The sequence below is a fragment of the Vulpes vulpes genome, chromosome 4, assembly GCF_048418805.1.
Source record: "Vulpes vulpes isolate BD-2025 chromosome 4, VulVul3, whole genome shotgun sequence".
Lineage (NCBI taxonomy): Eukaryota > Metazoa > Chordata > Mammalia > Carnivora > Canidae > Vulpes > Vulpes vulpes.
The window spans coordinates 19,059,679-19,316,317 of NC_132783.1; the positions used below are offsets into that span (position 1 = coordinate 19,059,679).

General features: G+C 37.8%; 2 protein-coding genes, 1 long non-coding RNA gene and 1 other non-coding gene across 5 annotated transcripts; 2 read left to right on the top strand and 2 right to left on the bottom strand.

The window, feature by feature from the left end:
- The first annotated feature begins 63,251 nt into the window (after positions 1–63,251).
- Positions 63,252–150,542, top strand: TNIP3 (TNFAIP3 interacting protein 3). 2 transcript variants are annotated; one of them, XM_072755325.1, is made up of 13 exons: positions 63,252–63,331; positions 99,171–99,291; positions 116,127–116,213; positions 119,864–119,944; positions 121,793–121,858; positions 123,204–123,335; positions 125,991–126,119; positions 131,084–131,203; positions 134,068–134,193; positions 137,937–137,987; positions 138,893–138,982; positions 141,854–141,914; positions 149,935–150,542. In XM_072755325.1, the coding sequence occupies exons 1-13, from the start codon at positions 63,300–63,302 to the stop codon at positions 149,964–149,966; spliced, it is 1,128 nt and encodes a 375-aa protein (XP_072611426.1). In that variant the 5' UTR covers positions 63,252–63,299; the 3' UTR covers positions 149,967–150,542. The 2 variants fall into 2 exon arrangements, with proteins under 2 accessions (XP_072611426.1, XP_072611427.1); XM_072755326.1 differs by lacking the exons at positions 63,252–63,331; positions 99,171–99,291 and adding an exon at positions 115,807–116,023.
- A 1,923-nt stretch (positions 150,543–152,465) lies between these two features.
- Positions 152,466–152,571, bottom strand: LOC112933649 (U6 spliceosomal RNA). Its single transcript, XR_003237712.1, has one exon. It is a non-coding gene; the product is annotated as a U6 spliceosomal RNA (small nuclear RNA).
- A 16,064-nt stretch (positions 152,572–168,635) lies between these two features.
- On the bottom strand, positions 168,636–199,449 carry LOC112933629 (uncharacterized). Its single transcript, XR_003237707.2, has 4 exons — positions 199,200–199,449; positions 187,812–187,985; positions 174,542–174,688; positions 168,636–171,496 (listed from the first exon to the last, which is right to left on the bottom strand). It is a non-coding gene; the product is annotated as an uncharacterized lncRNA (long non-coding RNA).
- Positions 199,450–199,870: 421 nt separating this feature from the next.
- Positions 199,871–243,185, top strand: NDNF (neuron derived neurotrophic factor). The gene is made up of 4 exons (XM_026016787.2): positions 199,871–200,473; positions 226,541–226,729; positions 236,395–236,519; positions 238,695–243,185. Exons 2-4 carry the CDS (start codon positions 226,542–226,544, stop codon positions 240,086–240,088), a joined length of 1,707 nt encoding a protein of 568 aa, XP_025872572.1. The 5' UTR covers positions 199,871–200,473; position 226,541; the 3' UTR covers positions 240,089–243,185.
- Positions 243,186–256,639: the final 13,454 nt, after the last annotated feature.

A 256,639-nucleotide genomic window follows, 5' to 3' on the forward strand; every position in this document is an offset into this window, starting at 1 on the left:
GAGAAAATTTATTGGTAAGAATATGGAGGAGTTTCCTATTGGCCAAGTAGGTACCACCAAAGGAAGCTAAACTTAATTTTTTTTTTTAAAGATTTTAATGATTTATTCATGAGAAACACAGAGAGAAAGGCAGAGACACAGGCAGAGGGAGAAGTGGGGAACCTGATGTAGGACTCGATCCCAGGATCCCAGGATCATGACCTGAGCCAAAGGCAGATGCTCAACTATTGAGCCACACAGGCACTGTGTAAACTCAATCTTCTTGAAATTGCTCCACTCAGTAGTGATCTCCTGCAAGGGTAAGATTACTTCAGGGATAAACCACTAGAGATGGGAGCTGGGGAGAGGTTCATCTGGGTCAGTCAGGGAGGTATTCCCCATGTCAAGAAACTGCAGTTCAGAGGTTCCCATGGAGCCTGCATATATGCCTAGAAAATGCCAGTATTTGATTACCTGCATCATTGGAGGACATGAAATCCAGCCTGTACAGATTATCACCAGTTAAACTTAAAAACATTGACACTTTTCCATTTTTTAAAAAAAACTGAAGTGTAATTGATACACAACATTATTAGTTTCAAGTGTCCAACATAATGATTTGATATTTATATATATTGCAAAATGACCACCACAATTAATTAAACTCCCATCACCATATATACTTAGAGATTTTATTTTTCTTAGGATGAGAACTTTTAAGATCTCAGGAACTTTCAAATATGTAATGCAGTATTATTAACTACAGTCTCTATACTTTACATCATAATAACATAACTTATTTAAATTATAACTGGAAGTATTCCCCTTTTGACTCGCCTCATGCATTTTACCTCCATATAATCCCTGCCTCTGGCAACTACCAATCTGTTCTCTCTATCTATAAACTTGATTTTATTTGCTTGTTTGTCTTTTAGATCCCCAGTACAAGTGAGATCATACAGTATTTGTCTTACCCTGTCTGACTTACTTCACTTGGCATAATGCCTTCAAGTTTCATCCACGTTGTCATAAATGGCAGTATTTCATTTTTAATGGCTGAATAATATTCTATTGTGTGCATGTAATATTTACTATATTATACTTTATATTATTATTATATAAATTATCTTTATCTACCCATCAATTGATAGACACAGGTTGTTTCCATATCCTGGCTGTTGAAAACAATGCTTCAATGAACATGAAAGGTCATATATCTTTTCAAGTTAGTATTTTCATTTTCTTCAGATAAATACCCAGAAGTGGAATTGCTGGATCATATAGTAATTCTATTTTTAATTTTTGGAGGAACATCTATACTGTTTTCCTTAATGGCTGCACCAATTTACATTACCACCAATAGTGCACAAAGTTTCCTTTTTCTCCATATTGTGGGTGTTGAATTATCCCTGCATCTCTGAAATAAATCCCACTTGATCATGGAGAATGATCTTTTAAATGTATTGTTCAATTTGGTTTTCTAATATTTGTCAAGAATTCTGCATCTATACAGAGATACTGGCCTGTAGTTTTGTGATATATTTGTTTGGCTTTCTCTTTATCTTTAGTTTTCTGTAATTTGAATATGATATGCCTAGGTGTAGTTTTTTTGTCTCTTTGTTTGGTATTTATCCTTCTTGATGTTCTCAGAACTTCTTGGATCTGTGGCTTGGTGTCTGTCATTAATTTTGGAAAATTCTCAACCATTATTGCTTTAAAGGTCTCTTCTGTTTTTTTCTACCTTCTTTTATATTCCATTTATACATATGTTACACTTTTTGAAATTGTTCTATGGTTCTTGAATGTCCTGGTTTTTGTTTTTTGTTTTCATTCTTTTTTCTCTGTATTTCAGTTTGGAAGTTTCAACTGACATATCTTAAACCTCACTGATTCTTCCTTTGGCCATGTGCCAGTCTGCTGAAAAGCCCATCAAATACATTATTTATTTCTATTACAGATTGTTTTTTTTTTTTCCTAGCACTTCCTTGATTCTTTCTTAGAGTTTCCATCTCTCTGATTACATTAGCCATTATGTTCTTGCATGTTGTCTATGTTTTCCCATTAGAGCTCTTAACATTTGAATAATTAATTATTTTAAATTTCCTCTGTCCTATCTGTGTCTAGTTATAAAGATTGCTTTGCCTCTTGAAACTATTGCCATTTATCATACCTTGCTATTTTTTGTTCAAAGCCAGACATGATGTATAGGGTAACAACTAATCTGAAGGCATTTATTGTGTGGTTTCATGTTAGCATGGCTAGAAACTGACCTACATTTATTGGGGTTTTTTTGTAGCTATAGATACCAGAAACTTTAAACTCTTTTAGTGTTCTTGTTTTTGTCCCTGTTGTCTCTGGGAATCCTAGAAATTCTTTCTTAAATAGAGTGTGAAGCTTGAAGCTCTTTTAGTTGTAATCCACTGTTATTACTCTGGAGTCTTATTGTTAGCTTGGTAAGGTATTGAAAGGGAAAGCATTCTAAAAGCTTATAATTAAATTTCAGTCTGTTAGTGGGCCAGTGCCCCAGGTGATGACCTTTATGAGTATTCCTTAGATTTTTTTTTTTTTTTCCTTTTTAGGTGAGACAGGATGGCTGGAGAGGATTGAAGTTGATTAATGCTCTCTTCCCTGGTGGGACGAGGCTTTGGTAAAGCATTTCACCTGGATAGTAGCTCTTTCTTATGGAGAAGGCTCTCGGTGTATTTCAAAGTGGTTACCCTTCTTTTTCCTCTGTCAGACTCATAAAGGAGGTCTTTGCTGACTCTTCACTGTGAAGACTTGGTGGCATTCTGGAGGAAAAACCCACAATTAATCACAATAGTGACATCTCATCACATTCACAGGATCCATCCATACTCAAAGGGAAGGGAACTCTACAAGGACAAGATTTATTCAGGATAATATTATCCTATCACAATGACCTTTTGGCAAGATAAACTGATAGCAAGAATTCTACCTTAATTGAAGTACACTATGAATGGTCTATCTTATTATCACTTCACTGGAACAGTAGCCAGAAATCCTTGAGTTATAAGTAAGTTTTCTTTTGGGGTACCAATTTCTGCTTCAGTGACATTCTTAACCTAACACATTGTTGCAAGCATTTGTACCTCTAGTTTTTATTACAGTAACAACTACATATTACCTGCAAATGGTAGTTGTACCTATATCATCACAGCAGGTTTGATTTCTCTGCATCAGAGTGACCTCAAACACTGACAGCAGGAAAGAAAATTGGGGGTTCTTTAAAGCACAAGAGAGTGATGGATGAATTTACATTGTAAATGGAAAAACCCATACATATGCAATAAAGGTTTTGAAAGCAGCCTGTAATAGTGAGACAAGTGGAACTGACCTTCAGCTTCCTCCTAACAAAACCAATGTCCTCTTTCAAGTGTCAAGTACATTTGATGGGTCAATGAATCAAAGCTATTATTAGAAAAGAGAAGATTACTTTTCTAACTGATAAAAAGTTATATTCTTTATAGAAACAGATTTTCTGAAAGAATAATCAGGAAAGGGTAGTAAAGAAATTTCTTAATAATTGATATAATTAGTAGTGACAGTGGGACAGAAGCTAGCTCTATAAGCTACTAAAATACATAAAGGTAAAAACTATAGCATTAGCAACACAATTGGAAATAAAGTTACAAAGTTAATACCTAAGCCCTAAAACAGACTGTATTATTTTTTATTGAAGGGAGTTAAAAGATATCTGTCTGGAAAAGAAAAATAACTTGTGAATTGGTATAGCTGACCAGCTATTTGGAAAAAAAAAAAAAAAGCTATTCTATCCTCTACTTAATGCAATGTTCCAATATAAATTTTAACTTTATTTAGCTTATTAGTACTACTAAGAATAACAGAGGCAATCACCACTACTATTCAGGAAACAGTCCTCAAACCTCTGAGAGAGTTATCTGATTGATTGTTGACAGCCAGCAGTCTATGTCCCTCTGATAGGCAGTGGTAATCTATCAAAATTCCTGTGCTTTGTTCCTTTCTTCCTCTTTCCTGCAGACCAATGCAAGGCTGGATAAGTGCTTCTATTTTGGAGGCTCCTATTTCTTTCAGGGGTGGTGGGAAGTAAATATTCCAAGGTGAGTCTTGCAGAGAGAACAAAAGTGTCATTTGACTTCCACCCCAAGCCGTATCTACCAACAAAGCTTTATCAGTAGTAAAGGTTTTATTTTTATTTCATTTGCCTGACTTCTACAACTTTCTTCTATTTGCTACTGAACTTGGGCTGGGTAAAGTGCTATCATATTTCACCTCTCAAAGTCCAACAACTGTTGGCTGAAACAAATTATCTTTGAGTTACATGTTTTACTCATTCCTTTCTACTAACTTTAGTGACAAATATTAATAGCCCAATTTTATAGAAGAAAATGTAGAAGTTGAAGGGCTTTAAATAATTCTAAAGATTACATAAGTAATTACATAAGTAATAAATAAGTAATTACATAAATAAATAAATACATAAGTAGTGAAAAAAAAATAAAGGAGAAACAAAATTAGGTGAACATAGAAGCCATTATCAAATCTCTGAACGGAGAAAGTTGTCTGAGTTTAAAAGCAGTAGAAATATGTATACTTTCACCACTCTTATTCAACATAGCCCTCAATGTTCTAGCAACTATAATTAGGTCAGAAAAAGAAATAAAAAGGCATATAATATGGAAAGGGAAAAAATAAAACTTTCCCTATTTACAGATGATATTATTTCATTACTGTCTACAAACACAATCCCAGAAAAATCCACCAAAAAAAAAAAAAATCCTAGAGCTAATTAGTGAATTCAGCAAGATCCCAGGTTATAAGATCAACACATAAAAATCAAGCATTCTCCCGTATACTAACAATTAAACATGTTGAAACCACAGTTAGAAATGGAATGCCATTTAAAATTACTCCAAAAAATGAAATTCTTAGGTATATTCTTCAAAGAACATTTTAGGGGGTACCTGGGTGGCTCAATCAGTTAAGTCTGCCTTCAGTTCAGGTCATGATCTCAGGGTCCTGGGATCAAGCCCCACGTCAGGCTCTCTGCTCAATGGAGAATCTGCTTATCTCTCTCCCTCTGTGTTCTCTCTCTCTCTCTCTTTCACTCTTTGCTCTCTCAAGTAAATAAATAAAATCTTTAAAAAAATGTATTTAAAAAAAGGACATTTTAGGATCCACATGATGAAAATTACAAATGAGATAAAAAAGTTAAAGCAAACCTAGAAAAGATTGACCTATTCATGGACTGGCAGATTTAACATAGCAAAGGTATCAATTCTTCCAAATTGATCTATAGGTTCAATGCAATTACTATCAAAATCCCAGCAAGCTTTTTTTTTTTTTAATCATAGACAAGCTTATTCTAAAATTTATATGAATAGGCACAGATCTTAGAATAGGTAAGACAATCTTGACAAAGAAAAATAAAGTGGGACAAGACTCACTATTAGTATGTGGCTATAGTAATCAAGGCAGTATGGTATTAGCAGAGAAATAGATATTTAGATCAATGGAACAGAGTAGGGAACCTAAAATAGACCCACACAAAAATGCACAACTGATTTTTGACAGAGGTACAAAAACAATCCAGTGGGATTAACGGCATAGAATTTGACAGTAGTTAAAATAGCTTATAGCCATTATCAGTACTCCTCCTGTTAACATGAGCACTGAGAAGCATAGCTCTTAAAACTTGTTTCTTTCAAAATTTACATTTTATTCTGAAAGAAAGTACAAAGAAAAATAACATCAATATAAACATCTAGAATCATAAATTTTGAGAATTGTGTTTACTTTAATGTTCCAACTTTCCCTTATTCTATAGTATATTGAAAAGGACCTATTTTAGAACATTTTAATTGTTGGCATAATCAGACCACCTTCCTTAGCAAAGTAGAATAGGCAAAAAATAGCAATTATCAAAGGGGAAATAGCTGGTAAGTGACTCAATTCTTTGAACTTTTCAGTGGTACATGAATTAAATGACACTGGATTTGAACAGCAAACTGAGATGTATGTTCAAATGTAAATGCCAATATCATTGTATATTGCATTATTGTTTGAAAAGGTAAATTTTTAGGTTAAATTAAATGATTTTGTAGGCTACCAAAACATGATATAAAATTGAGAATATGGGGATATAATAAAATTTGACAAATAATAAAATGGTTTATCAATTTAAAACAATAACAACAATCCAGTGGAAGAAGAATAACTTTTCAATAAATGGTGGTAGAGCAATTGAAAATTCATAAGCAAAAATTTGAACATGAACCTGAACCTCACATCTTATAAAAAAATAACTCAAAATAACTTGCCAACTTAAATGTAAACATAAAACCATAAAATGTTCACAATATGCATTGTTTTACAATGTCTTAAAATTTTTTATTAAAAAAAATAATGACAATCTTTTTCAAGATGTAAGGCTAGGTAAAGAGTTCATAGGACTGACACCAAAGCAGAATATATAAGAGGAAAATTGATAATTTGGACTTCATCAAAATTAAGATTCTTCTTCTTTGGAAAATACCAAACGAAGAAGATGCGAAAATAGAGCTACAGACTGGGAGAAAATATTTGCAAACAATATATCTGATAAAGGATGAGTATTTAGAAATATAAAGAACTCTCAAAGTCCAACATTAAAGATTCAATTAGAAAATAAGAGACATGAAGAGAAATTCCATCAAAGAGAATATACAGATGGCAAATGAAAAGATGTTCAACATAATTAGCCATTGGAGAAATGCAAATCAAAACCACAATGAGATAATATTACCTGTCACAATTCCTGAAATTAAAAAAAAAAAAAATACAAATAGTGACAACACCAATTGCTGAAGACAAGGCAGAGAACCTGAATCACTCATATATTCCTAGAAAGAATGAAAAATGACACAGTCACTCTGGAAAACAGTTTGGCAGTTTCAAATGAACTAAATATGCAGGGCCCTTAGGATGGCTACTATTAAAAGAAAAAAAAAAGCAGAAAACAAGTGCAGGTGGGGCTGTGGAGAAATTGGAACTCTTGCAGGAATGTAAAATGGTGGCAAACTGGCAAACAGTATGGCGGTTCCACAAAAAATTAAACATCAAATTATCACCTGGTCCAGAGATTTCATTTTTGGGTATACACCTGAAAGAATTGAAATCAAGAACTTAAAGAGATATTGGTACACCCACATTCAAAGCAACAGTATTCACAATAGTCAAAATGTGGAGGCAATGCAAGCATCCATGTGTGGATGAATGGATAAACACAACAATATGTACATACAATGATATATTATTATTCAGCCTTAAAAGGAATGGAATTCTGACACATGTTGCAACATGGATAAACCTTGAAAACATGCTAAATTAAGTAAGAGCCAGACACAATAGAACAAATATTGTGTTTACACTTATAGGAAGTGTCTAGAATGGCCCACTTATTGACAAAAAGTAGAATAGTAATTATATAGTGGGTTGGGGAGAAGGGGTAATGGGGAGCTATTATTTAATGGGTGAAGAGTTTTAGTTTTAGATGAGGAAAATGCTCTGGAGGTAGTCAAGGTGGCACAACAATGTGAACATACTAAATGCCACTGAATTATACTCTTAAAAATGATCTAAAATGCAAATTTCATGCTATGTATCTTTTACCACACACACACACACACACACACACACACACATATATATAAACTAAATTTAACATGCAACTACAACATGATCCACAAACCACACTCGTAGATATTTATCTTAAAGAAATAAGAACTTGTATGTAAACAAAATGCTGTGTACACATGTTCATAGCTACTTTATTTATAATAGCTAAAACCTAACCAGTCCAGATACCCCTAAATGGGAGACTGGCTAAACTGTGGCACATACTTACCATGGACTACCATTCAGCAATAAAGAGGAATTGTGAAACACAGAACCACTTGGATGGATATTTAGGGAAATATGTTGAAAGAAAGCCGCTTCCAAAATGTTAGGCTCTATGGTTCCACTTATATAGCCTTTAAGAAAAAGATTTTATTTATTTATTTGAAAGAAAGAGAGACAGAGAGAGCATGGGTAGAAAGGAGGGGCAGAGGAAAAGAGAGAAGCAGGCTTCCCACTGAACAGGGAAGTGAGGCTCAATCCCAGGATGTTGGGATCATGAGCTGAGCTGCAGATGCTTAACTGACTCAGTCACCCAGGCGCCCCCACTCATATAACATTTTTTTTAAGAAAATTTTAGAAATGGAAAACAGATTTGTGGTTTTCAGAGGTTAGGGATAGGGAAAAGGGGGATGCAGAAGGCAGTGGATGTGGTTATAAAAGGGAAATACAAGGGGTTTTTGAAGTGATGGAACTGTTCTGTATTTTGACTGGACACGGGAGCCTACACATGTGAGAAGATTATGTAGAAGTAAATACACACACTTCAAACACACAAATGAGTACAAATAAAACTTGAAAATCTGAATAAAACCAATGCATTGTATGAATATCAATATCATGGTTGCAATATTATACCTTTTTTTTTTGGCAAAAATGTTTTGTTTTGCTCAGTGCTACCATTGGGGAGAAACTTTGGTAAAAGGTTCCTGGGATCTCCTTGTATTATTTCTTATATCTGTATGTGAATTGGCAAATATATCAATAAAATTTTAAATAAAAAAGAAAGCAAGAAATAGCATTGACACACAAAAAAGATCCAATGGATAGGAGTATATAAATGCTTAAAAATCTGTGCATAAAAAACAAGAACATAGCCAGAATTGTAATGTGAAAACAAACAGTAATTTTGATAGCAAATATTATAGCAAAAAACTAATATGTTGAATCTATACCCAGGAAACCTCTGATGGGCAAATGAGGAAAGGATGTGCATAAAAAAAATTCACTTTAGTAGTAGTGATCTCACTGTGTTGCCTTTGGACCCTGAAGGTCCCCTAGGCTCCCTATGTTGAACATTGTACAAAAGTAATGGTGGATAAGCTGTTGGTGCCTGAGTATGAAGCAAGACAATGGCACCAAAGTCATCATCATTGCATTTTTCACTGCTATGCAATTGTAGTAAACAGAACAAAACAAAATGAAGCAAAACGAAAAGGCCAATTTTATTGAAGAATGTCCTTGATGAAACAGTAAAAGTGGGGGATCCCTGGGTGGCTCAGCGGTTTAGTGGCTACTATCAGCCCAGGGCATGATTCTGGAGTCCTAGGATTGAGTACTGCTCCTGCATGGATCCTGCTTCTCCCTCTGCCTGTGTCTCTGCCCCACCCCCCCTTCTCTCTGTTTCTCATGAATAAATAAAGTATTTACAAAAAGAAGAAGAAGAAGAAGAAGAAGAAGAAGAAGAAGAAGAAGAAGAAGAAGAAGAAGAAGAAGAAGAAACAGCAAAATTGGTGAGTTTTATTAAATCTTAATCTCTGAGGGTATATATTGTTAATTTTCTATGTGACAAAATGGGAAGTGTGAGTAAAGCATTTCCTGTGAGTACCAAAGTAAAATAGCACCTTGGGAAAACACTTTGTCATCATTTAAATTGCAAGCTGAACTAGCCATTTTTTTTTCATGAAACATTTTTACTTGAAAGAAATGACAAGAAAATTATGGCTATTCAAAATTTGGCAGACATTTTTTTTTTTAAATTGAAGGAAGTGAGCCTGTCACTTGCCAATGATAAAATCTGAGCTTTCAAGTAAAAATTAGAATATTGGAAAATAAAAAACTATCATTGTGAACTTGATATCTTTCCAGTTCTTCAACATTTTTCTGATGATATTGGTGGCTATATTAACAAGTTTGAGTTTTGACATTTTTAAATATATTTTTATTGAAGTTCTATTTTACCAATATATAACACCCAGTGCTCCTCCCATCATGTGCCCCCTCAGTGCCCATCACCCAGTCACCCCATTCCCTGCCTGCCACCCCTTCCATGAAATATAACATTTAGAAAATTTGCATTACTCAGTGAACTAATATTTTTAAATGGCTAAGGCAGGAAATTTTTTTAAAAGTATGCTTGAGTAAAAAAATGTACTCAAAGGATAGAAACACTAATGGATTTTAATGAAAAGGACATTAATGTTTCATTGATATGATTTCAGATTATTTTTTGAAAGTAATCCTTAAGAAACAGCCACTTGTTGAGTTCTGGTGTTATCATTAAAAAAGAAGGCACATTTTTTTTTTTTTTCAGAAAAGGCTATTAAAATATCCCTTCTTTACCAACTAGGGTTTATCCTTGAACAGGCAAGGGTTAGGGACTCTGACTCCCAGTGAAGTCATAAATCTAAGTTTAACTTTTGATGCCCTGCATATGTAACTAATAGCCTACTATTGACAAAAGCTTTACTGGTAACATAAATAGTCGAGTAACACATATTTTGTATGTTATATTCATTATATACCGTGTTCTTACAATAAAAGAAGCTAAGGAAAAGAAAATAAGAAAGTCACAAGAAAAAGAAAATACATGTAGAATACTGTACTGTAAAAAAATCTGTATATAAGTAGACCCACACAGTTCAAGCTCATAATGTCCAAGGGTCAACTGTACATATTGGTGAGACACTGAATTTTCTGCATATAATTCAACAAAAGAAACATATTGTGACTGATTATATGCCAAAGCAAGTATGAGAATTCAGTTGTCTTCTAATCAAATATTTAAAATATTTGTAAAAATTTAAAATAATTCCACTCTTCTCAAAAATTTCTTATTTTAGAAATTATTATTTTTCATTAAAATACGTGTTATAACACATAATAGATTTATTTTTTCAACGAATTAGTAAGTACGTGTTTTAAAAATTCTTAGTTTTAGCTTCCAATATGGCAAAATATCAAAGGATATGACCCACATAAACAAAAACTATAGGTCCCCAATTTTTTTAAGAGGTAAAAGCATCCTGAAACTAAAAAATTGACCATTTCTATACTATAGGAAATATAACTGGTTAGAATAACAATGGAAAAGTGTTTGATTTCATTGCAATAAAAGAAATGCAAGCTGAGACAACAATAATTTTTCCTCTAGACTGAGCAAAAGTTTAAATGCTAATGCTTAAGGTGGATAAATTATTCAAGGTAAAATAAATGTATTCAGAGATCACTGGCCAGAACGTTCAACACTTTTTTGGAGGGTGAGGTAAATTAAAAGTATCAAGTCTTCAAAACGTTTGACCTGGTAATTTAACTTTTAAAGATTTAAGGAAGGAAATATATTGCAAGGGGAAAAGGGTACTAGGTACCAAGATGCTCATTGACATTGACTTGTACATTAATAAGAGTAGTGAAAATTTTAAAATAATCCAAGTATTGGGAAAAAAAGACAGTGGCTTAGGAAATGAGAATATTGCCACTAAGTAAGGTTTTATGCAGCTCCTTGAATCACATTACAAACTATTTGAGCCAACATGGAAATACTTTTGTTACATCTTAAATTTTAAAAATTAGATATATAAGTTTAAATGTAATAGGATTAGAGGTACACATATGAGTTTTTTAAAAGCCCAGATAGTCATACACTGTAATCTTTGTTGATTCTATTTCTGTCTTTCTGTTTCCCCCATCTTTTATAATAGCTATTTATAATAGCTATTTATTTATAATTGATTTAAAGATAAACTTCATTTAAAAATATATGGTATTTCCCTCCAGCTCACTGTGTCAGTCTTTCTTTCCTGTATCTCTTCTTTGGCATTCAGCAATCTTCCTTTGGAGAGAATTTGGTGTGGGCAAAGTCGAAAAGAAGGGTCCTTTGATTTACATGTAGGGTGTGTATACATTTCAGTTTGCCCCCCAAATCCCAGTTTTACGTATATTTAACCAAAACAATTGTTAGTAGTATCTTCCTTCTCTTTTTGTGAAAGTTTTCTGGTTTTGATGATAAGTTATGGTCTCCAAAAGATATCACGTAGACCCAAATCTAATACCTTATCATTTTCTTGCTCTGAATCCTCTAAGGTGTTCAATTTACCAACATACAGAAAAACACCCTAAGGTATCTTATTCCAAGTTCTTTCTCAACTGCTCATAACTCTCTAACATTGAAGGTAATATTTTCTTATGGTTCTCTTGGAGGCTGTTCTTTCAAACTCAAAGAGTCTCAGGGTGATTGTCTTTCTCTACCTTCTCAATCTCTGCACACCTCAAGTAGACAGTCTCTGAACAGAGAATCTCAGGACAGTTGGCAGAAGCTTCTAACTAAAAGTGATGCTCCATGCAGTCAGAGAACATCTTGAGTTGAGGTTAACTTGAATCCAGTCCAGGAACAGCCCATTTTTATGTATTTCTTGAACCATCTATTCAGTAACTTAACCTCCTAACTTCTTACTAAGCTGGCAGCTAAGGCTATTTTTATAAACATGTTTTTGTTATTGGAAGAGGAGTGGAGAGATAGTCCTAAGTGTTGGATACAAAAAAGTTGTTTCTATCTCTATTAGTCAGGGTTCTCCAAAGAAATAGAACCAATAGGATATTATATTTATATATTGATATATAATATATATATTTTATATATATAAATATGTACATATTTATACATACATGCATAAACATATATAAAATTTGTATTTTACACTGGTCTCCTCATTGGAGGCAGATGTGATAAAAAGACTTTACATTCATTGTTTTTACACAAAAGTACAAGACCCATGAGGCAGAGAGCCATTGCATATCTGCCTCATGATAGATTTGTAAGATCTTAAACTTCTCTATGAAGAGTACCTCTTTTTCTAGAAATCATACTTTATTTTTAATTTTTTTTTAATTTTAGGAAAAACCCTTTCCTTCAATGTTTGAGGTGAGAAAAGAAGTAAAATGGGATAGGACACTCCCTTTCCTCCTTATATCAACTCTTTTGAAATGGATCTGGTGAGTCCTGTAGGAGGAGAAAAAAATGCATACCTTTTTGATCTACTCCAATCCTGGAGGAGACTCAATAGCTCTGGGGGTCAGATTTTTTTTTCTTTAAGATTTTATTTATTTATTCATGAGATATACAGAGGGAGAGAGAGACAGAGACATAGACAGAAGGAGAATCAGGCTCCATGCAGGGAGCCTGATGTGGGACTCCATCCCAGGACCCTAGGATCACAACCTGAACCAAAGGCAGACACCCAACCACTGAGCTACCCAGGCACCTCCGGGGCCAGATGTACTGGGACAGTTTTACTTCTCCGAAGAGGAACATAGCAATTATTGGAATTACCTAAATATTACTTGGAATGATATGTTACAGGAAATAAAAGATTGGTAAAACCCTTTAGGTTTGTCTTTGTTCCTTGGTGTCTGAAATGAGTTAAAATATGCTTTGGCCTAAAGGTGGAGGCATCCAAAATTTTGGTAGATGTGCCAACTATTGTTAAATGATGACACAATAAATGTTGCTTCATGTCCCTAGAAAAATAAACTTCAAGTAAGGTCATAAGTAATTATCTCAGCAATGCACTTGATGCCCTTTTTTTTTAATAAGTTTATTTTTTATTGGTGTTCAATTTGCCAACATACAGAATAACACCCAGTGCTCATCCCGTCAAGTGCCCCCCTCAGTGCCTGTCACCCATCACCCCCACCCCCCGCCCTTCTCCCCTTCCACCACCCCTAGTTCGGTTCCCAGAGTTAGGAGTCTTTATGTTCTGTCTCCCTTTCTGATATGTCCCACACATTTCTTCTCCCTTCCCTTCTATTCCCTTTCATTATTATTTATATTCCCCAAATGAATGAGAACCTACATTGTTTGTCCTTCTCCAATTGACTTACTTCACTCAGCATAATACCCTCCAGTTCCATCCACGTTAAGCAAATGGTGGGTATCTGTCATTTCTAATGGCTGAGTAATATTCCATTGTATACATAAGCCACATCTTCTTTATCCACTCATCTTTCGATGGACACCGAGGCTTCTTCCACAGTTTGGCTATTGTGGACATCGCTGCTATAAACATCGGGGTGCAGGTGTCCCAGCGTTTCACTGGTGATGACCTTTTATACATATACATATTTAAAAAAGAGCAAACTGAGATATATTTCCTTTTGACCTAAAATATTAATAATAGGACATTTTATCGTGTAATGAAACATATCAAGCTACATAGACACATAAAATTTAATATAAGGAAGCAGTTATTAGCAAATTCATTATATTTACATTTGCATATTGCATATTCAAAAAATTATTTTTGAGTGACACTGAGATTTCCAAGGTAACCCTTTTTAGAAAAGGGTTATAGCTTCAGCCTCTCTGTGGCTCTCTGTCCCTCTCTGTCTGGTTGCTTGCCCTCAGAACACACCTGTCATTCTGTGAGAAAGCCAAGCTGCCACATACAGAGGCCATGTGTAGCTGTACCCACCCACCCCACAAATGTCAGATATGTTGGCGAGTCTTCAGATGACTTGAGCCCCCACCTTGAAGTCACCCCAGGTCCAACATGCAGTAGAGAGTAGATCAGGTACAAGTTGTGCCTACTGAGCCTTGTCAAAATACAAGTGAACAAATATATGTTGCTCTTATTTTAGGCCAATGTGTTTTGGGGTTGTTCACTACACAGAAAAAAGGAAAGGAAGATATTATCTAACTCTAAATTCTAGCCAACATATATTTTCTTATTGTTATAATAGAAGGCATATATTTTCGTTATTTTCCCCTTTCTGCATGTTCTTTCTCTCTGTGACACACATACACACACACACACACACACACACACACAGATTCTAATATGTTAATTACTTAAAAAGTCTGGATCTAAACAAATACTGAGATCAGCAACAGAGAAATTACCTGAACATGTCATGTTCCGGTAACAGGTGGTCCAACAGTATGAATGTGCTTCCCAGATCAAGCTATACATTGATGACTTATAGCAAAAGAACACATCTGGAGATGACACAGCTGATTGTGAATGACGGTGGACTTAACAGAAGAGAGAGATGATGTTTCCAGCAAACATTAGCATCCTGTTATGACTCATTCTATGTCCTCAGGCATGAGAAAGGCACAATGTCTGTTCCCTTGTCTTTAGAACATTGGAGGCATTTTGTCTTCACATTGCAACACTGAAAGAACAGGTGACTAAGCAAGAAGAGTTGAAGGTAGTGCTGATTCTTCTGAATATATTCAGAAAATCTCTGGCAACAATAATGTAACTATTAATTGCCCCTATTTTTCTTTGATGGTCCTCAATTTATTTATTTATTTATTTATTTATTTATTTATTTATTTATTTATTTTTATTTATTTATTTTTTGATGGTCCTCAATTTAAATATAAGAATTGATCTTTCTGTGTCAGGCTAAGTGCTAAGCACTTAGGCTACCATCCTAAAGGGGCACAATCCCTGGCCACAGGAATCTTGCATCTAGAGAAGAAAGACACACATATAGACAATTTCAGTACAGAGTGATAAAGGCTATAATGAAGTTGAATACAGAAGTCTATGAGCTCCCAGAGGACAGGCACTAAGCCAGTGGGAAGAGGGCTGCTTTCCAAGAGGACTTTCTGGAGAAAATGGGTTCTGAATCCAGCCCTGAAGGAAGAATAGGAGGGGAAGGAGAGAAAGATGGGTATGTATGCATTACATTGGGTGCAGGGCAGGATAGGGACAGGTTGGGAGCGAGCTTTCGTATGCAGGGGGTATATGGTGTCTATATGATCAAAAGCAAGACATTGCAGTACTATCAGTATTGCAGTACTATAAAAGCTCCTTTTATTCCTTGTTTGGTTGGTCACCTTTTTTTTTTTTTTAACAATAGAATGAGAAGACCTAAAACATGAGACTAGATATGAAAGCCACTGTTTGATCTGGAACACACAGGAGTTTCAATTTGGAGGCCAGTGTAGGAAGCTAAATCAGGGAGTAATGTAATCATATTTGTGCTTTAAAAAAAAAAAAAAACGCTTTGGTGGTACCATGGAGACCAAGTTAGAAAGGGCTGGATTCAAATGGACAGAGTTATTGGAGTTACTGTTAACATGCTGATGAGGACGAGAATCACTTCTGGTAATTCCCTTGGTGCAGCTTCTCCTCGGATCCTGGAGTAAGGATGACAGTGGCTTTTCTGTTCAGTGCTCTCCCACTGCTCCTTTGCCTGTGTCCAGTGATATCATGCCACTCTTTGGGTCCTTGTCGAACCCAGCTCTTTTCTGAACATGGAGCCCTGACATATCAACTCAATTATTCATTTCCCTCTTCTGCCTTTTATTTAATTCACCTTTCTGCTATTATGGTATTATTATGATAAGGGAATGAAAAATAATTACCACAGTGGTGCCAACAACTAATTATGAAAAAAAGTTCAGGTAATACTACTGTGGTGACATCTGAACATCCCTCAACCTTCTCTACACATATGCTGTCTCTTCAGTTTAAAGGTAAGACTGTAAATAATATAATAAATAAAAGAATAGATACTTTGATGGTAAATAAGGGTCAAGTAGGAGATAATTTGTGTAATGTATACATGTTTAATAATACATTTTACAATAAAATACATCTATACAATAAAATGTATAAATAAATGTAATTTGTGTAATTAAAAGTTAATGTATGTTATTTCTAAACTCTAAGTTTAAAATAACATACATATAATCATTTTCCTCTGTGACTCTATGTAATTATATTTTACCAAATAAATCTAGGCATATCAGAAGTGATTATACCATACCTTTGAAGCAAATTTATAATCTGTTATTTAAATAACTCATTAAATTTCAGAAATGGCATCCAATTTTACCCCTACCTGTACCCTCACATTTGTCACATAATTTTGTAGGGCCCTACTATTTTGACTTTGGGCTTAACCATGTAACTTAATTCAACCAATGGGATATTAGCAAATTGGAAGCAAATAAAGACTTGAAAAGCACTTGCACAATTGGGCTTCCTCTGTCTTGCACCTCTGCCTTTGTGATGAGAACATACTTAGACTGGCCTAACATACTTAGATGAAAGACGTGTGGAAGGAAGCCTGGTCACTGTAGTTGACACAGCTGAAGCCAGTCTAGACCAGTATGCAGCCGGCTGGCCCTCAAACACACGAGGCAACAAACAAAGCGACAATCAAGAGAGCCATCCAATCAACCCCCATCTTCTTCCAGTCTCATGAACAATTATGCTTATTGTGCAATGCCACTGAGATTTGGCAGTTGGTACACAGCATTATCAAGGTAACAGATAATTGATACAGAAAAAATAGAAAACTTCCTCTAGTGCGGCTGATCAAAATTTATTCTTTTAAAATTATTACTTATTTAGGAATATTTTTAAAATATTTTATTCCTGAGAGACACAGAAAGAGAGGCAGAGACATAGGCAGAGGGAGAAGCAGGCTCCATGCAGGGAGCCTGATGTGGGACTGGATCCTGGGACTCCAGGATCACACCCTGGGCTGAAGGGAGGTGCTCAACCGCTGAGCCACCCAGGCATCCCTAGGAAAATCTTTTTCAACTTTCTCACTCATTATTGGTAATGTTATTATTTGTTAAACTGACAATTGGTCTTGGTAATATAACCTTTAAGGATCATTGTCAAATTTGAGGAAAGCTCTATCAAATTGTTTTAGTATTTGTCACAGATATAATTGCTGTTTGTATTAATACTGCTAGTATTGATTTGTGTCTTACAAACAGGAGTGCTGGAAAGATCTACTTTGTATGATTTTTTTTTAATCAAAATCAAGCAAAAAGCATATAGCACAATGACATTTGTATTTACTGAATTACTTAATATATTCTTGACAGGGGATATCTCCCATTCTATGGGATCTGAATCCTTAAATTAAAATTTTATCCATATGGGGATCCCTGGGTGGCGCAGCGATTTGGCACCTGCCTTTGGCGCAGGGCGTGATCCTGGAGACCCGAGATCGAATCCCACATCAGGCTCCCGGTGCATGGAGCCTGCTTCTCCCTCTGCCTGTGTCTCTGCCTCTCTCTCTCTCTCTCTCTCTCTCTCTGTGTGACTGTCATGAATAACTAAATTAAAAATAAAATAAAATAAAATTTTATCCATCTGATTTGGAAGAGTTTTATGCAAACTATCTTCTAGCTTTGTATATTTCAGATCTTGATTTTCCTCCTGTATCCATATACTACTGATGTCAGTCTCTGCGGGACGTATTCATATTTTGCCATGACTTCTGGCCCTGCTCTGCATTTTTAATACCTAGTGAGTTGCCACATGGGGCAGTAGGAATATTCCTGCAGCCATTTCTAGGTGAGGACAGCAAGCAAAATTTAATCAGGTATGAAAAATGATTAGGAAACACATACATAAATCTTTCTATACGCAAATTAAACATATAACCCACTAAACTTCCCTGTGGCTGGATCCCAAAAATGTCTATGCCCGCTCCAAATACCATGCGGTGAGGGGAAATCACAACAGATGAAGACAGACAGGAAAAACACCTTACATTTGCAAAATTTTCAAGAAGATATGACTCAGTAAACACATTTCTAAAGCCCCTCCTCCCAGAGCTTTGAAGGGAGCCCGTTCAAGTGAGGAGTGCTAAAGCTTTATTAGCTTTGTGTTAAATCAGCCTCTGTAGGTTGATGCTACTAAAATATCCTTCCTTTATAGTTCAGAGAGATTTAAGGAGATTAAGTAATATATTCCAGGATACAAAGGTAGCAAGGAGCAAACTCAGACGCAGACCCAAACTGTCTAAATTCAGAACACAGAGATTTTAACCACCCTTGTATACTGATTCCTGCTGTAGAAAAAGATTTAATGTGACCTGAACTACAGTTAATGATAGGATGGAAAGAACAAGAGTTATTTGGAAGAAATCTTTGGCAGTTCTTGCTAACCGTATAAACCGGTGTGGAAGATCGGGAGCTCAGCTAGGACTGTCTGCTGGTAGGGATTAAATATCGGCTATGGGGACAAGAGAGACACAGAGACTAGAAGGCCAGCTGGGCCTGAAAGTCAGGTGGGAAGATAATTGACCCTGGGGAGGGAGTAATGTTAAGTAGCTGAGAAGGAAGGACAGGATAGTGAACTGGAGCCAGCACAGACTGACCGGTGGGTTGAGTGGATAAAGAGATTACAGACTTCAGTGGTATAGAAGGCCCTAAGGGCTTGAGGGTGGTGAGTTAAATCTGTTATAAATTTGAAATTGACATCTACAGCTTTAAGAAGGAGCTGGTTTTGAGGTTGCAAAGAATAGAAAGCTGGGGAGAAGATGGAAAGAAAAAATTCAAGCAAAGTAATGAAGGTCTATCAAGAAGATATGAAAGAAATTCGTTGCCTCCTGTTTAAAACCTTCTATTATTTGAAAGTCATCATTAAACTCCTCACACTTCTCCATTAACCCAAAGTAGACCTTCAGGCCTTCATCAAAGGGTCTTTTTAACCCTATAGTTAACTTCTGACTTCTGAATACTTGGGTTTCATATTTTCAATTACAGTATCTCCAAATGAGTCTATTGCATAACCTTCTAATAATGTTCTGGCTAAGGTCAGAAACAACTTCATTGCTACTGGTTAACCACAGCAGTGTGTTTGTTTACATCTGTAATACTGTGGTGGTGCATGGCCCCTCTTGCATCAATACCAATTTCACAATACATAAGAATGTAGGGGTAAGTTGGTTAGGATCTTCAAAATCTATACCACCATGTCTTCCCTTCCAGGGTTCATGGTTGTATGTCCATAATTTTTGACATGAGATCTAAACCACATAAACTTGTTCCAAGCAGGCAAAGGCCAAAGGCACTCTAGCTCTACAATAACAAATGGACTGTGGTCTTTAATCTTTTGAAATACTTTGCAATGGAAGAGCTGTAAATAGATCCCAGTCTTTCCCCCACTCAGCTTTCTATTTAGACCACAGTACTGTGTCTTCATCTTCTCCCCGGTAGAGACTCCAGGCTAAAAGGGAATTGTATACCAGAGGCGGTATAAATTACTCCCTCAGTCCCTTAGCTGACTTACTGATCTAAGAAGTTCCATCTTTTGAAGTCATAGAGAGTGAAGGCCAAAGCTTTCACTTCTGAAATGTCAAGAAACAATTAAAATCATAACATAAATGACACCAAAGGAAACTCATGGTGTTCTTGATATCCTGGGGGAGAATTTCAGTGCATATCTCAGCCTTAAGTGTATAGTTTTGCTGAAAACACAGAGCAGTGAAATTGTCAGTGATTTGGAAAGCCAAATCAAATAGCCTTTGAAGGAAAATGGCTTTTTAATAATTTTAATGCAATTTGATTGGTTCCATTACATAGAGAGGCCTAATTAACACTGCTTTGAACCACTGAAAAGAAAAGGTGACCTTGAAAAGACTATTTTCACTGTCTAATAAGAATAAAATAAAACAAATGTGATTGTTATTGAACTGCTTTGGAGGGGAAAGAAAAACTTTTACAGTTTTTATGCAAAACTTGCTATCGCAAAATACCTATTATCAAAAATCACAGTTTACAGTTTGTTCATATGAAAAGCATGAATTTCTTCATCAGTACAATAAGCCTATTTGATAAGTAGGATTCATATACGTAGATACAGTTTATATATGATGAAACAGGATTTGTGATATCGAGTTCGATTACAGAAACTCACACAGCTTGTAAGAAGTGAAGTCTACACTTCAACTCAGGTTCACTTTTGCACCAGTGATCTTCTCAGTAATATCACCATCTTACTCCCTTTGCAGTCAACCTGAGCCTTGCCCTGTTCCTGGACACAGAAGGAGGCAGCTACTGACAAGATCTTTTAGAGCTCCTTCTAGGTGTTTGGGTGCTAAGCAAATAATTTTTGTGGATCCCTTGTTTATAGTAACATTTCAAAAAAATTAAAAAGAATGAAATCTTACCATTTGTAATGATGTGGATGGAACTAGAGGGTATTATGCTAAGCGAAATAAGTCACTCAAAGACAAATACCGTATGATTTCACTTATATGTGGAATTTAAGAAACAAAACAGAAGAACATAGGGGAAGGGAAGGAAAAATAAGATGAAAACAGAGACTAAGGCAAACCATAAGACACCTTAATTCTCTTAATTCTAGAAAACAAACAGAAGGTTGCTGGAGGGGAGGTGAGTGGGGGATGAGGTAACAGGGTGAAGGGCATTAAGGGGGGCCGTATGGAATGAGCTCTTGGGTGTTACATGCACCTGATGAATCACTAAATTCTACCTCAAAACTAATAATACACTGTATGTTAACTAAATTGCATTTAATTTTTTTTTAAAAAAAGGTTCTTGTGTTCAAGAGGTGAGGTGGTGTTCAAGCATCATTTAGAATCATTTAGATGCAGGAATCATCTCATCTTGTTTATTGACAAACATGCAGTTTCTGGGTGATTTCATATCTCTCACCACAAGCAAATGATAGTAATGCTGTTATAACTCACAATGCTATGAGTCTTTAGAATCTGCTTATGTGGAAAAAAAAATATATATAGCTCTTCTTGCCTCTGCAACTGTCCGACAGTTTATTTAAAGCTGGTTACATCATTACTTTTGACACTGTGTGATCTATCATGCTGTCCACAAAATGCTGGCTTCCAATGACTCTCGGAATGTTTGTCTGTGCTTCACTGAAGGAGCTACAAATGCAAGTCTTCCTCCATCTATGTAGGAAAATGAGAATAATAATTCATTTTATGGTGCCATTAAATTTACCATCTAGAACTTTGTGCCTTAAGTATAGAACAACACATCTTCCAAGTATATCTTAAATTGAACTCATTAGTCCATAATCACTATATTCTTAGAATGTTCTCTCTTTCAATGTCACCAGTACCCTTGCCTTCCACACCTGTTGCCTGTGGAAGGATAGGCAAGAGGTCAGTGAATGAAATGAGAAAGGTGGCCCCACTGTGCAGGTCTGTCTACCCTTATCTGGCATGATCTAAGACAGACCTGAGAGTACAATATCACAAAATCAATCAGAGATGAGAGAGAACATGAAGAAGAGCCTACTGATATAATGGTGCATTGGTCTTGAACACTTTCAGCCAGGTAGGTGTGCCCTGGTCTGGGACACTTGACCAATATACGGCAAAGAGCCTGCAGAGGGGGTGGGCCTAGGTACCAGAGGGGGTACACAGGCTAAACAATATCTTCTGTCATGTTCATCACTTTTGAGTTTTATAGAAGGGAGGTGATACCCTGATTGAAAGATGGACAGATGAGAGCCATGCCACAGGCCAGACCTGCAGTTTGAGACCAAAGGTCAGTCGTAAAACAGAGTCTTGAACTTATCATGTGTCTGACCTGAGAGTCACATCAAATCACTGTGTCACCACCATGCCGATGGCCAATTTCATATGATCCCATAAAAGAAATATACTAGGCAGCAGACCAAAATGTTTGTCTGTCCACCCTCCTGGAAGTAGGGCCTGGTCAGGAAGACTAGGGACAGTACCATGGCAGGAGTCCCAGAGCTCCTGAGGACATGACACCACCTTGTGTGTGGGATAGAGCGTCAGAGAGTGCTCTGGAGGAAAGAAACAAAAACGAGGGTCACACAAATCCCAATATACATTCAGAGCACCCTGTCCAGGTGGCTCTGCGGGCTTCAGCTGGTCTCAGGCATGATACGTTGAGGTCTTAGAAATTGAGGAAGGAGGAAGACATTCCGAAGCTCAGGGCCTCCTGAAGTGCATGACCTGAGCACAGAGGCCTTTCTTGCCCAGATATCTGAGTGTACTGCTCCCTTCATTTACTGCTTTTTAGCCAGCAAGACAATAAAAAAATCCAAAATATGTGATAAAAACTCTCACTTTCTGTACAAACTGTCATCCATTTACTCTACAAATCTATTCCCATCAGTTTTCACCTGCCCTTCTGCCCCAGAGGCTGGCTGGAAAGGAATATATAATCAGGATTTCTGTACCCTCTGACTTGCAGCTAGGTTTGATGGATGAGGAGCCCTTCTCAGAGATGAGAAGAAAGTAGACAAATGTGGTTAGGGAATTACACTCCCAGATCCCTCCTTGTGAGGCCATTTGGCTGTGACCAATCACCAAAGGCCATTGCTCCTCTCAAGCAGCCATCTCCACATTAACTTCTCTCCGGGTTCTGGTCACCACCTCTCGATGGGACCAATTTGGCTCCTTCTAGCCTCAGGATATTGCACTATCCCTGGGGTGGTTTCAAGCCTCCTTATAATTAACCTTTTTAAAATTAGCCTTTATTGATACACATACAAATGCAATGCTTTGTTAAAATATAAACAGATTAGAGAGAAAGTTGACATCTAGGGAAGGCTCTTGTTCAGAAGCCTGCTGCCAAGATGAGCTGCCTGTCAGCCTCATGAATAAACTAACCTCATACAATTGGCTACTGGGACCCACATTTTAAGTTTCAGAGGAATGGAGTCCTCCAGCTGTGCACAAGGAGCATGCCACTCTGCCTGCTTGTGGAGGGAGGAGGGTCCATTTCCTGATCCTTGGCAAACAGTGCTATGGTTTGCCATAGGATTGCAGCCAATCATCATGGTTGGTTCCTCCATCTGTAAAATAAAGCAGTCAGACTAGAGGATCTCTGAATCAGTCTAGCACTAGAGTCTGGATTTTGGAGAATGTTACAGAGTACCTCTCTCCGGGCCTACCCCTAATACTTGCAGGTTCCAGGACGAGGAGTACAAATGGAGGTCAATTTACTATAACACTAAATATTTAGAAATTACAAATAATAGTAACAGCCAAATAAAACAAAGTGTATGTTTCTATCCTAACAAATATGTTTTCATCAGAACACAATGAAAAATATGCAAAGAGGTATTTTTTTGGCAAAATATCAAAGATATTTGAATTCAGTCATGATTGCTCCTATATGAGTATTACTTTGACAATAGAAAAAGAGTAATGATGAGTAATAAAATACATATATATATAAATTATAAATAATTTTATATTAGTTCCAAAATTTTAGTAAACCACTGTTATTGTTATCAAAATTTCCCCATAATTCGTGTTCTACTATTCTAAGTGATTAAAAAATAAGTGTAATTATATTCAAAGTATACATTTTAATATATTTTATACAAATATGAATTATAGTAAATGTAAAAAATTTAAACATTAAAATTATCTTTCATAAATGATTTCATTTTCTTTTAAATATTCATAACCACAAAAATTAAAATATGAAGTAAAATTAATGACTATCAAGTAAGTACTCCTATCAAAATTATTTAAATCAGGATTAGCTTTTTATTTGGTTTAAAAATATAATAAAATCTGGGCAGCCTGGGTGGCTCAGCGGTTTAGCGCCGCCTTTGGCCCAGGGAGTGATCCTGGAGACCCAGGATCGAGTCCCATGTCAGGCTCCCTTCAGGGAGCCTGCTTTTCCCCCTGCCTGTGCCTCTGCCTCTCTGTGTCTCTGTGTCTCTCATGAATAAATAAATAAAATATTTAAAAATATATATATAAAATAAAATTGTGTATATTAAAAAAATTTCTAGAATTCAATGTTCAACTACTGGGCAATATAAAATATTAGCATTGAATTAGTATTGCAAAATGTTACTCACCAGTTATATGCCACTATTGAGAACATCAGGCTAATTTGCAAATATCTGCAGAAGCACAGGTTTCAACACAAAAAGTAGAAAGAAATTGGACACTTGTCACTGCCAAGAAACAATACATTATGTACAGTATCTGACACATGGTTGGGTATAATAAATTGTAATTAATACTATTAATAGTAGTAGTTACTAGTCATATTTATAGTAGTAATGGTGCTTACTTTTTATTTTGTGGTTCTCTGGTTATTCCTTTGCTCTGTGTCGCAGAATTATTTGGTGTCTAATTTAAATAAAGAAAGCCTATCAATTCCTCCTATATCCACCAAGTAAAGTTCTTAAAAATCCAATGACCAGATTAGAGAGTTAATTACTATCATTTCACTTAGAAAGAATAGATTTTTACTATTAGCATCTAACTAATTCGATTTAGCAAAAAGTCATCTTTGATATAGTATGTTTTGAACCAACTTGCCCTTGCAACCTAAAAACTGAATTTTGGCTTCTAATTTCAAAGCCAGAAATGTAACTCAAACCAAAAATTTATGCAAAGCCCGATACTTACTTCATCTTTGTTTTCAATCCAAACAAGGCTAGGAATATCAAGCCTTAAGAAATAACCTTTACAGTCAGTTGTCCTGTATTAATTTATGCTTCATTACTATTTGCCCTTTTAGCTTTATCCCCTGGCTTATCCAAGCAGAAATTGGCAGTGATCACATTTTCTATGTCTTTGATGTTCAAACTGGATCTTTTTTAAAAATGCAAATTAACTAATACACTGAGAGGTATAGAGATGATCAGATTTTTTTTAAGATAGCTATTCATACTAACAGTTGCAAGAAAATTTCTGTCACCCTGGTGCCTCTTATAAGTTGGGTTCTTCTCTTCCAGGAAAGAAAGCAGAATTTTTAAAGTCCTATTAAAGTGTTAGTATTATCTGGATTATTTTTTTTAATTTTATTTGTTTATTCATGAGAGACACAGAGTGGCAGAGACATAGCAGAGGGAGAAGCAGGCTCCCTGGGGGGAGCCTGATGCAGGACTCGATTCCAGGACCCGAGGATCATGACCTGAGCCAAAAGCAGATGCTCATCCACTGAGCCACCCAGCCTCCCCCAGAAATATCATCTGTTAATGGTATGTCAAAGACCACCTCCAACAAAATAACTTATCTTGAAGCCAGAAATAACACCTAACTTCTGCACATAGGAGCACCTTTTAGAATTGAGGTGACAAAATTTGTAGGTGCAGGAGTGATTATATGATTGTTAGAATGGTTTCCTGCCTTTTCCAGCTATATGTCAATTCCTCTGTTCTCCCCAATGTGGAAAAGGGAGCCAAAGGCCCCAAATCTTTCTCTCTCTTCATGACAGGAATAGTTTTATCTATGAGAATTCCCTAAAATTTTCCCAAGACATTATGACCTGATGACAAAGGACGGCCCACAGTCAGATAAAGAGAACCTAAACTGATCCCAAATGAGCACAGATTATCTGAGGCCTTTCTGCTTGAGGAAAATATTTCTAAACATCCAAATGAATGGAAGAGTCTCTGAAAATTGTGGCAGTAACCAATGTCTGAATAGGGGCAGATCTAGTAGTCCCAAACATGGTTTATGAATATTATTTAGCATTTTTATTGTCAGTGGCCAGACTCTGAGAGCCCTTGTTATAAAATAAAATCAAATTAAATGATGTTGGAGTTAAACTGGCTTTCGGAGTTCTTTAATTTCAGAATTAAAAATAAAAGAGAGAGTTAGTGACCTGGCCAATGTCCCAGCATTGGACTCTGGCATAGACAAAGATTGCAAAGCCTCCGAAGTATGATGTGATGGGAAGACCATGTGTCATGTGATTGGGAAAACCTTGGCTTCAACTCCAGTTTGCCACCTCCAAGATTATATTGGAGAAGTCTCTTAACATTACTAAGCCTCTGTTAGCCATTTTCACATTTTTTAGAATTAAGCATAAGCCATTTTCACATTTTTCAGAGTTAAGCATAATACCTGTTTGTGGATTAAATAAAATAGTGTCTAAAGAGCACATAGCAGATACCGTGAACATACGTTTTCTTTTTCTCTCTCCAATCCAACATTCTCCTAACTACATACACTTATACAAGATCCCACTAAGGGTAGCGAATAAAGGGGAGTGTGTAGTGTTTTATATATTCTTTAAATCTCTGACCTAGAAAGTCCTTACTTTCAAAGCAATAGGCAGCAGTGACTCATTACTACAGCACTCAAAAATGAAGGAAGGATGGGGGTGGGGGGTTCCTATCGAAGCAAAACATAGAATACAGATGAATAAAAATACACATGTACATATTTTATACACATTAAAGTATCTGAGGATAGGTATAACTAGATAAGAGGGTTCAATCATAACTGATTCTACTCTCTTCTGACTCATAAGCAGCATTAAGTAACTTCCTGTACTCTCCTGAAATGAGTTCTCTTTCTGCCCACCCCAGAGCCCTGCAGCCTGAGAACCTGGCTGTACTTCAGAAGTTGAGTCACTGCCTTTATTTTAAAGCCTGTTTCTGCCAACAGATTTCTCCATCCAATTTCAGAAAAGATTCACAAAGCATGATTGCCATTCGATACTTTAAGCAGTATCTTGTTTCTTTGGTGCAGGTATAATGCCATTAGACATCTAAAGTTGACCTCAAAAAAGTAGAAAGGTAATTTTGAGACATTATGTAATAAAAAAGTTGGTACAATATTCAAACTAAAAGAAAAATGCCAGCATTTCAACATCTCTCACAGTTGAATTCGACTGCAATTTCTGATGTGCAGAAGGAAGTGATGATTCATCTCAGTTCATAATGGGTCCCCAAAGTGCTAAATTTCTTTTGCTTTACTTAATCAGAGACTCCAAAGGGACCTGAGCGATGTGGTTTAACAGTGTGGAGACTCAAAATTTTTTTTATTTTGTCTTATCTGACCTTTTAATAATTTAATGGATTATAAATTGAAAGCAAAGATAACTTTTTAACTAAAAAATTAATTTATAAATTCATATGGGATTAAGCAATAGATAGATACATTAGCAATAAAACTTTGACTTGTCACATGAAGTAAAAAGTTAGTTGTGGTGAAAGCATTCAGTTTCAATATTTTATAAAACACCAAAAAAGAATTGCTATGTTAAAAATGGGACATGTGGCATAGATTTATGGAAAGGAAGAGCATAAGAAATACCTTGTGATATGAATGTTTATAATGAAAACTCTTTGTCTACTCCTCCAGCTGTGAAGATTGTGGTTTGGAGCATGTTTCAATCATGTTCGCGAAGGCCCAACCCGCCAGGGTTGTTTTGAGCCATATCATGTGTCTCACAGTGTGGCATGGGAGGTCCATGGGAATCTGCTTGGCATTTCGCATACATATTCTGGAAGGCTGGAAAGTTAGCACCTATGGACCATGTTTGATTAGTGAAGAATGGGGCTGATAGGAATGCTTTTCCCTCGACACACAGTTCATAAGACTCCTCAGAAGGTCCTACTGAGTAGAGCATCAGTTCACCATAAAAACACCAACCCATCTTTATATTAACTTTCTCCTTCCATGATTGATTTCCTGTATTAGTTATCTATTTCTGTGTAACAAATTGCCTCAAATCCTAGTGACTTAAAACAACAAATATTTATTTTCACAGTTTCCATGATCAATAAATCAGAAGCAGCTTCAGGGCGGTGATTCTAGCTCAGAGTCTCTCATGAGCATGTAGCTAAAATGACAGGTAAGGGCACATTCATCAGAAAGCTTGAGTGGCACTAGAGGACCCACTTCTGAATGTATTCCTGTGGTCGTGAGCAGGAGCACTCAGTTGCTTATCATGTAGACTGCTGCTTACCTCATGGCAGCTGGTTTCCCCGGAGTGAGTGATCCAAGAGAAAGGCCAAGGGAGAGTGCAAGCAGGAAGCTACATGTCTCCTACAACCCAGTTTTGGAAGGGCCATATTACCACTTCTGTCTGCTGCATCCTCTCAGTGCCATAGACTAACTGGTGCAATGTGGGAGGAGACTACACAAGAGTATGACTACCAAGACGTAAGAACAATGGGCTATCATGGAGATTGACCATCATTCTTCTACCCTTCATTTATGATCCCTGGAATTACTTCCAATAAACTACTTGTAAAGGAGCCTTTATTTCAGGCTCTGCTTTTGGGCAGAAGTTATGCTAAGACAATGAATGATTTTCTCTACATAAATTTTTTAAGATTATATTTATTTATTAGAGACACACACATACAGAGAGAGAGAGAGATTGGCAGAGGGAGAAGCAGGCTCCATGCAGGGAGCCCAACGCGGGGCTCGATCCTGGGTCTCCAGGATTATGCCCTGGACTGAAGGCAGCGCTAAACCGCTAAGCCACCGGGGCTGCCCTCTATATAAATTTTTTTAATGAACAGATCAGTATGTGCATACAGAAAGATTTCTAAAACATTATTAAGTGCAAAAAGAAAAATGTAGAACTCTTCTAGTATATGTAGATGACTGAAAGAATATTTTTAAAAAACTTAACAGTGGCAGAGAAGGTGAGGAAAGAAAGGTTTATTAATTATAATTTTATTATTCTCAGCATTATTTGAATTTTTGAAATACATTTATGTATTCCTTTAAAAATAATTTGACTTTTTTAGGTGGTGAAATTGTGGGTGATTTTTAATTTCTCTATAATTTTATGCATTAAAGGTGTAACAGTGCTTTGAAAAACCATAACTGTAATAGAGAAAATATCTTCTGTCAGGAACTGCAGAAAATGTTTAAGAGAAGGCTCAATTCAAACACTACTTCAAGCAGTACTATGTTTAGTCTCTTCAGGCAATGAGCTATAGCCTAATTATTTCACACTAAAATAAAAGTGGAGAAGCATTCCACTTCTATGAGAAATGCTGTCCAAGGACAAAGCACATTTCTTGTCATTGTGCTATCTACCCTATCTTAACATCATATTAAAACTGGGAATACCTGAAAGAGTCATCTGGAGCCATGCCCTAGAATTTCTCCTTTATCTCTTTTATTTTCATATATTTCAAAATAAAGTCAAACCCTTTAACAATATGGTGCCATGATAATGAGAATTCCTATATAAATCATTTGGCAATGGGTTTCTATTATTTTCTCAAAGAACAGGTCAAAATTCTTACCTTGGTAACAATAGGCAACATTGGCTGGCAAAACAAATGATAAAGAGTGGCTCCCTGCATCCTCAGTATCCTCCTAGCCCAACTTTCCTCAGTTACAGCAGGTGACACAGGGCCAAATAACCAGAAGATTCTTGGAATCATTAGGTCTCTCCTGGTTAAATTGTTGTGGAGGCTGCCCAAGGTCATGTTCAGTTGCAGTTGAGGCCTAGATGGATTTGGATGAAGCCTTTAGATCTCTCTTGTCAACTAGATGCATAACTCCAACAGGCAATTCACAAATTTTGCATAATATGATCTCATATTTCAATATTCAAAAAAAATCTCACCTATCTAGTTATAGCAAGATTTTGCTATCATAAGCAAAAGATATTGTTTATAGCCCAGATGCTTTCTTAGTAGTGGTAACTTCTGTTAAAACCAGATAGGAATTTATTTTTTTCCAGATAGGAGTTTAAATTAATATGTTAAAGAATTTGAACCATCTACTTCATTTGAATATAATTGCAAGGAATAGAGGAGACAGACCAAAAAACCTACAACTTACCATATTTTTTTCCCAAAGATGAAAAAAGTGAATTTTAGAAAATAAACATTTTTCCTGATTATAGGCACATTTCTCAGTAAGCAAGTTAATTTCCTACAATATTAATCATAAATCCAAGTGTCCTTGCCAAGTTTTCTATGTTGTCAATGAGAGACAGCAGTGGTTAAGGCATTATGTCCTTTGGGTGCTCTGGGCCATGACCACAGTGCTGTTCCCATTCTGACACATACGAACACAAGCAAGGCTTATTCTTGTAATCATTTTTGGAGCTTGCTAATATCTGGAGTGCTAAATGGCATCACTTTCCACTCCTCTGGTATGAATCTCATTAATGTAATAAAGTTCAAAGTCTGATATAAATACATAAAAAAAATTGAGAGACCTTTTTTTTTATAAACTGCTTAACTTCCCCTACAAGTTTTGTCCCCACAAAAAAATCTTGATGGTGGGGGGAGAATTGGATGAAGGTGGTCAAAAGGTACAAACTTCTAGTTATGAGATAAGTAAATCCTAGGGATATAATAGTGTAATAACTATAGTTAATAGTACTTATTATACTTGGATGTGGAAGATGAGTAGAAGAGAAAATTCTTCATAGCTGAGTCAACATGGTTGAGGAAGAAAGAAGCAAGTATTCTGTAGGAGGGTGCACAATAAACTATAAAGGTCACTCATGGTCTAAAGATCCTACCCTTACTCCTGAACTAGCACTGACCTCTCTTCCTTGGCCATGCTTCAGCAAATTTTTCCCACATACCTATTTATGACCCTGGCTAAAGCCACCTCTTCCATCCTTGATTCTTTTAGCTCAATCATTCTTCCTTCATACCTTCCTTGGGATGGCCTGAATCTATCCCCCACTGGGCTAATCATGCCTCCCTCTCTTACCTGTGTTTGTGATTGTTCATCTAGACTCTTGCCACCTGCTCTCTTTTTATAGAGTGTTTTATCCTTTGAGTTTTATTAGGTCACCAACTTTGGCTGTTTGGGGCTTTTGATCCCATTCACTAAACTGTGAGAGTGACATCGGAAGGCTTACGGATAGCAATAACTGAAGGGTCAAGTACAGGGAAAACTATACGAACAGAAAGAAGACATAGCTCAGAGAACAGTGGGAAAAAAATGAAAAATATTAATAATGTTGATTTTCACTTTTTCAACATTAAAAAAAAAAAAACCTTTTTGTGCTTTATCTCCCAAAATTAGTGGAAGAGTTCTCATTATGATTCACCAGTAGTTCAAGATGAGCCTCCATGCTGGTTTCTACTCTTCCATCTGGCCCATCAGGAAGTCCTTCTTTGTATTTTGATTTGAATATCACCTTGTCAGTGGAGCTATCTCTGACTCCAGTGGTCCCTCATATTCACAGAAGATATGTATCAAGACCCCCAGAGGATGTCTGAAGCTGCAGATAGTACCAAACCTTGTATATGTTTTTTCTTATACATATGACCTTATGATAAAGTTTAATTTATAAATTAGGCACAGTAAGAGATTAATAATAACTAATAATAAAATACAACAATTATAACAATATAACTATAATAAAAGTCATGTGAATGTGATCTCTGTCTCAAAATAGCTTTTTATATGTACTTACTCTTCTTCTTGTAATGACGTGAGATGAAAAAATGCCTGCATGAGGAGACAAAGTGAGGTGAATGACGTAGGCCTTGTGACAATGTTAGGCTTTTATTGACTTTCTGATCATCTGCTTCTAGACCGTGGTTGATTGGGTGTTGGAGGGGGTAAATGAAACCCTGGGAAGTGAAACCATGGATAAGAGGGAATCGCTTGGGATGTCTGCGTGACTCAGCAGTTGAGCCTCTGCCTTCAGCCTAGGGCGTGATCCTGGGATGGATCCTAAGATTGAGTCCCACATCGGGCTCCCTGCATGGAGCCTGCTTCTCCCTCTGCCTGTGTCTCTGCCTCTGTGTGTGTGTGTGTGTGTGTGTGTGTGTCTCATGAATAAATAAATAAAATCTTAAAAAGAAAAAGAGGAAACTACTTTGCCAAATCCCACATCTCCATCACTTCTAGGTTTGTGTTTCTGCATATCATTTATCACCATCCAACATAGTTTATGTTTTACTTGCCTGTTAATGTTTCATCCCTCTCCAGTTAATCTTCTGGTCCACCAGGGCATAAGTCAATCAGAGAAGGACAATCATTACATGGTTTCACTCATATGGGGAATATAAGAAATAGTGAAAGAGATTATAGGGGAAAGGAGGGAAAATGAGTGGGAAAAATTAGAGAGGGTGACAAAACATGAGAGAATCCTAATTCTGGGAAATGAACAAGGAGAAGTGGAAGGGGAGGCGGGCGGGGGGATAGGGTGACTGGGTGACGGGCACTGAGGAGGGCACTTGATGGGATGAGCACTGGGTGTTATACTGTATATTGGCAAATTGAATTTCAATAGAAAACACATATATGTAAAAACAAAAAAAAATTAGGTTCTCAAAAGATATTGACTAAGTGAATTATTGAATGAATGAGAAAAATAAGTCAATATTTTTATTATATAACCTTGTCTCTCTCCTCAAAGAGAAATTTAGTTAATAGTGCTATTCTCTGTAGGCAGTTTCAAAGACACATTTTTCCCCTGGCTCATTTGTATGCATCATGGTTTTCTTTTACATGTTTCAAGACATTTAAGTATTAAAAGTAAACAAAGTTGTTGAAAAAAACACAGTGAGGGGCTCCTTGGTGCCCTAGACAGTTAAGTTGTAGGTTTTTAAATCTGTCTCCTCCATTTCTTACAACTATAGTCAAAATGAGGTAGATAATTCAAATCCTTTAATATATTGATTTAAATTCCTATCTGGTTTTAACAGAAGTTACCACTGCTAAGAAATCATCTCATCTTGGCTATAAACAATATCTTTTGCTTATGATAGCAAAATCTTGCTTTAACTAGATAGGTGAGATTTTTTTTAAAAAATATTAAAATATGAGGTCACATTATGAAAAATTTGTGAATTGCCTGTTGGAGTTATGCATCTAGTTGACAAGAGAAATTTGGAGGCTTTATCCAAATCTATCATGGTCTCCCTCTACCCACTACCCCCCCCCCCAAAAAAAAATAGATAAATAAATCTTAAAAAAAAACTCATGAGAGTTAAGATTTTTAAAAAATTGAATTAAAAAATTTTAGATATTTAATGATTATAAAAGATCTTGGAGAAAATCACATTTGAGGAGTACATTAGTCAAACTATTTTATTTTATTTTATTTATTTATTTATTTATTTTTTAATTTTTATTTATTTATGATAGTCACACAGAGAGAGAGGCAGAGACACAGGCAGAGGGAGAAGCAGGCTCCATGCACCGGGAGCCCGACGTGGGACTCCATCCCGGGTCTCCAGGATCGTGCCCTGGGCCAAAGGCGGGCGCTAAACCGCTGCACCACCCAGGGATCCCAGTCAAACAATTTTAAACATAGATTTAAACACTTTTAAAAATTGAAGCTACATGATAAATTTGCCTTACTGTTATTAATTTGCTATGTAATCTTTAGATTACAGATAATATAATAATTCAGGGCCAAGACCAGCTTTCCTTTAGCCAAGAGGTGCTTTACCTCATCCATATAATGCCAACTGGAAAAGTTCTAAGACAATCACAGTGACATTCAGTAGCCTCTGACGGACTTTAATGAAGTGTGATGAGATGTCTAAGATACCATTTTTTGATAAAATACTAATGTTACAGAACCATCATTGAGCAAAGGGAAAGTTCAGTATTAAATAAGAAATTTCATTAAAGTATTATTTTTTAACAATTTATTTATTTTAGAGAGAGAGAGCACAGGGGGTGGGGCAGAGCGAGAGGGAGAGAGAATCTCAAGCAGACTCCATGCTAAGCACAGAGCCACAGGGCTCAATCTCACAACTTTGGGATCATGACCTGAGCTGAAACCAAGAGTCAGATGCTTAACCAACTGTGCCGCCCATGTGCCCCTCATTAAAGTATCATTTTAATCAATGGACACATGAAACTTTACTTTGTCATATGAAAATTAGTTTAGGGAATGTGTTTTGTCAACAATTTATAATTGGATTAAATCAATCTAAGATTTTGAAATACGATTTTGTAAAATATATTCAAGAGATTTTTTTCTTTCACAGGAGTATTTAAGATCATCCACAAATGACTAGTTTTCAACACTTTGAAAATTGATACTGAGAATTCCAGAGATTGAAATAATTGACTACAGGTTTAGGTCTGACAATAATGAGGGGAAGATGTCATATAAACCAGAGGGTAAAGTCCACAAAGATCCTGCTTCCTTTTTACTGCCAAATCCATTGCAAGCTATGTCTGTCTACCCACCTCAGAGGTTTCCAATAATTCAAAATACCTTGGCAATATGTGAGGCAGTGGCCTGCTTCTCTTGTTAACTTCCTTTGTCTCAACCTCTCTCTACTCTCCCATCACCTTTCTTTCCTATCTCACTGGAATCATATCCTTCCAGAAGCACTGTGTTAAAGAGACACAAGCGTTTTATGTATATGCAACCCTTCACACACACACACACACAGCCTACATTATGCTTATGTATATACATTGTATGCTATACCTATATACATGCTTCTATAAACATCAGTACCAATAAACTAATTTATAGACCCTGATAACACATTGGCAGAAACTAAAAAATGAAATATAAAATCAACACATCAACGTATTACAATTTTACTTGCCAACTGTACCTTAATAAAGCTGGAAAACAACCCCACATATTTCCCAATTGAAAAATACATAAATAATAGATAGATGCAGGATTTTTAATTATGTACAATTTATTAATTCCAGATCATTGAAGAAATGTTACTAATATGCTAGGACTTAAAAATAAGTGATACACTATAATCTGTTTAAGAGTATTATTTGTTGAAAATTTTGCCTGAAGGTTTAAGTTTCCTTTATGTTATTGATTTAGTTAACGGGATTTTTTTCTTCATTTCCTTTGAATGCTTTCCTATTTTTGGAAATTGTAGAAATCGATGTTTTACTTAATCTACTTGTAAGGAGCTTTTTAACATATACTTTGTGAAAGGGAGAATCATAGGAGGGATGTTCACACAGAGAGTGTTTGTTTTTCTGAAGCAACATTAAAAGGTGGATTTAAGCTCAGCATAAAGAACACCATTTAAAAACACCATTTCCGATGTCATTGGCACTGTATGATGAAAACTATTGTTGAATGATATCCTCACCCTTCAAAGGGAGTGTAGACATATTCTCACGTCTAACCATCAGGCTCATTTCTCAAGTCAGTTTTTTAAAAAGTTACCTGCATTTTAATTGTCCAAATTAAAGGATAAGAAAAGCAGTCATAATAAAACATTTCCCACAAAATCATGATATAGTCTCAATGTTTTCATGCATCAGAATAGGAGCTTGGCAGTTTTATCCGAGTCTCCAAATTTCTAGAACTATCCTTGATACATCAACTAGTTTATATATAGCTGAAGAGGTTTGTGTATGTTCATTTCTGTCATCAAAATGTCTTCTGTTACTTTGAAAATCCTTGTAAATTCCTCTGAGTGTTCCATACATTCCACACAGTGGCCAATTTTGAAAGACCCTTTCTTTTTTAAATAAAATAGCCATCAAAATTCTGTGTGTCTGCAAAGGCTTGAATTCAGAGAGTAAAGTATTTCATCCAGAAAGCGATGCTATGATGTGGATAAAACGAAATGAAATGTAATGAAAGGAATCTTTAGGCAATGAGAAAAATCTATCCCCAAAGACACTGTATAAATGCTTACTAGTTAAGTCTTTAAGCTATGAGTCATGACCCATGATTAGTGAAGTATTCCTCCTCAGCTTTCAGTAACCATGAAGGTAATTTTTATAAAAGTAGTTTTTACCCTACCCATAGTGATAGCTAGAAAAGATAAACTCCTACACAAGGCAGAGGTGGGGGCAGTGAGGGAGGAGGTTACGATCTGCGTGGGAAGCTGTAGGTTGTCAGGGACGCTTCATAGTCCGACGTGGGGCTCCTACTCATCTCATTGAGCAGTAACCAGCCACTTTTCAGTTGCCTAGTTGGCCCCGTTCTCTTTCTCTCACTGTCAAATCCAACACATATGTTCAAAAAACAGCTTATGGTTCTTATTAAAACAACACTTGAGTTTGTATCAACTTGCATCAACAAATACAGTAAATTATTAAGACTTTCTTCACACACACATCTAATCATTCAAGCCATGTGCTTCTGTAAATATCTTGATTTGCTCCATTTAAAAATAAAGATGCTGTGTCATTATATATATAAATATATATATCCTTCAATATATCTAATTCAGCATTTCATTAGAAATTCTCCAAAGCCTTTGGTCATACTGTTCCTAGTTGTCACCCAACAAGTCATTTCTATCTTTGCATTGCTCAGCCTGAGGCTGTGGCTCTCAAAATTATCTTAGCCGAGAATACACTGCCCTGCAGAGGCACTTACCAAACAGAAAGTGATGTTCTGAATTTATTTTTCTCTTAAAGCTGAAGTCTTCATTAAAAAAAAAAAAAAAAAAAAGTTGATTAGTTTTATTTTACCAAAGACCACACAATCTCAAATGTCCATATTCTAAGTTTCGTGTAAATATATATGTGTATCTGTGTCTCTCTCTATACTTGTATGTGTGTAAACACACACATTCACTCATAGAGAGAGAGACATGTGAAACGAATAATAAAACAGAAGTCACAGCAGTTCATTTTCACAGCCTGTTTGTCAATTATATAATCCTACCACCACCTGAAAAGGTGTCCAGTGGACCATACTAACCCGAAGATCTGGCACGTCCATGGTTGCCATAAAGAGCTTGAAATGATGATGAAGCCATGTGTCCTTGTCACATTAGAAGCCCTTTAACTTCTCATTAATACAGGGCAATGAAACTGAGTGCAGTGCTTACTCCTCCAGACTTGACAACCTGTCACCACAACCTGAGGAGGTACCTCCTCTTTATCCACAATTTTAGTACAAGCTTTTGTGACCTTATTCCCAGAAATTAGCTCCCCTTCCAATGATGACTGTGATATTTCTGAGAACCCATGGGAATCATATAACATATTCTCCAGGACAAAGGCTTCAAGTTTTCAAATTCCAGCAGCCTTGTCTGCAGTCACTCAACTGCTGTGGCAGAGATGACCCTCATAAGTTTGTGGTCTTCTGAGAACACCAGTCCTCCAGGGTAACTCTGATGGTGCTCTTTAAGTGGCCTTGAGGAGTATGGCTACCCCATCTAATTCCCATACCACAACTAGGACTGGGATGTAATTTTTTTTATTAAGAATTTCCTGATGAGTTGAAGATAACAAATATAAAACTCAGAAAGTACCTTACAACTGTGATTGGAGACCCAAAGATGGCCTTTTATAACCCTGTGTAACCAGTAATAAGGGGCAGTATAACTTATGACTCATAGGAAGTTCAGATATCCACTCCTCAGGGTTCATTAAAGGGAAATGTTCTCTTCTACCCAAGCCTATTAAGAAAATGTTTGAGATGATCTAGAGACTTTATAGGCAGCCTCTTTAATCCTCACAACAACCCTATAATAATGATAATAACCATCACCACCAAAATAATCCTTTTTTTTTTTTTACAGATGCGGAAAATAAGGTCTTAAGAGGCTAAAAATTATCTTAACATCACAAAGCCAGGATTTGAAAACCAAAAGTGTCTGACTCTCTCACTTCAGGAATCTAGAGGCAACTGACACTCTGGTAGTGGTCAGAGCCTTAACTTCAAAGACACGATTTAATGAAATTCAGATAGCTTCTTGAATGGGGGAGATGGGAGGGTACCTTGCCATGCAGAAGGAGTCAGGTGAGGGAAAGCAGCAACCATATTCTGAAGGCGAGAGGAACAGCTGACTCTGAATGGCACCTCCTATTGCAGACCTCCAAGTTTTGACAGTGTTAGAGTTGATGCACTCTAAATCCAGATGAAAAGTCATTCCTCCAGCTGCACAAGTGCCACAGCTCCCTCACCTTGAGGCAGGAATCCCAACATATCCTAATTCTGCATCCCCAGTGTCATGTGCAGTGGGTAGGAAGAGAAAGAAACCTGATACTATTTCTATTGTCCTTTAAAAAGCTTCCTTCCTATTCCAAAGAAAGCCCAATCTTACAGGTAAGCATTGGTTAAGCCATGATTCATCTGATGGCTTTGTGGCTTGGATTATGAAGGTGAAGATATATATGACCCTCAAACAGCATGGGTTTGAACTATGTGGATCTTTTTCAATAAATACAGTACAGCACTGTCAATGTATTTTCTCTTATGATTTTCTTAATGTTTTCTTTTCTCTAGATTATATTATTATAAGAATATAGTATAAAATACACATAACATACCAAATATATTAATTGATTGTTTATGTTATTGGTAAGGCAACAGTACATTATTAGGAATTGAGTTTTGGGGGTGTCAAAAGTTACATGTGGATTTTCAACTGCATGGGGGCTTGGTGCCCCTAATCCTCACATTGCTCAAGGGTCAACATACATGTACACATGCACATATGTAAAATTAAAAATTACAGTGCTATTTTATAGAGATCTTGAGAATGATGTGGACACTATAGAGCCAAAAGTCAAAACCTGGGGACCCAGAGGCCAAGGCTAATAATATGGTAAGTTCCATAAGAGTATGTTCACCACTAGAAAGAACAGAGGCCAGAGATGAAGAAAAAGCACTAAGTCTATACCAGTGAGCAGTTAGGAGTCAGGCAATAAGGGCAAGGCAAATTTCTTATCAGTGAGACATACAAGAATACAAGTTCTCCTTAAAAATATGGATGGCAATTTGCAGTTGCACTTCCTTGATGTAATTAAATTCATGACAGATGGTATAATTGTTTGTACTGTCATGCAGATTTTACAACTACTCTAAAAACAGCAATTTTAATGGCATGTTACTTCATTTGATCTGCTATATCAGATTACTTGATGCAATTGCTTCTTCAAGTTGTAACACTTCTACCTTCAAGATTCTGCAAGCTCAACAGCAATTTCTGCAGAATTTATGAAGTATATACTCAAGTTAAAGTCTAAGCTGAGAAAATGGAATGCCTTTACGAGATTCTATTGCAGAAATCTCTATCCTAACAACATGATATTATCTTTAAGGTGATGAATACAAGCCAAGATAGCACACTTCTTCCCCATGGGGGGTATAAATGTGATTCCTAAAGATGTACAAATATACCTAAACCACATATCTAAGCTCTGCCCTCTAGGCATAACTAAACTTGACTTCATAATCCTAATTGTTCAGACTAATAGCCAGGGATCACCTTTTTGACACAACACTTTCAGTCTTGCAGAACCATCACCGAGCAAGCAGCCCTCCTGTCTAAAGAACAGTGTCCCTATGATAACACTAGAATCCGCTCTACCTAAACAATCTCCTTCAGGAAGTTCAATTTTACTGAATTTTCCAGATTCTGACCCAATCCAAGTAAACGCTTTTGTCCAACTGCACTTCATACATGATCTTGAGTCATCCTTTCATTGATCAAGCTTATTAACAAATGGCAAACTGAAAAATCATATTCACTGAGGGAATTTTCTCAGGTCAGAGATTGTGATTCTTAATCCATTCTGTATACCATTCTTTAAAAAAACAATAATCTCTGATAAGAACACAATTATTTTGTCAATCCCTTCTAAGTATTTTCAAGTCTACTTTACTGTAACTACCACAGTCATGTTTACCTTAACTCATCTTCTTTTTGGCCAGTTTGGTCTTGTTGTCTACTTATAACCATCACAGCAAGGAGTCAGAGAGAATTTTTAGTCTGAGACGAGAGCTTTGATCTCCAACATGTCTATTCCAAGGCCAAAGAAAGGTCCTGGAAATTAGATAATAATACAGAGTCTTTGACCTTTTCCACCTTCTGTTGCTCACAGCCAACATGCCTAAACCTCACCCTACTCCCCTCCTGGGGTTCTCCTAACAGTTAGTTGGTACATACTGTGCAGATTTGTACAACTTTCCACTCATATAGACACAGATCACTTTTAGGAAGGAAAGAATTAAGTAAAAGCACTTTAGTTTCTCCTCCCAAAGGGTTCTGGATGCAGTAGTTTTACTTACTCCTGGCCCTCATGGCTGATTCTAAGATGTGATAACTGACTCTGATCCAACAAACTGTGTGAATACGTTGGCCTGTTTCTCCTTGGTTCTCATTCCTGAATTTCTCCAGTAACCTAATCTCCTGATTCACTGTTTTGGCTGAGTTTTCCATACCAGTTGGCAAGTCAGACTATCTGTTATCCCACAGAAAACATCCTGATACCCACAGTTTACCCACGTAGCTCTTGAGAAGTAGCCGAAGCTGAACCTATGCTGAGACATTTCTTATTAAGTTTCCAACAACTACAGGAACACTTGCTTTCTGATTTCCACTTGTTTGGGGACAGCTTGCCACCTTGAGGAAATTACCATATTTTTTAAAAAGTTATCTTCTAATTCTAAACTTTGTTTGCAGAAAGCTTCACCTCACTCTGTTTTTCTCCATTTAAACTTTTAGTCTGGATTCATTCCTCAGGGATGACATTGGCAATATGTCCAGAAGAGAGTGTAGACAGCACCCCATATGAAAATATGAATGAGTTTCACACTCTGAAGCTCTTTTATTTCCACATATCATCCCCCAGAAGGATTTGCTTAGGTAACAAGGTAGAGGTGCTTTTCTTTGGAAGATTTTTCAGAGGTTTCCTTGTAAGAAAAGCAACGTGAGTGAGGAAAGAGCCCAGATTTCTGAAGAGCACAGGCCGCAGGTATCCAGTGAGTAAGCACAAGGGAACAGGGAGCTGCTGGATGCTCTGGCTCCCTGAGGGGCTAGGGACAGACCACTGGAACCATTCTCTCAGGGGGGCAGTGCAAAATGGCTTTCTGAGAGAACAGAAGTGAGGAGCCTGAGTGGGCAGGGTGTTTGTCAGAATTTAAAGGAATGATTTCAGAATGAGGCAAGAAGTGCTCTAGACTGGCTTGCGGGATTACAGAGCATATGATAGGGGATTGATGGTGTTGCTTTGTTTATTTTTCTCAGAAGTGAGGCTCTGGGCTATGCATTAGGTACCCTCTAATGTTTTTTTTTTTTTTTTGAAGACAAAAATAAAATCAGAATTATAATGTTATGTTTAATAGTTATTGTACATTTTTAAGTATCTGATAGGGCAGTCTATCAGTTTCTGCTATGTAGCAAATCACTCTAAAACTTAGTGATGTTATAAAACAAGCAATTATTTACCTTGCAATTCCATGGATTGTCAGTTGGGGCTGCACTCACAGAGGCAGTTTTGGTCTCAGTGGGACTCACATATATATTTGTCATCAGTAACTGGCCAGGCTAGGCAATCATGCTTTGGGGGGTTGGCTGGCCATTAAACTAGGTGGAAGGAGAGGGAGCACCCGGGACACATGTCTCTCCTCTTGATGAGAAAAACTGAAAAGTCACATTGCTTCTCCCATCAAGGAAACAGAATCTATTTCTCTATTCCCTGAATCTGGGCTGGCCTTATAGCTTACTTTGGCCAATATATACAGGAGGAAAGGAATTTCTGAGCCTAGACCCCAAGAAGCATGCTTGTTTCTGCTCCTCCTTTTCAGAACTCTACCAGTTGCCAATGAAACATTAATGTAATATCACTGAAATGTGAATTGCAATCTGGATGAGAACGTGTGGTCTGAAACTGGCTATTTCAGGTACAGAATCAAACTTACAAAATATTTTGTTGCTTCAATAACTTAGGAAAACTTACTATCTCACTTTTCATATGACATCCATGAAGTACATTTCTTGAAAAATGACAGGCATTTAGGTTGATATCCTTCTTGCTTTGATTATTGCAGGCTTATTGTTCTACCTTATGTGCAGATTCCTTATGCAGGTGGCTATTACTATGTGACTTGTAATCAGGCTTTGAATTATGGGCATAAGGAATTTCTAGCATAAACTGAAGAAATTCACAGAGACCACTCCTCTAAAATCCTAAGAGAAAGACTTTGAGTCTTGTTACCGGTGACACAAGACAGAATGGAAGCCTCAGAACTGACATAACTCAACAGCCTAAGGAGATATTTCTGGGGTGGTTCGTGACCTCAGACAGAAAAACCAGGTAGAATTACCTCACAACTCAAGAACAAATCCAGAACAGACAGTGACTAGGAGAATTCCCATGGCTTCCCATCCCAATTGGAAAGCAACCACACAGATCAGTTGGGAGAAATGACAGGAAGATGCTTGGCAAAGGTATAAGTGGAATACGAGTGGAATATATTTATAGCTAAAGATGTCTGAACCATTTTGATATTCCCACACTGAGAGGAAGAAGGAAAAGATGAGTCTCCAGAGGTCCTACAGGAGCAGGGAAAAGAGAGAGATCGAATTCTGAAAGCCCAGTGAACTTTGAGAGTTAAAAATAAGGCCATAGATTCTGAAGTTAGACCCAACAAATAAGAATTCAGTAGTGGAAATAACCAGGTTCTCCAATTATAATCAGCAAACATCCCATCTGCAATTTATTCTGACTCTACATTTGCCTGTTAATCTGAACCTCAGTTTATAGGCTCCATTAACTGATCAGACTTCATCAGGATGAGATGCCTCACAAACTAGAGAAATACTTACCTCTGGCAATTCACAAACCCTGCCATGGATAGGCAATTAGAGGGCCATCTCCTTGGGAATCTCTGTTTCTTGAAATGGGTATTGTTTATACAGGTTTTGAAAATTCACCAAGCCAAATATTTATGATAAATGCACTATTTCTAAATAGTATACATAAATTAGCAAAAAAAAAAAAAAAAAAAAAAAAAACCACCTACCTCCTAAATTCTCCTAACCTTGAGGTTGAGGTTTGGACTTTGCTTTGACTGTGTTGAGAAGAAACATGTAGACACAGGTTGTAACCATAAGATACTTTACAGAGAAATGAATTCTCCTTTTCACACACATTACCTATGGTCACAATTTTGAGATGAAAGAAGGAATCACACAGACATTCCTGGGTGAGCCTGGCACAGGGTGCTGGCTCTTATTCATTGGTGACACCGACCAGTGAATAAGGAACTTTGGGTTCCTGCTAGATTGTGAATAGACTATGGGATCAAAATGAATATGGACCTCCACATTACAGAGGTGACATGGATTTTACCAGCATGTCACTGGAAATGTTCCATAACCATTTATTGTGAGAAGAGCAGTCAGAAGGACAAAATCATTACATTTTTGGAAGGTGTAATAGAGAACATCCCATTTGTCCACCTGTGAGTCTTTCTCCTGTTGTATCTCCTTTACTTTTATATTACTACCACGCTCACACAGGACATTTCACTTCTGGCACATCTGGTCACCAAATGTGTGGAGGCTTTCTTCCACAACAAGCAATTCTCTGTCATACCAGCAGTGTGTCCTCCAATTCAGCTCATATCTGACACTATCTGCCCAGAGATAGTGTCATATCCCACAAGTAAAGGGCTCTGTCCCACAAGACCGCCTACTTCCAACTTCAGAAGCCAGTTGCAAATCCAGATAGCCACATAGGCTTCTGAAAGACAGGTTATAGATCGGGAGTTCCAAAAATACCCTCCTTGGACTTCATTCATCAGTCACAAGTCCAGGTTTTTACCTGTCTTTCTGATTGACACTATAAATGGGAAGTTCCCACCACGTCAACCTTGGTTTATTTGCTAGAGTAGTTTATAGAACTCAGAGGAACATTTTACTAGATTGCTGGTTTATTATAAAAGGCTCTGACTCAGGAAGAGTCAGATAGAAGAAATGCATAGGGCAAGGTATGGAGAAAGACTGTGGAGCTTCCATGATCTCTCACAACATACCACTTTCCCCAAATCATCACACATTTACCAGCACAGAAGCTCTCCCAAACCAATCAATCCTTTTTAATGGAGTTTTAATGGGTTTTTAATGGAACCTTCATTATAGAGGCATAGAGGCATAATTGATTAAATCATTGACTGTTGATTGAATCAGCCTCCAGCCCCACTCCCCTCCCTGGAGGTCAAGGCTAGAAAGGAAAAATTCCACTGGTTCTCCAGGCAAGCTTAGGTAAGGTCCAAAGCTCACTCTGTTAACTGACACAGGGTAGCTTTATGGCTCTCATCCCTCAGGAAATTTCAAGGGTTTCCAGAGCTCTGTGCCTGAGAGGAGGACAAAGTCCAAACATAAACTTATTATAAATCACATTATCATAGAAGGTCTTTGCAGGTAAATGTCATGCCTCATCCATCCTCAAGGGAACTGGAGTTTGTTTGACTGAGGCGCCACACCATTTGACTCTCCTGGATATATTCAAGCAGAGAGGTAGGGCAAAAGGCATTGAAATGATAAATGGGCAGAGGGAAATTGGAAATGGTGAAGGAGTCAGGTTAGTTTTGGATTTGCCTCTTATCCCAGCTGACCTTAGAAACTCTTGGTTGATTTGTGAAACAATCAATAATCTGTGTCGGATAGTGAGAAAAGTATGTTTCTGAGACACACAAACCAGGGTCTGAATCCTAGCTATGCTGATTACTTAGATGATACTTCAGCCCTTGCTTGGCAGGACTGATATTGGATGTCTCCCCCTACTCTTGTTCAGGTCTCCCCTCTCATTGGCTGATGATTATGTTGACCCAGGCCCAGTTGTCAAATATTTTGAATATCACTTCTGCATCTCTGAGTTTCATTTTCCTCATGGGAATAGGGAACTAGTGATATGTTGTTTACTAGTGACTATAAAGAACACATGATATAATTCAACGCTTCTCAAACTTCAGTATCCATTAATGAGATTCCCTCTCATATCTGGAGATCTTATTAAAACATAGATTTTGATTCAGTAAATCTGGGGTGAGGTCTGACATTCTAACAAGTTTTCTGCTGGTCCAAAGACTTCACTTTAAGTAGCCAGGAGATAATGTTTGTAAAGCATCTGATATACAATAGATGATCAGAAATTATTGCTAGTCATTATTCCCAGTCATCATCATCATCAAATTCATGTATGCGAATTGCCTTAATTTATAATTACCATGCAACACAACAATGATAATATAAGTTATTAAAATTTATCCAAGCTAATTTTTATAATGAAATTGGCTTAATTTCAGCAATGGGCTCTGCCCATATGTGTTTATTCTTTATATTACATGGATCATTTATTCATAGTTTGAAAAACCAAAGAGAATGACCATAAAAACCTCTTCAATATATGTTATTTTTTTTGTTTTTTCCCTCCATTTTAGTAGAGAAAGGAGTGACTATATAATTTATTAAATTATAAGAAGTGTTCTTAGTATCATCCAATCAGAAATATTATTGCCAGTAATAGTAATACTTGTTATCTTCATTCAGTAACAAAATATTATACCTAATAATAATATAATTATTACATGTATAGAGAAGAAAAAAACTGGAGGAATATGCAGCAAATTACCTGAAAATGGTGTTTTCATAAGAAATCACCGCTTAATATCAGAAATTATTTCTCCATTTTTTTTCTCAATCTATGTAATATAGTTTTATAACTCTTAAACTTGGCATAATTCTCATGTTTGACACTTGTAATTAAAAACTTAAAGGAGGGGTGCCTAGGTGGTTCAGTCAGTTAAGTGTCTGCCTTTGGCTCAGGTCATAATCCCAAGGTCCTGGCATTGAGCTCCTCAGGCTCCCTGCTTCTCCCTCTCCCTCTGACACTCCTCCTGCTTATACTCTCTCTCTCTCTCTCTCTCTCTCTTTCTGTCAAATGCATAAATTAAATCCCTAAAAAATTAATTGAAAATTTATTATTATGTTTAGTCCTTGGGTGTGCTTGACTTTCTGGAGCCTGAGCATTTGTAAAATAGACAAAATTTTCTTAAGAGAGAAGTACTTCCCCTTACTGTCAAACATTTTCACAGAACAGTGAAGAACATGATGAGATCAGTTTTTCCTAAGGCCTACTTACTTCTTGACAGTAAATTTGGCATTCAAGTATATAACTTTTTAATTTTGCTAAGAGTTCAGCTCTTCTAGGTCTTTAATGCTAGGTTTAAGAGCTGAATGAGTTAATATAATTCCACAAGTAGAATTAACTAAAAGTAGACACACTTGTAGACAGAGAGGATCGTATTTTTGATATTTTTTCTCCTCAACTATACAAGGGACCTTAAAAACCATAAAGCCAATCAAAACGGAAATGTGCTGTTTGTTATTTGGGGTGATACCAAATTATAGAATCTTTGACCTGGGATGGGATTTTAGGCATTACCTTGCCCAAATCTTAGGTAAAAGAATAGAAGCCTTTAGGGGTGAAATGAATCTAATTTGTAATAACGCTGTTAGAATGAATGCCACTGGAGAATAATGAATTGGTTTAGATTAAACTTTTATGGACAGATCTCAGCATTTTTTTCCTTAGTGTATAAAATGATTTCCAATACAAGCTTTAAAATGATTTTGTGTTTCAGTGCTGGAGGTAAAGTTTTACATTTGTTATATAATCTTCTGAGTCCTTTGGGATAAAACAATGAGGACCCCTCCCAAACTTCAGCATGGTAAATGACTTTTCCTTAAAATAACCATAAAGCTAATCATTTTAGTAACTGTTTTTACAGTTTCAAAGTTCCTGTGTATTCCCGAGTGCACAAACCCCACAATGCTGTAGATGTGGAGTTAAGATCTGAAGATCACATGAAGGCACTTGGCTGTAAAGAAGGGTCACAGAAGGTGGAAATCACAGCTTAAGATCAAAAGTTATTTCCCCATTTTAGATTTTCATCTAAAAACAAGAAACTGCTAGAAGAAAAATATCCCTTCAAATAGGATGTGTAGGGCTTCCAATACCCAAACTAAATTTTTACACAGATGGGGAATGTGTAAATTATTTAATGCTGATCTTATAGAATTTGATCCAGAATGCCTGACTTCTAAGTTAATGCTCTTTGGGTGGTAATTCCTGTAAGATAGAAATGATCAAAAGCAAATTTAATGTTGAAAACAGGTATGGTTCCTGAATTTGGCTGAGAAAATACACTTATGTGTATTGAAAACAGGATGGGATGCAGTTGTGGTGAGGGTAAAAGTCAAAGGGGTTGAGTGTCAGAGTTCTCCTGGGACGTCTCTACTTGTCAACACCTCGGGTTGTCTTTTAAAGATCAGCACATCTTTGGGCCTGGCGTACAGTGATAACTGGACTTCGGTCCCAAACAGCTGCATTTCTGATTTATCTACATCCGTGATTCTCATCCATTCTTTCATCCTCTTTAGAAAGGAGATTTATGCCCCTTGTCCATCCTAATTGTTTGCCTGATATATCTTCTTTTTGGCAGAATTTTTCAGAGAAAAGTTGGTTCCAGTCCTTTGGAAAAAGCAGAAATGTGATAATTTAGTGGTTTAAATCATATGTTGTTTAGCCCCTGATTATCCATAACTGGAATTTTTAAAAAGCATTCACACTCACAGTAAGGAGGGAAAACTCAGCAAAATTGTATAGAATTACTAAATTCCTTAAAACAATAGTTCTATTGGGGAAAAAAAGAACAGAGAAAAAAATCAAATTTAACCATTATATCATAAGTATAACAGTTTCCAAAGTTTTATGAATGACTATTCAGTTTGCAAAATGATGACAAATTATCTGTTCTTTATGTCAGTTTTCATCCAGATGAGGTTTCATCAAATGGCAAAGTCAGCTATGCTCCTGATTGTTATGACAATTTGAATCCAAGAGAGAAAAAAAAAAACATTTTTTATGAAGTAAAAAGACCAAATTAAACACTAAGTTTTATTACCAATAAACTGGGATGGGAGACAGTAAGGTATAGGCCATATTACCCTTCTAGTTTGGTATCCATCCAGCTGAAGCTCCTGGCACAACCATCTCTCTCCTTTAAGTAATATTACAGGTGAGGTTCTTAAGTTAAAATAAAAATACACTCTCTGCTTTGACTCTCTCAGGGAAACAATAAGGACCAAAGTTTGGCAAGAGGCCATGGCCTCCCCTTGAAGGACTCTGGAGAGCCATCAAATGTCCCTAATCCACAGAAAACTCTCACTAAATAGAGACAAACCAGCTTGAGCAACTCCCAGAGAAACTCTGCTTTAACAGGACGAACATTGCCAGGTCGGCTTTATCATATTTCTTAGAAAACCTTATGGTGGTGAAGCCTTTTTAGTGAATTCTTCAACTGTAAGATTTACATCGTCTTCATTCAACTTCCATTCTCACCCATGGAATGGAATCTGGGATGTTGGGAAATTGAGGTGGTGGCAGAGAGGGTGAGGGGCAGGCCTGGAATGGTCCTGAAAGCAAGCACGTGGAAGCATTTTGCTGATCTTCCAGGACACCTGGGGCTGGCCCAGAAGGCGCAGCTGAGGTCTGGGGAGCCTCGTTACCAGGTGACACATTCTGCTCATCTTTCCAGCAGATTGGATTTGCCCTTTCCCAAGCCCAGAGCGTGGAAACCTCCTTCCCTTAGACTCTTAAATACTCTTGGTATTATTTCTGGATAAAGGAAAAAACACTGAATATGACTTTTTCCCCCTCAACTCAACTCTCAATAGCCTTGTCTCACTTCACTAGTTTCATTTTCCCCTTCTTTCCCCTTTTCCCTCAGACACTTGTACCCTCAAGCCATGTGAAATTAATTTTGGATCAATCACTTTAGACACTAGTCTTCAAGTTTTATTAAAATGTTTTTCAACTCATTTCCTTGTTTTTCCCTAAAGGTAAATCACTAAACAAAACACTCTTTGTGAACTGTAAAAATAATTTGGTCAGCAAATAGCAGCTTTTTCTTCCCGTTGATTTTAAGTGGCCTAGAGGTACACCAGAAGCAATACAATGCTTTGTGGACGAGTAACACCTTTGTTTCACGGTGGTGTTCTACAGAGTCTAGCGTCCTTCTTACAGTTCCAGTGCAGGTGGAGATAACAAGATCTGTCTTTGTGTTTTATGAACTCTTTTTTTCTCCAACATTTCATGGGGTAAATGAAAATCATGTCTTATATCATTTTCCACTGACTAGCATCACCATCCCCACTGTCCATTCCATACTCTTTAATGGAAATAACCTTCCTGCATAAACTTCAGTATACTCTGAAACAAACTTCTGTGCTTTTTCTACATTCTATAATTTATGTGGTCATCAAATGAAGAGGTGCATAGCTTCAAACAACATTGGACACACTTTGTGAACACTTGAAGGTTTTAATGACAGTTTTTACATTGTGCATTTGTATAGCACTCTGTAATTGTAAAAGAATTTCAGCAAAGGAAGACATTAATTAGATCTAAAGTTTCCAGTCCTGTAAGAATGACTTCATCAACCTTATTGACTTCATCACCTTTTGCTATTTGTTAATAAACATCTTGCTTTTTTGGTATCACACTAAAATGTCATATTCTTGTGAAACATTATTTTTTTCACATGGAAAGAAACTAACAGGGTAAATGTCATTTTGTGTAATTTAAAAATACTTTTTATTTTTTTAATTAACTTTTTTTTAAAGATTTTATTTATTCATTCATGAGAGGCAAAGGGGAGAGAGAAAGAGGCAGAGGCACAGGCAGGGGGAGAAGCAGGCTCCATGCAGGGAGCCTGACATGGGACTCGATCCCGGGACTCCAGGATCACACCCCGCGGCCAAAGGCAAGCACTAAACTGCCGAGCCACCCGGGGCTGCCTCAAAATACTTTTTAAAGATAATACTCAAAAGACTTTAGGAGACCTTGTAACAATGATATTTTTGTATCAAATGTTTAATAACTCAGATTAAGTACAGATTGTTGACTTCCCAGTTTTGATTAGATTTTTAATTTTTTTTTAGGTCGAGTATATGTACAAGTTACATGGCATTATGGCCTATTTTGTCTTTTGAAAATTTTTTCAAAGTAGGCATAAAGAAAAATGTAATGAACATTTATGATTTACCACCTAAGACTGATACTTACAGCATTTTGTCATAAAAAAGATAATGCTGAAGGTCCCATTGTGATTCATTGACTTTGAAAAGTGTGTTTGTAGAATTGGAATTACAGAAGAGGGATCCTCATTAACTCACATTGTCAAGTCTGTTTTCCTGAAGCTTGATGCCTTGTGATGAGAGCTGGAGTCAGTCAAACAGGCAAATTGATATACCCATGTTCTCTCCAGCATATTGCCAATATGCTCTTTGCTGTTTACTTAAGCTCATCATGATTACCTGAAGAATGAATACTTCAACATAAAAAAATGGTGCAAATAACCACTAGTGATTACTATTGGGTACTTCATCAGCCATGATCTAGTTCCTGAACTGGCACAAATGTTTTCATCATTTTAGAAAGGTTTGCCACTGCTAATAATTATATAGACTATTTTCTTGTATGGTGAGAAAAATATACATAATTCCTATTCTGTTGTGCCAGTGAAACAATATAGAGACTATAAATACAATTTCCCCTCTACATAAAAAAAACATTCAGCAACTTTTTTTTTTAAGGTAGTGGGCATATTTCTAAATTACTTTGAAGGATGAGTATTTAAATGTTAACCTGGGTGCTAGCTCTCTCAGGGAAAGAAATAGGAAGATGAAACAGAGGAACATTCCTAGAAATGAGTGTGTGACCTATGTGGTCCTTACAGTAAATTATACTAATTCTACTTTTATGTTTGTGTGTTGTGATCCTATTAAGCTGATAGAACTTTTCCATTAAGTGGGCAGGTTGATTTCCTGTAGTACTCCTGATTGCTTGAAGAGGTGTGTTGTTTTCTTGTGTTTCCATTACAACATTGAGACTAAGAGGGAATCCTCTGTGGTATTTTCACATAGGTTATGAATCTTTTATCTGGTGGTTGTATTTGTATCGGAGAGATGAATATTAATAGCCTCTTGGCAGCAGAGTGACTTTCTTAAAAAAAGGGGTTTCCCTGTGTATGGGTGGATTAACCTTTCAAAATATATGTTTCTACTTAAACCACTTAGTTACTGTTTGATTCAAAGAGTCATAAAGACAACCTCTCCACATCTCTGTTAGACCTTGTAGTATGCTTACCTAGATCTGAGAGGGACTTTCAGTGTAGAACATGGTGAGTAACATGCCGGGTGCCTTTACTTTCATTTTGCTTGCTTACCAGAGTTCGCTGTACCTTAATTTCTTTTTTAAATACCTAAAGTTTTCATATTAAAATGGCATGTGTGATTGATTATAAGTTTGATAATAGCAATTAACATATGGTTTCGTGTATTCCAGGTGGGAAGATAGAACTTATGAAATGTAATAATGTGTGATGTTCTCCTTTAACATTTTTATAGCTTTTACCAGATAGCTTCTTTGTCCACATCATATAAACAAGCTTTTGAAATGACGCCTTTAACTATATGAATGTTATCCTATTTACTTTATTATTTCTAGAAATTCTGTCAATAGTAACTAAATTGAAGTACTTGTATGAATAATTTAACTATCCTTTCCATCTCTTACGGGGTTGAGCAATTTTGACTGAGGAATAATCAGTGCAGAGAGTCATCATATCCTTCATGGTGCCATGTAATCATATTGAGAAGCATCAAAAGGTCTTAAAAAGTATATTTCTAGATATAAACTCACTGGACTGCTTTAGTCAAATAGTCAAATGTTCCAAAGGAAAGAGAAAAATAAACTTCTTTGGGGGTATTTTAAGTGTAAATAATCAAAGTGACATCTAAGGAAAGTTCATTTTAAGAGTCAGGGATGGACAAAGGTAGGCTAAGTGTCTGAGCATAAGGACCAGGTTTCATTAATCTAGCAACATGAAATTTCTGTCTTGGCCACAAAATTTCTTGCTGTGGAATGCTAAGGGACTTCATTCTTAGGAATCAAGGTCATGCCCTGTTGTAGAAACTCCAAAAGCCCTCTTCTAAACAGCACAGCATCCACATACCTAGCTCTGGTAGTGTAAGGCTTGAGCAGGGCCTCAACAGTATGTGTGAGAAGTAAGTACATGTAGGACGGGTCAATGTGAATTCAGTTTTCAGATATGATCTCCTCAGTTTTTTGAGGCAATCTTTTTTTTTTATTTTTTTGTTTTTTTTGAGGCAATTTTAGAAAAATCAGAATTGTAAATATTTCTAAAGCCCAGAAAATAAGGGGAAACCTATCTTCTCATTTTCACCTTTCCCTTTCTACCCCCCCCCTTTATTTCTCTCTCCCTGTCTCCCTCTCCACTTGCTTCTACTCTCTCTCTCCATTAAATCTACATTTTAATCAGTATATTATTAGCTTCCAGTGTAACTTTTCCAATGAAATTTGTGTCCACTGTATCACTTCCCAATTTAAACGAGGTAAATGACACATGAATGAAGAAGAAATAATAGTTTTTGAACATGGGAAATTGAATATTAAGCTGAGCTCCTCCTGTTAAAGGAATCTGAAGCATATAGGCCTAAAGGAATAATATAGGAATAATACAGGAGAGACAGGCATCTCTATGCCTAGTGTGTCAAGATCCTTGGCCCCTGACTGATGGACTCCGTGGGGTAAAGACTCCTAATCCAACCAGTGAGGCCCAGTGGGGGTCAGGGCAAGGAGGAGAGCAAAGATGCTTACTAAGTTATCTGTCAGCTGAATACTTCCTGCTGAGGATAAAACCTTAGGCCTCATTTTCACTGTTAACTTTTAAAAAGTGTTTTTTAATGCTCGATTTTTAGCACTTTAACTACCATTTTCTAAACTTTGTATCCTCATTCAGAATAGATAATGAGATTCCCTCACAGGAAAACCTGTGGGTTACAGTTGTTTTCCCATCTGTTAGAGCTGGGACAGTTTGGACCTTTCAAATATCATTTTCATGTAGGATGAAGGACTTAGACTAAAAGAAACGTACTTTACACACATACGTCCTCAAGTCTCTAAGAAAGAGGCAAAAATTTAAAATGTCCTTCTACTGAAATTGCGCAGAGCATGAGTAAAAAATTACTTTTATTTGAAAACACTGCCAAGATTAAATATCCCTATGGTTTTAAAATTAAGACAACCTATGGGTGAAAATTATTCTAGTGGTCACAAAACACAGTTTCAACAAATGGATCCTTTGATTGATCTAGGAAGGCAAAAAAACCCTGGATGACAGAGAAGTAGTCACAGTGGGCAGTGAGTGCAGTTAATTATTATGATAAGTAATCAAAGTTGATTATTCTATGCTTTTGTATAAATTCTGCAAGAAGAAATCTACTAAGCAGCATTATTCATGAAATATGTTTGGAGGTAAATTATCCCTTTAATAGTTTTAGATTAAATCTTAAATCACAAATATGGTGAAATGTTTCCTTTTGATGCGAGTAAGTATTGACACATGGAATAGATTATGTTCTGGTGACTAACAAAGTATACACTTACAGTTTATATCAGTATATTTTTCAATAGATTGCCATATTCACTTTTTATCCTTCAACTTTAGAGAATACATCATCAATTTTCACAAACTCTTTCCTAGAAGAAGGTGTTCAAAAGTCTTCTGGGAAGATAACTTACATTTTTTGAATTACAAAAGGCAAAACAGCTGGGGATACTAAATTAAGCCGAAAAAAAGTGTTCAGCCTAAACAAAAGGAAAATGTACTTCCCTTTTGAATTTTTCTTGTAGAGAGGAACATAAAACATTAGAACTGCCTGAAAACTATCAAATTTGAGTTATAAATGCAAAAAAATGGGTAAGAAGATTTTCAACTTTAAGGTCTTCGATATAGACAGATTTCATCCTACCTAAATATGTGTCAAAAAATAAGATGACTTTCTAATTAGAGGTTGTTCTGTTGCTCATCTAAAAATGAGAAAGAAATATCAAAAAATATAACCAAAAACATTAACAGTAAGATCAGACTAAGATTAGTCTGAGAGGATCTTGAATTTTAAGGCAAAAATCAAAGCACAGATTCTGAACCCCCTGGGGGTTAGCTGAACCCCCAGGGGTCAAGTGTCATCTCAACTTTTCATTACCAACAGAAAGCATTTATTAAAATCCCAAGGCTGAGTTCAGTTATTATTAATTAATTTTTATTATAACTAAAGCCTTTCACTTATTTTTGTTTGAGTCATCTTGAGATAGCATAGTTCTTTACGTATGTTTGTTAATCTGGAGATAATCGCCTGTTAAAATTCCAAGGTAATTTCTTTGTGGTCAAGAGTATTTAGATTTATTGCAACTGCTTGATTTTTTTTTTATATTTTATTTTTTTAAACTGAAGCATAATTAACAGTGTTATGCTAGATTCAGGTGTACAATATAATGATTCAACATTTCTATACATTAATCAGGGCTCATCACTCTAAGTGTCCTCTTAATCCCTTTTATCTTTCAATTGCTTACTTTTAATAATAACAAACAATAATAATATTTTGACAGTATAATCTCTGATATGGCTTCCATTGTTAAAAATTTTAGTGTAGGTCAGAATACAGTCACCTGAAGTATTTTCTTAAAAACGAAAACACATGCTTAAACTCGCATTTTCATGATTTTCAGAACAATCAATATTCACAAATAATAACATATATAATAACATTTAGGTTCCATAAAAAATCACTTTCTTTATAGGCTTTCAGTGAGTATTAGATATTAATCAAGATTTAAATTTCACCATATTTATTTAGAGCATACTGATAGTCAATCTGATTGTTACTATAGTACTAAATAGGCAATTCTAAAAGTATGGAATAGGCAGCTCTAGGCAAGTGTCCTTGAAGTGCAGGTAAATTGTAAAGGGTTTCATATCCAATCTCTTGTTTAATCCATATGTTCTTCCCTTTGAAAACGGGAAGCATTATCCTACTTCACAGATGAAGATATTGGGGGCTCAGAGAATTTAAATAATTTGCCAGAAGTCACAAAGCTAGTTGAGTGTAAGAGACAGAGTTGAACCCACATCTTTCGACTCTTAATCCAATCCTCTTTATAATACACATGTTAAGAAAGGTGAAGTCATCATTTAGGGAACCTCAGTGAGGTTCTTCAGTAGAAATCCACACTCTAAGAATAGTTCCCCAAACTAAGCTGGATAAATACCCAGAGTAAGCACATGCTTGTCTTGCTGCAAAATAAGGGACTATTATATGGACAACAAAATCCTCTCTATAGGCTAAGAATTGGCTTTTGGTTGTATTTGGTGAATTTATGAGATATATGCTTCATGAGTGATATTGCAATGTATATAATCCTAGGATGACCAATTCCATAGTACCAACATACTGGAAGGGATCTTAGCCATTATAATGTCCAATCCTGGCTCATTTCAGAAACCATGTTAAACACTTCATCCAGAAACAAACATGTTTTGTGACAGCCCTTGGTCAGAATCTTGGTCTCCTGACTCCTGGTTCAGGAACTTCCCCAGTTTCAGTCTTCAGATGTCAGCTTTCCATATAGTAGTGGTGCAGGTGGCCTGATATGATTAAGCAATAGAGATTCTGTGATGGTAAAGAATTTTAGTTTATTGCTATAAAACAAGACTTCTTAGAAGGAAATAGATGATAAAAGTCCCCTCATTTGACACCTTTCTCAGAAATATGAAATGGAAAAAAAAAAAAAAAACAACGGCAGTTCTTTTGGGTATTTCTTTCTTTTGGTTTAGCCAAACGATGTATAGCCAAAAATCTTTCTAATTCTTAATTTCCCTCAAGCCATTACTGTAAATGAGAGTGGTGTGTAATTTTTGTCTCCTCCAATTTCTTCCACACTGCAATCAAAGGGTCTTAAGTATCTGTGAGATACAGGAATCTTACCTGCTAGAGGACATAAATGAATGAAAACCTAGAACATATGCTTAATTTGTATGACATTATCATATTCTTAAAACCCTTGAACATTTGCCTAATTTTGACTAGAAATTATCTGAAGTATTTTAATTGAATCTTAGCTTTGTGCTTGTAAATTTAGGTTGTTTTATAATCACCTGAGGTATTTTACAGTTCCTGCTTTTAGGCTAAGTGGATTTCTTTTCTTTTAAAAAATTTTTGAAGGTACAATAACTTTGATAAGGATCTGTGAGCCTAAAGCTTCTTGAACATAGAAACTGGTATAAAGAGTAATTAGGCAAAGCTGCTGTATTATTAGGAAACCATATTCAAGGTTTTCTGTTAAAAATGTTGCAGTTCTTGGGGTACCCGGGTGGCTCAGTTTTGTTGAGCGTCTGACTCTTGGTTTTGGCTCAGGTCATGATCTCAGGGTCCTGAGATCAAGCCCCAAGTCAGGCTGTGCACTGAACACAGAGCCTGCTTAAGATTCTCTCTCCCTATTCCTCTGATCCTATCCCTGCTCTCTCTTTCTCTCTCTCTCGAAAATAAATAAGTCTTAAAAAAATGTTACAGTTCCACGTACAACTAACTGCTGGCATAATTAATAGTCTTCAGTTAATTCACTGAATGTTCGTGGAACATTTAGCATATTACAGGCACTGTACTTGGTGCTAGAGATTCAGTATTGAATGAAACAGGTGTAAAATCACAGAATTTGCAGTCTAGTGGAGAAGAATGGTCTTAAGCATATAATCATTCACGCACCAAAATAGGGAAATTACAATTATGATAAATACTACAAAAGGAAGGTGCATATGGTTCTAAGAATATATATTAAAGGAATTTGTAGAAAATGGTAAGTCAGGAAAGATTTAGTTTAAGAGGAAGAACAATCTAAAAAGGAACAACTGCTTCAAAGATTATAGCAGAAGGGCACATGGCTCCTTCAAGAAACTAACAAAATTACCTTATGGGTGATAGAGAAGAGGCTGGAAGTTGCTTCTGGATCAATGAGGAGGAGGGAGCATTTTTCGTTATCATGATGACTGGGGGCCTGTGGTGTTAAACATCTTATAATACTAGAAGTGTTCCCACATGACAAAGAACAATCGCTTCCTATATCCAGTAAGTAACCCATTTAAGACACGCAGAGCCCTTCAGCTATGACAAGAACTTTGGTCACTGTAATGGAAAACCATGAAGGTGTTTTTTTGTGGGGGTGGAGAGAGGAGAGATGACAAGGTTTTGAAAAGAAGAAGAAGAAAAGAAGAAGAAGAAGAAGAAGAAGAAGAAGAAGAAGAAGAAGAAGAAGAAGAAGAAAACAACCTATGCCTACAATGTGGAGGGCAAATTGAAGGGAGCCAAGGGAAAGAGGCACATGTTAGGATGCTGCTCCAGTGGTCCAGGTAAGAAGGAACAGTATTTATTGCTAGTGTTCTGCAAGCATTGGAAAAAACCTATAAAATGGTTGAAGTTATTTCTTACTGGCCAATATAGTAGACCGTTAAGCATAAAGAACACTTTCTTTGGCCCTTTAGCTCCCCAATTCATTCTCAAGTTTTGTGTGAGCCACCTAATTCTACTTTAAGGAGAGCCAACCATGGAGGCAATAGCATCCATGTTAGACTTCTGCCTTAAGCATTAATCCAATAGTGATTCTGGTCACCACCCCATGCTGACAGTAAATATTTGGCAGTGATAGTCATAGAATTTTAGAATTCAAGGAATATTAGATATAATCTAATTGGGCCTCGATTCTGCAGAAGAGGACTGAAACCTAGAGAAAATAATTACTATGCTGAAGATTTCACATCTAGTTAATTTAGGAATTGGGCCCAGAAAAAAAAGTTTCTAATCTGGTGCTTTTTTATATATATATTTCTTTCTTATGAATAATAACAAGGAACTCAAAACTGTTGATGTATTATTATCTGCATATTGACATCAAAGAAGCTCAGACTTTGGAAGTTACAAAAAGTTATGAAAAATATACTCTATAATTGCTGGAAGTAAATAGAAATATTTAGAGAGGATTGTGTTTTGTTTGTTCACTTTACTTTTTTTTTTTTCAATGAATTTTAAAGCCTTTAGGCAGGACATGCATTAACTTGTTCTTCAGAGGTCCTACCACCAAGAGCCACCAATTTATGTTAGCTTCCTGACCCTGCAGGGTTTTCCCATTCCTGACTGAACTATTGCTCTTTTTCTAACCTCCACTTAACCAACTCAGCATAGATGAACCATGCTGACCGCTCTCTCTGTAAAACATACAGACTGGTACTCAAGGCACACTGAATGCTTGCAGCTAAGGACATTCACTTATTTCTGCCTCCAAAGTTGAGTGGTATGTTACACCAAGAATCGGCCTTTATCGTTCCCCCAAATAATTCATGACAATTTTATTTTCTTCCAATTACACACTCTAAATATAATTTATAAAAGCTGATGATGCATGAGAACAAAAAAAGATAAAAGAATTGCTTTTTATAAGCAAGTTTATTTGAGTTCCTTTGAAACATCCAATAAAGGTGAGTTGCCAAACTTAAATTGGATGTGGGTGAGGCAAATATGAAAGATTGGATGAACAGTATAGAGATCGAAAAGCATTGTTTTCAGATAGTTTCCTAAAATGGCTTAAAATTCCAATTCCCTTGTAAAGAAACTAAAACTAGAATTCACAGAGGATTCATTGTGGGCCAGAAAGCCATGAAGAGTACCTCAGTAGACTCCTACTTGGAAAAGAGAGCTTGCCACTTGATGTGCACGTGGGTATTTTAAGTTAAAATAAAGTATTAATATACTATTCTTCATGAGTCCCAGCTTTAACCAGTTTCTTGATCAACTCACTATCTATAGGTTTCTTATGTGAATGATAAGAAAGCTTTTCTTTTAATGTATTAGACACCAAAATATCATTTCTTTAAAAAAATCAATAAAATCTCCTTAAATGAAAGCATAAGTATGTATGGAAGCATATTGTCTTATAAAATATTTATTTTTAAATAAATATTTAAAACATTTATCTTATACCCATATATATGTTATAAGAATAATAATTTTCATAATGGTTTAGTACTTACCTAGAACATTCCATCTAAAATATTTTGAATCTGGTTCATTGATTTTGAATTTAGTATAGGTGGATACTGGAATTAAACAGAGGTCTGTTTTTGTTTTTTGTTTTTTTTAACAGAGTTTCTAGGTAAGAATTATAAGTTCTAAATTAGAGACACCTGGGTGACTCAGCGGTTGAGCATCTGCCTTTGGCTCAGGGCATGATCCCGCGGTTCCAGGATGGAGTCCCACATGGGGCTCCCTGCATAGAGCCTGCTTCTCCCTCTGCCTCTCTCTCTCTGTCTCTCATGAATAAATGAATAAAATCTTTAAAAAAAAAATAAGTTCCAAATTATATGTCCCAGAGAAAAGAGCCCCTTATATAGATAAAAATTCCTTGTCAGCTTGAAGTTCTTTCTCTTTTGAGTAGAGTTTTCGTGCCTTTGATTACACATATATTTTGGTACCTCCCAATGCTATAGCATAAGCTTGATCAACACTAAAACTTAGACAACGGTAGAAGAATTCTTCGGTAATTTTTAACATGAAGTTTTCAAGGTCTGTAAAATCTATTTTTGCAGAGTTGACTACGGCTGGTAATACTCATGTCTACGTCCTTGAATCTGACTTTAGAAATCCAAGTGTATTAAAAGCTGTCACCACAAATGGCCAAAAGCTCATAAAACTTGGTTTACTTCCAAAAGTAAATTTACCCTCTAAAGTTGGGTTATTTTGGAACTGTGGATTGTGTAAACTTCTGCTTAAACAATCAAACAGTTTATGATCTTCATTGATTTACTGAAATCCATCCAAGAATCCAGGACATCTTTTGGTTAAGTTAAACAGAAAGCAACAGCTGTTTCTTGGGAAGAAAAACAACAACAACAACAACAACAAAACAAGCTCTTTAAAAAGAGGGAAAAAAGAGGAGGAAAGGAAGTTTTTAGAAAGGAAGAGGAAGAAGAAAGTAGCCAAATGATGGAAACAAAGAAATATATTTGCTTTTAGCTTAGAGGATGCTGTCAGCCAGTCAGGTACTCTAACTTCTATAGTCTTTAATTGCAAATCTTTCTGTTATGATTTAAATCCTAAATCTTAAGGTTGAGAGGGGTGAGGTACCCTATCTTTCCTTTATCTTTTTATTGTTCGGTATTCAGATACAGTTTGCTATAATGAAGAGTTGTCATGTTCTGTGTCTAAATTGATTGTCCTATTTATAATCTGTTTCAAATACTTACAATGGTTAGCAACGTAAAAATGTTTGAATTACACATTTTATAAGATTTAATGAACCATAACCAAAGGTAACTGCAGTGTGCTGCTGGAATTGGCATTTCTAACCGCAGCGTCTGCTGGTTTGTTGTAGCGGCTTCGCTCCTGCCTGTTTTCATGTCTCTACACCACCCAATACAAATTCTCACAATCCATTCCTTCCCTTTTAGACTGATTTTGTGCTTTTGCTCCGTGAAAAACTATTAATGAGAGGATTTCAGGAGAATTTCTTATCTTACAGTTTCATGTCACCCTGACTTGTAATTAGTGGAAATAATGTTCAGAGACACGCAAATATTTGCTAAGTCTTATGAGACTTCTGAGGTTGTTCATTTTGCCTATGATTAAAACAAATGAGACACTGGTATTAAGCAAGGCCCTGTGTCCTTGGCTTGATTTTCTTTGCTTCTACTTGAAAGAGACGTCCTTTAACTGCCCAGTGTCCTTCTCTGGTTGTCTTCTTCGTCAACGCTCCATTGGAAAAATATCTCTATCAGTGGAAATGGATAAGCTATTGGAAGTTATAATATGCCTGGCTATTGGCTTTTCTGATTATCACTATTTAATAATTTGACTTCTATGTAGAATAATAATAAGTGCAAAATCTCAGCATGTAAAAAGGCTGTTTAGAAAGGAAATACAACATTCAGTAAGCTAATGCCTTTGAGATAATACCAGCTTGTGTGTTTTCACTACCTCAGAGGTTTTCTCTCTGAAACTTCAACTATAAAATTCTAAATCTGGAGATTTCCCTCTCCATATGCTGTTTTGTTTACCACCATAGTTACTTCAATTAATACAATGTCCTTACCTAAGAAATATATACTTTTATGAGTTTTGAGGATGGGGGCATCTGGGTGGCTCAGTTAGTTAAGTGTCCAGATCTTGATTTCAGCTCAGGTCATGATCTCAGGATCCTAAGATTGAGCCCTGAGTCAGGCTCTATGATGAGTGAGGAGCCTGCTTGCAATTCTCTCTCTCCCTCTCCCTCTGCTTCTCCTCCTGTTCATGTGTGTTCTCTCTCTCTCTCTCTCTCCCTCAAAAAAAAAAAAAAAAAAAGGAAGAAAGGAAGAAAAAATAGATGATACTTTAATGAGTTTTCACTCATCATGTAAAATTTTTGTATGTTACTCTTACAATATTTTAGCATTAAAATGAGATCTCCCCTCATTTCAAACTTGAAATTTTGTCTGTATAATGTTTGGATAGATAACAACGATAGAAAATCATGGACTGGGAATTCAGATTGTTTGGTATCTAACCCTGGATGAACCATTAATTAGCCAAATCATTTGTCCTCTTCTGGCTTCTGGTTTTTTTCTCTTGTAAAATGATGGTTCCATAATCTTGGATTATTCTCCAAGGTCCCAAATCCTATGATTCTCTGATACTCCAGGACTCCATGTGTCATTTCAGAACTTCTGTGAAATTAGTACTTTTTAAAAAGTAATTTTAAGAATAATGAAAGCACTGAAAACATTTTTTTAAAACTTTTCTAGGGGAAGCCTGGTTGCTCAGTGGTTTAGCACCACCTTCAACCCAAGGTGTGATCCTGGAGACCTGGGATCGAGTTCCACGTCAGGCTCCCTGCGAGGAGCCTGTTTCTCCCCCTGCCTGTGTCTCTGCCTTTCTCTCTCTCTCTCTCTCTCTCTCTCTCTCTCTGTCTCTCATGCATAAATAAATAAAATCTTTTAAAAAATAAAAAAATGAAAAAACTTTGCTACAAATTTATTTTAATTAATTAATTAAAATTTTAAAAATCTTCCAGGAATTACAGTACAGGCACTTACTGCAAGTCATTCTTTATCAGGTAGCACCTCGTTTGCCTCCCCCTTCGATGCATCTGCAGGCTTGTGTAATATTTCCAGAGTGTCATATAAAGAAACTGGGCACTTTTGCAATATTGCATAGTTAAAAGATAGCCTTACTAGTTGGTGGTCCAATTCCTACAACAGTCCTGAAAGGCATTTGCTTTCATCTAGTAACTGGCTACGATGGTGGTAACAGATGACTTTTAAACAGCTGTCACAAGCTGAAAACAAAACAAAATAAAAAAGCCACCCTCCCACACTATGTACAGACAGCTTGCCAATAGCTGAAACTAATCCTAAGATCATTTTAACAAACAAACTTTTTTTTTTTTGCTTATTGTTACAATTAAATAGAAACTCATAAAATTCAGACAAGCTGGCTTCATGTTTCCCACAGGCCTGAACTGCCTGAATTTTCTAATGGGATCACAGCAATTAGTGGTTTCCAGATGCATTTAAAATGTGTTAAGTGCCTGCAGAAGTTGGCTTTTAAAGCATACACGAGTCTTCAAATGCTTCAATCTCAGGAATCTACCATAAGCCCCTGAAATACTATGACGTCTATGTCATGTTGGACCAAAGTTGGGTGCTTCAGTTGCAATTAATAGAAAAAAAGGGAGAAATGAAAAAAATTCTGTTTCCTTTTTACTTCCTTCTTCTCTTTTAATGGTCACATAATCAGTTCCCTTGTTATCTGAAAATCACAGAAATAATGATCAACTTTCATTGGAGAAAAAGCTGGAATGAAAGCTGTTCTGAAAAGAAAGTTCTTGGTGTCCTTGGGTCATTAGGACTCCTGGAAAACTCATTTCCAGACTGTGGCTAATTGAACTACAAACATGTCAGTCTGACGACATTAACAGTTTATGACTCGTATGTTGATATGTCCAGCTTTCATTTACTTGCTCCTGGACAGTTTCTTGCTGTCATGAGACTCTTCTATAACTGAAAGGTTGAGTCTTTATGTTTATACCCAGTGTTTTACCTTGGGCTGAAAGTAGGCAGAAGGCGACTTTGTGGTCTGTTTTCTCATAACTGGCAGTGCTGAAAACAAGACATGAGAATAAAAACATGACTTTTGATGAAAAAATGCATTTAACAGGTGGTTTTCTCCTCCAGTCACTGACATGGTTATCTTCCCTTGAGACACATCCAAGCCTCACGTCCTTCATATTTTTTTTTCTTTTAGATTCCATGTGGACGACGCATAAACAAAAACGAGAAACACGAAGAGAAGCTGGTAATGTTCACCAACCAGCCAGAGGATTCTGAAAGGTAATAATGACATTTTCATTTAGAGGATGTGTGCCTCTAATAATAACGTCCTAACCAGAGGACTTCTGCTGTCCAACAAAGATGATGAGTCTGTTAAGAGTAGATGAGAACCTATCTGGATCAAACCATATAAAGTAGATAAGGAAAAGGGGGTGGATAGCAATGTGGACTATTTGAATATATTTTCTCTTGTTGCTATCTCAGGAGCAAGAATCATGGTAGGTGATGGAGATTTTTATTTATTTTTTTTAAGTATTTGGTAAATTTCCCTTCACAAGTTTGGATCTTAAGATCATTTCTCTTGAACAGCAGAAATGATCTCCTAGAAAACAACTCTATTTCATTAATAAGGCGGAGTGGTAGCTACATCTTCCCTCCTGAGTTATTAAATCCTTAGCTCAGGGATAGGGTGAGAAATTTACTAAATCCTTTATCAAAGTATCCCAACTTCAGTCACTTTCTGCATTGTGTCAACCCTTTATGGCTTTTCTCAAGCCTCATTCTATTCATTGACCCACATAGGTATTTCTCTGACTTTTTGTTCGGCACCTCTTGGGTGCAAGATATTTTGCTAGCTGCTTGCAGAAGATGAATCAGATACAGACCCCATCCTCCAGCTGCTTGCTGTTCAGATGTAAAAAGCCACATACCTCAGTATAATATATGTTCAGCGTTTGCCTCATAAGTAAGACACATATTCACTGTTCTGAGAAATCAGAAGAAGGTGAGAATCGAGTTGTGGACATAAAAAAACGCATGAAGAAGGATTTGTTTGGCCTAACTTCTGGCAAAAAGAAGATGGGAGAGAAATGAAGAAAAAAGTAAAGGAAGGAATGTTGCAGGTTGAAGGCAGAATGTGCACAAAAAATGTCCTCAAAGAAAAGTTGAGGACTTGTGTAGGGGGACCAGGGAGCAGTTCATTTTGGCTCCCACATCTGGCATATAATACAAAACACATCTTTAATGAGAGACTAAATAACCAAGAACTTATTCTGCAGAGCAGTGTTTCTCTGTCTATAAAGACAAAACTTTCAAGTAAAAGTTAACAAGAAGTAGTAAGACTCAGGTTCTTAAATCAGTGTTTCTCACACTAGTGTTCTTATAACCCATAGGGTTGTAGACATATGTTCAGGGTTCTTGGTCTGTGGAAACCTGTTCATGAAAAGAGGTCCATATGTACTTTCAGTATGAGAATCATGACCATGCACAAGGGGAGCCATTATAAATTTTGAACAGGGGATTGACAATAGGCTAATCTGGCAACAGTGTTTACAACTGGCAAGGAGGAAGATTAGAAACTTGAACAAATAGAGAAATGTCAATTTCTCCCATTCCTTTCAACCAGTATCTATAGCAAGCATTCTAGCCTTTAATTGTATAAATTTAGCATTTTATTTTGTACTACTTTTTCTTATTCTATAACTGTGTTGGGTGCATCAGTCTTGTCTCCTTGATAAGATTTAACCCACTTCAAGAGAAGGAACTTAGCCAACAACAGTATAACCCACTTTAATAGTTGGTCTACGATAAGCATTGATCTATTTCATATAGAGTTTTATAAAATGTAGGTCAAATATAGATTTATATCACAGGAGTACTCTGGGGATTAACCGATTATATTAACAATCTCTAAGATACTATAGATATTGTAGAGGCATAGAATACAGTTTACAATGTTGAACGATTTCTAGAAAGTGATACCCCATTCTCCTTCAGTAGAGGTCAATATTTGCCAAATTTTACCAGTTTAAAAGAAAAAAGAAAAGTGAAGCAAGGAAAGGAGGAAGGAGGGAAAGAGGGAAAGGAGGAAGGAAAGAAGGCAGTCAAATCCATTGTTTCTGTGTTTTGAAGATACATACATCCTTAGTTTTTTCTTCAAGATACCCACTCTATGAGGAGGTGGGGATTAACCTCACCCACCCCTCAACCCCACAAGCACCATTTTCTTCACGTGGAGAATTATAAGGTCTTACTCTGTTGTTTCTTCCTGCAATAAACAGTAATGTTAAGATTCTCTCTGTTTACTAAATGATGAAAATTACACAGAATTTAGTAGTTAACATATTTTTTTTCTAAGTAGTAAAAAAAATCTGTGTTTCCGAGAGAAAGAGAGAGAGAGATAGGTCTTTAACAGTAATTTGAAATGCTCAAGAGATAGTTTTCAGGTTAACCTTTTAAGGTGTATATGACTTGGGGCCCAGAAGAAGGGTGAATGGATGAAGCAGTTACTGCAGTCTGCGTCTTTGTCTCAGGGGAGGTGAGAAAGAAGGAAAAAGGGAGATGAGAGGCAACAGGGCAGCAACAGAATAGTGAGTACTGAGTCATCTTTCCCTCTTGCTCTCCTGACCAGTCTCCTTTTTAATTGAACCATTTTTGGTCCCGCATGGGTAAAATTTGCCATCTCTTGAAGTAGTATGTAATGATATTATGGATATTATACCAAGCTTCTTTGCAATGTAGGAGTAAAGAATAGTGGAAACAACTCTGAGCCCAGGAAGGGATTATCAAAGTAAATACAGTATTTGATGGTTTTTATATCCTTCTTTAACAACATCTCGAAGCATATTGTTTAAAAGCAGTCCCATTCAATATATTATGATCCTGGGGTCATCCTTGTTTTGAATGCAAGCTCCTCATCTTAATTCTTCTAATGTGGATATTTTCCTGTCTTAACATTTATTTTAAGAAATATGAGTATTTTTAAGTGAATTATGTGTTCAGAAAATTATAACCTAGCAAAGAAAATACTATGATTCATTGTAGCCTCAAGTAGAGGTAATCTCAGAAGGATAGAATGAATGTTAAGTTCTCATGAAGTGCCTCTTTTACCTAACATTAAACTTATTCATGATACCACTTATTCATTCAACTTATTCATTCAACTTATGTATTAAACATGATTGAATACAATCTCAGTCATTCATTGCCTTCTGGGAACAATGTACTGGTTTTAGATGCATTTCAGGAGCTCCTGTGTCTTTCCCCATATTCAAAGTACTCAAATGTCTTTACGCAAAACATTGGTGTACTTTAAGAAAATAAAGCAATAGTTGCTGGGTTTGGTTTTTTTTTTTGTTTTTTTTTTTTCTATATGAATAGTACACTCCCATCCAGATGCAGTATTTGGCAGCCAAACAGCTGCTGGCTATTAAATGTCCCTTAAAGTTCCATTTTTTGCTCATAAAGGGAAGAAAAGTGTAGGGACGTTTATGGGGTGACAGGCAGATGTTTTTGTTGGAGCAAGACTGTGTATGTGGTAAGAGAAAACTAAAGTGATCTCTTTTATGATATCATCAGCATTTTTACAATTCTTTTGGCCTCTTTGTTTTTAACTTCTTTCTTACCTGACCTTAAACTATTTTGGAAAGGTGGACTAAAAGGCCGTTTATATAGTTGCTGTCCACGTTGTAGAGAAGTTAATGGTACCATCTACTTTCTCAGACAAAAATTATTTTCTGTCCATTTAGATTGTTTCCTCAGCTAGAAGAGAAATTGATTTTGAAGTGCTGAGTATTTCTAATGACTCACAGAACATCACAGATCATCATAATTTTTTCTTATAAGTTTTACTAATTCTTAGTCATGATTTAAGTAGTTTCAATATTAAAGTTCATGAAACAAATTTGTCAGTTTTTCATAAATTATAGATATTCAAACTAATAAACATCAAAGTCATATTGGACATCTGGACAATAGTCTAATTAAGTGTTTTCTCTTTCCGAAAGAAGAACGTGGCATCTCAATGATGTGTTTATGTGTAATACATTAAATAAAATTAATTTTTATTAGGTGGATTAAGTCACAGAGATTTAAGACAGGGAATTTTTGGAAAACTTGTGTTCTCAGCCAGACTCTGTAAAGCAAGCACATCTCAGAAAAGCTCTTCCATGTAAACAACACCCATGGGATAAACACAGACTTCATTTTCTGAGGCCTCACTTACACAGAATACCTAAAAAGATATCTAGAGTAGATCTTTTGTTCTGTCTGTTTTTAATACTTGATGCCTGCACAAACTCTTTGATTCAATGCAACAGTCACTTGTAAAATTCCTACTATGTGCTAAGAAGTGGTGGGGAGATGTTGGTGGAAAGAATACCAAATTAAAATTCTCCAAAGCATCTGCTTATCAGTTTTCTGGGAAGGACTGGTTCTGCCTCTCAGCATGAAATTTGTGTATCTGGAGGCTGTATCTGCCAGCTTTTATCTCAATAGAAATGTCTTTGATATGAACTGTGGCGGGACAGAGCTTGCTGGGCAGGTCACAGACAACATGCAGTCAGCTGAATGAGTTATATAGAAGTCTTCTCTTTCTGTGTGTACCAACACTTAAGAGTTGCCTTTTTTGCTGAAGGCTTCAGAATTTAAGCTAAAGGCATCTCCTCCAATGTGTTAATTAAATACACAGACCCTTCTAAGGCAGTGCAGTCGGTTTTCATGGCTCAAACTTGATACAGTTTGAGCCAAGTAACATGATGGAAGATACTGCATTAGCAAAATTTAAGTTTTCAGGGCAATTTGGAAATAACAAATTCATGACTCTCTGTTCTGTTTGGGCAGAAAGTCATGAAACTATACTATGTGATGAAATAATGAAAAAAACGAAGGAACTCAAGTTTGGAAAATTCAATTTGGTTTTGGTTTAGTTCTTTCTCTTTTATATCTTACTATACATTGAAAATTTAAATTTAATACCCTCAGCAAGCTGGGTTTTTTCATCTCTGGTAGGCTTTGGCTTCAAAAAATATCTATGTCTGTACAAACATAAGTTTACTTTAGAGAGTAGACAGGTTGTGTTCAGAACTTGTCTGATATAAATTTTTATTCCCCACTTTTTAGTCATTTATATCATTTGCTAATTTTTATCTTGATATAGTATTCTAGCTGTCACCATATTCAGAATATATTGTTCTGTTAGGATTGTAATTACTTACATCACACATCACCTCAATCTCCAAGGCAACTGGACTACAGATTTATTTATCCTTTTCACATCTAGAAAATATTTCTAAGCCAGGGACATCTGCTTTTCAAACATGATTACCTCCATTCTTTTAACCATGTAAGTTCCATTATTCTCTTTAAAGGATTACCAGATCAGTGTTTTCAGTTATTGTAGAAAATACCAGCACATTAAAAAAAATTAACTTATTTGTTTTAAAGATTTATTTATTTATTTGATGGGGGAAGGGACAGAGAGGGAGGGAGAGACAGAAAGAATCCTTAACCAGGCTCCCCACTGAGCCTAGAGCCCAACACTGGGCTCATCCCAGGACTCTGAGATCATGACCTGAGCCAAATTCAAGAGCCGGCTGCTTGACCAACTGAGCTACCCAAGCGCCCAAAAATAAAATTTATTTTAAGGTTGAAACCATTTTGCTTATTTGCCTTTAAAAAAATTTTTCATTTTACTCTATACCATATCAGACTTTATTTTAGAACATAAGCAAGAAAGGAAATGTAAATATTAGCACCAAAACTTAAGTTTCACACCCTCTACTGTCATTATTAGTACTTGAAATATTTGAATATGACATTGTTGTGGTGCTATTATTCATAATCAAACTTACATTTGCTTACTGTTTCACACATCTTGGAAAGTCTTTTCACATTGATATCTAAATTTAGAGTAGGTTACAAGCCAAATGGAAAAGTCAGCTTCAGTATGTGATTCTTGGTTACTTCCAATTGTTTCCATGTCTTATCTGCTGAATAGTTAGTTGTTTTTTATAAGAGGAAGTGCTGATCACAGTGAGTAGAACATGTAAGTGCCCTGAAAATGTTTGTTGAATGAGGCGATACAGTGGAGATTAATGTAGTCTGTAAATTTGCTCTACACTTATGCTAAGAAGAACCATTTTCTGGTCATTACAAATTAACCTGTCATCTTCTTATCCTCCTTGTCTCTCTCTTTCTTTTGGAAACTAGTTTTTGTTTTCTAATTACAACATTAAAACAGGAGCTCTAAGTCGGTTCTTTTTGTGTGTGGCAACTCTAAGAGTTGCTGTATTTATGCAAAAGGCTTTAAGATTTAAAATACAGACAAAAAGAAAGAAAATAAAAGTCAGGTTTAAACCCACTATCCCAGATAACTACTGATAGAATTTTTCAGATATCTACCTCTCCATTTTGTTCTTTAAAAATAGGATCATAGCAAAAAGTTGTTTTTGAAACTTTTTTTGGTAGCTATATTATAAATATTTTCCCAAGTAAATATTTATTTCAGTAGTATACAGCTATTCAACTGTTTCAATATTTAACTAATTCCTTTTTTGAGACATTTAGGTTGAATTCAACCATTTACTATTAAGTAAAATGCTACAACAAACAAAATTTTTGTGCACATTCACTTTTGCTTTCTTTGGGTAAAATCAATTAATTATTATTTATTTTAATAATAAATAAGTAATTACTTATAATAATATAATAAATACTTATAGTCAATAGTTAATTACTTATTAATTAACTAATTTTTGAGAGAGAGGGAGAAGGGGGAAAAAAGAATCTCAAGCAGACTTCCTGTTGAGCATGGAGTCTGAGGCAGGCTTGATCTCAATGATCCAGATATCATGATCTGAGCTGAAAAAATCAAGAATTGGAAGCTAAACTGACTGAGCCACCCAGGCACCCCTTTGGACAAATTCCTAAAATTAGATTGTTGAGTGAAAGTTTAGAAAAACTTAAGACTTTTGATATGTACTTCACAATGCTCTTAAGAAAAATAACACGTTTACCTTCCCTGCAAGAATAGAGTATTTCTCTGCAGTATTGTTATTGCTGCAAATATTATTCACTAAGTACCTCACTCTGATCAAAGTTTCTTCCCTAAGAATGCTCTCCCTTACTTGAACTAAAAAAAATTGCTCTGTTACTTCAGTTGGTTGGTTTTCTAGAAGTCCTTGTCACTAAATCCCATCAGTTACTGTTTTTTCTAACACCCTCAGTTCTTGAACTCTGTTCAGCTCTCTAATCTGGATTGTTACTCCTTGGCCTACAGTGCAGATTTTTCCCTAGAATTTTCTTCACCACCTCACAATTTCTGATCGTTGGTTCTTTTATGGCCGTTCAGGTTTTCTAGTGAGAATTTTTCCAGATATGAATTCTGGAGACACAGGACTGGTTAATAGGCATTTAGAGCAAAAGTGGGGAAGAGATCTCAGACTACTAGAGTCGAATGTCAATTTTTATGCAACCTCTCACCCCCACCCCTCTGTGTCCTCCTCTGTGCCTTCTGGCCCTGAATCCAGAGGCTTTGGATTTGATTTTTCCAAAACAATCAGCCTCTGGCTACACAAAGGGTGTTAAAGATAGTTGCCAGGCTGCACAGGCTCAGTCGGGAAGGGACCTCAGGGATTTAAATGCACCAGAATCAGACACCAAATCAATTCCCTTGTTTTCAACTTTTTCTTCAGCCCTTTCAAGTGCTTAGCCTCTTTGGGACAAATTGTCTTCACTTCTTGGTGGCTTTTTATCTTTAAAAACACTGGCTTTAACTTCCTGTGTCCCACTAATTCAGTTGCAACTGCTGTTCTTCTTCTAAGTCAATTGAGAAAAGTCTCGTCTCCTGGTAGCTGCTGTCTCAATTCTCTTTATCCTCATGGGTTAATGATAGCTTAAAGAATTCACTTCTTGGGATTTTTATCAGAGCTTCAAGAAAAAGAAGAGTTAAACTGATGCGTACTATCTACTTGATTTTGTTAAAGTTTTTGTTTATTTATTTGAGAAAGAGAGAGAGAGAGAGAGAACAAGCAGGGGGAGGGACAGGGAGGCGGACTCAGGGCTCCATCCCAGGGCCCTGAGATCATGACTGGTGCCAAAATGAAGAGCCAGATGCCTAACCAACTGAGCCACCCAGGTGCTCCATACTATCTATCATAGTGATATAATACTTACCTGACTATTACTGAAACAGAGTATGGCAAGATTACTTTTAAGAATTATTTGATAGGGGCATCTGGATGGCTGAGTCTGTTAAGCGTCAGACACTTGGTTTTGGCTCAGGTCATGATCTCAGGGTTATTATTTCAGGTTCCTGAGTTCAAGCCCGGTGTTGGGCTCTGTGCTCAGCGTGGAATTTGCTTGATATTCTTTTCTCCTCCCTTTTCTTCCCCCTCTACATTTCTCCCTGTTCATTTTCTCTCTTTCTATATATAAATGTATATATATTTATAAGTGAGACTAAGTGTTTTAATACTGAGACTTAATGTTTTCTGACATTTTCAAAGTAATTGCCAGATAGGTAAATTATCAAATGTATTTACTTCCATTTAATTTCATAGAGTGTTAACTTGTCTCATTTAATACTTCACATTTGAATTTTACCCCACTGATCTCAACCCCAGCATTCTTGCTGCCTTCATTTATCTGCTATGACTTAGCCCGGTCCTTCACTTTCAGCATCTCTGAATCACTTGGTTTTGGAATGTCTTTTCTTCAGCCAAGATTTGTTTTGCTTTGTAAATCACATTGAAAATCCTGCTTATCAAATAGCAGACTTAATCCCATTTACATTTGTTGATGTGACCAGTATGATTGTTGTCAATTCTGTCTTATTATTTGATGTCAATATTAATATTAGATTTACTTTGTTTCTTCCTCTTATTGATCTGTCTTCTTTGCTTATTTGGTACTTATTTTTGCATTTAGGAAAGCTTGTATTTTTGTTTTAGTAGTTGACTAACTCTTTGCTAATAAGTCTTAGAATTCCCTTTATCCTTTTTCCCCCTTAATCAGGTTTCTACAATTTGTTAGACTTACATATTATTTGCTGTCTGTCTATAATCTATGCAGCAACCAATGAGCTTATTCTAATTTCTACTTTTTCCCTTCGTCAATTTTTTAAGTTACTTTGTCAGAATGCATAAATTTTGCATAATACTTTTTCATACTTGTTCTCACCTTTGTTTTAATCCTGGATATATTCTTAGATCTACTATTTTAATATTCATCAACAGTCCATTTGCCAACATTTCCTTTAGTTTTGATACATACCCAAGATACAAAATTCTTTACCCATACTTCCCTAAGTTAAAAAAAAAAAAAAAGTCATTTTTGTCTTGTTTTTGTATGTTTCCATCAAGAAACTTTGTAAGTTTCTTGGTATTTTTTCCCCCAATCATATTTTTTTCTGATTCTTTAGAAGTAAATAGTTTTGCTACACTCTGTCTTCTAATTTCCAAGGTATATGGTGGGCACTTTCAACAATAAGTTTAAAGTTTTACTTTCTCTTTGGTTATAGTTTTAATAGTAGTTCTACTCCATAGTTTTATTTTTCTTATTGAGAAAGATCCAATGTATATATGATCTTTTTTGCTGTTCTGTATCTAGCACTTTTATCTGACCCTTTTATTTTTTGTTCCTCTACTCAAAATCTCTTAATTAGACTTGCAGTCAGATCTACTCTCCTTTAGATACTTTGTAATTTACACTTCACCTATAAGATGATTTTTATCTTTTCTTTCAATTTCTTTCCTGAATTTGATCATTCTCCTTTTAAATTGTGCTTTTTGTCCACTTCTGTCCTGAGTTTTCTGTATTTATGATTTAAGGCCTTCTTTTATATCTAAAAATACTCAGAGATGTTTAACACTCGTGGATGGGTGTGCAGTTTTCCTCTGTCTCCTGTTTGTGTTTCTAAAGAATATTTTCATCAGCTAAAATCTTTTGATTCCCATTTCCTATTTTCTTCTTTCAGTTTTCCATGGATGCTGCCCATCATTCTATAATCATTTTTTCTGGATTAGGAATAGGAGATCTTTCTATGTAGATATGATGTGTGTGTCTTACTAGGTTTCTTAATTCAAGAGAACCCTCTTCTGTTGATAAATATAAATGTTTTTCCTTGGGTGGTTGATGTATTCAAAGTTGACATATATTCTGATTTTATTTCCATAGCATTCAATTCCACAGCTTGCTTGCTTCTATCCTTTCACCACCAAATTCCATAGGATACTCCTTCTTTCCAAGCCTCATCCTCCCTTCCCCACTCATACCTTCCCCCCAGGTTGCCCTTGTTAAGAAATCTTGGGTTTCCAGCCTCCAGAATGGTGAGAAATACATTTCTTCTGTTTAAGCAACTCATTTGCAGTATTTTGTTATGGAAGCCCAAGAAGCCTAAGACACTTGTCTATGCTGCAGGTGCCTGTCATGGATTTTATTTGCCATTCTTGTTGATCTGTAAGAATTTGGGAGCATGTGTAGAGCAATTTGGATTAGCAGTTGCTAATATCTAATAGGCATCTAGAAGTCCTGGCAATTTGAATTCCTTAGAGAACCACAAGAACTTATCAGCCATGTGATCCCCAAACCTAGTTCAGTTTAAGACTATTAGAAATGTTCTAGAATACAAGGAATTATTTCATCTCTATATAGTGTTAATCTTTGTTTAATTTTTACATGGTATAATTTATTAGAAGATGGTGAAACCCCTTTTCATCAATGGTTCAGGGTCACTCACACCTACCTTTTAGAGCAAAGCTGATAGCCAAAGTTCTTATTTACTGACAAGTAAAGGGCATTCACTATTTCGATAACACCACTTAAAAACAGTAGTGTGGTTAAGAATGTGGTTTCTTGAGTCAGACTGCCTGAGTTCAAATCACACTTTTTAAGTAAATTACTTAATCTCTTTAAATCTTCATTTTTTCATCTTACTGATGGGGATAATCATTACTGTGCGGATTAAATAAGATAATACATATAAAGCTTCTGACCCATAATAAGCATTCAATCACCATGCAGATATATTTAAAACAACTACTTAGCAACCAAATTAGGCTATGGTATAGAAAATAGTTTGCTTAAAAACACTTCCAAATTTCAGTAATTTTCTTAGAAGCAGTCATGTAAAATTAGGTATAGTTATATGTAGTACCCAAAAATGTATCACTGGCTTGTTTTTTATAATAACAAATATAAGAAATATCTAAGTTCTTGGCCCATAGTAAACTTTAATAAATATTTGTTGAATGAGTAAATAAAAATCACACAACAAAATGATATAACTGATATTTATCTCACCCCATTTGGGATCAAAGAATAGAGGATCTTGACTCTTTTGCAGTTATTTTGTAGAGCCTAGGAGCTACAAATAAATATATGTGAGGTTTGCCATAATTTGATTGATCTGAATTTACAAAGCTCATCTGGAGACTTGTTATTTCTTCTGAGCTCACTACTATCTCTATATATATATAATGATATTTGGGTCAATATAAACATCACTTATACTCATTGTGATATCTTTCTTTCTGATAACAAATGAGTGACTTTTGCACACCAAATTCTCCAACACCAGCTGGGTATCTGACAATTCAATTCAATTCTGACACTAGCTCCCTAGAGTTAGCACAGATGCCACAAGTTAATGGTTTAGTGCTGCAAGACTGACCCCACTTTGAACTCCAGTCACAAGCCCCAATGGGCCACCTATGCTTCTGACTGACCAGCTATTAATTGGGGAGCTCTATAATTCCCTCTTCAGGTTCAATAATTCATTAGAATGGCTCACAGAACTCAACCAAAACATTTTACTTACATTTACCAGTTTATTATAAAGCATACAACTCAGAAATATCCAAAAGGAAGAGACATCCAGGTAAGGTATGGGATGGTAGGGGAGCTGGTGCTCAGTTTCCTTGCCCTCTCTGGCACCAACCTGAAGCTCTCTAGGAGTCCCACCCTGACTCACCTCATTAGCATAAACAGGTGTGGTCAGGGGATCCCTGGGTGGCTCAGCGCTTTGGCGCCTGCCTTCCACCCAGGGTATGATCCTGGAGTCCTGGGATGGATTACCACATCAGGTTTCCTGCATGGAGCCTGCTTCTCCTCTGTCTGTGTCCCTGCCCCTCTCTCTCTCTCTCTCTCTGTGTCTCTCATGAATAAATAAATAAAATCTTTAAAAAACCAAAACAAAACAAAAACAGGTGTTGTCAGAAGGAGCTCCCTGTGATTAAGAAAACACTCCTATCACTCAGGAAATTCTAAGGGTATTAGGAGGTCTGCTAAGAACAAGGGACAAAGACCAAGTGTGTGTGCATATACTTTTTTTTTTTTTTAACATTTTATTTATTTGAGAGAGAGAGAGAGAGTGCACATGCAGTAGGGAGGGACAGAGGGAGAAGGAGAAGACTCTCCACGGAACAGGGAGCCTAAGGCAGGCTCAGTCCCAGGACCCCAGGATTATGACCTGAGCTGAAAGCAGATGCTTAACTACCCAGGTGCTGCAAGACTAAGTATATTTTTAATTATATCACACCCAGTTTTTGGCCTCCTTGTCTAAATTCCTCTGCTCTGCTGTGTGATCAATTATGCCCAAAATCTGCACGTTTGCTATTATAGTTTTCATTGACTAATATATTAACTCAATATTAGAATAGTTAAATAAAACACCTAAAAAAGACACTTAAAAATCACCTGATTTATGAAATAGAGAGTAAGATCTAAAGAAATATAGCATCTACAGAATTAGTTGCTTAAGTCATTGACATTTAACTATCATAAATCACGTATTGGTGTATCCTACCACACTTGAATAGATTTAACCTTAATTAAATTCTCTGATTTTTCTGAGACTTGTTAATTTCTCTTTGTGATTTAGAAATCTCTGCTCTATAATCAGAATTTGTCTTTTTTATACTCTAGGTTAAAATACATCATTGACCATTGTTTTTTTACTCATCTTGTGCTTGTTTTCTTTGTACTTTTGGACAAATATCTGAATATTCAGTGTCATTTTTTTCAATTGCCAGTAGTTAACAATAATACTAAAAAACAGAAGAAGAAGAAGAAAAAAAAAAAAACCCAGACCACATACATTATATATTCTCACTAATATGACCCTCCATGACTATTCTTTTCCAACAAGATTTTCCTCTACCTGACCATCTTGTTTTGTTCTTAGCTCTTTGCCCTTTGGAGCCAATACTTAAATCTATTTCTACTGTGAGTCAAAATGTCAAGAGGCAACCCCAGAAATACAAAATTAGATAGTTTTGTACCATCAGGGGCTTAGTACAAGAAAAAAAAAATGAGAATAGATCCAAGCCTAATGTTTCAACACCTTTAAATACATTTGTATTTAAAAGATCAAAACAGTAGTATGTCTATCATAAAATACCTCTGAAATTATGAATAATTTGTAAATTACTTTTAAGAAAAAGTTGATCATGGTTTAACTTACCTACAAATCGGGCAATAACCACAACTTCCTTGTTGTGTTAAGGTGAGGATTAAATTTGGTCAAATCTTATTCATCTGCTTAATCAACATATCTACAGAGATGTCTTTGTAGAGATGTCTAAAAGACATCCGAAATAAGAGGCTCAAAAAAACTCCTTCTCTCAGTATTCCAAATTTGCTCTTCCCGCAGTCTTCTCTGTCTCAATAAAGGATGACTCCATTTAATTTTCAGTTGCTTATTTTCTTTCTCTCTCCCTCTCCTCCTTTCCCCTCCTCCCGGTTAAATTCAAGTTACATCTAGAATCCCAACCTTTTCTTTCTATATCCCCACTACTACTCTGTCCAAACCACTAGTGCCTCTACCTGGATCACTGCAATGATCTTCTAAAAAGGTCTATGCTTTTTCCATTACTTCCCTAAACCCCAGCAACCAAGTGATCTTTCTAAAATATATCACATCATGTCACTCCTTTGCTCAAAATCCTCATCTCTTCAGAATAAAAGCCAAGATTCTTTTCTTTAGTTGAAGTAGACTTGACACACAGTGTTACATCAGTTTCATATGTGCAACATAGAGATTCAACAACTATACATTATGTTATGCTCACCACAAAAAAAAAAAAAAAAAGCCAAGATTTTTTAATACCCACAAGCCCTCCTTGAGTTGCCTCCCTTTTATTTCTAATATTATCAGCTATGGCCCCCCTTCCAGCTCCCTCTACTCTAGTCATACCTTCCACTCTGCTGTTTGTTAGACATACCAAACAAGTTCTAGCCTTAGAGTCTTGGCAGTGGCTACCTTGAGGGGGAATACTGTTCCCTGGCAAGTTACATGGCTCACTCCTACACCTCCTGCAGGGATTGCTGAAATGTCACCTTCTCAATGAGCCCTACCTTTGATCATTTATATAAAAGTGTACTTTTTACCTCTCCAAAACAACATCCATAGTCCTGATCCCATTTATCTTGCTTTGTGTTTTTTCTATAACCCCTATTCCTGTGAAAATGCTCACAAACAAGGTACTATTGCAGATGGGAAAGGAAAAAGACACCCATAAGGGAAAGCCAGTCAAGAACCAGAACTAGCAATTATAGAATAAACAAGCAAATAAATAATAACCATACTGAAATATGATCAATATCATCGATAATTAGGAAAGTACAAATTAAAGCAACACTGGGATACCCATTTTGGTAAAGATATTAATATATGTAGAGCTGCCTTCAGTAATAGGAAAATAAGAAGTCTTACACATACATGATAGAAATGAAAATTACTATAACCAATCTGAAAAATAACCAAGAAGCATTATTAAAAGTTTGAACATTCATATCCTTTGACCCAACAATCTAACTTTGGTAAATCTATTAAATATAAATAAAGTATCAGTATGTAAGACGATATCTAGATAATCTTTTTCTCTTTTTAAAATGTTTTATTTATTCAAGAGAGAGCATGAAAGAGAGCACAAGCAGAGGGGAGGGGAGAGGGAGAAACAGACTCTCTACTGAGCAGGAAGCCCATGGAGCTTGATCTCAGGACTCCCAGGATCATGACCTGAGCCCAAGAAAGACGCTTACCTGACTGAGCCACCCAGGTGCCCCTACACAAGTATTTCTATTACAGATTGATTTTAGTGAAATTAAAAAGGAAAAATTATTAGAAACTACTTGATATTCCAATATAGGGAAATGACTAAATAAATTTGGTCCATTCATAACTTTGAAATAATATTTGGCCATTAAAAATAATTGGTTAAAAAACAAATAAAAATAAAAAATAAAAATAAAAATAATTGGTTGATGCTAGATGTATGAATCTGAAATAATGTTCAGAGTAATACAAAATATTCAAATAATTACCAGAGTAATATATAATAGGGCATATTTTTATTTTAAAAAAGAAAGGAAGAAAAAATATCACATAAATATTATTTTATATGTATATATACTAATTATCACAGTAAGGTAAAACTCAGGGAAGAATATAAATATTATTAACATTTTCTTTTTTATCTTCTCTAATGTTTGCTTGTTAAAATGGATGTGCTTTTATGATGTAAAAATAAAGAAAAAAATAGTTTATTGTTTGAAAATACATAGCCCAATACTTTGATAAATACATGAGTTTATGTATCATATAAGAGGACTTAGATTTTTACCTCAATTCTCAACAAGAAAAAAGTGACCTTTTTAAATCAACCATGTGATTTCAACATGGAATTGATCTAGGGTATTCCCTTTAGCTACATATGAGGGAAATGGGATCCTTGCGCACATAGCAGTTTCTTGGCATATGGCCATCGAATAAATAGAATAGATGCACTCATTAATAGGCCAAGAATGAGCTAAGTACTTGCCCACATCACAGGTAGGTAGTGGTAGAGTTACATCTAGAATCCAGATCTTCCGATTCCAGGTCCAGGGCTCTTTCCATGACCACATAAGTTTGGAAGAGCAGCAGGGAGAAAAATGTATTGCCTGAAGCAATGATAGACTTATCCAGAAAACCCTTATAAATATTCTAGCTCTATATTTACCTAAGAAAAATCACAGCAAAGAACCATTCATTATATTCTCCTCTTAGAAAGCTAGTTATTTTCTGTTTTGGGTGTTTTGCTTTTGTGCTTCGTTTTTTGAAGCTTGCAAAATAATGCTTAGAAATTAATATTAAACACATGAGACATAAAACAATACCTAATCACCAGATGTTCTAGCCTGGAGCCTGCTGCTCTGTCAGACCCAGGCCAGTGACCACAAGCCATCTCGCATGGTTTTTTTTGTGAGTCCTCCTGTGGTCCTTTCTGAGCATTAAATAAAGCCTTAATACGGCTACCCGGTTGTTCCTTTTTGTGGAACATTTGATTAGCACCTTTTCTGGACTTTCCTCACACCCCAAAACTTCCTCTCTTGTCCCCTACTCATTCAGGCTCCTCAGAAGCATGCACTGACGTAGCTTAGAGTCCATTCATAAATCAACCATAGTTACTGCAGCCACCAAATTTCCCCCTTGACCTTCAACTCCTACTCTCTTCCCCAACGCACAGTTCCATTCTCACTAATATTTAGAGTCTCTTACCAAAAAGTGACCTTTACTTTCACTCTCACCTAGCATATCCAAAGAACAGTTTCACTTTGTGACAATCTCCTCTGGGTTAGTTTTACCTAAGATATATGATTGTCCTGTACAGTTCTGCTTTTTCTTTTGAGTCTGAGCAGAGGACTTGGAATGGCCAGCTAGACTGGAGTCCAGAAATCCAATGGATGAAAAGAAACAAAAAGCTCTCTGAGGACATAAAAGCAACACACACACACACACACACACACACACACACACAATCTGTTTAAGAAGGGATACCCAGCATGCTTGTTTGCTGGCAGTATTTCCCTGGTCATTAAATCAATCATGCAGTAAGTGTCAGCCAGAGGTGGTTTTTTTTTGGGGGGGGGGGGGGTATTTTTTTTATTTTTTTTTTGAATTATATTGTTCAGTCATGGGCAAAGGAAGTTTTCTAATCAGCGGTTCGTTGGTGGTTACCAAAAGCACCATGCGAGCTGGAAGCCTGCTGGTCAGGGCATGTGCGCCCAGGGATCTCTTTATGCATCCAGAGACTGCCAGTGGCTCTGCAGCTGCCAACTGTCAAAACTCTGTGTAAAGATGAAAAACGTTGCTCAGAAGCGTGGAAAATCCCCTCAGCCTGACAAGTTCTAACTAGGTATAGTTTTGAGAAATTGGGTCTAAATAAAGACTGCTGAGGGCCCTACTATAACGCTTTTGAGAAATCTTGGACTGCAAAGTGTCCTATTCTTAATTTAAGATTATGCAAAGGGAATTTGTAATTTTCGTAGTGTCTTCTTTGTAAAATTTCTTCTGCAGTTGTCCTAGTCACCCCCTGCCATTGCTTAGCACTCCCAGGTGCGATGGTGTTGCCTGCTTGGGTGAGAAGAGGCAAGAGGAGGTTCCTTTAGCCTGTCTGTATCCAGGTGGGGGCAGTAAGGAGGCTGATTCAGAGTGGTCACCATGCCTCAACCTACAAACAGAGGAGATGCCCAATGCCACCCCAGCGTTGCCAGGTAAGGGCTCTGCCTCTGACTGTGGTTTTTGAGAGGGGACACAGTTGCCTGGGCACCACTAGCCCGTTGCAGTGCCTTCGTGTAATTGAGAAACAGGGGCTGGGTACAGGCAGCCCACCCCAGAGCTCTTAGTGTGGCAAGGGGACATGGGGACATCCCAGCCTGCCCTGCCTCCTACGTCACCAGCTCTTGCACAGCAGCCAGGACAACTGCACTCTGTGAGTTACTCTGCACCAAAGTCACCTCTAAGAGATCAAGCTCCCTCTGCTTCTTGTCTTATTGGGGGGTAACCAAAGGGATGCTTCATGTCTGGACATTGTGAATTTGGGTTTCCTTCCACGATCTGTTTTCTCTTCCCTGGAACATTCCTCTCTAGGCGTTGCAGCTTGGCACACACCATGTGTTCCAGCTGAGTGTGGGAGAATTGGGCAGATAAAAATCAGTTCGGTTGTAAGTTTAATCTCACATCTCTCAACTTGTCATGGGTTGAAATTTTTAATCGATGGTTGCCAGTTGCCACTCTTCTAGTCCATTGACCCCTAGCTCCTGGCCAGGACCTGTGGAGTCTGTGTGTGCCCTGCCCGTTTCCCTCTGCTGGGCAGAGGCCTTGGCAAGCTCCAAGAGGAGCTCCATTCTTTTCTCACAGGCTTCATGGCCATCCTATTTCACTTTTGAAGAAAAGCTGCTGTCAGGAGCTATTACAAACACCTTCCTGAACTTCCCCTAGTTCTTGCCCTTGCTGGCTCCCTGCGGTTGTGCCACCTTGGGTGCCCATGAGCACCTCCCAGCTTTCCCATCCTCCAGAGAGTGTCTCGATTTTCTTTCTCTGTTTTGATTTTGGCTTGAAATGTCTGTCTCCTCTCTCTCATCCTTGCACAGTGCTCTCGCTTGGGGCTGCTATGCTGCATCTTGGGACTCCTGGGAGTTTTTTGTTGTTTTTTTTTAATTTTGTTGGAAGGTTTCATCAAACCACCCCTCCAGATTTTCACACAACGCTGTGTCTCTAGCCATCATAGGGGATCTGGACCCTTTTCAAGAGAATTTTTGAGAAGTTTTACATGTTAAAGATATTATCTTTCTTAGAAACCTCCCTAATTGCTCATTTTTATTTTAAAAATGTAATACTTCAGAACTATGTGTATTTTATGACATAAACTCTAGGGTCATAATGCAGACCATAGTCGCTGGGGAGAGGAGGGATAGTTCTTATAACATAATTTATGATTTTGTTAACATTCTCCTTGAACCTATTTATGTTTTTCAAACACATATACTAAAATTTTACTTATTTGAGAGCAATTAATCTTCTTGATCAGTGTTCCAGGCCCTGACTAGATCTTCTGAGCCATGTTTATTAATGAACCTGGCAGCAAATTCACTGTAGGTTTGTTTTGAGGCCAGATAATTATTGTTGTTTTTAAGAAATCCTAAAGTGTAATTTCCACAATAGAATTTTCTTTTTCTTTTTTGTTTATTGATATAATGTGCCAGCCATCCAGAAAAGCGTCTGACACATAGTAGGTTTTCAATAATTATTTGCTAAATGGATGAATAATAAAATCTAGTCATTCTTTATTTTGCTTTTTTTTTTTTTTAACCTCTGCAGAGCTGTGAGGATGGTTTCACAAGCAAACGATATGTTTTGGGTTATTTTTTTTCTCTGAATGCAATGCCTTACAATGAAAGTCATGTACTACTTTTCAAAGCTACCCATGAGCTTGTGTATCTTTCCTGGAGTTAATTGCTTTTGCTTTAGAATTTTGGCTTGAAAAGGCTTTAAAAATGTCATCATCATTGCTTACTTTTTCTTTTCGGTAATTTACCAGAAACAAAAACAAAAGCAAACCCCCAAATCTTTCCTAGCCTAGATCCCTAAGAGAAACCAAATATTTATACTGATCCAGAAATATATCTATTATCTATATCCTTCAGTTCTTTTCTAGAAACTGATTTTTAGAACATGGCAAAACATTTTTGTTGCTTCTCAATTTTTAAAGTTGCTTTTACCTACCTATACTCTTAGTCAAGTTTTCACACGTGTCTTTATTCAGGGAAGCAAGATTTGTCCGTACAGAAAGTTTTCTTTCTACAGTTTAAATTTACTTTCATACTAGTGGATCTATATCATGAAATTCCACTAATGACAGATAAAGTCTTTGACTTTCTTATATGGCTCTTTGTTAATTAACATATGATTAGTAATCCACATGTCTCTTTCATCATGGCGAACATATTTTGAAGAAGATCCCTAAATTTTCCCTCAAATTCCTTCAGAATCTTTGGGTGAATCCCAGTTTTTTTGTTTATGTACAGCCAGACTTAGAATAGATCCTCCGTGTGCTTGCACTTGGACTTAGGTGTTAAGAAACACCCAAAGTCTTTAACAGGAAAGTCGAAAATCAAGTTTCTTAACTCTGAACAGCCATCTGCTTGTTCTTTTAATTTTTTAAGTTTTTATTTTAATTCCAGTTTGTTAACATATGGTGTTATATTAGTTTCAGTTGTACGATATAGTGATTCAACACTTCCATACATCAGCTTTTGCATTGCACCGATAGTCTCACTGCCGTCTAGCTGGTTTTTGCCTGTCGGATACTTAAATACATTGTATATTATTATCATTTATTAAGCCTCATAATTTGGGCCAAGTTGGCTCATGTTTATTCTTGAATGCTTTAAATTGAGTTCCTATTGTACCCATGGATATCTTTACTAAAGGAAAAGACCTTACACTCTGATGATACGTTAAACAGCAAAAGCAAAATATAAAAGTTCATATACCCCTAAACCCAATTTACAAAAAAAAAAAGTGTGTATAAAGAAGATATTTATTCCAAAGTCTATTCTAAGTTTTCTGCATTAAAGTTGTAGTCTTAAATAATTATTATAAAAAATACTTATTACAAAGATTAAAGTACTCGTTATTCATATTTATTTCTTCAGCATTGTTGGGACTTGACTTCATTAGCTATTCATACTTTTTTAGCATGAATGTGTATTTTTAAACAATTTTTTTTCATTTACAAAACTTAATTCTTTCCCCTGGAGATATATGATTTCATCTTTCTAAAAATAGTCTGACCAATTTTTTGATTTTCCAAATCTCACTGGAATTCTGAATCTACTTGTGTTGTGATCTCCATTACACAGTCAACCACACACAATTACTTCCTGTACCAGTTCCTGATTTTTTTTTTTTTTTTTTTTTTTTTTTTTTTTAGTTCTTCAGGACCTCATCTTGTATATGGCCCTTTCTTTTCTTATTGTTTTCTTTTCCCCCCTTTTAAATCTTATTTGTTATGGGAAAAAAGAACTACTTTTTAGAAAGATCTACCTCTACCAGTGTCACTATGATCTATTCTAATCTTTACCTTTGATACACATAATCCTTGCTCAATGGAAAGTAAGAGTTAAAATTTCATCTCGGGCAAATGATTTCATCTCTGTGAACCTCAGTTTCCTCAGCTGTAAGACAAGGAAGGCAGTTCTGAACTCAGGAGGGACTTCTATGGATTGAATGAGATAAAGCATATACAGTGTTGAGTGCAATGCCGGGCTCGATATACACCATCATCCCCATGACTAGCCCGGCCAGGCCGACTTTATGTTTGTCTTATTTCAACAGGTGTCCCTGAGTGAGGGTGAATGTCATGTCTTTAGTGGAATGCTACTGTTTCTCATCCTTCCTGTCATCACTCATAAAAAGTCACTTCACCTACCCTTTTGTCCCTGTTTTTACTGCAGAATGCTACCTTGCCTTTGAAGATTTTCCTTTTTCCACTGGATCTCTGAAACCCCAGCTGTCTGCGAGATTTACTCCTGCTGCCATGTATATTCTGACCTACTCAGTTTTAGTAATTCCTATTCTGGTCTCGTGTGTGTGTGTGTGTGTGTGTGTGTGTGTGTGTAGTTGCATTTATACAAATACTAGAGTTGCTCTAATGTCAATCCTGAAAAGAAGTGTGAAGAACAAAAACCAATTTTATATCAAATAATAAAAGTGTTTTGCTTTGCTGGTTTCCCACATAATCACGACCCTTGATGATTCCCATCTTAATTCAATAGTTTGATACTTTGTAAAAACAAAGAGAAGAGAAGCCAGTGTTGGGTTTTTTTTTCCATTTCACCTACAGATAAATAATCCATTCTCGATACTCAGAAATGAGTAGACAAGGTCCATATAATTTTAGAGCTTTTACATCTAAAAATAATACTGTGATAAAAACTCATTTTAAGCACCTGTAATATTCTCTGATGTCAAAGGTCATATCCTTGTGTAGAAAAAAATGTGATTAATGAAAGAACAAAATCCCTTTTAGGCACATTTCTTTCTTTTCAAAACTCATCCAAAATGATGAGGGCAGTCTTGGTTGATTTTGAAAGTTATCGGGCCTTACACAAAGAAGTTTTACAGAAATATTTGTGGAATTAAATGAGAAAAAAGTCTTTCTGAGATTTCTCATATTATAGAAGCCTACTTCTACACATTTCCAAAAATAGGATTCTACAATATGAGAAGTTCAACAGAACCTGTGTATTTATTCTAAGTCTACATGGAGGTCAAATGCCAGCTATTACAGAGCAAAGGTGAAGAAATTCAAAGTTTGGTGGTTTTGTTTGGTTTTGTTGATTGTGTGTTTGTTTTTGTTTTTTTGTTGTTGTTTGTTTGTTTGTTTGTTTCCTAACTAGGTTTTAAATATTATGGTGAAAATAGCTCATTTGTTTTTCTGGAAGGGCTGGAACAGACCATCAAAGTAATATGATTCGTACAAATGGTCTTCCTCTGTATTCTTTTTACAAAAGTAAAACAAGACACCTAATCATCTTTGCTTTGTTTCGGTTTGCACTAATTTCACAAATCTCAAAGAAGATTTGTTGGCCTATGTCTTAGTGTCTGCTACATAATGAAATGCTAATTTCATTTTTATAAAATGATTCCAACATTGAGCATAAGATATGTGTCAAATCAGATTTTATTTTTATTTTATTTTAAAATAACTTCAAACTTGCCAAACATTTATAAGTATACAAAGTTCTTTCTACTCCTGTGTCATTCAGAAATGAATTACCACTGGATGATTTAGCGTGCATTTCTTACAACCAAGGGCATTCTTCTAGGTAACTACAAGATAATCACCTATCCAGGAAGAAAACCTTTTCCTCTACCCATTTAGGCTCAGTATCAAGGGCCTGCTAATTTAACTGACAAAGGCTGCTTAACAGGAAAAAAGTAATATACATTTATTAATCTTTGTATTAGCACAGTGGTTCACAGAAGTGAGTGAAACTTAAAGAAGCAGTTAGATTTGTGAGCCTATCTATACTTCTTAACAAAGGCAAGAGGGTGTGAGCATCAGGGGAAGATAAATTGTAGAGAAGTGAGTAGGAAATATAAGGGGGAACCAATGGTATAAGGTCCAGTTTATTCACATTTGTTTATGCTGATTAATCTCCATGCTAGCTCTCCATCACTGTGGATAAAAGTCTCTCTTCTCATCCTGGTACAGGAGAGGGATGAAATTTATGCCACCTTCACAAAGGGAAATGTATGCTGTCTTTTTAGGGAGATCAGGGGAGGGCAGAGAAGTCTTCCTGTGTTTGTCTCCACTAAATTGCCTTCAGCTTAAAATCATCCTATGTCAAAGTGATATAAAATGCCACACATCAGAATCAGAAAATGAACATTGGCACAATACTACCATCTAATCCTCAAACCCACTCAGTTTTTTGCCAATTGTCCTCTTCATACCCCTCTCATAGAAAAAAGGATGCAATCCAGGATCATACATTGCATTTATTTTTCATGATTTTAAGCCTCTTTCAATCTGAGATAGTTCCCCAATATTTGCTTGTCAAGTTCATGACTTGACACTTTTCTAGGCTTGATATTCAATAGAATGTCTCTCAGTTGGCTTTCAGCTAATGTCCCTCATAATTAGATTCAGATTATGCATTTTGGACAATAATGGCACAGGTGTAAAGTTGTATGCTTTTAATGTATCCCATCAGATGGTCACGGTTTGGATTTTTCTCATTACAGGTAATTTCAACCTTGATAATTTGACTAAGGTGGTGCTTGCCGAAATTCTCTAATGTAAAGTTATTCTTTAGTATTTCCTCCAGTAGTCACTAAATATTGGGGAAGGAGATCTCATAAAATTATACAAATATTCCATCCTTCATAAAAATTTTAGCCACGAGTTTTAGCATCCATTGATATTTATTTGAATTGTTACTGTGATGACTGCCAAATATTGGTTTTCTAATACCATAATTTCGTCTATATTTATTAGTAGGCATTCCAGTGTAAACACTTCTGCTGTCCCCATTCATGTTTATTTTAAAATTTGTATAAGTATAAATTAATAAGTTTCTATTTTATTTAATGAGTTGTAATGCATTCTTATCATTATTTATTTAATGCTAAAATTGTCCTACTTGTTTTTTAAAGGTTTTTATTTATTTATTTATTTGAGAGAGAGAGAGCTAAGGGAGGAACAGAGGGAGAGAGACAAGCAGACTCCATGCTGAATGCAGAGCCCAGTGCAGGGCTTGATCCCTTGACCTTGAGATCATGACCTGAGACAAAATCAAGAGTAGGACGTTCAACTGACTGAGCCACCTAGGAGCCCCTCAAAACTGTCCCATTTTTAAGCAATCTTTTGAATACTTCCTAATTTCTGGCACAAAAAGGAATTACAGGTTCATCAATTTTACATTTGTATGAACATTACCAAAAAAAAAAAAAAGTGAATATGGACTATTGCAATCTTTAATAAACCAACTTACTAGTATAGGAAGAAATCTATTTGGTGTAAATCTGTTACATAAATGTTAAACAATGACTGCAACTTAAAAAACAAACCCCCCCCCCCAAAAAACCCAAATTTACTAAAAAAGAAACACAATTTTAATTTAAAAATTTTTAAAGAAAATAAACAGAAATGAACTACGATTATTACACATGCGTACACTACACCTCTCCTCTCTCTCTCTCCAACTCTCTTCCTCAAAATTCAAAATGAAAATGTGAGCAACCTCAGAAACTAGTTTCTACCTGAACTGAATGCAGAGTGCCCTCTAGAGGCTTCATTCAATCAGTGCAGTATTTCCAACAGCGGAGGAACCTTCTTAAATTTCTATTGGTTTTCAGACACAGTTCTCATTAAATACTTAGGATCATTCTATACGTAATAATAACTGACTATGAGTTGATTCAGCATATTGGGTACTGCCTGCAAGAAAACTAATGCAAGGGATCAGTTTGAGACCTTTGGTAACACTGTTATGAAATCTCAAATTTCTCACACAATGAATGTGTTAGTAGCTTATTCCATTATTTCCTCAACATCCGTAGACAGACCAGCGTGGATTCCAGTGAGCCATCTGCCTCACTTGCCAGTCTTCGCTTGGCTCTGCATCTCCCTGTGCTGTTTGCTGCTGCAAACCCACAGACTGCTCATAAACTAAGACCAAGAATGGCAACCATGTCTTGAAACTCCAAAACAGATGTGGAAAAAAAAAAAAATCACATTTAAGCTGATATAGTTTACATAGATATTATTTAATGGCCAATTAAGTAGAAAGGTAAATTATTTTATTATAAAGTTTTTATATGGCTCTTGAGTTTACAGTGTCTAAATTATTTAATACTTCAGATATAGATTTTAAAAAAAAAGATTTTATTTATTTATTTCCGAGAGAGAGAGAGAGAGAGAGAGAGAGAGAGATCAAAAACAGGAGAAAAGTGCAGAGGGAGAAGCAGGGTCCCCGCTAAGCAGGGAGACTGATGTGAGGCTCCCTCCCAGGACCCCGGAATAATGACCTGAGCCAGAGCGGACTTTAACCATCTGAGCCACCCAGGCAGCCTCATATATATATATATATATATATTAAAATATATATATATATCTCATATATAGATATTAAAAGCATGTCTTTCTCATCTTCTTTGCTATAATTTAAAAGAATTTTACTGAAATAATTTTACCAATAGCTGTTCCTTTTTTTTTTTTTTTTAAGATTTTATTTATGTATTCATGAGAGAGAGAGAGAGAGAGAGAGGCAGAGACACAGGCAGAGGGAGAAGCAGGCCCCAAGCAGGGAGCCTGACACAGGACTCAATCCCAGGTCTCCAGGATCACGCCCTGGGCTGAAGGCAGCACTAAACCACTGAGCCACCCGAGCTGCCCAAGCTGTTCCTTTAAAATAGAAAGTCCTTTCAAATATGTGTCCCAATGAAATTCAGCTCTAATAATATGGATTTAAGAGAATAGTTTTAAGATGATATTGTTTTATTGTTTGGTGGTCTCTCTTACCTAAATACATAGTCAGGAAACAAACATCATTGAGATACAAAGAAGAATATTATAATTATTAGATATGACTCCAAATTTAGTCTTCCAGTCTTCCTAGTCACACATTGGTATTGCGTAGAGATTTGAGAGATACATTTTCAAAAGTTAAAGGAAAATGAGAGTCAATGCAAGACTGGTTACATCAGATGAAAATACCAGGCCTAACTTTTCTCCTTTGCTTTTTTGAGACAGACTCAAGAGTGCAATATATCACTTAATGTTCCTGTTGAAATTCTTACTTCCAAGAACATTATAAGGGAGGAAAATTCTTTCTGCTGACCATTTTAGGTCTCGGCTGGGTCTCTGTCACAAAGGACTGCTTGCAAGAGGAAAACATACAAATGTTTCTGTGATATGGGAGCACTTGTGTGGAAAGGACGATCCAAAGAAATGGCAAAGCCTAAATGCTTTTCTACTAGGTGGAACAGAGAGAAGCTGTTTTGGGAAATGTAAAATGTATGGTGAGGCTAAAGGAAAATCAGAATTATTTCAACAAGATCTGTTTGTGTAGAATTCTCTCAGTCTTCCTGTCCTTGGTAATAAGAATGTTCCTTTTCTCCTAGTAGAAGGAGGACATCTTTCAAATGGAGTCTTATCTCCTGTTTTCAGGAAGAGAAAAGATCTGGATGCTTTTCTTACATCTGCTGTTTTTCAAGTGAATTTAACTCAAAAGTAATCCTTATGCTGAAGTGGCATATTTTGGAATGGAATAGTTGCCCACTCTTCAGCATTAACAATAAAATATATACTTTTTCTGTGCATGTATAGCTAGTTTAATTTTATTCTCTTCCTGATGTTTATCAATAAATCAATATGAATAGATTTATACTACAGAACACTGGTTCCAAAGCACTGACTAGGTGATGCAAATGTTGGAATAAGTGCCAAGGTTTTCTTGACTTAAAAAGGAAGGCTTAACTTGTTCGTAATGATGGTTAGGAACTATGTTTCCTATCACTTCAATCTTTTTTTTTTTAAGATTTTACTCATTTATTCATGAGAGACACAGAGAGAGGCAGAGACATAGGCAGAGGGAGAAGCAGGCTTCCCACAGGGAGCCCGATCCCTGGATCATGCCCTGAGCCTGGGGGAGAGACGTTCAACTGCTGAGCCACCCAGGCGTCCCTCCTATCATCTCAACCTTTAAGATTATTCATTTTTATAGTCTGATTCTTCAGGAGAATGAAATTTTAAATAAACAGAACACAACCTTGGTGATAGTATCCTATATTAAAACAAAAAGAACAACAAAAATACCAAGGAATTTACCCCCTTATTGATTCACAAAGCTATTAAGCTAGCTTCTTCCTGTATCCCTGTCAAAGGGTACATTTTGGGTTATTTAAAACTCTGCAATAAATGATAGACAGAATAGCAATGTTTGCATAACTTCTTCATCTTTCTCCCTTTCCTCTCCTAGGATCTTTGCTCCCTGGAGTAGAGAAACTCACATTTTGACGTGCTGTGCTCTCTGGGCTAAGCCTGCTCATGATGAGATCTAAGAGGGTGTCATTTTCCTCTTATATTAAAACTCAGAGAGAGAGTTAGGAGACAATTGTGCTTAATACTTGCCTTCAGATAAGGTTTTATCCTTATTTGTATTTCTTCTCAAGTATTGGTCTGACGGTGAGTTTAATTCCAGGGAACTGGAAGGGACTTCCCAACTCAGAAATACCTCCTGAGCCCTGCCTACTGATACCTGGAACCACACTTTGTAACAGAAAGGTGTGTCCCTGTCAAGATACTCCTAGCCGTTAAGCTTTTGTCAGCTCCTTTTCTCAGAGGCAGATGTATTGACATGAAAAGGGAAGAAGTAACAGATATCACGGGAAAAAAAAAATGCATCTAAAAAAAAGACAGAGAAACAGCCTGCACATGACTTTATAATATAAGCCCCATCTTCAGGACTATCTTTTACCTTTGTTGACTTTAGTCGTAGTTGTTCTCTTATCTAATATTTTCATAATCCTGGCCAGGATCTGGACGTAGAAGGATAAGCAAGCTAAACCTGTCCCTGCCTCCAGAGGTTTATAATCTGACGGAGAATACATGCGAGTAAGCACACAATAACAATAAAGCATAATGAGCTTTGTAATCAGAGAAATACAGGTTGCTAAGGAGATACATAGTTGGACTATCTCATGCAATCTAGGATTCAGTTTCTGTCCCATGTTTAAGGTGAGAACCATCGAGTGGCTAACATTAAGCCAAGCAAAGGGCCAATGTATGCGTGTGTTAGAATATCTCCTGACACTACATCATCCCATCTTGGTCTGTCATTCTGCCCTTGTGAACGAGAGTGTTGCGGAACAGCTCCAGTGAAGAGGCCAGCTCAGTAGGATAACTGTAGGAGGATGTGGTTTCTGCATAGCTTCACTCACTGGTACCCTTTTGTGGCCTGACCAGCACCTGCAGCTGCTCTGTAGCTCTGCTCCAACCTGGCTCCTCTGCCCGCATGTTCCTCCCAGGTGCAGCCACAGGAGCTTTGGCTTGGGTATGTGACACATCAGTTCAGCAACCTGGCATATTTCAAAAGCAGAGAGGAGAAGGACAAGGACTCAGCCAGGAATGCAAATTGAGGGCTGTAACAGAGTCCATGTGTATAAGAAATAACCCCATCCTCTGGGCTTTCGTATCAGATATTCCAAGACCATTTTTGGACACTTAGTTAAATTATTAAACCACACAGTTTTGGGTAAAACTTTCAAAATATTCACTCTTGCCTCAGGCCAATACAACTTGAAAAATTCTCTGAGCAAAACTTTTCTCTTCTATTACCTTCTTAAGCCACAACTATTAAAGTTCCCAATTACTAAAATAATCAAGACACCATGACTTATTCATCTAAAACACATATACACAAGGTAATTTCTTTATTGAGGTATTTGTTTCTCTCCAAATTGGCCACGAACATAAGTAGAGTACTAATCATAATAACAAAAAGTAAAACCTAAAAAGTTTCTCCTTGATTATAGTCTTTTAGACAACATGTCTCTTTTTTGGGTCACCAAAGATTATAATTCCTGGACTTTGAACATCTGGAAGCATTTCTATTATAGAAGAACCAGCTATCGATTTTTCCTTGTCTTATATTTGCAAATGTGCTTTGTTCTCCAAAATCTTCCCTAAAAGGTCTTGGCTTAGGATGTAAGATCAAAGCATAAAATGTGACCTTGGCAGCAGGCTGGGAGGAAATGTGGACATTTGAAGTGGGCGAGTGTGTGGAGGAAGGAAGAACATTAATTCTTGCCCTGGCTTTGCAATCTGTCATTTAACCCCTCTGAGCCTCATTTTTCTCTGTTCTAATGCAGGAGATGAATTAAATGAATTTGTCTTGTCCATTGAGTAAAATTATGTTCTTCGGGAATTTACACTACTAGCCAATACCAATGATGCATCCATAGCATGTAACCATAAAAACCAAGTCTGATGGGTTGCATGCTCACCATGAATCATTATCAGCAACTAGAAATTTGATAGTTTTAGAGTATAAATATGCAGTGATGTTAACGTCATTGCACAAAAAGTTAAAAACATGACCACCATTTAATATAAAATGAACCTCTGTTCATGGTTTTAATTCAACTCATTAATTAATGATATCCAAAAAGATAAGAAGGCACATTCAAAGAACATTTGAGGACCTGGGTAATTACGGGCAATTTAATAAAGGAATGTCAGAATAAGATGGTTAGATTAAACACTAGTTAATACCCTATAAGGAAGGAAACCATAATCTTTGAGACTATCTTCTCTACTAGAGAGGATTCTACAAATGAAAAATATCTAGGCGCTAATCAAATATTAAAATTTAAATAAATAATTCTTTGATGAGCCTATTATACCATGGCATTCAAAGACATGCTACATCCTTTGTTTTATTGGATAGTTTTTTGAAGGCTTCTGTACAGGAGACTCTCAAATATGTAACAGAAGTCTGACAGCTCCAAATATACCTGAAACTCATTCACCTCTCTCCCTATTTGCTCTGATTGCCCACTGGGTGAATCATTATTTCCTGATGGTAACCTAGGGAAAATCAACTCACACGACATACATAATTTAGGGAAATTTTTTTTTTTAAAAAAACTTCATTGTCACATTGAATTAACTTATTATCCTACTGGTAAAATCGAATTCATACGAATACCATTTCTATTTACTTTCTATGCTCGTTTGTTTTTGTAAGTGAAAGGTAGGAATGAGGGATAAAAATGTAGGAGATTTATATTCATGTAATTTTAAAATAAACTATGAATAGAAGTCGAGGCCTAGCAGGGGTTTATTAGACTTCACTGAGTTCTGTCGTGCTCACCTCAGAGAACTCTGATTTTAATAATATTGTCTCTGTAATTCTCTGCTCACTTGCAATTTGGTAGGGAGACCAAGTCAAAAAAATTTTTAGTAATAGGGTTTAAGTGAACGAGGCGTTTATGAATTTCTGTAATTTCTTCATGATTAAAAAAAGCAATTAAAGCGTCCCCTTAGAGAAAGCCATGCTGAGATTTCATTTTACAATGGTCACTCATGACAATAATTTAAGTTGGGTCAGTGATTTTCAGCTTTTGGGGGGAAGTCAAGAACTTACTAAAAACTATAGGTCCCTCCTTAGGAAAAGACAGTGAGCATATAACACATATATTATTTTATATTTAATTTTGTTTGGGATGATCCATGACCTCTGCATCCCATCCATGTAGGGGATGAATTCACAACTTAGGGGCACCTGAGTGGCTCAGTTGGCTAAGCGTTTGCCAAGGACCCTGGGATTGAGCCAACGACGGGCTCCTGCTGTGGGGAGCCTGCTTCTTCCTCTCCTCCCTGCTCTTGTTCTCTCTCACTAGCTCTTTCACTATCTCTGTCTCTGTCTCTCTCACTCTCTCAAATAAATAAATAAAATTAAAAAAAAAAAAAAAAAAAGAACTCACAACTTAGAAAAATAAGGAACCACACAAAAGGCCATAGGTGAGACACCTGATCCTCATAGCTTTCCTTCTAAGGCTCTCCTTTTTTTTTTTTTTTTTTTTTTCTAAGGCTCTCCTAAGATCTGACTTTATAAATCAGCTACATTTCAGTTTGGATACCAGTAGGTTGTTTTCTTTGAAGCTGAAGCAGACATACTTTCCCAGCAAGATGGGAAACCTAAACCCGATTATTTGAGGATAACATAGCACTCATCTAGTCTTGCTGTATTGACAATTCCTAAAATCATGAGCAGCCAAATGGATTTCAGAGTGCATCCTTATTCTGCTTCTTATAAGTCAAAAGACCTTAGAAAGGCTCTTTCTTTCTTCTTTCTTTCTTTCTTTCTTTCTTTCTTTCTTTCTTTCTTTCTTCTTTTTTTCTTTCTTTCTTTTTCTTTTCTTTCTTTCTTTCTTTCTTTCTTTCTTTCTTTCTTTCTTTCCTTTCTTCTTTCTCTTTCTCTTCTTTTCTTTCAAGATTTCATTTGTTTATTTTAGAGAGAAAAAGAGAGCACGTGAGTAGGGGGAGGCGTACTGGGAGAGGGAGAGGCAGAAAAATCTCAAGTAGAGTCTGCACTGAGTGCAGAGTCAGACACTGGGCTCAGTCTCAAGACCTTGAGATCACGACTCAAGCTGAAACCAAGAGTCAGTCTATGTTGTATGCCTCTCCATTGTCAGATTGTTGAGCTTTATAGAAAAGAAATAAACCCTGGTAAGTACTATTCTCTTTTGTGGAATTAATCTAAGGCTGGTTGAAATTCATGAACTATAATAAATTTCACTAATTAAAAACAATATAAAAATATTTGTCCAGGAAATTCTTATATTAAAGAATAAGAGATTTGCTAAGAATATTGTAAACCCAAATAGGCAACTTGGCTATCTTTTTTACCCAAAGTGTGACTAAACTTTTTGCTTATTTTAGGAACCAAACTGAATTTTTTGGGTGTTTTTTAAATTATTTTTCTTTTTAGCAATATACTAATATACTATATATACTACTTTCCAAAATCATTTATTAGGATGTTTAGTAAGTGGGCCAGACTCTCAGAATAATAACAGTGCTCTCAATTATATAGCATGTCTTGCACTGTGCTAATGCTTGTACATATGTTATCACAAATCCTACCCATAGTGTCGCAATGTAATAGTATTTCTCTCTTTTTATAAAGCCACACCAATAAGGTTCATATAAGTTAAGGGACTTACCCTAAGTCCCATCATTAGTTTCAATTCTTAAGGCTTATTTTCTACTTTCCACTGCATCTAATGCTTCATACGTAAGTTCTGAGGCATACTAATTATAGTGACAACAATGCCATAACAATGACAATGAGAAATGAGCTCAAGTCCTCAGGGAGGTATGATCTTTGGAGTTCCACCCCTCCTGTGTTTTTCAGTTCCCTGCTGGGGTCCTGAGCGCTCAAGCCCTGTTCCTGCCACAGTGATCAACACTGACACCCACTGTCTCCATATAAGTGACTAGAAGCTCCTTGCCTCTAGTCACCACCACATGGTTCTCTTCCTCTTTGCTGTCACGTCTCTTCTTCTTTCAGTGGTCAAAGTCACCACAGTGTGGACTTGTTCTGAATCCCACTCTTAAGAGAGGGAACAGGGTCCCTGCTCAGAAGCAAAACTTTTACTCACTTGTCCAAATGAAAAAGGAAAGGGTGGCTATTGACCTTTAAGCATGTTCACCATTAAAGTTGAGACAGTATGAGAATGATCATGGCATATGATTGTTTTTGTGAAAAGTGAATACCCTGCAATAGTGAATACTCACTGAATTCTTGTTGAACATTGAAGAATGCACATAATTCAACTATAAAAGAACAAGGCAGGAGTGCCTGGGTGGCTCAGTCAGTTAAGCGTCTAACTTTTGATCTCAACTCAGGTCTCAATCTCAGGGTTGTAAGCTAAAGTCCCAATGTGGAGCCTACATAAAAAACAAAATCAAAAACAAACAAACAAAAAACAAGGCGACCATGAAGACAATAGTAACTAAACTCATGTGTCCACTTTAAGGCTGCCATTACTGTTTCCTTGCTTTATGATTTATGTCTCAATTTTATCAGTCTTATGAGTTTGAGGTTTTTTGCATACACTTTAAATAAGCGTCTAATTTAATGGTTAGATTTGAGTTAAATTTCATCATGGAGTCACATTTATTTAATGACAAATATTTATTAAGTTCGTACTATGTGCCAAGGAGCAGAACAGTGAATAAAAACAAAGAGACAGTAAACAAAAGAAATCAAAATAATAGAAAATTCTAAGAAAATAAAACAGAATTAAGGGACACTACTGATGGGTATGAAAAAGCTATTTCAGATGTGTTAGTCAGCAGAGGCTTTCTTTCTTTTTGCCTTTTTAAAGATTTTATTTATTTATTCATGAGAGACACACAGAGAGAGAGAGAGAAAGAGAGAGAGGCAGAGACACAGGCAGAGGGAGAAGCAGGCTCCATGCAGGAAGCCCGGCAGGACTTGATCCCAGGACTCCAGGATCACATCCTGGGCCAAAGGCAGGAGCTAAACTGCTGAGCCACCCAGGGATCCCCAGAGGCTTTCTTGATAAAGTGACATTTGAGGCAGGACAGTGTGGAGCAGGTCATATGGAGGTAATAGCAAACACCAAGGCCCCAGAGTGGGCATCATGCTTAGCATGTTCTGTATACTGTGATGGAGCAAGTGTGCCCAGAAGGAAAAAAAAAAAAAAAACAAGCAGGAGGGAAATAGAAGGTGAGCTCAGAAGCATAGCGAGAGAGCTAGATCATCTTGGGGTTTGGAAGTTGTAATGGGTCATACCAAAGTGGTGATCCTGTCTGGGGTTTGAAATAGCTCAGTAACATGTTTGCCACAGACAGATGTTGTACCAGAAAGTATTGTGAGCCTGTGGCAGGCAAGTCTGTTTCAGAAAAAGTGGTCTATTCCAATCACAGGGCTAATTAAAAACCTAGTTAATCTGAAGGAGTTGAGGCAATTTTCAAAGGAATTTTGCAAGTCTTCTCAGAGGATTGTGGGAAGCCATAACAGACTCAATGTCATGCATATGCAACAGTTTGGGCCATGAAGAATTTTACAGTACACCGAATAGCTTGTAACACACAGTGACATCATATGGGGGGGGCGGAGCATGAGGTACAGACATTTTGCAGCCTGAAATAATGAATAAATATAAATATGAAGGTCAAGGTATATTATTTAGGGATTTTATATCACAAATAACAGGAACCAAGCAAAGCTAGATCATATTAAAAAAAAAAAAAAGATTGAGGTAGTTCATTATAAAGACATGGAGTGGCTCCCAGAATATAAGAGTAGGAAGGCAGGATGCCTTAGAAAGGAATTATTCAGGAATGGAAACTTGTCAAGACTCTCTTCATCTCACAGCCCTGCATTTTCCTACCCATATGCTTCACTCTTAACTCTGCACATAGAAGAGAATCTCTTGGCTGGAATCAGTTGTTTTCTCATGATCCAATCAGTTATATCCAAAGAAGTGAAGTCAAGAAATGACAACAAGCATAGCTTGTTTCAGACCCTGCTCCTGAAAGTCACTCTCAAAAAAGGTAGTGGGTTGGGCAAGCAAGCCATGCAACCTCTGCCACATTGGTCTACATTAGATTATCCATCTATATGTTTATTTTATGGGCAGACGACTTGGGAAAGTACTCCTAAAAGATCTCCTACCCTTATCCAAGGAGTTATTTTTAAGGGATGAAAAATGATAAGGCAGGCAAAAATATATGTAAAGAAAAGTCACGCAATGTATGCATTTTTCTTATGAATTATGTTTTTAGTGAGAAAATTTCTCTATCATGTCACTATGATGCAACAGGACAGAAAAATGGACTTAAGTCAGAAAATCTGATTTAAATCTTGGCATTATTAACTAATGGTTGTGGGGATGTGAGTAATTCACTCTCATTTTCAGATAAATGATGCAGTTGGACTAGATTCTTCTTAAGGTAGATACTCTTTGACTCTAACATTGTATTTCCATTTGGTAGCAAATAATTGCTTAAGCATTTGTTCTCAGGTTAATTACAAACATACAGCAAAAATGGCTAAGAGACAAATTCTACGTCATCGTTTATAATAGCCAAGACATGGAAACTACCTAACTGTCCATCAGTGATGAACAGACAAAGAAGTCGTGGCATATATATAATATATATATATTAGAATATAATTCAGCCATAAAAAAGGAAATGCATCCACTTGTGACAACATGGATGGACCTTAAAACATTATTGCTAAGTGAAATAAGTCAAACAGAGAAAAACACTGTATGTACTGTCTTACTTATATATGCAATCTAACAACAAAACAAAAAAAACACAAAACGAGAAAACCCCCACCAAACTCTCCGAAAAAGAGATCAGATTTGTGGTTACCTCAGGGGGGAGGGGAGCACCAATTGGAGGAAGGTGGTCGAAAGATACAAACCTTCAGTTATGAGATAAATAAGTACTAGAGATATGATGTACAGCAAGACGACGAGAGCTAACACTGCTGTAGGGTATATGGGAAAGTTAAGAGTGATCCTAAGAGTTCTCATCACAAAAAAAAAAAAAAAAAAAGAGTTCTCATCACAAGGAGAAACGTTTCTTTCTTTTCTTTTTATTGCATCTATATGAGAAGATGGATGTTAGTTGACCCTATTGTGGTAATCGTTGCACAACATATGCAAATCAAACCTTCATGCCGTATGCCCTAAACGTGTACAGTAATATATGCCAATCATTTCTCAATAGAACTGGAGGGGCAAAAAACAAAACACACACACACACACACCCATAGACGCTATACATTTGTGTTTGCTCTTGACCTTGCTAATGTTTGACTTTGCATAAATTAGTATTTTAGTTAATTTCCTAAACCCAAGTTTGCTTATCTGTAAAATGCAGGTATGGGTGATTACTTTAATAGATTGTTGTGCCACTGAATAAGAAATTGCAAGTCACCCGAGTTCACCATGAGTGCTCAATTCTGGTCATTGTTATCAGGCTGTGAAAATGCTTAAATTTGTCTTAAACTATATCACTTTGTAAAAATGTGCAAGGAGGTGAAAATTAAACTCCAGTATTCCTTAAAGTGCTCTAATGGCATGGACTAATGAATACAAAATGAGATTAGAGATCCGAAGATTCTAGAGAGGTACTCTATAGGGATAACACCTCCATGCCATTGAAAACTCATTGTGCCCTTAAACAATTTTTAATTGGCTTTGTAAAATGTGCCTTTCCCATTTCCCCCTGGGCAGATGTGAGAGCATGGAGTTGGATAATAAAATCCGAGATCTGATCGAGAGGAATGCTTCTCCCAATCATAAAGGGGCCACCCCAGGAGCCACAGCAGGTCAAAGAAATTCATGTTCTCTAAAGGTAAGAAACCACCCTTCTTTCTACATTTTCTCAAAACACCCTTCAACAGTGTGTTCACCCAGAAGAATTTATGGGGACAGTCCCCAAATCATTTACAGTAATGTACTTCCTTGATGACTGAGAGGATAAAGTCAACCACTATAAAACCTCTCTTACACAGTCACTTCCTGTTACTGAGGAAACCCTTCAGCAGAAACACTTTCCCATTCAAAGTGTGATACCAGGCAGGCAAGTGTTGCTATAGGGAAGTGAGGACACACTCATGCTGTGAAAAAGAATGTTAAATAGAGCAACATCTCTTTTGTGGGGGAGGGAATCATCCAATTTGTGTAAACTGTCTTACCTTGCGTTATAAAATCAGTACAATTCATTGTTATTTATTCATTCATTCTTTCATTCATTTATTAAGATTTTATTTATTTGAGTGAGAGAGCACAAGCAGGAGGAATGGCAGAGGGAGAGGGGGAAGGAGGGAGGGAGTCCAATGTGGGGCTTGATCCCAGGACCCTGGTATCGTGACCTGAACTTGACTGAGCTGCCCAGGGACCCCACATTGTCCATTTTTTAAAGAAAAAACAGGCTTTCCAGATAAAAGGAGCTATCTGACTTTGAGTTTTTGTTTCAGGATATTTGTCTATGGTGCTTCATGGAAGCAAATAAAATATAAAGATAAGGTTAAGCTAGGAATTTTGTGGATGACTTTCTTGAAACGCATCATAAATAACAACATGAATTCAAGCTCTGTAGCACCCCCTGATTACAAACCATCTCTAATGATCTTTTCCAAAAAATCTAAATATAAATAATTTTGAGAGTATGGCTGACAATTTAAAAAATGTACATAACTTCTACTTCATTTCTTATTTCTAAAGTAATTCATGTTCATTGTGGAAAAGTTATACTAAGCAGAGACAACTATAAAAACCCTGTAGAGACAGATTTCCTGTGGAGTTAATGAAGCTTGAATCCCATAAACAAATATTTACTTATGTACCTATGTTGCATTCATACACTTATATCTTTTTCTCTTAATGGAGGCCCTGGAATTGAATAAGGTATAAACTTCAAACCCCACTCAACATAGATCTCTCTCTGAAATCTCCTCTTGGCCCACCAGTCCCAGAGAGCATCTCTAGGCATTTGAGGTTTCTCTGTGTCTCTCTTTTTGTCACACACACACACCCACCAGCACATACTCAGTTTGTTGAACCTACCTTTTTTCACTTTAAAAATATGTTGCAGGGATCCCTGGGTGGCGCAGCGGTTTGGCGCCTGCCTTTGGCCCAGGGCGCGATCCTGGAGACCCGGGATCGAATCCCACGTCGGGCTCCCGGTGCATGGAGCCTGCTTCTCCCTCTGCCTGTGTCTCTGCCTCTCTCTCTCTATCTCTCTGTGACTATCATAAATAAATAAAAATTTTAAAAAAATTAAAAATATGTTGCAGATATCCTTATGCCTCTTTTAATAAGAGGCATTTAATAATACATTTAATAAACACAGAATTGTGTGTGTTCGATATCTACATATGTTTTCCTGTTTAGAAACTCACTTCTTCCTGAAAAAATAGTATCTATTTTTTTAAAAGATTTCTTTATTTATTTTAGAGAGAGAAAAAGAGAGAGAGAGAGAGAGCACAAGTGGGGGGAAGGGCAGAAGGAGAATCCTCAAGCGGACACTCCGCTGAAGTGAGGTTCAATCTCACAAGCCTGAGATCACGACTTGAGCCTAAATCAAAAGTCAGACACTTAACCAACTGAGTCACCAAGATGCCACAAGTAGTATCTATTTTTAAAGTAAGAATGTCTGTGGATGATTAGAGCCACGGAGGGCTTATTTCTCCACTTCTCATCTCATCCCCTCCTCCCAACCCTCATATACACACCTCTAACTCCCAGTTAAGTCCTTCCTCTTTCATGGAACTGTATGCTTTTCTCAAGTGGCCTTCTTGTCTACCTAACAATGGGACTTTGAATCCCCTCCAGTACTCTGATCCTCATATGTTCTGATCTTAGCCCCCAAGACCCATTTGCTCATGACTGACTTCTTCCCAACTCTGTTCATTTTGTCTTCTGGATTCCTCCTTAGATGATAAAAACGTCTTCTACATCCCCATTGTCATCCTCTTGGTAATTAATTTCCTCTATTTGGGGGACTTAACCAAAACTTGATCTGTCTTTAAGATACTGCTTTTCCCATCATTTCCCTGATGAAATTTGCTCATTTTCCTACACACCACACATCTAGGTAAAGGATTGCACATTTCCTTGTGAAGTGTGAGATAAAAAACATCTAGAAAAAGTGACATGAGATCCAGTGTTTAAGGAAGTTGGAGAAGATATGGCATGGGCAGTGGGAGACAGAAGAAAGGAATGAAATTCCAGTGAGTTCTTAAGACCTGTGAGAACAGCATTGAGCTTGACCACCACCTCTTGATGATAAGACCAATCCCTACATGGTATTTGGGCAGCTATGTCTTCAATATCGTCATCACCACTTGCCAGCTTAAAATGTGTTCAGCACTCCTCCACACTTAAACATATGTGAGATCCCACATTATTTTATGGTTAATGTTCTAACTTATTCTTGCACATCACAGCCAAGTTTATTGGGCAGGGCATCCAAAGCTTTTTGCCTGCTTATCACATCACTAATAAGCTCTCCCTTGATAAATCCAACAGTCATTTTGCAGCTGATTTTTCACTTGTCCTCTCATATGAATTTGATGCTATTTACTAACCTTTTAAAAATGTCTCCATCAACAGCTATAAAATCAATCTTTCATCCTTCATCCTCCCCCTGCCTCATACACACTTTTTTTTCTCTGATCTTTCCTATTCACCTTCACTGGCTTCATTTACGTAACATGCCTGTGTCTTATCAGTGTAACCCTGGCATCTACTGTAGTCCTTGTCTTATTTAACTACAAAATATATGCCAATAGCTCTAACTTTCACTGTAAGTTCCTGTAATGTGGAGTTCTTTTCTACATGCACATCAATTTAACTCAGTAGTTTCTTTTCCTTTTCTTGTATATTTTTTTTTATTGGAGTTCGATTTGCCAACATACAGTATAATACCGAGTGCTCAGTAGTTTCAAAAGTGAATTCAACATCTTTCCTGCTAAAACTGCTTTTTTCTTCCCTTCTACATTTCCTACATTAGTTAATGGATCATTATTCACCCAGTGATCCAAATTTGGGTATAATCCTAGATTTCTCCAGGGCTGTCAAGCTGCTTAAGTCCAGGAGGCATTCATAGAACAATGCCAGCCTTCAGGTTCTTGCCTCTTCTACCTTCATAAAATCTTTGGACTTCATTTCTTTCCCTTCATTCTTACTATCGTGCTGTGGTTTAGACTTATTATCTCTTCCCTAGACTGTTGCTGGGAGGTGCCTAACTGGTTACCCATCTTAAGTTTTCCTCCACACCAACTCATATTTACCAATATGGATCTTGTTTAATGTACAAGTGCTTAGAACTTAAGCATAGACTCCCTTACTTACATAATAAAGTCCAAATGCCTTGGCCTGATATTTAAAATCCTCCAGAGTCTAGTCTCTGCCTACATTTAAAATAAAACAGTAGGAAGAGAATCTAATATTTATTGATCAACTAACGTAACAAGTATGGAGGTATTTTACATTATGTTTGATATCTATAACAACACTTACATATGACTGTCTTTATCCTCATTTTCCAAATGAAGGAACTAAGGTTATAAAAATTTTAAAATGTTACCTAATTCACAAAGTTGTAAAGTTCTAGTCTTAAAATAGGAAGCCAAGCTTGTGCATATTTTTCTTACAGTGTCATGCTGCCTTCTGCATCTCCTGCCACTTTCTAAAATGCACTTTGTGCTCTAGCCACCCCATAATCCCTTAGCAGACCATGTAGTTTCATATGCTATGAATTTTCACATGCTGTTTATTTATTTTTTTTAATAACAAATTTATTTTTTATTGGTGTTCAATTTGCCAACATACAGAATAACATCCAGTGCTCATACATGCTGTTTATTTTTTGTGGAAACCTTCACCTCCTATTTGATGAACTGTCTGTTATGCCAATTCAAACCTTTCATGATACTTTTCATCTCCCTCTCTAGTCCCACAGAATAGCTCAAGCCCCTTCTGCTCTGTCCTAAACCTTTACCTTCTTAACAGTTCATTCATAGGCTTTATCATGTTGGTTTTATAATCTTTTATGTATAGATATGTCATCACCACCAGTCATGGACTTCTTACGGATGGGATATAAAATGTCACATAAAGGTATGAAGTGTCACAATTTAGGGTTTTTTTTAGAAGGCACCTGTATTAAACAACATGCTTGATCTATGGTAAAGCTAGATTTACGATCAGATTATCTCTAGTATCCCTCCACAAGTAATTCCCAAAGTTTGTGGGGGAATCTTGAATGTATACTCATAAACCCAGAGTCTCATCTGTTGTGTGGAAAGCACCATTTGTTCTTGTTCATTAGGGTCACCTAAAACTATTGATTGTTAATGATTGTCAGATGGTTACCTATCACTGTAGCTTGCAGATGTCAGTTGTATCACCCTTGGCAATGCCGTTGTGGTACTACTCACTGTGCTGTGTATGTCTAATATGGGATGTGTCCCCCAGGGCCCCAAATTCACATAAACACTACTGCTGTCTCTACTTGAGTGGAGAAACATTTTCTTTCCCAATTTTAGCTATACTCGTTTCCAATGCTACCTTACACATCCAGTGTTTCACAGAGATATATGTAATAGTCTTTGATTCCCACTTTTGGGGTTTTAGCTACCATCTACTGAGTGACCATTTTGGACCAGCACTTTGAAAAGCATTTCTATACATTAGCCCATTTAATCTTTACCCTTGTGTAGATGGGAAAACTGAGGTTCAGTGAGTCTAAAGGATTTTCTCATGGTCTTAAAACTGGACCTAAACCCAGTTCTGTCTGACTTGAGTTGCACCTTCTCCTCTTGATTCCCTCTCCCTCACATAAGAGTCATTTGGCAACTGGGACATAGCTCAAGTTGGTATCAAGAGTGATGTTATTGTCAAGGCAACCCCTCCTCTCATCATCCTTGTATGGAGCTCCTGTGATAAAGCAAAGCTGGGGGCTCTACCTGCCTCCCTACCCTCTGCCCTGAGGGCTCAGGAAAGTCATTTTTCCTTTGGAAAACCAAGATGTTGTCCAGACAAGAATCCCCCTTTTTCCTGCCCCAGTTTCTAGGTATTCAGAAAGAGCTGCACTCCCCTCCTCCTACTGCAGGGGCCACTGGACAACATGGTTTCTTGAGCAAATTCCCTTTTTCTGGCTTCATGCTGTGAGGGAGGAGCTGCAGAGCAGGGTTTGGGAGTGGGGAAACTCTTTCTTGTGGCTTTCACCTCACTTTTATCTTCTCAGTGTTTCAGACCCAGAAGGGAGCATAACACTCCTATTTCATGAACGGGAAACTGAGATATCAAAGAGCAGAACTTTGGACACAGTTCTTGCAGATTCTATCTGAACCACTTCAGGGTCCCAGCACTCTTGTCACCTTTTTGACATTCTCTGGCCTAACACAGGGTCAGAATGTGTGAACCTTCCCCAATAAAATATTTGACAAAGACAAACAAAACAAAACAAACAAACAAACCCAAAAACCCCTGTGCTTTACTCTCTGAGAAAAGTTTCCCAGGAACAACCCCTGGGAATCTCTCTGTATCCCAGTAGACTTCAAGCATTACTCCCTCAATTGTCGTCTAAAGGTATCTTCAAATATTTGATTGCTTGAGTGAACACAGTGTAGTTTCCAGTTGGAAACCTCAGCTGAATTACTATTTACCCAATAGCAGTCTAGAGGAGGGAATCCTACATTCAAAACAAAACAAAAACCTTTACATTCTCATTGACATATTGATAGAACTGAAAAAAAAGTATAATAAAATTTCTTTTTGGTGTAAGACAAAAGTGAAAAGTGAGCCAATGACAGAGAGACTGTGGGAAGTGTCTTTCGTTTTCCACTGAATGAAGTAACCATAAGAACGGTACAGTAGACTCCCTTTCCAGGAGCAGAAAATTAATTTCTTTACAACTTAATGAGATGGGAAAAGTGTAGCTGAATGAAAGAGATATGATTTAATGAAAGGGCCTGAGACATGTCAAGTTCCCTTTTTTGCTCAACCACTTTTGCCAAGAATAAGTAAAGAGGGAGAAATACTATCAGAGAAAATGAACAAACTGACTCATTGGTGTGAGGAAATGGAAAAGATTATTGATGAACATGAGGAACTCCATCAGTAGGAGAGCATTCTTTAAGATTCTGGGAGAGTTGAAGCAGACTGTTGGCAAACAAAGAGCATTAAAAGTCTTATAGACAGAAGAAAAATAGTTGCCTAAATGAGGGGCGCTTAGGTGGCTCAGTCAGTTAAGCCTCCAACTCTTGGTTTCAGCTGAGGTCATGATCTCATAGGTCATGAGATCAAGCCCCAAGTGGGCAGGGGGCTCTGTGCTCCGTGGGGAGTGTACTTGAGATTCTCTCCCTCAGCCCTGCCCTCAACTCATATGTACATGCACACACTTTTTCTCTCAAATAAATAAATAAATCTTTAAAACAGAATTGTCTAAGTGAGAATAATATTCAAAATCCAAAATGAATGTTAAATAGAAGTTGACATGGTCCTACTACTATGAAAAAACTAATATATGAACATGAATTTGTGACCTGTAATTGTAGGTCTTGAAATACAAAAGAAAGTGAGAGGAGAATTGAAATGTATTTTTTTTTTTTTTGGACAAATACATTTCCAGTAATTCTTGGAAATAAGGATCCAACCTGGAAGTAAGAAGGAAAAGTATCCAAATTTTAAGAAGAGCCACTAGAATTGAATTTGCTTAAGTTTGTCTTGTCTTTGGATTCTTTTTTTTTTTTTTTTCTTTCTGTTTTTAACTTAGAGGCAGTACCTGAAATTGGCTTTTAATAACTTTGGCACAAGTGAAGGGAGGATTTCCCAGTAACTGAGGACAAATTCTAGATCTGGACATTCTTCCCAACATAAAAAGCCCTGGGAAAATTCTTTTGATGATTCAGAGAGTAATATAAACTTATGACACTTGGAAAGATTATAAAGGAAAAACTTCCTGCAAACTACAGTAAGTTGACACACGTTTTCTGTAACCACATTGTTGAAAAAAAAAAAAAAAGAACTAGTTTCCCTTTCCTTATTTCCCTTTTTTGAAAGCTAAGCTAGTATTCTTTATCAAAATGAATTTTTTATGATCAAAATATTATTCTCTAATTTGTAAAATGGATTGCGATAAAAACATAAAGTGAGTGAAACAGTGAAAGCATTTTGTAAGTATGAAGGGCTATTGCCATCATTACCATCATCATCTTCTTCATTATTTTTATGCTAGTAGATTGAGCTTGAGACCCCCGAATTTTTTTTTACATTTTTCTCATATAATGACTAGCTTCTTTCTTGAATCTCATTATCTAGTTTCAGCATTAGTGGCTGTGTAATATTTTTCTAAAAGATATATTTATTTATTTAAGGGGGGGGTAGGTGCGATGGGAGAGGGAGAGAATCTCAAGCAGACTCCTCACTAAGCATGGAGCCTGATGTGGGGCTCGATCCCATGACCCTGAAATTATGGACCTGCATAGAAACCAAAGGTCAGATTCTCCACCAAATGACCCACCCAAGTGTCCCTGTGAAATATTTTGATTCTCTTTTTTTTTTCTAACAGAAAAAAAAAATGTATTATATTTGTTTAGTTTTCATTAGGAAATATCTGAACGGTTGGCTAGAAAAGCTCTGCCTGCATGTTCTTAGGCAACAAGAAGGCCTTTCTTGGTTCTGTTGGCACACCGGCTTGACTCATAAAGTTTATAGATTTCTTTTCCAATAGGAATCTGGGATAAGCAGCAAAAACAAAATAATTATTTTTTTTTCTTCCAGTGAGGAAGCTTACTTTTTAAAATAAATTGTCTTTATATCATTAAAGATCAGTTAGGAAATGTTTGCAATTGTTTAGACTAGCATATTGAGAGATTTTCTTTTGAATCAGGCTCATTTTCAGACAAAATATTCCCGATATGCACTCTGCATCACCTGTGTTTCTGCTGCATCATCACCATAGGTCCTCTTTACTCCAGCGTCATCTTTTTTTTTTAGACTGACTTACTTTATTTATTTATTTATTTATTTATTTGAGAGAGAGAGACACAGAGAGAGCATGAGCAGGGGATAGGAACAGAGAGAGAGGGACAAGCAGACTCCACGTTGAGTGCAGAGCCCATCCCAGGACTTGATCCCATGACCCTGATATCATGACCTGACCTGAAACTAAGAGTCAGATACTTAACTCACTGAGCTGCCCAGGAACCCCTCCAGCATCATCTTTATGTACACTTGCTTTTCCTTAATTATACATAGTTATAATTTTTTATTTTAAAATAGTATCCAAATCCATGCATATGATGTTGGTATGTATTGTCTAAGGAAGAAAGTAATCTCTTTTACCGGAAATGTCCAAGTTTGTTGATCATGAAATGCTGCAGAAACAGTTCCATCAGCAATGGAGTAGTCCCTCTGATCTTTAGATTTATATTCAAAAACCAGAAAATGTGTGAAAGTCACGTCTGTTTTGTTTGTTTTTATATCCCCATACTTAGCGCAGTGCCCGATCATATCCATAATCAATAGATATTTATTATAAGAATGCATACATGAATGCAGGTGAGGTCAACACATGAGCAAAGTATGAGAAAAATAAAATTATCTGCATTGATATAGTGATAAGGAATTAATGTCCTTACTGAAAAGAGAAAACAAAATTTTTAATTCAGATAGGATTATAGTTTTTGGCAGCTAAATTTCTCTTTGCTGATGACTAGTTATTCCTTGTAGAAATTAATCTCTAGGCATTGAGTGGTATAAATTGGTAAGATTTTTGTTTGGATATGACCCCTGAGGTCAAGCAATTCATATCTAGCCTTCAAGAAAGCTCCACACCTTTGAAACTTTCCTGAATTCTATTCCTTAATGGCTCAGGCTCCTGCATCAAATAAGTACATGATAAGCACAGGAGGTCCAGTAATTTCCAACTGTGTTATTCCTATCTCTCCCATCTAGGTAAAAGGTTCTTTGCAGGGAATCAACCTGGGGGACTAAGTGAACTCTGGTAGGGGTGCAGCTACCTGCTTGTCATGTAATGACCATGAGCTAGGAACTTAACATGTCTGAATTTCAACTTAATCCTTGTTGCTGTCAAAGATACTCTCCTGACAACCATATAGGACTGTTATGAAGTTCAAATTAAAGCAAATAAAATTCTCCAAACCACAGAACTCATGTGTGCAAGATTATTATTTAAAATATATAAAAATAAAAAAAAATAAAAAAAACAAAAAAAAATTAAAAAAATTAAAAAAAACTAAAAAAAATTAAAAAAATAAAAAAAATAAAAATAAAATAAAATAAAATAAAAATAAATAAAAATAAATAAAAATAAATAAATAAAATATATAAAAATATTATATATTTTTCTAAACTGAATTTAGGACTAGGACTCCCATCCTGTCTCTTAGAAGATAATTTAATCTGGTTGGCTACCAGAGATGTCAGCTACTTTATTGGTTTCTCAGGCAATTTATACTGCAGGACTTTTTTTCTCTCCCTCCTTCTTCCCATAATGGCACATAGGATCTGTGAAGCATATTTTGTGAAGTAATCCAGGTGGAGTAGGATTGTCAGATGTAGCAAATAAAAATATAGGATACCCAGTTAACTTTGAATTTCAGACAAACAATGAAATATTACATGGGTCTTACCTATACAAAAAAAAAAGAAAATGTATACCTGGAATCCAAATTTATCTACATTTTTCTGGCAACTTTACGGTAAAGGCATTTTAGGTTGCAGCAATCAATGCACTAATGTAAACCACTCCTTAAGCTCTTTTCACTGGCCTATATCTTCACTGGCAGTCACTGAAGCTTCTATGTCATTCATTTTACCTCCTATTCCACATGGTAAATACTGCATCCTTCTCAGTTAATCATTTTTGCATTCTTCTCCGGAAATGTAGGAAATTTCTGGTTCTGCTTCCACAGCACTCTGAGGTTGAGCTGTCTCAGGACATAGACATGCCACAAAGTCTAGCTAGGTACCGTGGTGGTATGGAGAAATTCTCTTCAAGACTTGCCCCTTCCCCAGGCTTAACCCAGAGGGTGAGGCTGGAGCTGTTTCTGCTCTTTGCTGTTCAATCTGGGCAGTTGGATAGATGATGGATGAGTCCCTAGAAGTATGAGAGTAGAGTTCCGTTTTTTCACAAGCCCTCGCAACCATCCAAATACTCTTCTTCCCTGATCTTGTCTCATTTTCCCTCAGGCCATGAAACCTTATCTATTCTTTGATGAGGGAGTGGGGGGGTGGAGGAGATAAGGAAAAAGTTATATTGACTTTTCCATCTACCATTGTTTCTATCAGTTGTTAATGGCACAAAATTTAGGCCTGGATTCTGACTTTTTCTCAAACATTTGGTTCTGAAAGTTTCAAATTTATAGCCAAGTTGAAAGGATTTTATGGTATATACCTGTATGTCCAACCACCTAAATGTTGCCACCAACCTTCTACTCTGCTTGTTTACCATGCATCTGTCCACCTACTCACCCTTCTTTGCATGCATCAATCCATGTAATTTTTTGAGGCATTTCAAAATAAACTGCAAAAGAGGAATTAGTCTTAAATAAATTAATCATAGTTTTCAGGAAAAAAATTAGCTTTTACAATTCAAAGCTTTGGTTTTCACGATGGCCCCTAGAATTTGGAGAGTCTATTTTGAAAAATCAAAGATTGAACACGGACTGTTTTTTCTTTTGCATTCAATGGCAAACTTAATCAACCCTGGAGGCAAAAGATATCATTAACCAAGCAAAGAAAGGATTAGTTACCTAAAACAAAGAGCAATGCCTATTTGGAGGGATCATCAGTTAATGCATCAAGATATTAACTTATAAGATGTAATAAAACACTGTAAAAATAAAGGAAATGTTATTGAAGACCACATTTATGCCTTTTAAAAATCCCCCCATAGCATGTGCAATCATTTATATTGTTTATTTATTAAACAGTAACCAAGGTTAAGAGAAAAAAAATTTAAATCAGGATTTGTATGGAGGCAAATATATACAGGAAATAGGAAAGGGTGGAATATTTACCTAAAATATTTACCTATAAAATGAATTTTAAAAAACACACTGAATTAGAACAGTGTTTTAAAAATGGGTTGATACTCCTACTTGATCTTTTCTGATTTGGAGACAATATATATATAGCTTTGTGTGTCACTGTATCATTCTCCTCTGGGCCATATTCTTAGAAGTGGAGGTGTGCTATGATTTCCTACTGATGATTCATGCATAAACAGATTTTTTCAATAAAAGAATGGTATCACTCCTCTGAACCCTGAAGGTATTATGTTGGCTCCTACCTTCAAGAAGCTTACAGCTTCTCAGAAGAGAAAGGTACATAAAACTAATGACTGTTTTACTGTAAATGCTGGAATCGATGCTTCACAAAGCACTCTGGGATCATAAAGGAGGAACTATCTGCTCTGAAGAACCAGGGGAGCCTTCAAAGCGGGGGCTGATAGTCTAGCTGGCTCAGAGTGTTTGCTGCTTTGTGAAACCCTGAGAAATCTTCAGACGTGGAAGTTGCATGAAGTCTTCAGTTTCATTAAGACTACAGACTAGTCAGCAAAAACCAATTTGCCCTATGATATATTTGATATGCACTAAAAACTAAAAGTGAATAGTGGGGACAGACTTCAAGCAACATTTCTAAATTTCCTGAAGGAATTGCTTCAGAGTTTTAAGCTGGGGGGACAAAAGCTTATATCTCCCGTGATGTTATAGAATTAGGGACACTTCTCTCACCTGACTCTCCTGGTCCAAGCCCAAACTTGGGGTCTGAAGGACAGGTGATTTCCTAGTTTGGAGGCCAAAAAGTTGAAGGTTTTTATCCTTAGATCTTTTATAATATCTTAAGAAGATAGCTGATTCAGGAATATTCTTGATTTAGTTTTGGGTAGAGGGGAGGCTTTATGGGTGTCCTGAGCATTTTGTGTACTTGAGTAGGCACTAAAATAATAGACATTATCTTAGATTTGAGGAATATGGAATGAACACAACAGACAAAAATTATTATCAGTGGAGTTTACATTCTAATGGTGTGAGGCAACAAAGGAGAAAAATCTATGGTGTGTTATATATGGCACTACAGAAAAAAATGGCAACAAAGATAGAAAGTGCTGGAGTGGAGAGCAACTTAAAATCAAGAAACAGGTGCAATCCCCTGTTGAAGGTGAGGGGGTGAGCCATGGAGGTATCTAAGGGAAAGCCAGTTCTAGGAGGTGCACAACAGGTTTGTGGAGCAGCAGTGTGGACAAGACAGAAAGCAGAGTGAGCAAAGGGAAGAGGAGTGAGAAAGAAGTCAGGGAAGCACAGGCGAGGGCCTTGTGGGCCATCTATGGAGTTCTACTTTCGCTCTGAGTGAGATGAGAAGTCTCTGAAAGGTTTTGTGCAGAGGGATGACCCTAAATGGCATATTTTTAAAGACTCACAATAGCTCCTATATTAATAATAGATGGTGGGATGGGGGTGGGGGGAGGAGCATGAGTGGAAGCACAGAGGCTATTAGATTATTGCACCTAAGGGCTGAGGGGGGCTTGATCAGTGCAAAGATATGAAGCATCTTACCCAAGGTCACATAAAAGGAGGATATGACACAGAGACAGATTTCAGCCATTACTGGATGTTCTCTAAAAATGTTCATGTGAGTGAAATTAGGACACAAACACTAAAGTTCCCATTTCAAAAAAAAAGTTGTAAAAAGGTCTGTCTATTGGACCCTGCCACTCCCTCATTGAACCGAGGAAGCCTCTAGGGTCTAGTGCCAATGCGCTGCTCTCCCTTCTTGTATGTTTTCAAAATGCCTACAAAATATTCAGATAAATTGGATACAGGTTATGAGAGGAAAAGGAATCAAATATATCAACTCCAAGATTTGTAAACTATATAGATCATGAAAGTTGCCATTGACTGTGATGAGGAAGACAAGTTTTATGGGGAAGAACAGGAAATACGTCTTATACAAGTGGAGAAGGAGATGCATCCAAATAGAGATGACAAGAGTGTGATTAATAGCGGAGTCTGGCTGATTCATTCTGAGTGTCCTAAATGAACTGACCATTAAATATTTGGAGGACCACAAGCCGCTAAGTATTTCAAATACTATTTTTGATAATATCTATCAAGTGGTTGTCAACCTCACTCATATGGTATATAATGCATATATCCAGGTTCCTTTTTTGGAAAAAGACACGTTGATCACATAAAGTTCCTTCTCTCAAGGGTCTTCAGTGGCTCCCCGTGGCTTATGCAATAAAGCCAAAATTTCTTAACGTGCAATGTAAAGCCTTTCACAGTTTGATCCAAATCAACTTTAGATGAGCTCTACTTAGTCACATTGAGCTTGTTAGAATCCTTTATACTTAGGTTTGTCCACTTCTGTTCTGTTTATGTTGCTCACATTATAACAACATACTTCAGCTTTCACCATCTATCAAAATTCCATCCACCTTTCAGTGCCCAGTGGGAACTGAAGCTCCTTCCATAACAAGGCTGAGAATGAGCTCTCTCTCCTCTGAATCCTTCCACGAAGGTGTGTGTGTGCGTGTGCACATATGTGTGTATACATTAACTTCATTAGAAACAGGACTTTTGCTTATTATCCTTTGGCATCTACCCAGTGCCAAAGGAAACACAAATGATTGGTAGTATTTGTTGCACAAATAATTTGTCACTACCCCTATCTTTAAGATCATATTGTTATTAATATCTAAGCTTTTATATGTGTTATCACAGAGAGTAAGGAGGATACCATTGTGTCCCCAGGAGGAGGACACTGTTACTACTATTATCTTACAAATGTGGAAGTCGACCCTCAGAAGTCTGAAGCCTCATGCCCACAGTCACAGGTAGTGAATGGTACAGCCAAGTTATGAATCCAAATGAGCTGACTCCATTCAGACCTTTGCATCCCCTGGATAGCACACTCCCTTAAAATTTTGTGCAAGCAGGTTCAGGAAGCAAAGGAAGGTTTCAACCCTCATGCTAAAGCAGGTTCAGGAAGCAAAGGAGGGTTTCAACCCTCATTCTAAAGGATAGAAAAAAAAAATGTTTATTTTACCTGGCAAAGAATGCTCCCAGGCATTTATAGAAATGTGATTATCTGTCTTAAACTAGTTTTGAAAGAATTATCAACTCAAGTGACAGTTACAGACCCGTGACTGGTTGTTCCTCATTCCTTTTTCTTCACTATATCTCTTCTTTGTTCATTATTTTCCTCTGTGTAATATTTTAATCACTTGAGAATGAGGACTCTTCGGGATCCTTTTGGAAACATGGAGTGGCATGCCTTTTTCTCTGAGGGTTATTGCTGCTAGTAAGACTTCTCACGAAACAAAGCTTAATGAAAAGCCAGACTCTAATGTATGTAGCACATGCGAGAGGGCGGGAGGTGAGGTGAGGAGGGCATGTGTAACAGAAAATATGCAGTACATTTCTCAGACTGGCCCTAGTGCAAGTTCCTCTTTTCTCAAACCAAACTTGGGGCTCTCCAGAAGAGTTATTGCTAATTCATAAATTACCACACGGTTCTCTGGAGCTAATAGAAAATCTGTCTACTGTAAAACTACACAGCAGAAGAGGCAGAGGAATTTTCATGAAAATGCAAAAGTAGAGGATTTCCATTCAGTAGAAGCCATCACACCATGCTGTGCTGCAATAATGAGTGTGCATCAGGAAACCCGTACAGAAGAGGCCCAAAAGACACCAAGGCCAAGGACAGTACTTTCTGGCAAAAAATGTTCTTTCCAGTCACTCCTCTATGTTAATGTTACCACACCCACTGGGTTTATTATTACCAAATATACAGATAAAGCTGAATGGAACCTTGAATAATACAGATAAATATAAAATATCTGTATCTATCTATCTCTCTCTATATATATGTATGTGGGGAGGAGGATCAGAAGAAAATATTTTCATGTTATAGTTTTTTTTTTTTTCCTTTTTTGATGAGCAGGTTTCAGTGTTAATGAAGTGTCAGTCTCCAGGAAATCTCTGCTTATATACCCTAAAATCAGATCATATGTGAGTCATAACTTTTACTTTTAGAAATCTGAACAATTTGATTCCCACCTGCATTTTTTGGAGCTTGCCTTAAAGAAACATCACTCCATTTCACTCAAGTGGACTTCCAAAACAGATCAGGAGACCAGCAGAAAACAAAACCATGTACACACACACGCACACACAGCAAAAAAATCTATACATTCGGCACACAGATATACACCAATTTATTCATTCAGGAGAATGCGTTGAACACCTGCTGCGTGTCAGGGTACTGTAGGTACAGAGGTGACCCTGCAAACATGTAAATAAACTATTACAAATGCTAAGTAAGGGCTCTGCTTGGTTGGTAGAAAGAGGTCAAATAAGGTCATGGGCAAGGGAAGCATAAGCCAAGTTTTCCAGGTCAACTGGTTGGAGGGAGCTCAGAGGAGGGAATGTTCTGGGCAGAGAAAGCAGCATGTATTAGACAAACGACTTTCTCAGGAAATGAAAGGGATTCAGGATGGCTGGAGCACAGGAAGAGTTGGGAAGTAGTGGAAGATATGAAAGAGAAAAAAAGACAACCAAATCTTGGCCACCTTTCTCTTTGAGAGAGTTTGAACTTCAGGAGTTTTAGGATTTATCCCACATACAAGAGGCTATGTCATAGGAAGGTATAAAGAAAAATGTAAATTAAGTGATTGACTATAAATTCTTGTCTTTCTTCAGCAATATGTTCTTTTTTTTTTTTTTTTTCTATATTCTTGGCTCTTTTTTCCTTCCTCTCTAACAAGACCAGACTGAGGTCTTCTGGTCTACCATGACCCATATGTGTAGCTCCAAGCATCCGTCATTTCATGCTTTTATCTGACTACCCAGTATTCCATTACCTCAATGCCTGGTAAAATGATGAGTCAACTAGTTAACACTAAAATGTTAGTGCAGAGGAAAAGCTTGAACCACAAATGGATCATGGAGAAAATCTGGATTTGACCTGTGGAAAAGACAGTCTTAAACTTGAGAACTGAGTTTAAACTTTCTGCCAATATAAAAGATTAGCTTTGCAAACAATGCCCGTTTTTGTTGTAATGAATTTTCTTTTTTAGATCCATAGGAATTAGTAGCACTTACAGAATTGCATATGATTCATTAAGTTCCACAGGGCTAAGCTCACAGTAAGAAAGCATTGCCAGAAAATCTTGCCTTTAGGGAAGCAAGTAACCGAGTTGTCAAAAAAGTCAACAGTTACCTAATTCTCTGGGAAATACAATGAAGTTATGGCAGTTTGGCTACTGAAGAAAGACTTGGTTTGCCCAGGCTTTCTGTGGTAACTTCCTCCTCCAGTGGGAGAAACTGCCAGTAAAGGAAGAATGACAATTTACGTACCATAGGCAAGGCTAATAAGACTGTCTTAGTCACAGCCTGTGACCTTGAGACATCCTGGGAAATCCCTAGCTGGAAGAGAAGAAAAGTTAAAATCACAGATGCTGTGCTTATGACCTTATTCTCTGTAAATCATATACAGAGTCACTTCTGTTTATTTTTAACGAAAAACTATTGCTGTTATTCTCTATCGTGAGTTAACTGTGTGGTCTTTTTAAAATTTTGTATATTTGATCTCATTTTAAAAGATACCGCAGGAGACATTTTCTTTCTCTTTTTCTCCCTGTCTTCCAAGATTCCAGGAAAAACAGCTTCCCTGGCACATTTTGTACAGGGCACAACTAAAGTGAGTGCTGCAGAAGGTTCTATGGAGCATGCAGAGGTAAGAACACATTTCTAGGGGATGAATTGACCATATCTAACATCGATTGCATTTCTAATAGTTAATTATGCAATGACAAATAGGAGTAGAAATGGCTAGTTTGCTTTCTTTAGATAATACCTGCAGTGTAATTTTGATCAATGTTATTTAACAAGGAAAAAATATTTGGTGTCCATTGGATTTCCTTTGATCCCACTGAGCTATATTTCTTGTTTTGCAAAGTGAGATTAAGTCCTGTCTAAAGTCCTTTCAGCTCCCCAGTTCAGTGGGCTCCATATTTTGCTCTTGATGTAGAGAAATTTGGTTCAATGTAAATTTTAAAAAAGAATAGTGGTGTAGTTGGAAATAGAACATAGAGCAAAAGAGTAGCCGTAGTAAAACATGTATGTTTGTACAATTAATACCATGGTTAATTAATTAATGTACAATTAATACCATGGTTTTTGTTGGGTTACTGGTTACTGCCAGAGATACTTATCAAATGAACGAATGAATGAATGTGCTTTCTTAAAGTTCTTTTCAGGAGAGCCTGGGTGGCTCAGTCGGTTAAGTGTCTGCCTTTGGCTCAGGTCATGATCCCTGTGCCCTGGGATGGAGCCTTGCATTAGGGTCTCTGCTTCGTGGGGAATCTGCTTCTCCCTCTCCCTGCCCTTCCCCCTGCTTTCTCTCTCTCTCTCTCTTTCTCTCTCTCCCAAATAAATCAAATCATTTTTAAAAATAAATAAGGTTCTTTTTAGAGATTACTGAGGTATAATAATAGCAAACTAAGTGGAACTCTTTGGTTCATTTAGATACCTAATTTAGCAGGATCAGAATTTGAATATCCTAGAAGTTTGTCCAGGTGTTCCGGTAAGTGAGAAAGAAATACACAGATACTTTAAGCACAGATTCCACTACACAAAGAATAATTGTTGTGTAAGTGGGCCCTTAGTAGAACCAATGACTAAAAATCTTTGTATTTATTGAAACATCAGATGCCTCCATTAGCAGCTGGTAGATAAAGCAAATACAAATGGAAAATTCTGCCAAAACTTTGTGTTTGATTGACTTTGCTTCATTTTAATACATACCCGAGACATATGGTAACACGTTAATTAATCTCCAGAGAAACCCCTTGTGATATATTTACTGCTTATAAGCAATTCCTATTACTGTGCTTTTCTCTCACACACAGATTTAGTATCTAGCTTTTCAGTAACTCTTATTTACAAAATAAAAAACAAAGTCCAAATGTTTTACAATTTCTTTCCAGAGAAAATCTTATATGCCAAAAAAACACACTCTAATTACTCTTAATCAGGATTCCTGGAAGGCTGGGTCATACAAATATTTATTGGTCACAGATTTTTTTTTTGTCTATATCACAAATAGAAAGGAGACTTTCTGAGGACCCCAAGTCTGTGTTTCCAAGCATAGCCTGGAATAGGAGAAACTTGAACTTTAGTATAGAATTACTATAACTTCTGAAATTTATTAAAAATAGGTGGGATAAATAGGCAGAGCACAAAGGATTTTTAGGGCAGTGAAATTATTCTGATATTACAATGTCATTATACATTTGTTCAGACTCATAGAATGTACAACGCCAAGAATGAACCCTGATGTAAACTACAGATTTGGGTGACGTGTCCATAAAAGTTCATCAAATACAACAAATGCAGGGCTCTGGTAGGAGATGTCAATAATGTGTAAATAGGTATGGGGGCAGCAGGCATATGGGAAATCTCTGCCCCTTCTTCCAGTAGATTTTGCTGTGAACCTAAAACTGCTCTAAAAAAATGTCTATTAAGAAGAAAATGGAGGTGCTATGATTCCCTTTTCAGAAATTCTGTTTCAGTATTCATGGTGCCGTGTGTTTAGCAAGATCCCACAGTGACTTTTCTGTGTTCTTGTACTAAGAACCACTGGATTGGAATCTTCTCACTGTACCTCTGCTTTGCTGAGCTCAGGCCACCCTAAATACAGTTGGCTCATAGCATTTTTCATGTCAAAGTACCTAATAGCCTGTTCTGATGCAGAACGAGTCTAGACTACCTAAAAAATGGAAAGCTCTTATAAGACCCAATATATTATCACCTGGACTTTTTTTTTTTTTTTTTTTTGAGATTTTATTTATTTGTTTATTTGAGAGAGTGTGAGCAGGAAGAGAGGCAGAAGGAGAAGCAGGCTTCCCCCTGAGCAGGGAGCCTGATGCAAGGCTCCATCTCAAGACCCCAGAGATTATGATCTGAGCCATGATCCCAGGACCCCCAAGATCATGACCCGAGCCAAAGGCAAACAACCAACTGAGCAACCCAGGTGCCCCTGTCACCTAGATTTTGATGTTACTTTCAGAACTCAGCCAAATCAGCTTTTTAAGGTCAGAAGTAAGTATAATAATTCTGAATTTATTGACCCACAGAAGATTTTCTCTTTTAAAATGTGGTCCTAATTGTACATGGGTCTGAATAAGAAGAAGCTAAGAAAACTGAGAACAGAATTTATAAAGATATAAAGTATCATCCAGTCCTAAAACATTGAGTGAGACATAGATAAGTAAGGAAAAGATAGAAAAATAGTTTTATAAATCATTTCTAATGAAAAAAAGGCCTTGAAATCCCATGGTGATTGTAAAAGAACACTTCCTATACATGTTTTTGATGAAAGCCAACACATTTTAAAAAGATTTAATTGTTCGTGAATATCTGTAATCAATTTCCATATAACTATGGGGCCTAAAACTGAATAGCAGACTTAGGAGTATCCTCATCACCAGATTCATTGTATTGTTTATATGACTCAGAAATGAGATGGTAACAAGACTATTGAGTTAGTATAGAGAAAACAGCACTTAAGTGAACTTTGTTGGTGGTCCATTTAGACAGATGGCCCACAGTTTCCAGAGCTTTTGTGCTTTCTTTAAATAAATACCCCCAATGCTGGAAGAAAAAAAAAAAAGCTGAAGAGAAAGGTGGTTAACTTTTTTGCTGTGCCAATGATTTATTATTTATCTAAATGTATAGCCTACTGGCTTTATTCAAAGGGCTGGTTAAAATTGCAATATACCAGATAACCAACCTCGATGCCAACCTCTCTATAACATAATTATATGATGGACATTAAGGTAACTAATTTATTATAGTCTTAGAATCAATTTGCTGCCTTTCAGTTATATCTATTCGTCTTTTTTTTCTTGACGGTTCTATCATTCCTCTGACTTTTACCAGGGCAGCTCTTCAGATATGGACACATCTACAGAAGTGACTTTTTTTAAGAAATGTTTATTACTTAATGTAAATATCCAAAATATATCCATGAAACTTAACCTGATTTCCATAAGAACTGTACTCTTAGTTTCCTTTTTTTGGTGGTGGGGTGGAGGGAGATTGAAATCCAAACTCATTAAATCCTGATTTCTCATTTGTCTATTGAATAGATAACATTTGTAATTTATTAGAGAATTATTTTCTCAATTACTTCATATAAAGGAATCTGAAACATAATATAAAGCTTATCCATCAATAGGTCTCTATGAGGGACTATGGTGTGAGGACTGTTACCATTACAATAAGATATTTTTTTACGAATCGCAGCAGGAGAGTTGGCCAAATGCATTTCTACTCTTTATGTTATAGAGTTTTGTTTCACTGTTTTTATTTTTATTTTTTAAGTGTGATCAATCATCAAGCAGAAAGAACTTGACAAATTCTCTTGAACAGAAGATAAGGTGCTTGGAAAAACAGAGAAAAGAGGTAATTAAAAAATACTAGTTGAAGCAACTTGTACCATGATTTAATGCTAAGAATAAAATAGAATGTATATCTTGAGTCTTATTTTTGTTATTGGGTCACAGTATTTATCTCTAGGATATTGCATGACATTATTTTGAAAGTGAGTGCTTTTTCTTATTCGCCTATATTTCTCTTACTCAGTCTCTCAGTGTCTGTAAATGAGTGAAAAATGACAAAGTTGGGCAGCCCGGGTGGCTCAGTGGTTTAGTGCCTGCCTTTGACCCAGGGCGTGATCCTGGAGCCCCGGGATCGAGTCCCGCATCGGGCTCCCTACATGGAGCCTGCTTCTCCCTCTGCCTGTGTCTCTGCCTCTTTCTCTCTCTCTTTGTGTCTCTCATGAATAAATAAATAAGATCTTTAAAAAAAATGACAAAGTCATAAATCCAATAATTATAATCTTAAATTTTCTCAGAACTTAGATGTTTCCTCCACATGGACTATGTGAGCTTATCATCTGTGCCAATATGCCTTGCAACTTGAACACAACTTGAAACTCAAACTGTTAAAGGCCTAAAGTGTAATTGACTTAGGGGCTATGACTTCATGAGCTGGACATCCAACCACATAGGGGTTAGGGGTAATTATCATAAAAAAAACCTGCTTGTTTCAAAAATGCCATTAGGGATGTGATGGATGCTATTTTGAGTTCTATTTTTCTGAGTTTAATGAATGTTAGAAACTATTCTTCTTGACAGATGAAGAGGTGAAATGTGTTAACAATTTTAGCACGGTGTATTTTGTCAATTTTTAAATTCCTTTTCTTAACCATTATAAATGTTACATCCCTCATGGTTTTCTCTGTGGTGAGGTCTACTCCTCTTCGATACTGCATAAAATATTGTGCCATTCTGGAAAATTACTGAACAATAGCAGAGTAATAGTACTATAACATAGAAATGTTAACCTTAATCCTTAAGATGCCAACAGATCAGATATCCTTATATAATAATATTACATAGTCTCTACTAAATACCTATATCTATTTCCAGCATAGGACTTATCTAGTGACTGCCTGTCTGAATTATATATTTTATTTTATAATTAGGAGAATATCTTGCTTCTTTTTAGTCATTGTGACTATCTTCTCGATCTCTGTCCCATATTGAAAGTGTTGGAATTTCTCTTAACGTAGGAAATTACAGACTTCCCTTACAAGAAAAGTAAAACGTGGGTCACAGTGTTTTTTCTTCCTTTTAACTAGTACATAATTTTAAAGCTTCCAAATTGCAGCCTAAATCATTTAAAGGTGGTATTATCCATTCATTGCGCATGCATTACAAATCATGTGTTGATTTTTAAAAGCATAATATTGTAAGCACATGATCAGTTATTGGGATTTGGAATTTGTTAATATAAATTCTGTTTTTAAAAGCTAAAGAAATACTTCATTATAATAATCAATGTAAGCACATAGAAAAATATGGAAAGATTTGAAAAAAAGACCCTTTACATATTAATAAATCTTACATAAAACCATCAACACTCACAAATTTTTACAGGATTTTGATTGGGTTAAACAAAGATGAAAATTCAAATAACTAAGCAGAGGTGAAAGCTGCTAATAAATGGTTCAGCTGACTAGGCAAGATATACTGAGTACCTAATAGTTTTTCATATATGAGCCAGTTATGAAAATGGGGAGATTGTACTGAATTAAATCATCCCAGCCCTACCAGTATTTGGTGGAAGGAATACTGTCTTCACTCATGGCTTGCGAAATCTTAGTAACCTCAAAAAGTGATTCCATTTTGGCCAAATTTCCGAACGGCCAAAGATTCATATTGATTTACCAAACTTTAATAATTTCAGCTCCTGGAAGTTAACCAGCAATGGGATCAGCAATTTAGAAGCATGAAAGAGTCATATGAAAAAAAGGTAAATACCTCTCTGTTTAGTATTTGCTTTAAATCAATTAGCTGGGGACCAAGTCTGTAAAGATTCTCACTGATTTCAGCTGAAGGAGATTTGTGGCTAGCCAACTGTTGAAAAATGATGCGGGTGGGGGAAAGGTGTTGAGTGTATTATTGGCCTCTTGGTACTGAAGATTAATGAAAGATATCAGTGAATTATCTTGAGCATGGCAAAAATTTTTTTAAAAAGTACTAAAAATAGCCTCTGGAGATGTCTCCAGAGTTCTTATGCACACATTTATCAGAGCTCACAGAAAATCCTGGCTTTGGCTTTGCTCCTAGCAGCCAGGAACACACAAGGTTACAAGTGAGATGAGAGACGGTTCAAAGTTCAGACTGTTTTATATAAGGCTAGTTCTCTAAATCTTTAACTAGATAGCACAAGCTATTTCCACAGAAAAAGAAATAAACAATGGTAACAGTGAAAGTATGAGGGGAAGTGGGACATCCCCTTTTCCCCTAACGTATGTTCTCTATCAAGCATCTTTTGCTTTGGTGAGAAACCTTTTGGAGAGCGTACCTCTGAATAGATAAAAGTCAATTTATCATTTTAAATTATCCCACGTTCAAAGAGGGAGAAAAAGAAAAAGTAAATTTCCCTAAATAATTCAGAATTAAGAAACCTGACCACAAGTGAGTAACATAGTAATATTGCTCTTTTCTTCCCCATTTTGATAGGCAGAAGTATTTAGCAAGTGCAGGATACAGTTCCCACTGCACCAGGGCCACGTTGGTCAGGCCACCTGTTCTGTTCAGTGGGGCGCAGCTTTGGCCTTCACCCTTTCCTGAGGCTTCTCTGCTGGACCCGCATCACTTTTGAAGACTAACTTAGCATTTCGTAGCGGCGTAAGCATCGCACAGGACTGATGAGTGAAAAGCCACGTCTGGTGGTTTTTTGTTTTTTGTTTTTTTTTTTTTCTGGTGCAGACCTGTTTGCTCACTTACGACCCTTTTCAGGCCAGGAAAAGGCACATACTGAGAGTTAGGTTTAGAAGGGCAGGTCCAGAAGTGTCCCGGCCTAAGGTCTAAATCCTTATCCCCTCGGAAGCGGTGTGGTTTGGAGAAAAGGAGGGAAGGGGCTGAAGGCTGGTTACAAGGTTTGCATCCCCCCCACCCCCACCCCCACCCCCCGCCCCGAGGAAGCTCTTTTCAAGCTGCACTTGTCCGGATCCAAGGCTGGTGGGAAGCGGAACCTGCCGAGAGGGGCCGCCCAGGAGCGGGGCGCGTCTGTCCCCGAGGGCACCGGGGGCCTTGGGCTCGGGTGTGACTTTCAGCAGGCGCGTCTGCCACTCTCTACACGACTTCTCCAGGTCGCAGAGCTGAAAACGAAACTGGACGCGGCAGAAAGATTCCTCAGCACGCAGGAGAAGGAGAGGGAGCAGAGTCAGAGGGACAGCGACAGGCTGCGCGACCAGACCCGCCAGCGGCTGCAGCGCCAGGAGGTGGGCGGGGCGCGCGCAGCGGACCGCCCCCGCCCCCGCCCCAAGGCTGAGCATGCGCACTGCGCACTGGGGCGGGGCCCACGGGGGGCGCCGGGGCCCCGGAGCCGCGGAGCAGCGCGCGTGCGCGGCGGTCGGAGCGGGAGGCCCGGGCTGCTGGGCTGTTCCGTGCGGCCCGCGCGGACGGGCGTTCGTGGGGAGGGGGGGCTCTGCGGGCGGGGGGGGGGGGGGGCGATCCGGGGACGTGGCGCTGCCCTTCTAGAGCATTTCAGCCTAGAGAATCAACCCTGCTTGGACTCGTGTATATTATTTATTACGGGTGTTAATGATGGGCAGTCTCTTGCCTTTGCACAGCTGCTTTTCAGCGTACAGAGTTTTACAGATAGATCTTGCGTCTGGGATCATAAGAAATACACTTGGGGGACGGCCTCGCCCTCATCACCTCACTGAACTAGCTCGGCCCGTCTGTGAGGAAAATACTCTTTTTGCCATTTTAAAGATGAGAAAGCTGAGATGTGAAGAGGTTGCATGACCTGCCAACCTAGTACCTGGGAACATGGGACTTGAACCCCGTCTCCAGATTATCTGTATTTATTCATTCATTCATTCATTCATTCATGAAAGACACATGAGAGAGAGAGAGGCAAGGACACAGGCAGAGGGAGAAGCAGGCTCCATGCAGGGAGCCCGACGTGGGACTCGATCCCAGGTCTCCAGGGTCACGCCCTGGGCTGGGCTGAAGGCTGCGCTAAACCGCTGAGCCACCCCGGGATCCCCAGATTCTGTCTTTTTTAATCCTGCTGAGAGCAAGATGGTGGTCCTGAAGGCCACAGGCTTCTCTCCTAAAATGCTCTTGGTTTTATTATTAGTTATGGGGCTTAGAAAATGGGAGAAAAACCTTAAGCTCTAGTGGCCTCTCATTTTTTATGTATGTTAAGATAAAACAAGAACGAAAAAAAAAAATAAAAAAAAATAAAACAAGAACGGTAGCTTCCTCAGGTGAAGTCCTGTGACTGATATTGTGAGGCATTGGCTGCATTTTAACACCTACACCAATCCTCAGGCAATGCCTAAAATCAGTGCAGACAGTCCTCGGTGTAGATTTTCTTATTTTGGGAAGGGCATCTCGGGCTCAGGGGGTGGGAGGAAAGCAAACAAGGTTTAGCAATGCCTTCAGGTCCTGGAGCAGTCCCTTCCTTTTCCATTTAGACCCTGATCAGGAATCATGGCAATTGTTGCCTCATGCCCTTGGAAGGAACCATATTCTAGTTGAAGTCCTTTTCTTTTAAATTATGCCAAGTTAGGGATCCCTGGGTGGCGCAGCGGTTTGGCGCCTGCCTTTGGCCCAGGGCATGATCCTGGAGACCCGGGATCGAATCCCACGTCGGGCTCCCGGTGCATGGAGCCTGCTTCTCCCGCTGCCTATGTCTCTGCCCCCCTCTCTCTCTCTCTGTGACTATCATAAATAAATAAAAAAATATTTAAAAAAAATAAATTATGCCAAGTTAGAAAATGATCAGTTCCTTTTCTAAGTGTGTATGAGCCCATTCTAAGGAAAAGCAAATAGACATGTTATCACTTTTTAAAAAAATGAATCACCTAAGCTAGATATCTTAAATCTGATAATTGTATTGGGAAATACTAATTACTAAAATAGTATACTTTAACATATATATTAGCTATTTTCTCATCTTGATTTACCTACATTCTGGAATACTTATTAAGTTAAAATCTGAATGACGTTAAGGATCCAATTCACTCTACAAAAAGTTTGCTATCTAAAATATAAAATTGGGGATCCCCGGGTGGCTCAGCAGTTTAGCGCCTGCCTTTGGCCCAAGGTGTGATCTTGGAGTCCCCGGGGTCGAGTCCCACGTGGGGCTCCCTGCATGGAGCCTGCTTCTCCCTCTGCCTGCGTCTCTGTCCCCCGCCCCCTCTGTCTCTCATGAATAAATAAATAAAATCTTTAGTAAAATATAAAATTAAGAATTAGAAGACAGATGTTGTCTGAATCCAGAGCCCACTTGTGTCAAAGCAACTGACCTTGCTTCAGTTTTTTAAAACACAGGACTTCCTGAAGGTTATCTGGAACATGCAGGAGTGATGGCCTTTGGACTGATTGATCTCTACTTTTTTTTTTTTTTTTAAATCTCTACCCTTTAAAAGTAGTAATCACGACAATACGGTGAATAATTATCTGTAGTGAAGGCTCTCATTTGCTTCAAGTTTTATCCTCTTCTCCCTGTCTTCAGTCCAGAATGATGCAGGCAGGATTGAGCTTTGAGATATTTCCTATTTTTTGTTGCAATGACACTTTTCTTTCTTTTTAGAACTTTAATTACTTTTACTAAGTCACTTACTGTCACTTTGTAACAGTACATTGGAACTAGCTTATTCTGTGGACGCATTTGACCCTTGAAAGTGAGGATTGGGGATTTTGAGCTTTTTCTGGCATCATAAAACTTAGTATTAAAAACTACGGATTAAAGAAAGATTTTCTCTATCTGAACCCTGCCCTCCACCCAGAGAATATTGCTTACATGGAGCATTAAATGGAAATCTAGCAGGTCCTGTTTTTGTTGTATTTCGGAAGTATTCCTATAATATTATCTCATCTGAATTTTATTGATTTCGATTTTGTCTTCTTGTTTACTTCAGAAGGAAAAGGAGAGCCTAAATGAAGAATTACATGAATTGAAGAAAGAAAATAAGCTTTTGAAGGAAAAAAATGCTCTCGTAAGCAAGAAGAAGGAACATTACGAATGTGAAATAAAACGCCTCAATAAGGTATCAGCCAGGTCGGACTGGGGAGATGGAAGGAGAGATCCCTTCTAAAAAGCACATTCCTTTTTTTTCTTAAAAAAAAAAAAAAAGCACATTCCTAATGGAGAGTCACAACGAAATCTGTGCTGCAGTGCAGCAACTAGTCTTGGGAGCTTACACAAGAGCTTCTCTGTAATTTTATAGAACACTCCTATCTGCATCTTTCAGGCATACATGGCTAAGGAGGCTTTAAGAAATTAGTGTCCTTGCAAATAAGCATGATAAAGAGAAACAAGGAGAAAATTTAGAAGACAGAAAGAACTTTTTTTTTTTTTTTTTTTTTTTTTTTTTAGTTTGAGAACCACATAAAGCAAGTGGGTGTTTGTGAACAATAGCAGACCTCTTGGTCAACCACAAAAGTTTCCTGAGGAAACAGGCTGCTCTTTAAAATCATCTCTATGGAACTGGCTGTGATGCAGTCTATATGGAATCATGCTAAATGCCAAGCCCAAGGCTGAGATTGTGGCCTAACATAGAATAAGCCTAAAATTCACTTTTAATTGGGGTGTGGGGTCTGGGGTTGGGGAAGGGGTTGGAGGAACAATTCTGTTAGAAAAACACAAGTGGTTAAATGCTTTTGCTTCAACTTAGCTAATCAAAGGGGCTACCTGTGAATTGCTGCCAAAGGATGACTAGGGAGAGTTTGTGTGTGTGTGTGTGTGTGTGTGTGTGTGTGTGTGTGTGTGTGTGTGTCTGTGAGAGTTTTATGGACTAATAGCTTAATTTTCCTGGGGAAGGGATTTCTGACTTAAAGAAGCAATTAAATCCTTTGCTGTTGATTTTTCAGACAGTCATAACAGATGTGGATCATAGGAATATTTCTAGTACATGTTTAGATCAAGATACTCGTCTCTCAAGTTAGATATTTCTTGACCAAAGTAACAGAAATTGCCTTCTAAAACAAGCATAGGTGACTGGCCTTGAAAAAGTGCTCAGTGCCTGTATTTTGGACTGTGCATCTTGTAGGTAACCTGTGTTCAGAGGATCATTTAAAGATCCTCAAAGTTAACGTTAAGTAATGTGCCTGTGTAGTTGACAGGATGCTTTACAAATGTGATGCTATATTTGATCTGTTTGTGAGGCAAGTTACTGGTCAGGAGAAAGTAGAAAAGTAGAGACTTCATAAACAATGTACTTCTCTATCCTCTAAGAGAGGAAACAATGTTCAGATACAAATTTAGGGCAAATAACTTTTCCCTTTTATTCTCTGTTGGAAATCCTCAACAGATGAATTACAAGAACTAGCATTGAGATTACATGTATTCCCACTTACGATGTATTATTTGATAAGTTTTCTTCTGTTCTCTAATTCATTTCTGTAAACATTGGCACAAGAATATAAGCCCTGTAGAAATTAGAACAGCCAAGAACTCTGGACTCTGGTTTTTGCCCATGTCTATGTGTACCCTTCATTTTTTGTGTATCTGTATCTATAGTCAACAGAATGTTTTAAAAGTCAGGAAATTTTTTTAACCCTTCTGATTATAATAAAATGGAGAAAATGAGAACAGTTAATTTAAGCAAAATCCAGGTCTTTATATAAATGTCACCTTCTCAGAGGATTTTTCTGGCCATTCTAAATTAAAATTACATACTCCAGCATATTTCCTATTTAATGTTTCTTTGGAATTTATTGATATCCAATATATGTTCAGTGTCTCTTATCATCAGATTTGTTCCCTGTCTCCAAGTCTGGATTGTAAATTCCATGGGGGTAGGAGTTTTTGCAGAACTGACTTCCCTGTTAGGATAATAGGCACAATAGGCACTGACTTCCCTGTTAGGATAATAGGCACAGTATTGAGGGCTTATGATATTTCTAATGGCCTATTAATATGTTTAATTTCTCTTAAAATCAGGAAAAAAAATGGAACTCTGGGTTGAGAAAACGTTTTCATTAGTTTATTCACCTTAATAAGAATGCAGGTTTTTTTAAAAAAAAGATTTTATTTATTCATGAGAGACACAGAGAGAGAGGCAGACACATAGGCAGAGGGATAAGCAGGTTCCTTCCACGTAGCCCGATGTGGGACTAGGACCTGGGCCAAAGGCAGACGCTCAACCATTGAGCCACCCAAGTGCCTCAAGAGTGCAGTTATAAAACAATTTTATTATGTATTTATTTGGAGGCATGGATTCACAAATACAACAGTCATAGTATGGCCTAAGTTTTCCTGCTTTTTTCATTGTTCTGTTTCAAATGCCAGCAACAGGGCCTTTTTCACAATATGTTCTTAAATATTTATTGAGTGGATGAATTAATTAAATAATTTCGCTAGTACATAATATGTTCAATAGCCAATTCTGGTCCCGAGTTTCCTGCTTTAACAGGCATAATGCATTATTTATGACTAGTGAAAACAGATAAAAATAAAAGAGTACTTCAGGCCAGAAAAGATTTTGCCCACCACATCTATACCTTAAAGTGTCATTTCAAAAGCATAGATATAAAGTGATGAGTTATGAAAAGTTTTTTTTCTCATTTAGTTCATGTATCAGTCTAATGAAATGTTACAAATTACTATTGAATTTTACACTGTAGATTTTTCTTCTCTTTTCTTTTTCTTTTATTTCCTCTCCTAACCAATGTAATAAATAGAAGTTACTCCAAATGTTGATTTGGGTAGCTGATTGTGCATACCATCCATCGCAGCATGGAATTTGGGGCCCATCCTACTTGCACAATCAGACCGTCTGCTGACCCATTCACTCAGCAGAAATTTGTAGCGTGTCAGCTTAGTAATTAACATATGTTTTTCAGAAGTTCACACAACTATGTGTACTTAGTTCAACTTATTTGCTTTGAAGGAAATACCCAGGGGCATTGTTTTCATTGAGTTCTTGAAGAGAATCCAGATGTTTAACCATAGTAAGAGAAATTACCTGAGGTGAGGCAGCCAGTGCCACCCATGGGCAAAGTTGATTTGTCCAACATTCTCACCATGGTGGGATGGGTAGATCTGTTTAGTATGCCTGTGCTGATAGTAAATTACTATTCTAGAATAGATTACAGGTGTTTGTTCAAGGCAGTTGGAAAACCCCAAGATGGAATAAATGTTGATTAAACTCACCTTTCATTTATGACTCATTTGCAAAATTTCTAGAAGCCTGAGTAACATGAAAGGTAGACCAGGAAATTCAGATAGAGCAAGACCCACAAAAACAGTCTGTTCATAGGTGTAGGATATGAAATCGGCATTTTTAATTGAAATCTTAACTCATTTGGTTCACCCCAAACTAGATCCTCTCCATTACTACTAACACATTTTTAAAAGTTTCAACTAATATGATACTTCCTAAAATTCTGTAGCTTAGCAACAAATTCTAACAAAATGTTAGTTATTAAACAACATTTGTTGCTTCTTTAAATTCTTCTTGGAGGAAGAAAAAAGTTCTTGTTTCTCTTACAACTTCCTGAAAAATGATACATACCTACATCAGGCCACACAGTATCCATAGAGTTTAAAGATAATCCATTAGGAAATTCTTAGCCTGTCTATACATATTTAAGACAGTAACTTATGCTTTTTTTTTCTTACCTATATGACCATATTGTACAGTAATGCAAGAAAGTAAGTTACTAATGTTATCATCAAATGAACATCATTGAAACTACCAAAGAAATTCAGAGGAAGTGAAATCCTGGAGCTCTGAAAGTGAAACTTTTCTATTTGTATAAAGGACTCATTTGATAATGAGCAAGTAGTCATATTGTATGTGGGCTCCTAGACCACACCAGGATGAGGTGTGTTGTGTCTCAATTTTGGCAGGTATGTTATTGAACTCATCATGAACCAAGGTCTTCAGAATAGAGGCAATGTCTTTTATATGATCTGACAAAGTATAGTGTATGTAAGAGGTCATGGTCTAGTGAATAATGATGATAATCTTATTGGCAAATCTAAGTGTCTCTTGTTTCCTTCACCTCCTCACCCTACAGTGAAATCACTAAGTTGTACTGGAGGTCAAGAAAGTGTGGAGCACTTGGGTGGTTCAGTTGGTTAAGTATCCAACTCTTGGTTTCAGCTCAGGTCATGGTCTCATAGTCATGAGATCAAACCATGCATTGGGTTCCATACTGAGCATGGAGCTTGTTTGAGATTTTCTCTCTCTCTCCTCTCCCTCTGCCCTCCCTGCCACCCCGACTTGCACACTTTTGTGCTCTCTGTCTCTCTTAAAGAAAAAAAAAAAGGAAAGAAAAAAAAAAAAGAAAAGAGAGCAGGGCACTCTCTGCAGCCTGTGGTGAGTTAATGAATGTTTTATTAGAGAATTACTATGACTGTGGCTAGGCCAGGGCATTATATACTGAGGACAGGACAGAGGAGCAGCAGTACAATAGATCTAAGGAATAGTGATCTGCATGGGTTCACATTTCTGTGGGTTTTCCTCTCTCCTTTCGAGGGCAGGGCTGGATGGCAAAAATATCACAGTGTCATCTGGGACCAGCCACATCAGCTTTTGAGGAATGCAGATTCTCAGACCCTCTCTCCAGATCTACTGATTCAGGATCTCTAGGGAGAGTGTCCAGGGATGGGCATGTTTGCTACCTCTAGGTGATTCTGATGCTCTCTAAAGTTTGAGCATTATTGATAAAGCATGTGTTTGATTGAAGCAGAGAATCTGGAGAAATGCTATAGATATGTTTTCTTTTCATGGTTGACTTGGTGGAGGGGATCCCAGACATCAACGTCAAAAGCCCTTCTAAATAACAATGACAGTTGAATAACATAAGATCGTCACGGAGAAAAGACAGAGATTATGAAAAAAAAAATCGTATGCTAAAAAAGGAGAAAGAAGTTATTCAGTCATAAAAGGAGCAGCAAAAATGGAGTTCTGTCTTGCCCCGGGGGCATCTGAGTCATTGTAACAATTACAGAAGAATTCATAGGTAACTCTTAGCTCAACCACGTGCTTATCCTATAACACAGGCTCTTCAGGATGCCTTGAAAATCGAGAGTTCTTCATTTCCTGAGGACTATTTGGGAAAGTATGAGATGGAGTGCAGGCATGAGGAGATGCGAACAGAAATGGAAGTTCTCAAACAGCAGGTGAGAGGTTGAAAGTGGCATGATCACGTAGAGAACACAGGGCCTATTGTTCATGCTCCTTTGAACGTATGTGGAAACCTTTCTATTCAAGATGTGTCCAAAGTTTTTGCATTTATTTCCAGTAGAATTATCTAATTTTAAAGCTTGATGAGAGACTATAGACAGCTAGCCCAACACCCACTTTTTAACAGAGGGAATCGAGTTTCAAATGGGTTAAATGGCTTGTCCAAGATCATGCAGTTAAAGGAACAGCTTACTAATTAACCTTTTGCTGAGATTTTATTAGCACTGGTCTAGAGAGTTTCACGTAGACACAATTTATTTTGAAAACACTACCACCCCAAACCCTGGACCTTTTCAGAAAATGGTAGCAACTAGGCTGTTATTCTGTAGCAGCTGGCTTCCAGGCCTTTGGGCCATGAGGGCATTTTTAAAGGGAATATTCTGCATTGATCACAATGACTGAAGAGCCAGATCTTTTCATCTACAGCCACATATGGATGGCACTATCTAGCAATTTATTGTTCTACCACACCTTGCTCCCCTGCCCCCTCATCCAACCTCAACGCCATGTCACCAAGTGGACAGAAGAGTAAAGGAGTAAGCTTCTGCATGTATCAGCAACATAGAGTTATAGGCACATAGCACTGCCTAAACTATTTGGGTCTAAATTTAGTTCAGCCAGCTGGAGCTGGCTTAGCTGAGGGGCCACCCATGCATATCACATCTCTTTTCCTGTAAGAGGTTAAATAAACTAATGAAGGTAAAGGGCTGGAACAGTTCATGGCGATGTCAATAAATATAGGATAAGTATAGGAATCCTATCTCTGAAGCACACATTGTCAGTAATACATTAACGGTGGGGGAGAGGATGTTATAGAACAAAGGGCTGGGAAGTATGTCCCTGGAACTGATTTGTTGGCTGTTTTGCTCTTGAGCAAGGCCAACTACAAGGATTTTTGATGCAATACACCAAAGAATTAAGCAATTGTATTATTGCTGTTGTTGTTTATTGTTATCACTTCATGGGAGGTAACCTATCTGTAAGTGTAGAAAATTCAGAGCATTTGATGCTAAAGTTGCATGTTCTCTTCTATCAACCCCATTTGAATAATCTGCCTCATTACATTCGGGATCAAATACATAGTTCAAAAATAAGCCTATGAAGAGAATAAGGGTAGTATTCAGAGTGTTAAAGCTCTGCCAAATTCTCAACCCCTAAAGTATCATTGCCACTAGACAGGATTCCTCTGAAAAAAACAAAACAAAACAAAACTACTTCTTATGTTCAGACACTTGAATCATCTTTGATGCTTTCATATAATGCATCCCACATGCAAGAGAGTCACTCTTACACATGCATAGAGTTTACAGCAATGGCTTAGCTCATATTGGATGCAGACAATGACAGGTATCCTTTTTTTCATTATTCCCAAGAGGTCCAGAATCCATCTCCTTAGTTTTTGTGTGGCTCTTTTGCTAACTTTTTGCATAATTATTTTAAGTGTGCACATTTTTAATTTGACACCCACAATCACTATATCACCACCGAGTGTTACGTGATACATACACTATAGGATTTAAATTCACAAAGAAACTGAGCTAGAATCTTGGCCACCTGACTGAAGTGATGACATTGCTTTCAGTGTTGTGTTTGATAAAGTGTTCAGTTCTGATCAGATGAGCTTCTCTCATTTCAAATGCCTCTGGTAATTGTTTACAGAGCATTAGTTTGACTATGTCTGGAATTGAGCCTCAGATCTTAACCAAAACCAAAACCAAAACAAAATGTAAGCTTAGCTGGGTGTAGTTCCCTTTCGATGCTTCTGGTGAGTAAAACCTTAAAAATTAAAAATGTACATCTGCATCTAGGTCTGTATAACATGTTTAATTTTATCCTCTCTTGCCTATTACATTTTGCTGTATTATTACTGACTTCAATAAGCCTCTAGTTAAAACGTGTTGCATTATTGGTGGTGAAAGTGCAGAGTATCTTAGTATTAATAGACAAAAATCTAGCTACTAGGCTCCCATGTAAGTTGTAATTTAACTCATTGTTGGAAAGGAATTCCTGTATCCCATTCCCTAAGCTTCATTTATTTTCATAGTTCCACATACTAGTCCCCAAGCCATCAGTCAACACTATGTCAGTTAAAAACAATGATGATTAAATCCGTTTTTCTTTTGGTTTGATTGCTTTTTGGAATACTTGGAATATTTCTTGAGAGGTGTTCCACTAAAATATTGTTACTTTTTTTTTTAAGTGATGTATCACCAGAATTACTGGGGCAAATTTTGAATGAATACCTTTCAACAGTAATATTTTGCTCTCCCACAAACATGAAACTTTCATTCTATTTTGTATTCAACTTATTATTTATATTTGGAAACTGGCAGGCCAATATTTAGTGACTTCACTTAACAGCTATTGTCAGTAAACTGTCTTTTAGAACTTCAAGCACTATTCCTACATCAAAGCCTTGTGTTGGGGATGGATGACTTGCTTCAAAATAGTGATACTTAACAGTAGGCAAGGGGGGAACGGGTGCTCATCACAATAAAGAAATATGCAGCAGAATAATGGGTGAGGGCACTTTTTTCTCAAACTATCCATGTTGTTACTTTACTTCTAAATTCCTGACACATACTCAAGGAGGCAAAGTTGAGAACTGCCGTTCTAAACAAAGCAAGAGATAGAATTATGACCATATCCTTTAGGATAGAGTCTCACCATGAAGAAATATTCATGGAAAGAGGATAGGAATTATTCAGATTGAACAACCCCAGGTAGCACCTCTTCTGAAATCATTTAAATGGCTTAGAGAAAAGGATGCTAACAGTAACAGCAAGTCAATATTTCCTAGGTGCAAATATATGAAGAAGACTTCAAAAAGGAGCGATCAGACCGAGAAAGACTTAATCAAGAGAAAGAGGAGCTACAGCAAATCAATCAAACTTCTCAGTCCCAGTTAAACAGGCTGAATTCTCAGGTATAAGTCAAAACAAAATAATCTTTTCCAGCATATGTGTATTTTTTTAATTTTTTTCATTAAAAAAATCAAGACTTTGGCTCCTTTTAATTGACATTGGTTTTCTTTGAGAGGTAAGCACCTGGGATGAAATCATTCTTAAACTATCTTGTAAAGAGATGAAAATGACTAGAGATTTCTTTTAACTTAAGTCTATTAAAAGGTTACCTAAGAAATTGGATTCCAAAGTCTTTTATAAAATCTAATTCTTTTGATCTTTTTCTCATAATATTTATCTTGGTAGAATGGGAGTTGAACTACCTAATACTCAAAATTCAAATCCAAAACACTCCAGCACAGTGAAGTTGTTTCTAAACTCTTGTCATTTTCTTTGAGGGCTATGTTGGGCTATGTTGGAATGTTCCCGTCTTCCAAAAACATACATATTTCTAAATGTCATTTATATATATAAAACACAGTGAAACCAAGAATTTGTTCAGTGGGCTCCCCAATTAAATGTAACTGGAGCTCTCTCAAGGAAGCCACATAACGTTAGCCAGTTTATTGGAATAGAATACATTAAATGGAAGCATATTACAATTAGATGTAATAGGATATATTAAAAGTAGGCTCAGGAAGTTGCATGATGGGCAAATATTGATGTTAATGAGGAAAACGTAGCTAACACAACTTTGGCCTAAGAAAAGAAAATGAACCACAGAATTTTTGATTTACAAAATCATCCAATGCTTTTCAGTAAATAGGAAATTGTTGCGGGACATGCTGTGACAGCTCTGGAGCAGCAAGATTCTTGGTCTCAAAAGAAATGTTTAACTATTTGTAATCCTCTTCTTCCTAATATACAATATACTGTGAATTAAATTTAATTTCTTTTCTGATTTTTTTCAAGGATTTGCTTGAAATTCCTAATTTTACGTGCAAAAATTATTCGGCAGAACCATTTTCTAAGAAATTAAAAGAAATAAAATAGTTGCAAAAGCATAACAAAATGCTTTTCTAAAAATAATTCATGCAACTTACTACTCTGACTACTCTCGGTGAGGAAATCACTCTCCATTTGTATGTCTCACATGCAAAGCTCCCTTAATCTTTTCTAAGTGGTCACTGCACAAATTATTTTACTTCCAGACATTTTTTAATTCTACTATATTCAGTTCAGATTGATGATAAATTTGTGTCTAAGATGGGCAATGTCTTTGCCATTGTAGATGTTCTAGTGCATCCAGGAATACATGACCATCTAAATATTCTAGAGGCTATAATCCACAAGTAATTTTCATTTCTCTGTCATCTGTAAACTAATTTTGATTGATACTAACAAAATAATGCATTGTCTGCAGAGAGTATAATTTAATAAATGAACTAAGGGATAATCTTGGTGATATCTTAAAACTACCAAACATTTTTCTTTAAATAACGATAGTTGAAGCATTTATTTTTCAGGAGCTTCATTCACCCTGGTCAAAGGATTATAGAATTCACAAAGAGATGTAGTAAATGGCTTAACAATTTATGTTAAATATATTAACAGCAGATTTAATGCCATAATGTAATAGAATTGGCATGATGTTATTTGAATGGCATATTATCTGTGGTCCAAAAAAAAAAAAAGGAATACTTAGGTCAAGTCATTCTGCTTACATACCAGAGTTTATTGATTCTATTGCTAAGGATGTTTTAAGACAATGACTGGTAAAATAGAAGTGTGGTAAAGAGCAGGATACTTAGAGATACTTAGGAGTAGGAGTAGGGGTAAATCATCGTGTTTGTGCCTGCTTTGACAATCAGGAATGACACTGAGCAAGTTCTACTTTTCTGTGCTTCCTTTTCTTCCTCTGTAAAATGGCAAAGTTGAACCAGGTGGTCTCTAAAATATTTCTTATCATTCTAAAACCTCTGTCTCTAAAAACGAGTTACCAGATCTCTCAGTATACTCACCTGTGAAATATGGGTGGTGGTTTCCCCCTCATGACTTCACAAAGTTGTTCTCAGGGTGAAATGAAAAAAAAAAAATCTATACAAAAACATCTAGCTCAGGTCATGGCTCACAGGTATTTCACAAATGACTTTAGTCTGTTGGAAGGAGGGTTTTAAATAAGAGTCATTTAGTTGTATAATTAACATGCCACACTTAGTTCCTTGTAATTTAATTTTGATGCTTTCTTTCTGCAAGGCATTTGTTATATACTGTAAAGAACTAAAAAAAAAAAAAAAAAGATCCTTGCTATTAAAAACTCACAATATAATGAAGGGGACATACATAGTGTATCCTTATCGTTTGTGGATTCTATATCTATGAATTTGCCTACTCACTGAAATGTATTTGTCACCCCAGAATCAATACTGGTCCCATCTAAGGCCATCTGTGAACATTTACAGAGCAGAAAAAGACTTGAGTCACCTGACATACTTGTTCCTTTTTGAGGTGTAATGAGGCCTTACCTCCTTGTTCTGGCTCTCAGACTGCAACAGATGTCCTTTTTGTGGTTTACTTAGTGCCACGTTTTCTCATTTTTGTTTTTTATTGGTTATTGCAGTGTTTAAAATGGCCCCCATAGTGTCGAGGTGCTCCCTCATGTTCCTTAGCACAGGGAGACCATCCTGGGCCTTACAGAGAAAAGGCGTGTGAGATAAGCTTCATTCATGGATTACCATAGTGCGATAGGTCAAGAATTCACTGTTAATGGACCAACAATATTAAATAAGATGCCTTTAACAGAAACACACATAAAACAAGATTTTATATTGATCAGTTAATGAAAATGGTATGACCAGAGGTTCATGGGAACCTAACCCTGCATTTCCCGAGGAGCAGTGGTACTGTTCTCCCCCTCAGTGTTCATGCTGACTTCACAGAATGTAACTACCGCAGATAATGCAAACTGACAGTACACAGTACACATTGGACTATAAAAAGTCATGGAAAATGTATAAGGCCAGATGGGAGGGCAGAGAAAGGAGAGGATCCTTCTGATAGGTGGCACTTGGAACAGTAGCATTCAATAGGGATATATGCCTTACAGGGATGTGCACCAGGGTGTATAGGAAGGAGAGTAGCATGACTCATGAGTCAAGAGAAAACAGCTTTCTCTAGTTGTGTCAGAGGTGGAAGGAATCCGGGGTGGGTGACTCTGCTAGATGAGGTTGGGTCTTCAATAGGGAGAAGCTATAAAGTATAGCAGTGTGACTTTGAACATGTTACACAGTATCTCATGTCTCCATGTCCTCATCTGTAAAATAGGGATAATGACATTCAGTATCACAGAGGCATTGGGAGGAATCGCCAAGTTATTATATGTAAAGCACTTAGGTCAGTGTCTGGCGCGGAAATACATGTACAACTTCTAACATTTATGATGGCAGCCTTCGAATGTACAGTTGGCCAATTGCAATTATATTCATTAAGCAGTGAAAGCTGTTTCTGTATCTCCATCTACTCCTATGTCTCTATATTTATATCTATGTCTCAGTATATCAACCTACAACTGAGAATTACAGTCCTTTCAACAAATTGGAATAACAGTTTAAAACTATTCCACTTTCCAAACTGCACTTGGGCATTTCAAGATAGAACAAATGCAAGTCTGGAAAATCTAAAACGTGACTGTTTTCACTGGCTCAACTGCCATCAGTGCTTCACCCCTGCGGTTTCTGAGCAGGCCACTGACAGCTAGGTTGAGTGTAACTTTGGAACGAATCATGTGAACTCTTTCGATAAACAATTGCCTTTGTTTTGTCCATAGATAAAAGCTTGTCAGATGGAGAAAGAAAAACTCGAAAAGCAATTAAAACAGGTATGTTGTTCCTGACCTAAATTCATCAAACTTCTTGTCATAGTTGAAAGGGCAATTTTTAGTTCCACCCTTACATTTATTCCCAAGCACAGCAATTCCCCATGGATCCAATTAAAGGTGTATTTAAAGCTCTGCTACAGATGGCTCAGGACAAACCGGCACTTTGCATCGTGGACTAAAATGCCAGTGGATAGGTAATGCTTAGGTACCACCAATGCTTCTCTGCCCTAACACGAAAAACACATGTTTCCCAGAACATGTTACCAGTAGCGCAAGCCTTAGTGTGTGCTCACGCAAGTGGAGATTTCTTCATAGACCCAGGAACAACTGGGAAATAGATTTTCTTGGTATTTCTTGCAGTTGCTTACACAATTTACAGTGGAAAATTGCATCAAAGATTTGAGCCTCTTTTGAGAAGATACAGTATCTTCTTGGGCACAGCAGTGTTCCATCCCATTGGTTCTCTAGTAGCCTTCAGAAATGAATATTAATTTCTCTGAATTCTTAATGCTCTCTCTGGACTTAAGTTATGCTGTAGGAGTCTCTGACTACAATTTAAGAAAACTTGTCTTATGGCTTAGTGGCTGGTTCTTCTTAAGGGAGGGACCCTCTGTGAAGATAACTCAGAAACATAAAGTGAACCTTATACCTTGTAAGTGTTTCTAATGTCTTCAACACGAAGAGCTAATTAGAGTTTCACCTTAAGTGAAATATGCCCAGTTAGCCTCATCTCTGCCAGTATCGAGTCTACACCCACAAGCCCACTATGTTGAGCTGGGATTACATGAGAGTTAGACTGAACCTGGAGAATGAAGCCAAACCTGTCTGTGGTTGTATAAAGCAAGTGTCAGGTGACTCTCCAGTTTCACCCACTTCCAGTGAACTGACAACATTATCCTCCTCAGGTGTATTTCCCAATCTGTAGCTGCAGCTTGAATTTCCACCCATGTGCACCAGCAGGCCCGGGGACTGCCCAGGATCCACAGAAGCACCCAGTAAGTAAGAGCTTGCATTATGACATAGAAGTCCTTATATTATCTAATAAATACTAGTATTTTTTTTCCATTTTGGTAGAAATGCTGTCTCTATAATTTGTGCACATACTATTGTCCACAGAAGGAGCCTCTTTCTATTTCAGCCTCAAATTTACAGAGTTGCAGTGGTCAATGTACACTATAATTATCTTTTTTGGGACACGCACTCACAGGACACACATGGATACAAATAAATTAACTGAACAGTATCAAATGGAGCTGTAATTCCTTGAACGAACATACAACATTTTATATGGGCCTTTTTAGATGGCGTACCTGACCCTTCCAAAAGGGCATTTTTGTGTGTAGGGAAAAGCAAAACGAATATAGCAAGTCTGAGAGACGCCTTTTTCGGTTGTAAACTTATATTGAACTACTATGGATATTGGTACATCTGTGCAATATAGTGTTTGACATCTTCCAATTAAAAGGATATTCTTAAAGGATCCAAGAAAAAGTGACCCACTTAAGTTGCTCTCTGTGGCTCTGTCTAGCCAGGCAAAATGAAATGAACAGTGGAGCAATTATTTGTGAGTGGAATTGATTTGGACAGTCAACCTGAATAAGTCAGCACCAAAGCAACCTTCCTTCCTTTCTCCATAGCACTATTTCATCCACCCTCCCCCACTGTCTAGAATACTGGTCTCTACTTTGTGTTTTGGCTACATAGAAGCCTTATACGAAAATAAAATATTGTGTTTTTCTGCATTTTGGAAATGCTCAGACAACTCTCCTACCCCTCAATTTTTATTAACTGTGTTTTTAATTATGCAAAGAATCTTGAGATTTTAACTGGGATTTTTCCTAGCAGAGCACTATGGAGATCATGATTCTCTTGGTTGCCATACTTTTGTATTTGAGGGTGACTCAAAGCCCTTTTCCCAAGGGAGGAGGTAATGACTCTCTGGGTGGCAGAGGGATGTCAGAATTTAATGAGCATCGCTTATTTGACCCTGGTGTGACACAGCACACAGCTGAGAATTTGGTTCTTTTTGTGTTGTTGTCCATTGTCACTTGTGTCTGCTCACCCGTCCCATTTCCTTTTTTCTTTACCTGTTTGCTTACTTTTCAGTCTTTACCAGAAACGTTTCTGGGAATCCCCAAATACAGCTATCATTCCTTAAGTTTCTTTTTCAGAATGTAAAACTAAATTAATATTGTGGGGAACATAAAGAGATAGAAGTTTACTTTGGAGTTAGCTCCTACAGGTTGGGGAAATGGAGAAATATTCTTGTGAAAGGTTAACTGTAAAACCAATGAGTCATGCAAGTTTATCTAGAAGTAAAAATGACTATTTTCTTCAAATTCTCATTTATGGAAAGAAGGCAGAAATTTACCTACTATAAAAGCTCATCAAACTTTCCTGATCAATTATAAGAAGTAAAGTGGTCCAGACCATGTAAAATTATCACCAAATAAAGGTCTGTATTTGAAAAGGTTCCAAGCCATGTACAATGTCCTACATTTTTAAGCAGTATTCAGTTAAAAAGAATCTTGGTATAACAGTAGAATTTAACTCTCGGAGTTCATTTTTAAAGAATATTTCATGTTTTATGCTTATTTCTAAGCCTGAATTAAAGCACAAGCAGTGGTGTTTGTAAAATTACAGTATATTTGCCTTCTTTTGGCAACTCTCCTGGAATCTAAAACTGAGGCTCACGTCACTTATCCTATGTGTTATTTGAGACATCTAAAAATAAACGAGGAGATAAAAAACAGAGGTGATCTCATTTCCTCTTTTAGCTTTTTCATGGACCAAAAGGAGCCAAGAGCCTAGGTGTCTGAGTGGGGGTAAAGTGGGGTCACACTGTACTAACTGCAGCATTTCTTAGTGTCTTGTCAGATAATTGAACTTTAAGGCTACTTTCAGTGGTCTGGCAGCCCTGTAAATGCTCCCTGTTGGCTCATTGGTAGAGACATTTTCCCTGAGTTATTTTCAGTAGGTAATTGATTAATAGAACAAAAGTCTGTATTCTCTGTGTGTTGGGGGGAAGGAGGAGGTAGGAGTGAGCATTGGGAGCAGGAAGACAGACCATCCTCATGGGCAGGTGAAGCTGAGATTGCTCTCTTCCAAGTGGTTAAATACAGAGGTACTCGTCTTGGAACTGTATCTTGAAATGTGGGCCTGTAGCTCATGATTTATTCACAGCAGTTTATCTTACATGTTCCCTGATGTTCAATATCTAGGTGTTCTTAACTGGTGAAGCCTAGAAGAAAATCCCACAAGAAAAATCCAAGTCTGCCCTTACCTCTCACTGCCTCTCTAGTCTAAACCATCTGAACAATCTAGAGAGTACTTTCTGTGGAGGAACAGTAGGAAGGGAAAAAGATCTGCCCTACTTTGCCATTCCTGCCATGTCCGCACCTAATGGCTTAGATTTCTTCCTCGTACCAGAGGACGAGGTCTCTGGTACAATGACTAAACTTGTCATTGTTCTCTTGGTCTTTCTGTTGCCTCCTGTGTGAGGACTTTAAACATAGTATTTATTGATGGTAATCTGCTTTGTTTTATTTATGAGCTATAGTAAGCTTTACAGAAGTGTTTATACTTCTGCAGATATCCAAAACACATCTGCTTAAAAAAGAATGCCACAACCCCAAAGTAGGAGAAATTCTGGCCAACACAGAGTGGATGGTGGGGGAGTGTTGGGAGATGGGGATAGTGATGAAGGAGGTAAGAGACATGAACGTGATTGGCAACAGGTTTGGATAGAAACGACTTTTGTGTTGCCTGCGTAATAAAAGCCACATAGTATAATTATATTTTTAATATGCCACTATGTTTTGTTTGAAGTCCATATTGCTATAATAATGTTTTATTGTTCCACACAGCCAGACTATCAGTGGTATGCTCCTGACCAGTTTCCGCCAGATGTGCAGCACAAGGCAAATGGTAAGACCACAGCTGTATCGAGCATTCTTTCATGTTTACATTTTAATGGGGTCTTTTTGGGATGTTTACTCAACATACATTCATTTGTACTTGGGGAGGGCCTTCAATAAAGTTGTGTTGCATACACAACTCTAATTTGATGCACCTGGGGTTAACTTGAACTCCTTAAGAAAAAAGAAAATGTTCAATGCAGAATTGCGGGATCTCAGCTCTGGCTTCTGCTCCTATTCCAGTCTCAGAGTCAGTATTCCATCTGGGGCTAGAAATGAAAACTTCAAGTAGAGCTATACTGTAACAACAACAACAAAGCTCTGGGATTCCACTACAAAGGGCAGATGCACATCCACTATTCCAGGTTGAGTTTGCTAGACAGATGTTTTAAATGTCACTGGCAGACAGACAGAGGAAACCAAAGACTCAGAACTGTATTCCCTAATGACTAAATGTCAGACTCCAAGTTTAGGCCAAGGTAGCCCACAACACCCGCTTCTAAGTATGCTGGGGAAAAAAAAAACAAACCTAAAAATTCACTGATAAAGTACTCACAACTAAGTACTCTTTTATCTTATTTTTCTTTGGTTTACCATTCTTCTCTTCTTTCCAGAATCTGCTATACTCTCTACTGCCTTGTTTCTGTGGTCTCATGAGGCCACCCAGGAATGGACTATAACCACAATCCCACCTCTATTCTCATCACATATGATCAAAAGTCAGCCATGTCTGCTCCATGTTTAAAAATCTTATATGACACACACCTGTGACTGTATGTTGTTAATTTCCAGAGATTTTAATCTATCTAGAAAAGCTGAAGATGAGCCATATTCCAATTTCAGGCCATTCTTGAAACTTGATCTCATTTAGTTCAGATCTGAGATCATAGAATTCTAGATTTTACTACAAGGAGCCCATTATGGAGAGGAAATAGAAAACCAGGGGTAACACATGTAGTTTTGCAAGTTATGTACTTCACAAGTCCAAGGAATTCTTCATGGTAGTCTGTGTAAATGGAGCCTCGTAGGGTTGTGCAATACACAACCTGGACAGCTATACACAGCAGCACTAGGAGTGGCAAAGGCCTAGTTTACAGAAACATTATAGAGAAGAAAGATAAAAAGTGAGAACTCTATTAAAGAATGTCTAGGCATTTATCAGAAAACTGTAAGATTCTTTTTTTCTTTTCTTTCTACTATGAATATAACCATTGGTTTTAATGAAGTTCTTGGGATCCAGCCATAATAGAGAGCTTTTATTAGAAAGGCATACTATTAACCATAATAATTGTTGCAAAATGCCTGTGTTTTTGAAATCCATTGTTATATAATAGCTGAGCTGCCACCCAGTAATAATTTTCCACTTCATATTAGGTTGGTCTGGAATGAATATTAAAGATATTTTCTCCCTGAGTTGGAGCTTAATCACTAAAAAATATAATTATGCAGTAGAGAATTTAGTGATAACATAAAGATGTTTATGCATCACTATGAGGTTCTTCTTGGACCAGTGTAATAGAAGCTAATAATTATATAAAGTAGAAATGAATTGTGATAACCTTCATAAACTAAATAAAATATGCAGAAATAGAATATGATAGTCAGTGTATATGACCCACTGATTTTTGTCTACTTGGGAAGAAACACAGTGAAGTTTGTGGTGTGTAAACATGCTGTGTAACAGTCTACAGATGTAAAATTGCAATAAAAAATAAACCTCTATTATGTAGCAACCTGAGTATTTTAAGATATTGTTTTAATCCTCACAACAATGCTATAAAATAGATTTTATTATATTATACCATTTTACAGTTGAGGAAAATGAGGCTTGAGAATTTAAGTAACATGCCTAAATCACACAGTTGGTAAAATTTGATCCTGGGGTTAGATTCCAGAGGTCCAGGTCTTCAAAACCTATGCTTTGAATCACATCCTATAGAGCCCTCGAAAACCTACCCCTCTCACTATATTAGAATTTTCTACAATAACAGATATATAATGAGAATGGGGGATTTAACTTGGATAATTATATGACTAGATTCTAACCCTCAATAATCTTTTCTTCCTATGAAATCATAGCATATATTATTTGGGCTACTTATTTGGTATTTTGAATATCACAGGTAAAGGACAAAGTACTACATAAGATTAAGCTTGTAATAAATATGCTATGGATGAATTCATTCTTGGGCATCCTGGTAGAAACTGATGGGATATGTTGCCATTTGAACCCTTTCCTTCTTCCTACCAACACAGCTCTGCAGCTGACTGCGGCTTGTCTGAAGCAGGGAAGAGGGCTGATCATGGCTAGGGGACCACTGTAGAAGGAAATTCCTTACTCAGTAATCTACTTGTTTTTGATTACTATTTCTCCTCTTCTAGCTTCCAAAGCTGACGCTATTTCAAGGTTCAAACCAGTTCATAAAAATTGACAAAAGCTCTGAAATCACCCCTGTCAAAAGAATCTCTCATGTGCCATTATTTAATTTCGGTGGATTCTTCTTCTATCTCATTTAATTGAAAAGCTCCTTTTGATTTGTACATCCAACAAAATTGCTCAGAATCCATAAAAGTAACTTTGTGATATTATTAAATATGAATTTAGAGATCTTTTTATTATACAGACATTTATGTTATGATACTACTCATTGTCTTATAATTTGGCTAATATATTTACCTTTCACTATTTAGGAATATACTGCTAGCCAACATACCCTGTGTTTTGGGCTTTAAAAACCCAAACTCAAACAATGGAAGAAAAAATTAGTGGAAAAATTAGGCTCTGTTTCTGATAAATTATAAACAGAAAGTTTTTTTAAAACGCTTATAAGTTTTATTCATATAGTAAGTCCTGAAGTATTTTACTTGTATTTAAATGAAATGACCCTTTCAGAAATATGGATATTAAAATGAATATTAGTTTGTATGTGTGCTTTATACATTGTCCTAGCTCTCAGTTTTTATTAATTTCCCATGACTCCTGACAAATTTTACTTTTCTGATCCCAATATATATAGCACATTATATTTTGATCCTAGTATCTATCTTTATAATTTTTCCTTTTATGGTAATCTAACCTGAGATAATGGCGCTGACAACTATACATGAAGGTTACTTGTGATTTTTAAAAGGTACAGTGGGTAATGAGTGATTAAATTGCTATAATACCACTAGATCCTCCTTTAATATTCCTAGAGCCTGAGGCAAGAATATGTGGAGAGCTGCATACTTGAGGCTAAATATTTAAATGTCATGAATCAAGCATAGAAGTTATTATAGACTATCCCCCTATTGATAAACATACCTAGAAGGGCAGAGTAAAATTTTAAAATGCTCACATTCCAACCAGTTCTGTTCCAAGACACAGTGGCACAGGAAGACCTGAGCCATGGCCCACCCCCTTCTCTTCTCATCTTTCGACTGGGCGGGATCTGAAGTGTGAATTTGAGTGTAGCCCAGTTGGCACATCCCAACTTCATCCATATACCCCTCCTTATGCTACAAACAGCACCCCTTGATTTCAGGCCTAAGAAAGACGACCACATGAGGCCTAGAAGCAGAAACAGGGTGACTTGGGCAAGACTTTTGGGGTCTGCATGTGAGTACCAAGAGCTTGTTCTAGAAGAAGGCAGACTCATACTGGAGGGGAAGGTGGCTGGAGGAGGGTCAGAGCAGGGTCCTCTTAAAGTGGGGACCTAATGAAAGCTTGCTGGCCAAAGATTAAAGTCAATAGTTACTGAGTACTACTTAACAATCTTTGGGTCAACTAATTTTCAGCTTTGCTCTCAGTTACTATCTCTGGTTATTTTATTTTATTTTATTTTATTTTATTTTATTTTATTTTATTTTATTTTATTTTATTTTATGTTTTAAAACTTTATTTATTTTTTTAATCTACGATAGTCACAGAGAGAGAGAGAGAGAGGCAGAGACACAGGCAGAGGGAGAAGCAGGCTCCATGCACCGGGAGCCCGACGTGTGACTTGATCCCGGGTCTCCAGGATTGCGCCCTGGGCCAAAAGCAGGCGCCAAACCGCTGCACCACCCAGGGATCCCATCTCTGGTTATTTTAGAATGCTTTGCAGACACAATGGAAATTAACTCCTCTTCCAAACACTGAAGATTTAAAGAAAGGTTTTCAAGACATTTAAGACTTACTTGGCTTTCTCTTTGCACAGCACTAAGTAATGGTATTTTTATATATCAAAGCCTACAGATGTTAAGGGGTTACAGTTTCTGTTTAGAAACATGGTGATTTTATGAAGAACATTTTAATCTCATTTAATCTGTTATCAGAATGGGATGCAAAATGACTTCCATGTTTCTAGGACAATTATGGCATAGTAGAATTAGTATAACGTTGAAAGCATGTTGTTTTATTTCTTCCTTTGTGAAATGTCAAAAGGCTATGTTTTCTAACTACACGGCATGCCAGTCACCTCTCTACCTTCCAGACTTTTCATATGGTGCAGAATTGAACTTCATCTAATGAGCTAGAGCTCAAGTCTTACATATTTGGAAAGACATGAAATGTAGGCATGTGAGAGTATGTTGTGAGCAAACATAATTATTTCTTTACAATATAGAAGATCAAAGCCCAACTATTATAATTGGCCTTTACTAGTGTCTAGTAATAACTAATTAACTGAATACTGACTGAATTCATTTCCTAGGGCTACCATAACCAAGTATCAAAAATGAGGTGGCTTGAAAACAGCAGAAATTTATCCTCTCACACTCTGGAAGCTAAAAGTCTGAAATCCAGGTGTTGGCAGGGTCATACTCCCTCCAGAGCCTCTAGGAAAGGCTCCTTCCTTGCCTCTTTTTGCATCTAGTAGCCCCAGATGTTCTTTGGCTTGTGGTAGCACAGCTCCAATCTCTGCCTCACTCTTCACATGGCCATCTTCCCTCGTGTCTGCGTCTGTGTCCAAAGTTTCATCTTCTTATAGGGACTCCAGTCGCATTGGATTAGGCTAATCTGGTATAATCTCATGTTAACCTGATTATGTGTGCAAAGTCCTATTTCCAAATGAGGTCACATTCACAGGTACCAGGCGTTAAGACATACACATATCTTTTGAGGGGAGGGGACACAATTCAACCCATAACACTAATCACATGCCAGAAACTATTTTAGGTGCTGTATATATTTATATATAATCTCATCAAAACCTTATAGCAACTCTATGAGATGAGTACTACTGATGCTCCAGTTTTAAAATTATGGAAACTTAGGAACAGAAGATAATGTCACCTGTCCAAGTCCATGTAGCTGGTTATTGGCTAGAACATAAACAAGCCAGGCAGTCTACCTCCAAAGCCCACACTGTAACCACTAAGCAATATACAACCTATGCTATACTTTAAAATATAATAGTGTCATCATTTACATGTATTTTATTTAAGTAAATTCTAATGGCCCTATCCTGAAAGCCAGAATCTTTGTTTCTAAGTTTGTGTCTGTTTATAACTATCTTTATTTTTTTAAGATTTTAGTTATTTACTCATGAGAAACACAGAGAGAGAGGCAGAGACACAGGAAGAGGGAGAAGCAGGATCCCCACAAGCAGCCTGATGTGGGACTGAATCCCAAACCCTGGGATCACATCCTAAGCCAAAGGCAGATGCTCAACCGCTGAGCCACCCAAGCGTCCCAATAACTGTCTTTATAACTGAACATTACAAATAATTTTACATTGGTAAAATGGCAGGACTAGTTGGATTTTTTTCAGCACCTGGTAGTATGAGGAGATACAGGAGCCAGTGTAAATAGCAGAAGCTACTTAAGAGATGTAAGAAACAGACGAAACTTAGAGACTATACTTGTGTGATTTTCAATACAGATGGATAAAATATTAAGAATATTTTTTCTTTTATAAAATACATTAATTATCTTACCATCAGTTAATAAAAATATTAGTCAAAGAGACAGATACTTTTATGCCTATTTCTAGATTTTTAGAGAAGAGCTGCAGGAGAAATGCATCCTCACCTTATAATGCTAAAAAGATTGGCTTATTGGTAAACTAAGAGATTTTGCTAAGGGAATATTAAATAAAATGTAAATGTATATTTATATGTATAAGAACATATGAAAATATAGGTAGCAGATATATTCCTAAGCAGACATCTATTGATAAGCAAAGACTAAACACCCTGATTAACATTCTATGTAGATTGTGGTTCTATAGATAGATAGAGCCTAGATGAGAAAAATGCAGGCAATAAGGCCAGACTATTCACATTTCCACTAGGTGGATAAAATCACAGTATTTCTCTTAAATGGAAGATAAAAATCTGTAGGGAAACGAGGTTTCTATTACATATTTCATCCCAACTGGGAAAAATGTTTATTTACCTACATTTCCTTACTATTGATGCATAAGCATCCACATTCTGAGGTGAGTGGGCATGTAGAGAGCACGGTCCCCCTTGAACCCTTCTGCTGCACCCTAAGAGGGGACTTCAGATTCAAATAGTCCCTGATGGCCTCTGACACCAAGATCTCTGGGTCCTGTTCAGATCACTTTAGTCACATGGTACTTAACCTGCACTTTTGTGAACATAAAAGCATAGAGTGCTTTTTTTTTTACACACACCATTAATAAATAATAAGGCACATGATTAGTGAGTGGAATTCTTTACCAACCAATTAGGCAAGTCGGACTGTGTCTAGCACCACAAGAACCCACAACTCCCTAGTGGTGTTTCTCTTGCCCTGCCATTAGAACCGTGCAGCCAAGTCTGATGACAGAAATCTCTTCCCATATTCACTACACAGGGGGACACTCTGCCTTCCCTTCAAGGAACTGAAACCTTTTTTTGCTTTTGTTCACATTTCCATTCTGCCATGGATTACCTCGTGAGTCACAACCTCTCTCTGTCTAAAACATGGGGATAATGACCTTTACCTCTCTACCTATTTCACAAGAGTGCTTTTTAAAAAAAATATATTTTATTTATTTATTCACGATAGACATAAAGAGAGAGAGGCAGAGACACAGGCAGAGGGAGAAGCAGGCTCCATGCTGGGAGCCTGACACGGGACTCGATCCCAGGACTCCAGGATCATGCCCCGGGCCAAAGGCAGGCGCTAAACCGCCAAGCCACCCATGGATCCCCACAAGAGTGCTTTAAGAGCTACAGAGGAATTAACTTTTCTTGATGTGTTAAGATACATATGGGTAGATATCATAAATGGATTAAATCTAAACTTTAGACTTTAGACCTGTGGATTATGCTTCTGGATCCAAATTTATGCTCTCACCATATTAGATACCTTTTTATCTTAATGGCCACCATTCTTAGAAGAGTATTTTTTTTAAGCCAGGAAGGGAAACTGTCAGTTACTTTAAATGTTTGTGTATCTAAAATACCAAATACAGCGCAGCAGGTATAAAACATTTTACATATTCTAAATTGCTATCATGAATAGGAAAATACCTTATTCTTGAAATTTATTTTATCTGTCATCATGAGTAGATATCCAATTTTGTCTTCCCGATAGTGCTCATTTGTGGCATTCTATCCCACTCTCATTGAAATGTATGATGTTTTCATATTGGTTTTCATGGCACATTAACACATCTTAAGCCCTGGGATCTTTTCTATTGCTTTGGCAATAATGTACCCTTCACCGTACTTAAAGTAGTTTATGTCGTAGTTATCTTTCTGTGGACGAAGTACTAAGCCTAATAGTAACATATATGACTTACCTTCATAAGTAAATGCCTCAGCCACCAAAATGCCAGCAAAGATAAGAAGTAGCACAGAATATTCCTCTTCAGGCATGAGTAGAACTAGGCCACAGCTGATTTCACAAAGTGGTAAGCATATGTCAACGCTTAAAATAATAACCCTCCATTTCCCGCCTCTTTATTTCTCGGTGTAAACTTGTGGGAGCTTATGAATAAAATATTTCTTTTTTTTTTTTTTTTGCTAGCCTCAAAATTTATGTTAGCCCTGAGCCAGAAGAAGAGAAATGAATTTTTAATTTTTAATCTGAAACATTTTCCTGCTCTTTTTCATAGGTTTCTCTTCAGAAAAGAAAGTCAAACAGTAGAAGTACACACAAGTGGAGGAGCATACGGGCAAAGGGAGAGCTTGGCTGAGGACTCTCATTTTTCTTTTTGCTGGTGGCTTGTGTCTGCACAACTGCACATCATCAGCTCCGTTATTTGTGCACAGTGACCGTTATTTGGCATGGATAAAGGAAAAGACTTGTGACAGCTAAGATCCTGATCAAGTCTGAGAAGCCAGTATTACAAACCAAACACAACTTCCAGTTTCCTCGAAATGAGATTTGGCAGATGAATTATGTACCATTATTTGAAACTTTCTTCAGCACATTGCTGTTGGATTTACAGAGACTATTTCGTGATTTCAGCAACTTCACTTTTGGTGCAGTGATGTTCTATGTTGATTGAAATATTTATTCCCTGGGGGAAAAGTTTCAGCAGTTGTAAATGTGTAACATGGCTCCCATTGTTTTTGTAGGGCTTGGTTCTTTAGCCAGTTTGACTAGATACTGTGTTCATGATTGTTGGCCTTGGTGAACCTATGGATAGGGCTGAGGAGGCGTATATACTTCCTTAAACTAAATGAATGGTTCAGTCTGAATAAAGTGTTCACCTCAAAACTATGCTCTGAACAGATCATTCCTCTAACGTGGTGAGAAATTGTGAGCCTCCTTCATTTTTAGGTGGAATAGATTATGAAAGATAAAACCATAGTCTGATGATGATGGCTTCCTGCATTCATATGTGCTTACAGTAGTAGTTTGGAGACACATGGATTTGTGGTGAAATCTGCTTTTTCTTCCTATGGATTTGAGTAATTATTGATGAATAACACAGCTGACTCCTCAAACTTATGGAAGTGAAAAATGAAATTTTTCATTCATTTCAATATCCAAATTGTAATGCAATTAAATTATAGTGACATGACAGACGTCTAAAGACTAAGCAGATTTAAAAGTATTATGTTCATCCATTTAATATGGTTTCTGCTAGGACCAACTGGAGATCCTCTTTGTGAGGAGATGTATAGCAGGAGTGTGAGATGCACAGCTATCTGTAATCCTGCAAGCACCTAAAGAAAACCAGGAGCATCTGCTGAACCTACAGTCAAACAAAGCAATCCAACATACTGCTGAAACTATCTAGCTCCAGCCTCCAGAAGTTATACTACTTAATTCCAGCTCAGACTCTTTTCCTTTCTCAACTTCTGAGTATACTTGCAGCTTTGTGTAACAGGAAGGTGAACCAGCCTTAGAAAGTTAAATACTTTCAGCCTCAGTCTGGCTACTCGAAAGATAATTCCTGAGAAAGAATTATCCTTCTGTTACATTAATTCTCTAAAGCTGTGTTTTTGCTGCTACTTATTAAAGAGACAAATCATTCTTGAGCAATACTTCAGCGTAAGTGAATCAGAAAAACAATGGGGTTTACAAGTCAGTTTCATCAAAACTTTTTTTTAAATTTCCATTTCTTCAGATTAGTGGAAAAGCCATTGCAATAACAACTTCTAGTGGTGGATTCAGTTTGCCAACTGAGATGTGCCTACTGGAATAAAAACAACATACATACAAGAAGTACCCTTTGATGGACTCATTCTAGGTCAATCCAACAGCAATAAAACATGATTTAACCATCCTATTACTATTACTGAAGTCATCCTATTATTAATTAGCAAGTTGGCAAACATTGGCAAGATTATGCAAATGCTAATGTAATGGGAAAAACTCCAATTTAAGTGAGACCTAATTTAATTTGAATTCCCAGTGGGTGACTGCAAATGTGGGAAGAGGACCCCTTGATCAGAGTGCAACATAAGACAGAATTTCTACAAGAAGACAGATTTCTACAGCTCTGGCCCAAGAGCCAGCCAGTCCCTCCTGTGTCCCTTTCCCCAAATCATTTGTTTGGGGACTTCTGTCTCAGCGCATTGTAAGGGTGATCCTCAGCTGTGGCACTTGCTTCATTATCACACACAATTTGTGGAAATTATGTGAGGAATAGCTGTGTCCCTTTGAAAGGAGAGGAAGTCATATCACACAGTCTCTTTTATCTAGGAAATGTAAGTCCCAGGCACATTTTAAGTTTTTGATGATCATGGAGAATTTTATCCTGAAGGCATCACATGAAGAAAAAGGTGTATTCACCTTGTCTTGGTTGTGACGTGGAGTCAAAAAGAACTGGTTAAATCTGGGAGTTAGGCTAACTTCTATTGCTACTAGCGTATATTTTTTTTCTCTATTTTACTTATCAACAAAAAGATATTTCAGGCTAAATTGCTAATATTATTAAGCATGAACATACTTCCAGGTGATTTTCTTTAGTTTCTTTACTGAGGTCTATCACTTAACGTTAAAGTACATTACGTGGTTTAAGTATGGGTCTGAATGGTTGCTCTCATGTATCAATACTTTTAATGTAGCTCGGTCACTGGTGAAATCAAATCTGAAAGACATATGACCTCCCTACTCAATAATTCAATGTAACAATTTTTATTTTATTTTATTATTTTATTTTATTTTATTTTATTTATTTTATTATTTTATTTTAATATGGAGCACTTCACCAATTTGTGTGTTATCCCTACTCAGGGGCCACTTTAATCTTCTCTGTATCATTCTAATTTAGTATATGTGCTGCCTAAGTGAGCACAAAAATCATTAAATGAACACCCACTTATTTTCAAAAATGTCTAGGCAGCATAAAATATCACACACTGCCTCTGTCTCTATGTACTATTTTTGGTTGAGTCCATATTTGGAGGGGAGGGCAGAGTGATTTAGCACCTTTTATTCTTCCCTTTGCCCCTTTTTCATTTTTGCCATTTTTCTTTCCATCTTCCCAGGGACCCCGACATATTAGAATCAAAGGAGATACAGAATCTTGTTGCATTGCTGTTGCAGCTATGCTACAATCCATTCTTTGCTGGCTCAGAATTGCCTAAGTTCCAATTATACAGCTCAAATGAAAAGAAAATATTTGCTATAATCCCCACTTTTAGTGATTCTAGAAATAATTTCTCTTCCCTCATTTCCTTCTTACATACCTACCTCATCACTCCCATTAGTGTTTTGGTCCAAGGAAGAAAGGTGTTCTGGGGGAAAAATTATACTCCCAGCTTTTGTGATTCTATAGAAAAGGAAACTTCTATCAGCACACACAATTCAGACACACACACACTCACTCTACATTCACACCACACTTACATACAAACCACCCACACCATATACACACATCGCATACACATATATGCCACATGCACACACACACATATACAAAATACAGACACACCACACACACCACATATATACACACACATACTCATCACATACAGACACACCACACATACATACCCCACACATGCACATGTATCACATACTCCACATACACATGCACACCACACACGCTACACATACACACCACAAACACAAAACAACACGCTCTGCCTCTACCATCTTACCTACACACTGGCCTCCATTTTCTCCTGGTGACTGGTAGATTTATTCAAATGGAAAATTCCGCATAATAAAGCTACTTTTAAAATTTACTTCAAATCCCGTGTGTATAATATATTGCCAAGAATACTGACAAACTCCATTCTAAGCCTCCTACAGAAAGCAATGGTGCTGAGATCTAGAACCCATTAATTTGCCAGTAATTGCTGAGTGATATGAGACTTTTAATGTTTGTGGGAATGTGTGAATTTCACTAATTTGTGTATTGCACAAATTATTTTAAGTGTAAGTATAAATATATACTGTAAAATGACTTCTCTCTACTCTCCTTTGATTTTATTTCATTACAATATCAGAAGGAAGAGCACAATTTATGAGGCTCAGGAAATACTGTTTGGTAAATTAAACCCCACCCTTAGGGCCTCCTGAGGTGCTTAACTTATTACTGAGAATTAATTTGCTGAGAGAATCCATCTTATTAACTGATTTTCCTGAGTCTGCTCTTGACTGGCAGGAGTGTGCTTAGATGGAGTAGCAATTTCAATTTGCACATCTGTGAGGGAACCTCTCTCCTACTTGCAGCCGAAGTCTGATGACCCACATCAGTCAACCACACACACACACACACACACACACACACACACACACTTGCACACACAGCTGGCAAGAAGAATGAGCCCCCCCTTACAGTGCCTGAGTGATGTGGTCAATTGGGCTTTTGACTTTTAGTTTCAGCTGGGGTCATGGTCTCTGGGTTGTAAAAATCAAGCCCTGCCTGGGGCTTGGTGCTGCGCATGAAGTCTGCTTGAGACTCTCTCTCCCTCTCCTTCTACCTTCCTCCCCTAAAATAAATAAATAAATCTTTTTTTTTTAAATGACACCTCCTCCCCACCTCTACTCAGAGACACATTTGTAGGCAGATCTGGCTATGCTGAAGTAGAAGAAAAATGAGTTTGAGAGAGATTTGTTTGTTTCTTGGTTTCCAAACGCCCATTCCATTTATTTTTTTAAATTTTTGGAAGAGCACCTTGATATCCTGAATGGCTTCAAAATTGAGTCAGCACATTTTTAGATAATTGATCAATTCTACATGTATTTTCTCATCTTGATCAAATATCTGTTTTGGATATTATTATTTGTCAATGTCATTTACTAGAAATTTGCTTTGATTTTATAAAAATGTATTGTGTGTACAATGATGGGTCACGTGAAAGAAACAGAGGCACTTTCTATTCTTTCTATTGTCTAAAGAAAAGTATTCTAACAGCTGTAGGGAGGATGCACTGAAGCCGGGGAAGTGAAACTCCTTTTAATTTTCAACATATTTTTTGGCCTTTCTATGTCTTTAGAAGTATCATATTTTTATGTAAAGCACAGAAGACAGTCAGAATTTGGCAATTTGTAATGAACAAAATATTACAATAGTTAAGTACTCTAGCAAAAGTTTGTAAGTTTTTTTTATGAAAATGTATTATTTCAATAATTAGCAAAATCTAGAATCATTTTCTCCAAAAGGAAAACTAGCCTTTAATTTCTTTTTATATTTTTCTTAGTTCAATAAGGTTCTAGCAATATGACAAAAATCCTTCTTCCCCATAAAACATTAAAGGCTAATCTCAGAATATAGATTATTAAGAAAAATTTCAAAGTTAAAATGGATTTTTAAAAATACAGATGGAGAGCCAATGTTCTGACATAAATTAATGTTTTCCTAAAGAAAATTATCATTAACACTATTTTGCAAATCTTTAACTTTCCTTTGGACGTTCTTTATTGCTTCATCACCAAATAATTTAACATCTATCTCCTTCACCTCCTCTGCAAACTGAGGAGACAGCATGTGCTAAGTTGCTTCCCAGTAAAATGAAAAGATAATCAGGTAAAAATGGGTTTTTGTGGTTTTTTGGTTTATTGTTGTTGTTTCTTTTCCAATAGAAGTAGTCAAGATAGTTTAAGAGCTTTTATCCCAAATCCTTCAAGAAATCCACTTTAATAAAAAAGAATGTAATGAATGGGTATAGCAAAATTTTGTAGAAAGAGCATGGGATTTGGAGTCAGATACAAATTCTGCTCCTAGTTGTACCAGCTGTGAATGTGAACAAGTGTGCCTAAATTAGTGAATCTCAACTTCCATAACTGAAAAAGGATAATAAGAAAACACTATCAGAAGATTTTTGTAAAAACCAACTATATCAAATATGTAATGTTTGGCACCAGGTGGTGTTCAGTATATGTTAGCTTCTTTCTGCTTATCGTAATGGTTAAAGAGCTTTCTCTAGGGTAACATTTCCCAAAGTGTGCTTGGTAGGTGGGAAATAAGAATTGTATAGCAAAGGATTCCCTGTCCCCATGAGTGTAAGATGTGTTCTGTTCAACTCAGCTTTTGCTGTAGGACACTTCTTATATCTCTTCATGTGAAATTGCAAATTGTAAAACTTACCTTGTGAATAGTTCCCAACATGTTCAGATGTTATGTTGATAAGGAGAACATAACTAGAATTAATACAAAAATCAGATTGCATTCAAGATTAACTTCTTCAAGACAGAGACATAAAATTCTCAATCTTGACGAAATTTAGACATATTATGCTTATTAAGAGGTTAGACCAAAAACAGAATGATATTGGACTTTTGTGTTAATATGTATCAGTGTCCTGCTTATTATGATGGCTAAAGAGATTTCTCTCAGGTAACATTGATATCACACATCACATATCATTAAAATTAGCTTCAGTAGGATGGGACAGGGTAGAAGAACAAAAAGGAGGTACACAAAAAAAGGAGGTACATACCCTGATGGGATGGAGACAGGTGCAGATGATGGGAGGAAGCCAGCCCAGTGAATGGGTGTGATATGCCAAATAAAGGTGACAAGGGAAGATCAATTTAGATGTAAGTCCCGGGAAAATCCAACGGAGTAACAATGGTGTTCAAGGTGAACCTGACTGAAAATGAATCAAAGCATGCAAATCAAAAAGGTTTATCCTGATGTAGAAAGAATGAAACAAAATAGAATATCTGGACACATTCTGAAAAAAAATGTGCTACAAAGATAAGGTAATAATTAAATTTAGAAATAGTTCTCATAAAAGTTTCCAAGCTAAAAAAAAAAAATTTGTCAAAAAAGGAACAATAGAGGGATACCAACCAATCCTGGACAACACAACATACAGGAAGATAATGGAATAGCACTTGTCATTTTTTCTTTACATTATACTGTTTTTCATTTACTTTTTTATTCATTTTTCAGGTATCTGTAAAATAACATACTGAATTACTACAATGAAATTATGAAAGTTTTATATAAATTGTTCTATAATCTCCTAACAACATATTATAAGCAATTATAAATGCCTCATGTCTGGGGCACCTGGGTGGCTCAGTTCATTGAGTATCCTACTCTTGATTTCAGCTCAGGTCATGATCTCAGGGTTATGAGATCAAGCCCCATGTCTGGCTCTGTGCTCAGAGGGGATCTGCTTGGGATTCTCTCTCTCTCCCTCTCCCTCCCTGTTCTTTCCCTCTCAAATAAATAAATCTTTAAATAATTAAAATATAAATATCTTATTTCTTAGTAATATATTTTTGCACTTCTAAAAAATATATTTGTTTTACCATATCTATGGTTAGTTAGAATGTAGCAATGATACAATGCAAGGGGCCTGCCTTTCTGAGAATTTATTTTCCAATTTTGAAAATCTGAAGGTTTTATTACTTTTATAATATGTAGGTCACAGTTCAAAGTAAAAGACTAATTGAGTAAGAAGTGTTTATTTTTGAAACCTAAGAGCATTTTACATTTTGGCCATTGCACAAAATCCTTTTTATAATTTTTATTCTATTTTGCAATTCAGAAGAACTTCAAGTAAAACTCAGATTTCATGTTTATCTCCCTTAGAAAAACAAATCATATCATGGAAGGAGAAACTAAATCACAGATGTGGGTATAGAGTTACCAATCTAGCAGAATTACAGCTTTTTATATAATTTTCTAGTTTGTAGGTACTCTGATGAGGCCAAACTTACATATGTCACTTTATGTAGAGGAATTTTGGAGATTTTGGACAATATTCCAGAGTAAAGCAGCTTCAGGCACATTCTTGATATTAATGTCTGCAAGGTACCTCCGATTTCCAAAATACAATTAAATTGTTGATTAGTTTCAACAGGATATGCATGCAAGTTCCTAATTAGGCTATTTCAAAAATTAGAAGTATAAATACTCCATAGATATACCTGAAGCTATTTGTTTAAGTAACAGGAAATTAGTGGTAAAAGGCATAAAATCCAAATGTTTTTCCTTTATAATTAATCTGTGAAAACAACTTAAATATATATATTCTAAATATTACACATATTTTTTAGGTATAGCACAAACTAGACAATTAAAATATTCTCTTTTTTAAAGATTTATTTATTTATTTATTTATTTATTTATTTATTTATTTATTTATTTGAGAGAGAGGGAAAGATAGAGCATGAGCAAGAGGGGCAGAGAAAAAGGGAGAAAGAGAACCATAAGCAGACTCCACGAGCATGGAGCCAGACACAGGGCTTGATCTCATGACCCTGAGATCAGGACCTGAGCTGAAACCAAGAGTGGGACACCTAACCCACTGCACCATCCATGTGTCCTGACAATTAAAATACTCTAACAAAAATGTAACAATAAAAGAGGAACTAAGATTTTGATAATTTTTTTTTCTTCTGGTAAATTTCTGAAAGTTCTTTTGCACCAATAAACATACCCCCTGGTACACTTCAGAATTTTTAAGATTGATTGATTGATTGATTTGAGAGAGAGCAGTGGGAGGGGCAGAAGGAAAGGGAAATGGAGAGAATCTCAAGCAGAGATTCCCTGCTGAGAATCTGCCTACTCAGGGCTTCAGGTGCCCCATTTCAGCTTCTTTATAAGGGATATCTAAATCGATTGCTAAGGATGTTACATGCATCTTGTAAAAGTTAGAAACAGTCATGCTGGTGTGACATTTGCATGTTCTTGGACAGAGAATTGCTAGAATCAGAAGCAGAATACAGAGTGTAGTAAGCTTTAAAAAAATTCTTCTCACATTCTCATCTAAGCTACCCCTTCACAGTCTTCTGATTTTTCTAGGCTCTGGGAGTAAGGGGGAAAGGAGCTGCTAGACAAAGAGAAGATGTAGGGTTAATAGGTAGGGTTGAGGAAGGGTGACATCAATGAACACCTATCATCTGACACATCCATGAGCAAAACCAATGAGCTTCACTTAATTGAAAAGCCCAGGAACATTACAGCCAGAAGCCAACTTCCGTTCCAAAGTCTTTGAAGCATTGAGGTCCTCTGGTAAAGAAGCACCCATGACAAGCTACATCGTGACCATCAACCAGGCCAGACCAAATAGCTTTTCTGTGAAATGCCATCTGTATGGCTCATGGAATGAGTCACCATGTTGTTTTCTGGAGTTTTTTAATCTTAGTATACATAGTTCACAGTCTAAGGAATTTCTCTGTTCTTTACTAGCATCGGGTCAGCTCTAATAGCCCACAACAGAAAGTGGCTGTCTTGGCTCTGCTATACTGGCATTCACCACAATCATTGGATTTTCTTCTTTTACTCTTTACAAACTTTCTTAAGAAGAAAGCTACTTTTTTCTTCACTTTTTCATCTACTCACAATTACTGTCTGTTTTTTGAAGATATTTGACTGAGGACCTTCTCATATTGACCCAGCACCAGCCATGCCAAACCATGTGACTCTCCCCTCAGAGGGTCTTAGGACTCCATTCCTAAGCTTTCTACATGGCTAAGAGCACCTCTCTGAATCAGAGAAGCTCTCAAAAGTCAGAGAAAATCCTTACAAGATATTGAAAAGGAACTATTGCAACTCATTGTACTTGACAAAATCTTGTACGGTGAGTTCCCATATACAGGAGCTCAGGAAATATATCACCCATGTGGAAGTCTAAAACAAATGTTTTAAAGATACTTTGTAGCTCAAGAATATATTCTCCATGGATTAAACAGTAAAAAGAAAAATATAAAACCCTAAAAGCAATGTTTAACAAAATGGAAGAAAAACAACTGAAACCAATATATTTGATCTATAAAATACAATCATAAATATGTAAATATAAACTAGGAAACATGTAGGTAAACACTATAAATACTATATGTGGTATTTACATGTAATATATAGGTGAATATTTAAAAAACAATATAAATGTGTAAAGATAAACCAGAAATATATATATGCATATGTATCAAATATGGACAATTATCTAACATGTCTAATGTATAAATCGCTTTAATAAATCTTTAAAAACACCTTTATTTAATAAATATTTGTTAAGGACTTATATTCTATGCTATCTAAAATGAGCCTGGAATCTTCATATGCTACTCGTGAGAATATAAATGAGTTTACCTTTTCTGGAAAGCTATTTATGCCATGTATCATGTGTTTTAATAATGCTCCTATTCTTTGATCCAGTAAAGTCCTCTTCTAAGAATCTAGAACTCTAAATTAAAGAGTCAGTAATCAAATGTAATCAAAATCTACATGAGAGTTGTGAACTAAATTAAGAAACACATAATAGAGCCATTTGTCATTATTAAAATTATTTATAAAAATTTAACATAGAAGAATGTTAATTTAACTTTAAGTAAAGAAAAATCACCATTTAAAAAATGTACTTTGGTTCACAATTCATTATCTACAATTCTGAAATCTAGAAGCTCCAAGTAACAAAACTACTTTGTAACTCATTTAATAGGAAAATATGAACTGAATTCACATAAGGCTATTTATAGTCTTTATTTATCTTATTTATTGTAAACCTCAAGCATTTCAACTTTTTTTTTAAGATTTTGTTTATTTATTCATGAAAGACAGAAAGAGGCAGAGACACAGGCAGAGGGAAAGCAGGCTCCATGCAGGGAGCCCGATGTGGGACTCCATCCCAGGTCTCCAGGATCATGCCCTGGGCTGAAGTCAGGCACTAAACCACTGAGCCACCCAAGATCCCACATTTCGACATTAATGTATTTAACCAAAGGGTCCTGCCCCAGACCACACCAGGGGTGTTATATAATATACAGTTTATGACATATTAGCTTTTCATAGCTAATCAATTCTCAGTTCCTAAGCATATTGTGGTTACAAAAGTTATAGGTAAGGAATTGAAGATTTATGCAGTCTCAATTTAAAAAACTTATAAACTGTATATTTATTTTTATTTTCTTTTTCTTTCTTTTTTAAATTTTATTTATTTATTCATTCATGAGAGACACGGGGGGGCGGGCACAGACACAGGCAGAGGAAGAAGCAGGCTCCATGCAGGGAGCTCAACATGGGACTCGATCCCAGGTCTCCAGGATCATGCCCTAGGCTGAAGGCAGGCGCTAAACCACTGAGCCACCCAGGGATCCCCAAGCCACCCAGGGATCCCCTTATTTTTATTTTATTTTTCATTCTATCTAGATGGACAGATGGAAGGAAGGAAAAAGGGAGGGGAAGGAGAGAAGAGGAAAAAGTGCAGGTAGGAAAAAAAGAAATGTTTCTAAAATATTAGTAGTTATCTATGAATGGTGGGATTATGGGTGATTTTATTTTCTTTTCAATGTTCTGAATTTTCTAAAATAAACAAGATTTTAGAAACAAGACAAATTAAAAAAATATAAAAACATTATTTGGGTAATTATTTTATATTTGAAGCTCTTCATGGAAAACACAAAGATAAATTTTTTAAGCAATTTAGTGTTTGAATTATCACAAATTTAAAAATAATGGGGTATACATTAATGGATATTCATAAAATACATGCATACATATATAGTTAGTATTTCATATTAATTCAGGTTGTATTTCTACAGTCATGTAAATATATATTTTATATCTACATCATATATACATACACATATGTAATAAATATGTACAGTCTTCTCCATGAGGCCGACCTTGCCCATCTCATTTAAAAAGGCAACATCTCTCATAGTCTAGATTTTCTTTCATGCTCTTTTTCTCTCCCATTGCACATACTACCTTCTATCATAGTATATTTATTAATTTATTAAGTTTATCATCCCTGCTGGAACATTAACTCACAAGGGCTTAGATCTTTTGTCTGTTTTGTTCACAAATGTATGTCAAGCCCCCTGGAAGATACTAGGCATTCAGTGCATATTTGTTGAGTTAATGAAGATACATATAATTCTGAAATACTAAGTAACAAAGAGAACAATACACATTTTAGTAATTCATAGAATCTCAGAATTCTTAGAATCATATTAACTGAAAGGAACCTGAGCTCTCTTTAGTACAGATAAAAATATGGCTTAGCTGAACATGGTTTTAGGACATTACTCCCTACTAGCTAGGCTATCCAAGTACGGTATTTATTTTATGCTAAGAAATGTTTATAACCAGCTGCTGGTGGAACCTTGGTTTGCTTTTCTTCGATGTTTTTCAAGTTTCTAAAAAGAAGATTAAGGACTCTTCTAATGATTCTATCATGTGATCCTGTGTTAGTGATTTATTAAAATAATATCCCTTTGACTGTTTTTATCTTGTCCGAGAAAAAAAAAAATCCTATAATCTAGTTTCCAAGGATAATGTAGAGCATAAGAAGACTATGCAATACGGACAAAATTATCTACATAAATTTCCACTACGTGATCTACACAATCTACATCATTTGACAGTACCCTTAAACTGAATTCATGGAACCCAAAGAGCTCATGATTCTTCTTGAGAACAAATGGCTTTCTTCTCATCTGCTGTGCATATTCTGCTACAGAACACCACAGTGCAAGCACGGTGTAAACAACACGTGGAGTTGTGCTGGGTAAAGAGGCAAGTGGGACAGACTCTTTTGCTCTCCCAGCATTCCGCAGGACAAGCCATGATCATTCTTATGCTTTATATACATTAGCTATGGAAAGTGGCCATAAAATCGGAGGCTGCCTTTGCCTTTGAAAATCTGAAGTCAGGGGATCTCTGGATAGCTCAGCGGTTTAGCGCCTACCTTCGGCCCAGGATGTGATCCTGGAGTCCCGGGATCAAGTCCCACATCAGGCTCCCTGCATGGAGCCTGCTTCTCCCTCTGCCTGTGTCTCTGCCCCTCTCTCTCTCTCTCTCTCTCTCGAATAAATAAAATCTTTAAAAACATTAAAAAAAATAATAATTCTTTAAAAAAAAAAGAAAATCTGAAGTCAGAGATTAAATTGCCAAATAGCAGAAGTGTTAGATGAAAACATTCACTAGATGTGTTTTTTTTTAGCTCCTCTAAGTGCATCTTTCACTTGTACATTCTGTATTACCGTGGTACCTCCTGTGCTAAAAGTCTCTCCTCATTGGCTTTGGGGAGGTTGACTTCTTTTGCTTTATAAGGGACTGTGTAGCAGATACTTGCTTTTTTACTGAGCCTTTTTACTTATTGTAAAATCTATATTCGTCGCAGGAATTAGGTCTCAGGGAAGATTAGCTCTGTCCCAGTCTCAGCCTCAGAGAGTGAATCTTGATTAGTCTCAACCAACATAGTAGTTCTAGTTCCCTTGCCATGTAGAAATTGAGTCAGAAAATGGCACCTGATCCAATCCTAAGTAATAAGACATGAGTGAAAATCTGCTGGAGTGGCTTCTGGAGAAAGATTCTATGCTCTTAAAAAGAGACATGAGGGTACAAGAATCAAAAGAGAGACATGAGAGCGAGCACACTTGTATTTGTTTTTCCTCTGGACATTGATCTGTGAGGATATATGGTTTGCAGATAGAGTCATTTTGCAAACATGAAAGGCCTATCCAAGATGTCAAGGCTAGTAGAACAAAAGGAATGACTCTGAGTATTTAATGGCATTCTTTAGTTGCTTGAATTAACAAACCCTAGAGGCTCCATACATCTGAGACATTAGTTATATACAACAAGTAAGTTTCCATGTTGACCAAGCCACTTTGAGTAAAAGCTGAAGGCATGCCTCTTCAGCAATATGGAAACTTTTTGCACATTTTTGAGACAGGTTTGGTTATTTACAACAGTAACACGTCTTTCTATGTTTTCAGCTCTTATCTTTGCCAACCTCAGTCTACGACTTCATTTTGAGCAGTCACTTGGAATTTTTGAAGTGGTCTGTCTATTGTCTAAGTCCCTTTGCTTTTTGAGAAAGCAAAGTAAAACAAAAAAAAAAGTATATATGAGAAAAAAATCTGGAGGTCTAACTAGTTACATATCAAGTAATAAATAGACTCACTCACAGTCTTAGTTCTTTGAACTCAAAATTTTCGCCTAAATTTGAAGATTCTTCATTATATGGAATAGCTGTGTTTCAGAATGTTGACTATGTTATAAAGCTAATGCTGGTAATTTATCTGTTGTTTGATATGATAAAATTCACGGCATATTCTCAACCCAAAATTCCTCCAGGGAGAATTGAATTTTAAAATTTCCAGCAAAAAGAAACTATCAGTTTTGAAAATGTGCTTGCTAATATTCTCCACAGTCATTTGAGAACTTGCAAAGATTTCTCAGGTGGGATATCTTCATTCTAGCATTGCTACCAATTTCCAGTAACTCCTAGGTTATGGAACTTCTCACATTCCCCCAATTTTTTGACCATGCATTTGTGATTCTCCAAATTTAACATTTCTTCTACTTTTAACTGGGCATGTACTATGTAAAAGAGGGTTGTGTGGTGAACTCCTATGGAAAAGAATGTAGAATAAGAATTTGGAACTCTGCCTTCCTTGCACTGTGTCTGACCCTGGACCTAGCAGTAGAACATCATTTTCTTGTCTTTCACACAAGGAAGATGAACTTGACCCAATTTTTCTAAAAACTTTCCACTGAAGAACCTCTAATGGAAAAAAAAAATGAAAATGTTTGCAACACAGACACTTTTTGGAAGATTTCCATCATAGATAAAAAATGTAGGGATCCCCCAGTGGCTCAGCGGTTTAGCGCCTGCAGTCGGCCCAGGGCGTGATCCTGGAGACCTGGGATCGAGTCCTGCATTGGACTCCCAGCATGGAGCCTGCTTCTCCTTCCTGTGTCTCTGCCTCTCTCTCTCTTTCTCTCTGTGTCTCTCATGAATAAATAAATAAAATCTTTAAAAAAAATGTAGGCCAATGTTGCTAAGTCATGATACACATTTGTTTTCATATATAAATACTGAATAAAATTGAGATGTCAGAACGATGCGCCATGCATACTCTGTGCCTCCACTCTCTAATCCAGACACCATATTCTCAAGGAATACACATTCTGTAGTTTTAAAGCTTGACAAAATAGTTTCTTCCTATTCTAAAATCTTAAGAATTTGTTTCTATTGATGTTAGATTGCAATATCATACATCGTCAATAGGTGCCACCACTTAATAGAATTTACTAGAATGTGCAAATTTTTTAGCTCAATATCCATAAGTTAATTAGTACACTTAAAAAGTAGCATAAAATAACTTTATTTAAAATAAGAGTATTTTCCAATAGGAATTTAGGAGAAGTAAAATTGCATAGATAAATGCTTAAAAAAAAAAGCTTTGTGAAATTTAGTGAAATCAATGGAGGATAATGAACAGATCTTACGAAAGCATCCATTATTTTCCCAGCATTTGGGATACCCAACTGCTATTATGACAGATTATGCCATATTCAAATTTGAATTTTTTAAAATAAAAAGATATGATTGCTTTCAAATATATTAAAATCATTCTTTTTTTCATTTTAAGTCTTTATTTAAATTCTAGTTAGTTGACATGTATGGTAAAATTGGTTTCAGGTATAGAATCTAGTGATTCATCACTTACATATAACATCTGGTGTTCATCTAACAAGTGCCCTCCTTAATACCCATCACCCATCTAGCCCATACCCCCTCCACCTCCCTCCATCAACCCTTAGTTTTTTCTCTATAGTTATGAGTCTCTTGTGGTTAACTTTCCTCTCTTTTTTCCCCTTCCCCTGTGTTAATCTATTTTGTTTCTTAAATTCCAAATATGAGTGAAATCATACAATATTTGTCTTTCTCTGACTTATTTTGCTTAGCATAATGCATTTTAGTTCCATCCACAGCTTGCAAATGGCAGGCTTTCATTCTTTTTTGATGGCTGAGTAGTATCCCATTGTGTGTGTGTACACACACACATACCTCTTCTTTATTCATTAGTCCATGGACATTTGGGCTCGTTCCATAGTTTGGCTAATGTTGATAATGCTGCAAAAAACATTGGGGTGCTTGTGCCCCTTCGAATCAGTACTTTTGTATCCCTTGGGTAAATACCTAGTAGTATAATTGTTGGGTCATAGAGTAGCTCTATTTTTAACTTTTTGAGGAACTTCCATAGTGTTTTCCAGAGTGGCTAACAGACATATGCTCACCATCACTCATCATCGGGGAAATACAAATCAAAACCATGACGAGATACCACCTCACACCTGTCAGAATGGCTAAAGTTAACCACATAGGAAGCAACAGATGTTGGTGAGGATATGCAGAAAGGGGAACCCTCTTACACTGTTTGTGGAATTCATTCTCTTCTTAAAGAAAAAAGTAATAATGGTAAAACAATAAAAAAGTATTGTGGTGGAAAACACATGGGATTTGGAGTCAGAAAGACTTAGGTTTGATCTCAGCCCTTCTACTTACTGCTTGGACAATCTTAAACAATTTACTTGATCTTTTCTTTTTTATTATTTCTTTATAAATTTTTTAAAGATTTTATTTGTTAGAGAGAGAGAAAGCACATAAGCAGAGGAAGTGGGAGAGGGAGAAGCAGACTCCCCACTGAGCAGGGAGCCCAATGGAAGGCTGGATCCCAGGTCCCTGGGATCATGTCTTGAGCTGAAGGCAGATGCTTAACTGACTGAACCAACCAGGTGCCCTGACATTTTCTTTTTTTAAAACCGTAGGGTTTGTATATCTTAACTGCAAGGCTTACACATCTGACAGAGTTTTTGGAAGATTAGTAATGCATATAAATCACCTGATACATAGTAGGCATTCAAAAGGCAATAGTTATTAGTGGTAAGTCATGTTTCAGGGAAGCCTCAGAAACTGTATTATCACCATGGGATAAATATGGTGGTGTTAAATGTTATTTTTAATAGTTGTAACATTAAGTTATAATATTAATTTTAATATGTTCTAATGTACTATGTATCTAACATTTATGAGGTAAATATATTTCCATATCAAATCAAATTCCATTTAGCTTTTCCATTCTCTTGCTAGAAATTGAAAATGTACTTAGATTTAACTACTCCAGTGGCAAAACTTAAGGTAGGAGAAAAAGACTTATTCGAAATGTCTGAAGCAAAGGCACTTACAGCAACGGGCCTCCACAATCCCCTGCATGTATTTCTTCTCCTCCTTCCCCCAGGACACCCCTGGTTAGGCCATTTACCATCACTGTAGGTCAAAGCTCAGGAGGTGAAGGAATGACGAAAAAGAACATCCCCTTCCCTGATCCCATCCTTGACCTGGTAACCAACTTTAGCCTAGAGTTCCTCACAGAATTTTTCCTAGGCCTAGAGAAACCAGAAAACAAAAAGACCTGCAGAGGTGACATCCTCACATAAGACTACCTCAGAAACTTCTTAGCAGGCTTGGACCTGACTGAGGTGACTAGGAAGGACCTTGCTCCCTGCTACCAAAGGTATCATTCCCAACATGCTATATGCCACCACCACCATCTGCAGAGCAAGTCCTGACAAGTGGCTGATCATCCGAGGTGTATGGCATCCCCATGGATGAAGCACTGCTGGACAATGGTATCTGTATTAGTTTGCCAGGGCTACTCTTACAAAATACCACAGACTGGGTGGCTTCAACAACAGAAATTTGTCATCTCACAGTTCTGAAGGCTGGGAGCCTGAGATCAAGGTGCCAGCAGGGTTGTCTGTTCTGAGGGACGTGAGGAAGGATCTGGTCCGTGCCTCTCCCCTAGTTTATGGTGGTAGGCCATTTTTTCGGTGTTCTTTGGGTTCATAAAAACATCAGTCCATTTTTATCTTCATTTTCACATGGTGCTCTCCCTGGGTGCAAATTTCTCTTTTTTATGAGGACATTAGCATATTGGATTAGTGGCTCATCCAACTTCAGGATGAGTTCATCCTAACTTTAACTAATTGTATCTGTAATGACCCTATTTCTGAATAAAATTCTATTGTGAGGTACCAGGTTTAGGACTTTAATATATACATTTTGAGAGGACACAACTTGACCCATCGCAGGGTACCTTTCTAGCTTAAAGATACCCTGGTACTATGGTCTGAATGCTTGTGTCTCTCTTCAAATTCATATGTTGAAAACCTATTGCCCAAGGTGATGGTATCAGGGTCTTTGGGAGGTGATTAGGTCACGAGAGCCAAATCCTCATGAATGGGATTAGTGCCCTCACAAAAGTGCCCTCCAGAGAGCTAGCTTGCCTTTCCACCACATGAGGACACAGGCAGACGTTCCACAACCCGAAAGAAGGGTCTCACCAGGACACAGGTATGCTGGCACCCTAACCCTGGATTTCAGCCTCCAAACTGTGGAAAATAAATTCCTTGTGGCACTGACCGAAGATAAGGAGGAAGGCTACTTTAAAGATGCCAAACATAAGGCAAGAATTCTTATTTGGCAAATTAGAGAGCCAGTCTTAGCGTCGGCAGCAGACATCCTGAACAAGTCAGCTGTTTTGCTTTGATGAACTGAACAAGCTTCTGTAGGGAATCCCTTCAGAGCAACAAAAATGAAGCCATAAAAATGACAATGATCATCGTTTTGTCATTTCTGGCCTCCAGGACCCTCATCTTGCAGTTTTTTCCTTCAGGTTCTATTCCATTGGTTTCACAGCACTTTTCAAAACATTATTTGGTCTAAAAGAGGAAAAAAAATTCTGCATGACATCCTCTGACTTTCTAATGAAAACAGTCCTGCAATAATCACCATCCCGTTTTGAATCAGATCTTTCTCTTGGGCTCGCTTAGGATGAGTCCATTTTCTAAAGGCAAAGTGGAAGGGAATAAACTGGAGGCACCAGGTCATCCTCCACAGTGAAGAAGCCCAAATACCCACAAAAGCTGAGAACATAAGGGTGCTGAGCACATGGTGAGTGCTCAAAAGAACACAAGCTGCTTGACCGAAGTGGGCGAGGAGTGGATCTTTCCCCATCAGTCCATCTGCGATTTGTGGTCACCTGGTGCTAGCCCATATGCAGAGTGAAGAATGGTGGCCACGCAAATACTCACATCATGGGCGCAGGGCTAATGGAGGTGCCTTTGTGTGTACAGTTAAATAACACTCTACATTGGTCTTCGCATTTTGCATTTATATGGGCACATTCAAGACATCACACCACACCAGCAGAGCATGTAACTAGAAGGGGAACAAACACGTTTTTTCCAGTATGACAGAGCCATAACCAAAGGGTGCCGTGGAGGCTGTGTCACATTGATCTCAGCTAGTCTTTATTTTACCATCTGGCTCCTTTTCTAGGGCTCCCTCAAAAGGGATACCCCTAACTAACCCATCAGGGCCTTCTCTCCCATACATCAGTCCATGTAGAAACAACAAAGGAAGTCAATTGTGCTGATTTTCTGTGTAAGGCCCCATACCAGGCTTGTTAGCAGAAGCCTCCTCCTTCACCCAGCCTGGCTGGCCTCCCCTGCGCAGTCAGGAGTCTTCATTTAAGTCCCTTTTAATGAGAGGAGCCGCTGGCACTCAATAGGCCCAACCTTCCTCTTAAAGGGGCTGGGCCCCACCCTCCCACCACAGCTACTTCCAACAGCATTCCTAATAAGACCCTGTAATGTTTCCTATGATACTTACTCAGCGCCTACGCATTTTCATTTTCAAGAACCAACGGTGCTATTTTTCAGAATAAGTGTTACGTTAAACTTGTCCATTCGAAATAGGCCCCCATCACCTACTGCTCTCCCAAATTAGCTTGTAGGATGAAGGCTCCATATTCATAGGCCAGTCTATAGAAGTAATACATATACTAGTGAAGGCTTGGTCACTCACAGATGAATACTGGAAACCCCTTCACCAGTTCGAGCTTATTCCACAGTAGTTCTGATCTACGTATCATTTCATTGGGTTAAACCTGTCCGCTGAAGGGATGTGTTCAGCTGTCAAAGAAAGAAGGACAGTGTGTAGCAGCTACTTCAGTTTCCAATTATTTCTGTGGTTTCCTTGGGGCCAAAGAAGCCACTTAATCTAGGAATGCTTAAGTAATGCACGGGTGAGCTGTGGCTTGCTGAATCTCAGTGGTGGCTCTTTTGATTTAAGATCCATACGGGTTCCCAGACCTGCTTGTGGACATCACCAGGAAGTCTATTCTGTGCTGGTCTCTTTGTGCTTGTTTCCAACCGACAGTGTTCTTCAAACAGAGTGGCATGTTCAAAGATGTATGTAGCACCAAGTTTGCTCGGATTGGTGACTGGAGCAAATATATGCCCTCAAATTTACTTGCAAGGAATCTTTTTATCATTTAATAGAAAATTCAAAACAACCCTTTTCACATCATCCATTTGCTTAGCATGACCCAATCAACCTTGCCTCCAATTATAATCCCTGCTCTTCCACTGAGGTAAAATTTATCAAACGATTCCATATTCCACATGTCATCTTGTGTGTGAAATCTTTGGTAAGCAGGCTGGGCAAAATTGGCGAGATCTCTTCACGGCAGAGTGAGAGGTGTTCACATTTACTCAAGTGTTGCCGTAACTCAGCGCGATGACCACAATGCTTCGTCCAAAAGCTGTGACTTTTGCCATTTAAACGCCGATTTCCTCATTGTAAGAAAAGACATTATTAATGTTTACAAACAGTGGTTCTCAAAGTGTGGTCCCCAGAACAGCTGCATCAGCATCTGCTGGGAGCTTGTTTGTTAGAAACACAAATTCTCAGGTCACATCCCAGAAGTTGAGTCAGAAATTCCAGGAGTGGGAGTCCACCAATCTGTCTGAACAATCCCTCCAGGGGCCTGATGCATGCTGAACTCTCACGTGCGAGATACTTAGCAGGTAGCAGATTTTACCTGCACATTAATTGGATAACACAAAGAGTCTTGCGCTGCTGGAGGTCTTAATAAAGCAATGTAGAGAAGATATTAAATAATCTTTTTTAAGCCCTTTGCTTTCAGTACAGAAGTGTTGAAATTTCAAGATTTGCTTGTTTTCACCCAAATGCATTTAGCACATGGATCATATTCTCTGACACTACAAGTCCCGTTGAACAATTCTGGGCCATGGGGACACCATAGATATGGACAGCAAGGTGGGTTCTTCCAAAGTGACCCACAGGCTGATATTTTACAAATACAAATCTCCATGTGCAGGATTTTCTCCCTCTTCATTACTGAGGCTAAATCTCTTATTCAGAATGGTTTTTGCCCAAGGACTCTAGACTCCTAAGAGGTTTTCTTCTCGGGCAAAGTTTCTTTAATCCTAAATACAGCCACTCTAATCATCTTTTCTGTTTTTTATTTATTCATTTGACATGCCAGTTATTCCCTCTAATCTTTTCTTTTTTTAAAGATTTTATTTATTTATGCATGACAGACAGAGAGAGAGAGAGGGAGGCAAAGACACAGGCAGAGGGAGAAGCAGGCTCCATGCAGGGAGCCTGATGTGGGACTTGATCCTGGGTCTCCAGGATCATGCCCTGGGCTGAAGGCAGGCGCTAAACTGCTGAGCCACCCAGCGATCCCGCCCTCTAATCTTTTCATGTGAATCCTCAAGTTCAGGCCTGGAGCCCACATGTCCTGTGGTCATCGTTAGGTGTTTTGGTCTTATGCAGCCTCCTCTGGTCACTGACTATCTTCCCCGAAGCCATTATTTTATGAGTGTCCTTCGATTGGTCCTTTGGATCCCTTATCTTTGTGTCTATTTAATATCTGGCAGCATCGCCTGGCCTGTAAATAGGTAAGCTGAAGAGCTGTCCACAGTGACAGGGTGGATCCAAGATGAGATGAGGACAGTCCCCTTATGGGTGAAGAATTTTAACACGGCATGTATGTGTGAAAGAGGATCAAGGTTGTTGAATATAAAGGTGGAAGTCAGCTTGGCCATGTGGAGCTGCGTGTTCTGAGCATTCTGACCCACTCCAATTCCATCTCTCATGTCCTGCTTTGCACATTGCTTCCACCCTTGGCACAGCTCATGCCTGTGTGCAAGTTACAGAAAAAAAAAATATGGTCGCTTTGAGTAGAGCAATGATAAAAAGACACACAGGACAGACATTTTGCAAAAGGGCCCTGCCAAATGGACAAAATAGACATATGGTTCTTCCCTCAGGTTGAGGCAGCCCTCAGGACTTAGCAAGTGTGGTAGAGGCTGGATTTCAAGGCCCCTTGTCACCACAGCCTGTCCTCAAGCCATGTTACATGCTAAAACTGTGCAACCCAACCCATGGTGCTGCTTGTCTTTTTCCCCATTACTTACTGCTCTGTCTAAAGCAGTAGTTCCCAAAGTATAATTCTTGGGCCAGTAGCACTATCACCTATAAATAGGTTGGAAACACAAATCCTCAAACCATCCTATAGACCTCCTGCCTCAGCAAGCAGCAATGGGTGTTTCTGTAAGTCCTCCAGATGATTCTGATGCACTCCTACCTTTGGAAACACTAGAAGATGCCTGGCACATGATAGATACTCAATAGTTGTCTATTGGCTGGAAGAATAAATGAGTTTTTCCATCAAAATGAAACTCAAGCATCCCCATCCCCACTGCCCTTGGGAACAGCCTCCCCTAGCCTCCAACTTATCTGGCTGTGTCTTCTCATGGGACTCTGTATCACTGTGTGATGGGATGTAATGCACTGCCCAAAATCACTGGCTTACTTGGCTCTTTCCATAACTCCAACTGGCACTCTTTGAAGGTAGGAACTGTGTTTCTGGACTTCATTTCTGTACCCTCAGTGCTGTGCTCAGTCCATAATAGGAACTCAATTCTCATGGAAGGAAGCAAAGGAGGAAGATGCAAACAAGCAACCAGGCAAAGAATAAAGTGGTCACCAGGCCAGGAATTGGTCCTTCCTCAAAGGGTCCTGGGCCAGCAGTTTTCTTTGTATAGAATTCTAATCAATTCAAAAACTCATGCTCTTGGGGATCCCTGGGTGGCTCAGCGGTTTAGCGCCTGCCTTCGGCCCAGGATGTGATCCTGGAGTTCCGGGATGGGGTCCCACATCAGGCTCCCTGAAGGGAGCCTGCTTCTCCCTCTGCCTGTGTCTCTGCCTCTCTCTCTCTCTCTCTCTCTCTCTCTCTCTCTGTGTCTCTCATGAATGAATAAATAAAATCTTAAAAAAAAAAAAAAACTCATGCTCTAAAGGGTCTTTTCTTATTGTGCCTAAAATAATATGCCATTTCCTCTCATTCATTTTGCTGACTCCTGATTAAATAATACAATTTGTTTATTCAAATATTCAAGCCACTTGTGATTTGTCAGCAGCCGCATTTGCTTCCATTTCATGGGAACAGGATAAAGGCATGAACATGGCTGGATCCTTAAGATGCGAATCTAGTCAGCAACAAGAGTCTAAGAATACTGGGAAGTTTGCCCTATATGAATGAAACTCCAGAGCAGAGAATGTATGACACTTGTAGAAAATGGTCCCACCACTTTCCTCTCCAGACAGCTGCTCTCAAGTCACCCAAAAGCCATTTTTATTAGGGTTGTAGCCCTTCATTTCCCCTTCAATGTCCCTCTTCCGCACAGCATATGAAAGATTAGCTCCTACATCTATAAAACTACTCTACCATAGACCAAGAAGACCTCAAGAAACAAGTTTTGTACTTGTTTTAGTCTGCTAGGGCCATCAGAGCAAACACCACATCAGAAATTTATTTTCACATCGTCCTGAAAGTGAACGTGTTGCTAATGCTTAGTTTCTTCTCCTTGGCTTGCAGATGGCCACCTTCTCCCTGTGGCCTCACAAGGTCCTTCCTCTGGTATGTGAGCCTCCTTGGTGTGTTTTTCGTGTGTCCAAATTTTCTCTGCTTATGGATACCAGATTGGATGAAGGCCCACCATAATGGCCTCATTTTATTTTTTATTTATTTTTTTTATGGCCTCATTTTAAATTAATCAACTCCTTAAAAATCTTGTGTCCACATACACACATATTCTGAGGTCCTGGAGTTCAGGGCTTCAACATATGAATTGAGGGGGAAGAGGGTTACAATTCAGCCCATTTTGCTTTTGTGAAAGCAAAGCACCCCGTCTCCTGTTCCTGGATTGAGTTGGGAGAAGTTTCAGTGATTAATTAGGATCTTAACAGGATAATCAACACACTTTCTTTAGGTAGGGCCCTGTTTTGTCTACCCTTTTCCCCTTAAGTATCTGCACTCAGACTTGCCTGAATTCTTGGATCCCAACTCAGTCCCAGACGTTTTCAAGCCCTACCCTCTAACTTTTCTGCATGTGTTGCAAGTGCAGAGTTTACTCACCTCCACTGTTCCTAATTTTATTTGGAAATTTTGTTCCTCAAATCTTTTTCATTCTCAATAAAGACTTCTTTTTTGTTTTCATTTTTCTTTCTTCTCTCTCTTTCTCTTTCTTGAGAGAGAGAGAGAGAGAGAGAGTGCATGCAGGGGGTTGGGGGGCACAGTGGGGCAAAGGGAGAGGGAGAGAGAGAATCTTATGTAGGCTCCATGTTTAGTGTGTTGCCTGACATGGGGCTGGATCTCACAATCCTGAGATCATGACCTGAGCCAAAATCAAGAGTCAGACACTTAATAGACTGAGTCACTCAGGCACCCTTCTTTTTCATTTTAATTGTGGTAAAATATGCATAACAAAAATTTTACCATTTTAACCATTTTTAAGTGTTCAGTGTCATTAACTATATTTACAATGTTGTAGAACCACCACCACCACTATCTATTCCCAGAATTTTTTTTTATCATCCCAAGCTGTACTGATTAAACAATAACTTCCTATGTCTCCCCATCCCACAGTCTCTGGTAACCTCCATTCTACCTTCAGTATTTATGAATATGCCTATTCTAGAGGTACCTCATATAAGTAGAATCATAAAATATTTGTCCTTTTGTGTCTGCCTTAATTCATGTTATGTTTTCAAGATCCATACCTGTTGTAGCATGTGTCAGAACTTCAGTTCTTTAAAAAAAAAAAAAAAAGAACTTCACTCATGTTAAAGGCTGAATAATATTCTGTTTCATGTACATACCATATTTGTTTATCCATTTACCTGTTGATGGACACTTAGGTTGTTTCCACCTTTTGGCAATTGGGAGTAATGCTGCTGTGGATAGTAAAGCTTTTTCTGAATAGAGTATGACAGTGGTTTCGACCTCTTTCCATGAAGTTCCATTAGTTTTATTTATCAGCATTTCATCTGAAGGTGAAGATAACAGTTTCACTATAAAAGCAGAACAAACTAAAGATTTAGAGTCAGACAATGCCATTTCTGCCTCCCATTTTCTGTGTGGATTTGGGGAAGTAATTTAATTCCTATAAACCTCAAGTTTTTTAACTGTTAAATGGATCAATATATAATAATTTCTGTTGCCCAGAGAGTTGTGAGACGAATGAGGCAACATATAGAGCACCTAGTATAATGTTTGGTGCCAAGACAAGAGTGACTGGTAGTCATTAGTTTTATTTCCAAATGGCCACATACTCCAGCCCCTACATTTCCAAACTGAGCTACTTCCTTCATCCCATTGCCATAGGTTGGGGCTTTTTTCTCACTTTTTCCTCTCATTGCTCTTAAGAGTTTGATTTCAATCGCTTGCGTAGATCACAAAAACACTCCTTAATTTTCTAACCCATTTAACATTTCAGTAAAAGGTCTATCCAGCAAGTTCACCTTCAAGTCTAGTTTATAACTTCTACTATGGAGAAAAAATGTTAGAGAATATATATTTAGAGATTCAAGACCATTCATGTCTGTCTGAATAACTCTGAAGATTATATACTAGAAAGTACTTATATAGTATCAAAGACAGTTGGTAAGACTCCTTCCACCCTTGAAAGGGCAAGGGTAATTAACTTCTGAGACCTAGAGAGAAGACTTCCAAGGACCGTATTACTGAACCACTTTTTTACAATTGCAAAGTGGCATTTTGTCACCACACAAATATATGGGAATCCTAGGAGAAATATTGTCTCATTTGGTTAAATTGAAGAATAACATTGGGAGGCCCTAGAATTGGTTCCCATGTGAAAAAAAAAGAAGAGGTACATAGATACCACTTAACCTAAGACCACCTTTGTAGTCAGTTTGTCTGCTCTGGGTTGACCCAATCATAAACAAGTAATATAAGGGGTAAGAGAGAGCCAGAAATGCCCTGCCTTAATCCAAAGACACTTGCACATGGAAATACAATCTGCAAATTTTAAAAGATTTGCCCAGACCTTAATCATTTTAATTTTAAACCAAACTAAAAGTAAATAATGATTCCATCAACCATTTTGATGATTCAAAATGAAATTAGTTATAGGTCTACTTAACACAGCCATCCACAGAAGAGTCGGGTTTTAAGTTCAGGAGGATAATAATGACAAGAACTGTGACTTCAGGCTTACTTTATTCCAAGTGGTTTGAAGTTTACTCTGTAGGCCTTCAATCTACTTTTAGAGATAATGTAATTAGAAGTCACAGGGCCAGATCAATCTTAAAAATCCAACCGCATTAATATTTAGGAATACCTCCAAATGATTAATGTTTGAATGAAACATCTAAATAGATTGGCTATTTTGCTATTGTGTTGCAGATTAAGCCACTATCAGAGGTCCAGTTTTTATGTGGCCCATAGTTTGTACTGCCAGCGATATTGGTAGGTAGGTGCTCTCATGCCCTATGACTAAATCACCTGTCGGTATCCCAGGTGCTAGAAAGGGGCCAGTACCTAGCTAGGGTGGAAGCTCAATTAATGCGGTTGTGGAATTAACAAATAAATTATCTCTATTACTTTTATGTTTGGAACTACTTGTACCAGACTCATCTCAGTCACTCCAGTGCCATCTAGCTCAGTTCTCTACACTGATTAAATGAGCCAAATTTGGGGCACCTGGGTGGCTAAGTCAGTTAAGCATCTTCCTTCAGCTCAGGTCATGATCCCGGAGTCCTGGGATCTAGCCCCACCTTGGGCTCCCCGCCCAGCTAGAAGCCTGCTTCTCTCTCTGCCTGCAACTCCCTCTGCTTGTGTACTTGCTCTTTCTCTCTCTTTCTGTCAAATAAATAAATAAATAAATAAATAAATAAATAAAGTCTTAAATAAATAACCCTAATTTTTGCCAAATTCCTCTTGTGTTCTTAAACACAGGAAACTGGGGCACCTGGGTGGCTCAGTGGTTGAACGTCTACCTTTGGTTCAGGTCATGATCCTGCGGTGCTGGGATCGAGTCCCACATCAGGCTCCTCACAGGGAACCTGCATCTCCCTCTGCCTATGTCTCTGCTTCTCCTCTCTGTGTCTCTCATGAGTAAATAAATAAAACCGTAAAAAAAAAAAAAACAAAAACAAACAGGAAAGTTTTTTATTTACAAGTAGACATTTTTGTTTGTTTTCCAACTTAATCATTTGGCTTCTAGTTCATTGTTTGTGAATTTAATATTTAAAACAAATTATCTCTGCTATTATTCTAGTTATTTTCTTCCAATGCCGATTTTGTTAAAAGAAAAAAAAACAACACAAAAACCTAACATTTGGAATCAAAGGTTTGTTTCTAAGTAATATGTCCACTAGATGGAACTATTGTTTCAAAAGAATGAGAGCGATGCCTTGGAAAGAGCCCATTTCTAAAATTTTCCCACTGGAAATTACATCATAAAAACTGATAGATAATGCCCGTTTTTTTCAAACTATTTTTTTTTAATAAAAATGACATTGCAACTTAAAATGAATGCCATTTGACAGCTTACCTTCTGAAAATTTTTGGATCTCTTAAGACTCTTTTTGTTAAGATATCTCAATACTGACTTCTATTTTTTAAAACTTTTTTCCTATGTATTTCACGGGTTTAATGAAAACAAATGAAAATATCTTAGTTATAAAATCTGCCTTAAAATAAGAATCCTGGGAACTTGCTTAATGACTCAGAAATAATTCACAGAGCTTAAATAAAAACCCTAAAGCTAAAGGGCTCAGAAAAAAAACGAGCCCTTGATAAAAACCCTCAGTGTGGAAACACACACATGGAGATTAAATATGAGTGTCTATTAGGTAATGCTGTCGAGTCATCAAAAACACAGTATTGTTGTGCATTCACATACTCTTGTCCAGAGTACACAACTGTATTTAAAGGGTCTATTTTACTATTTGCTAATGCGAGTGACACAGTAAAGTTGCAAATTACATTCCACTCCTGTTTGCAGTTGCTGACATGAATATAAAAATTCTCTTTATTAGCTGAAATTTGTCACGGTTTGCCCTCAGTTTAGTATACTTAAGGCAACTTCTCAAGGTTTTTTGTTGGTTTCTTACTATAATGTTTATGACTAATATTCTTAAAGTATTTACTTAATGTCCTTCTGGCATATTATGTTTTATAATTAAACATAGCTTTAGGGTTCATTATTAACTTATCTTTAAGAAGTGTAATTTTGAGGAAGCCAAGCTATGATGTGATATAAAAGCATTTTAGTTGGAAGGTTCAAACTTCCAATTTAATGACAAGCTTCTTCTACATGTCATCCTACAAGTGTAATTCTTTCAACAATTGATAAAGAGAAATCAATCAGCCCCTCAGCAAACTCTTTATAACTCGAAATATCAAAAAGTGAGGATTTTCATAAAGCAAGTTTGAGTCAGCATGAAGTCACTGAAAATACTTTGGTTCTTTTTTCTCTGTAAAAGCAGAGGGAAGGTTTTTTGTTTGTTTTTTGTTTTGTTTTGGGTTTTTTGGTTTGGGGTTTTGTTTTTTAATTAAACTGAGGGATGCCTGGGTGGCTCAGTGGTTGAGCTTCTGCCTTCAGCTCAGAGCATGATCCCAGGGTCCCAGGATCATCCCACAGTGGGCTCCCCATAGGGGCCTGCTTCTCCCTCTGCCTATGTCTCTGCCTCTCTCTCTGTGTCTCCCATGAATAAAATAAATTAATCTTTAAGAAAAATTAAACTAAAAAAATTTTAAACTGCAATAGTTATAATACTTTCTTAAAGGGTTTTTCAAAGCTCTCGCCATCGAAAAAATATTTTTAAAGTTTTAAGAGTAAACATTCTTCCTTGCATAATTTACTTGGCAGTAAAATTTAGCAAAAAAAAAGGTTCTCAAAAACTACCACAGTAATTTTACATTCTTCATATAAATCATTTGTCAAAATGAAGTTTCAAATATTAGGTTTTGACTATTATATGAACAAAGACAAAGGCAATTCACACTTTGTCAAATTTACTTTTGAGACATCTAGAAGCTTATTTTCCAGTCCTGAAACTAGCCAACTAAATTCACCAATGAGGGGATTGTGGGCCTGTTCGTTATAGAAATGACTGCACACTGTTGAGATTTGATATAAAAGGTAGACATTGAGCTGAAGGCATCCTCCTCACATGATTTTAGTAGTAAGTGCAAAACAACACAACCCTTGATTCCAGTGTTAGAATAACTGCACATTCCTTTCCTGGTTCATCCATCCAAGTACCCCTTCATTCATTAATCAATATTTCTCAAATTTCTAATAGACCTTTTTTTTTTTAATATTCAGTGTTTTCCATGTCTTTATTTTCAATATGATGTCATACCTTTCTAGTATGATTCCCAAATATCCTATTTTTTAAACACTAATTATTCCATAACCTCCCACCACTCATTGAAAACAAACCCAATTCCAAACTCTTGGGTCTGACATGATGGCTTTCTTCAACAGAGCTCCAGATGAGATTTATCATCTACTAGTCCATGTATCATATATTTCACTCAAATATTATCTACTCCCTAAATACCACCTTCATTTTATTGACATGTTCCCTTTGCTTAAACTGTTCTCTTCCTGTATAATGTTCTATACCTCTGAGTTTCTTGCCTAATTCAAGACATATTTTAGATCTTGCCTCCTTTATGAAATTCTACTCCATCCCAAATCAGAAACAACCTTTTAAATCTCTGAGCTACCACTCATTGCCTTTCATTTTTAAGTCATTCGTGTCATGTATCACTTTCTACTTAATAACAGATTTATTTGTATGTTTTATCTCCCTCCTCTAAACCGAGAGGGAACAGGGATCCTGGCATATTCATCTCTGTGTCTTGAAAGCTCTTATCACACTATCTTCTGTTACCCAACCATCTGGACCATCATCATTCCTTCCTTCTGCTTCTGGGAGGGACTGCCTCTTCCTGGTAGAGGCTAATGCTTCTGCACCATCTCATATCCTCCTTCCCACCTATTTAGGGATCTCCTACCACTGCTATTTTCTTCTTTATTGGTTTCTTTGGAAGGGCATATAATTATGCTTTAATTATGCTTAAGTCTTTCCTAAAGCCTTCTTTTCAATCTGATACACACTTTCAATTAGCATTCTATCTCTCTTCTCTCCTTAACAGTCAAACTTCTTGAGAGGGTTTTCTACACACGCTGTCACCACTACTACAGCCCTCACTCGGTTCGGAACTCCATGTGATCTGGCTTCCATCCCCATCACTCAAGTGAAGCTATCCCCACAGGAGACACCAATGACCTTCTGGTTGCTAAATCCAATGAGTACTTCTTAAACTTTTCCTTATTTGGCCTCTCTACATCACCTAACGCTATTGGCCATTCTTTCTTTTTCAAGTGCCCTCTTACCTTGAACTTTTATGACATTTATGTTTCTCTTTTTCCTCTTGTGCCTTAATCCATATCTTATTTTTTAAAGATTTTTATTTCTTTATTCATGAAAGACACAGAAAGAGAGAGGCAAAGACACAAGCAGAGGAAGAAGCAGGCTCCATGCAGGGACCCCGATGCGGGACTCGATCCTGGCACTCCAGGATCATGTCCTGAGCCAAAGGTAGATGTGCCCAATGGCTGAGCCACCCAGGTGTCCCTTAATCCATCTCTTAAAATGTGGACTTCAATCAATCAATGTACTGTCTTTGGCTTTCTGTTCTAAGCCTTTCTCTGAGCCGTCATCAATCTACAGCTTCAGGTGCTACTAGATTGGTGACTTGTGTATCTTTTGTTTGATCTCCATCCTAGACTTGTCTTCTGTGCTTTATACTCACATAAAACCTGCTGGAATTTTCTGTTTGAATGGTCCATATGCACCCAAAGTACAACATGTTCCTAGACAAACTCATCACATCTCTCTTCCCCCAAATCTGTTGCTTGTTTTTTGTTCCTCATCATGTTGAAAGGCAGTACCAGTTATTAAGCTTCCCAAGCCAGAAGCCAGAGTATCTTCCCTGAATTGTTTCTCTCTTTTATTCCAAAAAATCAGTCAAACACTAAGTCCTGCTGGTTCTACCAACTAGAAAACTTTTGAATATGGCCTCTCTTCTCCAATCTCTCTCCCATTATCCCGGTTAAGACCACCATAATTTCGGGGGATCCCTAGGTGGCTCAGTGGTTTAGCGCCTGCCTTTGGCCCAGGGTGTGATCCTGGGTCCCAGGATCGAGTTCCGCATAGGGCTCCCTGCATGGAGCCTGCTTCTTCCTCCTCCTGTGTCTCTGCCTCTTTGTCTATATCTATCATGAATAAATAAATAAATCTTAAAAAAAAAAAGAAAAAAAAAGATCACCATAATTTCTCACTAGGATTTCCACCATGTCGTGTAACCCACTCTGCCTCTAGCCTTGGTTTCTGGCAATGCATTTTCCACACTGAAGGTTGAGTAAACTTGACAAATACAAATCTGATTATCCCCCTTGGTTAAACACATCAATCACTCTAATGACTTATAGAACAAAATCCAACTTCCTTAAAATCGTTCACAATAGTGTACATAACCTGAGCACTGCTCACTTCTCTGGCCTCATCTGTTGTCACACCCCTGAAAACCCAGCATTCCAGCTCTTCTGAGATCTTTGAGTTCCCTCAACATACCACGCTCTCTCACCTCAGGCCCTTTCCTGTTCTGTTCCTAGGTCTAGATCAGCCTTATTCATACCTCTTAACCTCTTTGAAAGGCTAACTCCTTCCCATCTACCAGGCCTCTCAGCTTATACATCTCTTCCTCTAGAAAATCTCCATTTACCTACCTCACCTGGGTCAGATATTTGTCCTATGTACCTCTAATGGCATCTTACACTTTATAGATTGTAATCAATTGTTCTTGCCTATTTACAAACACTGGTATGCTCAGGAAATGGTATACAGGGACTTGTATACAGGAATTGGTATACAGAGTATACAGGGACTCTATTTTTTGCACAGCTGTAACCATAGTGCTAATACACAGCCTGGCACATAACAGTGAATAATATATATTGAAGTGATTGTAGGTGCTCAATAATGAAATAATATGTGATGAATTTTGAAAAGTAATCAAACCTATCACTCTGAGGAGAAAAAGGCCATTTGTGGTTGGTTAATAGTTTTTTGGTTTTTGGGTGTTGTTTTGTTTTTTGTTTCTTGGGTTTTTTTTGTTGGTGGTGGTTTGTTTTTTTGCCATGTAACTAACTATAAACAATAGTGATTTCATCTAAGAAGTTGACCACATGGTCATAACACATAAGCTCTATCATGGAATAGTAGGCAATTCTATCAAATTGTATTTTGACAATACACAGATGGGCAAGTCTACACAGGTTACCATGTCATAACATTCAGGTCATCTTATCGTAATCAACAACGACCTTTAAGAGGATCAAAATAAATGAATTGGCTAGGAGACAGTCTGTATATTCCATAAATTTAAAGCCAGCCTGTGTATATACTTATACATTGTAACATTTGTATTGAAGAAGCAATTAATACAGGTTATATTGAATTACTGGAAAAATCACCTTACTTTGTGCTGGACAATTTTAGTCATTCACAATTTAAGTGAATTCTTCAACTCAGTTTATAGATTCACATGAAATGAACATTTTTAACTGTCTAAAATAGCTAACTGGATAAAAGAAATAAATAAGAGTGTTCTTTAATCCTAGAAAGTATTCAGTACCAAACTGGCAATAGCTGGACAAGAGACAGTCATCTTTCTCAATCCTTTCACTGTATAGATAAGGAAAAGGGAGTCCCAAGAGGTCAGATTTCATTGTTCAGGTCACTCCATCACATAAGAGCAAATCCCCCATCTTGTTAGTAGGATCATAGTGGAAACCACTGTCACAGCTTCCAATACAGGGCTTGTTCCATTACACTGTGTTGTTGCTGACCACCTTCATTTCCCTTCATTTGCACTTCGTGTGACTGCCCTCCACCTGGCCCAGAATTTCTAAGTCTTGCAACATTGAGAATGTATTTCAAGGACATATGCTGTCTAGCTGGGTCTGTAAAGAAATACTATTACTACTAACAATAAAATCTTATCTGGAACCACAGTAAAAATAAATAAATAAAATAAAATAAAATAAAATAAAATCAGTGGATGAGTTTTTCAGGCAATTTAAAACTTCCTTGTGGAATCCCTGAAGTCTTTTCAAAGGTCCAAGCTATCTAAAGAGCAGAGTTGGAAAGCTACTCTAAATTGAGGGAAGTGGATATTTGGCAACAGGAGTTCTGGATTCTGCCATTGTCCCTGAGCTTGAAGAGACCCGGCTGACATAGCAAAGCATGACTTGAGCATTCTTATGGGCCTTAATAGTGTTAGGGGTTATCTTGTTTTGTTTTGATCACAATCAAGCACTAAGGAATTACCTCAATAAGAGATTACTATAACTCCTAGCTCATCCAAGACAGATCTGATAGACAGTTGGGGGAGAGGGGCTCTCAAACTTTCTTTGCCTTCTTTGTCACCTTATATGCATTTCAACATTTTAAAAATTATATATGTATGTATGTAAGTAAGTCTGTATTTTCCCCTGAGGGGGTTTGGTCTCCAGCATCTCAGCTATGACTCCTGCAGCTTAGGGACCTGACCTTGGGAAACCAGCAGACAAATTTTTCTTTTTATTAACATAGTTTATGTTTCAGGCACTGGCCAGCCATAAAAACATTCACACATTTCATCTGCAATGCGTCACGTTCCTCCTATTCATGACTCCAAGTCCCCTCCATATTTCAATTTCTCAGTAGTTCTTCAGTGTTTATTTCACATCCTCAGTCTATCATGAAGCCCTGTCCAATTCACACAAAGGAGACTGAGATTGCTTCCTCCTTTAAAACATTATGGCACCTTGCTCAGACTCCTTTTATCATACTTGGGTTCACCAACTTGTCTTTTCTCTGCTCTACCTTTTACTCTTCTCCGCAACAACACTTCTATGTTTAAGATAGTTGTTCCATTACTTACCTATGTATCCACAAAAGCAACTAGCCCGGCGCTATGAAAACGGAATGGACTTTGGGAAAGATGAACTGAAGACAAATCCTAGCCTTATAAATTTTTTTAACCTCATATGTTGGTGATGTGACTTTTTTGTATCTCAATTACCCCAACTACAAAATGGGGACAAGAGCTATTTGTAATACCTTGGCTAAGACTGCAAATAATGCATGTAAGATCCTCAGCCCCGAAATGGTAAAGGAGGGATATCATTATGATTCTCAGTTAATGTTTAACCAACAAATTAAATATCATCAGTTTAATTCACATAGCATGGAGCTTTTATCTGCTTTCTGGTCTGTACATTACTGTGGCTGCAGTAAGTCTTCCCAGCAGGCATCAAGGGATACATGGCCCCAAGTATGGCCTGTAAACTGGTTTGTAAAAGGCAGATTTTTTTTTTCCTGCCCAATCTGTTTTGTAATCCTTTGCACACCTAAGGCAGTGAAATATGATGGAAAGAACAATTTGGAGCAAGAAACCCTTGTTTTTAACCTAAGCTTTAACTGATTGCATGACCCTGAGAAAGTCAGACATTTGTATTCTCAGTTTTTACATGCATAAGATGAGGAGAATCCTGCCACATGTACCTCACAGGCTTTCTGTGGGAGCAGAGAGACTCATAGAAGTTGGAGCCATCTGGAAACTGTACAGAACAATACAAATATGGATTAAACATCTTTTTAAATTTTGAATAGGTAATATATAAACTTTGCATCTAATTCAAAAAATACAAATGCACAGTAATAGGCAAGTCCTCTCCCAGTCTTCTTTCCAGCCACTCAGATCCCTCATTCAGGACAGGCGTCATCAGTTTTTAGTTTATATTCCTACAGATATTATGTTTATAAGAAATTTATTACGTACCTTTTAAACTCTTCAACTGTCCTCCAGGCCTTCCTCCAACCTACGGTTCCACTTAACACCCTGGAAGCCCGCGACACCACAGCTGACACTTACAGTTGGCCTACTTGCTCTCTTAACCGTATTTACTACCAAGAGTCACTTGGTCACTGAGAAAAATTCTGTCACAAGTCTGAAAAGACCATCATTCTCAGCACGCAATGCCGCAGGGAACCCAGGACCCCATGAAGCCTGAAGTTGCTACATCTTCTGCTCAGAACCATAACAACTTAAATGGTCCCTATGCTCACACATTCCAACCAAAGCTGCGATCCATGGGCAATCAATTGTTTTTGTTTTCTTCTACAAGGCTTGCTTAGTTTAGATGTATTTAAAATGACTTCTTTGGATTTTCCCCTATGTTAGCTTGAAACAAGTATACCTGAAGCAATCTGAATCTTTGGCTGACACGTCTATCATATTTACATCCTACTGGATTCACAAGGTTATGGCTCAGATGGATTGCAGGGTCCGTGGGACAGAGCACTTTCGGATTTTTAGGTGAGAAGTCTGCGTTACATTCTGTAGCTTCCGTATCAGAGAGTCTCGCTAATCTTCAACTACTCCCAATGTGGTAAGCCCTGAAACTTCTCCAAGATTGTATTCTTTAAAGCCTTCTGGGAGGTACATCCTGAACTTCAAAGATCGTGCCTCGAAGGATCAAGATTACCATTATATTGTCACTTCGTCATCTAGGTTAGCTGCCCTACGAACAAAATTCCTTCAGTAAACTCCTAACTCTGGGAAACAAACTAGGGGTGATGGAAGGGGAGAAGGGCGGGGGGTGAGGGTGAATGGGTGATGGGCACTGAGGGGGGCACTTGATGGGATGAGTCTGGGTGTTATTCTGTATGTTGGTAAATTGAACACCAATAAAAAATAAATTTATTATTAAAAAAAAATTCCTTCAGTAAGAATGGAGCGAACATGGGACGCCTGGGTGGCTCAGCGGTTGAACATCTGCCTTGGGCTAAGGGCCTGACACCAGATTCCCAGGATCGAGTCCCACATCGGGCTCCTTGCATGAGAGCCTGCTTCTCCTCCCTCTGACTATATCTCTTCCTCTCTTTCTGTGTCTCTCATAAATAAATAAATAAAATCTTAAAAAAAAAAAAAGAATGGAGCCAATGTAAAAATTCAAATTTCTTTTCACACAAGAAACAATGTAACGGGGCACCTGGGTGGTTCAGTGGTTGAGCGTCTGCCTTTGGCTCAGGTCATGATCCCGGGGTCCTGGGATCGAGTGCCGCATGGGTCTCCCCGCAAGGAGCCTGCTTTTTCCTCTGCCTATGTCTCTGCCCCTCATAAGCAATTAAATAAAAATGTTTAAAAAAAAAAAAAAGGAAAGGAAAGGAAAAGAAACTGTGTATCAGTCGGGATCCATCAGAATACAGAAATCAGATAAAGGGCTAGCATCCAAGATCTATAAAGAAATCAGATCTGTTTTTTAAAACAGGATTCAATATAACCAAGCATGAAATTGGAAAGGGCACAGGAGGGGCAAAAAAGGGGGAGTGCACTGAGGTCTCACCGAGGTAGCAGGGGAGAAAGCAGTGGTTCCCACCGCACCCCAGAGGGGAGGTAGGATTGTTAAAGGTGGGAGGCCGGAGCAGAAGCCTGGGGGAGCTCAGGCAGCTGAATTGGCGGAGGGGAGGCCCCATCGGGCTCATGTTGCCGTCTCAGAGGGGGCCCCACTGGCCTGGGAACTCCGACCAGACCCCGACCCCCACCTCCCAAAGGCCCGCGGCATGGTTTCCCTGAGAGGGTGTCACGAGGCTGCCTGGGCCCCTCTGCAGCTGCTGCAAAATCCTGCCACTGCCAAGGGCAGAAGCACTGCGGAGGGAGGTGTTCCTTCTCCCCCTACAGCCTGGCACCCTGCCTGCCCTCACCCCCCTGGGGGAACCTGACCCCAGCAGCCTGCAAAGCAGAAGTGGGTTGTGCAGAGTCCCAGCCTCAACCCTACAAAGCAGGGGAGGGGCTGGGAGGTGGGTACAAAATGGAGCGAGAAGAGCTTCACACCAGGCACAAGATGAATATATATTACATCTGCAACATGTACATTTGTATATTCAAAAGGGGGCCTCTGGGGATCCCTGGGTGGCTCAGTGGTTTAGCCCTGCCTTCAGCCCAGGGCGCAATCCTGGAGTCCCGGGTTCGAGTCCCACACAGGCTCCCTGCATGGAGCCTGCTTCTCCCTCCTCCTGTGTCTCTGCCTCTCTCTCTCTCTATGTCTATCTAAATAAATAAATACATAAATAAATACATAAATAAATAAATAAAAGGAGGGGGGGCTCTGACATGTTTAGACTTCAGGAAAAGAATCATTTCCAAGCATTGCTAGGCAATGAGGTAGTAAAAATGAACATTTTCTCATTGTTTTAGGAAGATTTGCGAACTTTCCACTGCTTCTTAAATACTGGTCAATAGGATGTATAGAGTATTCTCTTCTATACTTTCGGGGCAATAATAATATTCTAGAAGCATTCAACAAAACACAATAGGCCTCTTAGTGAAGAATTAAGTGGAATATAAATTCTTTCTCCATCTCCATGTGAAGTAGAACTATTCTTCTACCTTAAATGATTTTCTTTTGACCTTTAAATGCTTGAGTTCAGTGTTGCGCCCACAGAAAGATGTCATATAAAAACAAGACATCTTGTGTTTACTTTTAGGTAAAATAAATTAAGTTGGTTCTTCCCATTCATATCATAAAAATGATTTTCTAGTGTAGTGGAACTAAGATAGTGCAAGAAACCTACAATAGACCTGGGGGCGGTGTTTACGTGAGCATGTGTATTTATGTCAAATTGGATCTACCAGAACTGGCATCCCAAAATAAAAGCAAGAGTTAGAATAAAACTGTCCCTCTACCTATTCCTCTCCTACCTGACCTAATTCTGTAAAATGCAATGTCAAACATATATGTCTCCAAAAAAAAAAACATGAATATGACTTTCTATATTAATATTACCCCTTTTGAATTCTGTTGATGACTCTCTGTTGAGTTTTTGAGCCTGTGATTATATGAGTCAAGGTGGATTGAAAATGAGTCAAGGTGGATTGAAAATGGCCACAAATTCCTTACAGCTCCTCCCATCAAGGAATGGAGTCTACTTCCTCACTTCTTGACTCCACCCTGGCTTTGTGAGGTGCTTTGATCAATAGAATGAGACAGAAGTGACAGTGTGAGAGACACCACCATACCAGATGTCAAGGGGCCACTTCCTCATCTCAGCCTCCTTTCTTCCAGCCTGTGGGGTTCACCATGCATTGCTCTCCTGTATTTCCTGTCTCTTTAGGATCTTTCAGGAGCTTTCCAACACGGTGGATTAGACAAGATCCCTCCTGTCTTCTCACTGTAGGACCAGCTCATTTCATCTGTGTACAAAACAGCAATGGCATGAGATATTCCTTTAGATTGGTTCCATGGCAAATATTTTATTTATTTAATGAGAAAAGAAGAATGTAACTTGTATATGAAACAGGTATTACTGTTTAGGTTGTTAATTTCCCTTTTAAATAAGCTAGTTAGTAAAAAAAAAAAAAAAAGAAAAAGAAAAAGAAAAGAAAAAAGAAAAGAAAAAAGAAAAAGAAAAAGAAGAAGAAGGAAGTCTACAGTTTAAACAAACCAAGTAATAGTAGAAGCTATGTTTAAATACAGAAAACATTGGGGAAATTCTGCTTTAAGGCATATTGGCTCAAATCCCACTTGGTGCAAATATACAATTCAATTTACTTTCTCTCTTTTTCCTAAGAGGACTCCTCTACCTTCAAGACCCTCCCTGCTTCTGCCTTCTATTCTTTTTCCTTTCACTCAGAGGACAATCCAACTCTTCTTTGAAGCTTTCCTAACTGGTAAGGAGATCCAAATTCTTGAAATGTGCTACCCTACCCACATCCACCACCAGTAATTGTCATTGTTCCTACTCCACTTTGTTTTCCGTTGTATAAATATTGGCTTTACAATGTTACCTCTAGATTTGGTGCTAAGTCACATATCACCCCTTTTTTTTTCTTGGATTTCTACACTCCACTGATGCATTCGGTCTTTCTTTTCCTGCCTTCTTCACTTGTTAAATCTTCTCTTCATGCCCTCTACCACTGTCCTTCACCTTAACCATTTTTCTACCTGTCTTTACCCTCTCATGACTCTCTATCTTATACTCTTAGCAACTCTCCTTCTCTTCACTCCTATCTCTATTTCCCATCGCTTTTCTTCTTATTATTATTGTGTTCTTCCCCTACATGTGTCTTGCTGGACTTGCCTCCAAATACCAAGGAAGAACAAATAGGAAGCTCCTAATGTGTTTGCTCATGCAAAGACAGAGTCAGACATTTTAGCACTTTTGAAGGTCTTTCTGCACTTGGATCCTGCCGAATGTGTATCCCTTATTCCCTCAAGAACTTTCTCGGTCAAACTTCAAACATTCTGGTCTAGAATTGATTGGATCTAAGATTATCTTTAGTTTTTGAATGAGACTCGGTGTTTAACACAAATTACATATTCCTCATAGGTCAGTGTGCAATTTCCCACATAGATAAGGTCATTGAAAAGTTCTTTCAAAATCAGAATGATTTTTCTATGTTTTGACAGATGCACAAATGAGTTCTTTGGAGTTTAGTATTTCAAATGACCTCTGAATTTCCAAACTATTTGAATGTTCACATTATTTTCTTCTAATTGCAGAAAAAAATGTCCAACCACTCAGCTTGTTGTCTCTTCACAATGGGAATTCCCTCAGATTTTGACTGAGCAGTTTAAGGCTTGGGGATTGGAACGAATACACCCCCACTATGATTGTCATGTTAAGAGAAATGTAGGTACTTTAGAGCAGTGACAAAATGCTACGAAGACAAAAGAGAAAAATTCAAGGTTCTATATTGATTATATTCTATAGGGAGAGAATGTCATATAAGGATTAATCCAAAGAATGAAGATGATTTAGGTTAAATCATCCAAGCTTACATTAGCACAAATCATAATTTTCCTTTGTAACACCGGGAGTTTTCAGAGTCATATAGGAAGGACTCTGTTGGAATGGGAGCTGTTTTCCCAAAATAATTCCAGTGATTCAATTACAATTTATTATCCAGAAAAAATGGCTTTACTCCTTTTACATGACCCGAAATAATGCAATCTTTTTCTTCAATAGAGCATAATGAGAGTTGAGAAGTCATGCTCAGAAAATGAGAACTGCCTCTGTTTCTCATTACCTTGAACATACAGATTTTGAATTTTACAGAGTAGTGATTCATATTTGATCTAGTTTTACGACAGAATCTGATTTGGCACACTGAAGTAAATATTAATACATTTCTTTCCTAGATGTGGTATGTAAAACTAGAAATGTGACAAAATCCAGCCTTAGCTGCTCTAATCCAATAAGGAATTTGGTATATTTGAGTCTGATAACACACACAAAGAAGCTTAATGGAATTTTTAAATAATGCTCTTCTATTCAAGAAAAGTTTTATTTTTCTCAAAGGGAACATGTTTACAAGAAATAGCTGAGGGGCACCTGGGTGGCTCAATTGATTAAGCCCAAGCCTTTGACTCAGGCCATGATCCCAGGGTCCTTGGATCAAGTCCCCCTGTTGGGCTCCCTGCTCAGTGGAGAGCCTGCTTCTCCACCTCCCTCTGCTACTCCCCCTGCTTGTGCTCTCTTGCTCTCTGTCAAATAAATAAATAAAATCCAAAAAAGAAAGAGAAAGAAAGAAAGAAAGAAAGAAAGAAAGAAAGAAAGAAAGGAAGGAAGGAAGGAAAGGCTGAGAATGGATGTCGATATGACTGGAGTTAACATCTTTTCATTATTTAGTTCATTCCTCACATTTGTGAGGGACCACCTTGAATCTATTCTAAAAGAAGAGAAGAGAGTGTCAGAAAAAAATGATGCCTGGGTTCAGATTTCTTGTTGGCAAGAAATATGAGAAATTCTGATAGCCTCAGTAGCTTCATCTGGAAAATGGGGATCGTAATAAGACCTCTGGAAGATGGCTCTTGTGAGGACTAGTGAGCGCTAATAGTAGCAGGCACGTAGATACCACTCAATTAATATAAGGATTAGACAGTCAAAGGTTAATGAGGAAATGGCCTTTTTTTTTTTTTTTAAGTAATTGAGCTCTAGGGTCAACAAGGTACTAGTCATGAAAACTGGTTGAATCACAGGCACATATAATCATATGCCTACTTTTTGTGAGCTGCACATGTTAAGATTTTTAAAATTGTGTTAGGCCTCCTATCCATGCCATTTTTCATAGACAAAATGTGTTAAACACCTTTAGGGAAGCACCTATGCTAGGTCGATAAGACTGAGTTTCAGTGGTTGTCTAGTAAAAAACTCAGGCAGCTAACTCAGTCTGGACTACTCCACCTCCCTCTGGTTTAACCTTCTAGACTTGGGACCTAAGAGGTTTGTGGCTAGGACTGATCAATCGGTATGCTTTTGTGGAAACAGTTTGTGTGGTTACAGTTGCTCTTATGGAGTGCCAACAAGGAGCCACCAAATCAGATTCTGTGGTAAGATCCTCTTTTAAAAATTGCCCATTAATACGACAGCACCAAAAAAGGAAAAATGAATCTGTGAAAACAGTTGCTAGAAGGGCTTCAGGTAACATATCAGGACAGCCCAGAGAGCTGGTTAAGGGCAGGGGCTGTGGATCAGACCCCAGCCTAGTCACTTGTGCCTCTAAATCTGTTTCCTCGGGGATCCCTGGGTGGCTCAGGGGTTTAGCGCCTGCCTTTGGCCCAGGGCCCGATCCTGGAGTCCCGGGATAGAGTCCCGCGTCGGGCTCCTGGCATGGAGCCTGCTTCTCCCTCCTCCTGTGTCTCTGCCTCTCTCTCTCTATGTCTATCATAAATAAATAAATAAATCTTTAAAAAAAAAATAAATCTGTTTCCTCATCTGAGAACTAAGGAAAATTATGTTCTTTTCATCCTAACAAGCAGGTTCTAAATGTTCCATTCATGTTATTTTTTCACTTAAAAATGGTTTTTCTGCTTACATAGGGACAAATGATTTATGCAAATTGAATTTAAATTTAAGGCAAATTAAATCCAGGGAATAAGAACTGCCAATTATTTAATGTGTTATCTTTGTATCAGGCAGTTTACATATTTAAAACAGTCTAATTCTGACAATAACCCTATCGGAGAAATTTTACTCTCCCCATTTTACAGATAAGAAAACAGAGCCTCAGAGGGATTAAATAATTCTCCGAGTTCACACACGACAGAGTTATTAAGAGGCAATGTAGGAAATCATACCCAAGACCTCTGACTCAGAAGCCTGTGTTTTTTTCCTCTCTATCTCATGCCATTCAGCTTCACAACATTTGAAAAATAACCAGGCTTTGTGTCTGTGTGGCCTTAAGGCGTATGATATCATTGCATGGAACTATCAGGCACTTGGGCTAAATTGCCCACATGAAAGAGTTTTCTTTTTAGCTGTGCCTAAACAAGCCATGAAATATAGAAGATAAAGCAATTTTTAAATAATCCCACATTATAGGAACATATTAATCACATACCCCTGGACTCCCTGTTATAGCTAAGAAAGCATCCTTATCCCTGTTTCTTTCAGCTCCTTTTGTACTCCAGACTTTTCTCCTCTCTCCCTTTTTGTATGCCTGGAACTTTAGTATCCTTTACAATATCACTGCTAGCTTAGGCTTGCACTGTTGGTCACTGCTACATAATTGATCTGGTGCAGGGTACTGAAAACAGCAATCCATGCTGACTTGGTCAACGGCCTGGACCAAAAAATAGTGATAGGATACCACAGGCTGAGACTCAATGTCTGATTCCTTCTTCTGGAACATAGGGGGTTCTCAGGAAATGTTTTCTGGATTGACATTAAGACATAACTGCACATAACTGATAAAGTGTAATATATCAAAAATGTTGCTTTTATTAATTTCATATATTAAAACACTGAAATGCAGTGAATGAACAGATATATACCTGAAGTAAGACAAATAGGGGATGTTTTGTAAGAGGCCCTCATTTACTATAATCAAAAGAATGCCTCTTTGACAAACCAGGAGTGCCCTTCTGAAGTGTGGCAAATGGTGCTTGCTTTAATGTTTTCTTTATTTAAGTTCCCATTGCCAAGAAGACCAAGTCTAAACCTCTTAACATGGTCACTTCAATCTGCCCAATCTATGTATGTATCTAATTTCTTTTTCTATATTAATTCCATTAGCAAAATCTATCCTAGCCAAACTGTACTCTTCACTGCCCCTGGGTATTTCTTCCTCCGACTCTCTACCAACGATATTGCTGTGGCTTTGATGCTCTCACCTTCTTCTCCATCAATCCAAACCTTTCCCAAAGTGAATAAGTTCTGTTTTATAATGTTTACTACTCCTTTGGCAATTATCCATTGGTGTCTGATGTTGTGACCGAAATTGGAAAGCCAACTAATTTGGCTCTATTGTGCTGTGAGCTCTCTGAGGGCAGGGGCAACATCTGTCTTTTTAACAGCCCAGCCTCAGGATCTCACAGATAAATATTTCTTGAATGTCTAAAGAAAGGAAAGAAGTCTGAACTCTTCTTTCAGAGTTGTCCTGGGCGAATGCTATTCTATGTATATTTTGGTATGTCTTTCAGCAGTGAGCACACTGCCTTGAACAAAGTAAATAATCTTTTCCATGTACTAAATTAATCTTTGAAAGTCTATGCAAAATTATGTTTGAGGTTTTTAATAAAATGTTAAATATTTTTAATCCATTGATTCTTTCGTAAGATAATGGTGATTCTGATTTAAGTTAAATTTATTTCACTGTACTAGAGTAACTTTTAAATATACCATTCTAATTCTCAAACAAACTAAAACTCAAGGAAATTATGTTGATCTTATCTACACCTTTATAATTAAAGTGATTTAATTAAGGCAATTTTCTATTGTAATGGCTTCTTTGTAATATTCCCTAAATATGTCATTCCCTAATGTAACATGTATCTCCAATAGGTAATAGTTCCTAGATGTTTTTTCTTCCTTCCAACTCTTATTGACTCCACAGCCCCATCCTGTAGTCCAAAATGAGCAATCCATCTTTTGGGTCTCTACTTAGATGTGACTTTCTTCAAGAATCTTTTCCTGATGTCCACCCGCATCCTCCTCATGGACTGCACAGCACACACCCCCTTATTATATCACAAAGCAATTACCTAATTCTCCACTAGACTACAGCTTCTGGAGAACAAGAGCCCTGTCTATTCTCTTATTCCAGCAGTCAGCATAATGCATGACATATAGTGGGTGCTTAACAAATATTTATTATGTGAATGAATGCCCTCAGGAAGAATGAAGGGTGACTCAGGCTTAATGTTTCACCTTTACATTGCTTCAGGGCGTTAGAGTCATCACATTAGAGGTAACCATTAATTTCAAAGGAACTTTAGAGAACCACTTCAAGAATTGTGTAAGGACCCTTGCCATGGAGAGGGTGGGGTGGGGTGGGGAAGGGATTGAAACTGTGCCAACAAAAGAATGCCCAGTACTGAGTCAGTGGTATGGCCAGGAGTATGATAGTGCTTAATCCAAGCTTCAGGAGTTATATAGACTTTCCAACAATTATCTTTCAGTCTATTGATAATGTTTTAATCTATTCTCATGATTGAGCCTATTCCATCTGACAGTGGTTCTCAGGAACACTTTGCAGTCTTAAAATCATTGAGGATCCCAAGGAACTTTGGTTTATGTGGGTTATTGCTATCGGTATTCACTGTGCTAGAAATTAAAACATACATTTTAAAAATATTCATAAATATACTTTAAAATAACTGTGGTATATCTGCTACATGTTAACATTTTTTTTCTATATTTCCCAAAGAAAATAATTTAGTGAGAAAAGTGGCATTGTTTTACATTTTTGCAAGTCTCTTTAATGTCTGGCTTAGTAGAAGACAGCTGGATTCTCATATCACTTCTATATTCAATCTGTATTGCAATATGTTGTTTTGTTTGAAGTAGATGAAGAATATCCCATTTCACACGGACATGTAGTTGGAAAACGAAGCAGCATTTTAATAACACTTTTAATAATTCTGGATATTCTTCTTTGGTGCTATACCAAAATTCAACAAGCAGTAGTTTCTTAAACCTTGTAATGTGGAATATGAAACTGTGTCAGTTTAATTTTCATACTCCATTATATTATAATTCTTCAATCTATCTTGTACTTTGAATGGATCTTTAACTCATGAATGATTTTATAACATCATGTGTAATTGGTTATTTGGAAAATACCGGCTCACTGAGTCATGCAGATCTTCCAAATGCAATACATTTCACTGTATAATATCAAAAGCCACATTAATTAAAATGATCACAGTCTTATTACAAAAGACCTTAAATATAAGAAAGCGACCAAGCTCATGGTGACAGAGACAAGTTTTCCAAATTCTCTATTTTTTACTTGAAAGCTCATAGTTTTCATTGAAAATAAGTACTTCCAGTTGTTTACCTTGAAGTGACAGGCTCACTTAATTTGTTTTGAAAAAAATATTTGCAAAATATCCAAGTGTAAATAACCATAACTTGTCAGTTGTTCTTTCAAGTAAAACTATGTACCATGAAAAAAAAGCAGCTAGTTTAGCTCATGACCCAATTACTCAAGGGTTTTAATCCAAGACTAACACTGCTTTGGGATGCCACAGAAGAATTTTATATGTGCCTTCCTTTTGCCATGCAGAATATTAAAAGGACAGACTCAAAGGTTTCAATTTTTTAAAAAAATGAATAATTTTTTACTGCTTCATCAAAGACATTCTTAAAAGAAAGAGACATATGTGGCAATGGAGACTACAACTCGAGTACAGTTTGGTTCCACTGCCCCGGTTCATGCTAAGGTGCTAGCAAGTTTTACCCACCATTGCTTTTGTACTATTAGTGCAAATATCAACATAGTAGAAAAAAATAGCATCTTATAATTAATACAATCATAGCTTTGGCCTTGCCAAACTCCCTGAAAAGATCCCATGAACCCCCCAAGGGGTCTATGGACCATACTTTGAAGATGGCTGCTTTAAGACACAGGCTTGAACAAGGAGTTCTCTCATATAGATTTTAATTATATTCTTAATTTTATCGTCATTTCAGGCTCTTCCCCCCAATTGAATAATAATAAATTTCATAGTTTAAAAGTAATTTCAGAAATAGATAATTAAATCTCTGCCAAACACTTGAATATGGGGGATCCCTGGGTGGCTCAGCGGTTTAGCGCCTGCCTTTGGTCCAGGGCACGATCCTGGAGTCCTGGGATCGAGTCTCGTGTCGGGCTCCTGGCATGGAGCCTGCTTCTCCCTCTGCCTGTGTCTCTGCCTCTCTCTCTCTCTCCATCATAAATAATAAATAAATAAATATTTTTAAAAAAATGCTTGAATATGGCATACTACTTAATCTTCACGAACATCTGTAAGTCAGCTACAATTTGTTCCGTTTTTATACTTGATAAAAAAAAGAACAACACTGCAGTTCAGTGAGGCTAACCTATTTACCCCATAGCAAATAATTATCTGAGTCTACAATTAAATACAAGTCTGTCTGACTAAATAGTGCGTGTTCTATCTAATGTGGCATATCACCCAAGTCTGAAGATATTTAATATGTATATATTTTTTGAGAAGATAGGTATATTGATATATGCAAATCCTGATGTTCAAAACAGAAATATTTTTATAGAACTCGTCACATAGATTCGGTCTGTCATGAATTGTCTGCGTTAATGATAAGTCACTTTAACGCCTTTTGGGCTCCGTTTCTTCCTACTGGCAATTTTAAAGCACTATCTCAGCCTCCAATTGATTCAAACTCCTCACCAACTCTGAGATTCACAGGCCAGCGAGGGTGCTCTGCCCATACTGAGGAAGGAACTGACCCTCAGAGGACTTCACGGACTTCTGAGCCTTTCCCTTTCCACCTGCTTTCCCCTCGGTATCATGCAATTAAGACCAAGTGTCTCACATAAGAAAGGCCGACAAGAGTACAGCCTCTACGCAAGTGCTTTCCTTATAACATTTTCTCCTTTTTCTCAAGGCCAAACTGCTAGGAAAATGAACTTGTGTTCTCTGCCCCCGTGATCCCACCTTCTTTCCCACCTGCTATTATCTGGATCCTTCACACACATATACTATAAACTATAATTGCTTAGGTGGAGATCACTGAGACATTTGTAAAGAGTAGCAGTTGCTTCTCAGGCTGTGATCATTCGACCACACTCTGCACTGGTCAATAGGCCCTTCTGCTCTTGGCTTCATCGGTCTTGCTCTCTCCTAGTTTCCTCCTCCCTCTCTGGTCTCTGTCTCTTTCACTTGCAGGCTCCTCTTCTTCTATCTGCCCCTGTGTGGATGGAACATTGGTGCTCTGCCCTGTTCCATGCTAAGTCTCGTCCTGCCTGCCTTCTTCTTCTCCCTGGCTTCAAGAAATACCTGAATGCTGATGATTCCTGATGGATCTTCCAGCTTGGATTTTCTCTCTTAGGAACATTCCTTCCAACAGCCTACAGAGTGCTGTGCTCAGATGTCCCACATTTGCCTCCAACTCAAAAAGTTTAAGACAGAATTCAGTACGTTCCTACCAGAACTGCTCCTCTCTCTATGTTGTTTCTCTTGGCAAATAGTACCATCTTCTACCTTCTTGCCCCAACCAGAAACCTCCATGTCCGTCTAGACTACTCCGGTTCTCCCTTACCCTCCATATCCAATCAACCACTAGATCCTGTCTCTTCTATTTCCTAAATATCTCTAGAGCTGTCCCAACTTCCCAGTTGGCACTTCCATGGTCTTATTTTGTTGTTGTTGTTGTTGTTGTTTTTACTTCCATGGTCTTAATTGAGCCCTAACTTTTTCTCTGGAGATAACTTCCTCATTGCCATCTCCTTCCCATTTGTCTTCCATAAGAATAGCAGACATAACTTTTTAAAAACTCTCATTGGGCAGCCCCCCTTGGCTCAGTGGTTTAGCACCACCTTCAGCCCAGGGCCTGATCCTGGAGACCCAGGATCAAGTCCCATGTTGGGCTTCCTGCATGGAGCCCGCTTCTCCCTCTGCCTGTGTCTTTCTCTGTGTGTCTCTAATAAATGGATAAAATCTTTAAAAATAATAATAAAAAGTAAAATAAAATAAAACTTTCATTGGATGGCAGTTAGAAACCTTAACATTGGTTTTTGCATAAAACCCTTAACAGTTCCCCAGCCATGCACCGCCCTTGGGAGAGTTTCGGTGGCTCTTTGGGCCCTTAGAGCCCCGTGGTCTGGCCGTGCTTACTTCCAGCTGCAACCCAGCCACACCGACCTTCTCTCAGTTCCCAGCACATAACAAGTGCTTTAACACTTCCCTAAACTCTTCACTTGCATTCCTGTTTGTGGAATGCCCTTTCCTCCCCATCCTTATTTGCCTGGCATTCTCTTCCTCATCCTTCAGAACTAAAATCTTTTTTTTTTAATTTTTTTTGTTTTTTTCATTATTTATTTATGATAGTCACAGAGAGAGAGAGAGAGAGGCGCAGAGACACAGGCAGAGGGAGAAGCAGGCTCCATGCACCGGGAGCCCGATGTGGGATTCGATCCCGGGGCTCCAGGATCGCGCCCTGGGCCAAAGGCAGGCGCCGAACCGCTGCGCCACCCAGGGATCCCCCAGAACTAAAATCTTTATCAAGAGTACCTCCTAAAGAAGAATTAGCCATTTCCTTTCCAATACCCCTACCTATTACAGTGATAATCCCACTTTCGTTTGTGCCTCTGTCTCCCCACCAGGCTGGGAGCTCTGTAAAGTGAGGACGCACCATGTCTTACCTTGAAATCACAGCACAAAAATATACATAGTATTCGGCAGGCACTTAATAAATGTTCATTGATGAATGCCCAATGACCGGCTCTGGGTCACATCCATTAAATGCTGGAGTCATTTCCCCTGATCTCCTGAGTAGAGACCAGAAGACCCCCTTTCCCACCTCATTGTGTCATATGCTAAAAAACAAACAAAAAAAGAAAAGAAAGAAAGAAAGAAAGAAAGAAAGAAAGAAAGAAAGAAAGAAGAAAGAAAGAAAAAAGAAAGAAAGAAGGAAAGAAAGAAAGAAAGAAAGAAAGAAAGAAAGAAAGAAAGAGAAAAAAGCTTGCACAGTGATGTCAACATCCCTGTTAGTATTTAAATATTCTACAGCTTTTACAAAACTACTTTGTAGGGTATAAACAGTTTCATAAATCCATCTAACGGCAGTGTTCTCACCTAGGAGCCACAAAACTTCGGGAGCCTCGTTGCACCGCCCTCTGTGACCAGGTATTTTAACAAAAAGACCATAGTTGTTAGTAGGACCTCGGTAAAGGTGCTTTTCATCTTATTTATCTCCATCTCTCCGTGGCAATAAGAAGGGGGGCAAGCATTTCTCATGCGTTCAGTCCTGACACCGTATCTTAATAAACTACATTCCGAGAACTTAAAATTCGAGGGTATAAAAAACCAGGTTTGCTGGAAACTAGGTTCGCATTTGGGAAAATGAGATCACTAAATCACTCAGCAGCACCCCCCCCCCCCGCGCCTTTTTTCAGGGCCCTGGCCAGGTTGCTAATTAGGTAACTTCTTATCATAATTACCTAGTCAGCCTTAATGGCTTCACACACTCTGCTCCGTCTCTCACTGGTCCTGTAGGGCCGCTTTTCAATTGTTAAAACAGCTGCTGAGTTTTCCAACCGGAGGAGGCTCGCTGCGCGCCGAGGGGGCCGCGCTCCCCGAGCGAAGGCTGCGGCGGTGAGAAGTGGGACCTGAATGCACAGTTTGCACGCCCCGCTCTCCGCCTCCAGCCTTCTGGATCCAGCTCGTCTCTGCTCCCGCCTGCCCCCACCCCCCATCAACCCGAGCGTCCCCCCCCCCCCCGCCCTCATTGTGCGCCCGGGTCTCCCTGACGGTGCGAGGGCCCCGCGCACGCCTCCCCCCGGGGTTTGCGGCTTGGCGGGGGTCTCTCCGGGCCCCGGGCGCCTGCCCCGCGGCAGGCGGGGAGGTTAAGGACCGCGGCGTGCTCCCCGCGAGGCGGCCCGCGAGGGTCCCCGTGCGGGGAGCGCTGGGTGGTGGCGCGCGCGCGTGCACGGGTGTGTGTGCGCGTGTGTGTGCGCGCGTGTGTGTGTTTGCGCGCGCGCGCGGTGGCGCGCAGCGGGAGGGAGGGAGAGAGGGAGGAACTGCGGGGGGAGGCAGCGGGCAGAGGAGGGAGGGGGCGGGCGGGGGAGCGGCTCTGGGCTTCGGCGGTGACACTCGGGAGCGAACACACACTCCCCGCTCGGAGCCGCGAGAGAGCGGAGCCACCCGAGCCGCGCACCCGCCTCCGCCGCGCGCCCGGCTCTCCTCGCGCCGCCCCGCAGCCCCGCAGCCCCGCAGCCCTGCAGCCCTGCAGCCCTGCAGCCCGGCGCCGGTGCCCCAGCGGCCGCCCGCGGAGCCCACGACAGCCCCGCTCGGCGCGGCAGCCTCGTCCGCCGCCCGGGCCCCCGCGCGCTCCCCGCCTTTCCCGGGGACGTCCCGCCGCTTCCCCGCCCCGTCCCGGCCGCCCCAGCCCCGCGCTGCTCCGCGCTCCACTTCGCGGCAACTTCGGCGGCCGCGCGCCGCCAGCCTCGCCCGCCTTTGAAGTTTGCAGCGCCCACCGCAAAGTTGGGACACTTCGGCCGATTTCTTCTTCTTCTTCTTTTTCTTTTTTTCTTTTATCTGCCTCCCCGTCCGCCTCCCAGCCCCTGCGCGTCCTGAGTCCCGGCGCTCAGCATCTTGGCCGGGGACGTGGGCTGTTCCGCACACCCCACCTCGGGGAGGGAGTTGTTTTTTTTTTTTTTTTTTCTTTTTTCTTTTCCTCTCCCCCTCCCAGGAAAATCACACAGATTTTTGTAAGGTAAGTGGCGAGAGGAAAGCCGAACCCCGACGCCCCGGCTCCGCAGCCCGCCAGCCCCGGGCCCGGCGCGGGGAGCGCTCACACCCCGGGGCTCGTCTGCGCGAGAGGGTGGAGGCGCGCGTGCCCCGGCTCGGACGGGCCCGGCGAGGCTCCCGGTCGCCCTGGACGAGGGCGCCAGAGCCCCGGGAGCTGAGGGCTTAAGGGGCGTGGGGGGCAGGTCCCCCTCGGTGTTCCACGCGGGCTCCGTGGCTGGGCGGCCCGGACGGTGTGGGGAGGTGGGGCTCGGTGCACGGGCCGGGGCCGCGGGGCGCCCGGTGCCCGGGGCGTGGCGGAGCCGGCGGAGCCGCCGAGCCTCCATCCCGGGCTGCGCCGGGCCGCCCGCGGGGCTGCAGCCTCCCGCTTAGGTCCGTGCCCTCTGCCCTTCGCTCGCGAAGCCTGCGGGACCCGGGTCTTGCGGGCGCGTCGGCGCGGGGCGGGAAGCGAGGCGTCCGCGCTGCGCTCGGGGCTCGCCGGCGGGCCGGGCGGGCGCGGGATCCCGGGGGGCGGGGGGCACTGGGCATCTGGGTCCGCGCCGCGGGTCGAGCCCCTGCCGCCCTGGCTCCCCGTTAGCCCTGCGCCTGGTAGGCGAGCAGCGTTGGAGAAACTTCCTCGAGCTGAGCAGGGAGGCCTGGGACCGATGCTGCTTTGGCCTGGGGGGGGGGGGGGTCACCGGCGCAGCCAGCGAGGGGCCCTCCCCCACCCCCCGCCCCGGCCCAGAGCGCGCCACAGGCCGTCGTGCCCTCGCCCTGGGTGTGCACCAGGCGTGTCCGCTGGGGTCGGCGCTACCTTCAGTGCGGAGCTGAGAGTTGGGGCGGCCCCGACACTCGGGATCGTGCGCACGAGTGGCTGCGGGCCCCAGCTCTTCTCCTGGGACACTTGGCAAAGTGCACAATTTAGGGTGCAGTTCGGTTTGGCTGTGCGCCCCTCCCGCGCGTGCCCCCTCCCGAGGCCGGGGAATCCGCCGCAGCCCGCAGCAGCGGGTCCACGCGGGTCGCCGAGGCCCTGGGAGTTTGCGGCGGGCACCTCCGCGGGGCGTTGCGCTGTCCTTCGGGCCGGGTCGTGGGTCCCCTCCCGGTCCCCTTCGGGGCGCTGTCCATCTCCTGCTCTGGGTGCAAGTAGCTCCCTGAAACCAAGACCTTGGGCGACAAATGAAGCTGAGAAAATATCTCTGGGTTCGATTTTTTCTTTCTTTCTTTTTTTTTTTTTTTTTTTTTAACATAGGAGCTGTTAGCAACTTAGTCGGGCTGGTTAATTTGCCTACTTTTCACCATCCGATCCTACTATGTCAGAAAAGAATTTCTTTTTTCCCCTGGGTCGCTGGCCTCTCCGACGCGCTGCCCTGCATCCCGCACCGCCCTCGCCCACCCCTTCTTTTGCCCGGGCTTCCTGAACTCTTTTTCTTTTCTGAAGGAGGGAATCTCCGCACCTCCTCCCATTTCCCTCCCATTTTCCTCCCATTTTCCTCCCACTCGGTCCCTGAGCGCCTGTGAGAACCAGGGGAGTCGTCAATGGGAATAAATAGGACCCCCCGCTCCATTCTCCGCCCCTTTCAAACAAGCAAAATCCTCCCTGGGCTCGCAGAAGTGGAGATAAAACATCCCTCCAGAGGGAGCGGTTTTGGGGATTTGATGGGATTGAATTGTTTTATTATCCTGAAAGATGTGATGGATGGATGCGAGAGCAGATATGCATACGGGGCAGAGTGCGCCGAGGGCTCTCGGTATTTATCATTATTGATTATTGTTTATTAAGGATGATAATAAGGCCGTACCCTAGCTGAAGACCGTGTTTATATTTGGTTTTCATTTTGTGTCAGTCTCTTATTACAGTGGTTTCAGAAAGTGAATACACCAAAAGGGTATTAATTCCTCACACTCATTCTGCATATGGAATTAATTAAACGTCAAAAAGATACTGTCATTTTTACCAAAGTTCTAACCCATGAACTTTTCGGAGGTTGCAGTCTTATGAAATGCCCCCGTTTGCCTCAGTCTGTCTCCTTAAAGTTCAAAAAAGTCGGCAACATAATTAATTATGGTCCCAATTCCCATTTTCAATCTAAACCTATATGCAGGATTACATTAAAATATCCCATCATTTATCCTTTAAAAGTGACTCTGATGAGTTTAGGTTCTTCAGGAGGGGGAATCAGCTGGGAATGAGGGGTCCAGAAGTTGGAAAAATTAGTGACTATTTCATCAGACTTCACTAAAAAATCCTTTCATTCTTCCTTTAGAGAAACAAATTACAAGTGTTTTCTCTGCATAATTCTTAACTTCAGCGAATGTCCTTAATCTTTACCACACACCAGAAACGCCACGGCTTGCAGCTTTGTCTGTATTGTTTTCATTTTTATGTCAGGACGTTTTATTCATTAAACCTGTATGTGGAAGTCACAGGCTCCACGTGGCAGCAACACTCTGTTTTGATTAGTAACTATCATAAAAAAGAAGCTAGAACTCTGTAATGGGCCTAAATTGCTAGGAATTATGTATGGTTTAAATTACGCATTTATTTCAACAGGAATGAAACCATGAATATAAAACATCTTTTAATCACTTGCAGACACAGCTTTTATCTCTTAAGATGTAACAAAATATATAATTGGAAAATATCCTTCTAAGAATGAGGGAAGCCCTGACCCTCATTTTATTTGTCCTGCGTCGATTGAACATATGTCTGGTGACATATGAATGGTAAAAAGCAAAGGGTGATGTCATAACCTTGGCAATCCCATGGCTGACGTAGCCATCGTAGCCCCCATCGCGGGTCTGTCTTCAGATAAGGTAGTGACTTCTTTGATTGGCTTCATGAACCTGGTGATCCAGATATTTGTTTTCTCACTTGGATTTATTGACCAGAGTCTCCTTGTGATAGGGGAAAAGTTGTGTGGTAGAGCCCTAATTACTCGGGATGGAAGAGGGAAAGGGAGAAATAAAATGCACCTGCCCGTTGTTACCCTCCTATGTTCATTTCTATTGTACTTCTGCTCAGTCTATCAAGAGGCCAAATTTTTTATTTTCAAACTGACTGTGTTCTTGTTGTCATTGTTAGGACAGAAATTATCTTGCGTTTTGCAAGGATGAATGAGTAGATATTGGAAATATAACGACTATGCCTGAGTTTACAAATAGTGAAGAGTAGTGTGAATTCCTCATAATGTGCACTAAAAGATTTTTAATCTTTCTTCCTTAGTTATTCCAGTGATAAAGTGGTTGAATGCAGTGACTGAGCGGTGCTCTCACACTTTTTTGCTCCCCGTCTCAGTGTCAGGACTTGCTTTGGGGAGCCCAGAGTAGCATCCAAGTAAGGACTGGACCTCGCCAGGGTCAGTTGCCATCAGCTTAGTCACCGGGAGGAAATCCTATCCCAAAGGCATCTATATTGGGTCAAAGGCAAGTGTGATCTACAAAACTCATTCAAATTATTCACTTGAGCTTGAAACAGTGTCTAGAACCCCTAAATGTCTATTTTGGAACTACTATTCTGAAGAGTGTGATTTATCCTTATCCAGTTCATTCACAATCATTCAGTAGAAGTGACAACTTTTATCAAGTTATAGCTGAGTAGTAAGTGGTAAATGATGCTAAATCCTTGCTTTCAAACTGATCTCAAAGTTAAAGTCCTCCAAAATTTAAATACTCCATTTAAAAATGCTTTGCAATTTGAACCCGGAACTTAACACTAAATTTTGCCTAATTTTAACACTGTATTATGGTGTAAATTGATACCTATGATAGACACACTAATGCTGCCACATGTTGACTTTCACCTAGGAAGAAAAGTAAATAATCTTGCTACTATTGTTCAAAAAAAAGAATCAGCATGACATAGAAAAGCAAAACTGCTAATATTTTATTACATCATACAGTGGTATGCTGATCTTAAATTCAGTTATATTTCTGGGAAAAACTATGCCATTTTAGGATGAATCTGTGTTTGGACGTGTGTTTAGATCCCTTGCCACTTCTGAGATGACACCTGACATTTGCATTCTGTAGCCCACCAGTGCCCGAGCCAGTAACTAATGCAGGTGTATTCTTGGCTGCTTACTTCCTGAACACATTTCCAAAACCTGAAGATGCTATATTCACACATTCCCCCTTTCTTTTGGTAGTTTATTGAAACCAGCTAACCAACTAATCTATACATTTTAGTATTTTGCAATACTTGAAAATCATAAAATATATACTATTAACTGATCCGAGATTTTAAAAAAATATTACTTGTTTCACACTTTACAAATTAAGAGTAAGGTATTTGATCAATATAGAATAAAGTCAAACTGGCCATGTTTCTGCAGATTTTTCCCTTTGGGATAGACAGATTTGACCACAGAACAGCTGGGTATTGGGTCCTGTTACAATGTCAAAATTTTTAAGAACTCACTGAACTAAATGTGATTTAAACTTTAAAGTCCACAGACCTCAAGTTTTTAAATATAGAAACTTCCAAGATTACATGTCATTATTCCATCAACAATTTCCAGATCCTTTGGAAACTGATTTATTATAGTAAGTTGGTGAGTAGTTTTTGGTTTTGATTTGTTAATTTTTCCTGTATCCAATTTGAAAATGACACATATTTAAAATATTGTATATTTCTCTGGAGTATTTATTCTTAGTTTCACTTGTGAAAACTCTGAATGAATCTTTAAAAAAGAAAACTATGGAAGAATGTATACAGTTAACTTTTCCAATGTCCCTTAATTGTTCTTTTGAAAGAATTTGTTGCTATTCTTTTGAAAGAATTGCTTTTATATAGTTATGAGAAAAAGAAACATTTTTAGAAACAATGGGTTATATTAAGTTTGGAAGGAACTCAATAAAAACATAATTACACATAATTAGAAATGGACTCATTTGAGCAGACCTCTTAGACAACAGCCTCTACAGTGTGGGGGGTTTTAAATATAATAGCCAAATAACAAAAATTGAGTTAGCAACATGCACTCATGTCTGTTTTCTAATTGGAATGATTACAGCCAATCTCACAAAGAGTGGTGACTGTGTAGTACATGGTAACTGTACAAGTTTTTTTCTTCTCCCGGACATGAAAGTGTGACACACACTGTCTTCTTCCAGCTGTGTGCTCAGAGGACATATATTCCACAATCTAAAGACATAGCCAAAAAATATGAACGGTATTCAAGTGGGTGTTTTATCCGTAACTTAAAAATCATCATAACTACATCTTGTTCTCTGAGCATATAGAATGAGACTGAATTTTATCATTTTCTAAAAGAAACAGTAAAACCTGAACTCACAATTAGAAAGATTTGTGAAGGGTGATATCTTGTTTTTGAAATCACCATGACTTTTGTTTAAATTTTAGTCTAGAAACTATGAACAAATGTTTATTTGCAAAGATAGAGAATACTGTGTTTGGATAGATGACAAAATGAGGGGCAACATTGTGATACTTACTTGAAAATATTATATTTAAAAGGGAAAAGCTAGTGTAAAAGGGCTTGATTTATTTAGGGTTATTTTCTCTGACTAAAGGGCTACAAGTGGTAGGTGCCTTGTGGAATATAGATGGTTATGATTTACAGCACATTATAGTGAAAAATAAATCTCGGCAATCCATAGGAACCTAGGAGATGCCTTTCATTACTCTCTTTCTGTTCAGGTCATGTGTACTCTAAGCTCATGGGCATTCCCAAATGTAACACTCTGCATTTTATTTCTGTAACAAAATATGTTTCTGATCAAATTACCAGAGTCATACCAAAAAAAAAAAAAAAAAAAAAGCAAGCAACTCAGATAAGCATAAATGTACTTGATCCCTTTTAGTTATCTTGTTTAAAATACATTTAAAGGCAGACAACAAATACATTTTACCTATAACAATACACAAGTATATATGTCTTGGTTGAAACCTAAATATTATTCATATGTTGATAGCACTCAATAAATGTCGTAATTCATATTAAATCACAGCATTCACTAAAATTCAGTGATATTATCAAAAGCTTCAAATTGGGATTGATTTAGAAGTAACTGGATCCTATAATTGAAGAGAGATTTGTTGCCAACAGTGGTGACAGAGATCAGAAACAGCAGTGGTAGCTAAAAACACCTGGCAAACTGAGAAAAGACAGCAATCATTTATCTCTTGGCCTCCCCAGGTCTCAGATATTTTAGTTCTAGGGGTGATCCTTTGAAGGATCATAGCTAAAATGCTATGAAAATATATTACTGTTTTTAATGAAAAATGAAACTGCCTCTTAAATAGAAGATAACAATTTGACCTTCTGAAGATCACAGTAGCAGGCGTAACTGTATTAGTAGATGGACAAGCAGGCAGGTCCCTTGAGAGATGGCCTGAGGTATTGGGGAAGCCACCCTGCCCCCAGTGTTACCAAGGTCTCTCATGGTACTAAAATGCTATCTGCAAAAAAGATGGTTTTTCATTTTTGAAGTAATTTTGTTTTTCAGTGTCCACTACAAATATGAAGATAGCCCTAGGTATTCTCTTCTTCTGATAATTGATTTTGTTTCTTGTATACTAGTTTAAGTTATACCAGGGGCCAGCTTCACGGACCACACTTGGAAGGGCTTCCTGTGCTTAGTTGAATGCTTGTCTGTCACCATCTTAAACTTCTTAGTTTCTGAACAAGAGATCTTGCACTGGGCCCCACAATTTTTCATTTTATACTGGGTCCCCAAAATATGTTATTCATCTTCTTTCTACCTTGATGTAAATTTAAGATATGGAATCTCGATGTTGAGGAATTGGTAAGGACATTGAGGTTATCTTTGCAAGGTTAGGTCTAGTGAATATTTGTATTTAAAAACTTATCTTTTCAATAAAATGAAAGAAACAGAATACTCTTTTAAACCACTGAGGTACTGAACAGGTATCTAGCTTTTGATAGTATTGGTCTTGTAAAGCAGAGGTCTGCTTTACAAGGAAAGTAAATACTTCCTTTATTATTTTTTTTAATTTTTTTTAATACTTCCTTTAAAAGAAGTATCCTCTTGGCCTCACAAGATGACCCCTTATGATGAAAGGAGAAAATATCAAAAGCCCTATTTACATTTACTCTTATGTGTAAATAAGGAAAAGAAGTTTTGTTAACACTGTGTTAATATATCTATTGACAAAGGCACTCTTACTCAGCATATTGGATGGTCATTAAAAAAATCAATAATGATAGAGGTGATAGCTTCTGTGAAGTATATATAATAACAGGTGAAAATAATGGCATTCTAATCAAGATTTAGAAGTCAGCCCTACCCACAAGTTAACCAGAGAAAAGATGTGCAGTGTAGGAGTTCATCCAATATAATCAACTATGATACCGCAGTGTCGAATGCCTTAAGCAATATATATTGAATCCCAATTCGAAAAGATTTGGAGACAACACATTACAGAACCAGAGGTCTTACACAGAAAGCTGAAAGAGCCCTCAAACAAATTAGTCATCATTATCTTCAAAAGTATTCTTAGTTTTATGTATAAGTATTTGATAATTCCTCTGTTACCCGTAAATAGATAATATACTCCATTATCTTCTGAAATTTTCAGTATTTGTTAATTCCTCTGTTACCCGTAAATAGATAATATATTCCATTATCTTTTGAAATTTTCAGTATTTTAAGGGTTTAAAAAAAGTTATCTAACCTGCCTAATGCTTTCACACAAATATATATTGTGTTACATTTTGAATTTTTTATTTGAGATTTTATTGTTTCTCCGTAAAGTTGCCAGTTATTAACTTATGTTAAAGTTGTTCCTGTACTTTGAACTTCACAAGGTGAATGGATATTATCCTACTTATTAACAATATTATTACTCTGCAAAACCCTCAATTGTTTACAAGGTACTGCCTGCCACATCCATCATTTTCCTTAATCTTCACAGGAACCCAGTGAGGAAGATATTAATCCTCCTACTGCTGAGAAATCTGAGACTCCGTTTTAGTTAAGAGACTTACCTACACTCACTAACTTTTAAAATAAAGTGGAGTCTCTGGTTTCAGAAGCAGAATTGATGGAAATATTTAAAACTCTTAAACTGATATTAGTTTCCAAATTACTTTATAAGGAAACAATTTGCTTGGACTTCTTTCTTTCTTTCTTTCTTTCTTTCTTTCTTTCTTTCTTTCTTTTACAATTTAATGATTCAAAAATATCATTGAGTTTATCTAAATTCATAAGACCTTAATCATAGACAGTTTATGTGCTAAATGCTTGTTTGCTGGTTTTGGTAATGGTTAACTTACTAGGTAATTTTGTAGAGGAAGATGATTACATTTTCCACTTTTAAGTCAGTATGTATTAAGTTACAATACTGAAAATTTAAAAATCTTCAGAATCCTTTTTAAATGAGTGGTAATTCCTAACAATTTACCTCTATAGTCATTCTAGTAATCTAGTAATAATGTGGCATTTTTAAGAGGTAAGATTTGAAGTTAGATCTGTTTTAAAATTTTTGAAATAAATGATCTCCCCCCAAATTGGATGAAGTTGTACATTTCAGTGGAATAATGAGAATTATTATAGACGCATATTCCAAATAGTCTAAATGTTGAAAGTCCTTTAAAACATAATGAGTAATAAGTAAGCTCAAACAGTGAAAATATGTATATAACACACACATTAACCCTTCAGCCAGAAAGTTCAGTCTATAATTCTTTTAAAATCTCTATATTTAAAGTTTTATTTACACTTACAAAGCAATGACAACAAAGAGGCAGTTTGGAAACATCTTTTTCTCTTGGCAGGCTCTATCCTGTGTAATGACCACTAAACACCGTCGATCCCCAACACTCACCAGCTGCAGCCTTTCCCTCATGCGTCCCTTAAAATTTTTTTTTTTTTTAGGAAGAAAAACCACACCTAACTGTGTATCTTAATTTTTATGGGGAGGGAGGTAGAGAGGAAATAATTGTGGTCAGCATTTTTGTGGCTTGTCATCTCTCTAATTGTTGCAGACTTACGTGCTTGTGTTATATCATCATAATTTACTATAAACTCTTCATTAAAAGTGACCGTGGGGTCTGTCCACATTATCTGCCTTTTGAGTGCCCTGTTCTTTAATCATCTCTTAATCCAGAAATAATAATGCAGAACATCCCAGGAACTGAGCCTGATCCTCAGCTCTCTAATCTCGACACGTGCATCTGAAATCCTTTGCTAGATCCTGTGCCTAAACAGCCTGAGCACACTCACCTTTGAATCCGTTTAATCCATCTTTGTTTGTTAAACAGTACTGATGCCCTCCAATATGGTCTATCAAGGCTAACAAAAGAGAATATTAAGAATTTCCTACTGTTTTATGTGATGATTTTTAAAAACCCAACGTGTTGGCTTTCCTCTGTGTTTCTAGTCAGTGTTTGATGAAATAGGAGCCTAACTTTTTCCTGATAGATTAGGTAAATTCAGATAGAATAACCTCTTGCTGAGACTCCCTCTGATACCTGTTTAAAGAGCAGATCAAAACACGTATCTTTTGTTGTTGAATAAAATTTTGCAACTAGTTAGAGAAGCTGTTTTATAAGCTGACTTATAGATAAATAGAACCCTTTTTCAATTGAAAAGAGCATTCGCATCCACTATTTTAAACTTCATAACAACCCTGGGAATAACTGTGTCCATCTTGTAGATGAGGAAACAGAGACTAAAAGAGATGAAGAGGCTTGTTCAAAGTACAAAAGCCAATCATGGTTTAGTCAGAACCTCTTCAACTCAGATCTTCTTACTCGAAGTCCAGAGATCATTTTCTGTTTTACTTTGTCAGTCTTTTAACTGCTCCCAAACTTGGAGACATTAGACCAGAGAGTGAGCGATAGATTTTCTTTCTTTTCAGAAAGAAAAGAGAGGCGATACGTTAACTACCCTTTCTTTCAGGTTCTCTCAACTGTGAGATTGTCACGAACCAGTGTCCTTGGGGAGTATTATCTCATCTCTCCGAAGACAGGGCTCTACATTTATAGTTTGTTTCTGGCCTTAGATTTTGTAAGAGAGATCACAGAAGAAATACATATTTGAAAACTGTTACTTTAACTTACTTCTTTTTACAAGAACACGACAACTGCATACTTGGGTAGCCCCCCTTTTTTCCTTTTTCTGGAAATAAGAATAATTTAAGGTTTAACTGTTTTAACTACTTAAAGTTCCCGGGACATATGTCTCACTCTTCTATCTTTGAATTATATTACCCTGATTATCGTTATTTTTAAATTACTACTTTAATTTTGTCCTGTGCTTTAGCACTGGAGGCAACCTCAAAAACTTTTTGATAGTAGATAGGCTTTAATGCTGTCTTATCAAAATAACTGCCAATGGGGGGTAAAGAGGCAAAGTTTTGGGACCATAATGTATTTGGGAAAATATGAGAATGGGTCCATGGAATCATATGCCAATTCTTAGTCTATGGTATTTATAATTCTATAGTAATAATAATTTCTTTTTTATAGCCTCTTATTTCTCAGTATTTGCCAGTTGCATTAAGTAGATGAAGAAATTAGAATCTTGTCACAATCTCCTAAGAATTCCACTAGGCCATTATTGGGCTTTAATATAAACATAGACATATTCCCCAGAGGGAGTAAGCCTGCCTGTCATTGTCATCATCGTCGTTGTCGTCGTCTCCTCCTCCTCCTCCTCCTCCTTCTTCTTCTTCTTCTTCTTCTTCTTCTTCTTCTTCTTCTTCTTCTTCTTTCTTTAACATAAAGAAGATAGGGAAAAGAAAGCTGTGAAATTGTGTTGATGTAATAATAGTATTCAAAGTAAAAGGGGGAAAGGATGTGTATAATCTCCATGTCATCTATGCTAAATAGATGTTTAGTACATTACATTTGGTAATGAGTAGAAATCAGAAAAATTAGAAAGTTAAAATTAGAAAGGTAAAAATTAGAAATCAGAAAGTTCAAATAACAAGGGATACCTGGCTGGCTTGGTCAGTAGAGCATGCAACTCTTGATCTTGGGGTTGTAAGTTCAAGCCCAATGCTGGGTGTAGAGTTTACTTTAAGATAAAATATTTTAAAAAGAGTAAGAACAGTGAAAATACTGGAGAAGAAAATCATAGTGCCACCATTACCAGGTAATCCGTCAGGATTGGAAGAGACAGAGCTACTCAAAGTACAGCCCATCAGCTATGAGAATCTGCTTCTGTGCCGAGATTGTTAGAGAGGCTGGACGCCAAGCAGAGAGATCAGGATCCCCCCACACACCTTTTGAAATAGAATCTGCATCTTAATGGGAAAGCTGAGTGGTGTGATTGCACACTCAGGTTTGAGAAGCACTGTTCTATAGCATTTCTATTCTCTGATCAGAATGTATCCCAACCAAACCATATTTTACATGTGTTCAGGGGAAAAGAGGTCCTGCTGAGCAGTGCACTGTGTTATTCTTACTAGGACATGTCTGTGTTTTTAAAGACAGAAAAAATGCATCCTCCTACCAGGCCCCTGGACCATCCAGCACATACCACCCATCTATGGCAGCCAACCAACAGGATTCCATGAAGTCAACCTTCAAAAGATTAAAGAAACACTCCCCAAATTTTTAAGTCTTACAAAGTAAACCTTTTTATGCCCATAAAATTGTCAAAAACATCCACAACTTCTTTTCTATTTAGCTAATAATATGTCTTGTGAAACAAATTTCATAAATCAGCAATAATAATCGGTTTTATTATTTTCAATTTCATTTACTTGTTACATACCCACAAAATGTCATGAACGTCTGCTTGGCATTTGGGTTCCATGATCAGCATAAGAACTGTCGTAAAGATTGCATCTCCTTTCTACAGAACCAGGTATCTCAAGAATACGCACACACAGAAGTTAAAATGGTCTGCGGCAGAAGTATGTGCATAGAAAGGCGCACAACGAAATTTCCTCGTGGTAGTAGATGCTTGAGTCGTGGAGAATGAGGAGCTGCCGCAGAGGCACCCTACAGAGGTGGCCCCTGTGCCCAGGGCTGTAGCACCTGTTGGGAGCTGGGAGCCAAGTGTGGGGAGTTGGAGGAGAGGAGCTGGGCACAGGGACTAGCCAGGTCAAGGACCTCAGGTGCCTGGACTTGATCCTCCAGTTCACGGGAAACCATCTGACTTTTTTTTTTTTTTTTTTTTTTTTTACTTCTGTCAGCAGAAGAATGAAACGTTTGTAGTGTCACACTGTGCAAAATAAGGAGAAATGTGGGAAATGGGTGTGAGAAGCAGGAAGTGGATCATTTGAGGGACTGGCAGTTTGGACAGAGAAGGGAGAACCAATCTGAGAGAATAGGCAGCAGGTAGGTTGGCAGGATGTGTTGCTTCATCAGGGATGGAGACTGAAGAAAAGCAGGTAACGTCAAGGCCTAGTTTGGCACCTGGCAGGACAGTGCCACTGAGGTAAAACTAGCGTGTACTGGTTTTCAGGCAGCATCTGGGTGACCCTTCAGCGGCCTTGCCAAGAACCACTCTTCTGTTTCAGTCAACAAACATGAAAAGAAACCAAGGCAGCTCAGGAGTGGTCGCAGTTACTTAATCTGATGGTGGGTAGGCTCGATGGTGCAAAAGTGTCCTGGTAGAGGAAGGAATAGGGCCCCGATTCCCACTCCAGTCTGCGTCTAGCCTGGTGAGGCCAACGCTGAGCCCCTTCACACCTTTGAGTATTAGATCCCGGGCACCAGAAGGAAAAATGGGCCTGGAGCTAAGAATCAGCCTTGAGACCACTCCCAGCTGCCTTGCATAGTCCAGAATATGAAGGCAGAGATTTCAGATCACCTTACTCCTTACAGTAAACTTCTTGAAATCAGTAGAATTAAGCAAACATTTATTTAGTGCCCACTTTGTGAAAGAACTATAAAAGTCTATCTAAGAGATAGAAAAATGAGTAAAAAAATCTTTTCTAAAGGGCACTTACTTGAGTAAACTCATGTTATGAAAACCTCATGAAGATTTTTTTTTAAGACGAGAAAAAATATTAAAATAGCTATAATTCAAGTAAGAAAGTGCCATAAGAATCAAAGTCTCTGGTTTCACTGGAAGACCTCGATCCTGCCTTATCAACCTCTCATGTCCCCAGGAAACTTGCAGTAGGCCCCTAATAAGCACCAGTCCACTCACTGGCAGGGTACGGAGAGAGCTCAGATATCAACCATTTAGGTTAGCATCACACTGCTGCAATCCTATTAAGAATGTTCCTGTAGATTTTGTAGCCTTTTTTTTTTTTTTTTTTTTTTTGGTATCTCACTCCAGAAAGTCAGGAAGCATCCTTTCTCTGTCAGAACACCCCCTACTTTTTAAACTGCTCTGTTCAGTTTAACGGCTTTGTCAGATAAATCTTTATTTTACTGAGTCCCAAACTCCTTCCTTGTAGACCCATGCCAGCCGCTGGGACTAGCTGGGCCAGCCAGAGTGCTTCTAATCCCTCTTTCATCTGATAACAGACCTTAAAACATCTGGTGTCACCACCCATCCCAGCATTCCTGGATTTAACACTGGCCAGTTCTTCCTCGCCAGATGTGATTGTGGCTGCCTCAGAGAGTCAGTGCTGTCTTCTGGTCCCTGTGGGCTGCGCTTGTGTCCCTCTTAGTGGCTGAGGGTTACAGCTAAGGCACAGGTGGGGCAGATTTTTGGACATAAAGCCCCCTGTAGACCGAATAGATCCTTCCCCCTCGGTCTCCATGACTTAATCCTCTGTTCAAGTCCCTGCGGAAATGTCACTTCCTCAAAGAGGCCTTCCATGACCTCTCAGCCTAGAAGGGCTCTTCCCCACCCCCAACATTCCCTCCCATGGCTCCCCTCCGACCTCTTCACACTAGATGCTTAGTCATACCACATCTCCCTCACTTACCTAAGGGCCAGCCTTGCAAGCATGAGGACATCACACATCTTGTTCACTGCCCTATTCCCAGTATCTCAGGCAGTGCTTGGCACAGAGCAAGTGCCCAATAAACATTTGTTGAATCAGCCAATGAACTCTGCAATTCCATCATGCTTGCTCTTTAAAAAAAGAAAAAGAAAAAAGTTCCTGTTGTCGCTGCCATGTTGATGAGTATCACTTTTTATTACATCACTGGAAGCTGGGTTATAAAGATCTCTTTGATCAAAACTTTATGGAATATTCGGCCCATGTGTGCAGCAGACATAGCTGGGAGAATTACCGAAGCAATTTCTGAAACCAGGTTTGTCATGAGAACAGGAGTGTCTTCAAGGCCGAATAATTAAAATACCTGGTTTTGTTAGTGTGGCAAATAGAACGAGAAAAGCTTTTAAAATTCTTGAAGTTCCTTTGAGAAGGTAGTATGAGGTAGATGGAAAATACGTGAAAATTTGAGGTTGTGGCTGATGGATGAGTGAAAGAGATTATTTTTAGAATCTTTGTTCCTGCTACAGTGTTTTGTTTTATCCTTGCTGTGGCTCTCACACAAAACTGGTCATGCTCTTTGCTCAGCAGATGTGGTGATTGTTCAGTGTGGCCCACCAGTCAATGGGTATTTAGGGAACCCTTACTCTGCGTATTACAAAATGTCTGAAAAGATTGCTGACTTTTCTGCTTTAGAGTATTGCACTTCGAAGTTTGGTGTCTGTCCTAAGAGCCCAGCCAGTGACCTGTTTGCTGTCCATAGCCTGCTCTTTCCTGCCTGTCACTGAGCTCACCACCTGCCTTTTCCCTGCCTGCACCTGTGCAACTCCCCTCATTCTCATTCAGCCTATTGCCTGTAGGATTCCTCAGTGGATGGCGGTGCCCTACAGAAAAATGCCCATAGTATCAGTTAGGTGGCACTTGACAGATGTGGGCTCACGGGAAGATTCCTAAGTTTAAGTAGCCTGCCCATTTGGACACAGCTTATGAAGAGGTCTGAGTATATTCCCAATTTCAGTGTTTTCTTGTCAAATTCTCTTCATAACTTCATATCTGTTTCTCTTCACTTCCTGTTCCCTGACCATAAGCAGCCTCTTACCAGAAGTTTTGACAAATTAGCCTCAAATGTTATGCACTCTTCATTGGAAATATAAATTCAACGAAGCAGATACTGGTGTGTGTGTGTGTGTGTGCACGTGTATGCTTGCTGCCTTTCCCCAGTATGTCTCATCCACCTTCCCAGCCCCCAACAGATCCCTTTTCCCACCCTGAAAATTGAAATCAATATTTTTGCTCTTCTGACTCGCACATCTTGCTACTTCCCACTTTGGCTGGTGCTCCTTTTTGTTTCTCATAGCAAGAAGAGAATATCTTCCTTTTTTGTCTTTCTAACACCTTATCCAGTATACGAATTAGCTTCTAAAAACTGCATCTAAGATGACGAGCAATTCATGAATTATTTGATGCCATTTGGAAATTCTGGCCAACTAATTTCATTTCTCTGATTTCTTCCAATGTTTTGTTATTTTATTGTACCTATGTTCCTAAAGTCAAGGTGTTCTTTTTGATTCTTCTCTTTCCCTCACTTCCTGCCTCCGACTCATCTGCACATATTGGTGACTGTGACTGTAAAATATAGCCCATGTCCCATTACTCTCCATCGCCCCCACCAAGTTTAGGCCATCACCGTGTGTGCCGTGGACAACTGCGGTAGCCTTCATCTGGTCTGTCTCCTTCATCTGATCATTTGAGCTTGTTGCTTTTACAAAGATGAGGTTGATTTTTGCTTTTATAGTTAACCCTTCCCTAATATCCATTTTCCACAAAATAGAATTGTTCCTTAAAAACAAACAAACAAACATGGTTCAGACCGTGATCCTGGGCTTCTTAAAGGCATTCCATCATTCTCAGAATAGAATCCAAACGCCTTAATATGGTTTGCAGAGCTGTATATAATCTGCCCTTTGCCTTACACTCTCCCCTCTGCCCACTTTATTCCACATTAATATCCTCTCTTTCATCTGTACTCAGGTCTAGTGCCTCCTTTGGGCTTTTTACACCAGCTGTCTCTCTGCCCAGAATCCTCCTTCTTCTGACATTTATTTCACTGGCTTCCTCTGGTTCATATCTCAAAGGAAATGTCATTTCTTCCCAGAAACCTTCTCTAAATATTTCACCTTAAAGTGGTCACCACTTTGTTTCACGCAGGCCTATTTTAATTCTCTGTGGAGCAGTGGATGCCAGCCACTAGTGTTTCGTTATTTATGTTCTGTGTATGTGCTGTCACCTCCACTAGGATAAGGCTTCATGAGATTATCAGGGTTCCTAGAAGTGTGTCTGGCACATAGCAAGGACCCATGACAGATAGGTTGAGTAAAAAAAAAAAAAAAAATCGTGAATATACTGACATTATTGAATTCTGCTGCTTTGGGTATGTAAGTTTTGTTTTTATAAGTAAGTTGTAAACTCCTATGATTTGTCTTATGAGTCCTCATCCCACCTAGTTCAGTTTGGGATATGGAATCAGTGCTTGGAAAATTCTGATTCTCTTCATTTTTATCTCTTTCGATCTTAGTTTTGGTGTCCTAAGAAGTATGGAGTACCTTACTGAAAAGTTCCCGTCCTGGTTAAAATAACTATAAAATGCTAAGTTCAAAATTGACATACTGTAGTCTTAACCTCCAATGAGTCCACAACAACTCACCTCTTCTGTCATAATGATCATTTCCAAGGGAGTGGGAAGCGGGTTTGCTCATTAATAGAAATTCACATTAATACTCTTCTATGCTATTACCACAGCAGTGGGAAGCCCGCTCCCAGGGCTAACTTACAGCACTAACCATTCAGTCCCTGAAATGGATGGACAGATTTCCATAAAAGTAGGTTGGTTTTTCATTTGTCTTTAGCCTATTCTTTTTTGTCTTAGAATTAAATACAGAGGAGCCCAAGTCATACTTTGCATCTTTGTGAAACTTAGTTTCTGTCTTTCTTTGCCAGCTCTCCTAGAGCTATGATGCACTTCCCTAGACCCCCAGGCATTCATGACTGTAGGGTACCCAGGAGAACATCTGGGCCAACAAGCCATCAATGTGGTTAGTTCTCATGCCTGCAGTGGAACTGTCCTGACTTAGTGTGTTATTTTTTTTTCCCACTGAACCATGCTTCCCGACCATGGGGGTGCAGGAGAAGGAAATTCTATGGGGAAAAGAGGAGTGTTGCAAATAGCGCTCTTTGAAAAAGTGATCTGCTCGAGGAAATACTTGTTCTTGACTCTGTAGTCTTTCCCTGTGGTCTTAGGACATGATGTAGAACTGTAAAGCCCCTCTTCAAAATTCTTCCCAGGAATTTCAGTGCTTGCTAAGAAACATAGATTGTAAACCATTAGATAATGATCTTTTAGCTTTCTAAGTTTTCCCATCCTTTATAAAGCGATATTTTGCTCTGATGAACCTTCACAATTAGTTCCCTAGTGATCTCTCTTGATCTCTTACGAAAGTATTTTCTTCCTCACTTCTTTCTAGACCATAAGTACCTCAGGAAGAGAGGACATCTCATATAACTGGCTCATTGTACAGGGTCCAATGAAGTGCTCAGTGAAGCACCAATGAAGTGCTCAATGAGCACAAATGAAGTGCTCAATTAAGACTTGTTCATTAAGTCTTACTGATGCAGTCCTACTTCTGTGACTCAGCTCCTGGCCTCCCACCTCCATCTACCTCCCTTCCCGGCATCTACTTCCTCTCCTTTTCCTACTTTCTCTCTGAGTCTTGCTGTGTCTTCACTCCACCTCTGTTAAGCACTTACTGTATGAGCCACTTGTTTCCTTGAGTATTGTGTTATCTTACATTGCCGGGTACTTGTATCTGTAATTATTGTCCACTCAATTCAATTGTGAACTGCAAAACAGTCTGAATCCATGTTAAACGTCTTTGTAATTTCAGTGTGTTACACACAGCAGGGAGCCAGTATCTGTTGCCTGTGACAATTCATGTCTTACCTTCTAGGCTGATAGGTGCTATTGCTAGATGCTACTGGCACATTGCCCTGTTACATCTTAGCTAAATTTCAGCAGAGGATGGGGCATGCAGTTTGTTAACTGCTTTGGGGAACATTGCACAGGAAGTCATTTTCATTTTGTTGCAGATCAACAGGAAATAAGGCTTAGTTGCCAAACTAAAGTAAGAAAAGCAACCAAGCATATTATTCCTCCCTTAGGGGCTTGCATTATTCCAGGAATCATTAGCTTCTCCTAAGATAGTGGAAATTGTCCCAGCTATCTCAGTTGCACATGCAGAGGAAATTTTGATAGGAGGAAGATGTTCAGTCCTTTGTCCCAGTTTTACTTTGCATTATCTTCTATGTTTCTCTTGAATTTATCATATCTTCTAATCGCCTATCAGATGCATTTTAGTAGATCTACTCCTTCCTTTAGTAAAACGGGTCTGGCCTCCTAGATCTAAGACTACTCTTATCTATAGTACACTTATTTTGGCCATTTCTCTTGTTCATTATTCTTTTTTATTGGCATTAGTGATGGTGGGAATACAATATTACTTATTCTAAAATCTGATCCTCTTTCAAGTTTATTCTGTAGGCATGACCATCTTTTAAAATTAGAGTGCCCTAGCCTCGGCCCCATTGTGAACTACACACCATGAGGATCAGAGGGGAGGAGATGAGAGAATGGAAACTTTATTCAGATCTTTGGCATGTTTTAATTTTACATTGCTTTTTCATACTAATTTAATTTCCTTCCAGAATGAAAGTTGGCAATCATTTAGAGAAGTGGTAGAGGAGGTTGGAATCATTGCAGTTGAAACGCATGTGAAGGTCCCTAATCCATAGATTATTGACATAATGAACACTAAAACTCTTAATAATCATTCCACTATGTAATGACAGCCTGCATTTGGAGAGCTTTAGCCAGTGGATTGTGTGCCTAACTCGGATTCTGCTCTGCTGGGGTCAGCGCACTGCAGCTGTGCTGTGCAGTCATTGAGGAACTAGAGCTCACCTAGCACGTGCCAGAGACCGCTCCTCAGTGGGAACCAGTTCCTACCACCTGCTTCATTTCACCCTTTTCAGATATAGAAACACCCCCAAACCACAAGATGCTCTATTTCCCACCAGTTTTCAAGCACAGCAGAAGATATTTCAGTATGGATAAGAACGACCAGCTAATTTCAGTTAATGTTTTTTCCCTGTTTGCAAGACCACAGAACAGAACAACTTCTGAGAATTCAGCTTTTTTCATTGCTAAATGTCAGCCTTGAGGGAACCTGTATGTCCATGCTGGGCATTGTGCTCTTAAAGTACACAGCCAGACTCCCTCGCTCACAGAGCCGGCTGTGGCAAACACGGGGGCCAGTCCCCCAGTGAACGCTACATTTTTTTTCTTTACAGCTAGATTAAATGCTTCAGATTTATTATCAGATGTGGCATGGATGATTCAAACAAAAACAAATGCCCTTGAGTTTAAAAATAGAAATTGAGAGACTAAATATTTGCACTTAAAAAGGAAAGGAAAAGAACACAAATCTCTGTGGCCTACCACTCCTTGAAGTCATCCTCACTCAATTATAATCATGCACTTTCCATTCCCTGTAATTAAACATTAGATTTCATTTACTCCAGATGCATTTGCCTCAAGTAAATTCAGAATGCCTATTCTTTCTGGTGACTGTAAATTTCATGTTTGTGGCCTACATGTGATTGGGTTGCACTGAATAGTTTTTAAGTGAATCTTAATGACATTATGGGTTTTTTTTTCTTTTAATCGTTCACTTGGTGTGGCCTGTTTATACAGATGAATCTGATCTTACTGAGTTTTGCAAAATTTAATATCCATAAGAGCTTGACAAAAATTTTTTTTACAAATATGTCACGTGCTCTTGCAAGGAACTTGCAGGCCCTTGGTGGTTGGCGGTGGAGGGATGGAGGGATTTGCTTTGATCCTATCACTCACAGGTAGCCTGAGATGTTGGCTGCTGTTCCGAGGAATCCACAGTGCTGAGAATGGTCACAATGTCTTTAATATATGTGACGCCTTCTATTCAGAGAGTCTTGGACAGTTCACAAAAACCTGAAGCAACTTTTTATTTACCAGACTCGCAAATTCTTTACATTAGTGAGATAGTCTAGCCAAACAGTAGTCTATAAAGGTGAGCGTTTTAGTGGCTTGAGATATTTCCCTCCTCTTAAGACAAGATTACCAACTAGGATTGTAGTTAAATACATCTAATATATTGTTTAAAGAAGTAAAAAATTAACCAGGTTTATTTACTTATAATCATTGTTTACACATTTTCAAATAATGAATTTTTATGTTCCCTAAGTGACCCAGGGGATTAACCGAGATGGTAAATTGACTAGCCAATCTTATGTAATTAAAGATAAATCTTGCCAAATGACAGTAGTGAAGTTGCTGCAGACACCCCCTGGCAAGTTTTATTGCTTTTACGCATACGATGTTTTTGTGGTGATAGAGGTCATCCTCTTGTGTTTAGTTGACACGCTGGTAAATTATTCGAGCTTCCTTTAATTTTTTTCCTGCTTACCATTAGACAATTTTACAGTTCTCAAACATTCACACAGGTTTGTGGTAAAAAGTTATGCCAGGTCAGCTTGACTGTTTTAACTACACTAAAGGCTCCATAGAATAAAATGTTTAAGTGAATGCTGAAAATAGTCTGAGAATGAATTACATGAAAAAAAAGAGAAAAAGAATGAATTGCATGTTTTCAGTTGTCCATCATATGCTCTACTCCCTTCCCTTTAAGAAATAACACAAATGTTTCATATCTCTTTGTTGGTATGTTCTTCAAAACTGGTCTTGAGTTCATTCCCTGTGCTCTCTACTGTTCCCCTTTCGCTCTGTGGGATGGGGGAGCAGAGAGCCCTGTAGAGAAGGTGGAGGAGAGGAGCAGGAGAAGCAACCGTGTTCATATAATGTTTCCAAACAGTTTGACCTTAAATATGTGGGTGGGAGAGTGTATGTATGTGTGTGCCATATAAATACAGTGTCCAGACCTCTCTCCAACTTTTTTAGTACAGAACACATGCTTAATCGTTGGATAATTATATTCCGAAAACAATTTCTCCTTTTCATCTAGGGCACATGAGCGTTCCAAAGAATAAAACTATACAATAATATAGATTATTCATATCTAGACTAAAGGTTGAGGTATATCAAATCATTAGATCATTTTTCTTTTCTCACTTCAGTCTTGGCAGGGTCTAAAAGAGTATGCCAAATATGGAAATACCTCTGACAACATGAACAATATCAGTTTTAGATTAGCATCTTTATTACTTGATTCATTAGAACTTTTTAATTGAAACAAAGTCAGTCTTCTCAGTAATAGGGTAACCACCATCTAGTTTTTTTGGGCTGTGGATAATTGTGGAGCCAAGTTGATTGATCTGCCTAGAAAAATAAAAATATTTGGAATCATCCTAGCAACTTCCTACTTCTGTTGAAACTAGACCCTTCATTATAAAAAGAGTGTGGTTTCTTGTTATACAGATAGGTTGTCGAGATTGCTACCAGCTGCCCTTGACAAAGAAATAATGCTGAAAGAGAAACGTTGAGAAGTGTTATTTAATTTAAACTTTTAATTTAGATAAGCTCTGCGTACCTAGAAGCAACAAAAATAAATGAGAGGAAAAGTTATGCCATTAGAGGGCACTTTTGTAATCTTAGAAGAAAAGTCAGTTCTTATAGACTGGCTTACCCAAGTCTTATTCTTAAGAGGAATGTATTTTTAGTTGTTTATTTAAAATAACTAATTCTTAAGCTGAGTGTCTGTGAGACATTTTATTAGTAGGGGGGAATCTATAAAATCTTAAAACAACCCTTTAAACAATATCTAAGTAAAGCTTTAAACCTGGATCAGTGGAGTTGTAAAAATATATACACTCTGCATAATATTTTTATTAGCCATCTTCAATGCTTCTTTTAAATACATTCCATTTAAGATAATTCTGACTGTAACCTGATCAAATCGATCAAATGATTAACTTTCTCTAATGACTGAGTATGCTTTTCCCCAACAATAGAGACTATTATTAGATAACATTTTCAAAAAGATAATTCTGTAGAATATAAAGAGCTTTGGGATCATACTAATTTTTTCCAGTTTTATTGATAGTTGTCATACATTCCTGTGTAAATTTTAGGTGCATACATGATAGTTTGATTTATATATATGATGAAATGATTACCACAATAGGCTTAGCTAGCATCCATCTTATATAGATAGAATGAAAAAAAAAAGAAAGGAATTATATTAATTTTAAACACTTTTCCCAAAAGTGTCTTTTGCCCATAATACACAACAAGTAAAATGGTTAAAATTGTTTCAGAAAAAAAAAAAGTTTACCTGATAGAATTTTAACTGGAGGAATAATGATTTATTTTTTTAAATAAAGAAAGCAAAAGATAAGAGTTGAGTCTACTCCCTGTTGGAGTAATCTAAATAAAAACTTCTAACTAAGCCGGTAAAGTAGATAAGCCAGTAAAATAATTTAGTAAGTAAAACATTATGTCAAGAACTGTGAAGAGTTTGAGATTTTACTCTGCTTGTAAGCTAACAAGTCAGCCTGTCATACATAGTTTCATTGATGCTAGATGGCATGAGACTCCTGGGTCAGAGACAAAAGCAATACTCAGTGCAACTCAGAGCAATAGTAGAATCCATGGTTTTCTCTCACTGGCTCCCTGACCCCCAGTTCCCACAGATGAAAAGAGGGCGAGACGGCACCAGCGCCGAAATAGGTTTTTTTTCGAGTCCTGAGCTTGGGGATCCCAGATCTTCCATGGTATAGTGAGCAAGCCTGCTCTTGGCTCCAGAAACTTTATCTTCCAAGGCTTTTCATTATACAAACATCCTTGAGAAGATAATCTGGAACAAAGGCAGTTAGTTCTGCTCCCAAGAAGTGTAAAAACAAGCGCAGAGACCCCTGGAGAATTCTCTCTCAACACTTATGTTGTAGAATTCTATCATCTGAAGCTGTTCACTGTCATTTATTTATTTATAAATTTTAAAGTAGCTGATATGGAGAATATACAATAATTCTACTTTCCATATTAACCTACTCATGAGAAATTGTATTCCTTATATCATATTGTATTCATTATGTGATCTTACATGTCCAAGCCTCAATTTGATCATTTTTGAAATGAGAGAAATAATATTGCCTACGTCATAGAATTGTTGCTATCATTACCTAAGATAATATATATAAAACATTTAGAAGAGTGCATCACGTACAAAACAAAACTTAGTAATATTGTTGTTTTTAACTCAAAACTCATTTCTTATTTACTGATTTAATAAAGAGAAAGTTCGTCCCATGGAGGATGGCCTGGATGCTGGGAAAACCCTACCAATCATACCTAGCTACCTCTCCTACTCTGGAGCTGACCTAAATATCCCAAATCTCCTGGGGCATTGGGCAGCATGTCTTGCTCAGTTGTACTGTGCTACTCTACAGTGACAACTTTCTGGGCAAACATAGAGCCTAATGAGGTAAAGCTGCCCTGGAGTGGTTCTAGGGCAAATACATCTGAGTAGCTCATACTCAGTGCTGCCATAGCATGTTTGCTCTAAGTTCCTAATAATTATGGAAAGCCAAATTCTAACCATTTCTAAAGAGACGAATTTTACTATCCAGCTTCTTCGGCTCTCAGGAATCAAAGTTTCCGGGATGCTGCTATAAAGTAAGCTAGATATATTCCATTATGCTGAAATAATAATTATTTCTTAGTAGTGGCAGTCAGGCAAATTCTAGTCTATCAAATTGTTCATTTCTGTTAGCTGCAGGAAGAAGGGCATCAGAGGGGAGGGATTAAGGGTTGTGAGTAGAGGTCTCATTCAGTTTAGTCAACCATGTCCGTGTTGGTTTTAAAAAGGTTCACTGAGTTTTGATTTTGATCTATCTGGCCATCTTTTGTAGTTATATGCTTAATCTGCTATTAGTAACTAATCTGAGCTCCCACTTTCCATCCCCAACTTCTTGGATTCCATCCAGACAATCATCTGGATATCTGAGGTTCAGATTATTTGATGAAATTTAAGAAGGCCTGGTCTTACTTCTAAACTACTAGCTAGTTGGGAGGAAGAGTTGAGGATTCAGTCTCAGAATCATCATTTGTTTTCAAAGTTTAGAGATCATTATCTAAACCGTTCAAAAAATTGAGGTCCATCCAGGGTGGTGAAGCATTGCCTTAGATTACCATCTAGTTAGCACTACAACTTAAAAGTCAGGTTTCTTAGCTCTTAGTCAAGTATTCAATTACAATACAATTAGCAATGAGGATGAGAAATAAGAACTCCTTCTTAGAAATTATGATGGCTTTCTTAAGAGATATTATAGAGGACAAATGTTTGGGCTCTGCAGTAAGATCCACCTGGATTTACATCCTTTCTCTGCTTATGTAAAAAAAATTAAAAAGGTTTATTCTTATATGAGAATAGCATCTACTTCACAATATTATTGTGAAGACTAAATGCAATAATGCAGCTAGTGAATTTAACACCTTGCTTTGCACATAGTAACTCTCAATTACTGCAGATATCTTATATGGAAAACTTCAGAACACATGGCAAAAAAAACAACAACCACCTGTTTGTTTGTTTGTTTGTTTCAACCACCTGTTTTTGAAAAAGGAAGTTAAATTTACTTTTTGAGTAAGCTCACTGTGAGAAAATTACTTCTCACATTCTCATAAAAAAGAAAAGCATATTCTCTTCAAAAAATATTTTTAGTTGTATGAATCTATTTTTGATAGCACTCCAAGAAAGATAAAATTAAAGTCAAATGATGGTTTGAGTAGAGGTGATCTCATAGCTATAGTAATGATGCTTTAGAAATAAAACTGATGTTCACTTCATTTCAAATTATTGCAAATGTTTTCATTTGACTTTCCCACTATTTCAAGCACTTAAGTATAAACATACTATGTTTCCCAAATGCTTGAATTCCCTGATGTACATTGTCAAAGAGATAAGGGAAAACAACTTCTTACAGAGTTCTTTTTGTGAGGGAGAAGGGCACCAAACAAATCCTCAGAGGAAGCAAAGCCTTTCACCGGTACTTGACATCAAAAGAGCTTGCCTACCTGAGGCTTCCTATTAGAACACTGAGACATGTAGATGATGGTATCCTTGACAATATCCCTATAGCAGTGTGCAGTAGAGAGTGATCCATAATTACCCAATTATCTACAGGATCTTTGGTGAAAGTCAGTTTGAATGCCAAAATGGAACTCAATGAAAACACTCGGCAGGTGTAGTAAATATATAACTCTGCTGAAGGTTTAGACAAATGACCGAATTATACAATTTTCCAGTGATCTCACCTGATTCAAGAGTGGGAATCCAGGCCCACTTTTAATATGATAAAAGTTTATATTTAAATGTTGTGCTGAAGAGTCTAGTAATAAATAATAATTAGACATCAGCAAATAATTTACCTTGTGATTTTGGACAAAATGCTTAACCTATAAAATAATTAAACCTCTCTAAAAACCTCTGTTTTATGAAAAAATGACCTTGGAAACAAGAATAATATTATACATGTATAATCCTTAGTCAAATTTCAAGAAAGAATAAAAATAATTGTGTGATGGTACTTTTCTGGCTCTCAGTGAGTCTATGTGTCTCTTTATGCTATGGTGCAATTCTTTGAGACATTTGTGTGCACATTTCTGCAAGAACCATATTGACTTCTGCCATATTGAAGTGAGAATTTTCTCTCTGAATATCCAGAGAAGTTGATGTACCAAGAGTCCTTTCATTTCAAAATCTTTTAATATCTGAAATTCTAGTGAATTTGTTGTCAACTCCATGAAATGCTTTGGGACAAAAAAACAAAACAGGAAAGTTGTCTTCAAGATCATGTATGTAGGGCAGCCAGGTGGCTCAGTGGTTTAGCGCCGTGATCCTGGAGACCCAGGATCGAGTCCCACGTCGGGCTCCCTGCATGGAGCTTGCTTCTCCCTCTGCCTGTGTCTCTGCCTCTCTCTCTCTGGTCTCTCATCTCTCATGAATAAATAAATAAAATCTTTTTTAAAAAAAAGATCGTGTATGTATTCAAAGTACATAATGCAACTGTAACTTTATATCAAAACTAAAATATTCTTAACCCTTTAGAAAGTTTGCAACTTGCCCAAGTGTCTACCTGCAGAACTAATGTAAGCAATCATTTCTGTTACCTCAGGATGGTGCCTCTCCACTGGTGTCTGCTGTGGCTGCTATTACCACTCAGCTCAAGGACTCAGAAGCTACCCACTCGAGATGAAGAACTCTTTCAGATGCAGATCCGTGACAAGGCATTTTTTCATGATTCATCAGTAATTCCAGATGGAGCTGAAATTAGCAGTTATCTCTTTCGAGACACACCCAAAAGGTATTCTCTCTGCAGTACTTTCTTTATCAAAAGTTCATTTATTCATTTTTGACTCTAAAAAGCAAGGTAACAAAAAAAATAAAAATTAAAATTAAAAAAATAAAAATAAAAATAAAAAGCAAAGTAACCATTTAGACTCAGAATAAATAATTGGCAGTCAACCTCTGAATAGTATTGCCTATTTTCTCTAAGAAAAGAAAATGACAATGCAACATCTAATCATTAAGTAGAAGCTGTTTGATCTTTTCTCATTGTGATCTCTTTTGGGATGGAGAGGGCAATTTTTGCAGTTCTTACATTTTGGAATGATTATTTTCTTAACTTTGGGATAGTAGGAAATTTCTAAGAAGGATTCTTTAGGATCAAGATGGAATTAATCAAGAACAGGTTTCAAAACAGGGGCATAGGAAGACCCTGAACTCACCTCCTCCCCTTGCACAACAAATCTACAGCTATATGGAGAACAATTCTCTCTGAAGAAGATCTGAAAACTAGCTGAATAGTTCCATCATACAAAGGATAAAAAGGCCACACAGGGATGGATAGGAGAGGCAGAGGCATGATCTTGCCAAAAACTCTACCCCTTTAGTATGGCAACTTACAAACAGGGAGATTCTGAAAAATACAGAACACATCCTTAAGGAGCAAGGGGTCTGAGCCCCACATCAGGCCCCCCAACCCTTGGGACCTACACCAAAGGTACAAGCCTCAAAAACATCTGGCTTATGTCCAGGACACCCAAAAGGCTATGAGAAACTGATTCCACTTTTCTTTCTTTCTTTCTTTCTTTCTTTCTTTCTTTCTTTCTTTCTTTCTTTCTTCTTTCATTCTTTCTGACTTATTTATTTGAGAGAGAGAGAGAGAGCAAGGAAGCAGAGGTAGGGACAGAGGGAAAGAATCTCAAGCAGACTCCCCACTGAGTATGGAGCCCAATACAGGGTTCAAACTCACAACCATGAGATCACAACCTGAGCCAAAACAAGAGTTGGATGCTCAACTGACTCAGCTACCCAGGCACCCCCTAAAACTCCACTCTTAAAGGGCATATGCACAGACTTACTCACCCCCAGGCCCAGTACAAACACAGCAAGTTGAAAAATGCCTAGACTGCTTGCAAAGGAGATTACTGGCTAATCTTAAAATGTCTGCTGGAAGGTAAGGGGTCTCCTGGAACTCTTCAAGGCATGGAAGTGCTGGCAGGTATCATTTTTGCACTCTCCTTCTACCTTACTAGCACTGTTTACCCCATATCACTGCTACAGTCCCACATTACTAACCCTGGCAGGTGGGCTTGCCCCAGCCTGGCACTCCACCACAGCCCAAACAAAGCCATCGGTATGCACAGGCCACACAGGGGATGCCTTGTGAATTCCCAACTCTGCTGACCAGAGTGGTTACACATCTAAGCCCCATGGTACTGAAATAATCAGAGAAACAGTTCTTTGCAGGTTACCACCATGAGGATACCACAGAGATGAAGACTGAGAGTCGTCTCAGTCTTCTTGTGACCAATCCTTTAAGACTGGGAGAGATAGTTCTTTCACCTAATACATAGAAATCAACAGAGAGAGCAAAATGAAAGAACAAAAAACAAACAAAAGATCAGAGGAATATGTTCCAAGTGAAAGAACAAGATAAAACCCCAGGGAGGAAAAAAAATAAATAAAATTTAAAAAACTTAATGAAACAGAGATAAGTAATTTACATGATAAAAATTCCATAGTAGTGGTCATAATGATGCTCACCAGTGTTGGGAGAAGAATGAATGAACACAAAGGGAATTTTAACAAAGAAATAGAAAAATGTAAGAAAATACTAGACATAAGTCATAGATCTTAAAAATGTAATAACCAAACTGAAACATACTATAGGGGTTCAGCGACAGACTAGATGAAGCATAAGAAAAGTTCAGTAACCCAGAATACAGGGCAGTGGAACTCACCTAAGCAGAACAGGAACAAGAAAAAATAATTAGAAAAAGTGAAGGTCTTTTAAGAAACCTATAGGACAATGTCTGATGGAACAACAGTTGCATACTAGAGGTCCCATAATGAAAAGAGAGAGAGAAAAGAACAGAAAACTTATCTGAAAATATAATAGTTGAAAACTGCCCTAACCTGGAAGACAAAATATGCATCCATGTCCAGGAAACCCATAGTTCAAAATAAGATGAACCTGAAGAGATCCACACTAAGATATATTACATTAAAATGTCAAAATTCAAAGATAAAGAGAGAATCTTAAAACCAAAAGAAAAACATGTTACAAATAAGGGAGCCCCCACAAGATTACCAGCAGATTTTTCAGCAGAAACTTTGCATGTCAGTAGGGAATGATATGATATATTCAAAGTGCTGAAAGCAAAAAACTCCCACCAAGATAACTCACCCAGCACAATTTTCAAAATTGAAGAGAGCTAGAGTTTTCCAGACAACCAAAAACCAGGGATTTCACCACCACTAACCCATTCTTACAAGAAATGTTAAAGAAATGTCTTTAAATAAATAGAGCACTAACTAGTACCAAGAAAACATGAAAGTAAAAATTTCCCTGGTAAGGTTAAATATATATTAAAGGTAGTAAACACTACCTTTTTAAAAAAAGATTTTATTTACTTATTCATGAGAGACACAGAGATAGAGAGGCAGGCTCCATGCAGGGAGCCTGACATGGGACTCGATCCTGTGTCTCCAGGATCACTCTCTGGGCTGAAGGCAGCACTAAATCATTGAGCCACCTGGGCTGCCCGTAAACACTACCTTTAATCACTTTTAAAGCTAGCATGAAGATTAAAAGACAAAAGTAGTAAAAAATAACTAAGACTACAATAATTATTTAGAATATGTATACAAAATGATGTAAAATGTGGCATCAAAAGCATAAAATGTGGGACTGGGAAGTAAAAATATAGAATTTCAGAATGTGTTCATACTTAACTTGATACCAACTTATAGGCTTATATTTGTAAGTCTTATGGTGACCATAAAGCAAAAACCTACGGCATATACAAAAAAGATAATGAAAATGAAATCTAAACATAACACTAAATAAAGAAAGCCTTCAAACCACAAGGATAGAAAGCAAGAGAAGGAGAAAGAACTGAAGAGACCTATAAAATAGCCAGAAAACAATGAACAAAATGGTAGTAAGTATACACCTACTTATAATTACTTTAAACATAAATGGACTAAATTATCTGGTCAAAAGACATGGAGTGGCCGAATGGATTGTTTTTTTGTTTGGTTGGTTGTTTTTCATTCTATATGTTCCCTAAAGAAACCTCACTTTAGATGTAATGACCCACACAGATTGAAAACAAAGGGATGGAAAAAGATGTTCCATGCAGATAGAAACCAAAAGAAAATTGGGGTAATTGTGCTTATACCATACAAAATAGACTTTAAAACAAAATACTATAATAAAAGACAAAGATAGGCATTACATAATGACACAAAGGTCCATCTAGCAAGAATATATAACATTTGTAAATATATTAAACAAAATTTTAACATTTGTAAACATTTATACCCAATATAGATAGGAGCACCTTAAATATATAAACAAATATTAACAGACCTACAGGGAGAAATTGACAGCAATACAATTAGAGTAGGGGGACTTAGCACTCCATATTCATTAATGGCTAGATCATCCAGATGGAAAATCAATATGGAAACACTGGCCTTAAATGACACATTAGACCAGATAGATTTATTAGATATATACAAAACATTCCATCCATAAGCAACAGAATATACATTCTTCTCACGGAACATTCTTAGGGATAAATCATATGTTAGGCCAAGAAAAAGTCTCGATAAATTTAAGAAGATTGAAATTACATTAAACATCTTTTTAGACCATAATTGTATGAAATCAGAAGTCAATCACAAAAGGAAAACTGGAAAAATCACATGTATGTGGATACTTAAAAACATGCTACTGAAAAACTAGTAGGTCAATGAAAAAATAAAATAAAAAGATACTTTGAGGCAAATGAAAGTGGAAATGTAACACACCAAAATTTATGCGCTACAGCAAAAGCAGTTTTAAGAGGGAAGTTAATAGTGATACAGAGCTACCTCAATAAATCAGAAAAATCTCAAATAAATAATCTAATTTTACCGTTAAAAGGGCTAGAAAAATAGGGATAAATGAAACCCAGAGTTAAAAGAAGGAAGAAAATAATAAATACCAGATTGGAAATAAATAAAATAGAGACTAGAGAGACAATGGGAAAGATCAATGAAGCTAAGAGGTTGTTCTTTGAAAAAATAAACAAAATTGATAAACTTTTAGCTCCACTCACTAAGAAAAAAAGAGAGGACTCAAAATCAGAAACAAAAGGGAGTAAGTTACAACTGATATCAAAGAAATACAAAGGACCTACTATGAGACTAGTAAGAAGAATTATATGCCAAAAAATTGGACAAACTAGAAAAAAGTGGATAAATCTGAAGAAACATACAATCTCTAAGACTGAACCATGAGGAAATAAAAAATCTGAATAGACTAGTTACTAGCAAGAAGATTGCTAGTCCCAACCAACAGAAGTCCAGGACCAGAAGACTTCATTGGTGAATTCTGCTAAACATTCAAAGAATATCTAATACCTATCTTCCTCAAAATATTTCAAAAAATTGAATAGGATGGAATATTTCCAAACTGACTTTATGAGGCCAACACTACCCTGATATTGAAACCAGATGAGGACACCAAAAAAAGAAAATTGCAGGCCAATATCCCTAATGAACTTACATGCAGAACCTCTCAACAAATATTAGCAAACCAAATTCAACAATATATTAAAAATATCATACACCACCATCAGGTAGGATTTATTCCAGGGATGCAAGGATGCATCACAAATCAATAAGTGTGATACCACATTAACCAAAAGAAAGATAAAAAATCATATAACCACCTCAAAATATGCAGAAAAAGCATTTGGTAAAATTCAACATCTATTTATGATAAAATTCTCTATAGAGCATGTATAGAGGGAAAGTACCTGAATATGATAAAGGCCATATAATATATGACAAGCCCACAGCTAACATCACACTCAATGGTGAAAAAAATGGTGAAGGCTTATTCTCTAAGATCAAGGATAAGACGAGGATGCCTGCTCTTGCCACGGACATTTAGTGTGGTACAAGGAATCCTAGCCCAACCAATTAGGAAGAAAATGATATAAAAAGTGTTCATATTGGAAAGGAGGAAGTAAAACTGTCACCTTTTGCAAACAACATGATTTTATATATAGAATACCCTGAAGATTCCACCAAAAGAAATTGTTGTGACTAATAAATTCAGGAAAGTTGAAGGATACAAAATCAGTATACGAAAATCTATTGTGTTTTTATACACTGATAATGAACTACCAGAAAGAGAAATTAATAAAAATAATTCCATTTACAATTGCATCAAAAAGAATGGAATATTCAATGTTGGAATTCTCTCAATAAAGTTTTCCAAACTTTTAAAAAAACACAATGGAATACCTACGAATGAAGTTAACCAAGGAAGAAAAAGACCTGTGCACTGAAAATTGACATTGGTGAAAGAAACTGAAGAAGACACACATAAATGGAAACATATTCTGTGTTCATGAATTGGAAGAATTAATACTGTCAAAATGTCCATACTACTCAAAGCAAGCTATAGTTTTGGTGCAATCCCTATCAAAATTCTAATGGCATTTTTCACAGAAATAGAACAAAGAATCCTAAAATGTGTATGGAACCACAAAAGACCCTGAAAACCAAAGCAATCTCGAGAAAGAAGAACAAAGCCGGAGGTATTATGTTTCCTGATTTTGAACTGTACTACAAAGGTATAGTAATCAAAATAGTATGGTATTGGCATAAAAACAGATACATAGATCCATGGAACAAAATAGACAACCCAGAAATAAACCATGAATATATGGTCAATTAATTTATGGCAAAAGAGCCAAGAATATACAATAGGAAAAGGAGTTTAACAAATATTGGGAAAACTGGACACCCACATGCCAAAGAATGAAACTGGATCACTAAACCAATCATAGGTGGTAAGCTCCTTAATATTGGTCCCATCAATGTTTTGGTTTTTTTTTTTCTCCTTTAAAAGAAAAAAAAAATTGGCTCCAGAGGCAAGGGTAACAAAAGCAAAAATAAGTGGGACTACATCAAACTAAAAGGTTTCTGCATAATGATGGAAATCATTAACAAAATAAAAAGGCAACCTAATGAATGGGAGAAGATATTTGTAAATTATATACCTAATAAAGGGTTAAAATCCAAAACATATAAAGAATGCATATGACCTATAAATAAAAACACGACACACCTGATTAAAAAATGACTAACCTTCTTTGAATGTTTAGTAGAATTCACCAATGAAGCCATCTGGTCCTGGACTTCTGTTGGTTGGGACTAGCAATCTTCTTGCTAGTAATTAGTCTATTCAGTCTATTATTTATTTTTTAATCAGGTTAGTCTATTCAGTCTACTAACCTTCTAATCTAAATGATTAGAAGAGGATATGATAGACATTTTTGCAAAGAAGACATACGTATGGCCAACAGGTATATGAAAAGATGCTCAATATCACTAATCATCAGGGAAATCCAAATCAAAAACATAATGAGATGCCACCTCACACCTGTCAGAATTACTATTATGTAAAAGGCAGTAAATAACAAATATTGGCAAGAACGTGGAGAAAAGGGAATCCTTGTGCACTATGAGTGGAAATATAAATTGGTACTGCCACTACAGAAAACAGTAATAGATTCCTCAAAAATCTGTAGAACTATTATATGACCCAGTAATTCCACTTCTGGGTATCTCTCCAAAGAAAATGAGATGTTATGTAGAGCATAATGACTACAGTCAATAATATTATGCTGCATATTATGTAACTTTATACGGTTACAGAGGGAAAGTAGACTACTGCGATGATCATTTTACAGGATATACATACATCAAATCATTATTTTTGTACATTTGAAACTAATATATTTCAATCGTATCTCAACAAAAAGAAGCTAAAAGATATGTGACATTGAATGAATACATATGATTCCTCAAGGGTTTACATTGTCTTAGAAGGATAGTCTTTTTGGGGTGCCTGGGTGGCTCAGTCAGTTAAGCTTCCAACTCTTCATATTAGCTCAGGTCTTGATCTCAGGGTTGTGAGTTTGAGTCTTGCATTGGGCTTCATGCTGGCCATGGAGCCTTCTTAAATTTAAAAAAAAAAAAAAGATAATATTTTTTTAACAATATGATTATATTCTGAGAATATTAAAACAAACTTTAGTAAAAAAAACTATTACTGTTGGGACTCTTGGGTGGCTCAGTGGTTGAGCGTCTGCCTTTGGCTCAAGGCATAATCCCAGGACTCTGGGATGGAGTCCCACATCAGACTTCCTGCATGAAGCCTGCTTCTCCCTCTGCCTATGTCTCTCTCTCTCTCTCTGTCTCTCATGAATAAATAAATAAAATCTTTAAAACAAAACCATTACTGTTCATTTACCTTTACTCCATCAACAAATTGGGCTTACATATTATTTTGACCTTCAAAAACTATATATAATTGTTTATTCTTTCCTGGCTTTTTTCCCCACAAATAATGATTGAGGGCTTTGATATCTACATTTAGGTGAAATGTCACTTCACACTGAGTTGAGAGTTGCAGCAACAATAGAAACATCATTTCTAGGAGTGAAATATGCAGTGGGAGGCACTCATAGACATTGTTGATATTACAACTAACGAAATTCCTGATAACATTTAGCAGCTGTGAATAGCTTTTTTTTCATTAATTATGCTTATGTTTACACATAAATTTCAAAGGCTAAATGTTTCATGGGGTGTTTATCCCTCAGCTTTGGCCTTATAATTTGGGGCCATGTTTTCTTAGTTATTCATTACATTTCTGTCTCCCTCACCAGCCAGTAAATATCTGGAGCACATAGATCATGCCCTATTATCTCTGATTGCTGTTCTCTTCACCAAGTGCTTTGTGTATGTAGCCAACAAATGTTTGTAAATTGTTAAAGTTTGTTCAGATTATCTTTTATACCTAACCATAAGTGCTTCCATATGAAAACGTTGAGTTAGAGGCACTCCTTGCTGTTTTATATGTATAATGAGTACCTTGTGGAACGCAAGAATTGTTTTGTCATTGGTTGCCTATAGCCTGTATTTAAGTTAGTAAGGCACAGTTACTTTGGGAAATAAGCTACTTTTTGTGTGAAATGAGAACAGAAGGTAGCAGATGAACCGACACATTGATTTCTACTTCAGTAGGTAGCTCTGCTAGTCACGTGAAACTCAAAACCTAGAAGTTTTGAGCACTTTTTTACTTACATGATGCCAAACATTATTTTGTTGTACCTATTTCTTTGTAATATAGACAGATTCAGTTGTGTATCTGTTGTTAATATATCTCATGCAACCTAGCCAAATGAACAAAATTCTATTCTCCAAAAAGTAGACTCAATTGAAAATTAAGTCATCTGACACCTGTCTTGAAAAATGCTTATGATATGTATAACTTCCTACACAGTAAATACTTCAGTCATCTAGCTATTTTGTCTAGATGACATCTAAATTTATTATTTTATGCACATGTTTTTACTTTTATAGAGTCTTTGTCTTTTCTCACTGCCCTACCCCCACCCTCCTTCTTTTCATTCATTTTTGAATGGTGTGTGGGGGGGGGGGGGGAAGTACTTATAGTGCCATTCAGGTTCTGTATCTTTAGATAGAAACAGACTGTAGGTGTAAGTATCCTGGAGCTGCAATAATAGGTTGGTGTTAAGATTCTTGAGTTCTCCTCATTAATTTAGTAATTGATCATTTCAAAATATTTATCAAGTACCTACCACATGCAGAAATCAGTTCTAAATGCTGGGGACACAATGACAAGGCAAATCAACCCTAAGTGGTGCTTTATAGAGAAAATGACAATAAAATAATACAAATATACAGGCACAAATTTCAGTGAGTGCTCCAGGTGAAAAGCACAGGACTCTCTGAGAGCGTATGAGAACCTGACCCCGAATTAGGAGTAAGAAAAGGCAGTCCTAAAGAAGCGACACTTGAGTATAAGTAAGGGCAGGGGGTGGCATTTCAGGCATATAAAACAAAATCCCAGAGGTTCCAACATGGGGTGGATTCTGGGAAACTAGGGAAGCCCCATGTGTTTCAGAGCACAGAAGATGAGAGGTCAGTGAAGTAGGCAAGGGCCCCAACACTGAGGAAGTTTTAGCCTCTGCAAACAATTAAAGACTTTTCCCCAAAAAGCTGAAGTCTAAATGTATTCATCAATTCATTCACCAAATACTTATTAAGAATTACTTCAGTCTCTAAGTCTTCATCAATGAACTGAATATCCTGAGCTCTTATGCCTTCCATTCTAGTTAGAGGAGATGGAAAAATAAAAAGGTAAACAAAGAAACATATAATATGCCAGGTAGTGATAAGTGCTTTGAAGACAAATGAAGTGTGAAAGAGAACTTCATGGGCAGGAAGGTGATATTTTCCATAAGGTGTCAGAGTAGTTCTGTTAAATGATTAAAAACTAAACCAGGGATTTTTTTTTTTCCCCAGTGACTCTTGCTTGCAAGTCTTAAAATGAATGATCTCAGTCTGAATTGGCTCACTTTTCCCCAGGTACTTTTTTGTGGTTGAAGAAGACAATACTCCATTATCAGTCACAGTGACTCCCTGTGATGCACCTTTAGAGTGGAAGCTGAGTCTCCAGGAGCTGCCAGAGGAGGCAAGCGGGGAAGGCTCCGGTAAGCAGCATGATCAGTTTGGCCCCAGACCTCTGAACGAATAGCTAAAGGACCTATGAAATATACAGACCTCTGTCTGTACAAAAAAGCAGCGCAGATGCATAGGTGAAAAAGCTGGAGACTTCACAATGGAGATGAGAGAAATGACAGATGGCACCAAATGACAGTGATTTTGGTAACATAACCAGTTAAGGGAGACAGACATGGAGCCCAAAAGAGTGAGAAATGGAGAGGTTTGGACTAGCCTCTCTAGCCGTGGTTTGCAATCTCACCCAAACATTGGAATCAGCACTGGAAGCTTTAAAAATGACTGGTGCCTGGATCCCACCCTTAGAGGTTCTGATTTAATTGCCCTGGAGTGTGGCCTGGACATAGGGCTATTAAAATCTCCCCCTTGGTGATTCCAATATGCAGCCAAGATCTCTAGGGAATAAAGGATGATGCCAAAAAGAGGAGTTAAAAGGCATTTCTCACCATTGAAATTCGAGGATGACTAGAAAATCAGTAGGGGGTATGTTAGGCATTTAAAGAAGTTGCAGATTGTGGAAAGCAGATACCAAGATACAGGGAAATGAGAAAAGCCCCTGTGAGGTCCCAAGGTGACCTGCTCCCTTTAAGGGGCAAAGGTATCACAGCTTAAAGGTGAAGGCTGGTGACTGGTGCCATGCAAATGATGCTAGCAAGCTGCTCTACTCACAGTGATGAGATGACAGAGGGAGTTGGAACTAGGAAAATATAGGAAGTACATCATCAAGGGAGACAGAGAACAAATAACTGCATGAGATTGTTCGTTTCATGATTTGGGAATATGAAATTCTACATCCCTCACCGAGCTTGCAGTATTAAGCTGAACAAGGTACATTCCCACTCTCACTGCTCGGTCCTTTATCAGGTCCTCTACACTTATCTGGTATCTATGTGATATCTAATATTAACAATAAAAAAGGTAGAAAAATTAGTTTTTCAATACATTCCTCCTATTATTCCTAGGCATGTGTTCTCCATGCTGAAAATTAGGTACTCTTACTGGTGCTTTATATTTTAATGAGAAACTATCCAGTCCTAGTAACAAGGGTAAAATTAGTGAAATGGCCGGCCATCAAAAAGCTATCAGATTGAATCCTTTTGATAAGCTGATTGACAGTAGGGATTAATCTCTAAAGGTTTACAGTCTTTGATCTAAAACTTCCAGTAATTGAAGTCTATCCTGAAGCCTGAATTTAAATATTTAAATTTGGGAACACACACACACACACACACACACACACATATATATGTATATAGGCATCATCTTAAATGGTCAAAAATTGACCAACAGTATTATTTATATATTTATGAAAATATTGTTTTATAAAATTATTTTATTATATAATAAAATTAAGCAAGAAAGACAGGATTCAAAAATGGAGGTTGTCTGGGAACATATATGTATGAGGATAAATGTTATTAAGTTATAGAGAAAGATGAAAAAGAATAATAATATCAATTGCATAAAATATGTAAAGGACGGAATGGAAATTAATCAAAATAGGGATGCCTGGGTGGTTTAGTGGTTGAGCGTCTTCCTTTGGCTCAGGTCATCATCCCGGGTCTGGGATAGGGTCGCGTATTGGGCTCCCTGCAGGGAGCCTGCCTCTCCCTCTGCCCGTGTCTCTGCCTCTCTCTCTGTGTCTCTCATGAATAAATAAATAAAATCTTTAAAGAATAAAGAAAAGGAATTAAAATACTAATAAAGTACTGTCTCAGGATCATGAATTAATGGATGAATCTTCCTCTTGTTCTTTTTCTTTATTTCCCAATTATGTCCTGGGAATAATTTTTTTTTTACGATTTATTTATTTATTTATTTATTTATTTATTTATTTATTTGAGAGACAGAGAGGGAGAGAGCTCAAATGGGGAAAGGTGCCATGGGAGAGGTAGAGGGAAAGAGAATCCCAAGCAGACTCTCTGCTGAGCAGGGAGCCAGACTTGGGGCTCAGTCCCAGGACCCCAAGATCATGGCCTGAGCCAAAAATCAAGAATCCACCCCTGAACCAACTGAGCAACGCAGGCCCCACATTATCATTTTTATAACAGAGAACATAAAAAGATAGCATTAAAGACAGAATTGAAGGTCGGCAAGCCATGGTACATACCCTGATGTGTAGCTTGTGCTTCTCTCATGTCTTCTAGGTGACCCAGAGCCTCTGGAGCAGCAGAGGCAGCAGATCATTAATGAGGAAGGCACAGAATTATTCTCCTACAAAGGCAATGATGTGGAGTATTTTATATCTTCTAGTTCTCCGTCTGGTTTATATCAGTTGGAGCTTCTTTCAACAGAGAAAGACACACATTTCAAAGTGTATGCCACCACAACCCCGGAGTCTGATCAACCCTACCCCGAATTACCTTATGACCCACGAGTAGATGTTACCTCCCTGGGACGCACCACGGTCACTTTGGCCTGGAAACCGAGCCCCACGGCCTCTTTGCTGAAACAGCCCATTCAGTACTGTGTGGTCATCAACAGAGAGCACAATTTCAAGAGTCTCTGTGCAGTGGAAGCCAAAGTGAGTGCAGATGACGTTTTTATGATGGCTCCAAAACCCGGGCTGGACTTCAGCCCCTTTGATTTCGCCCATTTTGGGTTTCCTTCAGATAATTCGGGGAAAGAGCGCAGCTTCCTCGCAAAGCCTTCGCCCAAACTGGGGCGGCACGTCTACGCGAGGCCCAAGGTGGACATTCAGAAAATCTGCATAGGAAACAAGAACATCTTCACCGTCTCGGATCTGAAACCCGACACGCAGTACTACTTCGACGTCTTCGTGGCCAACAGCAACAGCAACACGAGCACCGCGTACGTGGGCACTTTTGCCAGGACCAAGGAAGAAGCCAAACAGAAGACAGTTGAGCTGAAAGATGGGAAGGTTACAGACGTGTTCGTCAAAAGGAAGGGGGCCAAGTTTTTACGGTTTGCCCCAGTCTCTTCTCACCAAAAAGTCACTTTCTTCATTCACTCTTGCCTGGATGCTATCCAGATCCAAGTGAGAAGGGATGGGAAACTTCTCCTGGCTCAGAATGTGGAAGGCATTCGACAGTTCCAGCTTAGAGGAAAGCCGAAAGCCAAGTATGTCATTCGACTGAAAGGACACAAGAAAGGGGCGTCCGTGTTGAAAATCCTGGCCACCACGAGGCCTAGTAAGCAGCCGTTCCCGTCTCTTCCCGAAGACACAAGGATCAAAGCCTTCGACAAGCTCCGCACCTGTTCTTCGGCCACTGTGGCTTGGCTGGGCACTCAGGAGAGGAACAAGTTCTGCATCTACAAAAAGGAAGTGGATGATAACTACGATGAAGACCAGAAGAAGAGAGAGCAAAACCAATGCCTCGGACCAGACACGAGGAAGAAATCGGAAAAAGTCCTCTGTAAATATTTCCACAGTCAAAACCTACAGAAAGCAGTGACCACGGAAACAATTAAAGGACTTCTGCCTGGAAAGTCTTACCTGCTGGATGTTTATGTCATTGGACATGGGGGGCACTCAGTGAAGTATCAGAGTAAGGTGGTGAAAACCAGGAAGTTCTGTTAGTTACCTCGTGGGGAGGCAGATTATTACATGGACCTGCAGGAGAGACATGGAATCACTTTAAGGGTAAACCGACTACCCCCACGGCTCAGAGAAGTTGTGAGCGGTACTCGTGCTGGGGAAGGAAGGCTATCACCTTGGGTAGATTGCTGTTTATAGGAGTCACTGCTGAGGAGACTTGTTCTAGTGTGCCCCATGGTACCTACTGTGCGTCTGCTGCCCGTTGATGTCAAAGATAGAGGGCACCTTGAAGGAACTGCCATCCCTTGCTTTGACCACTGCATGAACTGCTTCTAAATTATTTTATTACCTAAAAGTTTAAAATATGCCATTCGTTGCACACATCAACAAATGCAAATCATTCCTCTCTATAGATGCTAGGATATATATAAATTATTTTATAAAGTCTTGTTTTAAATGTCAGTGTTTCTATGATTGTAAACTATTAAATTCTTTTCCTGTTAAAGTACAGATCTAATCTAAGTATATTACGTGGACGGCCCTCTAGTCAGTTATATTGCTATTGTAAATTCTTATCTGTTGAGTAAAATGTTTAAATACTGTATGTATCTCATGTACAAAGTTGACATACATTATATCCATGTACATAAAATTAAAGATATTAGATTATATACGGTTCATTTTCCCAAGCAGCTACCATGGTGTATTCAATTTCTCTTCTGTTCACAAAACTGTGCTCTCATATAATTTGGCACCAGCATCAACCCTCTTCTTAACAGTGAAAATTACATACTGCATCTCCCTAAAGTTACAGTGGCGTTAGAGACAGTTACTACAGTTTGTATCTGGACATTCACTGGAGCCAGGTGTCCTGAGAGTTGAGGGACCTCCGACAGACCCGTTTTAAAAGACCGGGTTCAGCCAAATACCGTAGCTCGATAAGGATTCAACAAATTGTTCTTAACGACCTGAAATATATTACATTTATCTTAAAAATAAGCATCTGTTTTAAGTACAAAATTGGGATTTCCCAAGTATTTTCCATCTGCTTGAATATTAGCAAAATAACCATTTTCGTGTCTGTCTGAAGCAATCTAGCAACCACCAGTTAGGATTTTATTTGGTAATGAGGAGACGATAGAAGGTACTGTTTGATAACATTCACAGTCTGATACTTTGATTTTTCACGAATTTTTGCCAAGTAACTTAGGCAAACAATAACAAGAACCATTTAGCAAAGACTGCTCGAAGAGCATCTTTAGATAATTTCATTCTCCACAGTTCTATACAGGAGCTGTCATGAGAACATTAGATTAGGATCAGAAGAGTATAGAATTTACAATCACCTAAGCTATATAACTTTAGGAAAATCTGTTAACTCCCACTGTCCCCCTTTTCCATTTATAAATGGGGTGGTGACAGATTTGGATAAGATGACACTATAAGATATTTCGTATTATATAAGACATTGTCTTTTGTAGAATTCTACGATTCTTAAATTATAAAGTGCTCCTGTAACTACAAGTGGGGACAGATATAATCTCTTAACCGCTATATTGTCCCCTACCTGTTGGCACCACCTTTCATGTGACGAGCACACATCAGCAGCATTCCTATGGAGTATAGATTCGCTATGGTCAAGGTAATATATGTGGTGGTCATTATGATCTGATCACCTTAGGATAAAATATCTCCCCTAAGAATTTATCATCCAACTCCTTTGGGTTATGATATCAAAAGAAAATTGATCACCTCTAAAAAAAAAATTGATCACATCTATATAAAACAGTAATGATACCTGAAAGAGTTTTTAAAAAGGAAAAGGGAAAATGTGCCCAATGGCCATGTAGTCAATCATCTGGAAGAACTTTAAAATTGACAACATCCCAGAGATGTTACATCCTAAGTTATAAACATGGTGCCTTTGAAAGGAGAATCGACTTTCTCATATAACTCACAAATATGTTATTATAGAGCAATGTGCTAAATGGAACTACAGTGGATCAAAGAGTTATTACAGCTTCTGAAGGCAATGGACTTACTCTCAACTATTGCTTAATGCCTGTGAACCCCTGGGAACCCAGCCAAGTCAATTTAACCAAGCTTTTACCTTTCAGCCAGCTGTGATGGTGGTTTCTACATAGCCTGGATAAATTTGAGAATTCTTTCATGGCCCCAGTGAAATTTACCTTTTAGAACTTACAGGAAAATTAAATACACTTCGTGAAACATCTATCACTCCTAGAGAAAGGGGAAAACCTATTAAAAATAAAGATCTCATTTACTAATGTGTTAGATTTTTAGGAGCATTCAGGTGAACTGGAGACAAGAAAGAAAAAATTGTTCTTAACAAAAAACTAGAAAATAGCTAGTATGAAAGCACCACCTTGTCTACTTAAAATCCAGAATAGCTGTTTTGAGAACAGGACATTGAGAATCCCAAGGAGCGCCACAGTATCATTGAGGAGGGAAGAATCTTTGAGGGCATTTCATGCAAGGTCACAATCTTTATTTATCAGGTGCAAATGAAACTGAAGACTAGAGAAGTAAAAATAAAGTTCTCATGATCAAAACAGATAAATAGTGGAATTACCCAGATTCCAAAATACTTACCAGGATATAAATCACTAATTGTTGGAGGGAGACAAAGCCACTTGTGGGTCATTTCCAAAAGGAAATCAATGTTTTGTCTTATTTATTATTGCAAAGCAACTTATTCTTAAAGGTTGTTTCAGGTTTTCTTAGGAGTACGTGTGTAACCTATGACTGACAACTTCAAACTTGTAAGAAAAAAAGATATGTTTAGTTATTTTCAAAGACACAAAGTATTTTAGGTTTCATGCACATACAAACTTGAGGCTATAAGATCATCATGAATTGTAAGGATAAGCATTGTATTTTTTAAATCTAAAACTATCCAGAATCTATAAAAAATATAGCAGATGATTTTCTTGGTTAAATTACTTTATAATCAGTGTCTAGATTAATTTTTAAATGTGCATGCATTAAAGGGTATGTGCTGGAAAGGTTATATTCATTTCTTATTTTCATTACTCAGAGTACATTTGAAAAAATTATGATTTGGGTATCTTGAAAAGCCAAATGAAATGACTTCAATAAAAACCATCACTTAGATAAACTTTGAAGTTTGAAATCAGCTTAATGATTCTTAATAGATTGGGAGGTCCAGAGGCATTCAATGAAACACACACACACACACACACACACACACACACACACACACTTCGTTTTGTGTAGAATTCAAGGATTTGATGGACCTGAAGCCAATCAGGATCTCTTCCAATACTTTACCATCCCCTCTTAGAGATCATCTATTTCTACTACTTCATTTTACAGATAAATTGAGGCCCAACAAGACTAGAACCCAGATTTTTATAATCCCAGTTTAATGTTCACTCTAGGACTTCATTTTCAGCATTTCTTTACTCCAGAAAGCATACAGTGACTCATCCAGAGTTACTTCTTTGTCTCTATTCTGTGGCAGGCTTCAAAGCAAAACAAAACAAGTTAGCATCTAACTTGAAAAACAAGGTCATTTGGAGCGTCTCCAGCCACTTCCTTCCCCACTTTGATATGGTGTGATAGAGATAAAATCGTCTGGGAACTTGACTTTGGGTTCTCTCACCAGCACCAAGAGAAGTGACCACTGCCAGACTTCAGCTGTCCTCTGTTTGTAGTTGATCACAGGACCTGGGAGGCATCAGGGCACACTCATCATTGTGTTTTCCCCAGAGAATTCTGGCCAAAAAAATACACAGTAGTTTGGGATTTGGGCCTTTGCTTTTGCTTTGAAGGTAGAAAGTGGAAGAGAGGAGAACAGGAAGATGAAAAGGAGCAAGGAGAAAAGCACAGTTTTATCTAAGTTTCTATCTCGAAGGGGCCTGAGAGAACAAGGGCAATGAGAGATCTACTCTAGCTTAACTTTATTAAGATTTCGGGTTCGTTTTATGTGCAAAATTATACTGGAAAATTTGACCTAGATCACCATCCACTCTATTAAAATTGGATGCACTGATTGACATTCTCATTTCCTAGGAAGGATCAATCACGGTATTTGGATAAGATTTTCAGTTCTGTTTATTCACATTCCTCTTTCTGAACCTTTGAGAAATTCAGTAATCAAAATTTAGAGGCAAAGTTACTTAGAAAGGCTTTTCGTATCTACCCTATGCCTCTTTCCAAGATGTTTTTAAATATGTTTTCAAAGCATAAAATAAATAGAAGGCTATTGATTGCCATCACAGAAAAAATTATTGGTTCCAAGATTGAAGAGTGCATGGCCTTCAGCATAGTTACATTGCCATCTCGTCATTATTCAGCTACTACTAAAGATATGGTGGCACCAGCTGCCCCTCGAGTGTTAGAGGGAGAGGGAAGTAATGCAGGGAGGAACACCGAGTCCTAGTAAAAGACTCATTAAAAAACAGAAATAAGGATGAATGTAACTCATCATCCCATTATGCTACAGGGGAGAACTTTCAGGTAAGTGTAAGTTTCTTAAAACTTCTCAGAAATGTAAAGTTTAGATACTTCAAGCCAAGGGCACATCAAGCACCCTCCCAGGATGAGCATGTGTCCTAAGACTTCAGAATTTGACATAATATTTGAATTGAGACAAAGGTGTAATACAGAGAATTTGGAGCAGAACAGTTCTCACTTTTTCCAGAACAGTCTGGAAAAAAATAATCAGCTTATAATAAGGGATGTGATGAATGTGGCGCTTTGTTTTTGAGTCCAATATTATTGTAAGAAACTGAGTTTTAAGTAGCAATTGCAAAATGTTTTGGGTTTCTTTCTTCCTGTGTAAATACCTGCCAAGATTAATGTTGCCATAATTTGGAAATAAGCAAATCTATTTCTTGTCTATAGTTAGCTCTTGATATAATCCTTCCAACTTGTGTAAATAAGGCAGCACAGACTAATACACAGTTTTTTAAATTAATTTTTTTAAGATTTTATTTATTTATTCATGAGAGACACACAGAGAGAGAGAGAGAGAGAGAGAGAGAGAGAGGGAGGCAGAGACACAGGCAGAGGGAGAAGCAGGCCCCATGCAGGGAGCCCAACGTGGGACTCAATCCCTGGTCTCCAGGATCACGCCCTGGGCTGAAGGCGGCGCTAAACTGCCGAGCCACCCAAGCTGCCCTAAATCAATTTTTTTAAAATATTTTATTTATTTATTTTAGAAAGAGAGAAAGAGTAAAGCAGCTGGGATGGGTAGAGAGAGAGGGGGAAACTAAAGCAGACTCTGCCCTGAGCTCAGAGCCCAACTCAGGGCTGGATCCCAGGATCCTGAGATCATGACCTGAGCCAAAACCAAGAGTCAGACACTTAACCGACTGAGCCACCCAGGTGCCCCCATAGGCAGTTGTTTTAAGATAATACTTGACAAAGCCTCAAAAGTCCATCCTTAATTATAACTCTGGCAAAGTTTTGGTTCTGAGAAAAATTGGTTATAGCAAACAACCAAGTACATTAAGACACAGTGGGGATCCTGCGGACCTGGGATCGAGTCCTGTTCAGTCTCATCCCTTCCTATAAAATGAACTCAGACCTATTAAATAAGATTAATGTAATAGCTGCTTTTGCCATTCAGTCTAGAGAAGTTCCACAAAGCCAGAACAACAGCAGTTTTTAGAAGCAGCTTGCTGCTACCCTCAAGAGCCGCAGAAATATTGCATAGGCCTCTGTGTTTGTCTGACCCATTTCATGCTCATCTGCAGATCCATATGGCAAAGTAAGTAGCTTGTGGCTTACCCATGTAATAGTTACAACAACAGATCTAGTTTGCTATATGAGCAATTTGCTAAGAGCAACTGGTGTAGTCACAAGCATGGCCCATTTCCAAAGACTGAGTTTCCACATATCATAGCAGCCACAAGCAGCCCTAGCGACATCCTATGTGTCCTGCTCTTTCTGGATGGAGAAAAATCTTAAACCTGAGACAAGAGGCAAATGAGACAAGTGAGAGAGACAAACAAGCATGCATACATTTGTTAAATAACCAAATAAAATTGAACCAGTTTTATTTGGTCAAATGTCATTTTAACAACAGTTTTTAAAGAAATAACAGACTCTTGGCTGGCTATTTTTACATGGTAGTATTGAATATCTCCTTCCTGCTGAATAAAGCTTCCCTTTCTCTCTCAAATAGAGTCCAAGATCTAAATTACAGGTTGCTGAATCTTTGCTTTTTTTCCATCATGTACATGATAACCGGTTCTCTTGGGTTATCCATGGGAGATCTCTTCAGGTATGGAAAAGGATGACAAAGATGCGAAAGCAGGGTAAGATCACAGCATTTCCATTTAAATTACTTGTGTTTTGTGCAAGTTCGGGGGACTAATGGCAGAGAGCTGGGCTTCAAATACAGCTGTGTACTGAGCAAACTTGACTGCTCTAAATTCTGAACGCCAGCTCCTTTGCCAATTCCACGGGCAAGCATTCCGGGAGGCCTGAGTTGAAATGTGCAGATAAATGCTCAGTTCTGGAGTTTTTGGTGCCAAAGCATACAGAATACTTATGCTCTGCTATGGAAATCTTGGAAGAACAGAACTTCTGTTTTTAATGTCTCTGAGGATTTAAGACAGTTCTTAGACTACTTATTACCTTTCATAAAACTCACTCCTACTTTAAAAATCTCGTGGTGGCTTACCTATATTAAAAAAGAATACTTTTTGATTCCACTGAGTTTTCTCTTCTCTCTTGAAGTTAAACAAGCTCATAGGAGAAAGGACTGCAGTGGAAAGAGGGTACCGAAAATGGGACTTTGGGTGTGTGGGGTTGGTTTTTGTTTTGTTTTGTTAACTTCTGTGGACTTGAGCTTTCTCATTTGTAAAATGAAAAGAGTGATGATCTCTAAGATTCCTTTTGGAAAAGCAAGGAAACGGTCTTTAAGCACACACTGAGTGCCAGGCATGTGAAATACAGTTAGTTAATCCTAATGACTCTGAGATGAAGACATGATTGCAGTCTCGCTGAAGAGACTAATAACCCAAAGAACAAAGGAATTGTGTAACGGGCTCAATGTCACAAAGTGGATACATCTTGCTCCAAATCCTTGCATCTTTCTCCTTCCACTTGGTGTGGTTGCGAGCTCTAGTACTTAGTAGTGAACCGGAATTTCATCAGAATAGAATACATGAGAAGTGCATTGATAAGAATGGGGAAAAGTTAAAATATATTTAAAGCTTGTCCTAGACATTTATAAACAAATTATCTTTGGCGTAGATAAACACGGAGGGCTGAAGACAGAAGAGAGGTAATTCACAAAGTAAACTAATCTAAAAAAAAGTAAGCAAAACTTCTCTTACTGGGTAGAATTTTCCTGTTTTAGTGATGTCTTGTACCCTAACAGCCTTGCTTGGTATTTGCTTATAGACCTTCTTATACAGAATTTGCTGTGATGTTTACATATGATATAATGTGTGTCAGTAATATGATGCCAATAAACCTTTATTTAATGCTTCTGCGTTTCAGCATAGAAACAGTTGTCTGTGGTTACTTTTAGTTTTGTTTCAGTTTTGCCTTTGTGCATATTTGCCTTCTTTTGTTATAGTTTTTTTTTTTTTTTTTTTTTTTTTTAATGGCAGGCACTTACTGGGCCTTCATTATATGTGAAGCCCTGAGCTGAGGCACTGTGGCATTAATTCACACGACAGCCTTATGAGACAAATATTGCTATTGTCCACATTTTACTGATGAAGAAACAAGGCAAAGGTCAGAGAAGTTAAGGCGCTTCCCCAACATCACACAGCTAAGAAGGGTGTCCAATGTCAAATCCAGGGTTATAGATAAAGCCAATGCTTCAAAAGATAACCCTTTTTCCTTGCTTTTGGTTTTTATGGAATTCACTGGCACAAATCTACTTTTAGAGCATATTGGACTTGTGTTCATTCTACTAAGGATTTGCTTTGCACTGGGTACTCGCTATTCATAGTCTTCTGATACACTTTCTTGCATCTTTGTTCCCATACAAATTCTTGCTGTGTATTTAGCATTGAAGAAGCTCACATGGCTATTGCCTAAGTTCCAGACAGAAAGCTGGTGAACTCAGCCCTGCGTGGGGAAGGGGGGAGCTGATGACAAGCCGCAGGTATGGCCTTTGGGGCCAGGAAGTTAGTTGATGTAGCTTCTCTAGTAGCACTCTTTGCTAGACAATGCCAAGAAGGGATAAGGGCCCTGTTGCTTCTCTTGCTCCTCCCCTGCTTTAAAAATATTTTCTCCTAATGCTCTGCATCACTTGCCATCAGGGAAATACAAATCAAAACCACAATGAGATACCACCTCACACCAGTGAGAATGGGGAAAATTAACAAGGCAGGAAACCACAAATGTTGGAGAGGATGCAGAGAAAAGGGAACCCTCTTACACTGCTGGTGGGAATGTGAACTGGTGCAGCCACTCTGGAAAACTGTGTGGAGGTTCCTCAAAGAGTTAAAAATAGATCTGCCCTACGACCCAGCAATTGCACTGCTGGGATTTACCCCAAAGATACAGATGCAAGGAAACGCCGGGACACCTGCACCCCGATGTTTCTAGCAGCAATGGCCACAATAGCCAAACTGTGGAAGGAGCCTCGGTGTCCATGGAAAGATGAATGGATAAAGAAGATGTGGTTTATGTATACAATGGAATATTACTCAGCAATTAGAAACGACAGATACCCACCATTTGCTTCAACGTGGATGGAACTGGAGGGTATTATGCTGAGTGAAGTAAGTCAATCGGAGAAGGACAAACATTATATGGTCTCATTCATTTGGGGAATATAAATATAGTGAAAGGGAATAGAAGGGAAGGGAGAAGAAATGTGTGGGAAATATCAGAAAGGGAGACAGAACAGGAGAGACTCCTAACTCTGGGAAACGAACTAGGGGTGGTGGAAGGGGAGGAGGGCGGGGGGTGGGGGTGATGGGTGACGGGCACTGAGGGGGGCACTTGACGGGATGAGCACTGGGTGTTATTCTGTATGTTGACAAATTGAACACCAATAAAAAATAAATTTATTATTAAAAAAAATTTTTCTCCTAATTCCTAAGGCAATGTTTGGTATTAAAAAACCCTTCAACATTACTAAAACACATAACATGAAACTCGAACCCTCACTCTAATTTCTCTCCTCCAAAAAACCCCCCATTTTTAAGAATTCTGTTTATATGCCAATGCTTTTTCCTTCCCTGGTACATAAATAATTATTATCATCATTATTATTCATTTTTATAAAATATGGAGTTATACTAAATACACAGTTTTATAACTGGCTTTTTATCATCGAACTTGATATTTTGGTCCTCATTCCATGTCACCTTGATCTTATTCTTTTTTTTTTTTTAATCACTTCAGAGCTAAGATATCCTTCAACAGATGAATGGGGATGCCTGGGTGGCTCAGTGGTTGAGCATCTGCCTCAGGGTGTGATGCCGGAGTCCCAGGATCGAGTCCCACATCAGGCTCCCTGCGTGGAGCCTGCTTCTCCCTCTGCCTGTGTCTGTGCCTCTTTCTCTCTCTGTGTCTCTCATGAATAAATAAATAAAATCTTTAAAAAAAACCTAGATGAATGAATAAGGCAGATGTGATATATATATATATACACACACACACACAATGGAATATTACTCAGCCATCAGAAAGGATAAATATGTACCATTTACATCGACATGGATGGAACTAGAGGGTATTATGCTATGTCAATAAGTCAATCGGAGAAATACAATTATTATATGGTTTTGTTCATATATGGAATATAAGAAATAGTGAAAGGAACCATAAAGAAAGGAAGGGAAACTGAGTAGGAAAAAATTAGAGAGGAAGACAAACCATGAGAGACTCCTAACTCTGGGAAACAAATAAATGGTTGCAGAAGGGGAGGACAGTGGGGGGATGGGGTAACAGGGTGACGGGCACTAAGGAGGGCATTTGATGGGATGAATGCTGGGTGTTATACTATATGTTGGCAAATTGAATTTAAATTAAAAAGAAATTAAAAAAAATAAAACATTGCTTCTTCCTAGACATTGCCTTCAGATGTGTAAAGCGTGTCTCAGCATAAACACACAGTGATAAAATAAAATAAAATAAAAATAAACACTCAGTGGTGACCTACCTCAGTTACATATGATACCATACTGGGCCGCCTGGGTGGTTCAGTGGTTGAGCATCTGCCTTCAGCTCAGAGCATGATCCCAGAGTCCTGGGATCGAGTCCCACATCGGGCTCCTTGCATGAAGCCTGCTTTTCCTGTCTCTTGCCTCTCTCTTTCTCTGTCCTTCATGAATAAATAAAGAAAATCTTAAAAAAAAAAAATGAAGCCATACTCAAATTCAGTGCTGAATCAGCACCTACCTCTCCTGCGTCCATTGTGACCCATGAGCTTTCTCTCCCAACAAGGGACAATGGACTCTCTTTGACCTAACTTTCATGAGGCTTGTCATCTAAGCCATCAAGGTCTGGACTTTTCAGCGTCCATCCTGGTAGGTCCTGCACAGGCCAAATTTAGCAAGAATCCTGCTAGAACTCCCCCCACCCTCGTTATCTGATAACTCTTGACATCTGACCAAACTCCTCATCCCTCACCACCCCCCAGATAATATCTTACTGTCCTGGCTTGTCTCCAGCAAGAACCCTGTTCAGTGAGTTTAGCCAGAGTGACCATATTCTCATAGTCCTTTTCCAGCCACAGACACCTTCCCCACCCTCCTATTTGGCTGTAAGTCCCTACTTCTCTGTCATATCTGGATCGAGCTCCCCCTACTGCAAAACCCCACTGCAGTGGTCTCTCTAGACCTACCGTAACTGACTTGAATAAAATCTCTCTTACCCTTTTAACAGATGTCAGAATAACCTTTTCTTTAACATAAGTAAAACACTCTCAGACCTTGTCTTCATCTGCCTCCTCATCAGCATATTTGTGGGTGCGTTCACCCCCACAATATGGAATATTGCTTAGGGGTTAATACACACATAACTCTAAGAAACAGACAAATGTATTCCAATGTTAAGTTCAAAGGACACATTTCTGAAGCCCAGTTTAAGGGATTTTTTATGTTAACATTTATATTAAACATTGTTTGGGATGACCTGTGTTTCTTTCCACACTAATCAAGTTGACATTTGGCAACTAAAGCTGACGCTCTATATTGTCCCTGAGTCCATGTGACATAGAGGTAGGGTTAAAAGCAGGTCACCCCCTGGCTTCTATTTTACTATCGCCCTCACAAACCTCTACCCCCCACTCACTTAATCCAATAAGAGCAAGGGAAGGAGTCCTTTCAAAGGACTCTTCACTCTGCATGTGTCTTGAGCAGTAATCAGTTTCCTGTTTGGGGAAGGAATAGTGAGGGAGAAAAGTCTCTTATCTTTCCACCATTACTCCCAAACAATTCTGCCTTGGATGAAAATGACAAACACAGTCAGGTCACCTTGAGGCTTTCTCCTTTGTATCCTGCCTTTGGAGCATTCAGGGAGGGGACTGATAGGACAGGCACAAAAGAGAGCCAACACCCGGGTTCAGCATCTCTGTCACTTGGGAGTTAAATGCAAAGCCACCTGTGAAAGGATTTCAATCTAAAATGGAACCAGAGGATGTTACATGGAGAACCTTGCGCACACACTCTGGAAAAGGAAACTTAAGAACTGAGAGACCAATTTCCCATAGAAAACCAAAACTTATCTCCTGACCATCGAACAGCTGACAAGACTCTCTCCCCATCCTCTACCCAATGAATTTATTGACCGGACCTTGGCTGGACTTCCCACTCTTTGCACTCCTTGCCCATAAATACAACTCACCCAAGATCTTCAATGGCCTCCTTATAGGTTACTACACTTTGCATTTCTCAAACTGCAATTCCTCTACTGTTCCCAAATAAACTCAATTTTTGGTCATTCAAGCTTGCCTCAGTTACCTTTTTATATAGGGTAACACACTTCTCTAACAAGAGCTTGAGCAGATAGCTTTAATATTCCTATTTCATGCTCATTCCAAATTCTGATTAAACAAAGCGACCATAAAAAAGTAAAATGAAACTACTCTCAAGGGACCTATACTGGATTAAACTAAGAATTGAAAAGTATTTTTAAAGAGTGTATAATAAAAATTATTACTGCATCTGCATTTTGGGCAAGATAAAATATACAGCTTATGCCAACATCTGGTTTGCTGTACATCTGATTTTTATATATTTACAAAAAAAATTATATGTATTTTATGTAAATACACAGAGGATATGAAGTTATTTACAAAAAGCATGTATAGAATATAATAACCATAAAATATTTGTCTTGGATTTATACTCTCATGTTCCAGAATGAGAATGCATTCTAATTTTTCTTTCTCCTACTGCCGTTGTCTGGTTTTCTTACAAAAGTTATCTTTGCCTCACAAAATTAGTTGAGGAGCTTTCCTTTTCTCCTTATCCCCAGAAACAATTTGTATAATATTAGGGGTTATTGGTTTCTTGAATATTTGATAAAACACACCTGGGAACCATCTGGTTCTATTATCCTTTGGAGCCTTATGACTACTTGTTCTATTTATTTACTAATCGTTTTCTACTCCATTTTCCTATTCCCTCTTCAATCAAAATTTTTACTCATATTTTCCCTTAGTACTTGTCATTAAATTTTCAAATTCCCTGTTCCAAAGTTGTTCATAGTATTATGTTATAGTCTTTAAATATTCTCTCTATATATAGTTTATTTTCTTTATTATTTTTCAAATTACTTAGGTCTTATTTTTTAAAAGCTTCTCATGAACTTATCGTTTTATTTTTCCCAAAGAAACCAGAAGCTGCTAAATTTTTTCAGTCTTCTAAATCTTCTAAATTGTTTATTTATTATTATTCTTTTTAATATATTTCATCCTCATGATTTATTTATTTTATAATTGGAAGTTTCTACCTCTTGGCCCCCTTCACCCATTTTGCCCATCCCCCAACACCCTACCCTCTGGCTCTGAGAAGGATTTCAGTTCCCAATAGCCTTGGTTCTCTTTGGGTCTACTGGATGTGAGCCCCATTGGTTTTTGAGAGCCAGACATTCTGGGCACTCGCCTCTCCATTGAAGGACCTGCGTGTAGAGGGGCCTCAAGTAAAGCACAAACCCCTCTCTCCTCAGGCAGAAGTTCCAGATAGGTGAGATCCCTCCCAATTTTAGTCACAGCACTGGGGTGGGGTATTTTGTTTTTTTGTGTGTGTGTATGTGAGACAGCTTCTCTGCCTCTCTTACCGTCTTGATGTGGCTCTTTTATCATTTGTTGTGAAGGAGCTGTTCTGCTAATTTTCAGATCTTTTTCTGGGAATTGTTTCATATGTAACTCTTGATTCAGTGTGTCTGTGGGAGGAGGTGACTTCAGTATCTTCCTCTGCCAGCATCCTGGACCACCTCCTCTGGGTTTTACGTTATGCTAATTTCTAATATTAACATTATTTCATTCTTCCTTCTTTCATTGCTTTTATACTGTTTTTTAAATCACATAAGTTGATCATTTTGCTTATTTATCTTTACTTTGTTTTATTCTACCAGTATATCTTTGTTTTTGTTTTTTTTTTTAAGATTTTATTTATTTATTTATTCATGAGTGACACAGAGAGGCAGAGACATAGGCAGAGGGAGAAGCAGGCTCCACGCAGGGAGCCCGATGCAGGACTCGATCTTGGGACTCCAGGATCACACCCTGACCTGAAGGCAGACGCTCAACCTCTGAGTCGCCCAGGAGTCCCTAACAGTATATCTTTGTATGCAAATTTTAAGAAATCGTATAAGAAGTCAGGAAATCCCAGAATGGATCACAGACTCTGACCATGGAATCTAATTGTATTAAAAATGTATGAAGCAATCTCACTGTAGGGAATGGGGGGGAAGTTGCTGACCTAGGGTACTTTGAAAATGTGTATAAGACTTAGAGCAAAAAAAACTATGCGAGCACCGTGGTCCAGTTGGTAAGAGGTTTCCCATTGGGCTAAGTGTTCATTCTGATATTGCTACCCATGTATACTGGAATTGTACAATTAGGTAAAATGTATGGCGGGGATGGAAAGACAGGTTTCTCACTGTTGGAATGGGAATTTGCCAATAAGTAAGGAGAGGAGGAGGCTAGAGTGATCCATGTGATAATGGAATGGAGTTGGAGATGCCATTATAAACTCATGTTTAGATTAAGAAAGATATAGATATTTACATGTGGAAAGATTTATCAATATATGTATATACACAGATGACCACACACACGTGTATTTCTGTGCTTTGTCAGCTGAGAAGGCTGAGAAGCAATCCTATCCCAGTAGCAGTAAGCACAGCTAACACTCAGATCTTGGTTTCCATCTTAGTCTATTTGGGCTACTATAACAAAATACCATCCTGGGTAGCTTATAAACAACAGAAATTTAATTCTCACAGTTCTGAAGCTTACAAGCATAAGATCAGGGTGCCATTACGGTCAGGTTCTGGTGAAGGCCCTAAGAAGGATTGTAGACTGTCAACTTCTTAACGTGTCCTTCCATGATAGAAAGGATGAGCTAGTGTTCTGGGTCTCTTTTATAAGGACACTAATTCCATTCATGTGGGCTCTGCCTCCAAAGGCCCCACCTCCTAAGAGTGAGTTTTCAATATATGAATTTTGGATTCAAATTATTAAGGTCAACATCAACAGTGATACTGATCTTGATAGCAAGTACCTTGACATGATCGTCCATAGTCTTCCTGAGTCCCAAAAGCCTATAATCCCAACCTAATCATGAGAAAATCATCGGAGAAAGTCCAACTGAGAGACGTTCTACAAAATGCCTTACCAGTACTCCCCAAAACGGTCAAGATCATCAAAAACAAGAAAAATCTGAGAAATGGTCACAACTAAAAGGAGCCTAAGGATATTAAGTAAAAACTAAGGAAATATCAGTGAAGTATGGGCTTTGGTTAATAATAATGCATCAATATTGGTTTATTAATTGTAACAAATGTGCTATAGTAATATATGATGCTAATAATCAGAGAACTGGGTGTAAGATATATGGGAATCCTCTGTACCATCTACACAACTTTTCAATAAATCTAGATTTTTTTCTAAAAAATAGAATATATTAAAAGAAGTAGATGCTGCCTCATGACCTTAGAGAAATCTTTAAAATGATTCCAGCATGGTCAAATATTGAAAAATATGGTTGTCTAGTGAATCCACCAGAATGTTCTAGGTGTACATGTATCCCTAAGTACCTAAACTGATGTATATCCACCGTATCCAGGTTACTGAATATTTGCTGAATGAATAAATGAACATACAAACCATTGTAAAACTAAAGTCACAGGCTTTTTTCTTTTCTTTTTTTTTTTTTTTAAACTCTTTCACTCATTCAGTAAATATTTACTGAGTGCTATCTACGACCCAGTCACCATGCTATGTTTTGGTATACAGTAGGGGAAAACCAGATACCATCACCGCCTTCCCAGAAAGTGTAGTCTAGCCAACACTCAACTATTCTTTTTGACAACCGAGTCGAGGCAGATACCTACTGAGGTTACTCCTGGCTCCTGCAGTAGCAATGTACAGCCAAGAGAGCCAAAGTCCAGCCCAAATATTTCCTGAGTGCTGAATATTTTTGCTTGGGGAGGAAAGGGAGAAGAAAGCATCTAATTCTTAGAAGCAGTTTCAATCATTAAGATATAATTTAAATAAAACAAGAAAAGGAGGTAGAAGGAACTGACAGAAAGTAGCCCTGTCTTTCAGAGGTTGAGAGACCTTGGCCCTGACCCTGACATGTGCATATGCGTTACAATGTGGGAGTCCTCCGCCTCTGCGTTGTTCTCCTGGGTGCAGCACACAGCAGAACCCGGGTCCCGGGGAGCAGATGAGACCAGCAGACAGACGGGGCACAGCCACAGAACACTCAGAGCCCAGAGCTGTGCAGCTCGGGGCCAGTTTGCTATGAAGCGAGCAGCAGCCAGAATTTTGCAAAGCATTCAGGAAGGAAGCAGAACTTTCTAAGGAAACCCATGTATACTTACACCCATCTATACCGACTCCATGTGAGATATGCATCTTCACCAAGAACATAAAGCTTAACTGGGCACAAGGCTAACATCAGAGAACCTTAAATTCAAATGCCAGCTCCTTCATCTACTAACAAGGTCACCTTGGACAAGTTGCTTTGTTACGCAAACTGTCCAGATCATAAGGCTGAACTTCAAAGTCAATCTGACTTTAACCTACAGGCTCTTTTCCCTTCCCAAAGCTTCTCCCTGAGAAAAGCCTGAGGGACTGGACAGTGACACCACAAATAGTCACCTGCCTGTCCCCAAGAGAAGGTCTGAAGCCAGTGATTGGGGCCACACCTCGCCACAACCTCTTACTGGTGAACTAAAGGGCTGAATTAATCCCCCAACAGGAGTGATTCTCTTGCATTTTGCAATGCATAATAAGAACCTTCAAGTAAATGGGAGGTGTTCCAATACTTATGTAAAAAATTAAAGTAAGAGGGACACCCAGGTGGCTCAGTGGTTGAGCATCTGCCTTTGGCTCAGGTCATGATCCCGGGGTCCTAGCATCGAGTCCCACATCAGGTTCCCCTCAGGGAGCCT

Bases quoted from the DNA above. Each gene is read 5' to 3' on its own strand.
- TNIP3 (XM_072755325.1), top strand. From the start codon at position 63,300: ATGTTCACCAACCAGCCAGAGGATTCTGAAAG. The intron at 119,945-121,792 runs GTAATTAAAAAA...TAATAATTTCAG, and splicing joins TGGAAAAACAGAGAAAAGAG to CTCCTGGAAGTTAACCAGCA. The intron at 137,988-138,892 runs GTATGTTGTTCC...TATCCTCCTCAG, and splicing joins TCGAAAAGCAATTAAAACAG to GTGTATTTCCCAATCTGTAG.
- NDNF (XM_026016787.2), top strand. From the start codon at position 226,542: ATGGTGCCTCTCCACTGGTGTCTGCTGTGGCTGCTATTACCACTCAGC. The intron at 226,730-236,394 runs GTATTCTCTCTG...ACTTTTCCCCAG, and splicing joins TTTCGAGACACACCCAAAAG to GTACTTTTTTGTGGTTGAAG. The intron at 236,520-238,694 runs GTAAGCAGCATG...CATGTCTTCTAG, and splicing joins GGCAAGCGGGGAAGGCTCCG to GTGACCCAGAGCCTCTGGAG.